General features: G+C 41.1%; 2 protein-coding genes across 4 annotated transcripts; one reads left to right on the top strand and one right to left on the bottom strand.

Annotated features, from left to right (window-relative positions):
• The first annotated feature begins 10,553 nt into the window (after positions 1-10,553).
• On the top strand, positions 10,554-73,739 carry PLEKHG3 (pleckstrin homology and RhoGEF domain containing G3). Its single transcript, XM_083349379.1, has 19 exons — positions 10,554-10,661; positions 44,350-44,717; positions 46,118-46,218; positions 47,700-47,769; positions 49,317-49,363; positions 50,610-50,760; positions 52,062-52,193; positions 52,794-52,976; positions 53,825-53,917; positions 54,872-54,958; positions 55,635-55,668; positions 56,144-56,248; positions 60,624-60,716; positions 63,218-63,256; positions 64,037-64,047; positions 64,336-64,674; positions 65,911-66,003; positions 66,597-68,010; positions 71,723-73,739. The coding sequence occupies exons 2-19, from the start codon at positions 44,421-44,423 to the stop codon at positions 72,493-72,495; spliced, it is 4,062 nt and encodes a 1,353-aa protein (XP_083205505.1). The 5' UTR covers positions 10,554-10,661; positions 44,350-44,420; the 3' UTR covers positions 72,496-73,739.
• Positions 73,740-73,959: 220 nt separating this feature from the next.
• On the bottom strand, positions 73,960-197,017 carry SPTB (spectrin beta, erythrocytic). Of its 3 annotated transcripts, XM_083349373.1 has the most exons (36): positions 196,938-197,017; positions 155,587-155,767; positions 150,232-150,383; positions 148,230-148,403; positions 146,231-146,322; positions 144,232-144,312; positions 143,595-143,710; positions 138,123-138,235; positions 136,940-137,127; positions 133,458-133,575; positions 132,569-132,727; positions 130,908-131,210; positions 126,294-126,444; positions 123,430-124,300; positions 121,669-121,806; positions 119,085-119,841; positions 117,950-118,152; positions 117,721-117,811; positions 115,565-115,711; positions 112,125-112,388; positions 111,681-111,896; positions 111,405-111,494; positions 110,626-110,910; positions 108,982-109,112; positions 108,636-108,840; positions 106,975-107,346; positions 106,287-106,531; positions 105,961-106,099; positions 104,851-104,935; positions 104,457-104,653; positions 103,288-103,397; positions 102,053-102,128; positions 82,794-83,056; positions 80,186-80,359; positions 78,577-78,619; positions 73,960-77,386 (listed from the first exon to the last, which is right to left on the bottom strand). In XM_083349373.1, exons 2-36 carry the CDS (start codon positions 155,732-155,734, stop codon positions 77,219-77,221), a joined length of 7,065 nt encoding a protein of 2,354 aa, XP_083205499.1. In that variant the 5' UTR covers positions 155,735-155,767; positions 196,938-197,017; the 3' UTR covers positions 73,960-77,218. The 3 variants fall into 3 exon arrangements, with proteins under 3 accessions (XP_083205499.1, XP_083205497.1, XP_083205498.1); XM_083349371.1 differs by lacking the exons at positions 73,960-77,386; positions 78,577-78,619; positions 80,186-80,359; positions 82,794-83,056 and adding an exon at positions 99,255-99,713; XM_083349372.1 differs by lacking the exons at positions 73,960-77,386; positions 78,577-78,619; positions 80,186-80,359; ... (1 more) ...; positions 102,053-102,128; positions 103,288-103,397 and adding an exon at positions 103,728-104,024.
• Between the last annotated feature and the right edge of the window lie 12,204 nt (positions 197,018-209,221).

Raw genomic sequence — 209,221 nt, 5'->3', positions numbered from 1 at the left:
AATAGCTGCATTATTGTTCCAGTCAGGTGGCTGGCTGAGGCCTGCTTCTGGATATGTAGGCACAAACTAGAACAGGCCCTGTGCTGGCACAGAGATATCACAGTGGTTGATAGGAACAAACTTTGAGCAAATCTGCTTGCATATCATATATTTTTCTCTTGCTCTCTGATCCTGATCACTTTCTCCAACTATACATTTTTCAGAATAATTATTTTCCATTTTAAATTTAACAGATTGAACTATCAGAGTGACTTCTGGTTTGATCTGTTTGCAGCTATTCTGTCCTGATAGTCTGTATTCAAGAGGTATCTTCCAGCTCTTAACCATCTTTGAGAAACAGAGCATTGGTTCATTTGTGAGGTAGAGACTTTCTTGTATTCTGGTATCAAACTGATAGGGAGCTTTATTCTTAGTCTGTTTCATGTCATTCCTCCTGATTTCTGCATTCTTTTTATTTTACTATTAAAAAAACCCTAGACCATTCCCACTTTCTTTCTGCCTTCACTATGATGTCTTCACCTTACTTTGTTACTGGCAGTAATTCATATTGTGAGATCCACAGACTAAATTTCAGCACTTCTTAATTTTCACACGTGTTATCAATCAAATATCTAGTATGGTACTAGGTTACAGTGTAGTTTATTCAACTTTCATGCTTTTAATTAAAAATGAGGCTAAGATTCTTAAGCTTAAAAATAGTTATACCCCAGAAAGTATAAGGTAACTAAAACAGCAGTTTAACCACAAAGAGGTCAGATTAACCCAAGCAATTAGCATTGAAATAGTTTATATTTTTATTTCTGTTACAATGAAACATTGATTAGAAAAGCCCTAAACTTCAACACAGTGAAATACTACCAGTTTCATGCATCAAAATCATAATGTTTCTAAATCAGATAGTTTCACCTATCTCAGTAGATCTTCTACTTTAGTAAAATTGCTGAGGCCAGTTTTCCCCACACTGATATTTTCATGTATCCTCTTTTGGAAGAGATAGAAATAAAGAATGTTTACCTTTAAATCAGGCACCTTTGAAAAGAAATCCAAAGCATGGATGAAGGGTGTCTCTCATTCAATAAGAGATCTGACTATGCATCCTGTAGTAAAAGTGTACAAAACATTTATCATTGGCCATCCTGGATATAGAAAGAGCCATTCCAGGAGTTCCAACACAAAACAAGCCATTTTAAAGTCAGATTTTCTATGACAGAACTTTTGTGTCTCTATCCTGTACTGTTAAAAACCTCTGGAAACTGAAACAGCACAAATGTGATAATCTTTCATAGTTGATAGCATCAAAAACATACTTTTTGATACTATCAGCTATGAAACATTATCACACTTGTCTTGTTTCAGTTTCCAGAGGTTTTTTAACAGTACAGGATAGGGACACAAAAGTGTCAAAAACTACTTGTACTTGACAGCAGCGAGAATAGTATTTGCCCAATACCGGAAAAATGAAAACTTACCAACTGAAGAGATCTTAATCAAGAAAATTTTAGAGTGTGCAGAAATGGATAGATTAACCTTAGAGATTAAAGAGAAAGAGGATTCTGTTTATTTTAAAACATGGGATACATTTTACCAATGGTTAGGAAAACGAACTAGCGAGAAAAGAATGTGATATGTTATTGTGAATATATATTAGTAAGAAGAATGATATGTATTGACCCATTGATACCATTTTTGATTATCGTTTAGCATATTCACTACAGCTATTTATTATTATGTTAATTAGCGTTAACTGAACATATGTACCCGGACAATAGTCTGTTTGCTAAAGCTTGAAAATTTTACTGGGGGGCAACTCCAATGTTGTTCCCAATCCCGTCCCAATCCTGATCCTAACCCCACCCTGAACCTTAACCTTTGGACTCCGACTGGGCAGAGTCTGACGGTGAGAACATGGGTGGTCTTGTCGATGTCATCTGGAAGGAGTTTGATCTTGTGACTCCAGAAGAGGTGGACAGGATTATGGGGAGGCTGAGCTCCACCACGTGTTTATTGGACCCGTGCCCCTCCTAGCTGGTATATTTGGCTCGGGAGGGGACACGAGGCTGGCTCCAGGCAGTGATAACTGCTTCTTTGAGTGAGAGTAGTTTTCCCGCCGCCTTGAAGGAGGCGGTGGTGAGACCTTATGTCCGCGGGAGACCAGATAGTCGGGTGTGAGTCTCTCTTTATGAGATTTGGTCCTGGGGCGCAGTTGGGCTTGCTGCTGGTGTACATTTCGCCTAGTCGCACAGCGGCAGCCCTGCCCGAGCTGCTCGATATCCTCTCGGGTTTGGTGGTTGAGTTTCCCAAACTTATAGTTTTGGGAGACTTCAATCTACCATCCCTGGGAGGTTCATCTGAGCTAGCTCGGGAGTTCATGGCTTCCATGGCGGCCATGGACCTGACGCAAGTAATTTCAGAGCCAACTCATGAGGGAGGCCACACCCTTGACCTGATTTTTTTATCTAGACGGTGGTTGGATGATCTAGGTGGGGGCTCTCCATTTATTATGCCCCTGTCATGGACCGATCATCATCTCCTGCGGCTGGTCTTCCGTTTTGCCACCCCCCGCCATGGGGGTACGGAGCCAATTAGATGGTACCGCCCCAGACGCTTAATGGATCCTGATAGATTCCAAGCGGCACTGGGGTCCCCACCTGCCTCCACTGCTCACAGCTCGGCGGATGCCTTAGTGGAAGCCTGGGAAAGGGCAGCCACTGAGGCACTTGACCGGGTTGTACCCTTGCGGCCCCTGACCCGGCGCAGATCCCAGCGAGCTCCATGGTTTTCCGCGGAGCTCCGGGAGATGAAGCGTCGGAAACGGGGCCTAGAGAGCTGCTGGAGGTCTAGCCGATCCGAACCCGACCGGTTGCGGTTAAGAACCTATATTAGGTCTTATCTCGCAGCGATGAGGGTGGCGAGGTGCAATTACTTCTCCACCCTCATCGCGTCCGCAGATAATCACCCGGCCGCCTTGTTTAGGGTGACTCGCTCACTTCTTAATCAGGAGGTGAGGGAGGATCCCTTGCAGGGTCGTGCCGAGGAATTTAGTCAACTTCTGTCGGATAAAATCGCTCGGATTCGGACCGGTTTGGACTCCAGCTGGGCAGAGTCAGGCGATCAGGACACGGGCGGTCTTGTCAATGTTACCTGGGAAGAGTTTGATTCTGTGACCCCTGATGAAGTGGACAGGATTATGGGGAGGCTGAGCTCCTCCACATGTTTGTTGGACCCGTGCCCTTCCTGGCTGGTTTATGCAGCTAGGGAGAGGACACGAGGCTGGCTCCAGGCGGTTATATCTGCTTCTTTGAGTGAGGGTTATTTCCCCACCGTCTTGAAGGAGGCGGTGGTGAGACCTCTCCTCAAGAAGCCTGCCTTGGACCCAGCTGTTTTGAACAACTTTCGTCCAGTCTCCAACCTTCGCTTTCTTGCGAAGGTTGTCGAGAGTGTGGTGGCGCATCAGCTCCCTCTGGTCCTGGATGAAGCGGATTATCTGGACCCCTACCAATCGGGTTTCAGGCCCGGGTACAGCACGGAGACGGCATTGGTCGCTCTGGTGAATGATCTCTGGAGGGCTCGGGATAGGGGATATTCCTCTGTCCTAGTCCTATTAGACCTCTCGGCGACTTTCGATACCATCGACCATGGTATCTTGCTGCGGCGTCTCAGGGGATTGGGAGTGGGAGGCACAGTTCTTCAGTGGTTCTCCTCCTATCTCCTGGGACGCTCGCAGTCGGTGTTGGCAGGGGGGCAGAGATCGGCCCCTAGGTCTCTCGTTTGTGGAGTTCCTCAGGGGTCGGTTCTCTCGCCTCTCCTGTTCAACATCTACATGAAACCGCTGGGTGAGATCATTCGTGGTTTTGGAGTTGGGTATCATCAGTATGCCGATGATACCCAACTTTTCTTTTCGACCCCAAACCACCCCAGTGATGCCCTCGCTGTGATGTCCCGTTGCCTGGAGGCGGTTCGGGTCTGGATGGGGAGGAACAGACTTCAACTCAACCCTGACAAGACTGAGTGGCTGTACATTCCGGCATCCCGGGACATTCAAAATGTTCCATCTCTTTCTATGGGGGGTGAGCTCTTACCCCCCGTGGATAGGGCTCGCAACTTGGGAGTCCTCCTAGATTCACGGCTTACCCTGGAAGATCATATAGTGGCCGTGACTAGGGGGGCTTTCGCCCAGGTTCGCCTGGTGCGCCAGTTGCGGCCCTATCTGAACCGGGATGCCCTGTGTACGGTCACTCATGCGCTCGTGACCTCTCGCCTTGACTACTGTAATGCTCTCTACATGGGGCTTCCCTTGAAGACCACTCGGAGGCTCCAACTGGTACAGAATGCGGCCGCGAGAGTTGTCTTGGGAGTTTCCCAGTACTCCCATGTTACACCTTTGCTCCGCGAGCTGCATTGGTTACCAGTTGTCTTTCGGGTGAGGTTCAAGGTTTTGGTTACGATCTTTAAGTCCTTACATGGCATGGGTCCGGGATACCTCAGGGACCACCTGCTGCCGGCATCAACTCCCCTCCGCCCTGTGCGTTCCCACAGAGAGGGCCTCCTCAGGGTGCCGCCAGTCAGGGAATGCCGACTGGTGGCCCCCAGGGGAAGGGCCTTCTCTGTGGGCGCTCCGGCATTATGGAACCAACTGCCGGTGGAGCTCCGGATGGCATCAGACCTCCGAACTTTCCGTCGTGGCCTGAAGACCCACCTATTTGAAATAGCTGGTCTGGCCTGACGGGGGATTATGGGTTTTAATTGTTGTTTTAGATTTGTATTACTGTTTTTAACTGGGCATGGGTTTAATCTTTTTTAATTTTTGTATTGTCTTTTTTATATGCCCTGTGAACCGCCCTGAGTCCCTACCAAGGAGAAGGGCGGTATACAAATTAAATAAAACTAAAAAAAAACTAAAAACTAAGAAGCCTGCCCTGGACCCAGCTGTGTTAAACAACTTTCGTCCGGTCTCCAACCTTCGCTTTCTTGCGAAGGTTGTCGAGAGTGTGGTGGCGCAGCAGCTTCCTTTGTTCCTGGAGGAAGCTGATTATCTAGACCCTACCAATCGGGCTTCAGGCCCGGGTACAGCACGGAGACGGCATTGGTCGCACTGGTGAATGATCTCTGGTGGGCTCGGGACAGGGGTTGCTCCTCTGTCCTAGTCCTATTAGACCTCTCAGCGGCTTTTGATACCATCGACCATGGTATCTTACTGCGGCATCTTTGGGGATTGGGAGTGGGAGGCACCGTCTTACGGTGGTTCTCCTCCTACCTCCTGGGACGTTCACAGTCGGTGTTGGCAGGAGGGCAGAGGTCGGCCTCGAGGCCTCTCATTTGTGGAGTCCCTCAGGGGTCGGTCCTCTCGCCTCTCCTGTTCAACATCTATATGAAGCCGCTGGGTGAGATCATTCGTGGCTTTGGGGTTGGGTATCATCAATATGCAGATGATACCCAGCTTTTTATTTCTACCCCAAACCACCCCAGTGATGCCCTTGACGTGATGTCCCGATGCCTGGAGGCGGTTCGGGTCTGGATGGGGAGGAACAGGCTTCGGCTCAACCCTGACAAGACTGAGTGGCTGTGTGTGCCGGCGTCTCGGGAAACTCAGATTGTCCCACCGTTAACTATGGGGGGTGAGATATTACCCCCCGTAGATAGGGCTCGCAACTTGGGTGTCCTCCTAGACTCACAGCTCTCTTTGGAAGATCATATAGGAGCTGTGACTAGGGGGGCCTTTGCCCAGGTTCGCCTGGTGCGCCAGTTGCAGCCCTATCTGAACCGGGATGCCTTGCGCACAGTCACTCATGCACTCGTGGCCTCCCGTTTGGACTACTGCAATGCTCTCTACATGGGACTGCCCTTGAAGACTACTCGGAGGCTCCAACTGGTGCAGAATGCAGCCGCGCAAGTTGTGGTGGGGGTGTCCTGATACTCCCATGTAACACCTCTACTCCGCGAGCTGCATTGGCTTTTGGTTGTCCTCCGGGTAAGATTCAAGGTGCTGGTTACGACCTATAAAGCCCTAAATGGCATGGGTCCGGGTTACTTACGGGCATGGGTCCGAGTTACTTACCTGCGGCCGGCATCAACTTCCCTTTGTCCAGTGCGCTCCCACAGAGAGGGCCTCCTTAGGGTGCCGTCGGTCAAAGAGTGTCGACTGGCGGCCCCCAGGGGGAGGGCGTTCTCTGTGGGCGCGCCAGACCTGTGGAACCGTTTACCAGTGGAGCTCCGGATGGCTCCCGACCTGCGCTCCTTCCGACGTGACCTAAAAACATATTTATTTGAACAAGCCGGCCTGGTCTGATGGGTTTAGGGGTATTTTAATGTTATTGTTTTTATGTATTGAATCGGGCTGTAATATTTCTTTATTTTTTAATTTTTATATGTTATATTTTATTGTATTGCCCTGTTCACTGCCCTGAGTCCTTCGGGAGAAGGGCGGTATAGAAATTAAATTATTATTATTATTATTATTATTATTATTATTATTATTATTATTATTATTATTATTATTATTATTATTATTAATTATTATTATTATTATTATTATTATTATTATTATTATTATTATTATTATTATTATTATTATTATTATTATTATTCCCTATCCTGGTCCTACCCATTCCCCAACCTTATAAAATTCAATAAAAACCTTTATTAACAAAACTACTTATACTGACTGAAATTCTGAAGAGTTGAAGTCTCAAAATTTTTGGAGGAACCAGATTTGGAAAGCAAAGTCATCACTATTCATAGTTGATACACAAAATATGTAGAGTAAATAAACTAATAAGGCAAAACAATGGAAAATCTGAATCTCCTAATAATTTAAAATACAAACTTATATCTGGATTTCAGGGTTAGGGTTGAGGAGCCATTATCTTAGCATAAACTACCACAGAAACATTGAATGGGACAAATCTTACTGAGGGCAAGTATGGATGACATTGTTTTGTTCTGACATGACAACTAGCTTCAGGCAAGTTCATTGTTATGCAGAGCTGTCCTCAGGATTGACCCCATACATTTAGCTTCTCTCTTCCTGTTATAGAAATAGTGACTGATGTTGATTTTTTGGCAAGCCAAATTTAAACTCTTAACAGTTGTTGCAATGTCTAGGCAATTCAGTATAGAATCATAGTCACCTAATTCAAAATGTTCTCAACTGAATTATAACACATATTACAGACAGAATAATAATCTACAACGTATTTGGAAATATAGCTATATAAATATAAGACTTGATTTGGCAAGGAATTCTATTTTTGAAATTTATCATTACTTGATACACAGTTATACTGTAGACATAAGTGAAAGAAATGGCAATTGGCAACAAGAATAAAAAGTGATACTAAGTGATTTAGATTTTTATTTCCTACAGAAGAGCTTAATTCAGTATTTTAAATTATTGTGATATAAAGACTAATTTTTGCTTCTCTTGTGAACTTGGATAGTTCTGTTCATTGAAACCCTTTTTTAATAAATGTTAATTAATTTAAAGAGATTTTGTAGTTTTAAATCTTGCCCTTCCTCCCTGCCCACACCTACGCTTGTTCTTCCCCTCCTTTAAAGTAATAATATTTTGTTTATTTCAATTATTGGAGTAATTGTTTGATGCAATACCAAACAGAAATCCAAAATTAAAATCTCTCACACAGTTTGGCTATCACATTAATCAAGTGACTGTATCAAGAGATAGACAGACAGACAGACAGGCAGATAATGTGCCAAAATAGGAGGTATAAATATTAGGTATATTTGCTGCCTTGAGTTGTATATAAAAATAAGCAGGATAAAAATATAATAGTAATAATAACAAAAAAAGTCTGAATAGTGGGTATTATAGTACTTGGAGAGAATAGAAGACAAGATAAAGAACTGGGGGAAAAATCACAAAATATAAAGACCTGCAAATAGAAATAGAACGACAGTGGCAAAAGAAAGCAAAGACAGTAAATAGTGATAGGCTCCAAGACATCTGAAGCACCACATGAACACCATAAGCATTAATAAAATCACCATCAGTCAGTTGCAAAAGGCAGCTTTTCTTGGAGCTGCTTACAACTTGCAATGATACTTTTAATAACAACCAGATTTGCCTATACCAGATCGTTGGGAAAGACTCAATAGATCAATAAAAACGCCAAATTCAGTCTAAACATCTGGCTGACTGTGCAACCAACTTTATAATGTAACTGTCAACTCTTAGCAACCACAAAGATTTTGTGGCAGTGGGTGTCCATGCAATACACATTCTTTTATTATTTTATAATGCAGGATAATTTTTATAATTTGGGTTTGGTCAAAGTATGAAACACATAAAAAATAAGCCAAGCATAAGCCATTATGTTGGTTCTGCTATAATAAGAAGCCATGACTAAAACAAGCAACAATTTGTGGCAAACAAGGAATTATAAAAACTTATGTTTGTTGTCCCCCAATAAACCACTGTTTATAAAGATCCTTCCCCACAAAAAACAACTACATACGTATCATGGCATAATGTGGGGGAGGCAATCTTATAGCCACAAGCTGCATTTTAAAAATAATGTCCCCAATGACCACAGGAATGATATCTGGTAATGTAATAGTATTATCAGAACAGATGCAGCTGGAGTGTTTGGCTCCTGTGGTTTCTTTATAGTGGGTTTCGAAGCATGACACAGGTGCCTTAATTTTAACACACAACCCTTAGATGAAAACTTCACAGTGGGATACCACTTGGCACAATGACCCTTTCTGTTCAAGCAATTAGGTCAAAATTTTAGTCCACTGAATGGAGATTTCCCACTTCATTGAGCTCTTCACATTTGCAATAAATGGACAGAGATTCATCTCAATGTTGTGACTTTTTTTCTATGACAAGTTCAAGAACCTCTCATCGTTAACTTTTTGTAGTTGCATTTGGTGGAGAATATCATTGTACAAAATATGATATCCCATTATCATGAAATTGTTAGCTTTTACCTATAACAGACAATTTCCCTTGGGGCCAAGTGTATTCGTGAGAGGAATTAATACACAATTCTGGCACAGCATTGCTAAAATATATTTACAGAACCATTGTATCTATGATGGGCTCATCGATGTGCTTCATTACTTTGTACCATGTAGCAAATGGGAAGCGTTTTAACAACGTTTAGAATCCTGCACTGATCCAAGAGGATAATTATATGTGTATTTTACTTTAGAGAAAGGGTTGTAATCTAGGAAGCCTTTTTGCACTTGAGAAAGCAAGAAAAGCAACAGCTCAACAGGTACAGATCTCATCTCCCCTGAGATGGTACAGTCACTTGTCCAGTTTAAAACTTGGGACCAAAAGAGGATGATGAGAAGGATGGTGAGGATTTATTATTGAGTTCAACCTATAACTATGTCCTAACCTGGAATCTTGCAATGTATGGCAGTGAAAGCTGGACCATAAGAAAGGCTGAGCGCCAAAGAATTGAAGCCTTTGAACTATGGTGCTGGAGAAGACTTCTGCGAGTCCCTTGGACTGCAAGGCAATCAAACCGGTCAATCCTAGAGGAGATCAACCCTGACTGCTCTTTAGAAGGCCAGATCCTGAAGCTAAAACTCAAATACTTTGGCCACTTAATGAGAAGGAAGGACTCACTGGAGAAGAGCCTAATGCTGGGAAAGATTGAGGGCAATAGAAGAAGGGGACGTCAGAGAATGAGGTGGCTGGATGGAGTCACTGAAGCAGTAGGCGTGAGCTTAAATGGACTCCAGAGGATGGTAGAGGACAGGAAGGCCTGGAGGAACGTTGTCTGTAGGGTCGCGATGGGTCGGACGCGACTTCGCAATTAACAACCTGGAATCTGTAGCTTCTCCAACTGTATCAGATGAGTGAAGGCAAGACGGATTAAAAAAAACAAAACAACAACAACCCCACCATTACCGAAGAACGACTTTATAAGGAAACGCTGAAAAGCCACCCTGACTTCTACCTCCCAGGATTCTCCGCACGCCGGTTGCGAAAAAGGAAGGAATCTTAACACAAAACGTTCTGTCCCTGTTTACCCATTCGGTGTGTCACTGGGAACTCGCACCTCCAGCAGGTGGTGGAGCCGCCTGCCTTGGCTGTTCTCCCGAAGTCGCGGTGGGAAGGGGGGAGTTTCGGGGCGGCACGACGGTGTCGCCTCGAGCTACGGCACGGCAGCGAAGGATCGCCCGGCCCAAACTACCGTGTACTCCAGGGGTCTTCAAACTTGGCCCTTTTATGACTTGTGGACTTCAACTCCCAGAATTCCTCAGCCAGCTTTGCTGGCTGAGGAATTCTGGGAGTTGAAGTCCACAAGTCATAAAAGGGCCAAGTTTGAAGACCCCTGGTGTATACTCTGACGCGAAGGTGAGGAACTGCGCGCAGCGGCGTAGGTAGCTCCGAGTTAATCATTCTCCCGCCGGCAGGCAGTTGCTTCGCTAGCTTTTCGGGCAGCCCCTCCTTGCGGCCCGGAGTCTCCACCTCCCCGGAGCGTTGGTTGACACGCCTGCTTTTTTTTCCTTTTTTTTTTCCTTCCCCTCCCTCCCCCTTCCTCTTTTCCCTGCTAACGATCTTCGGTCGAGAGAGAGAGAGCTTCCTGCCTGGCGGATCGTCTCAACTTCAGCCTGGGCTTTCGGCGCGCGATCTGGCGGCGCGCTTTGACCTGGGGGTGGTCGGCCGCATTTGGGGAAATCGGGTGAGTTTTCCCCCAACTTCTCTTCCCCGAAAGGAATTCGGGAGAGCCGCCCCTCTTTCGCGGCTGATGTCCGGATCCGATCCGCCAAAAGTTCCCCGCTCCCTCTTTATAAGGGCCACCGCAGCCCGGATCAGGAGGGTCAGTGCAAGCTCTTTATTACGAGAGTAAGAGGATTTGCTTCCATCTTTCTTCCCGCCGCCCTTTTCCCCCTTGGCATCGCTGCATCCCCGACGGACGCAGGTGGCTTCCCTGCCTCCTCGCCGCCCTAGTAGTGGACACCTCCTTTTCCCAAGAATTATCCAGAGTCGCTGGTCGCTGCAGTACCTTCAAGCAACCCACGCGGAAATCGCTTTGTGCTAAATGTTACCTTTACGCGCGCTCGATGACCCGTTAGGGGAGGCGTGGACTTATTTATTTATTTATTTATTTTGGTCCTCTCTTGCATTTATTTGGTTCGTAGTCTCGAAATCAAAGTTCCTTTCCGCGCGTCCGGAATTCTTTAGACAGCTGTTGCTTCCACCATCCGCACTGAGCTGGGGAACCTTACGAAGAGGGCGTAAAAGTACAGTATTGAATTTCCTGATTTTTTTTTTTTTTTTGGTCGGGAAACTTTTTGTCTAGCCCAGGGGTAGGCAACCTTGGCTCTTTTTATGACTCGTGGACTTCAATTCCCAGAATTCCTGAGCCAGCTGTGCTGGCTCAGGAATTCTGGGAGTTGAAGTCCACGAATCATAAAAGAGCCAAGGTTGCCTACCCCTGGGCTAGCCATAGCTTTGATTTAAAGCGCTGCCGAAAAGGAACGTGGGCGCTTTAAAGAAAAGTTGATCGATCACTTAAGTATCTGATGAACAAAATTCTCTGAACAAGCCGTAGATCCGTGGAATTGGGAAGGGTTTTCCCCTTGAAAGTTGATATAGGATCACCAGCTAGTTTCTTGCAAATTCTCTCCTCCCCCCCCCCTCCGGTTCCAAATTGGTTTCGTCCAGCTTGAGTGGGAGCTACAGTTCCCAGAATTCCCAGGATTGCCATATATTTGAAAAAAAGCTTCAAAGTGGTCAGGAGCATAGGAATCAGGGCATTCGATTGTCGTGGATCAATTAATCTGTTTCCAGCAAGAAGAAGAAATAATTAGATGAGGCTTAAAAAAATTGGACTAGAGGGGAAATTTGATGATAGTTTGTTAATCTGAAGATAATATAAAGGAACTTTTGAGAGGGAGGAATGATTGTGTTTGGCTGGTGAGGGAAGGTGGGAGTGCTTAGAACTGAAAACTGCAATTCTCTGTCTCCTGCTGTTCAGGAATGTTGTTATGTCAGATCCCTGCAGACATGAGTTTGCAATCCCTTCTATTAAACACCCTGATCAGTAGCTCTGAAAATCATCTCTTGCCTGCCTGGAAACCAGTTCCCATTTTGAACCAACCAGTCTGGGTCGCTTCTGTTTAATGCAGGGACCAAGGACCTCTCAATCCAAGGATTTATTTTAAGGACGTGCAAGTAGGGAAGATATGGGTTGCACTTCAAGTTAAGATATAACACACTTTGGGGCTCAGCATGAATGATTGGGGTTTATAAATCCAAGTTGTGCTGTAGCCTAGACAACTGCCACTTTGTTTAGGTAATAGTGATTAAACCATAGTTTGACATGTAAAATAAAGCTCTTCTATTAGGGCATAGATGTATATTTACTATGTTACATAAAATTCTTCATTAAATGTAATCAGTCCTGTAAATGTTCTCATTTAGATGCTAATTTAAGGAAAAGAATTGTATGGAGCAAACTGAAAATGATGAATATAAATGCAGGGACATGGCAATAATTTCTGCAAGCAATCAAATGCTTGCAAACTGAACAATGCTGAATTAAATTATTTTAATAAGATAATCTCTGGGTTAAGTGGTATTTCACAAGCATGTCCACAGTTTTCTTGACAGCAGTATGGAAATGAGTTCCCTTGGGTTTTGGGGGAGAATGTTGTTTTGTGTGTATGGGGGGGCGTTGTTGTCTTTGCAAACCAGGGATTTCCTATCCTGTCTAAGTAGAGGCCTGATTTCACCCTATTTAAGTTTCTGAGATCAGCCAAGGTCAGGTAGGTACTGTCAAGCTTTTGTCCTCATGGCTGGCCTCACCCTACTTTTCTGAGAGAGTACAAAAGCTAGTCTCAGGGCTTTCACTTGTGTGTTCTTGAATAAGTATATCATCATTATTCTATTACATTATCATTATGAAATACATTTTACAATTACTTGTCAGTAGATAGACTTGCAAAGTGTGTAAATGGTGACTGGCAAATTTAGTGTAAAGGTGCTTTTCAAAAGGCAGCTGGTTTTTCCCCCCTTGAAAATGTTTTGCTTCTCATCCAAGAAGCTTCTTCAATTCAATATTTTACTTTAGAATAGTACAATGGCAAAAATCTTAGGCTTGGGTGAAAAAGAAAATATTAAATTCTTTGCATCAGTCTTGTGGGGTAAATTTAGTTATAAAAGAGTTGTTTGCCTAAGGCTGCCTAGAAACCACACGGCATTAGAATTAGGTGAGTTGTGTTTAAAGCTAACCTCTGTTGCAAAAATCCAACCCATTACTATAATAGGCAAGCTGTGTTTCCCTTCCAGCTGTTGACTCATAAGAAGATAAGGAGTCAGAGTTATTTCTCACATGTGGTTGTAAAGGTAGATCTATTACAGTAGATATACTGTATTCCACTGATTTTCTCAAGATGTTAACAGAGGTATCAAAAAAGAACTTTGCTTTGCCAAGAAAGGACAATATTCCCATTCTAGGATATGCATTTAGCTCTTTGTGCAATGCATTTGTCCAGCCTGTACAGCTTCCTCCCTTATATGGATTAAAGATTTAATCTTGGGCTTGATACAAGCATGTATTCACAGCACAAGCTCTCTCCACTGAACATCCAGGAATGGCCTGGATTTAACGAGGTTAACTCAGCAAAAATAAGAGCGCTAACGCAGATGGTTTGTAGAGTAGGTGTGCGTGGGGAGCTGACACTGGAATTCCAGATAGGCTGGGGTGCTTGCTGCTACAGCTGTGGGAATAAAACTTTGACCTCTGCTGCATTCTAATTTAAAATGTGCTGCTCCGTCACACTTTTCTATTCAGTTTTTCTTCTCCTTCTTGGGCACTAAGTAGCTTAAGTGGGAATGGGAAATTGAGCCTTGAATAGGAAAAGGCCTTGAATGCATTTTCAGTATTTTAACTGCAGAAATATGATTCTTGGGGATTTTGCCCTTTACCTACCATATTCAATAAAACATATGCCCATCATCAACACTAAGGCAGTGTTTTCAACCTAAGCAACTTCGAGGTGAGTGGACTTCAACTCCCAGAATTCTACAACCAGCATGCTGGCTTGGGAATGCTAGGAGTTGAAGTCCATTCATCTTAAAATAGTTGAGGTTAGGAAACACTGCCTTAGTTGATGATGGGCATGTGCTTTACTGAATATGTTCTTTACTAAGATATTCTATTTTTAATCTTTCTTGCTTTTTACTATTTCCTTCTTTGCAAAGTCAGGATGTAGTAAAAGGCAAGGAGAGATAAATGGATGTGTTGGGATGGAAATTCCAGGCAAAAGGAAATGAGCAACACAGGAGCCATTTATTTTTGTTAATACTGATAGAGGCCTATTATCAATATTCTTATTAATACAATCTGCAAATTGACAGATTAGAAACTTGCCTTTAAACACATGCACTCTCTCTCTGACACACCTACACGCACACAGACAAATCAGCAGCACGTATTGCAAAGGAAGGCCATGTTAATCTATGGTGACCAAAAATCGGGATCCTGGCAGCACCCTTTCACACTAAAATATTTTATTAAAAAGTGAATTATAGTTGTGCTTTGCACACGGCCATTTTGCTCAGCTCCCAGTGGCCATATTTGCAGGACATTTTCATAGTTCATTCACTCCCACATTGCTCCTTTTTGTTAATGTGACTGCTAAGCAAACAACAAGTTGTCTGAACCATAATTCGTTGCAGTCCAAGCCAGCATTACAAATTGCCGTTCTGGGTTTAAGAAATCCTGGTTGACTTTGAAGCAACAAATCCAGAGCCCGCATTTGGGCATATGCAACCTAAGCTGAATCTTATTAAGACAACATACAATATGCTGAACAGTTCCCTATGGTGTAGTGATCATATTTGTGGAGAAGGGGAAAGTTTATGAATCTTGGCTTGTTTTATATGCAGCACAAGTGTGCACTGTAAGGCAAAGCAAAGTAAATCATGTGATGGCTTAACCGAGCTAACATTAGCTATGGGGTGGTTGGGGCCCTTTTTTCTGTAGTGATCAGTATGTTAGCGGTTAACTCTGTCTTGCTTTCGTCATCTGCAGATGGGCCTTCAGTGTGAAACTGCTCTGGGAATCTGTTCTTCACAGAATTGTTGGGTGATTCCTGATGATCTCATTTTGCTTTGGAAAGCAGCTGCCTCACAAAAATACCAGCTGGGCCATTTAAATCGCCTGACAGACAAGCCTCATTGAAGCTGCAGTCACACCCTGTGTGCATTACCAGTCTGCAAGCGTGAGCATGCTTCTAGCGCAACACTAGCGCCATACAGAAGCACTTATGATGTACATCCCTTAGGGTTTCTGTTTCTGAGTTATAAAAATCCAGCCGACCTTAAAGCAACGAATAGAATTTTCCTTATCTCTTTCCTGCTTTCTAGTGGCCGTCCAGATTTTTGCAGACCATATATGGAATTACTGATATCTGTTCCCTTAGGAACTGATATCTGTTCCCTTAGGAACTCTCAGGAATTCTGGGAGTTGAAGTCCATGAGTCATAAAAGAGCCGAGGTTGCCTACCCCTGCCTTAGGTCGTATGATATAATGGAAACTTCAGAGCAACAGTGTGTCCAAAACAAGAACTGGCCAAACTGTAAATAATGAATGTGAGCTTTTCAACATCTATTTTTAATTATGGAGCTCTACAGTATCAGATTCTATAAACCACATGTTCGGTTATATAGAATGGTTATCATTGTGAATTATGACTTATTTTCCCTGGCAGCTGTACCAGGATAGTATATACACTATCCAGAACACAGACTAGTGTGTTCAGTCATTCATAGTCTAAGTTGGATTTGGTTTAAAATCTTTGTAGTCTGGGTATTAACATTCTCTTTTATTTCACCCAATGAAACATTTTGTTTATGTTGTGAATTGGGAACTCTGATCATCCATTAAAGGCTTCTTTGGGTGCCAGTCCTGAGGAAGCTCATCTGGAATCAGTTTGAAGTTGGGCTTTCCTATACCAATTTTATGGACTCTCCTATAACTCAGAGTCCAAAGTGTTTCCATCTTGGTTTAAGAAGTTAAATATTTGTTTTTGTATCCTAACCTCTTTCCCCTGAAGAATATGTTAATATTTTACAGTTGCAACTATTGATTTCTGTTGTCTGGGATCATTATAGAGGCTTTAATTATTATAATGCATGCCATATTTTTGGAGAGTATTTGTAATTTTATTATTGTTGTTTTACAGTTGATTTTATGAATCACTATAGGCTGGTTTGATTGGGAGTGACAAGGATACAACTGGGTTAAATTATTCAGATATTCTGACTTACATAAGCCGATCCGCCGTTCTGCAAGCCTCCGCCGCCGGCGGAGGCTGGATCCGCGCTCTGCAAGCCTCTGCCGCCAGCAGAGGCTCGATCCGCCATTTTGCAAGCCTGAATACACAGGAATACCCTGTGTGGCCGCAGCTCTCGGGGAAGCCCTGGCTGTCCGCTTCCTCGCTCCACGCTGCCATTCGGGGCCCGCACGTTCCCCAGGCAAATCGCGGCGCCCAGCAGGCGAGGAAACACGCCCGCTGCAGTCGCCCCCCCTTCCCTCAGGAGACGCGAAGCAAGTGACCGCCCGGAGCTTACCGAGGACTTGCGCACGGCCGAGGCTTCGGTGCTTCCAGGATCGCGCGCACCTCTCCCAAGCCGCCGCCGTCCGGAGACCTCCCCAAACGTCGGCAGGTCTCCGGACCTCCGCGCCCTGCCTGCCTGCTTCTTTCTGCTGCGGAAAGAAGCAGGCAGGCAGGGCACGGAGGTCCGGAGACCTGCCGACGTTTGGGGAGGTTTGGGGAGGTGCGCGCGCACCTCCCCAAACCTCCCCAAACTTCGGCAGGTCTCCGGACGGCGGTGGCTTGGGAGAGGTGCGCGCGATCCCGGAAGCACCAAAGCCTCGGCCGCGCACAAGTCCTCGGTAAGTTTTTTTGTTGACTGGAGTATAAGCCGAAGTGGAATTTTTCAGCCCAAAAAGTGGGCTGAAAAATTCGGCTTATACTCAAGTATATACGGTAAGTTATTTATGGGCATCTCAAGGGAGCCTTGCAAACCCAGCTCAGATACTCCTCATAAAGATTAGAATTGGCAGGCTTCTCTTGGACATGAAAGGTGGGGAAAAGCTCCGTTTAATCCTAGCGTCAGGCCAGTCTTCTCCAACCTAGCCTCTTGCTGTCTAGGAGTAATGGATGGTGGAGTTTACACCTGAAGGATTCTAGGTTGGGAAAAGCAGCTTTTAGTCTTTCTGCTACAGTGGATATTTATGTACTGTTGTGCAATTCTTCATGGAGAACATCTCTGAGATTGTTCATGGTAATTATCTTATGTTTTAAAATGTGTAATTGAAAGTTATGCACTGAATATTCCTGCACTGATTTCCAGTATGTGCACAATCCTCTTATGCAGCCAGTGCCAACATGCGATTCAGTGCAATAATTCTATTAGGAACTATATTGAAAAATGTTGTTTGCAGTCCAGAGTAGAGAGCAAAATTTATTGAAGTGCACTTTTTTAAAATGTTGGGAGAAATCCCTTTTAATAATCTGGCCTAAGTTGTCTGTTGATTATACCTTTGACTTACTTATCTTTCAGGTTAATTTTTGTAGAATAAATTACATTTTCACAATTAGAGATTTATGTGCTTTTGAAATTTGCAGTTGCAGTATTTTCTGCTCCTCAGGCTCTGCCAAAAAAAGAAGTTACATTATGTTCTCTTAGGATCTTATGGGATTATAGATAGACCGGTTTTCTCCACCCACGGGACTTTTAGAGATTTAGGATGATAACTCCAACCATTGTGATCCAATATTTTGGGAAGGAATTAAGGGGGGGGAGGGAACAAGTTAGGTGGAGTATGTTTGTTTACAATTTCCCATTTTGCTTTAAGGCAGGAATCATCATTTGTTCCTTGTAGATTAGTGATTGTAAATCTGTATATCTGTATACATATTGTACAAATGTTCAAGAGAAACAAGGTGTGTAAAATAAAATCATCTACATTAGTGAATCAAGATGCATGTTACAATGGCTGGTACTATCAGACTAAAAATGTTTCAACAGATTGTATATTTCTATTTGTTGTTGTTAGTTGCGAAGTCGTGTCCGACCCATCGCGACCCTATGGACAACGTTCCTCCAGGCTTTCCTGTCCTCTACCATCTTCTGGAGTCCATTTAAACTGACGCCTACTGCTTCAGTAACTCCATCCAGCCACCTCATTCTCTGTCGTCCCCTTCTTCTATTGCCCTCAATCTTTCCCAGCATTAGGCTCTTCTCCAGTGAGTCCTTCCTTCTCATTAGGTGGCCAAAGTATTTGAGTTTTAGCTTCAGGATCTGGCCTTCTAAAGAGCAGTCAGGGTTGATCTCCTCTAGGACTGACCGCTTTGATCGCCTTGCAGTCCAAGGGACTCGCAGGAGTCTTCTCCAGCACCAGAGTTCAAAGGCCTCAATTCTCTGGCGCTCAGCCTTTTTTATGGTCCAACTTTCACTGCCATACATTGCAACTGGGAAGACCATAGCCTTGACTATACGCACTTTTGTTGACAGGGTGATGTCTCTGCTTTTTAGTGTGCTGTCTAGATTTGCCATGGCTTTCCTCCCGAGGAGCAAGTGTCTTTTAATTTCTTGGCTACAGTCCCCATTTGCAGTGATTTTGGAGCCCAGGAAAATAAAATCTGTCACTACCTCCATTTCTTCCCCATCTATTTGCCAGGAATTGAGAGGGCCGGATGCCATGATCTTGGTTTTCTTAATGTTTAGTTTCAACCCAACTTTTGCACTCTCCTTCTTCACTCGCAACAAGAGACTCTTCAGTTCCTCTTCACTTTCTGCCATTAGAGTGGTATCATCTGCATATCTTAGGTTTCTGATATTTCTTCCAGCAATCTTAATTCCAACTTTTGATTCATCTAGCCCTGCCTTTCTCATGATGTGCTCTGCATATAAGTTAAATAGGCAAGGCGACAGTATACAGCCTTGCCAGACTCCTTTCCCAATTGTGAACCAATCAGTGGTTCCGTGTCCAGTTCTCACTGTTGCTTCTTGGCCCGCATATAGGTTTCTCAAGAGACAAATAAGATGGTCTGGTACACCCATCTCTTTAAGGACTTGCCACAGTTTGTTATGATCCACACAATCAAAGGCTTTAGCATAGTCAATGAAGCAGAAGTAGATGTTTTTCTGAAACTCTCTAGCTTTCTCCATGATCCAGCGTATGTTGGCAATTTGATCTCTAGTTCCTCTGCCTCTTCGAAATCCTGCCTGTACTTCTGGTAGTTCTCGATCCACATACTGCTGAAGTCTAGCTTGTAGGATTTTAAGCATAACTTTACTAGCATGAGAAATGAGTGCAATGGTGCGATAGTTTGAACATTCTTTGGCACTGCCTTTCTTTGGAATTGGAATGTAAACTGATCTTTTCCAATCCTGTGGCCACTGTTGAGTTTTCCAAATTTGCTGGCAAATTGAGTGTAGCACTTTTACTGCATCGTCTTTTAAGATTTTGAATAGCTCAGCTGGAATACTGTCACCTCCACTAGCTTTGCTGTTGCTCATCTTTTCTAAGGCCCACTTCACTTCACATTCTAGGATGTCTGGCTCGAGGTCAGTGACCACCTCATTGTGATTATCAGGGACGTTAAGCTCATTCTTGTATAGTTCTTCTGTGTAATTTTGCCATCTCTTCTTAATCTCTTCTGCCTCTGTTAGGTCCCTGCCATTTTGGTCCTTTATCATGCCCATTTTTGCATTGAACGTTCCCTTCATCTCTCCAATTTTCTTGAAAAGATCTCTGGTCCTCCCTATTCTATTATTTTGTTCTATTTCTTTGCACTGTTCATTTAAGAAGGCATTCTTATCTCTTCTAGCTATTATCTGGAATTCTGCATTCAATTGGGCGTATCTTTCTTTTTCTCCCTTGCCATCTCTTCTTAATCTCTTCTGCCTCTGTTAGGTCCCTGCCATTTTGGTCCTTTATCATGCCCATTTTTGCATTGAACGTTCCCTTCATCTCTCCAATTTTCTTGAAAAGATCTCTGGTCCTCCCTATTCTATTGTTTTGTTCTATTTCTTTGCACTGTTCATTTAAGAAGGCATTCTTATCTCTTCTAGCTATTATCTGGAATTCTGCATTCAATTGGGCGTATCTTTCTTTTTCTCCCTTGCCTTTCACTTCCCTCCTTTCTTCAGCTATTTGCAAAGCTTCCTCAGACAGCCATTTTGCTTTCTTGCATTTCTTTTTCTTTGGGATGGTTTTGATTGCTACCTCTTGTACAATGTTGCGAACCTCTGTCCATAGTTCTTCAGGCACCCTGTCTATCAGACCTAATTCCTTAAATCTATTTGTCACCTCTACTGTATATTCAACAGGGATATGATTTAATTCATACCTGAGTGGTCTAGTGCTTTTCCCTACTTTCTTCAGTTTAAGCCTAAATTTTGCAACGAGAAGCTCATGGTCGGAGCCACAGTCAGCTCCTGGTCTTGTTTTTACTGACTGTATAGAGCTTCTCCAACTTTGGCTGCAGAGCATATAGTCAATCTGATTTCTGTGTTGACCGTCTGGTGATGTCCATGTGTAGAGCCGTCTCTTGGATTGTTGGAAAAGAGTGTTTGCTATGACCATCGTATTCTCTTGACAAAATTCTATCAGCCTGTGCCCTGCTTCATTTTGTACTCCAAGGCCAAACTTGCCTATTATTCCGGTTATCTTTTGGCTTCCTACTTTAGCATTCCAATCCCCCATGACGATAAGGACGTCATTTTTGGTGTTAGTTCTATAAGGTGCTGTAGGGCTTCATAGAACCGGTCAATTTCATCTTCTTCAGCACCGGTGGTTGGGGCATAGACTTGGTCTACTGTGATATTGAATGGTTTGCCTTGGATTCGAACTGAGATCATTCTGTCATTTTGGGGATTGTATCCCAGTATTGCTTTGCCTACTCTTTTATTGACTATGAAGGCTACTCCATTTCTTCTGAGGGATTCTTGCCCACAGTAGTATACCTGATGGTCATCTGAATTAAATTCACCCATTCCTGTCCATTTTAGTTCGCTGATACCTAAGATGTCAATGTTCAGTCTTGTCATCTCTTGTTTGACCATGTCCAGCTTGCCTTGATTCATGGATCTTACATTCCAGGTTCCTATGGAGAAAAAATCTTTACAGCATCGGACTTTCCTTTCACCACCAGACATATCCACAGCTGAGCGTCCTTTCTGCTTTGGCCCAGTCGCTTCATTCTTTCTGGCGCTACTAGTACTAGCCCTCTGCTCTTCCCCACTAGCATATTGGACGCCTTCCAACCTGAGGGGCTCATCTTCGTTTTGCCTTTTGGTACTGTCCACAGGGTTTTCATGGCAAAGATACTGGAGTGGGTTGCCATTTCCTTCTCCAGTGGATCACGTTTTGTCAGAACTCTCTGCTATGACCTGTCCGTCTTGGGTGGCCCTGCACGGCATAGCTTATAGCTTCATTGAATTACGCAAGCCCCTTCGCCATGACAAGGCAGTAATTATATTTCTATAATTTCCTGTTAATGAAGAAACAAATACTTCAAATATTCTCTACTCAGCTGATATTCTTCAAAGATGGCCTTCCCTTTCATTCAAACCAACTTTTTAAAAAATGACTTTTTAAAATCAAATGACACAAAATGGATCCATTAACCTTTTTAATGAAAAGATTAATTTTTTAATATATACTTTGGATTTCAAATGTCTAATTCTCACTCTACCCCCACCCCCCAAATTTTTTAGCTTGTTTTGATTTTTCATTGAAAAGCAAAGAACAACATATGGTATTTTATCCATATGATATTTATTTTAAAGTTTTTCATGCTAATTAGAAATATCCAGGTGATTAGGAAAAAATATTAGCAAAGACAGCGTTGCCATCTGAGTGGTGAGCTATTCGACTATATTAGGATAGCATTGTACAACTAATATTAGATATGGTGACATTGATGTAGCTGGTGGAAGGAATGGTCAGTAAACCCTTCAGAATGGCTTGTTCTGTGTGTGTGTCAGAAGTCTGAGTTTCTACTGCAAAGGTTCTTTGTTCTACAGGTGGCTTTCAGCTTATGGCTCTGTGTTATGAAATGCATAGGATAATTGATTTATGGATGGATGGCTCAGGATTTCTGGGAGTTGAAGTCCACGAGTCATAAAAGAGCCAAGATTGCCTACCCCTGGTCTAGGTTCAGCTTTATTTTTTTAATAGTGTGTTTCTATAACCCCCTGCTGTCAGGTCAGTCTACTTCACATCACCTTTTTTTTAAATTCCATTTGTAATCTGCTCTCTGCTCTATTCCACTGTAATTCTTGGTGGCATACAATGGATGAAATTTAAAATAATACGGTCCATGCAATACAAAAAGAAACATCCAGGCAAAACAAAAACTACCAGCCATGTTCTCATACATCAAGCAATCTATAAGAGATTCATCAGCCCTCATTTTAGGCACCTTCCCCCATGTATTCAGCATTGAGCTCCCTAGGATAGTCAGGCTGTGCATGTGATAATCAAAGGCTGAGAATTGCTGTTAGGGTAAAATAAAATTTAATCTAACTACAGGTAGTCCTCAATGTACAACCATTCATGTAGTGAGCATTTGAACTTACAATGGTACTAAAAAAAGTTATGAACATTTTCTTACACTTACGATCATAGTCACATGATCAAAATTTGGACGCTGGGCTACTGGCATGTATTTATGACGGTTGCAATGTCCCAGGGGTCATGTGATCACTTTTTGCAACCTTCTGTCAATGGGAAAACCAGATTTACATAACAACTGTGTCACTAACCTAACCACTGCAGTGATTCACTTAACTATGGCAAGAAAGGTTGTAAAACGGGGAAAAATTCATTTAACAATTTGCCTTATTTAGCCTTATTTAGAAATTTTGGGCTCAATTGTGGTCGTAAGTCGAGGACTGCCTGAAGTTGTTTCCCAAACGAGAGAGGGACTGAAATCTGCAGATTTTGACTGCTTAAAAATAAAAGAGCAACTGAAATAAAAAAAAGTGAAGCATCCTTTCCTGATATATTTAGATGCAAACCCTAAGGAAAGAATGTGTGTATGGGATTATGCATAGCTGGGAAGGGAGCAGTTGAGTAACATTCTGGGACCCAGAGTGTCTGCTAATTGTGATAGTGGGTGAGTGGCTAATCTGCTCAGTGAATTTCCAAGGATCAGAAAGAGTTCAGGGGATGTCCTGCTAGAGGTGGTGCTTAAAACATTCTAAAATTCCCTTGGGCCATTTGTTCTCTGATGTAGTAGTACAGAGGTATTTTAAGGACTTAAGCCCCCTTGTACTGAACATTGCCCAGCAGTAAATCATTTGTTTGAAAGTCATTTGTTTGAAGCTGTTTGTAGTTGCAAAAGATTGCAGTTGCAATAAGTGAGGCCAAGTCTGTGATCTATATGCAGTCTTCCCAAGGCCCCAGCCTACAGAAGGATCAGTAAAAATATTTAGTTTGAATCCCAGGACAAATATAAACAATGCTTTGAAAAATCTGCCGCTGCTGTCCAAGGGTATGGAAATGTAAAGCTAGTTTAATCATCAAAGAATTAGGATTAAAAAATACTTAAGGTGAAACAGCATTGGAAACAAAGAAAACTATTAATATAAACAAAACATTGGAATAGTTTTTGTGAAGAGAAAGAGTGCTAAATGAGTTATCTAGATGTGAGTGAAATGATGAATGATTAAAAATGTGTGAAGTTGTATTTGTCTACCATGAGGTAAACCCTATTAAATTTAATGGGTTTTAGTCCCAGGCAAATGTATATCAAACTGCAGCTTTCCAATGCAATACTAAATATATTGGCCTGGATCGTGCAAAATATATAACTGAAACTATGCAAATCCTATAATGGTTTAGGTTGAATGTATTTTCCCAGCAATTATGGTCTACAAATGATTGTTTGTGTGACTCGGCAAGCTACATGAACCATTCAGTTGTGGTTTATTTTATAAACTATGGCTTACTATGTGTAATTTAAGCAATTGATTCAGAAGTACGTCCCATTGAATATAGTTGGAGATATTTCCTAATGATTGATTTTTATTGCAGCCTAAAATTATTTATAGTCCCTTATACCTTTGATATTTAATAAAGTTTTCAGTGAAGTTTACAGAATGAAAATGTACTAAAATGTACACTCAGTCATATGGGAAATTGGCCATTCATACCATCCCCTGAGTCATGGAAACTATTGTACAGTTTGCTAGTGTTACTCTTTCCTTCTCTTGGCCTCGGCGGATCAGAGGTAAAAGAAAAGATTCCTGCACCTTTAATAGTAGGGAGAAGTGGGAATTGGAACAGGTATAGTTTGGCATGCAAGTGGCACCTGCTGAAATTACATTACTACTAAAATTCCAGAGTCTTGGAACATTAACATCTAGCCACCCCATCCTGGCAAGACATATCCCGGTTGGTTTTTGGCTGAGTCTTTGGTGAGTTCAAATTAGACTTAGGACATAATTGTCATTCATAGTTAGTGCCTGCCAGAAGCAAGCACCAAGCTTTCTTCTTTGTAAGGGAACTGTGGTTAGATGCCAACATCAGTGATACTGTGATTGCCTATCACCAAACAGACTTGCCAGAAATCTGGGAGCTTCAAGAAGGCCAATAACCTCCTTTATAATGTGAAAGAGGATGGAGGTTAGGGAACCTTTGCTTCTGCTCACTGAAGAGTTTGGGCTGTGTTTGTTCAGAAAAGGGCAACACCAGGTGTGAGAGATTCCTTTGTTCCATAGAATCAGCTGCAGCAAAGCAAGCCAGCAGCTTCCTAGAAGCCGACTTCACTTCTCCTTTTTTAAAAAAATCAAGGTTGGATCCAGTTCCGGCAGGGATTTCATAAATGTTAGCCCAACCATTATGGCAAACATTAAAGGGAGTGAAAACTATGGGAAACAAAAGCCCTGTTTAATAAAACTGTGTAGAAGGTAAAAAAGAAAAATTGTCTTGTGCTGTTCTGTTTTGTTGTAAAAAAAAAAGGGGGGGAAGTTGTGATTTTGTATTACCTTGGGTATTTCCAGATAAATGACTTGTAGGGGTTGTACAATGAAGTTGTGCAGCTACTTTCTCTTTTCCTGTTAAAGAAAGGAGAATCCAGAGTAATTCTTCCTTTTATGTGGGGGAAAAAAGAAAAGTGGAAAAAAATAGGAAACACAAGTTTACACAAGGGAGTGTTGTCTGACTCCCTACAAAACTGTCTAATGAGGCAAAGGGGGGGATTTTATAATAAAAAGCAACTTCTGGAGCCTTTCTAGAAGAATGTAATATTGTGGGAGTTATTGGCTGGTTCATTGGTATTCAGTAGCATTAACATGTAGGCTGTCAATTGTGAATGTTTATAACATTTGCATAGGATGCCCTAAATAAGGTGGAGAATAAATTGCCTGTAACATTCAGCTGTGCAGTAAAGCATACAGTTGCAACTTTGTAGAGCAGGAGAGATGTAGCAATATGTACTGTATTTATCCCCATAGTGAGATATTGATTTTTAAGCAGCCATAGTACTGTAAGTGGTCATCTAACTTTAACCAGTGAGAATACTAAGAGATTTTTAATTTACCATTTAATCAACTAAAACTGTACAGTACAATATTTCAGGGCTTTTCAACCTTTTCACCCATTGTACCACTTTTAGGATATGGCAATATCCGAGTACCACCAGTCGCCTAGCAAGGTGTCAAAAATTTGATGAACAAAAAAAATAAATAAAAGGGAAAAAAGTGATAAAGTGCAGGTAGTCCTCGACTTACAACAGTTCGCTTAGTGACTGTTCGAAGTTACAATGGCAGTGAAAAAAGTGCCCCCCAAGCCACAGCCGAGCAAGACACCTGCCAGCCTGCCTGGTGGCGCTCTTCCTCCTGTCCGAGGTTTTCATTGTGAGCATTTCTGTTGAGGATTGGCAGTGGGGATGGGGTGGAGTGGTATTTGGTTTTTATTCCCCCCCGTCTGCTGGGTGGTTGCAGCATGTTTTGGTCACTTCACATGACACTGGGACACTATGACTGTTATAAATATGAATCAGTTGCCAAGCATCTGAATTTAAATCACAAGACCCAGGAGATGCTGCAACATTCCAGCTGATCGGCACTTCTTCTGGGCTCAGCAGAAGCGCCAGGATCAGTGCTGAGCTTCAGGTGGAGCCTGGTGCTGATCCTGGCGCTTCCACTGAGCCTTGACAGCCCTGCAACTCCTGCCATCTCTCGCTCAGGCTTGTGCGGTGCTGCCACCGGTTCAGCTCATTCCCCTCTCCCCACTACCACTTTTCTAGAATGGTCACGTACCACCTGCCAGGTGCCAATGTACCACAGGTGGTACCCGTACCACTGGTTGAAAAGCCCTGCAATACTTTATGCTACAGGCCCTTATTTGACCAAACCTCAGATTAGGCTACTTATCCCCTGGGGTTGTTAGGGAAGCCCATTTTGCCTAATATGCCTCCATCTCACCCTAATGTTGGCTTCAACTTTTGCCACAGATTCTGTGGCCCTTGGAAGCCATTTTAACAAAATGCGGCTTCAGAGATTTACCCACATTATCAGTCCCCATATAGCTCTCATTGTGGGGCACAGAGCAGCTTTTGAGGTCGAACATCATCCGAAGGACAATTGCAGTCCAATCGCACACACATGCCACCCAACGTTTGTGGCAGGATTTCTTTTAATTAAAAAAGCTCTAGTTAATATTACATGGCATTAAAAGTTCACACAATTGATTCAGTGCAGCTGGCAAAGGGAGCAGTGGTTGGCTGCACCTGTTTATTGAAGTCATTTCCTTTTTTTTGGTCCACATTTAATGCTGAAAGTCATCGGGTGATGAGTGGACAGTTGCTGGGTCCTTCTGGTCTCTGTTCAGTTTAAGCTCTTGTAGTGAGCTCTTGGAGGTTCTGTGTTTGATTTCTGGGCCCCGAAGTGTGCCTAGAAGTATCCCCAAGCTTGTTTTTCTGTCTTAGGGAAGAAATGGAAAGGAATTGGTTTCCATCTCAAGATGGAGCCCATCAGAATAGTTTCCTAAATAACTAAAAAGTCATTTGGTCCAAGATTTATAAATCCTGATTTTTGATCCTGATTCCATCAAGAATCTTAATGGAAAATTACTGTTCTGTCAGAATGGTTCCTAGGTGTGTTATGAGCCAACTTCCATATCCCCATTGTGTGTTTTCTAAGGCTGTGGTCACTTGCACGCTGCCTAAAATAATGACTCTCTTGCTGATTGATGTTTGGAAGGCAAGTTCCATGTCTAGAAGTAAAGTAAGGTGTGCCGGTGCAATTCACGGAAGAGAGAATTTAAGGTACATTCCATGGTGTTTCATTTTTGTCCATTCTTCCTGTGAGTCATTATTGAGTCCTGTGTATTTTGGCTCTGTACACATTTTCAATGGCTCTCTTGTAGGCAGGTCTTTCTACAATGCCTACTTTCTGTTTTCTTACCTAGACTACAAGAATAAGTGCCTGGAATTATACTTATGTTTAATCACAGTGGAGTTAAAATTACAGTAGTGAAATATAAAGCACAACTTTGCTATATATAAAAAGATTGTAGTAATTGTTGCTCTACTTACATTATGGATTAAAAAAATTGTGCCACACATATTCCTGCTTTGAATTTCAAAATTGATAAAATTAAATATATGCAGAGAGAATTAATATCAGGAAATTATCCAGACAGCTATTTTGTCTTAACTGAGATTCAGTTTAGCTTTTACATTTAATTTACATTTAGAAAACTGGAATAAAGTGTGCCAAGTTAACTTCATGCTATTATCTTTAAAAGCTCCCCCCCCACACACACACACTATTTAAAACAAAATTTTGATAAGGGAAAAAAAACATATTAGGGCGGGTTGATAGATTATACTATGGTTGTAGCTTTCGTTTTGGCTTTGTGTTGTACTCACAACCATGATTTAATCAAGAAAACATGCTTGAACAAACTAGACTTTAGCATGATGTAAAAACTGATGCGATAATTTTGGATTTTTTTTAATATTCATGTTTTACGTGACAGTATATGCATTTGCAATTATTGCACTAGTTTGGTCTAGTGGTTAAGGCACCAGGCTAGAAACCAGAAGATGGTGAATTATAATCCTGTTTTAGGTATAAAAACTGGCTGGGTGAATTTCTCTCTCTTTCAACCCAATCCAACCCATCCCACAGAGTGATTATTGCTGGAAAACTAGGAGAAGGAAGGAGTACTTGTGTGTGTTTGCTGCCTTGAATTATTTATAAAAAAGTGGGATATAAACAAAATTAAAATAAAAGTAACATCTCACCTTGCTAAATGAAGGCATTGAGCATTGCTAGCAAAGCTGACTTTGAGCATGGCCAGAATACTACACATTTGTAGTTTATATATCTGAATGTATTCTCCTTATAGTCAATCCCATGAAAGATAAGCTGGTTATTACTGTACTACATCCATTAATTCTTTATGAAAGAATACAATGCCAGTGAAGAATTATATACAGTCCTAAAAACTAACTTTAGGTTTACATCCTGCTGTATTAGCAGGAAAAACTAACTATATACGTACATTTTATCAGTGTATATATAATATCCTATGTACTACAGTCATATTTTAGTACTGAGGGATAAGGTTTGTTCCATGTGGTTCCAGAGAATTCCCTTCCCCCCCACCAAACACAGCTATTGATAGTTTGAAATAGATGAAGAATGGCAGCCATTCCTACTGGATTACAGAAATGCTGAGATGGACTACTGTGTTTCCCCAAAAATATGACCTAGCCATAAAATAAGACCTAGCTTATTTTTGGGGTTTGGGCTAATATAAGACCTATCCCAAAAAGTAAGCCCTACTTAAGACCTCTCCCACTCCGTCCCACCATAGGTTTTTTTGGCGGCCTCCCCCCGCCTTACCTGCTGATGGTGCTGCCGCTGCGAGTTCAATTTTGCGGCTTGTCTAAACTGTTGAGCTGTGGCGGGCTGCAGTTCCCATCAGCTTCAGGAAGCCTGGGCAATGGAAACCTTAGGCCAGGTTCCTCGCAGCTGAAGCAATTTGGCTCGCCCGGGGTCAGCTTGGCCATCACGGGAGGTGTGGCCCATCCCCGTCCTCCAGCTCTGCTGCACATGCAGGACGAGCCTCCCACGATGGCCAACCTGACCCTGCGTGAGCTGGATTGCTTACATGGAGAGGCTGCGCATTGCAGGAGGATGACTGCAAACGGCGTGCGGGGATCCCTGCAGCTCCTAGGGGCTCTGAGCACTGCTTTTTGCAATGCTGTTTTTGGCACCGCGTCTGTGCGCATTTGCCTCGCTGTTTTTGGCAGTGCTTTGGGGGGATGGTCTATGCCCATTCGCAGCATGGCCGCCGTCCAATCACTGTGCTGCCTCTCAGGAGGGCAGCATCAGCTGCCAGTGCAGTGGCAGGGAAGACGGAAGGCAATCCCGCCCACCAGATCAGCCTGGCTGGCATGGGGTGGGAAACCGTGTGGCACAAAAAGCAGCACTCAGAGCCTCCAGGAGCTGCAGGGATCCATGTGCACCCTTTGTAGTTGTCCTCCTGCAACGCACAACCTCTTCCTGTAAGTGATCCGGCTCGCCCAGGGTCAGCTTGGCCGTTGCGGGAGGCTTGTCCCGCATGTAGGCCATAAAAAAAATAAGACACCCCCCAAAATAAATATAAGGCCTGGCTTATTTTTGCGGAAATACGGTTTGTACTTTATATTGCATCTGAGAGTCATGATAAAAACCTGTCCTATTGAATTTCTTTGGACCTTGAAACTACTATGAGTAATACACACTATATAGAGTAATTGATACTGTACTTTACTCCTTTATCTGCTACTGATATGGAAAAAGATGTCCAATGCCTGCTCCCTGCTGCCCTGGATATATTGGCTGGGTTCTTCCAAAGTCAGTAATTAAGCCTGGTTCTGTTTTGTAGGGGGGTTTTGGGGAGGGGGATCTTAAGGGGCAAAATGGATGCCTTAAGAGTTGTTGTACGTAAGCACAATTTCACACTCTGAAAATCCCAAAACACTCTAAAAGGGGCTTTTCCCTGGTTTGGGGAGAATTTCAGAATGATGTGAAAAGTTGACCTTTAATCATCTCCCTTATTTTCAATTCTTCCCACTCTAGTGACTTCCCACCTCCGATGATTTTCTGAAAAGCCACAGACAAGACAAGGCCAAATCAAGTTCATTACCTCTAGCTTAATGCAACGGTGACCCAGAAATACATGCTTGTGGTAGTTCCAATGGTATTTCAGGCATCTTGCTAATATTTGAGTTTCAACCAGGCAGTTGTGTCACTAGTAACCACAAAAGCTTTGCAGTAAAGCCCTTTTCCGCACAATTCTTAACCAGCCAAGGCTTGTTGGAATTCACTTCAGGTCCTGCTGATGACATTCTGTCCACAGGGGGGTGCTGCAACTATGACTTGTCTAGCGACCTTCACAGGAAGTGGAACTTGATCAATTTTTTTGCAATGAATTATTTTCCAGATGTGTTGGGTTTCAGCGGTCCTTGCAGCCAAGGTATGATACATTCCTGGAGAGCATGTTGGGAGGTACTCCTTGATTAAGATACTTGCAGACATAAGACCATGGGAATTTTGCTAATCATTATTAACATATCTGTAGATAATGGACTTCTTTTTACATTAGTATTTTGGAATTGCTGTGATTAGGTTATAGCACCTCAGGGTTGGCTAAGTAGATGCAGTAGAAATCTGAACATTTAAATAATCTGTATTGATGTTACCCTTAATGTAAAATGTGATATCCCTGAATTTTTGTTTAAAAGTATCAGAAAGTGATAGGGTATAGCACTTCCATTGTTGAGATCGTGCTATGGTAAGGATTGCTAAAGAGTTGGCTGTGCAGTTATTTCCTAGGGTTCAGCAAATGCTATAGAAGCCATTCCATAGCCTCATCCAATATATCCAACCATTTGTCACTTCTTCCAAGGTATAGTTGCAAAGATGTGATAGATTTTCAACCAGATTTTTTCCCTTTGGACCAACTTTCTGTGTAAGAAGGGTATCCTTAAAAGAATATTATTTGGATGTTGGGGTTTGGTTTTCCTTTTAAGCGCTTATTGCAACACTCATAACTTATAAATAGTGTAAACATAAAATGATTACTACATTTCATAATTATAGAAGTAAAATAAAAACTGACAACATAAATGTAGATTTCTTTCCTTTAGCTAAGGAAAAAAAGAGAATGGTTTTGCATCTCAAAAGAAAGTCCAGTGACATAGAATTAGAAGGAATGTAGTAATTTGTTCCAAACAACTTCCTAAAAATTGCTTCGTTTTTATCTTTATTAGTATTTCCATAAAGCTTGCTTCAGTTTGTGGTCACTATTCTTCTGATGCTCTGTCTGCTGTGGGCATTGTGGCTTATCATTAGCTATTGGATGTATCATGTGGAAGTATCAACTAAAGCTCACCCTGTATTGATGGCTTGTTCAGCCAACTTTTTACAAATTTCTTAGACCTTAGTTTCTTGATTGCTTTTGCATCTGAACTCTACTACCAATAACTAATGTTTCCCATTCCAAATATTCTGTTTTTGGCACTGAAGACCAACTGATAAGTTGACTAGGTCAGAACACACTTGTTACTTATCAGAAGCTTTGCTAAAAACAAATATAATAAATAAAACAGTTCTTTAAAATAACAATATACCAAAAAAGAATTCTGTGATTATTGAAACAATTAAAGCTAATGCTAACTTTTGAAGTTACTAAAGTAGGAGCAAGTCATGTAAAACATCTTTCTATGAATTTCTTTCTCTGCATCAGTGTAGTTAGTTATATTACAGTAGAGTGAAACTATCTAAAAAAATCACAATCCACACAGGGACGAATGGCATCACTTGTGTCATGATGTAATTTTGTCAGTGACACCAATTATATAATTCACGTAATGACATCATGATGTCACCATGGCTTCTGCTGATGCCTCTATTGCTTATTTTAATTCTAGTTGTCTGCATTATCTTCTTCAGACTTGAACAGAGAATTTTTTCAGTGTATTAAACCTTTTTGTGAACCCAAGGAAAATGCTAACTTTTATTTTTGCAGTACTTTATCTTTCTGTTGAATGCATAAAGGAACTTTTGGTTCAGATAATATTTTATTCAAACAAATCCATTTGAAGCAATTTTGTTACAAACCATGGCTATAGGTAATTCTAGTCCAGAAACAGCCTAATTCAAATTTGATTCAAGTTTTGAGAGAATCTGTCTTCCAGTAGACCTGATCCTTTGCTCTCTGCATCTTTAAAGCAAGAGTTTCTGCGTTTATTTGATTCATATCTCATTGTATTCTAGTTTTATCACAGTGTCACAGAATAATCAGAGAAGTTCTCATGGGTGCGGGAATAATCTTGTGATCATGATGGTTTTATAAGGGTCAATGAACTGTTGAATGTCTAGATAAGAGAGACAAAGAACATTTATTTTTATACTGGTATTCCTCCTGATGGGAGATCAAGCACACGTTATGCTTCTTAATTTCCTAACAACTGCAAAATTAAATATCTCAAATGCAACTTCCTTTTTGACAAAAATGTGCTTCAATATCTGCAGCACCATGCCAGTTTCCCAAAATGCAGGATAAAATTAAAGCTGCCGGTTAGATAGCTTTCTCCATCCTTAGAAGCTCCGGCCATCCTTATTAGTATAAAACTACTAATAAATTCTGGTTATTAGGATGCCTATTTTGCCGCTGGTTTGACTTCTTTGATAGACATTCAACATACTGTTTTCAATTTGCTTGAACTATTGTAAAACTGAGCCTGTTTTACGTTCGTGAGGGGTTAATTTGCTTTTAAAAATGAAATTCAGAATGGTGGCAGTGGCTTGGATTTGGAAAAAATAAATTGATCAGTTTCTGTTTCAGATCTTTACACAAAGTTTCTTCCGCTAGAAGTGGTAGAGGGGAAGGATGCACAATTTGTAAGCTCTGCAAACTGGCCCTAACTAGATTTGAAAACTGAGTGAGGTGCTTTACCTTTTTCATTTTTTCCAATCTAGTGGTATGTTGGAAAGGAATTGTGTGAAGGGACTTAGGAACACATTGTCTCTCGACCAGGTAACTCCCTTAACTGAACAGAACTGGACCGCTTTTGATGTCTGAATGAGAACAAGAAGGTATTAAGCAGGGGTCTTCAAACTTGGCCCTTTTATGACTTGTGGACTTCAACTCCCAGAATTCCTCAATCAGGCATGCTGGCTGAGGAATTCTGGGAGTTGAAGTCCACAAGTCATAAAAGGACCAAGTTTGAAGACCCTTGGTATTAAGGAATATATATTATAAAATTGCAGGTTCTTTGGGAATAGGGGTAAGCAGATCACCACGCAAGGGTATTCTGGTCCTGAAAAAGTTGCTACCCTAAGCTTTAAATTACAATGGATGGAAAGTGTTATCAGCAAACCACGTTATAGCTTAGTGCTAAGTGCGAACCAAATGTTTTTATTATGTATTTCTGTTGTATTGAAGGGTTTGAGGACAGAGTTACAAGGTACAAATATTTTATCTTCCTCATGAGGATAATTGTGGAGAATGTTCATAACTGTTTAATTAGTAATAACTGCTGTTACTGACGTTGACTGATGTAAAGTTTTAAATTGGAAAGTGCATAATTGGAAAATCAGAAATAACAAGTAGCTGAGATATTACTTTAGCAAGCAATTTCAGTATTGGTTTTTGGTGATAATTAGATGGCTTGGGGGAGGGAAATTGTCATTGGGAATTACATATTGGCACTAAGCCTCATTTAATATGTTGTTTTAAAGTATTTGTATAGAAAATAATTATGATATACCATCCCAACACAGTTTTAATTTTAAAAGATAAGCTCATCTTTTAGAGACTTGTAGTATTTTTCCTGTCATTGACATTAGGTTTTATTCCCATTCATTTGTTCTTTTGCTGGCTGTTACCCAATCATACCACTTTTCTTTATTATATATGAAAATCTGGCCATTTCTGCCGCTATGATAATGTGCCAGAATCATTATATAGAGGTAATCCTTGATGTACAACCATAACCGAGATTGGAATTTCTTTGCTAAGCAATGTGTTTGTTAAGTGAGTCTCACCCAATTTTACAACCTTTTTGCCATGGTCATTAAGTGAATCACTGCAGTCATTAAGCAAATCTGGTTTCCCCCACTGACTTTGTTGGAAGCCCCCAGGAAGGTCACAAATGATGACCTTGTGTGCCTCAAGAACACAACAACCGTCATAAATGCATACCAGTTGCCAAGCACCCAAATCATGATCACATGACTGGGGGGGTGCTGTGATGGTCATAAGTGGGAAAGCTAGTTATAAGTCACTTTTTCCAGTGTGTTGTAATTTTGAACGGTCGTTAAACAAATGGTTGTAAGTCAAGGACTACCTATATATCTAATTTGATTTAACTCTGGAGTTCTTCATAGTCTAATGCAGTCATGTCAAACACAAGGCCCGGGGGCCGGATCTGGCCTGCAAAGTGGTTTCATGCGGCCCGCGAAGCCATCCTGGAAACAGTGAGGGAACGGCCCCCACTGCCTTGGCCCTGGCCCAGAGACCCTCCTTCTGTCAGAGACCCTCAGATCTGTCCCACTCCTGCCCAGGCCCCCATAGGCACCCTTGATGCGAACGATGTAGAGCTGGCCACGCCCACCCAGTAGGCCATTTGCACTCTAGCCACGCCCACGCAGTAGGCCACGCCCACCCAGGCCACGCCCACCCGGCCCCCTGAGGGCAACCACAGTGCTGATGCGGCCCTCAGTGAAATTGAGTTTGACACCCTAATGCATGAGCTCCAGGGAAAAAAAACATTATTACGCTGCAATAAGAGTATCTTGAATGTGTTAATTAGTCTCAAAAATAACGACTGGGCCCTGCCTGTCCAGCCCTATACACACACTGCCCTACAGGATGCTCCTCCTCACTGTATTGGGTGAGTCTTGCTGATGCCAGCAGAGTTGGACCAGGACACTGCACTGTAGTATTTAAAATTAGTTTGGTAGAAGTCTTGGCTCTGTGCTAGGCTTTTGCTGGTTGGCGTTTTGCCCAGAATGCTCTCCGACAAAGGCATGCGATTCCAGAAACTCTTTTTCCAAGCTAATGATTTGCTGGTGGTCTTTTGAGCCTCCACAAAGTTGGACAAATAACTATTCAAGCATTCTGAAGTGTCAGAGGACCCACTCTACATGGAAGTAAATGGTCTGAGTTCTATTCCGCCTTTTCCGCAGGAACTCTAAATGACATACACAGAACTTCTGAAATTTCTTACAAAAGGTTTGTGAAGTAAATTAGGCTAGGAAGTGAGCACGGCCAACATCACCCACTCAGCTTCCAGGCTGAGGTCTTTCCAATCTTAGTTCTATACATTAATTGCTGGAAGGCAGCTAAACACCACTTCATGTACAATGTACAGCCATGCAGATTTATTAGGAGGCAGAATGATATACTGGCAAACAGTTTTTGCTTATCGTTAGTCTTGGAACAAGTCAATTGAAAAACAGAACATTTGCTGATAATAGATGTTTATTAAAAAAAAAAGGGGTGGGGGGAGGATTGTAGTAGAAATGACAGAAATGACACGCTTTGGAATGGGAAGGGGCAAAACAGAACAAAAGTTTCCCTGGCATCCAGCTGTGACTCCTTAGATTAGGATTTCCATAACCAGAATTCCAAAATCATGCAAAGATTATCTTTGCTGTCACTTCAAAGTCAGACAGTCAAAATGAAACCAGAGAATGGATTTAGAATTTGCATCGTATTCTCTGGAAACCACAGCCTTATTCAAGCCCCAAATCTCCTGGCTCCCTTTAATTTGGAATAAATTTCTAAACCTAAAAATCATGGATCACTTTGGGAGGGAGGAGGGGGAGAGGCTTCTATGGGTGGGAGGCAACAGTCCCCCCTCCAATCTTAAGTAAGCAAAAGTGGCTGGTTCTTTAAAAGAGATAGCCAGGAATATCATCATAAAAGGGCTACTGGGGGTAGAGTACATCTAGTCATAGACCCTCATTTTATAGAAAGCAGTCTGGTGCAATGCTAACTTGGTTAATGAGCAATCATCGTAACCTCTTCTTGCTCACAATCAGCTCTGAAACATTGACTTTCTGACATAATATTTTAGTACACGAGATCCATTCATCCCAATCACACTTTTTCACTTTCTTACCTACCTACCGACATCCACTCCTACTTTTCTCCCCTTCTTCAGGTTTGCAGCCTCCCTGACATACTCTTGTTTCCTCCTTTTTCCAATTGAGTTAGGTAAAGGTAAAGGTTCCCCCACACATGCATGCTAGTCGTTTCCGACTCTAGGGGCCAGTGCTCATCTCCGTTTCAAAGCCGAAGAGCCAGCACTTGTCCAAGGACGTCTCTGTGGTCATGTGGCCGGCATGACTAGACGCCAAAGGTGCACGGAACGCTGTTACCTTCCCACCGTAGTGGTCCCTATTTTAGCGCAGCCTAAGCCATGCACTAATTTCAAACTGAAATTGTTCTGATTAGGGTCTTGAATAAATCGGAGAATAGGTTAAATCTGAATATATTACCTTGAAGTTTCAGCAGAATTGACAGCAAACACACCAAGATTTCAAGAAGTTTAATTACAATGTTTCTGCAAGGCAGTCTTCTCAACCTGCCACCTTAAACTGAACTATCACTCTCACTATCTACAAAACATCAGGTTAGATAAGACTGATCTAAGGTATACTATTAAGCAAAATTATAATTTTTTGAAATTGTAATAAGACTTTGAAAGGCTGCCCATTGTGCCTTTGTGAGAAACATAACAGCAGAGTACTGTAAAGTATTACAAACCCATTTTTTTAAAAATCCCATTTATATCCCGCCCTTCTCCGAAGACTCAGGGCGGCTTACAATTTAAAGCACAAATCAATGTGCTTAGCAATAGCCTTCATTCTATGTATATGCCTGCTTATTAGGGCTTTCGCCCCCCCCCCCCAAGCAGCATTATTACAAAGTCAGCTTATTGCCCCCAACAATTTGGGTCCTCATATATTTCAAATTTGAAATATAAATTTAAGGTAACATACAGAACTTGAAAAAAGTATAAATAATCTTTCAGGCCTCATTTCAAATATTTCTGAAACAGACTCCCAGAAATATGAAGTAGAAATTTGCCACAGTTGCATGTATTCAAATATTATTCTACTTTTAAGTTTGGAGTAAAATATGTAGTCCCATTAGGCACAAAGCTTCAGTTTCAACCAGTAATATACAGTAATAATAAGGTAAAGGTTCCCCCGCACATGCATGCTAGTCGTTTCCAACTCTAGAGGCTGGTGCTCATCTCCATTTCAAAGCCGAAGAGCCAGCACTTGTCCAAGGACGTCTCCGTGGTCATGTGGCTGGCATGACTAGACGCCAAAGGCGCACGGAACGCTGTTACCTTCCCACCGTAGTGGTCCCTATTTTTCTACTTGCATTTTTACATGCTTTTGAACTGCTAGGTTGGCAGAAGCTGGGACGAGTAACAGGCGCTCACTCTGTTACGCAGCACTCGGGATTCGACCCGCCAAACTGCCGACCTTCTGATCGACAAGCTCAGCATCCTAACCCACTGAGCCACCGCGTCCCTTCCAATTGAGTTACATCTTGCTAAATGTCCATTACTGCACAGCAATAAGTTTCCTTGCTTGGTCCACTGTCATACCCAAGCAGTTTCCTTATTGGGCAGATCTCTTTTGGGGTGGGGAATGAGGGGCAGCCAAGAGTATTTCAGAGTGAAGGACTGGCTTCTAGCCCCGACCACCTTTATTTTCTAAGGATATCTCCTTGGCTTTCTTCCACATGGCTGTGCTGCATGGAATTTGGGAAGGAAGCCAATTTTCGGTGGTTCAGCTTTTGCTCCAGAGGAAACACCACAAAAAATTAATCCTCTAGAACTGCTGTTTGTATGGGGATTTCCGAATAGTGGGAGCTTTTACCAACATTTCCTGACTTGTTCTTTTAGCCAAGAAGCCATGACTCCTTGCCACCATCACTCCACATTTCCCAGGGGTTTTTTTGTTTAGATTTCTCCCCACTTATTATTTTTAGAAATAACTCAAGGTGGTGAATACATCTAATATCCTTCCTGCTCCTATTTTCCCTTCAACAATAACATTGTCAGGTGGGTTAGAGACCAAAGTCCAAAGTCACCCAGCTGGCTTTCCTGCCTAAGGTGAGACTAGAATTCACCAGGAGGCTAGTTTCCTGATTTCTAGGCTGGTGCCTTAACCAATAGAACATACTGCTCTCAGTTGCTTTGAGGGTCTTTACTCCACCTCTTAATTAGTGTCTGGTTGAATTTTCCCCTTTTTTTCCTTCCTGCAAAAACCAGATGGAGCACATGTAAGAATAAAAATGGGATGTGATGGCGTTTCAGCATGTTCCTGTTGGCGACCCGGAGAAAATGTTACTATTCCCATAGAAAAACAGATTGGAGCATGGGCTATGGGATGCTCACGTGGTGGTGTGAAACTGCTGCTGAGAGCCAGAGGGGTGAGGCCAGTGGCTGTGGAGGCATGATCTCAGTGTAGTGGAATTAGGATGACTGACAGTGGTGGTGGCAGGGGGTCAGCTCCCTTTTTTGCAGTTCCTAATCAGTAATCAGCTGGTGATGACCTATAAAGCCCTAAATGGCGAGGGTCCGGGATATCTGAGGGAACACCTGCTGCCAGCATCAAGTTCCCTTCGTCCAGTGCGCTCCCACAGGGAGGGTCTCCTCAGGGTGCCGCCGGTTAAAGACTGCCGGCGGGTAACACCCAGGGGTAGGGCCTTCTCAGTGGGTGCGCCTGCCCTGTGGAACCAGCTGCCCGCGGAGCTTAGGACTGCCCCCGACCTCCGTTCATTCCGCCGGGACCTGAAGACCTGGCTCTTCGAGCTCTCTGGCCCAGGCTGAGAATATTTTTAATTTTAATTTTAACTGGGTTTTAATTTTCTCAGGGTTCTATTTAATCTCTTTTAATTTGTTTTAACGTTTGTATTGACTGTTTTTTAAATGCCCTGAGTCCTTCGGGAAAGGGCGGTATATAAATCTAAATAAATAAATAAATAAATAAATAAATAAATAAATAAATAAATAAATAAATAAATAAATAAATAAATAAAAGCAAACAGGATATTCGTGGTTGCAGGAGTGATTCCCAGAGGCAGGGATTGTTCTTGTGCTTCTCCAGAGAGCACCAAAATCGCTTGATAGCGAGAAAGGCCCACACAGATGAAGTGGTTACTTCCTGTCCTTTTTTTCTTTTATCACATTAGTAAAAGGGAAACCCAAAAGTGAAATGATTTTTTTTTTGCATAATAATGGTTTTTACCATTTAGTTCAATTCATCAACTTGTGGAATCAGATCTTAGTGGAAGTTCAGGGTGTAGCAGAAAGTGAAACCTTTTTGCTTTGTATTGTGAATTTTATTTTCTGGAAAACTGTGTGAAGTCAAAATAGGAATAAAAACCTTTTTTTTCTGAGGAGGGCTTCCATTTATTTGTAGGCATGCAGTGACAATTTCATTTATGGTAAGTTCTAAAGGTTCTCTTTGGGCGCGCCAGACCTATGGAACCGCTTGCCGGTTGAGCTCCGGACGGCCCCCGACCTTCGCTTCTTCCGACGCGATCTAAAAACTTATTTATTTGAACAATCCGGCCTGGTCTGATGGGGTTGGGGTTTGGATTTGGTTTTAACATTGTTTTAATCATTGTTTTATATTGGGCATAATTATTTAATTCTTTTTTAACTTTTGTATGTATATTTTGATATTTATTGCCCTGTACACCGCCCTGAGTCCTTCGGGAGAAGGGTGGTATAAAAATTTAATAAATATAAATAAATATAAATATAAAGTCTTAAATGAAGTTTCAGTAAGTACCCTGCATCCCACCTAGATTAGCGTTGAGTCCCACATAGCATATACCACCATTTGAAACCATTGCTTTAAGGCCAAGCTGGGGAACTACGGCCCCTTTATGACTAGTGGACTTCAGCTCCCAGAGTTGAGCATGGCTGGCTCAGGGATTCTGGGAGTTGAAGTCCACATGTTATAAAAGGGCCATAGTTCACCACCACTGCTTTTAAGATGTTATTTTTCAGTTGAACTACCCAAAGCTGTACATAATTTTATAATAATAGTTTTCTTTTCATGTTATATCTGAAATATTCTGACTGTGCCGGTTGTTATAAAAAGAATTACAGTTTGAAATTCATTCTGATTGCCTAATCCTGTGAAAGCTGCATCTTTATTGAATGCAAACTAGATTTAAAACAGAACATCTACTGGGATTTCTGGCCCATGTGATTGTAGAGGGAAAGAAAATTTGGCTGTTGTGTATTAAGCATTTGATAAAACTAAACACATTTGGCAGCTTTTTTTTTTAAAGATAATCCATACATAGAATTGATGAGTTGAACTTAGAACTCAAATGCCCCTGGAAGTTTGTTTATTTATCATATTTAGAGATTGGCCATCTTATTCACAGAGAGAGCAACTCTGAGCAATTAAATTGTGCTTCCTAAACTAGGATGTATTGCACCTGACTTTGCCCTGGCTCTGGCATTCACAATCTGAAGCCCCAGAGCTGAATTCAGCCCATCAAAGCCATGGGCTTGCTCCAGAATGCCTCTAAATATTACTGTTGAATTGTAATGTTTAACGGAATGGGAAAATTACTGATACACAGTGAATTATCATGTGAAATTAATTTCAACCTTAAAATTTAATTAAATTGTACTTAGTTTTTATCCTGGCCTTGCTAAACTTTGTGACTGGTAACCCATGTGCTATTGAAAGGATACGTGCAGACAATGTGCAACCTCTGCTTGCTTTGATCATGTTGAAGAAGAGTTTATAGAGGTTCAAGGTAATGCAACCTTTCAAAGGGTAGAGCTTGGCAGAAGCAAATCCGACATTGGGGAAAGGCGGTTCCTTCCTCCCTAAATATCTTTTCATGCCCTAATTATCTTAAGGCTCCTCTCACCCAATTCTTTCACTTTCATTAGCCATGATAGATTGGTAGAGTCTTGAATTCTATTTTTCTCACTTAGTAGCTACATGTTTCTGCTTAGTCTGCTGAACCTACTCCCTCTTTCAGTTAGCTCATTTCTAGCTTTGTGGCAAATCCCCCTCGCTCCTCAGCAAACAAAGAAGCCCTACCAAGCTTGTTCAGAAGCAATTCCTTTTCTTTGCTGCCACCAAGAGTCCGCACCATTTTATCTGTTTTTCCATGTCAGTTTGTGCTGTTCACAGTAGCAGCATGAAGTTTTAGGATTTCTGACTGTTGTGCTAGAATTTGTACAGCCCTGTTAGGATCAATCTTGTTATATTTATGCCTTGCATATGTGAATACTCATTTATTTATTTATATTTATTTATTTATTTATATTTATTTATACTCAGTAGCAGGATCGATCTGTTTGTCTGTCTGTCTGTCTATCTGTCTCTCCATCCATTCAGCTATATCCTATCTTTATTTTGTTTTAAAATAACTCAAGGCGGTGAGCATATCCAACACATCTTCCTCTTTCTATTTTCCCCACAACAACAAACCTGTGCAGAAGGTTGGGCTGAGAGTGAGTGATTGGCCCAAAATCACCATCTGATTTTCATGGCGAAGGTGGGACTTGAACTCAGGATCTCCCATTTTCTAGCTTGATGCCTTAACCATTAGACCAGTCCTTGCTTGCTGTTGTTTTGGGGAAGAAAGGACCCAATTACTCCTAACCAGATCTAATGAATACCAGCAAACCCCCAAATTTTAGTGTGAGTCAGATTTACCTATGAGGCGTTTTGGACACAGGGCATGCTGCATATTAGGCTAAGAAGTTGGGCTTAACGATTAAATCATGAAATACTGAATTTGGAAGTCAGTAAGTTCCATGAATTTCAAGTTCAGGTTCACTACAGTAGTGTCCCTGCCTGCAAACATGCTTGCCATTTTTTTCTTTTTACTTTCAGAAACAACTTTCCCTACACTGGTATCCTTCAGGTTTGTTGCAATTAGTCTAGGTAATTCTGGGTGTGGCAGTCCAAAGGATATATTAGGAAAGCCTGCTTTAGACATATGCACAAGAATCTTTGCTTCTAGTTATGTGTGAAATTCTTTCCTTGCTAGCAACCTGTGTGTGAATTTTTCCAGACACAGTGATTAGGACAAGAGATTTCTGCAATCTTTGTGTAGATTGGCACACTATGGAACGATGGGAAATCAAGCAAGCTTTGAGGATTTGAAGTCCCTTGTTAAACAAATCAAAAAATCAAACTAACATGGTCTTCTGTTTAGGGAGAGGCATCCTTTTCCGGTTGAGTCTAGTAAATGAATAGATGTTTTAGACATTCTTGTTATCTGTGGTGATGGGCAAAAGCTTTCGCTCTGTTTCATTTTGCTTTTATGATGTTTCATAAACAGACTGAAACAGATCACTTTGTTTATCTTGTGACATTTAGTAACAAATACTTGCAATACATGCAGTCTATTTTTGGCTAAATCAAAATGAGTAATTAAGATAAGTGTGGAGAATGTACAGTTCAATTTGAGGAGACTTTGAAAAACAACCATCTTCAAAGAGTTCCTGTGGCGTCACGTGGGATTTTGCTTGTGATGAATAGTTTCATTCACATATACCCCTGGCTCCTAGGCCATTTGAGCTATGAGGGAAATCCATAATTAGCATAGGTGCTACTTAAATGGCTTGGCAACACATGATAGTATTTCTGGGTATTTTCTGACCAGAACAGCTGAGCCTCTTTCTTTCCTCCCTATATTTGTAGTAGAGGAAGGAGAAGGAAGTGTGAGTCTTGGTCAAAGTCCTTAGTGGGGAATAGTATGCCAGTTTTGAGGTGTGGTGCTTATCTACAGGAGAGGTTTGGAGAAGTGACATCAAAAGGCTCCACACCTTCATTAGCTATTCAGGATTCACGGGTTGCTCCATGCTTCATTTACCATCTACAGTCTGGCTGAGGTGATGAATGATGCTGATCTGGGAAGAGACGAATACCCTGGAGAGGCTTCCACTGCTGAGTGAGAATGAGATGGGATTTTTTTGTAAGAAAGCAAGGTGATTTTCATACAAAGGCCTAGAAGAATTTTGACATGTTGGTTTTGAGGCGGAGAAAATATTCTTGTGGAAATGGGGAGGAAACTGGAGAGAGAGAGAGAGAGAGAGAGAGAGAGAGAGAGAGAGAGAGAGAGAGAGAGAGAGAGAGATATGAAAGTAATTGCAGCTGATTGTATATGATTCCTACACAGCACAGGCCTGTTGCCGCTTGTTTGCCAACCTGTTAAACCTCTTAAGGGTTTGGTGGAGACCATGCGGCATGGCAGGACATGCACCAGTACTGTGGAGAAAATGTGTTTGGGCTGTGAAATGCTGAGTTCCATTTAAGTTGGTGAACTTTCTCCAGACTAGCTGGAGATGAGGAAGTTGTAATCCAGCACAGGGCTGATAAAGGAGATGTTAACAGGGGACTGGGATGAGAAAAGGCTCCAAGTAGGTTTCATTAATGGCTCACGTTTAGGTTCTGAGACTGTGCTGACAATTCTGTCCCTCACAGCTGCTTCGTGTGAGATTTATGATCAAAGACCATCCCAATTCAACAATTTTCATTTTAACAAAAGCAGCATATGATTGTGATGGTAAACATGTTTTAATACATCTGGGTTTTATTCAGATAGATTTGTATATTTGTATTTTTTTTCCGCCCTGGGTCAGATGGAAATAAGGGAAAAATATTTAATAAATGGACTGAGGCCATCAGAAATTATGTATGTATCTTTCCACGTGCAGCCATCTGTTAACAGTAGGCAAGATCATTTCACGATAAAATATTTGTGCTGGTTCAGATTATAACTAGTATTTCTTATGCAATATGTTACATTAGCAGTTTCAGGCACTCTTAGGGTTTGGGCTCGTCTAGGAAGCCAGCAGAGCAGACAACCTCCTTTTTCCCCATTAGCCCGGTGTTTACTGATGATGATGATGATGATGATGATGATGATGATGATGATAATAATAATAATAATAATAATAATAATAATAATAATAATAATAATAATAATAATTATAATTTTATTTGTATACCGCCCTTCTCCCGAAGGACTCAGGGCGGTGAACAGGGCAAACATATAAAAATACAAGAATACAAACATTAAAAGAGATTAAACAGGGTGACCAGAAACTAACAACAATGAATTAAAATACATTAAAACAATGTTAAAATCGAAACCCATGATGCCACTGATATAGATGGAGAACCTTCATCTAGAGGTCATCAATGCCCATTGATTGCAAAAAATTAAAATGGCTCCTTAGTTATGTAACTACTGCATCTTGAGATTCGGAGGAACATTACACAGTTTTAAAATAAGCCTTTTCTTCCCTCAGAAAACTCCAGGTTCTTGGATGCTCCATATCCTGGCAGAGATGAGGGAGTCCCAATCTCTACTGCCCTGAGCATGAGTGTCTCAGATTATTCAATGAGGCAGTTGCCGGCAACTTTAATCAATGCTCCCCATATTTTGGATGACTGGAATAACATGGCGCAAACTCCTTCAGATGCTTCTTCACTCCTGAAGACTGGAGTGCTGAAAAATGCCAACAACAATGCCTCCTCAGGGCCCTGGAGAAGCCTGAGGAGCTCTTCCCTCTCTGCTGCTGCCTCTTATTCCAAACTAAACTATCTCGAGCGGGTTATCTTGGAGATTGTGGAATCAGAACGCATGTATGTGCAGGATTTACGAAACATCATAGAGGTTAGTGCGATTGACATGCCTGTTGGGCTGTTTACATCACTGCTACTCTGTAGGTGCCTTAAGGTCCTCCCTTCATCCAATTTTCCCATTGCAACCAAGAGGGACCCCAGTAGTCTAGACTGGAAGCTGGGAAGAGCTGTAGACCTTCAAGCAGCTTTCATTTCAAAGGAGCTCTCATTGTGTGTTTGGTTACTGCCTTTATGCCTTCCTCTCAAGCCAAGGATTTCACTGCCCCCTTTCCACACAGGAATATAATATTCTGGCCATTTCCCCAAACAATTTCATGGAAGATATTGTGCTTATCATGTGAAAATGATGCACTGTGGGTCAGAGAATCCTCATGATTTGCCTAAAGTTGCCCCAGTAATTTTTCTGCTAATCTGCTATCAGGAATACTATATAAAAAGGAAATAGCTTCTCAATAGATATTGTCTGGGTGGAGTGCAAGTAGCAAAAATTGTCCAATGGGAGCCATCATCAATAGAAGATAAGTTCTGCCCTGAGAGCATTGATTAGGGCAGGGCTTTTCAACCTTTTCACCCATTGTACCACTTTTAGGATATGGCAACATCCGAGTGCCACCAGTCACCTAGCATGGTGTCAAAAACTTGACACCCCCCCAAAAAGGAAAAAAGGGATGAAGTATAGATACTCCTTGACTTACAACAGTTCGCTTAGTGACTGTTCGAAGTTACAATGGCACTGAAAAAAGTGCCCCCCTAGCCACAGCTGAGCAAGACACCTGCCCGCCCAGCGATGCTCTTCCTCCTGTCCAAGGTTTTCATTTTTGTGAGCATTTCTGTTAAGCATTGACACCAGGGGTGGGGTGGGGGGTGTTTGATTTTTATTCCCCCTGTCTGCTGGGAGGTTGCAGCAGGTTTTGGTCATTTCACATGACCCTGGGACACTGTGACCGTCATAAATATGAATCAGTTGCCAAGCATCTGAATGTAAATCACAAGACCCTGGAGATGCTGCAAATTCCAGCTGATCGGCGCTACTTCTGGGCTCAGCAGAAGTGCCAGGAGTAGCACAGAGTTCCAGCTGGAGCCTGGCGGTGATCCTGGCACTTCCGCTGAGCCCTGACAGCCCTGAAGAAGTGCTGATCCTGGTGCTTCCACTGAGTTCTGACAGCCCTGCTGCTCCAGCCATCTCTCACTCAGGCTTGTGCTGCCACTGGTTCAGCTCATTCCCCTCCCCCACTACCATTTTTCTAGGATGGTCGCGTACCACCTGCCAGGTGCCAATGTACCACAGGTGGTACCCGTACCACTGGTTGAAAAGCCCTGGATTAGGGTACCACACCCGCAATATTGGATTAGAAATCGTGGTGGTGGTCTGCCCTGTTTTCTTGCTTGCTGACTTCATGGCGATGCTCATGGCATAATGTGACTTGGCAGAATTACTTGGGGAAGATCATAGACACTCAGGAGCTGTTGTTGCGGCCAGAACAAGTCAGCGCACTATTTGGGAACATTGAAGACATCTATGAGCTGAACAGGTGAGTAGTATAACACAATCCTTAGAGCTTCCCTATCATTTCAATTGTTGCTCACTTTACCCAGTTCCCCTATAAAGGTTCAGTCCTCTCTGAAAAATAAAGCATGGCAGGAAAAGGGCTTTTTGTAAGTTATTCCTGTAAATTTCTGTACCAACACTTCAGTGCACCCAACTAAGATTGCCTCTGGTGGTGCAACAGTTATTGTCTTCAGCTAGTCCTTGCTGCCACTGATTTATGTTCCTCAGTTCTACCAGATTTAAAAAATCAAGGACCTAGGAAGGAAAATGACTTCTCCTTTTGGCTGACTAAGAAACACAAAGGCACCCTAAACCCAGTGTTGGATAATAGCTATGGTGTGGTCTAGGCTTAGGCTTGTCAACATGCCCAAGTCCTTGTCCTACAGGAGATGTATTTATATTTGCTGCCCCTTCCCTAATTTTTCTTTGCTCACATACCTATGAATTTTAGTATCTTTTAAAATATGTTTTGTTCCCAGTATGAATTAAGGCCTTGTCTTGGAATCAGATTACCTGAAAGACAGCCTTCTCCCTTATATCCTTATTACAATCTTAAGATTTCTTGGGTGATTGGGCTGTTATATTAAACGGATTCTGTATAAAGTATTGGGGAGTAATCTGATAAATCCATGCAAAGAGAGATTATGCCTCCTTTTACTTTGGCTTATTGGGAGTGAAAGCCAAGCTAGATGTTCCACCCATACCCACACCCAGAAATATAAAGGTGAATCTGAAAACATGGCTTGGTATTATGTGCAAACTGGGGCTCTGATACGTACCAAACAGCCCTTCTATAGTGAAGAGAATGGTTTAGCAGCAAACAGCATCCTCCTACCCTGATTGGCTAAAACTCCTAGAGCAGAGAAGTAACAGTCCTCTTTCTTTGTATGTATGTAACGAAGGAGCAAGGGCAGTTCGAGTCCAATTTGTTACAGGTGTTCCATGCCAACTTTGCAAATCTGCTTCCTCTCCTGTGTTTTGTTTTCTCAAACTTGTAAGTTTACAAGTTTAAGACGGAACTTCCCTCATTATTTTTTTATCTGTGTGAAACTTAGTACATTGGAGAAAATACAGTATTCCCAGTTTAGGATCCCAAACTTATTAATGTTAACAGGTATGACTATATAGGTGGCTGCTGAGCGAGAATCAGCCGGTTGTTCAGCTAGTGTGTGTCCCCGCTTACTATAACATCTGCCTTGTGTTTTGGTTCCTTTGACAGTGGTGGACAGGCTTCCGCTGGACAGGTGGGTATTGGGCCCAAATCCTTTGCATGGCCTGCTGCTCTGCATTTAATTCTGAAACTGCAGTGTATTAAAGGTTGTTTTGAAGTTTGTCTCCAGCATGTTCCTGTTTGCTTTGTGGATGTGTGTGTAAGGGAGGATGTGTTTTCAGTTTGTATCACATGTTATGTTTTTATCTTGAGTTGACTGATAAACTATTCTTTCTGTTTCAATTTCTATGCAGCGAACTACTGCAAGATCTGGATAGTTGCCACAATGACCCTGTTGCCGTGGCACAGTGTTTTGTACACAGGGTAAGCAGATAAAACTGATGTTGCTTTACGCTCCTCTCTGATTGTTCATAATTGGGGGGTTCAACACGCTCTTCTCTGAATAAATGCTTTGTCACCCTTAAGTGGGTCGGTTCCATTGAAGCAGAAGTGGATAGTCCACAGGACCTGAAGCAGCCTGACGTTATAGCTTTTGGGAAGAGATGGCATCACAGCTCTATTTCAGGAACAAGCTTTTTGGCTAAGAAACAGGAAGGGAAGGATAAGTATGAGAGCACCAAATCTTTCCAAACCGAAACACCTTTTTTCTCTTTCTTAAAATCACTAAAAGCCAGGATTGGCCACTCTGCTCTGCTGGGTGATCAAAAGAATTAGTGGCAGCCTGGGGTCTGAAAATTTTGCCCAGCTGTGCATCAAAGAGAACAGAGGTTAAGGGTCCTTGGTGCTCTCTGAGCTTGCTTGTTTTCTTGCAGACGTTTCATTACCCAAACTAGGTAACATCATCAGTGCTAGTCCAGGGGTTAGCCCCAAAACATACCCAGTCAGGTTGGTGTTGGTACCGTATTTTCCGGCGTATAAGACGACTGGGCGTATAAGACGACCCCCCCAACTTTTGAGATGATTTTCAAGATTTTTCGTCTTATACGCCGGAAAATCAGTGAGCCCGGGAAGGGACGCCCTCCCCTCTCACTGTGGAGGAAGCAGGGCAGGCTGGCGTCTGGCGGGAGCTGGCAGGGCAGTCCTGCGCACGCACGTGCTCCCCGGCTCCTAAGGAGTCCTCGGGGAGCCATGGCAGGCGCCTCATGCTCTTCCCTCTTGAAGCAGCATCGGCGGAGGCGTCGGGCAGGAGCCGGCAGGGCAGTCCTGCGCATGCACGCGCTCCCCGGCTGTTAAGGAGCACTCCTTAGCAGCCGGGGAGTGCGCGCGTGTGCAGGACTGCCCTGCTGGCTCCCACCCGACGCCGGACGGCTCCACCAATGCTGCTTCAAGAGGGAAGAGCGTGAGGCGCCTGCCATGGCTCCCCGAGGACTCCTTAGGAGCCGGGGAGCGCACGCGTGCGCAGGACTGCCCTGCCGACTCCCGCCAGACGCCAGCCTGCCCTGCTTCCTCCACAGTGAGAAGTGAGGGCGTGCCTTCCCGGGCTCGCTGACTTGCAGCCAAGCCGGAGCCGAAAGGGGCTTTTCCTTCCACCCACCCTTTGGAATAGACGCAAGAGCTCCCAGGGTCTGGCGTTTGCAAGAGGGAGGGGAAGGGGCTGAGAGGCTCTTGGGGGTGGGAAGGGAGAGTCATGTTGGAGGGGGGACTGGACTAAGGAGGCTTGAAGTTGCTTTGCAAGAACGGGGGCGCTCGATTGATTTATGTACTATTTTCCGGCACATAAGACGACTGGGCGTATAAGACGACCCCCCCAACTTTTGAGATGATTTTCATGGGTTAAAAAGTCATCTTATACGCTGGAAAATACGGTATCTGTGCTGGACATCTGCCAGAGACATTTGCAGAATGGTTGATATTAGGGAAAGGGATAAATTGAACATGCCTTACGGATCTTTCCTCTCTTTTCCCAACAGAGCCAAGACTTCAACATCTATACTCAATACTGCAATAACTATCCAAAGTGAGTGTCCTTTGCAGTGCAAAAAGGGGATGTGATTTCATGAAAGCAGGGACAGCTCCTTCCTATTAACGTAATCTTTTTACAATATACTGTAAAATGCTTCTGGGTCATCGTATTGCTAAGAATAGTTCATATATAGGACAAAAGTATATTGTGCAAGTATATTTAATTCGTATTGTCCTTCGTTGGTAATTCATATTCGGTGACGTCTCAAATCTTAGAGCTTGTTTGGAGGGTCAGCAATGCAATGTCAATAGGCAACAGACGGCTCCTCTAGATAAATTAGAATTAAGTAAATTCAGCTATTTTACCTAGGTTCCTGAGATTATGGGCAATTGGGTTAAGGAATGCACCCACACCTTTGGGCCAGAATCAGGTGATGGTACCCGGAGCCTGACTAATTCAGGACTGCTAAGCAATCCTTCAGCTTCTGATTCATTTGGCGTTTCTGCATAGCCACTGTTTCCCACAAATGCTCAGAATCATGCTTGGATCGTTGCAGAAGTGTTTCTGTTATGTATGGGGTGCAAATTGTCCAACACATATTTTGACTGATCAGTGACGGTGTGCAAAACTTGACACTCTGCCAACAGCCTAGTCCTCACCCTTGACCTGCCATGTTTGTTTTGTGGTGCGGGGTTAAAACAGCCACTCAGTATGGAAACAGCAGCACCATTTTCAGTTGTACTGGAAAGAACAAGGAAGTAGCACTCAAGTGTTGTGACACAGAGCCAGTTGAGGTAGGAATTTCCCCCAGTGGGAAAATGCCAATCCTGCAGTTCCAGTGGGACTATTTCTTTGCAGCATTTTTTTCTTGAGCAGCAGCTGAGCTAGAAATTAATTCTGCTGTTACCAAAAATTGCCCCAAGACTAATAATTAGGTGGTACTGAACATGCACGGGGACTTGTTAATAATTGTTAGATCTGGCCAGAAGTGGTTCCAGATTCTTTCTGTAAAAACGTGGCAGGAACGGTTTGTAGCAATATGCAGTTTTTGATCCAAGAAGCTGTGCTTTTTGTGAGCTTGTGTGGCAGCTATAGGATCCCATACACATACAAAAGGAGGAGACATTAAGGAGACGAAAACAACACATAATTTGGCTGCCGCTGGTCGTCTTCTGGCTCTATTGTTTTAGCCCCTTATTGCTGTCCTTTACTTGCTACTTTGAGCAGATCTGTCCCTCAGAGAATACAGGCAGTTGTCTTCTTTGATGCCATTCATTTTGTGTTGGCTTTAACTTTCCAGCTCTGTGGCAGCTCTGACTGAATGTATGAGGAACAAACAACTGGCCAAATTCTTTCGGGAGAGGCAGGAGCAAATCCGGCACTCCTTGCCCCTGGGCTCCTACCTTCTCAAGCCTGTCCAGCGCATTCTCAAATATCATCTGCTTCTCCAGGTAACACAGACTTTCACAACAAGTTACTTACGTTGTCTGACTCTGCAGCTTTGGAATCTGTTTGAACTCTTTCTTTTAAAGATCGGGAAATGCAGTCTGCCTATTTTTCCTAAAATAGTACCAGCTACCTGTACAGTACCATGTTCCAGGAAAGGCCATTTCTCCTTTAAAAAAGTATTGGTTGATGTGGCACACATATGGGGATATATAGAATTAATTTCTATAATATAGAGAACTGTGATTCATACCCCCATTGCCTCTTGATTGGAATCCTGGAACATACGTTACATGAGACTTGAAAATTGAAAGATGCATTTGATCCAAACTGCACTTGACCAGCTACTACAGAGCAAAATGGGTTTAGTCATGTAATAGCAATCTTCTAAGGACATTTCTGCCTACCAGTAGCTTTGTGACCTTTGGTCAAGATGCTGGTGTTAACCTAAAAAGCTCTGCATAGGCCATCATTTACAGGATTGACTCTTGACCCTCTGGCCTTATGAATTCATCTTGAGAAGGACTGCCGAAGCTTCCTATCCCATGCGATTAAAAGCATGGTGCTCAGAGGTGCATCTTCTTGGTGGCAGCCTGTATTATGAAATATGCTGCCTCCACCCATTTGCCTTTTGCAAAGCAGTTAAGATCATCGGGTACCAAAGAGCGTTTGCTGCTAATGACGGACCTGAAATATTTTTTTAAGTTGATTTATAATTATCCTATCCTATCCTATCCTACATTATCATATTTATATTCTTGTAAATCACCTTGAAGAGAGCTAGTATGGTATATGGTTAAGGCACCAGGCTAGAAATGGGAAACCAGAAGTTCTAGTCCCACCATAGGCACAAAGCTATCTGGGTGACCTTGGGCCAGTCGTACTCTCAGCCCTAGGAAGCAGGCAGTGATGAACCCACTTCTGAAGTCTTCTGAAAACTGTAGTGACTTGTCGAGGTAGTCATCATGAGTCAGCCCTGACTCAGACACACACACACACACACACACACACACACACACACACACAGAGAGAGAGAGAGAGAGAGAGAGAATATAAGTAAAAAAAAGGATTGACTTCTCATTGGAATCAAACCTATGTGAACCTACTTAGAATGTTATGTAATTCAAATGTAAGAATTCCTTACCTGTTTTTCAGACGTGAAGGCAATCTGGTTGTAACATCAGTTACCCCACTGATCACTGAGGTTGCTTTGTTTTCCAGAAAATTAATAAATATTTATTGAAAGTTCTTCATAGAAAACCAATAATTCTTCAGGCTGACTTTTTTTAGTATGGTTTTCCCCTAGGAGATAGCAAAGCACTTTGACAGAGAAGGAGATGGCTACGAGGTGGTGGAAGAGGCAATTGCCACCATGACCTGTGTAGCTTGGTACATCAACGACATGAAGCGGAAGCATGAACATGCTGTGCGGCTGCAGGTAAGGAGAAAGGCGTATGCTGGGCCTGATCTGCTTTCAGTCTGAAACACGGGTGATAGGTAGTTGTAGTAGTATCAATGTAGTAGGGTCAAGTATGTTCAGCCCTCTGAAAACTCAGGTGATTCACCTTACACAGTTCTAAGGAAACTCAAATGTTCATGGTATGATGTAACCTTAGAATGAGGCAACCTTAGCGAGAGAAAATAAAGTACAAATGCATTTATAACTGCTGTCAAGAAGATCAGAAGCATTTCTTTAGAATCTTTCTTTACCTTTTTTTCCCCTCTATATTTTTGGCCTCTTTCTTATTACATTTCTTTGTTTTTCTTTAATTCAAAATATGTACTGTTTTTAATTCTATTGAAAAAATTCTTCAATAAATTGTCATGAGATTCAAGCAGCTTATAAAAAAACACTTAAATATTTCCTCTCAATTCCTTGAAATGGCCTTTGATAGAGTGGCAAGCTTTCCCAGCCTGCTATCCTCCAGTTGTTCTGGGCTTATTTCTTATGACTGCTCCTCCCAGCACATCTGGAAAGTCACCAGTGGTACAGGAAGGCTAGGATATAAAAACATTAATCTTTCCCTTGACTTTGCAGGAAATCCAGTCTTTACTTATCAGCTGGAACGGCCCAGACCTGACAACTTATGGTGAGCTAGTCCTAGAGGGCACATTCCGGGTACATCGTGTCAAGAACGAGAGAACATTCTTCCTTTTGGACAAAACCTTGCTGATAACGAAGAAACGGGGTGATCACTACATATGCAAGAGCCAGATTCCTGTAAGTGGGGCATCCTTTATTTATCTCTCTTGCATTAGAAAAAGGGGTTTGCTTACTATTTGTTCTATATTTTTAAATGAGATTGAGGATTTGATATCTTGGCCATAAAGGTGAGACAGTAGAAGCAAGACGAGATGAAAAGGCTGACATTCTTTCTTAACTAAAAGCTGAAGTTGAGGTGAATTTACAACCACCCCTAAAGGCCCACAAGACAAACAAGTCTGCCTGGATGTGTTTTTTTTTAATTTCCTCCCTCCAAGGCTGTCTTTTCTTCACATGCAACCCTTTCCCCACCTAAAAAGCCAGAGGCATTAAAAAAAGAGGCTTTTCAAACAACATAGCAGCTTGAAAGGAACTTTTTATAAATTTGTTGTCCTTGGAAAAATGATATTTATTTGTTAAGTTTATTTGCTGCCTATCTTGCCATAGACACGCTGGCTGAGGAATTCTGGGAGTTGAAGTCCACAAGTCATAAAAGGGCCAGGTTTGAAGACCCCTGGCTTATGTGTTAACTTCAGTACTAACTGCCAAAATGTAGTGCAGCTACTCTTCCTAGCCAAAGGACCTCCCTTTCTTTTTTTGCACTAACAATCCCATTCCATTCCAAAGGTACAGAACAGCCACAACAGCTTTTTTAAAAATGTGTACAAACCAAACCTGGCCATGCTCATTTTTGCCCCAATAAAATGAAGGTGGCCTTAAGTGTCACTTCAAAGAGTTATTCAGTGGAGGAGAGCTCCTCTTTCCTCAAGTGATGTATGGGGGTATTGGGGGGGGAAGGGTGTGTGTGTGTAACCTGACGGCATTAATTGCCGTGGCTGAAGTGACATCTCTTGTCTGGCCTGCAGTGTTCCTCTTTGATGCTGATCGAGAGCACGCGGGACTCTCTTTGCTTTACTATCACCCACTACAAGCACAGCAAACAGCAGTATAACATTCAGGTGAGATGAAGACCCATCGACATTATCAGTGGATGGATGGTGGTTGGTGATGGTGGTGGGTTTGAAGCTCAGGCTGGGCAACCTGCATGTAGCAATGCTGGCAGAACTGAGAGATTGGGGAACCCAGCAGAAGGACTGAAAAAAAAAATAAGTATTTGTAAGCTTCTGCGTGGCAAATCAGACTGTGCTTGAAGGAAGGAGGTGTAAGATAAGGAATAAGACCAGCTTGGGGTTGGGATGCAGCCTCACATGATAAGAGCCCATTGAGATAATCAATCCATAGGAATGAAACTTGAATGCTGGAGAAGGTAGGGTTGGAAATAATGAGCTGATGTAGAAAGAATGAACACTTTGAGCAATAAGAGATTTAAGGTGCTGGTACTTACCTTTAAAGCCCTACATGGCTTAGGCCCGGGATACTTGCAGGACCGTCTGCTGCCGGGAATGATCTCCCATTGCCCAGTGCGCTCACACAGAGAGGGCCTCCTCAGGGTGCCGTCGGCTAGACAATGTCGGCTGGCGACCCCCAGGGGGAGGGCCTTCTCTGTGGGAGCGCCAGCCCTGTGGAACCAGATCCCCCTTGAGCTCCGGATGGTCCCGGATCTCCGGTCCTTTCGCCGTGGCCTTAAAACATTCCTTTTTCATCAGGCTGACCTGGATTGACGACAGGGTTTTTTAAAATGTTTTTTAATTTTTAATTGTTTAGTTTAACTTATTTATTGGGGCTGTTTATTTAATTTCTTTTAACTTTTGTATTGTTGTTTTTATTGTTGTTAGCCGCCCTGAGTCCTTCGGGAGATAGGGCGGCATATAAGTCCCAAAAATAAATAAATAAATAAATAAATAAATAAATAAATAACAGCAAAACACAGGAAGATTCAGAAGGTTGAGTTACAGCAGGGTCACGTGTGTACAACTGTCTTCAAAACTCACAGCATGTATTTTTGTTACCAGGCCAAATCTGGGGAAGAGAAGCGGGTTTGGACTCACCACCTCAAGCGCCTGATCTTAGAAAATCACCACGCCATAATCCCTCAGAAAGTGAGTGGGTGTTGTTTTCCCTTCGCCCTAATGGTCTTGCGGAATGGATATCAAATTCCCTGCAGCACTTTGGCCATTCTCTGAAGCACGCTTCCCTAGCTGCTCTGCACTAGAGGTCCCATTGTCCCTAATCTCCCCGGCCCTTGTGATTTGTAGTCTGACAGCCTGGAAGACACCATCTCAGACTTTGTCAGAATTTGTGGGTTTGACAAACAAAACCCCCCCACAAAGTAACACTTAGTGAAATCATTGGCCATGCTGACTGGGGCTGTTAGGAGTTCAAAATCAGCCTTCCCAGCCCTTCTGGAGGCCTCTTGGTCATCCTGTGTAGTTTTTCACTGGTTTCTTTTAGCATACATTCATCCACTTTACAGACCTTTAAAAGCCCAATAATATTTTATAAATGTAAGAATTCTTCTAAAAGAGACGAGGAATATCTCTGTGGATGTTGGTGCTTATACTGAGGCTGGCTGTTTGTATCCAACGGCATTAGAGGTTAATGACTGGAGCAGGGGAATTTGTTCTTGATGTTTTCTGCACACGAAAATGAGGTGTGCACTTCCCTGTTTCTTCTTTGGAGATGACAAAAGGGTTGGCATATCCTTATTTCAGTATCATAGCTTCGCTTCTTTATTAGTGAACCTCAACCACTAAAGCAATTCTATGTTTTGTTCAGGCCAAAGAAGCCATCTTGGAAATGGACTCATTGTGTAAGTTTCCCCTTCTTCTTGTCTCAGATGTCTGTTTCCTGTTTCATTCTTCCTTTCCACTGCATCATTGGTACAAGCAGCCAATAAACATGTTATAGCATCCCATCTGGAGAGGTTAAGTTCAGTATTAAAGGTTAGATTATTTCATCAATTTGGGGGAATTTTACAGGATGGAAAAAGCAGTAATAAACAGAATGTGGATCCATTATCCGTTATAGCTATTCCAACTTCTGCTTTCTGTAATTTAATAGCTTTGTCATTGTCTTGGCTTCTTTTGTATGATGCAACATTAGGTGGATTAAGGGTAAAATGGTGATTGTTGTTGTAAATCAGGAGGGTAATATGGGCTTTTGGTATTTTTAAGATCCAGACAGAGACAGTATCAGATTGCCATTCCCTTATGTGTTATACATTCTGATCACACAAAACAGACACAGTCAGTGTCTTTTCACAAACATGCACCTACTCCTTTCAGATCCTCCTCACTTCAAATACAGTCCTGAGCACTTGAAGAAGTCCTTATCATACCAACAGACCGAAGACATTCCTCAACGGAATCGGCCTGGACGTCGACAATCAGGTAAATTGTACGGGAGTTGGGGTATAGGGATATTGTTGCTACTATGTCCAGGGAGTGAACGTTGCAGGCCCTGCTGCTGCTGCTGCAAATTCTGACCAGCAGCAATTGAAAGAGAAGACAATTGTGCAAAGATCTCTGGAAGGTTAAGATTACAGGTAGTCCTCAATTTATGATTGGTTGCTTAGTAGCCATTTGAAGTTACAACCAACCCGGAAAAGGTATTTATGACCAGGGTTCAAAGTTCTGGTGGTTAGGCTCCCTCTGTGGTCACACGATCAAACTTTGGTGCTTGGCCATGTTTATGACCCTTGGCAGCCTCCTGTGATCGTGACTGTGTTTATGATGGTTTTCCGAAAAACCATTACTTCCAGTTTCTGGCAAAACTCTGCCCATAGCAAACCATTGGTTTACTTAACGACTGATGCAAAAACGTTGTAAAATTGTGTCGGTCACGTGACCGACCTGTTTTGCGAGCATTACAACATTTAGCTGTAATGGGCAGGCTCCATTACAGTCGCATGTCAAGGACTACGTTTAGAGCTTTTTATTTCCGCAAGTGGACCCTCCAGCCTGCTTTGGTTTGGGATGTTATTAGGCATTTATATTTTGCTCTAGAGCTCAGTGCAGCTGACAGGGAAATTTCTTCTGCCAAGATCCATTGACCTCTGACACATCTCACATACAAAGCAGGTGAGGAGTATAGCTTTGTGTATTTTGGACACTTCTATGGGAATTTTCCCTTGACGATAGAGTGCTCTTATCACCTCCGTTTATGAAGCACAGTGATTTAGCAGCAGAGATGAGGTTACCCGAATGATTTGGGTGCAAAGTGAAACATCGGACCAAAGAAGAGGAAGAAGAGAGAAAAGACCTCTAGATACAGTATGCAGATGATCTTCAGGGGTGGCAACAGGCGTGAGCTTGAGAACAGCCCACAAAGTTTTATGGTCTGTCAGCTGTATGGTTTGCCGTGTCCAGCAATGCTGTGTCATACATCGCTGTACAGGCAATCCTCAACTCACAACCACAATTCAGCCCAAAATTTCGGTTGGTAAGTGTGACAAATGTTAACTGAGTTTTGCTCCATTTTAATTTAATTTAAATTTAATTTAATTTAATTTGTATACCGCCCTTCTCCCGAAGGACTCAGGGCGGTGAACAGGGCAATACATAATAAAAAACAGGATACAAAAATTAAAAAGTAATTAAACAGCAATGTCCGTAAATAAATTAGTACACATTAAAAAGTTAAAACCGATTTATAAAACCCAACCCCATCCCATCAGGCCAGGCCAGCTTGTTCAAAAAGGAAGGTTTTGAGATCGCGCCGGAAGGAGTGAAGGTCGGGGGCCGTCCGGAGCTCAACCGGCAAGCGGTTCCATAGGTCTGGCGCACCCACAGAGAATGCTCTCCCCCTGGGGGCCACCAATCGACATTCTTTGATCGGAGGCACCCTGAGGAGGCCCTCTCTGTGGGAGCGCACTGGACGGAGGGAAGTTGACGCCGGCCGCAGGTGTTGCCGTAGGTAATCCGGACCCATGCCATGTAGGGCTTTGTAAGTCATCACTAACACCTTGAACCTCACCTGGAGGGCAACCGGCAGCCAATGCAGCTCGCGGAGCAAAGGTGTAACATGGGAGTATCGGGAGACTCCCAGCACAACTCGCGCGGCTGCATTCTGCACCAGTTGGAGCCTCCGAGTGGTCTTCAAGGGCAGCCCCATGTAGAGAGCATTACAGTAGTCTAGACGAGAAGTCACGAGCGCATGAGTGACTGTACGCAAGGCATCCCGGTCTAGATAGGGTCGCAACTGGCGCACCAGGCGAACCTGGGCAAAGGCCCCCCTAGTCACAGCTCCAATATGCTCTTCTAAAGAGAGCTGTGAATCTAGAAGGACCCCCAAGTTGCGTGCCCTATCTATGGGGGGTAATAGCTCACCCCCCATGGCCAGAGCTTTTATGACCTTTCTGACAAGCAAGTTGACTTTGCTTGTCAGAGGCTTGCCAAGGGGGGACACCGCAACTGTCATAACCATGAATCAGTTGCCAAGCGTCCTGATTTTGATCACATGAGCAAGGGGGACGCTGTAATGATCATAACTCTGAAAAACAGTCCTTAAGTTACTTTTTCAGTGCCATTGTAACTTCGATCACTAAACATACTGTTGTAAGTCGAGGACTACCTGTAATAGATCCAAAAGATGATCCTGCAGTCAGTCGGGAATTGGAATGTTCACAAGTCCTTATTGTCACTACTGCTGCCTAGGAATTTCTTATTATGGTTTGAAATTAGAACGTTTAAATCAAGATGACACAATAATTGTCTGCACAATACCTGAGATGAAGGATTATCTGGTCCCTGAGCAATCTCTCTTCCACCTCTAAAAACAAGGACTGTTAATTAGAAGCTTGCATTTGCCAACATTGTGAAGAATTAGAATTGTGATAAATACCACATTCCTGTTTTGACTGGTTTGTTCTGCAAAACTAATTGATCCTAACTGAATACATGTTGAAAACAGGGGGATTTTGAATCAGGACTGATTAATTTCCCTGGGAAAATGGTGATTCAGAAAATGTTAGGAAGTGGTGAATTGACCTGGGAAGCTGCAGAGCTAGCCAGAAATGGAGGGAGCTAGTTAGTAAATTGCCTCAGAGGTAATTTTTTATTTTTTGGAAATGGAATGCTTGGGCTAGTGCCCTTTAATCTGATCCAACATATTATTATTATTATTATTATTATTATTATTATTATTATTATTATTATTATTATTATTATTATTATTATTTTGGAGGGGGGGGAGGAATATATAAAATTTCCTCTTTTATGAAATACTTTTCTTTCCTCCATAATATTTGGGCCAAGTTTCTGTCAAGACTCAGTAGACCAGAATAGCTAGATAGCATTTACTTCACAAGTGTGGATGTTATATTTTGACTTGTCATATTTTTGAGGCAACTTTGCAGGGCCCTTACAGGAAATGAGCATGTTTTAACTCCCACCCTTTGACCGAAGCAGCTGCTAAGTTAAGTTATTGGACCCGTTTCCTTTCTGACCTGTCCAGACAGCTTGGTGTATTGGAAAACCTGCAAGTTAGTACAGGACTGGCCAAGCCGGTTCTGTTTTACTGAGTGACGTTCGGATGTTGTAATTTCTGTTTCAATATGCATGGGTATCTAAATTCCATTTGGGCCTATTCAGCCTCTTCATCTTACCCAAAGATGTGTGTGAACCCAGCTGGTTCATTAATATTCTGATAGAGTGTAAAAGTCTTATATATAGATTTTAATCCTTGGTGGGTATGCTAGTGGGTGAAGGATGCCAGCCCTTGTGGTTCAGCAGCATGTGGTGGACGGAGCAGAATTTTCCCATCATGAGATGATTTAAGCCAGCAAATTGTAATTTCTAGAATATTAAAGGGGGCTTAACATGGATTATTTTAAGAGTTACAAGCCCTATTTGTCCATTATGTCTGCATAAAACCATATCCATAGGAGCCAGTTACTTTGCCTTGTCTCCATGTTTAGGCGAGCAGCGGTAATAGTTGTTGAGTTTTTATTGAAACACTTTCAGATGTTTCCTGTTGAATGGATGTAGATCCATTCTTTCTGTCACATAAGTCTAGTCCTATGAGAAACTCAGGTGTGGATAGAACTGTTAAAATTTTGATTATCTACCACACTGAGAGCTTCAATTGGTTTATGGCAAGGGTCTTCAAATTTGGCAACTTTAAGACTTGTGGACTTCAACTCCCAGAATGCCTCAGCCAGCCCTGGTTTAAGGGCTTCCAGGTCAGTATGGCAGACCGAGCAGGATTCTGGTTTTTTTGCAAAGCCAACAAACATAGCCAATATAGCCAGTGAAGGGACTGTGTCCTCGGACCTCCTTTTCATTACTATGCAAAAACAGTGATAAATAAAAATTAAAATTGACTTGCGAGGCCAGTGTGTTGTGCAATTAGTTCACATGGTGTAACAAGATGGTGGGTTTGTTGTCACTGTGAGTTGTGGTGGGGGTGGGGGCACGAAGGGAGGCTCAGCCAATCTCAGTGTATACATGGTTGTACTTTGACCATAAAAGTTCATTCATTCATTCATTCATTCAAAACTAAAGAAACTGGAAAAGAAATGTATGAACACTCTACTTTTCCATACTGTTCTCTGGTGAGCTTCCTATCCATGGGAGCTCTTTTTTTATATAACTTTTGCTTGCTTGATGGAAAAGAAGCATTGCACAAGAAGAAGGGGAGCGTAGCTGGGCTGTCTGTCGTTCCTTTCTTTTGAATACTTGACACGCTTTGAAACTCCTCCAATTTTGATGAACAGTTCAGCTAAAGCCACTGGTGCTAACAGGATATCTTATGTCCTATTCATAGAACCTTACTGTGGCAAAACCAGTGCTGAGAAGCTCTTAGATGGACTCCACAACTCCACGGCTGCGGCAGGTCCTAAAAGTCGCAGAAAATCGGGTGCGAGCTCCCTTTAGTTTGGCAAGTGGGTCTGCAGCCAGGTGTTGTGGAATGGAAAGCAGAGGGCGGGAAAGCTTCCGAATTGGGTCCAGCATTTCTCTAGAGTAGTTTGTGTGCTTATTTGTGGCTGAACATACCTCTCAGTCCCTACCAACAGGTTAAGGGTAGTTCTTACTCAGAGGTTTATACATCCAGTACTTCATCACAACTGAAGTGGTTAATACAGGACGTCCTTGACTTACAACTGTCCATTTAGTGATCAGATTTATAACAGCACTGGGGGGGGGGGAAAGGCTTGCGACTGGTCCTCACACTTATAACTGTGAAAGCACCCCCCAGGGCCATGTAATCAAAGTTTGGGTCTTTGCGATGGTTTCAGCATCCTGGGTCATGCGATGGCCATTTGCAAACTTCCCAGCTGGCTTCCAGCAAGCAAAGTCAGTGGGGGAAGCCAGATTCGCTTAAGGACTGCATGATTCATTTATTGCAGTGATTTGCTTAACAACCATGGCAAAAAAGGTCATAAAATCAGGCTCGACTCCCATCACAGTCTCCTCGCTTAGCCATGGAAATAATGGTCCCTACTGTGCTCGTAAGTCGAGGACTACCGTACAAAACCTCACACTCTGAGAACTCCGTCTTTCTCTTTTCTAGCAATTCCAGGTTCTTTTGATTTTTAAAGATATAAAGGGAATTTTTTTAAAAAAAGTATATCGGAGCCCCAAAAAGGCCAAGCGGGGCTTTGAGCAGCTAGGAATGTAAAGCTTCAGACTGGTGTGCACGAAGTTCCAGCCTTTTGTTCTTTCAGGCTTTCCCACCCCCCATCCACCCAAAAAAGAGAAGAAATCCTTTTAGAGTTGTGGTTCTTTTAACCAGCAGAATGAGTCCCTTAGTACAGACATGTCAAACACAAGGCCCGGGGGCCAGATCTGGCCCGCAAAGTGGTTTCATGCGGCCCATGAAGCCATCTTGGAAACAGTGAGGGAACAGCCCCCACTGCCTTGGCCCTGGCCCAGAGACCCTCCTTCTACCAGAGACCCTCAGATCTGTCCCACTCCTGCCCAGGCCCCCATAGGCACCCTTGATGCCAACGATGTAGAGCTGGCCACACCCACCCAGTAGGCCATACGCATTATAACCACGCCCACCCAGTAGGCCACGCCCACCCTGGCCATACCCACCCGGCCCCCTGAGGGCAACCACAATGCTGATGCGGCCCTCAATGAAATTGAGTTTGACACCCCTGCCTTAGTACAAGGACTGATTAGAGTCCTGCTCCTTTGCCCTGATCCTGGGGTGGCCTGTGTCCTGGTGCTTGAGCTTGTACAGTTTTCCACACTGGAACCAGCCTTCACCCAAGGGCCTGTTGCAGCTGGATCAAAGCAATCCGGCAGGAAACGGTATTTTCCACTGGAAAATGGAATGAGCTCTTCTATACGTAGATACTGACGTTGATGGCCCCATTGCCTCATTGCGCTGATACTCTTTCCCACCTGGCCGTGGGGTTCTGTAGCTCTAGGAACGTTGCACTTGGAGCTGCCAGAGAGAACAGAACCAAAGGCCTCTCCTCTCTTCTCCCCTTCCCTCCCTTATCTTGTGGAAGGTTCTTCACCAGTTTAGTTTTCCTACCAGTAACTTAGATGCTTGCTAGATCTAGAGGCAGCCGTGGGGCTGTCTAAATCTAGGGAGCGTGGCAGAGAAGACAAGAATCACCTCGTGAGGACAGGGAGAGATCCCAACTTGTAGCCATGGGGGAAAGGGGCTCCTTGTTGTCCCACAGCAGCTGCAGCAGCAGCAGCAAAAAAAACTCCTAACCCAGGGGTAGGCAACCTCGGCTCTTTTATGACTCATGGACTTCAACTCCCAGAATTCCTGAGTCAGCTATGCTGACTCAGGAATTCTGGGAGTTGAAGTCCATGAGTCATAAAAGAGCCGAGGTTGCCTACCCCTGTCCTAACCCCTGCCTTCATAAGAGGGCAGCAACTTTGGCAGCCTCATTTTTGGGATGTGGAAAAGAGGCCATTGTTAGGACAGTTGTTTTGCACGTCCGTACAGGCAGGACCCAGGCTTGTGGGGAAGAGACCATTGTTTGCCCTTAGCCATTCTGACTGCAGAATAGGAGTGAATGGCTTGAGGCTATTTACTTTCCAGGGTGTGCACCTGCTCACATGATACATAAGCCTCACATTGCACGAAGAGTTCTATAATCCAAGAACATTTTGACCACCTGCCCCTTTGGTTTCCCGAGTGCCGGTGGCTTGTGCACAAATAGCACAAATAAAAGAGAAGGCAATGGACGGTGCTGTCTGAGAGGCATGTTCCCTGCCAGGAAGCTGGTGTGTTTCTCCACTTGGGTGCTTGAAGTTGTTGTCTTCTGGGCAGGCTGAGGTTGTGGGCTAAAGCCGGGTGCTGGTGCTTTCTTCCTCTGAAATGTCTTGGGTGCTTCTGTACTTGACACAGCTTCATTCAGGCACTGATCTTGGAAATGTTTTTTATCACAGAGCCAGCCAAAAAGATCCTCAAGCAACTGAGTGACAAAGGTGAGGAAGTCTTGTTTCTTCCCTCAGAACTGACTCACTTGTACATATAAGCCATTTCTCTATCATTAGGCAAACTGATTAAGCTGGTGGTTTCTTTAGATTTCCCTCCCCCCCCAAGAATTGCTGTTTTACACATAGCTCTGGCAGTCAGGGCTCAAAGTTTTGATTTTGAAGGATTCCTTGGCCTCGGAGTGTTAGTAGAGGGCATGGCCAGAAACATGATGATCTGGGGAGGGATGAGTGGGGCCTGGATTTTCAGGATGATATTTTTTTTGCCGGGGGGGGGGGGAAAGGATTTTGGGGAGGATTGAAGAGACAAAGTGAGTTGTGTCCCTATTTACAGAAAGGAGAGGAGGAAATTGCAGCTGGCAATGAGTGTTTTTGCTGCCATATTTTGGCAACACTGTCTGCAGGCATTAGCTGTAAACAGATGGTGGAGTCAGGCACAGCTTGTGGGCTGCCTGCACTCACTCATTTGCCATTTTCTCTCTCTCTCTAATTATAAGTCTCTAATGATTTAGGTGACTACAGAGCTATGCCTTTCAAGCTGCATAAAAGATACATATATTCTTAAGACTTGCATATTGTTCATGTCTTCTGATTCTATGTGGGTCTCCCCACCACACACACACACACACACACACACACACACACACAAATGGAGAAGGGACACAGGCATCAAACAGTAAGCCAGATGCATAACTGAGCAAGGAAATGAAACTTTGCCTTTTGTCCTCTAACTGCTCCTTTCTTCTCTTTTCATGTGCTTCAAATCTTCAGTAGGATTAAAGGTAAGATTCAGAATTTTTAAAAAGGTGGGAAAACAGCCCCCCTTTTAAAGGAGTTAAAAATAATGGGTGCCTTTTGGTGAGCCCTCAGTCCCTTAAAATGCTTCTTAAAGCTTAATCCGACCTGCCAGTGGGAGGGCCCTCACCTTTGCCCTGAGGCCTAAGCCATGTTCTGTAGCTCTTGAAGACGTGGAACCATTGAGGAGAAGGGAACAGAAGTCCTGTTGTCAGAGCATCCCCTTGCCAAGACCTTTCTAAAGGACACTCTTGCTTACCCTTCACTTCACATAGCATGCAGATAGTGATGGAGCCCTTCTGGAGTTTGGGGAACCCCCACACATCCCCCACAGCTTATCCCAAGAGGAGGATCAGCAGACCCTTCCTCAGGAATCTTCTGAAGAGCTGGCTGAAAGTGATGGCAGTGAGAAGGAGGCAGGGCTCGAGGAAGAGAATGGAGCTGAGGAGGAGGAAGAGGAGGAAGAAGAAGAAGAGGAGGAGGAGGAGGAGGAGGAGGAGGAGGACAGGCTGGTAGGAATGGAGCAGGTGTCAGACTTTGCAAGCTCCTTGATGGCAGTCCTCCATTGCTGGCACTATCGGGCCAATACTTTGCTTTTCTCCTGGGGCAGCACGGTGAGGTGCCTGTTCAATCTCTGCTGCGTCTCCCCTCTGCATGCTGGCTTAGTGCATGGCTTAGGCTGCGCTCCCTAAAATCTTCTAATCAGTCGGAACTGGACCAGAGTTGGCATAGTCCAACTAGAGTCTAAAGGATATCTCTAAAAGGAAAGCATTGCATGTAGGACTCTTAACTATTAAACGGCGCTACCAACTTGGCATTTTACGCTCTCCCATACGACCTAACTGGATTTGCGCTTGATAACAAAAGAGAATTGTTGGATGATATTTGCTTTGTCTCTGTTCAAAGTCCATTTTTTTAACATTTTTTTTTCATGTGCCAGGAAAGTTCTGCTACTTTAAACATTCAATAATGAGACAGTGTTCATCTGTAAGTTGTCCTCTTGCCAAATCCCATTCCATGTACGTTTGCACCCTTCCTTACTGAAGGGATACATTACAAAGCACTGATCAGCAATGCAGATTAAAAAAAAGATTGAACTGTACAATTGCTAAATGTTGTAGGATATAAAACTGGCTACAAGACAGAATAAAGGTTGGTCTTAATAGCTGGCTACAAACTATTTGAGGGACGCGGTGGCTCAGTGGGTTAGGACGCTGAGCTTGTCGATCAGAAGGTCGGCAGTTTGGCGGGTCGAATCCCGAGTGCCACGTAACAGAGTGAGCGCCTGTTACTCATCCCAGCTTCTGCCAACCTAGCGGTTCGAAAGCACGTAAAAATGCAAGTAGAAAAATAGGGACCACTACGGTGGGAAGGTAACAGCGTTCTGTGCGCCTTTGGCGTCTAGTCATGCCGGCCACATGACCACGGAGACGTCCTCGGACAAGCGCTGGCTCTTCGGCTTTGAAACGGAGATGAGCACCGGCCCCTAGAGTTGGAAATGACTAGCACGCATTTGTAGGGGAACCTTTACCTTTACTACAAACTATTTTGTGCCTGGGCAGCAGGGCAGCTGACATCCCACTGACACATGTTCTCCTACCATTTGCTTGGCTTATTGCTGTGTCCAATGGCTGGAATATTAGTCTTGGGCCTGGATAGAAACTTTTGATCATTCTTGAATGTATTTCAGTAGCTGAAGTACACTATCATTTTTTTCCAGTTGTATACATGGGGACACAAATAAGACTAAGTTCCATCAGAATGTCTGATAATCCAGCATAAACACAGTGATTCTGTTCTCAGCACCAACGATTTAGCCCTCTAACAAGATCATTGCTGTTTTGGTTCAGGGCAAGGGTCATAAGGCACAGGAAGGACCCAAACAAGACCACACTTCCAGCATTAGAGAGAGGATTGTGGAGATTGTGTCTTCTGTGCCAAAGGTAAGTAAATGCTTGCAGATAATGCAGCTCTGATCAAAGCTCAGCCTAATGGCTATTTCTAATATTTGCATGGTGACAACACCATCTGGTCTGCAATTTGTGTTGGCCACAAGGTATGCAGCATATCAAATGATTTACATTTATATACTGTATTCAGATGAACTAAGTTGTAGTTGTAGTCATGGGCTTGAAAATTCTTTATCAAAACAACAAGTCTGAACCTTTGAAACAGGTTTCTAATAGCTAAATACAATTCACTATACAGTCGCATAACAGATAACCATCCAAATGTCATTACAATAATTTAATTCGGGTGAGAATCGGTGAAAGATAGTTTGATATAGTGATTAAGGCAGCAGACTAGAAACCAGAAGACTATTATGAGTTCCAGTCTTGCCTAAGGCACAAAGCCAGCTATCCATCTTGGGCCAATAACACTCACTCAGTCCTAGGAAAAAGCCAATGGCAAACCACTTAGGAAAATCTTGCCAAGAAACTTTAGGGACTAATAGAGTCGACACTGATTTGAAGGCACAAATCATCATCATTGAGATTCCCTCTGTCTTCATCTCTTCTCTTTGATGTGTTCCCAGGTTCTGTCACCTATTGAGCTTGACAAAGGGTTAGACATTCCTTCACATAGGGAAGAGTGTCTAGAAGAGAGTCCTCAGCATCCAGATCACCATGAGCTCCTGGATCAAGGTTCAGATATCCTGGAGTCTGCTGAAAATGTAGAAGAGCTGAAGCCATTGAGCAGTGAGGAGGAAGAGGAGGAAGAGGATGGTCATGCACCACAGTCCAGCAGCATCCTCCCCTTTTCTGTGCTAGATCAGGCCAGCGTCATTGCAGAGCGCTTTGCCAGCAGCCTCTCCCGTCGCAATAGCTTGGTCCACGAGGAAGGGCAGGGCTACCTCACACCAAAGTTGGCCAGCCGGAGCGGCAGCGTTCTGAGCTTAGAAGGGGGCGAAAAAGCTGTGGGCTGCAACAATGGCTGCGCTACTGTGGATTCCCAGAGTTCCAGCATCCCGCAAGAGCCCTCTGCTGAGCCTTGCAACGGTGCTTGCAATGGTGCAGTGCGGCCTGGTCTGGTTGAGTCTGACCATTCTTCTCCTCCTCGACGGAAGGAATCAATGCTGTCCCAGCAGGATCGGCTGTTGCTGGACAAGATCAAGAGCTACTATGATTACGCCGAGCACCAGGATGCTAACTTCAGTGTCAGGCGGAGGGAGAGCCTGTCCTTCATTCCCAAAGGGCTCGTGAGAAATTCCGTTTTTCGGATAAACAGTCTTCCCCAGCCAGAGCCTGGGCAGGAGGTGCTGAAGAGGAAGAGACCACCCCCCTTGGACAATAGTGTAGCAGGCAAGGCAGGGTCCTTGATGCTTTCAAATAGGCCTGGTGTTGCACTCCCGTCTCCCCATTTGGAGACAGCCAGTGAGGAAAATCTGATGCCTATCACTGAAGCAGAGTTCAGGTCACCTAGTGAGATGATTAAACTCTGGGAGGAGATGGAGCAGCCAAAGAGCAACGGGGGGACGGAAGAGCGTAGGGAGCGCAAAGCAAACGGGGGCCTGGGCCAGACTTATTTGAAAGACAGGCTTGGAAATCAGGAGAATGGCTTTGACTTTCACGAACCGCTTCTTATCCTGGAGGATGAAGATCTTGGGGACATAGCAGAGGAGGAGCCACTGGTGCCCCCTCCTGAGAACAAGGCTCCTGTGGAGCACACTGTGCCATCCAGATTGCCCTGGAAAGCAGCAGAAGAGTTAGGGAGCTGTGATCAGGATCAGAGTTTCCCTCAGATGCCCCCTCACATCATGCGGCTGGCTCATCTCACCGAGGCTGAGCTGACAGAGAAGGTGAAGAACAAAGTCTACCAGCTGGCCCGCCAATACAGCCTTCGAATTAAGAACCAGAAACCCCCCATGCGTAGGCGACTCGCGGAAGTAGAGGAGGAGATGCAGAGAAACACCTCGACTGGGCAACAGGGAGTGGTTAAGAGAGAGAAAGGTATGTATGACCAAGAAGACGTTGGCCGCTATTATCTTAGTTACAGCCATACCTGGAAGCAAGGTTGCTAGGCAAAGAAAGGCAGGTTTATTACTATTCATCTGTTCCACAGGCTTGCCTCTCCTTACGTTATTAATAAAAGAAATAAAAGACATTTTACTGAAAGAAATGCTTTGCCTCTAAAACTTGCAGGCTGATCGCTTAGCTTGTTATATTATAAATTTACTTTTATCATCTCTTTTTTTTATAGTAGAATTGCAAGATGGAAATTCCAAGAATTTCCAAGTATTGAAATCGTACAATATATAAAATTTAACATGGGGAACATTAGCACATTATAATAAGCAATCTCAGTTAGCAAAAAAAAAAAATTCCCCCTTGGCAATAGTGTAGAGCTTTGTCATTGCTTTCCATTGGAATTTCTGTTTGCCCTTCCAGTCTAGCTGAGAGCCCCAGGATTTCATTACGGTAATTAATCCTGATTAAATGCTAACCAAACCTAACCCAATTTAGCTTTTTGAGATCAGCCAAGCTCAGCTAGGAGTGACAGGTAGGCCTCAACGTACGACCACGACTGGAGCCAGAATTTCCATTGCTAAATGGGGGCTTGTGAAGTGAGTTTGTGCCCAGCTCTAGTACTTTTTTTTTGCCATGGTTGTTAAATAAATCACTGCAGTTGTTAGGCGAATTATGCAGTCATTAAATGAATTCATTTTCCTCCATTGACTTTTTGGAAGCTACCTGGGAGGGTCATAAATGGTGATTGCATGAACCCAGGAAGCTGCAACCAGCATAAATACATGCCACTTTCCCGAGTATTTAAATTTTGATTATGTGACCTTGGGGATGCCGCAAAGGTTGCAAGTGTGAGGACTGGTCATAAGTCATTTTTTCAGTGTGGTTGTGACTTTGAATGGTGGCTAAATGAAGGGTTGTAGGTCAAGGACTACATAGCCTATTTAAAAGCCAGGTCATCAGGGAAACACCTGCCCTACCTCTTTGAGAAGGGAATTAATGAGCTAAAATGCCACACTTCCACTCCTGAAAGCTCAAAAGTCTATCGCAGGGGTCTCCAACCTTTTTGGGTTGGCAGACCAGTGGGAGAGGCAGGCGCTTTACACATGCATGCGCAAACGTGAATGTGGCCACATGTGCGTGCCCACGTACAAACGGGCTGCAAGCCTGCGCACCATGCAAACGTGCTGCTGCCCCCACGTGAGGCTCTTGCTGCAGCCCACTTGCCACTTGCGGTCTTGCCGCCGCTTGCACAAGGTTCATGGCAATGGCGCCACCTGTGTACGGTGTGGCACTGCCCACCTGCCACTTGCAGCGCTGCCGCCCCCGTGCAAGGTTTGTGGCAACACCATCGCCCATGCAATATTAGCGACACTGCCACTGTCTGCACAACACTCACGTCAGCGGTGACACAAGGAAGGTTGAGCACGGACACGTGCACTGCCCAGCTATTCACGCAGCCCAGCAGCCAAGAGGCCACGGCCCGGTAGTGGGCCACAGCCCATAGGTTGGGCACCTCTGGTCTATGGAGACTGTCATTTTGTTGGCAGCAGCATGAGGAGCGAGGTCTCTGATGACGGAGTAGGGAATAGATACATGCGGGAGAACCAGACCTTTCAAGCCATTTAGGACAAGAGTTTGCTCCCAGCTTGCTTAAAATACTGGAAGCTTTAATTAATTAACTTAGTGGACAGGGATTTGGAATGGCTCATTTAAAGTTTTGTGCACAATATATACCATCTTGAACTGAACCCAGGAAGGAATTCTAGCCAGTGGTTAAACAAAACTGCAATAAAGTGATCTGAAAAGCAGAACTCTAGAAACATCTTTGATTCCCGTTTTGTGTGCCAACTGAAGCTTCTAAATATTGCTTAAGACCCCCCCCAAGCATCTATTCCAGGTCCTCCTTGACTTATGACCGTGAATTTCCATTGCTAAGCAAGGCAGTTGTTAAGTAAGTCGTGCCCAGTTTTACGACCTTTTTTTGCCACAGTTGATGTGAATCACTGCAGTTGTTAAATGAATCTGGCTTCCCCCGTTGATTTTGCCTATCAGAAGCTGGCTTGGAAGATCATAAATGATGATCACATGATTCTGGGATGCTGCAACTATTGCAAATGCATGCTAGTTGCCAAGCACCTGAACTTTGATCATGTGACCCTAGGAATGCTGCGATGGTCATAAACACAAGAATTGACCATAAGTCACTTTTTAAGTGCTGTTGTAACTTGAATGGTTGCTAAATGAAGGGTTTTAGGTTAACTTAAGTTTTAAGCTAAAGACCACCTGTATAATAGCATCCAATTGGAAAGAGTTTAATTCAGGATTAGACAATCTGGTACCTTCTAGATGTTTTGAATCAACTTCCATAGATCCTGCAAGTCTGATTCATGGAAAGAGATATTAATTAAAGCCTGGGAGTTGCTTTGGATATTGAGATGGGTGGCATGAACATTTAGTAAATAAAAATAAGTATATAAATATTGGACGTTCTCCAAATATTTATAGGCACAAGATCCTTTGCTCATGGAATAAAATATATTTGACATTGGCTAGATCTTTCTAAGGGACGTGGTGGCTCAGTGGGTTAGGACGCTGAGCTTGTCGATCAGAAGGTCGGCAGTTTGGCGGGTCAAATCCCGAGTGCCGCGTAACAGAGTGAGCGCCTGTTACTCGTCCCAGCTTCTGCCAACCTAGCAGTTCGAAAGCACGTAAAAATGCAAGTAGAAAAATAGGGACCACTACGGTGGGAAGGTAACAGCGTTCCGTGCGCCTTTGGCGTCTAGTCATGCCGGCCACATGACCACGGAGACGTCCTTGGACAAGTGCTGGCTCTTCGGCTTTGAAACGGAGATGAGCACCGGCCCCTAGAGTCGGAAACGACTAGCACACATGTGTGGGGGAACCTTTACCTTTACCTTTTAGATCTTTCTAGGAAAGAAGGAAGAGCCACTTGAAATTCATGTTACACTATTAGTCTGTTTTCAATAGCATCTAATAGATCCCTTTTAGGAGAACTAGAGATTGTGGAGTCCTTGCTGCTCTCTGAACTTGGTTGTTTTCTTGCAGATGTTTTATTATCCAACTTCCAACTCCGACAGGGCAAGCTACTGTATATAAAGAAGAGCAAACCTACTTACCTAGGTTTGTTACCCAGTTGGCTAATGAAACGTCTGCAAGAAAACAACCAAGCTCAGATACCATCAAGAACCCCAGAATTCAAACCTGAGTTGCAAATATTCTCTTCCACTAAATTAGACATTTTGATTGAATCACTCTTCATCCAAAGTATCAGTTCTTCTTTTGTCTCCTGTTCCCTTAATTGTCATAACTGGAGTAGTATTAAGTGATCCTACTTTGGATAGTAAGATTAGGTTTCTGAGTTCCATTTAGGTTTTGAAACAGAATCAAGAGAGGTTCAAGAGTGGTAAGAAGAGAGATACTTTCTGTCTTGAATGTCTGGGATATTATAACCAGCACATTGCCATTCTTGATATCCAAGGTTATCGAGCTGCAGGTTCTCATTTTTGACTCCTCCTGTTAACTGCGTGATTTGTAAGTACAGAGTTGCTACTAACTAGGCAAAAGCGTTAGGTTGTAAGAGAAAGAATGACTTTCCCAATTCCATGAGTGGGTTGGTTCAACAAATTCCCCTCTATTGCCTTATTCTGACTTTTTCTTTCCTTTTTTTGCTTAGGCCAAAAGAAGTCTACCTTGTGTCTCCCCAACTATGAACAAATTGTGCTTCAAGAGGCTAGCTCACTGGGCCTTCTTTCCTCTTCCTCAACATGTCAGAAGTCACCTAAGCGCTTCTCTTCCAGCAACAGCTCTGTCAGCCTATCTTCCCCCACCAGTTCTTGCACCCTCTCTCACAGTCCCCTCAGCCCCATCATGACCGAGAAATTTGACTGGCCCGATGTGCGGGAGCTGAGGTCCAAGTATTGCTGTCAGGTGGCGACTGAGAAATGCAGACCGCTAGTCAACAGAAGTTGCTCAGCACCCGAGAAAATGGTCGATGATGCTAAGAGGCAGGCAGGATTCCAGTGCTCAAAGGGGATTGCAAAAACAGACGTAAAAAGCCAGCAATGGGACAAACACAGCTGCAGGAGAAAGGGCTCTCTTGATTCCATCCCCAAGGAACTTGTGTGTGATACTCCAAAGGAATTGTGTGTCACAGCAGAGGCATCATTGGAGAACAACCAGCATGTGATTGTCATAGAGAAGTTGCCCAAGGGGACTAATAAAGCTAAAGCCGATGAAGGAGAGCCACAAATTCGCTCCTCTTCGGCCCAAGAGAAGCTTTCTCTCAAAGAGTTGATGGAGCGGTATAAGTCGTATCAAGACTCAGAAGAACATCACAGACATGAAGGTGATGTTCAAGAAGCATGGTGGGAGAAAACAGCTGGCAGCCAGAACAACCTGGTAAAAAACTTAAGAGAGAAATTTCAGACCCGTAATTCTACTAGCTGAACACCCACATCTCTTGCTCCCATGCCATTAAGTTCTCAAATCTCCATCTCTCATTGCATTACTACTCAGAATCTTCTTTGCCTGTTCTACATCATGCTTGAAATTTCTGGGAAGTTGCAACTGCCTCCAACTGAGGATTTTTTTTAAAATGCTCTCTACAATTTAAAGATCATGGATCTGACTTGCCACTGACACTGTACCAGGCAGCATTATTGGGCAGAACTCTTAATATATCTAGAAAAATCAGGGAGTTTCAAGTCAGAGCAGGGACAATACAGATCAATCATCCTTTGAACATGTACTTCCCTTCAGGAACTGGCCTATTTGGGAAGTTTTACATTATGAAGCCAGAGCAAGATGTACGTTGCTCAGTCTCCTAGGAAAATAAGTTATTATTCTAAATTTTCTTTTTTTTTTAAGAATGTAATTTTACTATGGCTTAGGTTGATTCCAGGCCTCCAAGCTTAGGAACATCCAACCTAATACAGTTTGTGTACATATGTGAATCTATATGCATTGTGCAATAACCACTTTTGACCAGCGAATACAGTTTTGACCTCTTCACTGTTGGGGGAGGGATATAATTGGGGAAGATTGCAATAACTGATTTTTGTACCACATTTCCTATGCACAAAAAATGCTACAAAGCTGATTGGCCACTCTTGAAGTCAGTGATCTCTCCGAGATCAGCAGTACCAAGGAATGACACTGGTATATTAATCCATTGGGGTTCTAAGCCATTTCAAGTCACCTCACTTCATTTTAGCCCATCTTAGTATAATTTGTCTTGCATTAAAATAACTTTTGAGCAAAGAAATCCTGTGGGGTAAAGTTTTCATATTCCAACATGGAGATATTTTCTTCCTATTTCCATGGCAGGTTGGCAGTTTTCATCCTACAGATCCGTATTTTTTTTCCCTGTCATCGGAGCATTGTTGTTTGAGAAAGTAGTGGTTGTGAATCTCTTGCAACCTGACGATAGAAACAAGATTGGGTCTCTCTCTTGAAGCACTGAATTCTCTGCCCTTGCAAATCTAATCAGTCTTGTAGCCCTTGGAATGCTCTTCTCAGTATGACAAGAATCTAAAGTGCAGTTAGACTACTTTGGCCAAGAGTAAATGCTGTTTGAGAAGTACTTGCATGTGCAATTGATGTCAACTGTAAAGCTCTGTAGCCTGAGTTGATGAAACCACCAAAGCTTCTGAAGGAGATAACATGGTCCTGAGTGTTTATTCACCTGTAGAAAAAACCCAGTGAACCTTTGCACTGGAGGCACTTCTTCATCACAGAAAGCACTAAGATTAATGTGTACCATAAAACATCACAACTTAATAAGGTATGTTAGTATCCTTTCCTTTGTATTTAAATTGAGATAGTGGATTATTTAAGCATACTGTTCCCATTATGGTTTAGGAAGACAAATTACACACACACACCCCTTCCCAAAAAATCACAGTGCCAGGAAAAGCTTATTGGTTCATTTATTAGAAAAAAAATGTTAAATTGCTTCTGAAGCACATTCTGAAGCATTAGCTCTTTTCTCTGGACAGTGGAAGCACATTGGAAGCAGGCAGACCGTGATGCCTAGCTGTGAAAAGAGGATTAATTCCAGCCCCCAGATCCTGTAGGAGAGGCCTTGGGCTACTTCAGTAATTGGTACTCTGAAGTATATGTATTCTGGACCTGGTCACAGGACATTGCCTTCTAACGTGCCGACTTGCATAAGTGGGATTGTGAAAAGCAGTTGAATCAAGAGGGAAGAGCCCAGACAAGATAAGGCTGCCAATCACCAGGCAGGAAATGGATCCTATGGATAACGCCAATGCTTTTGGTCTGTAATAGGTAAGAGCATATTGCTGCGAGACACAGTCAGCTCTACCCAATGCCTGCAAGCTGAGAGATTTGTAATGGGTTCAAAAGCCCAGTTCATGACAGATTAAACAAACAAGATGGAAGAAAATGCACCTAAGGAATACAGCCACTTTCTATAAGCAGGTAGTGCAGGGCAGGGCAGTGGTCCTCATAAAGTAGGAACAGCCTCAAAGAGTATCTTAGTCATGTTTTTATTTCAATTATCTGAAAATGGGCAGTGCACTACAAGTTTAAACTCAGGAGTGACAGGTGAAAATGTCCTCCAAGAAAACAATGATGAGACTTCTCTCTTGCTGTACATGTCCCCACTGAGTGCTAAAATGTACAAGTGAAATGCATTTAAGCAAAATGTTTAATAAAAACTCTTTTGATGACTTTTGCAAAAGAATCAGTTGAGCATATGCCAATCTTAAAGCATACTTTGGAATATAAAAACAAATTTGCTGAATCCATATTACTCCTTTCCTGTTGCCTGAGAATAGCTTTATACAAGATAAAAAAAACTATAGTGAAATTACATCCCCATGCTTCCTTTCTTTGGCTTAACTTGATATGTGCTCTAATAAAAGTGTGCTGATTAGTATACCTTTTTCCCCCCTATAAGCATAGATTGGAAGAGCAGAGAAGAACACCTTCCTGTCCCCTGATATGGATTAAGATCAAAAAGGCCCTTAATCCAGAAGTGACTGGGAATAAGCAGACTTGAAGCTTACTTGGCTGAAGGGGGCTAAACCACACACAACACTACTCAATTGAATGAGCCCATCTGCTCACAATGGCATGTTTATTTGACCTACAAACCAAACTCAGTTTGGTGTTTTATGAGGCCTTATACAATGTTAGGTAGCCTTCATACTGTGTTATGTTAGTAGATTTCTCTGCCTCCTAAACATACACTGGGAGAAAGTTGGCAGTGATGCTTCAGAATAGTTTTGGAAGGGAAAATTCACAATGCAGACCATTATATTACTACTTTTTAAAAATAAGTTACACTAGCATATCAAATGTAGTAGTTTGGATCTGCCCATTGAGTTAGTATTAGTTTATTGCCTACCCATTATAATCAAGGCAATTTGGAAAAGCATAGCATTTTGAGATACAACAAAAAAGAACTGAAGAATCCAAAACCTTGGTTCTTAGGACTTATATCCACACGCACTGCAATTTATATTAAGCAAAGAGATGGTTCCCCCTCATGCACTCTTTTTAGCTGTAAAATTCGACTTGCAGCGTCCTTTCAAGTAAGAAAAACCCAGACCTTTCTGTGCATGGTGCTTATTGAATTTGCTCACTCCGGAAGCAATAATTATGAAATGTCCCTAGGTTAAGGCACTTTTAGAATGGTATAATATCATCCCAAACCAAAAATATTAAGTTTAATGAGCCCTAGGGATTGGATGTTGAGGAGAGAATTAAAAGTTTGGCCGGCTTTGTAAGAAATGAAAATCCCCATCAAGGATGGCTCACTTGCCAAAAGGCCATTGTAGGAACATCAGTCCCGCAGGCCTCTTAAACTCATATGCAATTGGATTTCAAAGAATGTTTTTCAGTAAGCAATTCAGCTGATATGGTCTTTGCCTTTGCGCTGAATTCGTGCTTTAGGTTGGGGGCTTGTGACACTTCATAAAGGAGGGCGAGGAATATCTATTTTAAGGAGCCATTCACAAAAACACCACAACAGACATTGCTGCAGAAGAGAGAAGCTGAGGCAAGCGCATGCTCAGCACAACATGTTCCACAAAGGAACAACAGAAGAGCCATTTGCTTCTGGCAAGCTGAGCCAATACAGGACAGATATTTTAGAAAGCTTGTTGGCAGGCATAGCACCTGCACTCTAGTTGCGTGGCAAAGTGTTATATACTTTGCCATAAAGAATGGGATTAATAAGAATCTCACTAAATAACGTGGAGCACAAGTTGGGCCCACTGAGCTCTCAGTTTAAATAGTGGGAGAAATACATAAGTCGTATTAGCTGGATTGTGCTCATAGTGTTGTGTAGAAAGTGAATATGATTTATTTCCTGGGTGTGTAGTTCTACGAACATCTCAATTCCAAACAATTTAATGCATAATATAGATAATTTGGTTTTTTGGCTATACTCTGAACTTACTATGACTATCGGGGATTTTGCCTGCAGTTTATTGGATGTAGATTGAACTCTTGAGTTGAAAAGATACTGTGCTTTATGAAATGTACGTGTGTGATTAGACTGCAGCTCTCCACAGAGAGAGGCATTTGGCCTCCAGAAACTCCATCCTGACAATCTAGCATGAATGCTGCAACAAGCCAGGGCTGGATGAAGGCATGCTGCCTTTGATCTTCTGAGGGAGAGAGATAATTATTCAACTATCATTTCTAAATTCCATGTGATGATTCTATGACAACTGGAGATGGGGAAATCGGCTTACAGAATCCTGAGCTTTGGTAGTGATCTGGCGATACAAAGAAAAGGAAAGTGCTTCAAGACTGCACACTTGTTTTCATCCTCTTTGGCCTGCTAGGACACTGTTCCGCTCCTTTTCTCTGTAACATTCCTGAAAAGCCACACAGCATTGTTATCTTAAACAGTGTTTTTCCGGAGTGATGTCCATTTGGTCAGCCATCCAAGAATACGCCTCTCCCAGCTCTGTTTTGGAGAACATGGCTTGTCTTGAAGCAAGGATGCTGCTTCCTTTCCTGAAACATTGGCTTTGTGCCATCTGGGGAGATGTGGTGAAAAATGAAAAGGAGGAAGTGAGATCTGTGTGGGGAACAGTGCTGGGTGGTACCAGGGCTGTCCAAGGAGACCCGTGCATGCAGTTTTTCCACTGTGGACCTTAGCAGCACATAGGCATCTGACTGGAGCAAGTGGCTACTTCTTTTTGGGAAAGAAGCTGAATCTCTTCTCTTTATCTTTCTTGGTCAGGTTCACATCTGTGGCGGTGATGGGAGGCAGAGGGAGGCTCTGAGCCTTGGATTTAATGCTTTGGGAGTCAATTATTGCTGTGCTGAATCCCAGGAGCCAGGTGTGCATCTCATCCTGTGGAGCGGGACAAAGCGAAAACAAAAAAACAACCCAAATAAGCAAAAAAAGCACGGTTACGTTTCTCAGTTGCAAGATGCTATCATCAGCAAAAATGAATTTAAAAAATGTAATTCAGAGTAAGAAATGAGTTTGTATTTAAAACATGAGCTCAGTGTTTCCTCACAAATAGCCCAAATGTACTGTAAAGTTGTAAATATCCCTCTAAGGGGCTGCAATATGAATGAAAATTGAAGGAAATGAAGGAAAGCAATACACTAAAATTGAACAATAGCCAAGAAATTAGCTGCAATGTGAATGATTGAACTACATAATGGACAGAGTAATCCTAGGCACACTTACCTAGCAGTGAGTCCCACTGAAATCTATTTCATAAGACCTACTTTTCATTGAGTGTCTTATATGAGAAATCATCTGCTTTATTCAACCTGCTTTTGAATCTGAAAAGAAGAGAACCTGAAGAGAGAGATTCTTCCTGCTTCCTTTTTATTGGAAGTCAAGCTCCAAAATGGAAATATAAAGATCTATTTTATGTTCCTTCTTCTGCTGGGGCAGGTCCATAGAATTTGCAGGTTGAAGAAGCCACCTGACGTTTTTCAAGCAGAAAAATAGGCTAAACATATTTGAAATAGATGAATATACTCACTTTCTATTACCAACGCTTCAGAGAATAGAGCACTGCAGAGCTGCCCATGTTTGGTATCATCTGTTTATTTACCAAAATACAGAAGCAGTGCAGGGGAAGAAAGCAGGCACGTAATCAATAACAAAAAGAGCAACGCCACTCATTTGAGTGCCCTCTTTTTCCAGAGCTGTTCTTTGACAATAAGCTCCAACCAGTGAGGAGTTTCCTTTTTTTTTTTCCTTTTCAGAAGAAAGTTTAAATCTATTCTGCCTCCTTCCTATTCAAATACGTATGTCCGATTGGCTTTGACACTCTCAGTGTTAATTGTTTAGGCACACCAAAGCATTTGAACAGCAAAATGATATTAACAGGGCTTTTTTTCTCATAGTACGCTCAGAACGGAGTTCCGGCACCTTTTTTGGGATGGAACCTTGTAGGGTAGGCAAGGCGAGTTGCATGACATGTGTGAGTTCCGGCACCTTTTTCTTTTAAAAAAAAGCACTGGATATTAATGACCCTTAATCATGATATACAGTCCATATTTCAATATTCAAACACTTACCTCATCTTTGCCATGGAAGAGCCATTCACTCCCATTGCTGAGTCTGCAAAAAAATAATAATTTGAAAATACTGCAAGATACTTCTTTTTTGGGGAGAGCTCACATGATGTTTGCACTTCGATTGTACAAAGCTCAGCTGGAGAATATGAATATAGAATGTTACACCGTTTAACAATCAAACATTTAAGGTCTTGGAAGATAACCAAAATATCTGGTTCAGCCTCGTCAGTTTTAAAGTCAGCAGCCATCCTTTGTCTTTCCTCAAGAGACTTGCTTCTTCTGGCAAAGCTGTATAGAATCTAATGTGAGGAGTGTTTCATTGACAGAATGCTGCAGGACAATCTTTCCAAAATGGCTGGGCAGGAACTAAAATAGCAAGTGTGGTTCAGCACAAAGGGATAAAAATAAGAGGATCCAAAATGGGTAAAAATGTCCTTGTTTGTTATGAAGGATGATGAGGGTAGAAGAAAAAAGGATCTTTGGAAGATACTGACCCCAGGGCTAAAAGGGAGATACTGGGACCTTTGGGAAAGGGATTAAAAAACAAAATTTCTATCATTAACTCCTTTTTAGGCATCTATGGAGTAAACCTTTTTGAAATACTGTATGTAATTTTATATGATTCTGATCATAGCACCCCCCCCCCCAAACCAAATACTGATGAGTTGAAAAAAGTGCAGGAAGACAATAAATATTATCAGGCTACAAGAATGCAAGGAAAGATTATAATATTTGGGTTGGTTTTTTAATTAATAAAAATGGAAGCATGCATTGTTAAAGGATGAACAAGGAGATTTTTTTTGTTCCCATAGCAACAAAATTTATCTGGTGATGCCTAGGGAGGAAGATATAGGATAGCCAAGAGGAAGTTCTTGACATGTCATATAAACTACTGCTACCATATAAAGAAAGATAAGTAATTTAAATGGTCTTAAAATGAGGTTTGACATATGAGTGCAGCTTAAGGTTAAGACTATGTATAGGCATTATGTTTAGATGCTGCTTCCAGGATCGAAGGAAATGTCAGCAGAAAAATCAGCAGGAAAAATGTCATTATCCTTGTATCCATCTTCTAACTCTCCATGTGGGGAAGAAAGTCTTGGATTAGAGAGAACGTTTTCCTGAAATTTCTTTTAGCACATTTGTTTTATTGCTTATGAGTACACATTCTCCAGGAATCGGGACTGTCAGAATATCTTTTGTTCAAAAGTATGTAGTGTAAATGGTATCTTCTTTCTGAGAAACGTTTTTTAAAATTTACAAGGCTCAAAATGAACATATGTTAAAAAGCTAGCATTATGCAGGATTACCTAGGGCACCATCCCCCATCTTTGAGTGCCATCTCCAAAAATTGTCTGACAAAATATAACCGTTAATGTGACACAAAAATAAAATACAAGGGAAATTATATTAATTTAATTTCCCTCAATTTGATCTAAATCAGCTATTTAGGGCTGCCTTATCTACTCTTAGTCCAAGTCTTGCTGAGTTGTGGAAAGCAATCCCTTTTAAATTAAGTGTGAAAAAGGTAATATACCTCTGAGTTTAGCTTTCTGTCAGTGCATGCTCTTACAAAACAGTGGGCATTCTGAGAGACAGCCTGCCTTACCTCAGCTTGAAGACATGTTTCTTCTTCTTGTAATCTGCAGCTACTTCACAGAGGGCATTCTTCAGTCGGAAAGGCTCCTCTCCATGGTAAGGCACACCTAAAGCCAAGCTCTTGGCATCCTTATAGAAGGTCAGCTCATTGTTCCTGAGCACACAGTATAATGTGTTCCAGGACCTAGCCCAAAGAAAGAAATAGGCCTTATTGTGGGAAAACCAGAATAAAGTTTCAGTTTTACAACAGTAGAAAATAAGCTTCGTTACCTCCGATTGGACAGACTTCTGATGAAACATGGGGCAGGTTTGCACTACATGATTCCCATTTGTCCATATTCAAGAGTCAAATAAATTAACATTTGTTTTATTCTTTCACAGCTGATTTCCTGAATAAGGCAGTAAGGCTGCTCTTACTGTGGATAGTTCTCAGAAAAATGTTATAGGAACTTTCCAGATTTCCTTCCCCCCCCCTTTTTTTTAAAAATGCTATTAATGAAATAAAACAGATTATTATTAGGCCAACGTTCAAGATAATTTACGAAGACTGGTCAATGAGTTTAACAAAACAGTGTGTTTGGCCTTTTGTAGATGATGGCTGAATCTGTTAGGATAGAACCCTGGATGTTTCAAACCTTTCCCAACAGCCTTCCGGGCATTCCCACCTTAACTCCACCTCCTGCTTTTGAGTAGTGGTTCCTGCTGCCATCAATTATTTTCTAAAGGCATTAACTGCCTAACCTCTTGTACTGACTTTTGGGCAATTAAAAGTTCAATATATATAAAAAATGAAATACTTTCTATAACGTCAACTCCTGGCCATATACAGCACAGGGGAGTAATGACGAACATTCAGCCATTCTTCTCACTGCTAGGAGACAGACCAATATCAAAGGAGATGAAATTTATTTATAAAATTTCATCTGCAGGCCAACTCATATCCAACAACTCTGAATGATAAAATCAAATTTTATTTTATTTTTTTTTAAAAAAGAACATGTAAATTATTTTTTTTGTCATTTTGAATATTAAAATGCAAGCATTCAGTGTTGCAGAAGATAAATAACAATTACATCGCCGAAAATTTAATGAAAAATAGAAAAAAAAAACTAAAAGGATATCTTAGTCAAATCAAAGATGGTAATGATTTGTTCCCCCATCTCTGGGGACATGGCAGAAAAAAACACTTTTTATGCCATAGTTGCGGGAGGGAGGGGAGACAGGTCCATAAGGTTTCTGGGTAGAGTTAAGTGAAATTGGAAGACAGCTTGGAGAGACAGATGAAGAGTTGCAGATAATGTTCTCTACAAATCTGATACAAATCAATGGATTTTCTGCCAGATATAGAAATATACTTTTGGTCATAATTTATATGTTTGTAAACAAAACATCCAAGAAATGCATGATAGGTTATCAGCATTTCTCATCCAGAGCAAAAAAAAACCCTAGGTATCACCGACCCTATTATTTCTCACAGTTTGTTAATTTTTTAAATTTAGATAATTTATTTTTAAAAAAATAAGGGCATGATAAAAAGTCTCTATTGGGAGGAATGGCAAGATATATTTCTCAACAGAAAAAATTGAATGATTAGTTATGAATTATTAGCTATGAGCAATAATTGTGAGAGTAAAAATATTTTTTAAATACTGTATTTATGGAAGGAAAATACATTTGTATTTAAGTTTGAGTAAAGGAGGATAAATATATGTAATTAAACATTCTATATCTCAGCTGAAAAATAAACAAGCCTTGGCAAAAGATATTTTAAAACATACTGTAGCAGAAGAAAAACAAAGACCATGACAGAACAATAAAAAAATTCCGTGGTATAAATTGCCCCATTTTTAGATGTTTAGGAAGATCAATAGTGCAATATCAATAAATTTTGTGAGACAGTTAATGAGGTTGGTGAAGTTGAATCTAGGCAGTCATATAGTTAAGTACTTTGGCTTTCAGAATATTTTGATTAGGGTAATATGCTTAGCAGGTTTTAATTTTTTTAAAAAAATTACAGCCCGATGTTTACTTTCTAATGACATAGCAAAAATGCAATGGCATTTTCTGATCCTTCACTGTCATCTCTCAACTACGATACAGCAATATTTTCACTTGGTAAGTCTAGATGTTTACATGGGTTTAAGAGAATGGGAACTACTTCAGTTTTTGAAATTGCTTCTTGAAGCAAAACTGCCAATATCTTGCCTTTCTGGCTGGCAACTGTGACTAGAGAATCATCGCATCACTAAGCTTCTTCAGTATAACTGCCTTTATCCACAAACTCATACTGAGAAAAATCTCATCCATATCATACTCTTCACTACATTTTTTAAATGCAATCAGGAAACATAAATGTTTCTCTTCTTACACAGCTATTGGTTTCTCCTACTGACACAGATGAAGCTTCTGAGATATACTCCCATCTGCAGGCTTAATGATGCTGGTGCTATGACTTATAGATATTTATCCTTTGTCCTAAAATGCTGTGAATTCATAGGAGTTAGCACTTTCTGCAGAAAGCAGCAGATCACAGAGAGAGAGCGAGTGAGAGTAATATGGAAATTCTTCCAACATGAGATTTGAAAACAGATCAGAAGCCAGACAACAGTTATGTGTACCTGTTGGAAGCCCTCTTGTTAGGTGCCTCTAGGTCATGCTTCCGTCCCAGGTAACCCTCAAGTTGCACACTATGAGATCTATCCATCTGTGCTGGGAGGGTTGCTGTCTCATCAATCTCACTCACAGGGGTCTGGACCACTTTAAAAAGAGATTCCTTGGTGGACGTTTCTTCAGTGTCCATGTTAAGCTCTATCTCAGGTAGTTTGTCTTCAGACAGCTCTTCTGGTGCTATGTCATGACCTGTGTCATCATCTTGCACTTGCTGTAAACATGAATATGAGAGAAAGCTTAAGTAAAACCAAGAACAATGCTGGGATTAGGGGTTAAGGATAGCCCATGCCATTCCCCAGAAGAACCTAATTCTTCACATTATCCCAAATAGATTGTTATGATTGTACACGTATCTCAGACAACAAACAATAGGTATATTTCAGAAAATTTCCTCCTTTTCCTGAACTCAATTCATATGGAATATTAGTTCAAAAATGAAAATTGTTTAGGATTGCTCTCTCCTTAAGATACTGGACTGTAATATGCTGGATTTTCAAATCAGGGTAGAAGCATTTAAAAACATACTCCATTCCCAAAGCATTTTTTTTTAGATATTATGAAATTATCTTGGTTCTTTCTGGCAACCGTTGAGTAGCATGAGATGTCTTACTATATGTGAGGAGACAAGCTTGTAATTCCTCCATATAGCAACATTGTTGCTCTAAGACTGAGTCCCCATTTGCATCTTAAATATCACAGCAGAAGAAACAGGTTGCTAAGGTATTCCTATGTCCCCAGGACACTGTCTCCATATCATTCTTGTCCCTGAATGAGAGAAGCCATCAGCAACTTCCAATAGCTGGGAGATTTATAAAATCCGATCAATCATGTAACCCCTAGGATGGGAACGGCTGGTACTTATTGGTGACTTCAGGTTGGTGCAGCATATCTTCTCTCCTTGTGTCCAAGATACAATGCTCTACTATTGTGATTTTTTGTCTTTTCCCTCTATGGAAAGAGGAAAGCATTCACAGCAGCTCCCTTCAGTCAACTTTTGGTGGGCTTCTTCATGCTTAATTCATCTGAAACAAACTCATGCATGCTAAAACAGGGGAGCCATCTCCTGTAGATAGTGGTGGGATTCAAATATGTGAACAACCAGTTCTCTGTGTGGATGGCTTCTTCTGGAAGTCCATTCTTGGCCTGGGTGACAAAAAATTAGCTACCGGTTCTGCTGAAGTGGTGCAAACCGGCTGAATCCCACCACTGCCTGTAGACCTTTGATGCTCATGCACCCCTGCTTTGAGAGAACTGCTTCCTTTTCTATGTTCCATCCCCCCCCCCACCAGTTATTTGGTGGGTTTTCTGGAGTGTAGTTTTATGCAATGTTATAAAAAATATTATTCTCTCCCCCCCCTCAATCAGTTAGCTATGAATTTGAGGAGGTTACAGCATCTTTACATGGATGTAGAGATCAGTTGCTTTAAAGCAGACATGTCAAACAGAAGGCCCGGGGGCCGGATCCGGCCCGCGAAGTGGTTTCATGTGGCCCGCGAAGCCATCCTGGAAACAGTGAGGGAACGGCCCCCACTGCCTTGGCCCTGGCCCAGAGACCCTCCTTCTGCCAGAGACCCTCAGATCTGTCCCACTCTTGCCCAGGCCCCCATAGGCACCCTTGATGTGAACGATGTAGAGTTGGCCATGCCCACCCAGTAGGCCATACGCACTCTAGCCACACCCACCCAGTAGGCCACGCCCACCATGGCCATACCCACCCGGCCCCCTGAGGGCAACCGCAATGCTGATGTGGCCCTCAATGAAATTGAGTTTGACACCCCTGCTTTAAAGCATGGTAGTCTTGCAGATTAGCTTTATTAGCTAATTATTAGGAGGTGCCTAACGAGGTGATCTGCTCACGTCCCCATCAGCTTTCTGTGGGGGTTATGTTTGCTTCTGCTGGAAGGGTGGAGGCATATTTTTGTACATTTGAGTGTCTGTGTGTGAAAACAAAAAGCAACTCGTTCTGTACCAGCCTACTACTGGCCCTGCAGAAAAGGCAGGGACAACCCCTTTACAAGAAGGCAAGAGGCTGGAACTAAGCCTGCCAAATTTATGGACACAAAAGCAAACAGAGCAAAACAAAACATGAACCATGAAACAGGAGCTATACAAATGGTTGCCTTCAGCAAACCAGCCCTCCCACACATTCCCCTTTTAAACAGTTCAAGGCGTGGCTTCTCTCTGCCTCCTTCCAAGGTGCCCCATTGCCTTCCTCTGTTTACTCCTGCTTGACTGCCTCCTGCGTTGGGCGTCCTTGAACAGGGCCAGCTGTGGGTCATCTTCATCCACGCTGTCAGGCTCACACAGCTGGGTCTGCGTCGTAACCAGATGGGAGGGGCCTGGCTGAGGGCTCTGCAGAGCCTCAAGGCTATCCTCAGCAAGCTCTCCAACACCCCCCTCCTCCTCCTCTGAATCGTCCGACCCAACTGCCGAACCCACAGGCTGACCCTGAATCACAACACTCGTTTATAAGAAAGAGTGCCCTATGTGTATCGCTAGCTGATCAGTGAATGTTACAAATGTGATCCTTTATTTTCTAGGAAATTAATCTAATACATTTGATACTTTTTATAAATCTTGGACTGGCATTTTTTCCCCAGAGCGTACAAACATACATAGCTTATATCTATGTATATGTATGTAATATGCACACCTTCAGGAAAGGGGGATTTCCAGAAGTGGTTTAATCTACAGTTGGCAACCTTAGGTTGACAAAGTGAGAAAACTAGGCATTGCAAAAATCTCTTTCTGTGCTTATATTTTTCTTTTGTTTGCCTTCCCTTTTCAGAAGAAATCATCTTAAATTCATGGTCATTTTCCTCTCAGATAAATACAGCTAATATTCTGAGATAAAGTTCTATAAAATAACACTAGACTGCTATCTCTTGCATGAAGGAAAAGAAGATCCTGCACATGAAAACTGAACAAAATTTAGTTGAGAACCCTTCTAATGCTAATTCTCTACACTGGTTACTTTGAAGACGCAATCATGTGATTGCACTACCTATATTGTAATCTGTACCACACTTTTTTTTCTGACTATAGGTTAATGATAGCTATCAGAAATACAGTTCTTTTGATCCTAAATTGCACTTGTTCTAAGATCTTCTACAAGTTTATAATACCAATGGGAACGGAACTGAACCATTTTAGGCTACTTGAAACATTTGGCTTCCTAAGTGGTAATGCTGGGACAAAATAGGTACAATATCTAGCAAATAGAGAGATAATTCTTGTTTAGAAACAAAATGGCCCAGAGTCTGCTCTAGTTGCTATTGGTTAAAATGTTTTAGTGAAGACAGTGATAGGAAACATCCATACGCCAAGCTAAAATATGGTGAGCTAGTAGTAGATAGTTCAAGGAGTTGCATGTACTTGGCAAGTATAGGTAAATTATAATAAATTATGGTTCGCAATGTGCCCAGGCAACTGAATTAATGCACTAAACCATGAGCTAGTGGGTGGGAACTGTGTGCACCTAGAAAGTACAGGTAGTCCTTGACTTATGACTACAATTAGAGACAGCATTTCCACTGATTGTTAAGTAAGTTGTGCCCAATTTTATCCATTTTGCTCTGTTTTTTAAGCAAATCACTGCAGTGATTAAGTGAAGTGATTTAAGTGAATCATGAGGTTGCTAAGTGAATCTGGCTTCCCCCATTGACTTTGCTTGTTGGAAGCCAGCTGGAAAGGTTGCAAATGGCATTCACATGACCCCCAGATGCTGCAACCATCATAACCATAATACATTGGTTGCTAATTGCCCAAATTTTGATCACCTGACTGTGGGGAAGCTGTGATGGTCGTAAGTGCAAGGACTGATCTTAAGTCACTTTTTTTGGTGTGTTGTAACTGAAGAGTAGCTAAATGAATGATTGTAAGTTGAGAGCTACCTGTATAGGCAAGTGATGGTTTCCTGTGGTTCAATTAATTGTTTCTAACTTGTAAATCTAGAACCATGTGCTTCATTATCTTATCTTCCGTTGGTAAAGAAATGTAAGAAATTATGTCATGTTTTGTATTTCTCTCCAAATAACAGTGCATGAATTAAAAATAAGCGCAAAGGAAATCTTTATATCCTATTTTCTGCTTTTTTCTATCAAACGTTAACAGGAAATGTGTTAAGCAGCACTGAATCAATGTCAGCCAACATGTGATTAGACCAGGGGTAGGCAACCTTGGCTCTTTTATGACTCATGGACATCAACTCCCAGAATTCCTGAGCCAGCCTGGCTCAGGAATTCTGGGAGTTGACGTCCACGAGTCATAAAAGAGCCAAGGTTGCCTACCCCTGGATTAGACCTTTAGTTTTGATTGGATAGTCTCCCCTTCCCTCGAAATGTTACTAGGGGAGCAGTGATGCAAGATCGCTATGAAAAAGCCTCTATGCCAGTTTTACCCAACAATCCTCTGGATCTTTTGCAGACAGTATGATAATTACATTGGTTCAAAATACAAATTCTGGTGCTGATATATAGTGTAAATTGGTGCTGTTTGGGTTACAGTTTGCTTTAAAGTTTACTTTAAACTTCTTATTATCTTGGAAACTGCTATAAGAGCACTATGCTGGATTAAAAAAGAAACAAACCTCTTACATAGATACAGGCAAGTTTAAAAAAAGCATTCTCTATTGAAGCTTACAACACTTAACTCTACTTATATCAAATATATTGCTTTTGTGTCAGATTGTTTATAGTTTACCATTAGAATAAAGAATGGAGCTCTAGGGCAGGTCATTTCAACCTTTTCACCCATTGTACCACTTTTAGTATATGGCAACATCCAAGTACCACCAGTTGCCTAGCAAGGTAATAATAATAATAATAATAATAATAATAATAATAATAATAATAATAATAATAATAATAATAATAATAATAATATAAAGTTGGAAGGGACCTTGGAGGTCATCTAGTCCAACCCCCTGCTCAGGCAGGAAACCCTATACCATTTCAGGCAAATGGCTGTCCAGTCTCTTCTTAAAAACCTCCATTGTTGGAGCATTCACCACCTCTGGAGGCAGGTTGTTCCACTGGTTAATTGTTCTAACTGTCAGGAAGTTTCTCCTTAGTTCTAGGTTGCTTCTCTCCTTGACTAGTTTCCATCCATTGCTTCTTGTCCTGCTTTCAGGTGCTTTGGAGAATAGCTTGACTCCCTCTTCTTTGTGGCAGCCCCTGAGATATTAGAACACTGCTATCATGTCACCCCTCACCCTTCTCTTCGTTAAACTACACATACCCAATTCCAGCAACCGTTCCCTATATGTTTTAGCCTCCAGCCCCCTAATCATCTTTGTTGCTCTTCTCTGTACCCTTTCTAGAGTCTCGACATCTTTTTTACATCGTGGTGACCAAAACTGGATGCAGTATTCCAGGTGTGGCCTTACCAAAGCATTGTAAAGTGGTATTAGTACTTCACTTGATCTTGATTCTATCCCTCTGTTAATGCAGCCTAGCACTGTGTTGGCTTTTTTGGCAGCTGCAGCACACTGCTGGCTCATATTGAAGTGATTGTCTACTAAGACTCCGAGATCCCTCTCACAGTTACTACTATTGAGCAAGGTACCACCTAAACTATACCTATGCATTTGATTTTTCCTGCCTAAATGTAGAACCTTACTTTTTTCACCATTGAATTTCATTTTGTTAGATAGTGCCCAGTGTTCGAGTCTGTCCAGATCCTTCTGTATCTTAAGCCTATCTTCTGGAGTATTGGCTATTCCTGCCAGCTTGGTGTCGTCTGCAAATTTGACACCAAGCTGGCAGGTGTCAAAAACTTGATGACCAAAAAAAAAAAAAGGAAAAAAGTGATGAAGTACAGGTAGTCCTCGACTTACAACAGTTCGCTTAATGACTGTTCGAAGTTACAATAGCACTGAAAAAAGGGGGCCCCAAGCCACGACCGAGCAAGACACCTGCCTGCCCGGCGGCACTCTTCCTCCTGTCTGAGGTTTTCATTGTTGTGACCATTTCTCTTGAGGATTGGCAGTGGGAGTGGGGCGAGGGATGTTTGGTTCCCGCCTCCCCCCCCCCCGTCTGCTGGGTGGTTGCATCAGGTTTTGGTCACTTCACATGACCCTGGGACACTGTGACCGTCATAAATATGAATCAGTTGCCAAGCATCTGAATGTAAATCACAAGACCCTGGGGATGCTGCAACATTCCAGCTGATCAGCGTTTTTCTGGGCTCAGCAGAAGCGCCAGGATCAGCACCGAGCTCCAGGTGGAGCCTGATGCTGATCCTGGTGCTTCCGCTGAGCCCTGACAGCCCTGCAGCTCCAGCCGTCTCTCGCTCAGGCTTGTGCGGTACTGCCACCAGTTAAGTTCATTCTCCTCCCCCACTACCACTTTTCTAGGATGGCTGCGTACTACCTGCCAGGTGCCAATGTACCACAGGTGGTACCCGTACCACTGGCTGAAAAGCCCTGCTCTAGGGCCAATGTTCCTTCTACTTTCCACCCAGATACAATGTCCAATCTTTTCCTGCCCTATTCAGAAATATATTAAATTATATTCCCCAAATTTAGAATTCCTCAATTTGTAAAGAACTCTAGTTATTTGTTTATTTATTCAAATTTATATGACAGGCTGCTGTGAAAAGGATGAATTATACTGTATATTCTTATACTGTAAAAGAACATGCTAAAGGTAAAGGTAAAGGTTTCTGACTCTAGGGGTCGGTGCTCATCTCCGTTTCAAAGCCAAAGAGCCAGCGCTTGTCCAAGGACGTGTCCGTGGTCATGTGGCCGGCATGACTAGACGCCAAAGGCGCACGGAACGCTGTTACCTTCCCACTGTAGTGGTCCCTATTTTTTACTTGCATTTTTACATGCTTTCGAACTGCTAGGTTGGCAGAAGCTGGGACGAGTAACAGGCGCTCACTCTGTTATGCGGCACTTGGGATTCGACCCGCCAAACTGCCAACCTTCTGATCGACAAGCTCAGCGTCCTAACCCACTGAGCCACCGCGTCCCTTACAAAAAAACATGCTAGACTGAGGCTAAAAGCTGGCCTAATGAAATGTTTCAACTCCATCTTTGAATTATTTCTATCTCGAAAGAGAGGAAAGGCCAGACAATATAATTTCAATATAATTTCAAGCTTCAGTTCATTGTTAAGAACTGAATTATTTAGGATGATACTGAAAAAAATAATATAATTGAATACTCTGGCATTTTTGTTATTATTCTTCCTTCTTAGTTTTAACTTTTTTGGAGCCATTTTCATTTATTTTAAATTAGGCTTTTATAAAGCATATAATTAATTATGCAGTAGGTTTACATTTTTTTGCAAAGTTTTCCATACATAATTAGTATCCACAACTATTGTTAACCATTATGGGTTTTTTCAAAAAAAATGTAATTGTAATATTTTAAACACTTTTCAAAAAATGATTAAAACTGGGACATCGGAGATTGAAGAGGAAGGACTGATAATGCAGAGGGGCTGTTAGTATATATAAATCTTACACGGCTGTAATGCCCAAAGAGTCTAAGCTTAACATACATGGATAGGATCATATCAGATGCATAATCTGAAATCCTTTAATGAAAGCAGATGCATCTTCATGATATCAGTTTGCTGAACCCACAATGCATGCATTATGAACAAAGCCATAGTGAGACTATGGATCAAGGCATGCATTTCTCTTAATAAGAAAAAGTGCTCAGCAAGATTCAGAGCCAATCTTGATCCTGTTTTCTACTGTTGATTTGCAAGCATACTATTCATATAAAATACATCTCATTACATTCAATAGGGGTTGTGTTCAGGTAAGCATATACTGTATAGAATTATAGTTGAAGACAATGGAAGTTGCCTATCAATACTGCACATACAATATGCAGCAGATCTGTGCTCAACGGTCCTTTCCAATTGCTGTCTGTCTCCCCAACATAGTCTAACTATGGAATATCCTCCCAGAAACATCTCATAATGTTGACTTCATGATTCTTCTAGCAGTAGCCAAAGATAGGTAGTGCCTGATGTTTTTAATCTTCTTTATATTTCTGCTGCTATATTATGGTTATTATATTTGTGATATTTATAATTCATTGTGTTATTGTGACAGCCTCTGCTGCTTTTGAGTGACTGTTTAATTTGTTCTGACTGGATTTCATTTGTCTTTTAATGTTATGGCATGGAAGAGTTATATGGGCCTAATAATATTTAAGAATAACATCAAACAAAGTAGTGTATTAAGAGAGATGAAGGACAAGGATAATGTGCTCAACAGACTTTCTCTTCTGGATCCAACAAGTAGATTCAACAAGTCAAAATGGGCTTTTGTGTTATGTCAAAGAAAATCGTTGGTTTTATTTATTTATTGCATTTGTACTCTGCCACAATAAATATGACTCTCAGAGAATTCCTCTAAAGGAAATCACATCCTGCTTTGGGCTCAACGAGATAGATGTGTCTTTTTATTGTGCAGCGAGAAATTCATTACCTACAAACTGTTTTTATAAGTAGGCTTCAGGTAAATTACCATTCAGATGATAAATCATTATATAGATTCTGAAAATGAAGCTGTTTACGCAAAGCTATTGTATGGATCGAAATTGATGACTTTGACTTTGGAGCTACTTTTGGTTCAAACTCTAAAATTGAAGCCCCAGCACTTCATTTTAGAAGGAAGAAAAAAATAGGTTGTTTATTAAAGTTTCTTTGTACAGCATAAAGATCTGGGTACTTGATTCTAATGTCTCAAGGACACAGGAATTTACAAGGTAATCATTAAGTTTCCTGTAAACCTGAAAACATCAACTGTCTGTTGACGCAGCAAATTCTATCTCTATATATGTGTATATGAATGCATATGGCATATCTTGAAACGTTGGCACAATTAAGAAGAAACACCATAGTACACAAACTCCAGTTTAAATATTTTCAGAGGCACGCAGGCGTTGTATATTTCTCAGTAAGCCTCTCACAGAAGTCTCAGATCCTGTTTTCAAATAACATGAATCCTTTCAGCAGGTGATTTCTTCCTTCCTCCCTATTTCATATGATTCCCAGCAAAATATGCATTCTACTGATGTGCAGCACGCAAAAACACCTACACAATCATACCGTGAAAGACATTGATCTTAAACGATGGATAAAGCCATTTGTCCAAAGGTATTCACTGGCAAAATGCTTTCAGAGCTTCTCTCTCCCTCTTTAAGATATAATTCTTTGGCAATGCCATGCATTGGTTGTCCAGGAGTTCTCAATGCATTATTTTCTACTACTGTGGTACTGATGAAGCTAAATTCTTAGATTATAAAATCACCGCTGTTCATTCGCAACAGGATGAGCTTCTGTTCCTGCCCCAGCTCCTGTCCACCTAGCAAGCAGTTCGAAAGCATGTAAATGTGAAATTAATAGGTACCACTTTAATAATAATAATAATAATAATAATAATAATAATAATAATAATAATAATAATAATGTAGTTGGAAGGGACCTTGGAGGTCATCTAGTCCAACCCCCTGCTCAGGCAGGAAACCCTATACCATTTCAGGCAAATGGCTGTCCAGTCTCTTCTTAAAAACCTCCAGTGTTGGAGCATTCACCACCTCTGGAGGCAGGTTGTTCCACTGGTTAATTGTTCTAACTGTCAGGAAGTTTCTCCTTAGTTCTAGGTTGCTTCTCTCCTTGACTAGCTTCCATCCGTTGCTTCTTGTCCTGCTTTCAGGTGCTTTGGAGAATAGCTTGACTCCCTCTTCTTTGTGGCAGCCCCTGAGATATTGGAACACTGCTATCATGTCACCCCTCACCCTTCTCTTCATTAAACTACACATACCCAATTCCAGCAACCGTTCCCTATATGTTTTAGCCTCCAGCCCCCTAATCATCTTTGTTGCTCTTCTCTGTACCCTTTCTAGAGTCTCGACATCTTTTTTACATCGTGGTGACCAAAACTGGATGCAGTATTCCAGGTGTGGCTTTGGTGAGAAGGTAACAGTGTTTCTGTCTGCCTTTGGCAAATAGCTATGCTGGCCACACGACCACAGAAAATGTTTTCGTACAACACTGACTCCCTCAGTTAAGAAATGGAGATGAGCACCGTGCTCTAGATTCAGACACGACCGGACAGGGAAACCTTTACCTTTACTGTTCATTCTAGCTATCTCATTTGCATCTCTGGTTCTCTTATTATGTTACAACTAGTTATCTTGGGAGTACACTGCTGAATTAGGAAAAGTATGGCTTGACCGAACTTCATAAAAAATATTTTTGTGATTAACTTCACAATATGTAGAATGTGACTTACGCTTGCTGCTCTTTTTTTGCAATTTGCCACAATTCTAACGTATTGCATAGTGAATCTTATGAAACCAAATTCCTACAAATGCCAAGTTAACAACCATAACACTGTCTGGTTGGAAGATGGACGTAAAAACCACAGAACATATTTGATGGGCCTGGTGATTCCACAAATATGTGTAATGTAAGATGTCTCAGAACGAGAAGTATAGAACTGTGATTCAAATAGACAACACAGAAGAAATCAGTGATAAGCTTTTTAGAGAAAAAAGTTCAAGACAGGCCAAAAAACTAGCGAGATGGAACTAGGAGAAGGCTCAAGATTTTTGAAACTTAGGGGCATTTTGCAGAAAGGAGAAGACAGACAAGAAGAAATCTTACATGGATAAAGAGAAGTAGAGCCTTCTAGATGTCTGTTAAAGACATCTGGTGAATTAAGTAAGAAAAGAAAAATGTACAAATAAAGGGCTGAACGGAATAAGATATAGCTGGAGACTTTTTAAAAAATGAACAGGAAAGTCCCAGGATTTCATAAGCAGGTTATGTAAAAGAGCAGTAAAATGAGTAAGGAGGAAGAAATAAGTAGTGAAAGAAACAGTGAGCACACTTAGCAGTGAGAACATAGAAGCTTGCAGAGGATCAAGCAAATTCGGTTTCCAGAAGCTACATCAGCACCTGCTGAACAAAGAGCTACAAAGACAAAAGCTGTCCCAGCCCTTTACAGCAGAGGTCCCCAACCTTTTGGGCACCAGAGACCAGTTCCACGGAGAAAGGTTTTTCAAAGGGCTGGAGAGTGCGTGGTTTGGTGTGCTGCCTGCATCTCATGGATGGGACTTTGCTTGTTTGCGTGGACCGGTTGTTGGCATGCTGTGGCCCGGTACTGGTCCACGGACCGGGGGTTTGGGGACCCCTGCTTTATAGGATCAGACTGATATGGACAAGATAGACAGTATTTAATATTTATTTGTTATGTATATGTAGGGGTGCGGGTCTGTACATGTTGCATATAGTATGTTAGGTGTGTGTCATGTATGTGTTTCACTTTGAGAGCGGGCAACTAAATTTCATTTTTGATGTGTGCCGTTGTGCCCACAGTAACAAAATGATAATAAAGGTTATCTCATCTTAAAGGTGGGGTGCCTCTGCTTCCCAAGTGTAAAAGGGATATTGCCCTAGAGCAGGGGTCGGCAACCTCGGCTCTTTGATGACTCGTGGACTTCAACTCCCAGAATTCCTGAGCCAGCATAGCTGGCTCAGGAATTCTGGGAGTTGAAGTCCAGGAGTCATCAAAGAGCCGAGGTTGCCGACCCCTGCCCTAGAGTGATGAGCTGACCCACCCTGTTGTTTTCTTATCCAACATGCTGCACATTCAACAGAGGCAAAATGTAGCATTTAGGCAGCTGAGTTCAGGATATAGGACCATCCATATAATGCCTGTTTTGAAAGATCAGCAGCAGCTGCCAATTGCCTATTAGACATAATTTAAGTCCTGGTTTGACCTTTAAAGCTGTAAATGGTGTAGGCCTGACTTTCAGAGGAACCGTTTCCTCTGCTATAAACCTACCCACTTACTTAGATCAGCAAGACAGGGCATTTTGCAGATGTCCCATATCTAGTATATGGCAGCATATCTTCTCCTGTGTGACCCCAAGCTAAGGAAGTACACTTAGTTTCCACTGTCCTGGTGTTTAGAAAAATAGTAAAAAGTTGTCTCTTTTTCACCAAGCCTTTAACCTATTTTACTTTTGTCTTATTCTAATTCCATTTTTATTAAGTTCTATAATTTGCCTCTTAAATTGGTGATAGGACATAAATGGGAGTAATGGGAAATGCACGCAAACCATAAATTATGAATTATCCACCCCTTGCTTTAACAGAAGGCATAAAACCCTTGCTAAAGTTTGTGAAATTTTGTTGGAAGGTGCAAAGGTAGCAAAAGATAGCAAAGTCCAGAAAAAGGCAACAAATCTTTTTTGTAAGTGAGTTGTTGGTGTAACTTATGATTGTGTATCTTGCACAGATAATGAAGAATATACAGCATATCAATGATCACACTGCTGTGAGAAAGTCCTTGAAACTTTTATTATGATTTTTTTTTCATCCTTTGTCTGATTCACAGAATTTTACAGCAGTCCAGTCACCTTCTTCTATTTGGAAACTTCCAGGATTTGTCCATTGCTGTTGCTGCTTTTTTAAACATGGGGATAGAGCAGGGGCGTCAAACTGGTGGCCTACAGGCCAGATGCGTGACACGCAGGCCAGGCCCACCCTGGCTTCACAAAGGCAAAAAACGTCATAATATGGAGGAAATTTGTTAAAAAGGGGAAAAAAAGGAATTGCTGGATGGTACCTTTTGATTGATAGCACTTGGAACCTTCAGCCTGGAGGTACCTAAATAAAATGTTGTTCCTCACAAAGAGATGACCTGTGCTTCTCAGTGGAAATATGACTGCAAAAAGTTTTAAAATAATCAGATGCACTATTTTCTTAGAGTAAATATAGAATGTAAGATGAAGTGTGTGCCTTCATAAATACAAGATGAAGATTTTCTTGGGTAAATAATATCTTCAGAAGCGTCAACACTATGACTTTGAAAAACAACGTAAAATGTATTATGTGCATTTTGCTGGTGCATGTGGAAACTTTGCCTGCATAATTCTCAACTTATTTGATATATCTGAGCGGTGGTGCTCCCTATCAGGCTAAAAAAGCTAATTTATCTGCTGTAGAACTCCTCCATTGGCTATATCTATGAGAAGTATACAAAGTACATTGTCAGGATTGCTAACAGGAGCACTCCCAAAATAAAGGTGAAGTTTTAGATTTGAGACAGAAGAATCCCAGAGACTTAAGGTGTCTCCAATAGAAGGCCAATGAGTATGCCAATCAAGACAAAGGTACAATTTGCTAGGTTTTCACATGAATGAGCCTCCTGGACCCCATGGCATTTGCAGCTAAGCAGTGGAAGAAGTATCTGGAATTATGGATCACGTCAGGAAAGCAATATTTAAAGTGATGGTGAAGACAATGGAAAATAACTGAGATTATTTTCATGATTGCATGCTGTAATCTGTTTTTTGCTCCCCTTCTGAATCATTTGCTCTATACTAAACACCGAGGCTTGGAGCTGAGTGGTGGCTGGGTGTGTACAGGTGTTGTGGTAGAGTGGCTGGCTGCTGTGACCCTCTTCCCTGAGGAGGTCCTTTACTTCCATGCTGGTAGCCTTGAGGAAGAATGAAGATTCAGCTCCAATCTGATGGCTGAGTACCAAGGGCTGGACTGTGAGTTTCCCATTACGAATGGAGGACCGCTTTCTTCCTCTGGTGAGAACCCAAACTAGGAACTGGGGTGGGAGTGAATAAGAAGGAGACCCTCTTACAGTTCGTGGGAAAGGTTGTGTGGATGCTAAGGTGCATGACTGCACTCTCCATCTGGGGCCTTGGCCAACACTAGGAATAAGGGAGCAAATGAGGCTTTGGATCGAATCACACCCACTAACCTCTCCCTTCTCATGGGACCCATTATTCCCCATGGCTTATGGATGAGTTGAGGGAGATGAAATGAGAGGAGACATTTAGAGTGTGGCTGGTGCTCAGCAAGGGATGAACTCTACCAAACTGGGTTAGAGCTGCTATAAAGGCCTACCACATGGCAGTAAGGCCAACAAGCGCCAACAAAGCGCCAGTACAGGTTGTCCTCGACTTACAACAGTTCATCTAGTGACAGTTTGACGTTAGAATGGCACTGAAAAAAAAATGACTTATGACCATTTTTCTCAGTTATGATCTCTGCAGCATCCCCATGATCACGCGATCAAAATTCAGATGCTTGGCAACTGGTTCATATTTATGGCGGCTGCATTCTCCCACGGCTATGTGAGCCCCTTTTGCGACCTTCTAACAAACAAACTCAGTGGGGAAGCTTAACAAACAGGGTACTAACTTACCAGCTGCAGGGATTCACTTAACAACTGTGGCAAGAAACGTTGTAAAATGGGGCAAAACTCATTTAACAAATGTCTCAATGCACAACATAAATTTTTGGGCCAATTGTGGTCATAGGTTGAGGATTATCTCTTCTACTCTGCCCTTACTACATCCACAGATAGCAATCCTATGTCCCTGTTTAGAGTAGCATGAGCCCTCTTGGGCGGGTGAATGGGGGGGGCTTGGAGAACTTCTTACAGAGGCACGAGGAAGAATCTATTTAGCATCTGTCAAAGTTGCCTGGATTCACTCAGAGTTGGACATGGCCTTGTTACAGGTCTGAAGGAAATGTCTGGTGGAGGGGTGGGGAGGCTTGCCTGGTTATCTGGAGACTGTTTGAACTTGTTGGATCCGAGGAGGTGGACCAGGTCCTTAGAGTTGTGCATTTTTTCCAAGAGAAACCAGCATTATACTAAGTTCACTCAGTAAATGTCTAGCAAAGAGCTTGGGGTTAAGCTATTTCTTTGCTGGACATTTATAGTATCTTAAAATGTCACCCAATCATCTTTGTGTCAACGGAAATGAAGACAGATTTTAATATAGCCACAGTGATAATTGGCTAATGCACATCCTTAGTGAGGAAACAGCATTAGCTATGAATTCTACCCTCTGACTTTCTTTTCCTCTTCCATCTATAGAATAAATTCTCTGTATTTCTGAAGATGTGAGGATGCTATTCTTATCAACAAATTATTCTACTGTGTTTTCAAGAGACACAGTAGCTCTACAAGGCAATTGTATGAAGTTTGTATAGATACATTTGTATGCATATATTTACATCTATAAATAATTTTGGAAGTTAGGTTTCGTAGAAGACAATCCAAATAGTGTATCATGCAAACAGATTACTGAACTAGTTTGCACACCATCCCTGGAACATCCCTAGCCAGTTATCATAGTTCCTTTTCAATTATTTTGGCTCAAATAATTTCCCTCTTGATGGTTCTGATTTAAAAGAAAAGTTCCTTTCAATTAGTAATTATTTTTCAAACATACTTGCTATGCTTTCATTTTAAACACTCAAAATAGGATTTGTACAATTCATTGAGATATATGGGAACTCTGACTGCAAGTTGAAACGATCAATCATGCTCTTAATTTTCACAATTTAACCTGTTGCTGATTTTCGTCTACTTACTGCCATGTTGCACAAACTGTTACAGGAAAGGATAATCACAGAATTTGTTAACTTCTTTCCCACAAGAGCAGCTACGTCTTTTTCCATGCTACAACACAACAGGGATAAGGGGTATTGGCATGATCTAATATTTCCCTATCCTGGAGCACATCCTTCAGGTTTTGCTGTGTTGGACTCTGGAGGCCTCCCACTTATCATCAGCTGTGATGGTTCAGTATAAAATAGGAAAGGAGATATCAGATATATAATTAATTGATCGGGTATTCAAATGAAATTACCCCCGTTCCCAGGCCATGTCACTGTGCTCTGTAAGTTTTTTTTCTCCATTCAGCCTTTTCTGTGGGTGCACCTACCCTCTGGAACCAGCTGCCCATGGAGCTCAGGACTGTCCCTGACCTACGCTCATTCCGCCGGGACCTGAAGACTTGGCTCTTTGAGCTCTCTGACCCAGGCTGAGAATTTTAACTGGGGTTTTATTTTCAGGGATAATTTAATCTTTTAATTCTCTTTTAACTTTGTATTTTATATTGATGTGATTTTAAAATGCCCTGTAAACCGCCTTGAGTCCTTCGGGAAAGGGCGGTATATAAATCTAATAAATCTAATCTAAATCTAATCTAATCTGGTCCTATATGTGATGCTGGGGAAACAAATCTTCCATTTGACAAAAAACATATGAAGTCTGAAGATGTTATTTTTACACTCTTTCTGATGATCTCAGTTAAACTTCATTCTCCACTTTATAGTCAGTCATCTGGTTTGGCCTTGAGCAGACCTGGGCTATCTCGGACAGGCCTGAATAGAATGGTGGGCAAGAAAGCAGTAGCGCAGAACCTTGAAACATAGCCCCTCTCTCTCTCTCGAGTAATAAGGGTATTCAGATTTAATTTCAAGCATGAGGATACATACTTTCTCTTTGTATGTATTTACTACCCATATTCCCATTGCTTGCCTTCTAGGGAAAAATGTTTTTAAAAAGAATACTAGAGTTTGAGAATTGGCTTTAGAGTAAGTCACTATCTCCAAAACAATGGCTGTTGTTATAAACGCCCGAGTGTCTTTTATTTTAAGATTTCCATGTTGAAAGCTCACAAGCCTATCCTGATTGCTCAAGAAAATTTAGAAAGGAGAGAAAGCAAGTAAAAAAAATAATTAAGCAAGAAAGAAAATAATTATTAAATATTTTGATGGGCTATTTGATTTGATTCAAAGTCCTTACACATGACAGATCTTTTACAAATGGTATTCCAAATGTATATAAAAAAAATAAAGCCCCTTTCTTCTGGCCGCAAGGGATTTTCCAGTTAGAGTTTCAATTCGTGATCCATGAACCCTTCAGCACTGTGGGAAGGAAACAGGAAAACTTCACAGAATCAGCAGGAAGACTGGGTGATGAATATCTCTGCATTCATTCGTTTGATACAGCTGCTGGGCTAAATAAAATCACTTGGAAGCCAAGGCTTCTTGGGCTGCATATACAGCTCAGGATCAGGCCTGCAAAGAGGAAAGTCTCTCGAGAATTACTCTAAAGAAAGTGATTACCAATTAAATTAAGAATGGACATATTCTGCTTTTGACGGTTTACACTGTTGAATTCGAGTAAGTTCCTAATAACTATCAAATATTACATCTGTGACAGGTATCCTTTGAAAGTGTTGATAGCTGACAATACAACAGAGCTCTCCAGAATACCCCTGCAAGGGAGTCTGAAAGATAAGTCAAGAACTCTAATTCTATACGTTTCGTAATTTGTGGTTTTATTTAGACGTTAAATGTTCTGACTTGGCCAGTTGAAAATGTCATTTTTCCCCTTCTCAGCAAAACAGTATCAATTAAATGCAGTTGTGCCTTTCCAACTGAACCTATGGATGCCAGTAGAAAAGGGGAGGCTATATTTGTCTTTTCTTCCCTCTTCCCAACCGCTCCCTGGGACCCCCAGAAGGCATGTCCTGGGAATAATGCAGAGGTTTACTATGAGTGGATACAGGAGAATCACATCCCTCTCTTCCTTTAACAGAGTCTTCCACTGGCTCAAAAATTCTTCAAATAATGCGATTTCCCCCCCCCCTCAACTTATGAAAAGGACCAGCGGATATAAACTTAGAATTATTATAAAAAAATACAATGTCTTATTAAAGATTCTAATTACAAAAGAAGTAATGATATAAAAACTCTACCAACACAAGGGCCAGAAAGGATGGCAGCAAACGCAGACATTAAAGAAGTTCAAACAAATGACATTTCAGATGATAAAAGATAACAATACAGGATTTAAAACAATAACACAAATTGCCATTGGACTAAGGAAAAAAAATCCAGTGGTCCCTAGCCTGTTATCTGGCACAATGGGCCTTTCCCCACCTCCATTAACCATTGCATAAACAGGGTCTAGCAACCTCTTTTTTCCGCCATGTTCCTTGGCACTGTCTTAATCTTTTTCCCAATCCATGAGTCGGACACTCTTAAGTCATAAAATGTTAGTCCCCCCCCCTTACTTTGTCATTGTCCAAAGGCAGCTAACCTCAAGATGTATAAAATCTGTTAGGCGTTTGTATCCTGGAGGGATTTGGAAACAGAAACCACAGAATCAGGGACAGAGAGTGGCAATGGGAGCTGTCTATGGTGCCGGTAGACTTTTCTGTCGGTTGAGATGAGTAAAAGGTTCTGTCATTCAATAGTTAGGAAAGGCAGCTATCAGCACTATAGGGCTATAACTAGGAAAGGTCTCAAAATGCAGTGCAGCATATTTGCTCGCAGAGAGGAATCTCCCATCTTGGAATCCGTTTCTGCACAATGCTGCAGAGGAAGCGTGTAAGTACTGTAAAGTCTTTTGGGGTGTAACTAAGGCAAAGTTCTCAAAGTCCCCACCCCCACCCCCCAATGAGACAGCTCAGGTGTCAGAACCCTCCAAGGCTTTGCCAACTGAAGGTAGGTAGGGGAAAAAAAGAAAATGGCCACACAACGGCTTCTGCTCTCCTGCTTCATAAAGAGTGCTGCCAGCAGCAGGCGCTAGGGAACATGCCGCGGTCTTGGAAGGCATCACCTGGTCTGGTCTCTGCTCTCACAATTGAAAGAAGGAAAAAAAGGCTGCTGGCAGCTCCAGCTTGGTGCCGACGGAAGCAGCTGCCATCCTGGGAGTTGCAGAGCACAGCAGCAGTTCCTTCCTTCCACCAACCTTCTGTCTTTGGGCTTCCCCTGTGCTACAGCTATTGCTGCTGCTGCTGCTGCTGCGTGGACCCTGCGCGTGTTGACGATGCAGGACAAGGAGTGGTAGGACCTCGGTGCCTTTCAGCTCCCAGGTGGCCTCCTCCCTGGCTTTGACAACTCATTCACATCTGGTCCAGAAGGCAAAAGTAAAGGCTACACTCAGTGATTCAAGGTCACAGCTCTCCCATTCTCCTAACTTATACTCATCAGGAAGAGGAGGAAAACTGCACTAGGAGGCACTCTTTAAAAAAACCACCCCAAAACTTTATTTTAAAAGCTGAACAACCACCTCCCACTCCCCAGATGGAAGAAAAGAGATCCTCCCATACCTTATGCCTTATCAGCCTAAGCCCAGCCTAACAAAACTGGGAAATGATTATTCTGCTGTCACAGGCGCTCCCTTTTTTCTCGCCTTTGGAGTTCTCTGCTAAAATGTCTTTTGCCCTCAAACAAATTAAACATCACTGTGAAGTACATTTAAAGTATCAATTCTTGCTCAAACAGGAGACACATTTGCATTTCACCGTTTCAATAGTGCAGACGGTAAAACAACACAACATAAATATGAAAAGCTGAATTAAGCTGCTGAATTTTCTAGGAAGGGTAAACTAAAACTGGTAACTGACCAGCGATGAATCTTCTGCAGCATGGGAAAGGGCATCTTTTAGACTTAGTTCCTTCTTCCCATCCTTTTCAGTAGACCTATAGCAAACAAAAGTGTATTCTAAGTAAATGGTAAAACTGAAATGATATAATTGATTTAATTTCTCTTTTAAATAAAGACATTTGATGTTGAAACCGTCAATGCCTGCTGTTAATAAAATGTAAGTAAAAAATCCATATACCATAAGTCTAGAATACAGGTAGTCCTCTACTTACAACCATTCACTTAGTGACTGTTAGAAGTTACAACAGCCCTGAAAAAAAGTGTAAGTTTTCACACTTACATCCATTGCAGCATCCCCATGGTCACATGATCAAAATCTGGGCACTTGGCAACTGGTCTGTATTTATGACAGTTGCACTGTCCTGGCGTTATGTGATCATCATGTGTATCCTTCCCACCTGGCTTCCGACAAACAAAGTCAATGGGGGAAAAGTTGGATTCACTTAACAACAGCATGATTCACTTAACAACTGCAGTGATTCATTTAACAACTGTGGCAAAAAAGGTTATAAAGAGTGCTGCAACTCACTTAACAACTGTCTTGCTTAGCAAAGGAAATTTTGGACTCAGTTGTGGTAATAAATCAAGGATTACCTATAGTAAAGTAGATTTATGGAGTATGAGCATTTAATTATATAAGAAACATTTATAGTTGCATGTAAGATCTAAAACTTAGTCAAAACCACGAGTAAAATTACAGAAAGAAAAAAGGAGTAATATAAATATTTCTTTATGTAATGAACAGTGGAAAATAAGAAAATACATAATTAAAGAAACAATCTTTCCTTCCATTTAAAACCAGTCACTATCATAGAGAAGATCAGACTGAATAGATCTATCTATCTATCTATCTATCTATCTATCTATCTATCTATCTATCTATCTATCTATCTATCTATCCAAAACATACTTTTGGGAGAAGGGAATGAATATCAGGCTATGGATTGAAAAGAATCAATGATTTTGCTGCATTTTGCTGAATTTTCAAAATCTATATATTGTATGCATGTTTTAAATTTGGGAAACAATAATGGCTCCAACTGTAGAGATTTGAGTGGTTAGGTTTACTAGGGATAGACAACAAATCTATTGCATGAATTGTAAGAAATGTACTGTGTACTATAATTTTAAAATCTTATTACTAATTATGAAAATGCAGCTGATTATTCTGCAGCTGATCTCTAGGAAACTTACCTGATCTCACATTCTGGCTCTAACTCAAAGTCAAATTCCAGGTCCATAGTCTTAGCTACTTTGTGATGTGAAGACTCCTCTGAAATTTTTCTCTTCCTCAGTAATTCAAGCTGGGTGCAAAACAGACTATCTTCAGTGGGTTAAACAAACACAGACTCCTTATAGCAGCTTTTAAGAAAGTTAGCATTTCCCATGTAGTGTTCACCCTTGTTGCCCATTTTCCCCCTCTTAATTTCTATATATTTGACCTTCAACCCCACCCTATCAACTTCCTTGCTTCATATTGTAGAGTCTTATATATTTTCTCTGATGATTATAAATTTTATTAAATCAGGACAAATTATTTTTTAAACAATATTATTAAGTCCACTATTTCAATTGTGTTATCTATAAATGTCTGTATTTTGTAACATAACATCATTATGAGATTAATAATAAAGGCAGTATAATTTATAACAGTTAAAGTACAAAAATAAACGCAATAAAAATCTCTATACATTTATACCAATCACCCAGACATACTAACAAAGGAACAACTAAGCTTTTGCAGGTTTCCAAAAGGTAAGGAGGGAGGCAACTGATTCCATTTTAAGGGGCAAGGTGTTCCATTTGAGGGGAACCCAACAGACATTGTGTTAGCCCTTTGAGGCAAACCCAGTCAGGAAACAGATTCAACAAGAATGTTATTTTGTTCATACAGGATCTTGAAGTCTGTGTTTTCTTTCCCTCTCTTCCCCCTAGGAATTAAGGTAGGGTCAGTTTGAATTTCTTGCTAATATTTTGTTTCCTGGATTTAAAACACATTTCATAACCTCCATAGTTTCTCCAAGGTTATCTCTTGACTTATTCACATCTAAGCCCACCACCTCCCCAGCACTGAGGGGGTGAAGTGAATGACATTTGCCCAAGGACCAACCAACCAACCATTATTAAAAAAGTCTTTAAAACACTAGCTAGGATGGCTGGCAGACCTCTTACACCAGTGCCATCAAGCATGTTAAGTTTCATATTAATCCCCAACAATTCTACCCCAGAGCTTCCTGTCCTGCCACTTCCAGCAAGCTGGAATAATGAAAGCAGCTGCATGAACTCTTTTGATCCACCCTACAGTCCCAAAGGCAGAGGACTTCCAAAAATAGAGAGGAAACTTCCTCTCATGGATGACTTACTGTTGTGAGACGTTCTAGTGCAGCAAAACGCTCCTCCCACGTTGCTGTGGATTTCTCAAATGCTTCGTGCCTTTTCAACAGTTTCTCTACACCTTCCACAGTTTGCCCATAATCACCACTAAACAGGTAGGGTTCCTGGGCAATGAGCCAAGCCTCAGCCACTGAAGCATCTCTGGAAAACTGACACACCTCTAGCACTGTTGTAGGGAAAACAAACAAGCAAAAGGGAATATTACATATATTGAGGACCTTCAGATAAAGGCAAAGATAAATCCTCCTTACTTAGCATTATTAGAGGACCTGGATTTTCACTTCTATAGAGAGAGAGAATTCCATTTGCATAGAATAGTTCATAGCCAGTGCAAAGAGGTGAGACACTTTGTGCGGTACTCACACAAGCGAAGCCAGTCCCAGCGTCTGTCCCACTTTTCCATCATCTCCCTTCTCTTCTCTGTCAGTTGCAGCAACTTCTCCTTTATCTAAAAAGAAAAGGAGGAAAAGTATGCATTTTTTCTGGATTAACAGACTTGATTTTTTTTACATTTCGTCTTATTTGCTCACTTTTCGTTTTGCTTTTCCTTTTGATAAAGAAGCATGCAGTCTTTTTGCGCTGGGATAACCCAGGAATAAACACAGTAAACAGTGGTCTATACTGAACGGTGATTTATCTTACACCATCTACAATATCCTACACCAAGAACAATATACACACACGTTAATACAATAGGATCCAACAAACAGCAGTTACAGCAGGAAAATGGAAGGGAGAGAACACATCCGCAGAGCCTTCCTTTTTATACAAAGGCTCTTAAAGGGACATAGATCCTGCTGAGTCATTCCCATCTTACATTACATCAGCTGGTTAGCTTTTAAATCGTTAGCTTCACAAGCCACATTTGGTTAATTCATGACAATATTATAAAAACACGTTAAGCCCACTGTAGGTTACTTTGCATTGTGCCCAGACAGTGTGTAATATATCAGAGACAAATTCAGTTGTCATATAATGCAGCCATTGTGTAGAATCTTTGTGTCCAAAAATGCTTCAATTATATTTTAAATTGCTGAGAGAATAACGTAACAAGGGAAGCCCTGCCTCTGTGTCCTTTAAATGACAGATTTCAAAGTGGGCAATCTGATGTGTAAAAGTAGATTTTGTTCTTTTGTTCATTAGTCTGAGTGTTAGGCAAAAGCACAAGAGAGCCACCTCTGGTAACTGAAGGGGGTCCCTTCCTCGTTTTTTTCCATCTTTAAGGTGAATTTGGAGCTTAACTAGTTTTCGTACTGATTATCACGAACACATCAAAATATACGTCTCTCTTTTCATTCACAACTAACTCCATTCAAGATTCTGAGAATCAAGAATGGAGAAAGAATTATCTTATTTCCAGCAACCAATGGCATTACTTACATTTTTAAAATCTAGATGAGACAGCATTTTAGACTGCTCTAAACAAAACAGATGCTTAAATCTGTTGTAAAGCCCGCTGTGGAGCACACTCACCTCAGCTGCATCATGGTGCTTGCGCTGCAGTAAAGCTTTCCCAAGATCGATGCAGGCAGTGAAACTTTTATCCCTAGTGGCTATCTCAGACTTTATGTCCTGGTGGTATTTCATCAACAATTCCACAGATGACACATCCCTTAAATTAAGAACAAACAATTCTTAATGAGAAAACAAACATCGGGATGATTTTAGAGGTAATATTTTACATCTCTGAGTATAAACTGAGAAGCATTGCTGAGAGTCCCAGTGACCTATTGTGTTTTTACAGGGACTGGGCAAAAAAAAAAAAAAGAAAAGAAAAAGGAACAAAAGAAGGGCTTCACCTGGGCTTCTCCTGGGTGTCAATCTGCCGGATCACGTTCTCCATCCAGGACATGAGATCTCGCACCATGCTGAAGAAGCGGTACTTCTCGGCTGTATTAACTAATTGAGCCCGCCGCCCCTCGCAAGCTTCCAGCAAGGCCTTCCAAGCTTTTACCACCTCCTGTTCTTGCTTCTGGATGGCCACGGCCATTTCTCCAGCATAGGCTGCCAGCAGGCGTGCCGCCACTTCCTGAAAATGCTGAACCTGCCAGAGCAGAGAACACTTCTTGTGGAGAGGAGGAATCACGGGGATATGTACTCCCTGGCAAGCTAAGGCTGGGAACATAGCTCTTTCTCAAAACCCACTTTCTAACATTAGACATGGGGGATGCCCCTGTCCTTTTTCACCGAATAATGAAAAAGTTGAAATAAATCTGACGTGGATACTGTAACTCTGCTAATTAAGGAGAATAATTTCTTCTGGTATTGGTTTTGAGAGACTCTGGCAACTTCATACACTCAACAAACTTTCCAAGGGCAAGTAGTCTCAACTAGCTTAAGTAAATTCATACAGACTGTTCCTTCTTTTGATTGGCTTCTGGTTAGATCTCACAAGCTCCCAGTAAATTAGCCACCTCAGCCCAGCCATAAAACGAGAGAGGATGCCACCAGATGGCCCCACGTGTTTTTAAGAAGCTAAGAGGTTACCTGCACTCCCAACAGATGAATATCCCTCTCAAAGGCTTTGTGCATCCTGTGGAAGGACTCGGCTGTGTTGACATCGCGGCCTAACTCCTCGGGCAGCTCCTTGTGCTTCTCTTCAATAAGAACCTGGATCTCACTACCGTCATAAAAGAACTTATGCAGATCATAGGAGGCTGTCAACAACTGCATTCTGGTGTCAATCAACTCAAGCAGGTCAGCCCAGCTCTCATTCAAACCATCCCTCCACTCTGCAATCGTGGCAGCTTCTGGGTGGATATCGATCAGCTGATCAGTTCTGTGGGTGACATTGTTCACCCACTCCTGTCCCAGGTTTCCTGTTTCACGGGCGAACTCACGGAACTTTTCCCGCAGGAGCTAGTCAAGAACCAAAACCAGAATGAACAAAATATTTTTCAGTACCCTTCATCTTTGAGCCAAAAGATTATAATATTCAGAATTTAAAAGAAACCCAAACTTTGGCTTTTTCAGGTATCAGACCTGCTTTTATCCCAACATAGGAGTAACTTAAAAATGCTGCTTCGCACTTCTTTCCCACTTTCTCTTGTTAAAGATTGGCTATTTTCTTTTTACATAACTTTATTAGGCAACATTGAAATAGTGTACATATAATCCTGCCCACCACAAGAGGGTTATTCATATATGAGGCAGTGTGTTGCTCAAGGTTTTACAGAGTGTATCACCCTTTTGGCAGAATCAATTTTTTTCATCAGTTTAGTATAAATATTTTAATTTTAATATTCATTTTAATGTTTTAACTTTTAATGTCTGATGTTATAATGCTTTAATCCTGTAATTGGTTTATTTTATTATTTATGGTATTGTAAGCTGCCCAGAGTTGTTTGGAAAGATCTGGGAAGGCTCAGACAATTAATACCTGCTGAATTAATTAGGAATAACCTAGACTAGTGGACACCTATTTTGGCTTTGTTGTTTACATCTATAGACACATATTGTTGTACCTCTAGGGATTGGAGGCCTACAATTATAGATTGCATTTTGAAAACAAGGGAAGAGAGAGAACTCAACAAATGCCTTTTAAAATCTACTATATTAACAAAGAAAGGGAAGTAGTTGGGAGAATAATTCTAGCCCTATAATGGAACTGCATTCTTCTTGACTCATACACCTATCTATGGTCTCTTTTATTTATTTTTTTGAAGAGAAAAAGCCTGATGAATATAAAGAAATAGTGGTGGTGTTACAGGTGGAATTATTTTATAGGTTTCAGAGTTTCAGCAGAATCTAGTACTATAATTTATCTCTGTCTAGTATTTATAACAGACACTTTTTCTAGAACACTATAAATAGTGTTCTATAGTATCTTAAATATCTGTAAAATTGTTATGGCAAAAAGGCTTTGTTGTCTAGAGTTACCGTCATCGGATGTCTTTCTTGCTTTTGTTTCAAGAAACATGAGGCCTTCTAGAAACAGCTTGTGATCCTTACTTTCTCCAAGAGTAATATGTACATTTCCAGCTACCAAAATATAGGTAATTGTAATGCACCTCTCAGCAATTTTCTGTCAAGCTATTGCAGGACATTGTGTAGAGCCAAGCTGCACCACTTATAACCTATGGTCTACACCTCAAAATAAAATGGTCACAATGGACTGGCCAACAGACATTCTCACGGTGCTTGCTCACAGTGGCATGGTCGAGGTCTTGACCCATCTCTGGGGATGATGCGATTACATCTCTCTCTGCAATCCACTGCTCCAGATCATCCACTTCTCGCTTCAGTTTGAACAGGTGATATGCAAGTTCTACTTTACGCCTGCGTTCCTCAGCCAGGTCTTTCAACCCTGCATACTGCTTATCAACCTGCCCTTGCAATCGGATGATATCTTCTCTGAAAAACCACAAAGACAAAGTTTGGAGACAAGTCACCTAAAAGGAAAGGCAGCTGAACTCAATCATATGCAATAGATTGTGATTCTTCTGGCTATTATATTCCAAAGATTTCAGAGTTACTGTTATCAAATGTACTCACCCTTCTGGGTGGCCAGCAGCTAGCAGTTTCTGAGCCCGACCGGCCAGCTGCTTGATGTTTTTTCCGTATTCTTCTATGGATCGCTGCTGACGAAGATGTCTTTTCAGCATCACAATGCCACTCTCTTCATCCTGAGATGGCAAGTAATTGAATTGATTCATCTTCGCAGTGAAGGAAATCCTAGGTCCATTCCTCAACTTATCAAGAAGGCCAGGGAAAACCAGCCCCCTTTCCACATGGCCCTCATCAACAGGCTTTGATTAAATAGGCTTGGAACAGTTTTGTAGCTTAATCTTCCTTTTCTCATTGAAAAGAACTCCTGGCTCACAAGATTTCTCCCTACTTCTTGTAACCCAGGCCCTCTAAAGTTTTTACATCCTCTCATTGGTCAGCTGGGAAGGAGGCTGCTCAGATCCATGGGACACAGCTGTTCAGGAATCAACAGGACAATGCAGAATTGCTGCCGAAAATGTACTAGATGAAGTCGGGAGGTATGTCAAAAGTAGCCAAAGAGTATCTAAGTTATAAATTGCAATGTCGCGTGGTCACACAGAGAGACGGACACTGGAGCTGGGTAGTAACGTCTTTATTGGATCAGGAATGAAGCTGAGCAAAAGGGGTTACTTGGCGTCTCTTTATACCTGCCCAGGTGAATCGTGACCAATAGATTCAAACCTGGGCTTCCCGCCAGTGCAGGTGGCCAATGGATTTAAACCCTGGCTTCCCACCAGAGCTGACCATGCCCTGGGGCTGTCAACAACTTGCTCTGTTCAGGCTTTCCAGCCAAAAGCGGTTGTAGCCTGGAGCTGTCCAGCCCCCTGCTGTGCTGACATTCCGTGTATGCTTTAAGAGCATACACTAAATAAGTCTAACTGGGAGTAGGCTCCAGTGAACTTGCTTCTGAATCAGGTTTAATAGTATAAGGTAATTTGTGAAAATTTTACCCCTTCTTCTCCCAAATTGCACGTATTCCTAATGTCACTTAGGTAAGCAGTTCTTATTCTAAACAAAAGATAGCTTACGCACAGCAAAATGGAATCAGTGCTATTGAATCACCTCCATCTTGAAGGAAGTAAGACTTTTCCTGTCACAACTAGGGTTATGGCGCTCTATCTTCTTTTGCACGGGAAAGTATACTACACAGATCCTGGAACTCTGGATACCAGTGCACTGGTATTCAAATATATGTTTAAATGCTTTGTGTAGGAGAGAGGAGAGAAGAGAGAAACACATTTTCTTTCTCTTCCACACATTGCTTTTTTAAAAAAAACTGCTACCCAGAATGTTAAGCAATTTCTTACAAATTATCATACAATACAGAACTGTGCAAGTATGCACACAGAAGGACATACGATATCATACCGGATCCCAGTCATGTTTCTTTTGACATTAGTGAGATAAAAGAAGAGAGGAAGGATAATCAATGAAACTGTATCTTTATCTTTGTTCTCCTAGAGCTTTTTGAAGATTAAAAAAATAGTCTCAGTAGAATAAGATATGCAGGTCTTAACTGTCCCCAGGGAGGAACAGGTCTACTTCCCAATCAATACTGCTAGGATGTCCATTTTCCTAGAAAGCAACACACTTTGGGAATGGTCTTCTACCTGGTAAACACTACTACATTGGCATGGGAGATGGTCTTACCTTTGGCTTCTCATCTGTTCCTATATAAAGCTCCTGTTCGCTTATCCAGGCCTCTGCTTCTCCAGCATCTAAATAATATCGCTGAGCCTCATTGGCTTCTTCTAGGCGCCTCAGCCTCTTCAAAGTTTCCTCCTGTAAGGTGCTCCAGGAAACCTTTAACTGCTTGAGACATTCTTCTGTGTCTCTAAAGTCCCCATCCCCTTTAGCTTTAGCCAACATGCTCTCCCCTCTAGCAATAACTTCCTCAATTCGTGGGGCGTGGCCAGTAATTTCTTTCTGCAGGGTCTAGGCAAAGAGAAAAGCAGGTTTAGAGAGATGAATGAATAAAATCGGAAACAAATTGAATAGAGTTGTCCCTTTTATTAAACTGTATTCTTTATTCCCGATGGAGAATGAAAAAAGAAGGCAAGGTTCCAGGCCTTAAAGGTATGATACGCTTTGAGCTGCTGTTGGATGCGGTCAGATTAAGAGAAGAACACTTGTTTAACTCCAGTACATAGAAGAACAATTTAAGAATGCCTCATGCATGCACTGAAAAGGAGATGAAGATAAATATGGGACACAGTGAAGTAAAGATGCTAGGAGATGTTTAGTTCACAATTAGTTGTGTATGGAGAAAAAGGCCTTTACACAAAAGCTTTGCTTCCTTTTGTTAACAATTACTATAAAGACAAAATTATGTTTGTGAATGTTCATAACTGTAGTAAAAGTTCAATTGCTTTGTTAAAAAGTAGAATTAAGCAAGGGGAAAAAACATGCAAAATGATGGGGAGACTCACTTGGTTTTTCTTTGTAAGCAGCTGGACTGACAAAAGGTTTGTGCCATGGTCAGTGGACTGAGCAAGAGGGAGTCGTTCTTGCACCCAAAGCTACATTAGAGAAGAAAGACTAAAGTAAAATGCCAAAATGTCAAACGTGTATACAAGAAAGGATGAAAGACAGATTCTTACACAATTTTCCTAATATCTGAAACAACCCATGCATGTGGTCCATCTTCTGATATCTTCTCTCTAAATTGCACGAATAAAACCAGTAACTATCTTGCCATCACTCACCAATTCATCTGCCAAATCCCGGTCCAGCTGATATCCAGCCTTAGCCATCTCCAGTTCTTTCCTCTTCCTACCCAAAGGCTCTAGAAGGTCCTGAAATCGCCTTTCGATGACCTTTTGCTTGCTGTCCACTTCATCCACGTCTCTCTTAACTGGAGGGCCCTGTGAAAGTAAGCCTTCCATCTCTTTCTTCCGCAGGCTGACTTGCTCATCCAGGTGCTGAAATGAGAAATCTTCACATTTTGGGGTCTTGTTGAGATCTATATGCTTAACTCCATCACTCAGACATTACACAGGTATCATGCCTATTCTCATCTAGACAATACTTGAACAACAGACTGCAAGTGTTGCTTTCAGTTCATTTTTTTTTCTGTTTTACGCAAATAGTCCATAAGGGGCTTCCAGCAATAAACACAGACAATTAAATTTAGGAGGATTGTTACTTACTTTCAAGTTCTTTAGAAGAATGTTAACACTTGTGAGATCTTTCCCTTGGACATCAGATTTTAACTGCTCCTCTATCTCACTGATCCATGCACTAAGGTCAGCATAGCTCTGTGCATAAAGGTCAGAGCGGTTAGCATCAAACAGGAGCTGTGCCTTTTCCTCTGTGGTTGCTTGCAGTATATCCCAACGTTGATGAAGTGCCTCTAGCTTCTGGAACACAATATCTGCATACTGGGGCTTTTGCTTTGCCAACTGTTGTCCTTCCTGGGAGAAAAGTGTACAGAAGATGAGAAACACAGTTTATTTGCTCTTTCATTTTCATAGGAAAGAGCATAAAGCTAGTAGTCACAACAATGCTCCCTAGCAAATTAACAATGTTGGGTTTACGGTGATGTGATAACACAATTATTACTGACAGTGAAATTGAAGGCTGGGTGAAGGTCTTCGCAGTGGTACCAGATTCCAGCAGCTTTCACTACATTCATACAGAATATTTTCCCAATAAAGCAAAATGTTTGTTGGTTAGGGTTGAAATGAGGAGTCCTTGGTGCTCTCTGAGCTTGGTTGTTTTCTTGCAGACGTTTCATTACCCAAACTAGGTAACATCATAAGTGCTAGAATATTTTCCATAAGAGTAAAGAAGAGACAAAGGGATTGGCTCTCCTAGATCAGCTCTAGGAGTCCACCTGTGGCAACTTAAATTGATTGGATATGATTTGGAAAGGCACACACCTCTCTATAGAAAGCCTCACAGTTGACAATGCATTCTTTAGCTGAGCAAAAGCCATGAGGTCACAGGAACTGCCTGCAGAGCTCAGAGACAGGATTATTGCAAGGCACAGATCTGGGGAAGCCTATAATAAAATTTCTGCTACACTGAATGTTCCTAAGAGCACAGTGGCCTCCATAATTTTCAAATGGCTCAACCAAGACTCTCCCAAGAGCTGGTTGCCTGGTCAAACTGAGCAATCCTCAATGAAAACCTATTCCACAATGCTCAGGACCTCAGTCTGGGCCAAAGGTTCACTTTCCAACATGACAATTATCCTAGGTACACACCCAAGATGACACAGGATTGGCTTAGGGACAACTCTGTGAATGTCCTAGAGTGGCCCAGCCAGAGCATAGCTGGCTGGGGAATTCTGGGAGTTGAAGTCCACGCATCTTCAAGTTCCTAAGGTTGGGAAACGTTGGTTTACAGTGTCATATTGGAGCTCTTTCTATGAATTTTGAGAAATTGCAGTAGATGGGCATCGTTGCAAAGAATTTAAGAGGGACAAATATTGCTTTTATTTTCAGAGAAGAGTGGGTCTGGATAATTACAGGTTAACCTACTTTGATATTTGGATATTGGGCAAAATTCTGTCATGAATTATTAAGTAGTCACTTTGTGATTATTTAAAAAAGAATACATGGTTGGCAGGATCTCATTTTTGGTAGATTGACCCATTTAGTTGACTAGCAGTGGACATAATGTATCTTGACTTGAGTAAAGCATTTAAAATGGTAAGTATCCCATAAGAGTCTACTAGAGAAGAAGTAAACTGTACACTGGACAATGCTAAAGCTGGCTGGACACTTAGACCCAATGAGTGAAACTCAATGGTTTAGCATCAAGCTGAAGAAAAATGTAATCACAGCTATGATGCCGCTGAAAAAGGTAAAGTAGTCTGTTCCATAAATAGAGCAATGGTTTCTTAAAAGTGGTATACAGAAGGAAAGCCCATTGCTGAGAGCGTGGGGAAAGACCCATGGAGATATCTCCAATCATGACTAATCTCTATACTCGGATAAAATCTCTTGAAACTATAAGTATGTCCCCTCACTGAGGAGGAGAGGAGCAGAAAATTAATGTAGTATGTTATGTTTCTAAACCTGTTGTAAAGGTAAAGGTTCCCCCGCACATGCGTGCTAGTCATTTCCGACTCTAGGGGCCGGTGCTCATCTCCGTTTCAAAGCCGAAGAGCCAGCGCTTGTCCGAGGACGTCTCCGTGGTCATGTGGCCGGCATGACTAGACGCCAAAGGCGCATGGAACGCTGTTACCTTCCCACCGTAGTGGTCCCTATTTTTCTACTTGCATTTTTATGTGCTTTTGAACTGCTAGGTTGGCAGAAGCTGGGATGAGTAACAGGCACTCATTCTGTTACGCGGCACTTGGGATTCGACCCGCCAAACTGCCGACCTTCTGATCAACAAGCTCAGCGTCCTAATGTATCAAAATATTTCACTTGCTTAATGACAAATTGTCAAGTTTTAGGGTTGTTGAAAGAAACAGGTGGCTTAGTTGATTTTTCACAAAAGGTTTCTATGTGAGCTGCCTTCCTACTCGAGGGAGGTGGGGAAAATCCTTTTATTAAGCAGCTTCTATATAGCTGAACAATGTAAGGAAGTCTCTACTTCCCCACTGTTCCTGTTTCAAACAATAATCCCACATTTTTATTTAAAAGGAAACAGAAAACTGGATGAATGTAACATAGTACCCTCATATCTTGTCCTGGCTGAAATCATATATGCACAAAATTCCTATAAACTATTCTTTTGCATGTGCAAAAAAATGTAAAGTATGAATGCTACGTTTTCAAACATAAAAGAGACACAGTATAAATTTTGTTAGACAGTTGACTTCACCACTACTCTACAAAAGTGCACACACGAAGCAGCACTTTAATTTGCCAATTATATATTCAAGATGGACAGTGTTTAATATTCATGTTATGTATATGTAGGGGTGTAGGTCTATACATATGTTGTATATAGTATGTTTAGGTGTGTGTCATGTATGTGTTCACTTTGAGAACAGGCAACTAAATTTCATTTTTGATGTGTGTCATGCCCACAGTAAAAAATGACAATAAAGGTTATCTTGTCTTATCTTATCTTATCTTGTCTTGTCTCACCTTATCTTATCTAATTTGCTATGTCTGGATTCCAGCTTAGAACAAATCTGAGCGATCAGGTGCTCTGAACTTAGTAGTATGTATTAGCAGTTTTAGTATTACACTACACAATTGAATTTTTAAGAATAGCATGTCATGAAAAAAATTCACAAACATTAATATTCCACTTGGTTGAAAAATCAGCTTGGCGATTTTGCTGACAAAACTTCCAAGGATTTTAAAACCGTTTAGCATTCATTGATAATTTCCCCCTGCATTTTTAACTAGAGATAATTGTTTAATGACAGCTATTTTCGTAGAGTTAGTATTCATTCCTTGTTTTTCTTTGACTCTGTTATATATGCATCAGTATTTGCCCTTTGGAGCAGTTTTCAGAAACAGTGAAATACGTACACGGTTACAATAAAAATTAATAAACAAAAAGGATAGTGATCTCCAGTCCTTTCTCAAAAAACTCTACAAACGTGAGGTGCCACAAAAATTTTAAGAAGTGGGAGTATGGAGAAAGACCATGCAAATCTGGGGGAATAAAAGCAACATACCTCATCCAGCTTTTCTAGCCATCCTTGATTGGAAGCAAGTTCTGCCATAAAAGCCTGATGCTTCAGCCATTTGCTGTGCAAATTCCGTGCTTCATCATATGATGTATCTTGAGCAGTAAGCATCTTTTCTTCAATCCACGTGGTAAGCTATCAATAAAATAGTATTATGTGTATAAAGCATGAAAAGTGGATATGCTTCAGACTCCTGTAGCATTTTGCTGAAAATAGAAACGTATGGTCTTTCACAAATATTCCTAGATTCTCCCTTACCGTAGGGTCCTTTCCAACTGTTGCTATTCCTGCTTTTTAAAAAAAACATGTATTTTTTCCCCAACGTCAGGTTTTGCTAGAAAGGGAAATCTAAGACCCAGCTAATCTATTTATTGACTTCCCTTTCTCCAGATAATTTCTGGGTTTTATATGCGCCCAAAATTATACCATGGTCGATGGTGTCAAAAGCTGCTGAGAGGTCAAGAAGGGCAAGAATGGCTGCACTGCCCCTATCCTGCTCCCGCCAGAGATGATCTACAAGTGTGACCAATGCCGTTTCTGTCCATAACTGAGCCTGAAACCCAGCTGAAAGCGGTCCAGATAGTCCGTTTTATCTAGGACCTTCTGAAGCTGCAGCACAACAACCTTTCCCACCACCTTCTCTTAAAAGGGAAGGTGAAAAATTGGATGGGAATTGTCCAGGCAGGTGGGATCCAGTGAAGGTTTCTTGAGGAAGGGGCCGACCAAGGCTAACTTGAATGGTCCCGGAAATTTCCTTCCTGCAGCGATATATTAATTGCTGCCTAGACCAGGGGTGTCAAACTGCCGGCCCGCAGGCCGGATGCATCATATCGAAACCGCGCCCACCACGTTGTGACACGTCACGTGATGTTGCAAGTTTGACACACCTGGCCTAGACCCACCTGCAAGTCCTGGAGGCTTTCACTAACCAGGAAGGGCAAGGATCTAATAAACAAATTGTTGCACTAACAGCCCCAAAGATCCTGTCCACTTCCTTAGGTCCAAACTACGCCCACGTAACTGGGTGAATCCACTCCCTGGCATCTCCAATGAACCTGGCTCCATGTCTGGATTCCAGCTTAGAACAAATCTGAGCGATCAGGGGCTTGACAAATTCCTCCACATGGCCCTGTAAATGGCAGCACTCTGTGGATGCAGGAAGGGTGGAGAAATACAATAGTGACATTTCGCTGCTCTTACCTCCATGAGGTAGGCCTTAATAGCAGCTCTAACTTATGATCGGTCAGATTCATTCCTTGTTTTCCTCCAGAGGCACTCTAGCAGTCTCTTGGCTCTTTTCCATACCCTCAACTCCTCTGTGAACCACGGGGAGTGTCAGTGATGGCAGCAGCAACACTCCCAACGGATTCCGTCAGCCCAACGTCAGGAAAAGCATCACATCGGGAAATTTAGGGAGCATAACCCCTGAATTCCTGAATGGCAACTGCTACATCCCCTCATCTGCTGTGAGACTTTGGCTGGTGCCAAATCCTAAATCCACATCTCCGAGAAGAGAAAACCCTCCTCTGGTGTCATCCAGGTCTTAGTAATGCATGCCAAGTCAGCTTGTTATTCGCCAAGAAGGTCACAAATGAGTGTGGCCTTGTTGTTGACCAACCTGGCATTCATCTGCAGCAGCAGAAAATCTGGGCTTCTCAGGGTCTGTTACCCAGGGTCTGGGCATGAGCTAGGAGGGCCAGAACACACCGCTGGTATTAATTATTGTGGGTGTCTTTCCCTCTGATCGTCTGCCCTCTTGTTCCCATTTCTACCCCTACCTATCACCACTTGAATTGATTGTCCCACCTGACCCCCCCATGAGGTGGGCTTCTACCCCCAGCCCTGAACTCCCTCCCCCTGCACCGCTGTGTCTGCCATTTTACCAGTCATACCAACTCACACCAACCTTCAATGGGTAATTGGCAGAGGATTTACCTCCATGGCATTTTAGCCGAGGCTTTCAGCACCATCTAAAGCCCTCGCTCTCCCCAACCCCCACAATCACTCCCTATACTTCTATCCCCAAGCAATAAAATCTTCTATCATTGGCATCATCCAAGACCGTGGCCTCTCTTGGGGGAAAAAAACAGGATAAGCACAGACTCATCCTAGATTAGCAGTAGTAGATAGTTCAAAATTCTTACCTCTTGGCAATTTTGTAGGAAATTTTGCAGGTCATTATTGTCCTTCAGTAACACAAATGCCTCTTGTGATTTTGTGACATTAGTCCTGTGTCTAGAAATTACAAAAAGGTTATTGTTAAAGAAAAACGCTTTCCTACTTCCTCCACAATAGTGACTTGCCATTTCAGATTCAGTTTTTGCACTTGCAAATCAGAGGCCTGAATTCGCTGAACTCTCCTACTGACATTACCTTTCTTGAATCAGCTGAACTTTTTCCATAATTTTGTCGGAGTAAATGTTCCCGTCAGCAGCAAGCTTGCTCCCGGTTTCTATCAAGCCAGTAACCTTTTCTTCATTAGCTGCCATATTAGCGAGGAAATCTTCAAATTTCCGTATAACAGCTTCCGATGCTTCTAAAGTGTCTGGTGGCTCAGTGTGAGCTAGTGTATATTCCTAAACCAAAGGTTACAAAATATGTATGCCTTATACCACATTTTAAAATGATTTCAGTCCATCCCTATTAAAGTTAATCTGATGAGGCAATCATATACAGTATATGGTAGCTATAGGGAAAGACATCATATAGGCCACGGATGTCACTCGATCGCATCACATGATGTATCATGATGTATCGCAACGTTTTTTTGCCTTTGTGGAGCCAGGGCGGGCGTAGCCTGCACATGACGCATCTGGCCCACAGGCCGCCAGTTTGACACCCCTGATATAGGCAGTGTACCACCTGCTAAACATATTTTTGGGCCTTTTTTGTTTTGGAAGATATGCAAAAAAATAATAATTATGTAGGTGGCAGTGAATAAGCAAGCAAACCTTCCTTGGGCCATTCGATATGCTTAGAGGACATAAACGTCCATGCTATAGGCTATATATGTACAGATAGTCCTCGACTCACAACATTTCATTTAGTGACCATTCAACGTTGCAATGGCACTGAAAAAAGTGGCTTATGACCGTTTTTCACACTTATGACCATTGCAGCATCCCCAGGGTCATGTGATCAAAATTCAGATGCTTGGCAACTGACTCATATTTATGATGCTTGCAGTGTCCCAGGGTCACGTGATCACTTTTTGCAACCTTCTGACAAGCAAAGTTAATGGAGAAGCCAGATTTACTTAACCGTGTTACTAACCTAACAACCGCAGTGATTCACTTAACAACTGTGGCAAGGTCGTAAAATGGGGAAAAACTCACTTAACAAATGCCTCACTTAGCCAGCAGAAATTTTGGGTTCAATTGTGGTCATAAGTGCAGGACTACCTGTACGTGTATATTAGTCAGTCTCTGCAAAGGTGATCTTTTATTACTGAACAACATGCCACTCACAATACTCAAGGAGCAGGATACAACCTTGCGACACACATTACCTGTTTGGTAAGAATGATTTCTGCTTGTTTTGCATCTTTAAGAAACTCTTGGAAGCCAAGACACTGGTTGAGGAATTTCTCCCTACTATCCCACATTTTACATAAAGCATTCCAGCCGGTCTCCATGCCCTGCAGTCGCTGCTCCAGCTGCTGATACTCTGTATCTGTCTGGCCCTCAGTCACCCTGTCTCCCGTCTTCTTAACGTTGCTGTAAACATCCTTGTGTCGATCGGTCTCTTCCTTAATTGCAGCATGATCCTGCAAGAGATGCTCAGCTTCTACCAAGGAGTTGGGCACCTCTTCTGAAGCAACAGCTTTTTGTGCCTTGAACAGCCACGCTTGGAAGTCGTCTAAGTCTTGCAAAAACTTGTGCAACTTGCTAGCCTCTCCAAGGGAAGCCTCCTGGGACTGTAAAGTATTTTGGAGGTCCAGCCAGACTCCAGAGACAGCTGTTAGTCGACTATAGATATCATCAGCTAGATCAGGCTGCTCTTCAGCAAGCCGATGGGCCTCCTTCTGCAGGACGGCAAGCCTGGCTTGAATAGCTGCTAGGTCACGTTCAATTCCGTACGATTTCCTCTGCATGGCAATCATGCCTGCCAGGTTTTTGCCAAGGTCTTGCGTAGATTCAATGACTTTGGTTTTTTCCAGGATCCATTTCCTGGTCTCATCGCAATCAACACAATAATTGTGGAGGCTAAGAGCAAAATCAACAGCTTTTCGCCTTTGAGCCACCATGTCCTGGAAGACCTTCCACCTAGGACACAAAGTAAAATAAGCATTTTTTTGTAATGAAATAAATACCCTTCTTTAATTTCTTCTTCGTCTGACAGATTAGGTAGATAGATAGACAGACAGACAAACAGATGTCATTCAGACTAGAGAAGTGCAGCCGGATGGTATCAAGAGAGAGAGAAAGTAGTTAAGACTTATGAGGTCACATGGCGGACCTACAGAGCAGTTACAAGTACCTTGGTATCCCACAGTCACATGATAACCATGAGGAGGAGATAAGTAGGACAGCAAATCTAAGCACCACCAAAGAACTAGGCAGGGCTTGAAGAGCCAGCTCAATAGACAGATCAAGATCCATGCCATCAACATGTATAACTCTCTAATCTTCAGATATCTTATCTGTATAGTGAGCTGGCCAAAGAAGGACCTGAAAGCTGCTACAGTAATACCTGGAAGCTCCTTACAACGGAGGGAGGTTTCCTCCCCAAGTCCAATATTCAGAGACTTGTCGACAGTCGAAAAGAGGAAGGTTAGGGTCTGAGGAATGTCAAAGTCACTATCATGGATGAAACCCAGAGCATCCAGGAGTACATCAGTAAGATGGTACCCAAAGATGGAAGGAAGATGAAACAGAGGAAGTACCATGTCAAGACATGACTTCGCAGATGTGCCCCTGACAGATCGCTGAGGCAGAAGACATCAGGAAATCCTACCAGTGGATGGAAAAGGCTGGATGAAAGGAGAGTACTGAGACACTAATCATAGCAGCAGAAGAACAAGCATTAAGTACCAAATCCACAGAAATAGGATTTTACCATATCCTAGACAGGACCTAAGTTGCACACTATGCAGAGAGGCCTCAGAGACAATCCAACACATAGTGGAAAGGTGCAAGATGCTGGCAGAAACTGTGTACACTGTATGTCACAGTCAGGTAACTGTCATTGTGTACGGGAAAATCTCTACAGAATATGGGCTAGACCAGGGGTAGGCAACCTCGGCTCTTTTATGACTCGTGGACTTCAACTCCCAGAATTCCTGAGTCAGCTATGCTGACTCAGGAATTCTGGGAGTTGAAGTCCACGAGTCATAAAAGAGCCGAGGTTGCCTACCCCTGGGCTAGACCCTCCTGAGACTATATGGGAAATCCCACTAAAAGTTGTGGAAAATAAGAAAACTATAATCATATGCAACTTCCAGATCCAGACAAACAGGCAAGTACTGGCCAATCAACCAGATATCCTGGTAGTAGACAAGGACTAGAAGACAGTGGTAAAAATAGACGTAGTGGTGCCGAGTAACAGCAACATCAAGAAGAGTAACTAAAACTGGAGAAGCACCAGGGCCTCCAGGAGGAACTGGAGAGGATGTGGAAAATAAAGGCCCCAGTGGTGGCAGGAGCATTCGGGGTTGTGACTCCTAAGCTGGGAGTGTGTCTCCAAACGCTAAGCAGGAGAAGAATCAGAAAGAGAGGAAATGATCTCAGGGTAGTAGCAATGATGTTTTGAACTACAGTTATTTATCCCAAAATAAGCATAGAGAAAAATCTTGTTTCACCATACAGATACGTATTTTACCTGCACCCTTTCCTTCTCTTTTCCAGAAATCCATTTATGGAAGCGATGCATTATATGATGGAAAAGAAATGGGGAGAGGGAATGGCCATCACTGGATGGTGAATGAACAAATGGCATTCCCTCATCTATCTTGTTTGCCTAGCAGTATGAAGACAAATTATATAGCCATAGCTAGACTGACTTTTTATCTTTGCATATTTATAGCAATATTTGGAAACCATGGGGTAAACAACAATGAAGAACAGTTGGACAAAAATAAGAGAATCTATTACCTGGCATTCAGATGCTCTTGGCACTGCCTCACTTTCCCACTTCGTGGATGGCCACTTTCTATTAGGGCACTAGCAGCTTTATTGACTCCTTCAATCTGAGAAGCCAGGCTGTTTATTTCCTGTTCCAAAATATCAAACCTGCAAGAAAACACTTTGAATGAATGAATGAAACCAAACCCATTATATAAAAAGCTTGTGTGAAATGCCATCTAGGGTCCCAGTTAGGTATAATATACAGGTGGTCCCTAACTTAACAACTATTTGTTCAATGACCATTCAAACTTACAATGGTGCTGGTCACAATGATACTGATGAAACAGTCTTTATACTTACGTTTATTGCAGCATCCCCATGGTCACCTGATCACAATCCGAGTGATTAGTGACCGGCTTGCAGTTATGATGTTGCAGAGTCCTGTGATCACGTGATCGTAATTTGCAACTTTGTTTGCCAGTTTTCTACAAGCAAAGTCAACTGGGAAGCCAGCAGGAGATTGCAAATGATGTCTAAGCGCTTATTTAACAACCCATGGTGATTCACCTAATGACAGCAACTGGAAGGGACGCCATTTCCATCGCTAAGCAGGGAAGTCACGGGATGTTGCACTTACAATCATGACACTTAGTGATGGAAATTCAGCTCCCAATTATGATTAAATGAGGAGTTCCTATATGTAAAATGACAATGACAACTACGATGATGTCTTATGCATAGTAGCTAGATTGTGTTTAGGAGCATAAAAGCAGCACCTGAAAAAAAAATTCATGTCTTAGACTGCAAAGATATCTTCTGATATATGTACATATAACAAGTTTAATTCCTGGATATGTAAAAATAACCAGTTGTTTTGGACTGTTCAGACTTCTGAATGTTTATCAGTTCTTCACTGTTATCCCTTTAATTTCATTGTACATTTCCTATCAAGAAATCAGCATTGGGAAACAATGCAAATAAAAATTCGATGTGATTTTTGCTACATAAAGACATTAGTCATTCTGGTTACCACTGCAAAACGCATACTACTTTCATCTCAGATAATATAACAGTTCATAATTTATTCAATATGGATTTAAGAGTACATAAAGTAGAAATAACATCTAAGTAATCTGTAACTGCCCTGAATTAACTAATTTAACCATTCTTTCACAAATAAACAAGTTATCTCTCTCAATTTCATCTGCAAATTGTATTTATCTATACATATCAAGAACTGGAAAACCGTAAGTTAAACTGTTCCTAAAAAGGATTCTTTGATATATTCAATAGCATATAATTGTGTTGGACCACGATATCAGGATTCCACAGCTAAGACTGTTATCTTCAAAAAAGACTACTGTAGTTCTTGGGGATGCTGAATCAACATACAGAGCTTGTGTTTCACTGCTGCTCACCTATTCAGAACACCCAAATAGTTAGGGAAGATCTCTTACCACTACTTAATTATTTTTGAATTTAGGACTCTATTTATAATTTTGTGAAAGAAGGTCTGTGTTTATGCTTAAGGAATCAAGTCAGGTATTTATACTTTGAATGCTTATGGTACTAATCCCCTATCTCCTTTCAGGTCTGTTTTTGGCAGGTAAACATTGTTGTAGCCTCACACTGTGAAATATTTGTGTCTCACATACGCTGCTTAAAAGTTTGTGAACTGTTTTAAATTTTCAATATTTCTGCATAAATATGACCTAAAACTTGATCCGTTTTCCATATGTCCTAAAAGTAGAGAAAAGAGAACCCAATTAAAAAAAAAATATTGTTTACCTATGTTGTACAACATCCAGATCTTCCAAGGTATCAGGAATCTCCATATGTTCCAGCCATTTCTCTTTTTCGCTCATCCAGAGTTCACACGCATCTGTCTCACTTAATATAGTGTAGAGATCCAAAGCGTCCTGTAGCTTCTGCCTGCGCAGATCTGCTAGAGACACCACCTCATTATACATTGCCTGGATAGCCTTGAGTCTGTTCTCAAATCCTGGAACATCCCGGAATTCAGCAGGGAAGCTCTGTGCTTGCCTATTCAGGTTATCCATAATTTTCTTATTGTTTGCTACCTCATCCAGGAGATCTCTGTGCTTTTTAACCAGGGCTTGAGTGGAATATTCATCATGCCCCACATCATCACTGGATACTAGCCGATTAGCATCTTGGAGCCAGGCCATCAAGTCATCTGCGTCTACCTGGAATTGGAAAAAGCTTTCTGCATCGTGTAAGTTCTTCTTGCGGAAAGCTGCCAATTCCTGCAACTGAGCCCAGAGAGCTTTCACTTCCTCAATCCTGCTGCAGATTTTTGATGCTCCAAAATGCTTCTCAGCAATCATGCCTTCTCCCTCCTTGATGGTCTGCTTCAGGTGAGCCCCTAAGCCGCGTAGCTCATCTTCAAAAGCTTTATGTTTCCTCTGTAAAATGAGGATACTGGTGAGGTCTTTTCCATAGTCCAGGGAAGAATAGATCTGCTCTTTCTCCCTGATCCAACTTTCAGCTTCATCCAATTCCCAAAAGAACTTCCACTGGCGCTTGGATTGGTCAAGACGAGCTTTCCTCTTTGCAGCTAAAGCAATCAGCTCTCGGTAGTATAGTTCCAGGAGGTTTACACGATCACGAATAATTTTGGGATCGCATGGCTGATAACCTGCACACGGTATGTAGGCAAAAATTACTAGTTCTAATACAGAATATACTTTCCTTTACGTTAATAAAGTTATGATTTAAATTTTGGGGTACAATTCATATAATAAATGTGAAAAATAACTGTCATTTTTGCTGGTTTCAAAATCTGGAAATTTGTGATTTGCAAGAGCCTTGGTGGAGCAGTGGGCTAATGCCTCCTTAAGTAACACCAGCTGCCTGCAATCAGTGCAGGTTCGCGTCCCACCAGGCTCAAGGTTGACTCAGCCTTCCATCCTTCCGAGGTAGGTAAAATGAGGAACCAGATTGTTGGGGGCAATTAAGCTGACTTTGTAATAATGCCGCTTGGGGTGGGGGGCGAAAGCCCTAATAAGCAGGCATATACATAGAATGAAGGCTACTGCTAAGCTTGTAAGCCGCCCTGAGTCTTCGGAGAAGGGCGGGATACAAATGGAATTAAAATAAAAAATAAAAAAAAATTTGGAAGAGAAACAACGCAAACCAACCAAAGAATAAAAGGGGAAATATTTCAGGAATGGTGGTGTGCTTCTTTAAAAAGATTGGCAACTTTTATGGTAATTGTACTGAATATAAATATTTAAAGGTACACAAAAAGTCTTAGTATAGAGGTATACATAAATACAATTATATAATAATTATATCAGAAGATATAATTATATAATAACGAAACAAAACAAGTTCAAGGCTTTTTTTCCTTTCTTTTTCCTTTCTTTCTAACTAGCAGCAGAAGCTTCTTATCAGTGATGCCACAAGTACTCTAAAAGTCAGGAACACTAGTAAAGTCAGCATTCAAACCACAATAACCCACTAGATGAACACTATATTATTCATAAATGCCATACTGAGTATATGTCATGTTCTCCATATAGGAAGACATTCCAGGAGGAAAAATTGAGACCGTGGAAGAAACGAGCAAAAACTGGCAATTGCAACACTAAGCAACATTATGGAGAGCTTTCCAGTATCATTCAAGTTACATCATTCAGTCCTTGTGTTCACAGTTCAAGCAACCAGGAATCCATAAACACCCAGCTATAGTTCTAAAGCAAACTACGATTCTGTAGTTTAGAATCAAGAGAGATTCTAGTTGAATGTAATGAAGTATACAGCTAGCAATTCATTCAATCAATAAAAATACTGACAAGTGTATACAAGCATTCACTTCAAACAACCAATAAGAAAGGAAACTTTCCAGAGACTAGATATAGGCTGTTCCTCCTCATCCCTTCTTCTTTTATATAGACGTGAACACCAATGATATGCTCATTCTTAGCAATCTGGCAAACACTTATACATCATTCAGTCCTTGTGTTCACAGTTCAAGCATCCAGGAATCCATAAACACCCAGCTATAGTTCTAAAAGGGACGCGGTGGCTCAGTGGGTTAGGACGCTGAGCTTGTCGATCGGAAGGTCGGCAGTTTGGCGGGTCGAATCCCGAGTGCCGCGTAGCAGAGTGAGCGCCTGTTACTCGTCCCAGCTTCTGCCAACCTAGCAGTTCGACAGCACGTAACAATGCAAGTAGAAAAATAGGGACCACTGCGGTGGGAAGGTAACAGCGTTCCGTGAGCCTTTGGCGTCTAGTCATGCCGGCCACATGACCACGGAGACGTCCTCGGACAAGCGCTGGCTCTTCGGCTTTGAAACAGAGATGAGCACCGGCCCCTAGAGTCGGAAACGACTAGCATGCATGTGCGGGGGAACCTTTACCTTTACCTATAGTTCTAAAGCAAACTACGATTCTGTAGTTTAGAATCAAGAGAGATTCTAGTTGAATGTAATGAAGTATACAGCTAGCAATTCATTCAATCAATAAAAATACTGACAAGTGTATACAAGCATTCACTTCAAACAACCAATAAGAAAGGAAACTTTCCAGAGACTAGATATAGGCTGTTCCTCCTCATCCCTTCTTCTTTTATATAGACGTAAACACCAATGATATGCTCATTCTTAGCAATCTGGCCAAACACTTACCATCTCCATTGGCAAATTTAAGGGCAGCTGCATTGACAGCATGAATCTTCTCTGCCCGAATAGCCATGTCAGCCTCCATCAACTTATGCTTCTGAAGCAAGTCTTCTGCTTCCAACAGATGCTTCCCAGTTTCAGGGGAAGAAAGTTTTACCTGAAAAAATATAAAAAGAAACTGCATCTCCCTTTCTTTTAAACAACTAAGTAAGGAGTGGAGCCTTGAAGCCTTCCCCTTCCCCCCCCCCTTTTTTTTTAGGAATAGCAGTTTAGGATGATCTTGGCAAAAAAGCAGGAACAGTCCATGTTTAAGAAAAATCATTTAGGGAAAGATAAATTCATGTTATGGGCACACAGTTGTCTCTTCCTATGGGTCTTATAACATGGCATTCTGAATCCTATTGGAGAAGACACTTGGGAAGACCAATTTGGATGGAGAAACAGAGGCTCTTGAAACAATGGAAATTGTACTCCCAAACTGTACTCCCATAGGATTACACCCCAAGGTTCTAAAGCAATTGGCAGACATGATCTCATAGCCACTGAAGCATACCTTTCAAACATCCTGGAGCCCAAGGAACTACCAGATGACTGGAAAAGGGTGGATGTAGTTCCCATCTTTTTAAAAAAAAGGGGGGGAAGGATCCTGGAAACTACAAACTTATCACCTTGACATCATAACCAGTCATAACCAGAAGCCAACATGGGTTTGTCAAAAACAGTTCATATCAGACACGTGACAAAATTAGTAGACCACCAAAATGCTGTAGATATAAGGTACTTGGATTTCAGAAAGGCATTTGATACAGAAGACCACAACCTACTACTTGATAAGATAGAAAAATGTGGGATAGATAGCATCATCACCAGATGGATTTGTAACTGTCTGACCAACCGCACTCAACATGTGCAGTTAATGCAATTATCGATACAGAAGGATCTTGACAGACTTGAACACTGGGCACTATCTAACAAATTGAAATTCAATGTAGAGAAAAGTAAGGTTCTACATTTAGGCAAGAAAAACCAAATGCACAGGTATAGAATAGGTGATACCTGGCTCAAAAGCTGTAACTGCAAGAGGAATCCTGGAATCCTAATGGACAGTCATCTAAATATGAGCCAGCAGTGTGCTGCAGCTGCCAAAAAAGCCAACACAGTCCTAGGCTGCATTAACAGAGGATAGAATCAAGATCACATAAAGTGTTAATACCACTTTATAAGGTCTTGGTAAGACCACAGTTGGAATACTGTATCCAGTTTTGGTCACCACAAAATAAGAGATGTTCAGACTGTAGAAATAGTGCAGGGAAGAGCAACAAATATGATTATGGGATTGGAGGCTAAAACATATGAAGAACAGTTACAGGAATTGGGTATGTGTCAGAACCCATATTCTAGGGGAACCCTTTTCTACCTTTAATTCTCTCTTTCTACACCTCTGAGTTCTGCCATGCTCCTAGGTTATTGCTCTGTTTTCCTCTATCACTACACTGTAACACTTTGCTATTTCTGCATACTTCCTCTCTAAACTATCTTTCCCCTTGATATTAGCTAGAAGGGGGTGGAGAAGAAGAAAGGAATGTGCCTCCAGCAATGGGTTTATTTCTGCTTTCAGAAGGGAAGGTGTGAAGAGCCAACAAAACATCGTTGCAACCCTGAGACAGCCTGGCATTATCTGCTCTTTCTCACAACAGACTTAACACCTGGGGATTGGCCCATTCGAACTGATTGGATGAACTTTGGGTTGGGGTTTGCTTGGGACATTTTTAACCTATTGATCTGAGTGGGAAACACTCAGATCCTGTCTATTATGCCTGCTATCAGCTTCTCCTAATAAAGTTCCTTTTGGAAGAAACTGCTTCCATGAGTTCTGCTTTCTTAGGATGTGGTTTTGAAGTGGGCCCTGACATTATGTCTAGCTTAATAAAAAGAAGGACTAGGGGTGACATGGTAGTAGTGTTCCAATATCTAAGGGTCTGCTACAAAGAAGAGGGGTGCTTCTCCAAAGTACCTGAAGGCAGGACAAGAAGCAATGGATGGAAACTAATCAAGGAGAGAAGCAACCTAGAACTAAGGAGAAATTTCCTGACAGTGAGAACAATTCATCAGTGGAACAACCTGCCTCCAGATGTTGTAGGTGTTCCAACACTGGAGGTTTTTAAGAAGAGACTGGACAGCCATTTGTCTGAAATGGGTTTCCTGCTTGAGCAGGGGATTTGACTAAAAGACCTCCAAGGTCCTTCCCAACTCTGTTATTCTGTTATATCCTGTCAAATTATTAAAATATGCTCTACCTGATAGTACTTATGAACAACCTTTAGAAAGTACAGCAAGTTCAGAAGTAACCATGCAGCTGGTGAGTACTTTTTTGGTAAGGTGCCTTAATCAAGAAGCATTTCAAAGTAGCTTTCTAAACACCTTATAAAATGTATTTTTAGGAAATGGCTAGCACAATCAATACTGATGAAGTTGGTATCAGTCTGAGGTGTTGTTATTTATGTTTTTTTAATCAGACTTTAAGTAGCCCGGTAAGATTCCTTACATGTATCAATAACTTAAATCACTGTTATAATCTGGCACCTTTTTTTGCACACACAAACAAAAAAAAGCTGAAAGAAACTGTTCCGGAGAGCCAAATTCTCCTCAGGCAGCCAGGTTGCAGAGCAGCAGAATACATCGCAGTGACGGACCTTCAGATGGCTCAATCGAAGGAAATGCGATCCGTACAGGCTAATTTAAAAGTGGGAGGGTAAGAAGGGCCGAGTGTGAACAAGTTGCTTAGCAACCTGCTTAAACAGTCTCTGTAACTTTCAGCTCCCGGTGCCTTGCCTTTTTTAAGCTGGGAATTTGAAAAAAGGCTAAAAAGAAGGCAATAGAGTGCTATCAAGGAAAATTTACAGATATAGCCAGCAGACGTTTAGGGAACCTTTATTTTTCATACACTGTTTGAATTTTGTTTTAATGCCATGGTGATACACAACCAAATGTAGTCAGTCTTTTTTTTAATCCCAAAGCATCTGTTCATTAAATACAGTATAACAAAGTTTTGGATGATGGAATTATTTTTTATCTAAGGATAACTAATGATAACAGCTCTTAAATCTGTTGTTTTGTTTTATTTTTGCACAAAAAATTGTATAATTTGCATTTGCATTCATTTACAAATAGAATATGTTGTTAAAATGTATTGGTGTTGAAATAATTAGTGCACACATATACCTAAAACCAGTTTATTGCATTTGGCAATTGTACTAAAAAAAATCTCATTGTCAACCAATATAATTCATTTAATTTGAAATCAAGTGAAAAATCGATTTAAATTATTTTATTAAAACAAATTAATGGCAATTCTTTATAAGAAGATGCCTCAAACAAAATGAGTTTGACATGCCTGCTCTAGTTAGTTGAATGCTCCAAAATAAATTCTAGACCAGGCCTGTACATGCAGCCTACCAAGAACCCTTGGACAGAGCAGACTTTTTTTTTAAAAAAAGTAATAAAATCACCACCACTGCCCTGAAAGTCATATTGCCTAGTGCCTCCATGGCCTACCATGACTCCAACACTGTAGATGCTCCTCTAGTCACCAAATCATTGATTAGCCCACCAGCATTCCTTTGCAGACCACAAAGATTTTTAATTTATCAGTGTGGGCCTTTCCCTTCTACAAGTTGCACAGACTTCTTCTAGATTTCCTTCTTGCCTTTCTGAGTTAACTCCTTGGTCTGTCACTGAAATGACTTTGTAGGGAAGCATATTATCATTTGATGTATATTTAACATATGTTCTACCTTTATTTACCGATTATATAATATTTGTATGCAATCCACATGGTGAGGTTTGGGGCAACTTACAATATTTTTAAAATCATAAGATTAAAACATAAAAGCAGGACTTTTCTTCTCATAGAACACTCAGAATGGCGTTCCGGCACCCTTTATTGCACACACACACAAAAAGCTTTTGCACAAGCTATGCTACTCCCTCTATTGGCTTTCAAAAGCCTATTGGCTTTCAAAAGCCAATAGGAATTGCTGCTGAGCGTGCCAAAAGACCTGGCCGGCAAACGTTGCACTGGCAAGTTGTCTGTAGCGAAGGCGAGTTGGCAGGAACTTTGCATCCCTCCCTGCTGCCCAACTACACCATCTCAACTAGGTAAGTAAGAGAGGACAAGGAGTGGGAGGTGGGTTCTGCGGAGTCCATGTGCACTCCTTCCTTGTGCTCACCCATGTCAGCCAGGCTGGTGGCCTACCTGGTGCTGGACCTGTGCCACCGTCGCCTCGCCCTGCGTGCCTAAGTGGCCGCCCTGCATCACCTGGCCTGCACTGCCTCCACCACCCGCCCTGTGCAGCCCCGCCATATAGAGCGGGCCCTGCTACTCCCACAGCACCAGCCGTGCCGGCTCCGGTCCTGGGGGACAGCCCGCCACCAACACCCCTCGCACCCGTGACCACAGCAGCGCCGCCCCCCACTTCCTGCACCCGCCAAGATAAGAGTTCCGGCACCTTTTTTTTTTTAGAAAAAAAGCACTGGTTATAATGCAGCACTTGAGCCTCTATCCCCATTTTCCAATTTATCTCCAGCAATCCACCAAGTCCTATCCAGGCCCCTCCTTACTTTCATCTCCTCTATCCAGTCAATGCTATGCAGCATGTCCTGAAACAGCTGTTGCAGTGTCAGATTCATCTCCAGCCTCTGGCGCCGTGCTTGCAGCAGTTCCAAGAGGTACTCCCATAGTCGCAGGATACTGTCCTTGCGAGCATTGATGCGCTTGATGTCATGGTAATTCTCTACCTCCAGTTCTTTGGCCACCTCCTCTATGGCCTGCACCCGTTCTTTATAGGCAGCCGTGTCAGTTTCAATGGCTTCATGCTTCTTCTTTGCTGCCTCCACAGCTGGCAAATCATTTCCAAAGTTATCCTGTCCCAAGTAAAGACAGTTTTGTCAGCAATATCTTTCCTGCTGATTGTCACTCACGCGGAACATCACAGAATGGAATGCAAACGTAAAACAACACAGCACAGCTTTTGGTGCAAACACGGGGTCTTTAATGGCCTGCTAACTGCTTGTTTGTAACTATCCATTATGGGAAGCTTAAAGGGTGGGCAAATGGATGCCGCTTTGCAGAGCCACCTTGACTCCAAATGTAGGGTTGAGGAGGTGCTGCAATGCAAAAAAGAAAGCAGGGCACCACTTCACTTTGTAAAGCTCCATTGAAGCAAACAACTCCATAACCTGACCTTTAATCTCCTTGGATGACAAGCGATGCTCCTGCTCCTGTCCGGAGAAGTAGTGAACCACAAAACTGCATCATATGTATGCAGGTCAATACTTTTTATCCAATAAAAATCTGTTTATTAGAATTATAATTTATGAAACATTTGGTAATTCATTCTATTTTCAGAATAACACGTGATGCAAAAAATGGCAATACTGTACACAAATAGTACATTCAAAGTAGAAATGTACTATTTGTATACAATAGTACGAAATAGGAAAGCGGGGCATTTTCAAAGAACAAAGGATTCATGATATTTTGAAGAATCCATCGTACATACAACTCACATGAAACTCACATAGCCATGAATACACTGCTGGTGTAATTTGATCAAATCAAGTTACATTTTAATATTTGCTTGATTTTTAAGATAGAAAACAAACCAAATGATCCTTCCTCCTATTTTTCCCACAACAATCTTGTAAAGTGGACTGGGCTGAGCGTGTATGACTGAACCAATGTCACCCAGCTGGTTTTTAATGTCTAAGATGGGACTAGAAAACGTATCATGCACAACTCTCTAAAATTTTAGGTTTTGCACCTATTTCTGGATTTATCCTCCATCTAACTTCCACCAAAGTCTCTCCTGCTAACCCTCATTCAGAAAACGTCTTGCAAACACTCAGCACTTGTGAAAAATCATTTTACTTTATAGATTAGATATTGATTACTTGGAATATCCTGGTGAATGTATATACTTGATTCATGTACATATTATTCAATGGCAGATATTTGCTCACATGTACACAAAATTCCCGCATGATTCAGGCCACACAGTGTTCTGAATGTAAGAAACAGTATTCCCCAAGATGACCAGCTGCATTCACATTTTGTCTTTCCATTAAAAAAAAGACAGTTTCAAAATAATTATTTATTACCGAGATACCAAAGATCAAAACACATGTACTTTCCGGCTTTGGATTAAATGTTTTATGTACAGAAGGTTTTTCCAGAAAGTATAATTACACACACTGTAAAGTCCCAGACAGTTCTTTACTACCTGTGCCACAAGGCGCTGATTTTCACTAAGCCAGGTCTCTCTCATTGCGGCCTTGCGATCAAAGCGTCGGGCAAGCTGCTCCAGCTTCTCTTGCCTTATTAGCTCATTTCTCAGTGCTAGTTCCCGCTCATGCTCTGCCTTTTCCAACTGCTTCCAGGCCTGTGCAAATAAGAATACTTTCTAAATAAACTACAGAAACGTCTGTAACTATTAGATAAATGTAAATCTGTTTAACACTGCGCAATATCTTTCCCAATCTGCCATTTTAGTTTTCCTACAATGACACGTGGTAATACAGAATGCAATCAGAACACTATTAAGGTAAAGGTTCCCCCGCACATGCGTGCTAGTCGTTTCCAACTCTAGGGGCCGGTGCTCATCTCCGTTTCAAAGCCGAAGAGCCAGTGCTTGTCCGAGGATGTCTCCGTGGTCATGTGGCCGGCATGACTAGACGCCAAAGGCGCACGGAACGCTGTTACCTTCCCACCGTAGTGGTCTCTATTTTTCTACTTGCATTTTTACGTGCTTTCGAACTGCTAGGTTGGCAGAAGCTGGGACGAGTAACAGGCGCTCACTCTGTTACGCGGCACTCGGGATTCGACCCGTCACACTGCCGATCTTCTGATCGACAAGCTCAGCGTCCTAACCCACTGAGCCACCGCATCCCTTTAGAACACTATTAAGAGTTGGCATTTGTACTCTTTTACAATTCAGAACTTTTCTTGGCCTGCTACATAAAATTCAAGAACTGAAGCTGTATTCTTCTACATGTAAACAAATGGCTTTTCCACTCTTCCAACCATCAAGATGAGAATTAAGAAAGAGAAGGAGAAAAAACTTCACTGATTTAAGACTGTAACTGTATTATAAAAGGCTGTATCTTAGATACCCGGTTGATGTCAGACACGAGTTTTCCTTCATGAGGAGTATACACTTTCTGATTGTTTGATCTCATTCTGGACTGGATGGTAAAAAGCAGAACTTCTAAGTTCCCCTTCTCTTGAAATCTAGAACAGACAAATACAAGAAAACATCTTTAGACAATCTTAAACTATATTATGAAGCTGCTGCATTAGTAGGAATAAGTGATTGGATTAATTTGACACAAGAGAGATTATTAAATCTTGAGGGCCACGATTTGTTGTTTGGCTGGCATGCATATTTGTTGTATGACAAGAAGGTAGACAATGTGTTTAGAGTGCATATTTTAAGACAGGCATTGCTGAGAGTTTGGAAGAAGTACAGACATAAGTTAGATTGCAAGATACCACTGTGGGCAATTCCAAAACACGCAATAGAAAATATACATGCTGGTTTCAAACATGATGTGACTACGTACAAGGAGATCCTAAGTTTGGAAAGAAATGTCTGGTGTTTGAAATCATATAGCCTCTTGCGAGAAGAGAAGGTTGTTCAAAACTGGTTTCAATATACTCAGTTACGGGCCAGGTGGAAAGAAGATCAGAAAAATGGTTTTACAATGACTGATGAAAATTTGATAAAGCAAATTAGAAACCAGGGACCAGCACATATTAAACGGATATATCTTGCGTTGATAGAGATTGATTCAGAAACAGAACTTGTTAAGGATTGTATGATAAAATGGGCCCAAAACATCCAGGAAGTTATCACAATGGACACGTGGGAAAAGATTTGGGTGAGGAACGTAAAATTTACACAAGCTCAAAATCTAAGAGAGAATTTTTACAAAATGTTTTATAGATGGCATTTAGATCCTAAAAAGCTCGCAAGTATGTATCCGAATTATCAGCCTAAATGTTGGAGGTGCGGTGATGAAGATGCAACATATTTTCACATATGGTGGACATGTAAAAAGGTTAAGGCTTTTTGGATAAAAGTTTGGTGGAACATGCAGAAGATTTTTAAACAGAGGATAAAGTTTTGTCCACAACTTTTTTTGTTGGGAATAATTACAGATGCTACAGTTGTGGACACTAAGTTGATGTTGAATTTAATTACGGCAGCAAGACTCTTGATAGGTCAGTACTGGAAGAAAGAGGAATTGCCGTCTATAGAAGAGTGGACTTTAAAGGTTTCCGACCTGGCAGAGATGGCGAAGATTTCGGCCTATTTGAAAGATCACTCGCAAGAACGCTATATTATGGAATGGAGAAAATGGATTGAGTTTATCCAGAATAAGTATAGGGTTAAGAAGTTTTATGTAGCATTTGAATAAGTCTTCTTTCTTTTTTCTTCTTTTTTTTCTTTTAGTTTTTTTATATATATATTTAATATTACTAAGGTTTGTTTTATCCTATATAAGCTAGAGAGTGATGGATTTTAGAGTTTATAGTTGTTAGTATATGATTGTTTATGATTGGTTTTTTTTATATATACCTTGTATTTAGCTCTGGGAAGTCGGGGGGGGAGGGGGGAGAGGTGGGGGGGAGGGTGAAGGGAGGGGGAGGGGGGGGTTTAAAGAAAAATTGTATGTTAAAACTTTTCAATAAAAAAAAAGAAAACATCTTTAGAGTTTGAAAGATCTCAGAGAAGAGTGATGTAATGCATGCAACCCTGTCACTGAGATACATTTTTCTGAATCAGGATTTCAACAAAATAATTACAAAGTAATACTGTATTTGAAGTATCTTTTCAGTGGACTAATTAAGTGTTTATTAAGGTGGCTTTTGCAATTTATACAATAGTAAGGAAGGAGAGAAAAAAGCTGGCTTTAAAATATTGGAATTCAATCCCTTTAGAGGCATTGGCTGAAATCCAAACCTACAGAAAACTCAAGACAGAATTTCTGATCAGTTCTTTAGTAGGAAAGGGACTAAGCCGTAATTAGATCATGCTTCTTGTTCCATACTGAAATTGTTAATTTGCGGCAGAGAAAGCCTCTAACTGTATTTTTCATAATTTGCAGAAGGAGGGATCTCAGAAAACAGCATTATTAAGCATTCAGAGAAATCTGCATTTGTCACAATTTCTTCTTTTCACAGCAATTTCTTCTTTTCGCAAAAGTACATTTGCCTTCCTTTGCTTTTATTAAGCCAAATGGATTTTGGGGAACCCATTTTTCAGTCAGCTATGTTTAAAATATAGGTAGTCCTCAATTTACAACCATTTGTTTAACAACCAGAGTTAAAATGGCACCGGGGAAAAAAACTTACAACAGGTCCTCTCACTCAAGACCGTTGCAGCAACCTCACAGTCACACAATCAAAATTCAGGCAACTGGCAATCAGCATGATGATTGCAACATTCCAGGGCCATGGGAATCACCCTCTGTGATCTTTCTAGCCGGCTTCCAAAAAACGGTCAATGGGGAAAGCTGGTTTTGTTTAACGACCACATGATTCACTTAACAACTGCAGTGATTCACTTAATAACCATGGGAAAAAAGGTTGTAAAATCAGGCACAATTTACTTAACAACCACCTAACTTAGCAACAGAAATTCTGGTCCCAGCTGTGGTCATAAGTCAGGGACTACTTATAGTATCCAGATTCCTCCCTCGTGGGATGCAGTTATGTGGAGAATTATTAGATGGTAGAGCGCCTCTTCTTCTTAAAGAAGTGCAGAGATTAGAGTACTGCTACTGTTTTCGTCAAAAGCAGTGTTAACAGAATCTGTCTGTGAGACTTGATCCACCATCACAGCAACAATTGATTTGAGACACTAAATGGGAGGTTTCAGCAGTAACAGGCACTTATGGATTACTGTGCCTAAGATCTTGCACATTTGGGAATTTCTCACTGCTGCTAATCCAGGTGGGTAGTACAAATTCAGGGGTATTTGGGGCAATTCCACTAATATTTACTAAGAATTAGCTCTTAAGTTATTCAGTGGCATTGACTGTTATGTTAGTGTGTATCAGACTGCATTCTATGTAATGTATCTACCTCCTAAGGGTTCTATTTCTAAAGCTATACCTTTCTACACATTTTACTTTCTGGAAGAAACTAATATTAGGTGTCATTTGGTTCACAAATTGTTACTTAACATCTTTGGAGGGAATGGAAGAGACTTTTTCCATTCATTATCTTGAAATATTAAATCAGATGATTTATTTCACCTGATTTCATACCAACATTCCTCAAATTCATTCAGTTTGGAAACAAGAAAAAAGACTGCAGCCTGCAAGATATCTTTTTTCTCCTTCAAGCCATCTCCTCACTCTTATTCATTACATCATCAATAACATGATGTGCTAATGGTTAACACTTCTGAAAGCCTCAAATCATAGCCAAAAGAGTCACAATGAAGATAGGCATAATTTTTGCATCTTTCCTTTTCTCTCTCTCTCTCTTTCTCTCTCTCTCTCTCTCTCTCTCTCTCTCTCTCTCTCTCTCTCTCTCTCTCTCTCTCTCTCTGAAAAACTACTTTCTTCCAGGTGAAAGTGCTTACTTGGGTGGTTTTTCTACTGTGCGATATGTACTGAAGTACTGGAGTTGCTGCTGCACGCCTGCCAGAGAATTAGCAAACTTGCGGCTGTTGAGATTGGTAATGGTCTGTTCTATCCACATCAGCAGGTCTGAAGCCAATCCACTGTATTTATCAATCATCTTCTCAGTCTCCATTGCATGGTCCATTACCTGAGGGTGGGGGGGGGGAGGAAAACCCAAACAACTCATACTGCGGCTCATTTGGCACCTGCTGCTGATATTGAAAATATGTTAAGTAAGACCTTTATGAACTTCCAGATCCTGCAGATGGAAATTTTCCACAAGTCTGACTTCATCACATTAGAAATTCTGCAGGGCACGCAAGGGTGTCAAGCCAGATTAAGAACCACCAGCTTTAAGGCTCTAAAAGGAAATCTTTGACAGCTTTCATACTGGCAGCATTGTACCAAATGTTGATTTGTTGAACAAGAATGATCATGCCCATATTCCATTCTCCAGTTCATACATTTGTACATTAATTTAGATACAAAAATATCCACACATTCTATAAGGCAGACTTTCCTTATGTGGTATCCCTGTAGTTCAATTGAGATATTTCCTATAATTTCCCAAATTATGGGTCATCCACCTTCTAATCCTGCAGATTTAATTGCTTCAGCCTTCTGCTACATATTGAACAGGAACCAATGAAATATTGAGTTAGTTGTAAAAATAATAGAGTATGTATGTATATTATGTATACATATATACGTACATAAAGTCCATAGCACTACGATGTAACCTGGTTTCTAAAGATTGAAGCAATGAAGTCCTGTAAAAATAATAAAGGATACAAAAAAACAAAAAAACTAATAAGTCCATAGTACTATAATGTAACCTGGTGAAGACTGAAAACAGCGTAAGGCGGCAGCTAATTTTCCAAATAAGGGCTGTATTGATAATAGCCACAGCAATACTATTGACCAGGCTTCTAAAAAACAGTATATAGGGGTTTTTTTTGTTTTAAATGCAATTGTGGACATGCATCATGAAAATAGACATGGGCTACAAAAAAGCCATGAATTTCCAGCCTACTACTGCTTCCTTATCATCTACCTTTGCTCAGATGACAGAAGGAATGGTATGAAAAAATTCTAAAATATTAAAAATTATGTTGCTCAAGAGTTACATGGCTGTGTTCTTACCTTTCCAACTCTTTTCCCTTCCACAGCAAGCACCTTCATTTTCGAAAAGTAGTGATAGAAAGCAACCACATAAGTGATAATGGATTTCTCATCTGGATTCTCTGTAAAAACATCTGAGCAGCAAGAGAAAATTATTTGTTTGAAAGCAGAACCTGACAGCAGATAAGAGTTTGGTCTGAACTATGTTGGAGAGATTAGATTTTGGAGAGAGCTATACAATCAACAGTGTTCACCATGGGATCACCTTTTTGATTTCAAAGTACAAAAACAACAGAAGGCATGGGAGTATAACTAGGCTAATAAAAACTTGTTTTCTAGCATGAACATTATTTATTTATTGGAGAATAATATAGAGAACAGCCCCTGGTAAAAAGTGCAAATGATTACATTATTAATTATAATGAAAAGTAATGTATGCTGCTACTTTTAAGTCTTTTAAAAATATCTTTTCATTATAATTAATAATGTAATCATTTGCATACCAGGACATGAATTTATTAAACAGACATGATAGGTGAAATTTGCATAATGTAAGCATTACATACTGTAAATTAACTAGAGTATGCAATATTACACGTACTCCTTGACTTACAACAGTTCATTTAGCAACTATTCAGTTACAACTGCACTGAAAAATGTGACTTAATCATTTTTCAGACTTACGACCATTGCAGCATTCCCATGGCCACATGATCAAAATTCAAATGCTTTACAACTGATTCATATTTATGACAGTTGCAGTGTCCCAGGATCATGTGATCACCTTTTGTGATCACCTTTTGTCAGTGGGGAATCCAGATTCACTTAACAACTGTGTTACCAACTTAATAACTGCAGTGATTCATTAACAACTGTGGCAAGAAAGGTCGTAAAATGGGGAACAATTCACTTAACAACTGTCTTACTTAGCAACAGAAATTTTGGGCTCAATTGTGGTCATAGGTTGAGGACTATGTGTAGTTGCTGGAGGCCCGTATTTTTCCTCGGTAATGAAGCAGAAGCAATTTGCACATACTCAAAGTAAAAGTTGTTAATGTTGGGGGCAGGATTATCATCAAAACTGGATCAGAGATTAGCTATCAATGAATACGGGATTAAAGAAATGTATGACTGATCATAAATTAGCTATTTAACTATTAGTTGTAAATTCTATCTTGCTAATCTGATAATTACTTATATGTGTAGATAAATTCAATATGAGAGTTTTTCTACCTTAAGAATTTTCTTTTTTATTATACCTACAAATCAGTAAAGCTTGGATTTGTTCCCTTTATTGAACTGAATTGGGAAGTTCAGCCATGCTATGTTGAAGGATCATGAATCTTTTTGAGCATGTGAATAAAAAGTACGTGGGTACAATCACAAAATGGCTGAGTCACATTATTGTGGGAAGACATGATGTGCTTGACCATAGTGCTCTGAATAAACTACGATAAGCAAAGTCCACACAACACACTAAACCATAAGTCATGGCTTATGAACCAAGATAAGTTAACGAGTAGAAAGCTCATTTCAGAGATAAGGACTGGACAACTTTCATAAATTATGCCTAAATTAAAATTAAATATGTTATTTGAAAATCAGTATTAATGAAGTTATTTTCCCATGTAGGAAGATCTCCAAAATAGTTTACTTCAAATATATGAAGCTTTCCCGATGTCCCACAATATCAAAAGAACAAAACAAAACCCCTATCCTTCATTGTCAACACACAGACGCGTGCCTTTTTCATTTTTCAAACCCAACCTCTCCTTCCAATGCTTTCACTCAGACATACTGTACAATTGCAACCTTAATTATTAAACAAAGGAGCCTTGGTGGAGCAGTGGGCTAATGCCTCCTTAAGTAACACCAGCTGCCTGCAATTAGTGCAGGTTCGCATCCCACCAGGCTCAAGGTTGACTCAGCCTTCCATCCTTCCGAGGTAGGTAAAATGAGGACCCAGATTGTTGGGGGCAATTAAGCTGACTTTGTAATAATGCCGCTTGGGGGTGTGTGTGAAAGCCCTAAGAAGCAGGCATATACATAGAATGAAGGCTACTGCTAAGCTTGTAAGCCGCCCTGAGTCTTCGGAGAAGGGCGGGATACAAATGGAATTAAAAAAAAAAAACCAAGTCCTGCCACTTGCACACTTGACCTCTTCTTGAAGGTTGCTTTTCATTTGTTTCTCTCCCTGCGCTAGCTTTGCTAGCTTCAGCTTCCCTTTCTGTTCTCGCATTATTCCACTCCTCTTCTGAGTGGATTTTTCAGTTGCTTCCATCACTTTTTTTTCTTCCCTCCCCCCAAACAAACTGATTCTCTTGCTATTATTACCTCACCTGCCAGTAACTTTTCTTGCTTTTATTTTAGTTTCAGAGAAATGGAAGGCTGAGCAGAAACGAAAAGATCAAGATTTGAGTTGTTCCATGCTCTTTTTGTTTAGAAACTTGCCCTAGGCCCCAGTGGAGATTAAATATATGTAGGGAGTGAAGAAGCGCAAGATTTGAAGTCTGAGCTCTGCTGATTTCCAGCTTTCGAAGATAAAGAAGCCAGGTGGGGTGGAAGGGGCCTGCTGAGTGCCAAAGGAAATGTGGGAGTGTCCGTGGCGGATACAGCTGTGCCTGCAGGCATCATGTTGCTCACCCAGCAGTAAGGAATCAGAGCCAAGCCTCTGACAGCCTTCTCATAATACTGTAGGTCAGATTTCCTTTTAAACATTTTCAAAAATAAAATAACTATGACGGTATTTTTTTTAAAAAAAATAATGTATTTTCCACGTTAAGCAAAGAGAATGAAGGGGAAAAGATGTCGACATGGAATGTTTTACAGAAATGCATTTATGGAAGGCAACTGAAAGAATGAATCTCTCAACAAAAAATCCGTATCATATACAACATCGTTAATTTGTGACTATGCACAGTAGAGATATTTATTTAGATACTGAATCTCACCTTTCTATGATAAAAATTCAAGGCAGCTTATAAATAAAAAAAATAGATCAAGCAAAATTAAAAGCAATTCTAACAAAAATAATTGACAAAACATCATAATTAAAAGTATTAATGATACTACACCTAAAAATGCAGAAGCAGGGTTGCTCTGACTAATCCTTTGACAATGAGGTGGTTGTATTGTGATCTGCGGTTTTTAGTTTTTTTTAAAATCAAGATATGTTGTTGTTAGTTGCGAAGTTGTGTCCGACCCATTGCGACCCTATGGACAACGTTCCTCCAGGCCTTCCTGTCCTCTACCATCTTCCGGAGTCCATTTAAGCTCACGCCTACTGCTTCAGTGACTCCATCCAGCCACCTCATTCTCTGTCGTCCCCTTCTTCTCTTGCCCTCAACCTTTCCCAGCATTAGGCTCTTCTCCAGTGAGTCCTTCCTTCTCATTAGGTGGCCAAAGTATTTGAGTTTTAGCTTCAGGATCTGGCCTTCTAAAGAGCAGCCAGGGTTGATCTCCTCTAGGACTGACTGGTTTGATCGCCTTGCAGTCCAAGGGACTCGCAGGAGTCTTCTCCAGCACCACAGTTCAAAGGCCTCAATTCTTTGGCGCTCAGCCTTTTTTATGGTCCAACTTTCACTGCCATACATTGCAACTGGGAAGACCATAGCCTTGACTGTACGCACTTTTGTTGACAGGGTGATGTCTCTGCTTTTTAGTGTGTTGTCTAGATTTGCCATGGCTTTCCTCCCGAGGAGGAAGCGTCAATTTCTTGGCTACAGTTCCCATCTGCAGTGATCTTGGAGCCCAGGAAAATAAAATCTGTCACTACCTCCATTTCTTCCCCATCTATTTGCCAGAAATTGAGAGGGCCGGATGCCATGATCTTGGTTTTCTTAATGTTTAGTTTCAACCCAAGTTTTGCACTCTCCTTCTTCACTCACAACAAGAGGCTCTTTAGTTTTTCTTCACTTTCTGCCATTAGAGTGGTAACATCTGCATATCTTAGGTTGTTGATATTTCTTCCAGCAATCTTAATTCCAACATTTGATTCATCCAGCCCTGCCTTTCTCATGATGTGCTCTGCATATAAGTTAAATAGGCAGGGCGACAGTATACAGCCTTGCCGGACTCCTTTCCCAATTTTGAACCAATCAGTGGTTCCATGTCCAGTTCTCACTGTTGCTTCTTGGCCCGCATATAGGTTTCTCAAGAGACAAATAAGATGGTCTGGTATACCCATCTCTTTAAGGACTTGCCACAGTTTGTTATGATCCACACAATCAAAGGCTTTAGCATAGTCAATGAAGCAGAAGTAGATGTTTTTCTGGAACTCTCTAGCTTTCTCCATGATCCAGCGTATGTTGGCAATTTGATCTCTAGTTCCTCTGCCTCTTCGAAATCCTGCCTGTACTTCTGGTAGTTCTCAATCCACATACTGCTGGAGTCTAGCTTGTAGAATTTTAAGCATAAATTTACTAGCATGCGAAATGAGTGCAATGGTGCAATAGTTTGAACATTCTTTGGCACTGCCTTTCTTTGGAATTGGAATGTAAACTGATCTTTTCCAATCCTGTGGCCACTGTTAAGTTTTCCAAATTTGCTGGCAAATTGAGTGTAGCACTTTTACTGCATCATCTTTTAAGATTTTGAATCGCTCAGCTGGAATACTGTCACCTCCACTAGCTTTGTTGTTGCTCAGATTTTTCTAAGGCCCACTTCACTTCACATTCTAGGATGTCTGGCTCGAGGTCAGTGGCCACCTCATTGTGATTATCAGGGACATTAAGCTCATTCTTGTATAGTTCTTCTGTGTAATTTTGCCACCTCTTCTTAATCTCTTCTGCCTCTGTTAGGTCCCTGCCATTTTGGTCCTTTATCATGCCCAGTGCTTTTTTTGTAAAAGAAAAAGGTGCCGGAACTCACACGTGTCATACAAGCCGCCTTGCCTACCCTACAAGGTTCCATCCAAAAAAGGTGCCGGAACTCGGTTCTGAGCGTTCTATGAGAAAAAAAGCCCTGATCATGCCCATTTTTGCATGAAACGTTCCCTTCACCTCTCCAATTTTCTTGAAAAGATCTCTGGTCCTCCCTATTCTATTGTTTTCTTCTATTTCTTCTATTTGTATATCAAGATATACAAAATGTTATATTTATGTTGTCTATTTATCTTGTCTGATTTTAACCAAGTTACAGACTTGGGAAATTGTACATTGCTCAGAGTTGATTTGATTGTAACGCTTTTAAGCCTTGTAAATAAAATAAATGCCTGTTTGAAAAAGAGCCTTGAAGTGGGCAAAGAGACATGACTCATTCTCATTCATTTCAGACGGCTTATACAGAGTGTTTCCTGACAGCTTAAGAATACACTATTGCAGAAACAAATAAGTATCCATGTTTATAGACTGAATTGCTTCATGAACATTTAACAGGCAAATATTATGCACCAATTGCTTAGCTTCTGCTATCATTATTCTATATAATTCTTAACTCTGCCCTGTCAGCAAAATTCTAATTTAAAAAGGCAGGCATTGTGCCAAGTGCACTCACCTTCTGGATCAAGAAGTTGTGTGATACCAAGTTGCCGCTCTGCTACACTGAAAGCATGTTCCAAATTGTGCCTGGCATTTGAGTGTTTCAATTTTTCAAAGTCAATTAGGTCAGGCCTAGAAATGAAGGGAGTAAAACCCATGTATTTTAAACAACACAATATGATACCAGCTCTGCTATGGTAAATTAATTTGAAATGATCAAATATGATGTGCCCTTGATCAATGTTCCAGCCGTGTCTGCATACCACTTCATCCAAAATCTTCTGCATCCTTCTCTTGCATCAGTAAACCTGTTACCATACAGTATACGGACTACTGGGTCCTCCTTCCCCATGCCCTGTTTTGTATAATAGTCCTCAAACCTTGGGGTCCCTCAATATTTTTTGGGTGAAGATGGTGCAGTTTTGGCTACATAAGCCATGCTACTTATTTCTGAGCATCAGAAATAGAGAAGGTGATACTAGTCAGTTTTGCACCTGACCTTGGAAGTAAGGAGGCAAAATTCATATGGAGCAGATGGTGGCTAACAGGTCTCTGTAGCAAGTGTGCAGATATGCACTCTAGTGATTAGTCAAACCTAGACATTAGCAAAAAATAATAATTAAAAAGCTTAGATCTTTGTAGATTATCTTTACCTGTGCTTGTGAATAAGAGCGTTAAAAGCCAAACCATCCTTCCAGCTGGAGGTGAAGTTGGTGACATTAACATGGGGATAGCTATATTACAAAGATAAAGAAAGGAGATACAAACAAGATAATATCAGTCATAAAACAACAGTTAAAAAATCATAATCTAATGAGGTATAATTTGACATGAGGATGCACTTTTCTCTAGACAGAAGAGCCACTTTCAGTTAAACAAGCCATTTCTAATTGGTATTTGGAAGTACAGATTTCTGCCATTGGAAAAATGATATTTAGCTTGGGTGGATAAATAATAATACAGGATGGGCAACATTAGGTTTTCTAAAAGCACACAGGACATTTCTGTCCATTCTGTCTATTTTACAACAGAATAAATGAAAAAAGCCTCTCATCTGAAGATACTTTTTTCCACTGAGAGAAAAGAAACATGGTTCCATAAAGTAACACTCTGCCCACAATATTGAAAACAATTAAGCAGTTGAACAGATTTTGACTGTTGCACAAGAAAAGGAAGAAGCTTGGGACTTGAAAGAAACATATTACATATAAATGTTCAGCAGATGTTTGAAATAAAATAAGCCTCCCAGAAGCCTTACTTTCAATATACAGTAAATCACATACTTAGTTTTGTTTTAAGGGGAAATGTCTATGAATACTGTCTCTATGCCTCATTTCCCATTACTAACATGGGAATGTACTACTTTTAAAAGGGTTAATTTATTTAATAGTATTAGTGCTGAAAATCTTTTCTGAGGCTTACTACATCATAACTCATTAGATTTTCAAGCCATTCTTTGTCTATTGAAATAGCTTTTCCTTAGCTTTGTCTTCACCAATTACAAAGTCACAAACATTTTCCAGAGCCCACGGAGTGAATGTGAAAAGTTAAGAAGGGAGTTATCAGGAATGCTTGTTACTGTTGTAGGTACAACAGAATCTAGAAAGCCTGACCAAATTTCTCTCTACTACTTCTTATGCCAAACAAAATCAGATGAGGGTTTTTTTTGGTTTTCTCTTGCTTCCTTTATTCCTAGGACTGAGAAATATTTCCCAAACCTTCTTCTCCCTTAACAATTTGTTCATCCCTTCCCAGTTTCCAGGCTTAGGTTTACATTCCATCACAATTGAAATTTACTAAATGTAACCCTTCTGTCAATTTCAGTTCATTCCTTTAACATCTCTGTGATTTCACACACACACCCCAAATTTGCAGATGATAAACAGTAACTTTCTCTAGCCTTATGCTAACTGGGAACTCTGAGTCATAGGTTTGTCTGATCTATCTGGAACATCAGGTTGGAGAAGACTGAACAAAGAATAATATTTTAGGGGGGGGGAAGTATGTTACCCCTTCCCCAGAGGATGATTAAAAGGATTGCTCTAACATACAAGCCTCATTTTCAGGATTTTTTTAGCTGCACTGTTCTTTGTATTCTCTTGCAGCATTTTTTTAAAACAATGCTGAATTCTACTGCAAGTTCTGCAAATATTATCACATTCCACATAGTTGATTCCATCCGCACAACCTGAAACAGAATGTCAGCATGCATAGAAGATGAACAGGAGAATTTCACATACTAGCTATCTTAATTCTTTGCTCTCTTCCTCTCCACCACTAACACTTTTATCAATACTGTAATATTGGCAGAGTATTTGTTTCAGCCAATCTCAAACAAAAAGTCAAAAACCAATTTCCTTAAATACATTACTGTACAAATCCAACAAGGCTCCAAGCAAAGTACTTGGATTTTCAAGAGGAAACATTTAAGCACAGCATTCTGTCTGTGCGCTAGACAGCTCTGCCCTTGTGTTTTAATTTGATCGTTTAATGGTTTTATACTATCACTGACATGAACTGGATGGAAACCTGGTCAGTTTTCATAGATTCTGCGTAGATTTGCTTAATATTTAGTGTTTACCTAGCTGATACCATAGGTTTAATCAGCAAGTCACAATGTGTTTAGAGAGAGAAACAATAGCAATATCATACCCTGTAGTTTTCATCTGACACCAAAGTAATAATGCGTCCTTTGCTGAACGGGTTTCCCGGCCTTCTTGAGTCTGAACAATGATATCCTGGATCTAAATTAAAAGGAAAAAAATCCACAGTAATTTTAATTTCAGATGCTTATTTTGTGCATATTTTTATTTCTATAGCTCTGATCTTTACAAATGTAACCTGATAGAGATCTTACCACAAATGATTTGTAGAAAGTTGGGTTGAAGAAAGGTAAAAAGTAGTTGCTTAATTTCCCTTCACATTATTATAACATTTCCAAAAATCCTGTCCAAATTGCTGAATGTGCCTTGTAAATGTTTATGATTGTTTTTTATTTAACTATTTTTGAGATGTAGTTTCTCAAAATAGATTAATTTACAAGTCACATATGGCTGTAATCCTCAAATATTACAATCTGGAAAAAAACAAAAGTAGCTACTCCCAGAAATAGCTTAATAGGCATAATGATGCAGCAATAGGAAAAACAGCCCCTCTTGCCATAATAAAAACAGTAAACAGCACAGCAAAATCCTTTTTAGTAGGCAGAAACAGCAGCAAACCTGTAATACATTTGCTGATGGCAGAAATTAGATCTTTTTCCTTATTTAAATTGATCTCCTGTGCAACATTCAAGAGAGAGCTAGTCCTATTTTTTAAAGATAAGTTTAGTTCTCTTTTAAAGACAGTTAAAACCTGTGAATACAAGAAGCCCATGTAGACTTAGGAAGTGCTTAGGAAAATGCTGGCCAAACTTTACTTGGGCAAATGCCTCTGCAGAAGCCAAGAGTGACCATGGAGGACAGCACTCCACAACTGCAGGGATGGAGATACGTTTGCAGCAGCAAGTGGCCAACAGAAGTCAGTACCAGCCTGTTAGCTGTATCATCAATTACACTGTAAATTAAATGTGCTAGATCCACATAAATTGTATTGAGAGAAGAGTGAAAATGCTGCTTTGAAAATAGCTAAATAATAATAACAATAATAATAATAATAATAATAATAATAATAATAATAATAATAATAATAATAATAATAATTTTATTTGTATAAAGACAACTTTAGCTTCCTCCTCTCTGAGCTGGGAGATGAGGGAAGTCAATGTTACAAGGAGATGGATGTCTTCTGAAACCAGTTAACCAGTTACTGGGGCATGTTTATGCTATGGCTAATGGGCTGTGAGGATGAAATCTTAAATGGGCTATAATGAGCAAAGCTGTTCCAAGAGACCCCATGCTGCTCTCTGGGGGAAAATATATATTTTTTTTCTTTTTGATACCATAGACTATCTTGGCTCTCCTCTTATGCTTGTCTTACTTTGAAAGCCATTATCCTTTCATATCACAGTCAGATTAGTAAAAGGGATTTTCTTTCTTAAAGAAGTAGCACATATTTTTTATTTCCACTAATGTCAGAACAGATTTGAGTAACTGACTGGTTTTTAATCTGTGGCCCAAAGGCCAATATGACAGGAACTTTTATCAAACAACAGTTTGTGTGCATATGTATATTTGTGTATAGGTTCACACCTGAAATAATTGCTGATGACAGTTCCACTAAAACCTTCTGTAGGACTTGAAAAATCCATAGAGTTTTCAACAGCAATGGAACTGCTGTTTTTATTTGGACAAAAAACCCCAAATACCTTTATGCATTGAGACCTTAGATTTCAGGAGTATGCTCTTTGTGCTTCCCTTCCCCGCTGCTTACAGCAGAATTTTCCATCCAGGAGACATAAGAGCTGCTATTTCTTTTTTTCTTTTCTTTTGGAGTGGGGGGGCAGAGACTATCTTCTTCAGTTCCATAAAAAAAACATAGGGCTAATATATATACTTCAACAGATAATGAAGTTCCAGCTACATCTGTCTTTAAACTATGGTGAGACGGGGAAGAAGAATAAACTCTCAATAGTGGATAAGCAAATGCATATCTGAAAATTCCCTGCTGTAGACTTGTAAAGTTTCCTACTAATGATTCTGGCAAGACTCACCTGGAAGCGCAGGATAATTGTCCAGATGAGGCCCAGCACCAAGCGATGGTTGCCATCAACGATATCATGAGACCCCATGTTTTCCAAATGCACACGCTGCTCCTTGAGGAATTGCAGGGCTTTATCCACATTTTCCAAACAGTGGATTCGCATACGACCTTTAGTAGGCTTGGGCTGGGGAATTAAGTTAACTAGCTTTATATTAGTACACTAAACATATCAAGCACACAAGTACAAAATACGGTCTTTTGAAGAAGAGGTTTTAATTCTTGCAATAACGCAAGGAATTATTCTATCTATAGTATAGATTCTTTGCTGGCCAAAGAAAATATAAGGCTTCCAATTCCATATAAATCCAAAACCCTGTAGGACAGCACAGAGCTTTCATTTATACTTTGTAAGGTTGTCTATTAACTCCTTAGCTACTAAAGATTTCCTATAACTAAAGGTCCAGATGTAGTTCAGTTTCATTAGACTATATTCTTAGAACCAAAATACAATACACTGTGCTCTTAGTTAAAACAGAAAATGTTATGTGCTAGAAGAAGAATAAAAAGAAAATGAACAGTGCAAATAAAGGTACCAAAAAAATAACTTCCACTACACCACAAATTAGAACAGGGGTGTCAAATTCAATTTCATTGAGGGCCGCATCAGCATTGTGGTTGCCCTCAAAGGGCCGGGTGGGTATGGCCAGGGTGGGCATGGCCTACTGGGTGGGCATGGCTAGAGTGCATATGGCCTACTGGGTGGGCATGGCCAGCTCTACAACGTTCACATGAAGGGTGCCTATGGGGGCCTGGGCAGAAGTGGGACAGATCTGAGGGTCTTTGGCAGAAGGAGGGTCTCTGGGCCAGGGCCAAGGCAGTGGGGGCCGTTCCCTCACTGTTTCCAGGATGGCTTCGGGGGCCACACGAAACCACTTTGCGGGCCGGATCTGGCCCCCGGGCCTTGTGTTTGACATGTCTGATTTAGAACATATAGCTGACTGAAAGAAACTCTTCTTAGGACCCTTTAGTGCTAAACATAACCTGCTTAAGTTTACTTACCTGAGTCTATTGGCCAAGATACAATATTTAGATAATACAGTCCCCTCAAAACCAGTACGTATACTGTAGTTATGGGACTTTAGAATGACTTTGGAGATATTAAAAATGGCTTCCCATGCTTCCACATGCTACGAAGACGTACATATTCTGTGCACTGAAACAATAATTTTGTTATCTATTGGTATATATTCTTCTGCTGAGAAATTGATGTGATATTGTTTTACATCTGTTGGCCTCAAAACAGCTTGAAGCATGTTCTTTGAGTTAACCAATAGAAGAGTGCAAAAATATGTAGGTGCTATGCCCTAAACAATTACCATCCTGGAGCCATAAAACTCCCCTAGCCCCAACCCATATAAAAGGGAAAATATATTTTTTTGTTTTTCTCTCTCCTATCCATAGTTTTTTGTTTGTGACATGAGGTGGTTGCTAAGGGAAAGCTGCAAAGTTACCAAGTTGTTGCATTTTAAATATTGCCTTGGCATGTATCTGAAGTTTTAGGGTAGCGAAGATTTTGTGCAAAAGCTGTAAGACAATGAGGGACAAGATTTCTAATCAATAGAAATATTTCAAATATTTCAAATTCACAAAGCAGCAGCACCACAAAGAAACACACCAGCATTACTCTGACTGAAGTGGAGACAGAAAACATCAACTGCAATTTGAAACCATAGATCAGGAGTTGGTTTTGGAAAAAAGCCTTCTGTGGAAGTACCTTATGATATGCACATAGAAATTATGATGAGCAGTTATACAAATGTAAGATAGATAGATAGATAGATAGATAGATAGATAGATAGATAGATAGATAGATAGATAGATAGATCCAAATATTTGACAGTGATAATATTTCAAATCTGTTATTTTCTTTTAGAATTAGGATGACAATTGACTTGCCTTACACACTCTAGAGAAGTGAGTAAATAAGAAATGGGGAAATAAAATAACATTACCAATAACTCTCCCGAAAGCACCTCCAGCAATTTAATTAGCATTCGTCCATCTCTGAGGTCCATATAAAGATCTGAAATGCGACAGGTTACACGTGCCAGGTGAGAGTTCACCCATTTTGTAAAAGTTTTCTTTTGCACAGCTTCCCGCTCATCTGAAATTAGGAAAAAAAGAATCTCTTAAACTACACTACCGTAATTCATACGAAAACTACAGAATTGTGTGAATTCAGCAAAATTCCAGTTTCAGTGTACTACCTATTGCAAAAACTAGGAAAACAGTGGGAAACCTAGTGGGAAATAAAAATATTAACATTTTAAAAAAGAAATCCTAATCAATTTTTAGGACTTCAGAGAAAGGTTAGCTATCTGGGCAGTATCAAAAAAAAGTATCAAAAGCCATAGAAGAGTTTTGTTAAACTTTGTCTTTACTATTTCTACATAACTCTTTCTTCTTAGCCGCTGGTGTTATGGAGGAAACACAGCGAGCTTATGGAACATGAACAGATGTGATGTTGTCTGCCCTGTCACTGACCCCTATATGTACTTGTGGGTGTCTAATGAGCAATGAGACATGGCCAGAACAGGTGTTAATATTCCTCATGTTTGCAGAAGTTGGGATATAAAATAACTGAATTCTTTAATATAAATTTTATTACAGGTTTTAAAGAATAAAACTAACAAAAACCATAGAAATTATACAAACAATACAGAATAAACAAAAGAAATAGAAAAGAAAAATAGACAAAACTGCAGAGTGAAAAGATAAAAAAATAGAAAGAAGTTTCTGACTTCCTTTGCAGCAAATATATCTTATTCTATTACAAAAAGCTTACTTTTTATTATCTATTTTTTCTGATAATCAAAAGCAGAATTGCATTTTTTTCTGTTTGATGTAAAAAACTCTACTAGAGGTTTTCATACTGCCTTTTCTCTAATCAAGAAAATCAATTTAGCTACCTCTGCAAGTTCAAACATTTTCACCAACCATTCCACTATTGTGGGTATAATCAAACTTTTGAGCATGCAGTAATCTTGCTGCAATTGTCATATATAAAAATAGAGTTCCATGGTTTTTTTCCTAGCTAGAACCAACATCAAATACTCAGCTCAAATTGAAGACAGGAATGCCATCACTTCAGTTAGGGTTTGGAAGATGAAGATAATTACTGGCTCAAAATGCAGTTCTTCCCAGTTTAGTTCTGTTAGATAACTTTTCCTTGCTCTGGAAGCCAGCCATACAGCATAAGCTGGCTTCATATGGGCTCTCTCCACTATTCTTAATATCACTGGGTTACGATCAAGCTATGCAATTAATTATTCAAAGTATAAGAGATATGGAGTTTCACACTGAAGTTATCAGGTTGCCCCAACATGATAGAATTTGGATAAAATACAGGTGTATGGGAACCAGCAAGTTATGTGTTAATTTCACTTTCCCTAAGCTGAAAATCACATTCTTTAAAACTAGATTCAACAGTCAACATTCTTCCATTCGCACAATTCTGGTAACTGAGCATATCTGCCCATGTCATAATGAGAACAACATGGCTTGTTTTCATTACGTTGTTCCAAATATTCCAAAATATCCAGCATAGTTCTAACATCGCCCTCTAACTATCTTTTAGATGAAAAACCCACATTGATCTTCATGAATAAATTCTTGCAAAGTTATTTTCAGACTTTTGGCTAAAATTGTTTAAATAGCATAATCATTATTCAATAGTGATATTAGTCTATGGTTGCTTGCTAAAGTGAAATCTTGTCTTCCTTAGATGTTAATGTAACATTAGTGTCTTTTCAAGTCTCCGGCATCTTTCCTTCCTGTACAATGGAGTTTATCAAGCTTTGTAGAGGATATAAGAGCTCATACTCAAGACACTTATAATACAGACTTCATAACCCATCTGGCCCAGCAGGCAACTTTCCCAATTTATCTTTTTAATAGCTTCTGAAACTTCCGTTACTGTTATAGGTCCATTCATAATTTATCTTTGTTGTACTGTAATCCTCAGTAGATTTCATTTTCTGATATACAGTATTCCTCTATTTTTTTCCATTGTAATATTATGCCCTCTATACAAACTTCCTGGTGTCTTCTTGGCTATGAACTAAGAGATACAGGAAATTCCAATCTTTTACACAATAACTATCCATGGGGTTTGTCCTATGGTCATGGAAGATCATATAGGCTCTGAAATAGCAACCTGAGCCAACAGATTATGAATACAGCCATACCAAACAGTATTTAACAAACCAGGTTTTGTTAGGATCATTTTATACAATATGCCATGGCAAATAGGTTCCTTGTATTGTGACCTGTTAACAGAGAGAAGCAACCAATTTTGCCTCCCTGATAAATGTATCTATAAATGTGTTGCATGTTTGCAGTTAACTTTATTCTTTCTCTAGAATGTTTTAATGTTCTCAGAACTCTTTTCATTTTGCCTAATCTCTCTCCCAAGGCATTCTAGAAAAAGACTGCTACTAGTTTATTTATTCTGCAGGGAAAAAGTACAGAGGGCTGTTGTTTTCAATTGTCCTTTATTCTGATAACCTCCAGACTTCACAAAGCTTAAAGAGTTATTTAGTCAAACTGCTGAGTTGTAATACAAAGGGGAACTAAGAACGAGTAATATTTTCATAGCATAGCCTCAGTGTTTTTCAGTTGCTATTTCAGATTTTGTTAAAATTCCTGACTTGAACTATATGGCAGAATCAAGCCTTCAGTAGAGTGAAAGAAATTTTCACTAGAATTTTCTTTATTACTGAAGTTAAAGCAGACTACTCAGTAATTAGAGAAAGATACAGTGGCTTATCCATTCATTGGAATTTTAAATTGCATTTTACAAGTATATACATTTATGATGCTCATTGCTTCCACAAGAAACAATCACCCTTTTTAGCTCATTATTTCTAATAGGAAAGAGGTGTCCAACTGGTCAAGATAAAGTAAAAGTTTAATTAAGCTCATTTGATTACACTGTTTTTCAATGTTTCAGCATCAAATGTTGGTACTAGGAAATTACTACTCATATTTCTGACATTTATGATTTGGAGATCCCCAGCTTCTTACTTCATTTACTTACATGTTATCTCGTTACATTATGTTTTATATAAATAATGCCACTGGATTAAATTATGTTGAGATTTGGATTGAGATATCACTAATATGCTACTGAATTATATTTCCTGTATTCAGTTTTGGGATAAGCGTTCATTTATCTTGTCTTTACAATGTCAAGAAGCTCCTACGGTTTAGAGCATCTTTTGTCAGATTAGGATTATTGCGAGGTTGCTATGTGTCAGGCTTCCTTTAAAACTAATCTAGAAGGCTCATCTAAGCTGTAAGTTAGTAACCAAGTTTCTAACCAATTTCTATGTTCATTCAATGCGCTAAATAATTAACTAATTGAATGTATTGGATTTCCAGAACAAACTAAACAATATATAAAAACTAGTGTAGATTAACAGCAGTTTTAATATTTTTATAAATGTATCTGCTAGATATGTATTTGACTGGCTTAAGAATATTGCATAAATATAGCTTTAACTTAGAATAGAGTTGCTAGATTTTAAACTGAAACTGGGCAAGTTAAATCTACATATTAGTGTTTTATTATCTGCATTGGCTTCTAGTTTAAATCCATTTTAAATCTTGCTTTTGATCTTTAACAGGCTAAGACCTGTTATCAGGATCACTTTAATAGACTAAGACCTGAGATCAAGGATCACTTCCTTCCATATGTATCTAATTAGGAATTTAGATCATTCTCAATTACTCTTCTCCATCTGTCTTCACTAAGTGAGGTAAGGCGGAGCAGATTTTAAAGTTTTAATTTTTAATTAATTGCTATTCTATTGTTTTATGATTAATTATACTATTTTAATTATACTGTTACCAAACCAAGATAGAACATTAAGCTATTGAGAATAATTTATTAAAGCTTCTCAGTCACCTCACAGAAGTAGAGCACTCAAGAATCCTAAATTTGAAATCACAACTTCCATATTTCCCCTTTAAAGAGACATGAAGATGCCTTGCTACCTGTCCTTTAAGGTCAATTCCTCATGATACTTTGCCTCATCCTCTGCTATTCACTGAATTTACATAACTTTGCATTTAGCTGATGTGATATTAAAGTGGAGTTTCCCATCTGCTCTACATACAAGCCTTACTATATACATGATTTCTGGTGCTTCATGACTGAAGTAATGATATCATCAGGAGCTGTGTTGCATTCGGCCATATTTAGTTGTGGCATATACCCATTCTCTCATCCAGCCATCGGTTGCTTCTCTCCTTTGCCACCTTGATCTGTGCTAATGGACTGACATGATAGTTGTCTTCCACCAGCATTGCCCCCATAATGTCTGGCTGGTATTTTATGTACGTACTTTTAAAGTTTCTTTCAAGCTGAAGACAAAAAAAGTCATTGCTGCAACAGGCAGGGTTAATAGGGAAGGGGAGACCAATAAATGTCTAGTGCTAAGGATAAATGGACTTAGTACTTAATTGTAAAATACAGGTAGTCCTCGACTTACAACAGTTCATTTAGTGACCATTCAAAGTTACAATGGGACTTATTTATGGCCATTTTTTTACAGCACCCCCATGAACATGTGATCAAACTTCAGATGCTTGGCAACTGATTCATATTTATGACCGTTGCTTTGTCAACTTTTGCAACCCTTCTGACAAGCAACGTTAATGGGGGAAGCCAGATTCACTTAACAACAGGGTTACTAGCTTATCAACTGCAGGGATTCACTTAATAACTGTGGCAAGAAAGGTGGTAAAATGGAGCAAAACTCACTTAGCGAATGTCTCACTTGACAACAGAAATTTTAGGCTCATTTATGGTCATAAGTCGAGGACTATCTATACTCTGAAGTTCTATCACTATACTGCAATAAGGATTCAGTCACACACACACACACACACACACACACACACACACACACACACACACGACACTGAAGCTTCAAAATAGGTCCATGCAATATTACCCAATAAGCTTTACTAAGAATAGATAGATATCAAGGGTTTTTTTAAAAAAAAAACTCTAATTTTTCCTGGCTATCTGGAAGTATGAAAAAAGGGAAGGGTATTCCAGTAGCTATAAACTGCAACAGAAGGCAGGTGGGTTTTGCTAGGCTTAGAAGCCACACATTGTATGACCTGATTCTATGACAATGGATTTCTCAGACTGCTGTTAGAGGGGGAAAAAGAGAGGGAGGAAAAGGAAGGGAAGAAGAGAAGGAAAAGTTCACAGCTGCAGTATTCTTGCCTCAGAAAGTAAGTTTGGGATCAATTTATTAATAAATGCCCCAGTTTGCAAAATGCAGTAGATTTACCTGCTAGAGCTTTGATCCGGGATCTCTCAAAAAGCCTGGCAGAACTGTTGTCATTGTCCAACTCATCATCGGAGGCTTCCCATCGAGCATTGATTCGACTATATTGCGGCTGAATCTCCAAGTGATCAAATTCAGTTGCTGATGTCATGTTCTGGGAGTTTTGCTGTTTCTCTAATTTTAGCTGTCATCAAAAGGGATACAAACCAATGTTACTGCTCCAATATAAAAATGCCCTAGGTTTTTCACAGTCGCTCCATGACACAACCCATGCAAATATTTTAAGTTACCTTCAAACTATGATTCTCTCTTATACACTAATGTATGCTAACTCTTGCCTGAAGAATTGCAATAGCCTCCATCAGAATATTTGAATGCATGTAACAGGTCTGGTTACAGAAAGATTATACTTATCATAGTATTACTTATACTGTTATATGAAACACTAGCTAACACTAGCTGGCTGGGCAGGGGCAGGGGCTGTCAATGTAAATCTAGAAAGCCTCTGATTATTTTTTTATCTAAATTTTTTATAGGGCTAGGGAGCGGGGTGGGAGATAGCGGTTGTTTGGCTATGGGGGGTGGCCGATCTACCATGGTTCAGACCAGACTTGGGTCTGATAGCACGGGGGGAGAACGGGGTGGCGTTGTCGCCGGGGCTCATGAGCGGGTCGTGGGATTATCAATTCCCACGACGGGGAATGGCAGCAGGCGGATAGACAGGGGGCCGTATCGCTACCGGGAGGGCCGTCCCCGCTATTTGCAAGCGGTGAGGCGCTCCGACCCTCTGCTTCTTCCCCGAGATCCCGGGAGCGAGGATGTGCAGCCTCCTAAGCTCCGGCTGGTGTACCTGAATGCCAGGTCCGTGGTTAATAAAGCTCCCCTCGTTAGGGATTTAGTTGAGGGTGAGCATGCGGACCTGGCTTGCATCACGGAGACTTGGTTGGGCCCAGAGGGTGGGGTCCCTTTGGTTGACCTCTGCCCACCAGGCTTCCGGGTGCTACACCGGCCACGAGCTCATGGTAGGGGTGGGGGATTGGCGGTTACCATTAGGGAGACCTTATGCCCGCGGGAGACCACCGTTTCTCAGATAGTCGGGTGTGAGTCTCTCTTTATGAGATTTGGTCCTGGGGCGCAGTTGGGCTTGCTGCTGGTGTACATTTCGCCTAGTCGCACAGCGGCAGCCCTGCCCGAGCTGCTCGATATCCTCTCGGGTTTGGTGGTTGAGTTTCCCAAACTTATAGTTTTGGGAGACTTCAATCTACCATCCCTGGGAGGTTCATCTGAGCTAGCTCGGGAGTTCATGGCTTCCATGGCGGCCATGGACCTGACGCAAGTAATTTCAGAACCTACTCATGAGGGAGGCCACACCCTTGACCTGATTTTTTTATCTAGACGGTGGTTGGATGATCTAGGTGGGGGCACTCCATTTATTATGCCCCTGTCATGGACCGATCATCATCTCCTGCGGCTGGTCTTCCGTTTTGCCACCCCCCGCCGTGGGGGCACGGAGCCAATTAGATGGTACCGCCCCAGACGCTTAATGGATCCTGATAGATTCCAAGCGGCGCTGGGGTCCCCACCTGCCTCCACTGCTCACAGCTCGGCGGATGCCTTAGTGGAAGCCTGGGAAAGGGCAGCCACTGAGGCACTTGACCGGGTTGTACCCTTGCGGCCCCTGACCCGGCGCAGATCCCAGCGAACTCCATGGTTTTCCGCGGAGCTCCGGGAGATGAAGCGTCGGAAACGGGGCCTAGAGAGCCGCTGGAGGTCTAGCCGATCCGAACCCGACCGGTTGCGGTTAAGAACCTATATTAGGTCTTATCTCGCAGCGATGAGGGTGGCGAGGTGTAATTACTTCTCCACCCTCATCGCGTCCGCAGATAATCGCCCGGCCGCCTTGTTTAGGGTGACTCGCTCACTTCTTAATCAGGAGGTGAGGGAGGATCCCTTGCAGGGTCGTGCCGAGGAATTTAGTCAACATCTGTCGGATAAAATCGCTCGGATTCGGACCGGTTTGGACTCCAGCTGGGCAGAGTCAGGTGGCCAGGACACGGGCGGTCTTGTCAATATTACCTGGGAAGAGTTTGATTCTGTGACCCCTGATGAAGTGGACAGGATTATGGGGAGGCTGAGCTCCTCCACATGTTTGTTGGACCCATGCCCTTCCTGGCTGGTTTATGCAGCTAGGGAGAGGACACGAGGCTGGCTCCAGGCGGTTATATCTGCTTCTTTGAGTGAGGGTTATTTCCCCACCGTCTTGAAGGAGGCGGTGGTGAGACCTCTCCTCAAGAAGCCTGCCTTGGACCCAGCTGTATTGAACAACTTTCGTCCAGTCTCCAACCTTCGCTTTCTTGCGAAGGTTGTCGAGAGTGTGGTGGCGCATCAGCTCCCTCTGGTCCTGGATGAAGCGGATTATCTGGACCCCTACCAATCGGGTTTCAGGCCCGGGTACAGCACGGAGACGGCATTGGTCGCGCTGGTGAATGATCTCTGGAGGGCTCGGGATAGGGGATATTCCTCTGTCCTAGTCCTATTAGACCTCTCGGCGGCTTTCGATACCATCGACCATGGTATCTTGCTGCGGCGTCTCAGGGGATTGGGAGTGGGAGGCACAGTTCTTCAGTGGTTCTCCTCCTATCTCCTGGGACGCTCGCAGTCGGTGTTGGCAGGGGGGCAGAGATCGGCCCCTAGGTCTCTCGTTTGTGGAGTTCCTCAGGGGTCGGTTCTCTCGCCTCTCCTGTTCAACATCTACATGAAACCGCTGGGTGAGATCATTCGTGGTTTTGGAGTTGGGTATCATCAATATGCCGATGATACCCAACTTTTCTTTTCGACCCCAAACCACCCCAGTGATGCCCTCGCTGTGATGTCCCATTGCCTGGAGGCGGTTCAGGTCTGGATGGGGAGGAACAGACTTCAACTCAACCCTGACAAGACTGAGTGGCTGTGCATTCTGGCATCCCGGGACATTCAAAATGTTCCATCTCTTTCTATAGGGGGTGAGCTCTTACCCCCCGTGGATAGGGCTCGCAACTTGGGAGTCCTCCTAGATTCACGGCTTACCCTGGAAGATCATATAGTGGCCGTGACTAGGGGGGCTTTCGCCCAGGTTCGCCTGGTGCGCCAGTTGCGGCCCTATCTGAACTGGGATGCCCTGTGTACGGTCACTCATGCGCTCGTGACCTCTCGCCTTGACTACTGTAATGCTCTCTACATGGGGCTTCCCTTGAAGACCACTCGGAGGCTCCAACTGGTACAGAATGCGGCCGCGAGAGTTGTCTTGGGAGTTTCCCGGTACTCCCATGTTACACCTTTGCTCCGCGAGCTGCATTGGTTACCAGTTGTCTTTCGGGTGAGGTTCAAGGTTTTGGTTATGATCTTTAAGTCCTTACATGGCATGGGTCCGGGTTACCTCAGGGACCACCTGCTGCCGGCATCAACTCCCCTCCGCCCTGTGCGTTCCCACAGAGAGGGCCTCCTCAGGGTGCCGCCAGTCAGGGAATGCCGACTGGTGGCCCCCAGGGGGAGGGCCTTCTCTGTGGGCGCTCCGGCATTATGGAACCAACTGCCGGTGGAGCTCCGGACGGCATCAGACCTCCGAACTTTCCGTCGTGGCCTGAAGACCCATCTATTTGAAATAGCTGGTCTGGCCTGACGGGGGATTATGGGTTTTAATTTGTTGTTTTAGATCTGTATTACTGTTTTTAACTGGGCATGGGTTTAATCTTTTTTAATTTTTGTATAGTCTTTTATATATATGCCCTGTGAACCGCCCTGAGTCCCTACCAAGGAGAAGGGCGGTATATAAATTAAATAAAACTTAAACTTAAACTTAAAAAAATGTAAATTGTGTACAAAATATACTGTATCCCAAAAGGAAATAAATCACAGGGGTAAAATGAGTCAACCTCCACCCCCACCCCCCCAAAAATATTTTCCAACATGTTACTAAAGTGACTGCAGATGTAAAGAAATAAAGATGCAAATAATATCTTTAAATATAGTAACCAAAAAGTTATATTTTTAAAAGGTTCAAATCATTTCTTTTTAATGTAAAAACTTCAACTGTAAAAACCTTGGAAGTTAAAATAAAGAAGCAAGCAAAAAAAGCTGCAGGATTAAAGTAAGTGCCGATTTTTCTGTTAGAGGGAAGATGGCACTTAGGAACAATAAAGTCAATTGTCTGGTTCATTTTGGAGTTCCACAGATTGGCCAGGGCTTCAAGAGAAGTAGTAACAGAAATTCCTCAAATCTATTTGAGAAATCGCATTGGTTGATCAGGTGTCTAGGTAAAATCGGTTAACCCTCTCAACTACTGCATAAGTTTGTAACAAACAAACAACAGAAATATCTAAAACTGATCAGACAGCAATCAGTCTAGGGCAGCATGAGAGAGATCCTATATCCTCAAAACACCAGCCCTAGCGATACAAAATACCAATTCCAGCATGTGCTCTGCTGTATGCAGAGGACCAAAAACAAACTGGGGCAGATTCATGAGTACCATGCCATCTATGGAAGACTTGACCCACACCTATCTGGACAACCTCTACACGGGTGCTGACATCTCCCAGAATAAGAATCTTTAAGGAACTGGAGTGCCATACTAAAAATCACCCTATATAAATCCACAAGGGAGACCATTGTAGAGCAGACTGGATTGTACACCAATATTAACCCTACACTATTCCAGCAGTCTAACACCGCCTTCCTACCCCCAATATAAGCAAACACTTGAAATGGACATATTTCCAGATGGAACTGAGATGGAATTCCTATAGACATGGTCATGCTACCTCTCCAGCTTCCCATGCTAGTCTGTTATATTCTTTTCTCAGCCAGGTTTTCATGATACATGCCAGGTCAGCACTTTCATCCAGGATTAAATTTTGCATCATGACCTTTCCTTACAAGGGATAACAATTAAAAGAAGGACTTTCAGGTTAGAGCAATCATCTTCTCTGTCACTTTTGAGTTATTTGTTTGAAAGGAGGGAGGGAAGAATGAAAAACTAGCCAGATACCTGTTCTTCTTTTCCTGCAAGGAAAGTGGGAAAACAATTGAAGCTCCCCACTGTTCTCCCTCTAACAATTAGTATTTTAATATTTACTCCCTCCATTTCTTATTTTTCCCCATCTCCCTGGTACCTCTAATAAGACTATGCAGCCATAACAGCCGCAGATTAGAGCCCCAGTTTCTTTCCTTTATAGGATAATAGCATGGCTCTTTAGGGTTACTTTAAAACTTCACAAAGGGGCATGTGCGATGATTGACACTTCAGGGTAACATTTCTCCAGTTAGCTGATGAAGCCTCCTGCAGACCCAGATGGAGCAATGGATGAAAGATAGACAAACAGCTAGATGATAAAGTGTCTCCCTGTTTTTCTCATATCACGTACCTGACAGGGCAGTTATTGCCTCTCTCACAGTGAATACAATTATTAAACGGAACACATAAAGCATTTCATCTCCACAATTTACAAAGTTGCACATGAGCTGGTTTTTTCCCTATTATATTCTATACAATACTTTCAGTCAGAGAATATCAAATATTCACGCTCAAAATGTACCTAATTTTCTCTTCCCAACACTTTCATAAATTCTGTCATGTGTTCAAGCTTTCTCTACAATAAAGGTTTTTAAAATAGAAGAGTAAAACTACACAGCTATTTGATAATGGTTTGATTCCCCCCCCTTTCGGTATGTTTCTGCTGGGTTAAGTATAAATTACAGGGAGTCTTCAGTTAATAATGGTCATTGGGAACAGAATTTCTGTTGCTAAATTATGAGGCCATAAAGTGACCGCATCACTTAGTGATGGCAATCCTGACACTCCCCATTGCCATCACTATGCAAGGATCCTGGACCATTAAGAAAGTCCCAGGCAGCTTGCAAGCAGGCTGACAGGTAAGTAACTGGCTGCTGCCGTAGGTGATCAGCAAGGCACAAGTGCAACAGGACGCAGCTGTTGCTAAGCAGGGGAGGGTGTGTGGGTGGCCTATAAGATCACTATCACATGACCCTAGGTGTGCTGGGATAGCCAGAAGATCAAGCACTAGTCATTAACTACCATTTATTCAGCGCCTTCGTAACTTTGAATGGTCACTGAATAAGTGTTTGTTGAACAAGTATTATTTGCATACTAAGATAAAGGAGATCACAGAAATTATATCATTTTCATCATTTTTGTCAAGATGACCCAATGTCAGAATATCCAATTCAGTTTATCTAATTTATGCAGAAATCAATACAATCTAAGCATAAGGAACAAAATAATGTTTTATTTCATTTATTTCATGATGTTTTTGCATCATGTTCTGTGGAATGCTTTCTTTTTCTTCTAAGATCCTTCTAGCTGATGCCTTTATAGCAATACACATTTAATTGATTAAATCTTATAATGGGTGTCCACAAAGGACAAATATCATGTATGTAATGATTACACAGTTGCCATGACTCACACGTAATGCAGGTACATAATTGGAGTGTTTACATAATATCATCATGAGTCATTGTTCTGATATCATCTTAGTTTGTTACAAATGCATTTAGAAGTTGTCCCACTTGAAATTAAAGCTGAAAATGCTAGTTTAAGAGTGCTTATAAAGGATTAATATCTTTTCCAATTCAGCAAGCACCAATCTGTTCAATAATCATTAATGACAGGACCAAGAAATTATAGAATCCTTCTTGAGTACCCAGAGAAGGTGTTTCTTATAATGGGGGTAGGATAAATAGATTTTGTTTTTAATTAACTTTTGAAGTTTAATTTCCTTAAGAAAATTTTCCTTCCAAACTGCAAAAATCCACACATCCGCTAGTTGGTAGGAAACATATGCAGTATATTCAAATGCTGCTACCCAGTCTAGATCTAGTACCCTAATTTTCTTCACTTTATCTATATATTAATGCATAAAAATAATGGGAATAGGTAAAGATGACAACCCCTTCTGTAATTTATTTATTTAAAAATACTGAGTAACTTTCTTCTTCTTGCTTATTATTCCAATCACAGCCATCTTGTTCTCTTTGCTCTTTTCTCCTGTCCTGTACTACAACTATTTTCTCATGCTACAGTTTATTCATCTGGCTTATAGGCAGTTCTGAGTATGCGTGCTCATATATGTGCATGTGCACACATACACATACACAATTTTATATTAAAAAATGAGATTGCCACCTGCCAATATTCACTTAGCACCCAGTGGGTTCTTTTGAACAATATTCTTAACCTGCAAGTTTATGGTGGGAATTATTATTACGACATGGAACACATACAAGAATAGGTAAAGCTAAGGGTAAAGGTTTCTGTATTATATCTGTAAACAGTTAAAGTTTATATGTAATTACTCGTTAAACCGTATACGTGAGGAAAACCAAATCTGACAGGAGAACACACGGGAACTTTGACAGCTGTCAAAGTTCCCCGCACAGCGCAGGCGCAACCACTGACAGCTCGCGGCTGTCAAAACACCGAGCCATGCGGAAGCCTGAACTGTCAAGAACAGACGACGCGGATTGGTCCGGATAGACGCGGCGCCAAAATGGACGTTCCTGATTGGCCCTCACTGACAGCTGCCGGCTATAAAAGCCGGGCGAGTTATTCTGTTTTGTCTTGCTCTAAATAAACCTTTAAGTTAACTAGCCTGTCGTCCCGAGTGGTCCTTCGGCTACTTCACTGGCGACGAGGGTGGGATCGCTCCAGAGCTGAAGTCACAGCCGCGGAAGAGAGTTCCCGGCCAGAGCTGTCACGGGAAGTTTTAACTTCCAACGGAGCGAGACCCAGGACCGGACGACATGGCAAACTTCAGCCGCGTGAGGGAATTCGACACCCGACATCCCGAAAGGTGGCAATCACACCTGGGTCAGGTCGAGGGATTCCTCCTTGTCAGCAAAATCACCGATGACCGAGCCAAGGCCGCGGCGCTGCTCTACATCAGCGGACCCCCCGTCTACGACGCTGCCGTGGGGCTGTTCAGCCCGGTACCCATCACCGAGGTATCCTACGCGGACCTGGTAGACCAGCTGACGAAGCATTACATGCCAGCCCGATCCGAACTGTACTGGCGGGTTCAATTCGCCCAGAAGAAGCAACGTCCAGACGAACCCGCAAACGATTTCATCGCGGGGGTCCGACACGCCGCGCGGAACTGCCACTTCCCCGACCTAGAAAACCGCATCAGAGACCAGGTGGTGATCGGCCTGAGGGACGAACGCTTACAGAAGAAGCTGACATCCAAGACCGACATGAGCCTGGCAGAGTTGACCAGAGAAATCATGGCCTACGAGTACAACCACAAGAAGAAGCCGACTACCACGACCCCAGAGAGCCCAGCGACCGTCTTCCAAGAGAGTGCAACCCTCAGCGACAGCGAAGAGTCGGTGGATTTCACCGACGGAGAAGCCCTGCAGCGCCGAATGGAACGCAGACAACCGAGGAGAAGCGACACTTCGGATCGCCGAAGGTCTAGGAACCCCCCTCCGCCACCGCCGCGTTATGAGCAACGGGCCGCCTGCGCCAGCTGCGGGGGCAACCATGCCCGAGCAAGCTGCCGGTTTAGAAATGCTAAGTGCCATAATTGTGGGAAGACCGGCCACATCAAACCGGTGTGCCGCAGCAAGGGCCGTGACAACATCAATGAGTTGGAGACAAACTCCCCAGGTAGGCCAGCTACCCAGGCCAACAGAGGAAAAACGCCAGGGGCCCTGGTAGAAACAATTGACAGGGTAAACAGCCTAAGCTCTAAGGTTAGGATCAGGGTAAAAATTCAGGGGGTGCCCTGCCTCATGGAAGTGGATTCAGGGTCAGCAGTCTCCTTAATTTCATTTAAAACATATCAGGAGATCTGCCATCAAGGCAAGGAAAAAATTCCTCTGATTCAAACCCAGGTCCACCTAGCAGACTTCCAGAAAACCCCTATTCCTCTGGAAGGGAGGGCTAAGGTGGAAGTAAAGTACAAGTCTTTCAAGGGTCCCCTAGAAGTGCTGGTAACGCCGGGAAATCGCACCAACCTGATAGGGCTGAACTGGTTCGGGCCGTTAGGAATCGCCATAACGGGGGTAAATACTGTACAATCACCCAGCCTCGAAGCCGTTTGCAATAAGTATGCAGACGTCTTCGATGGCACTTTAGGAAAATACACTGGTCCCCCCATCTCTTTACAATTAAACCCAGCAATCCAACCCATAAAGATAAGAGCTAGGAGAGTGCCCTTTGCCCTTAAAGAAAAAATTGAAAGGGAACTAGAGCGCCTCGTAGGGCTCGGGGTGCTTGAACCTATGGAGGGGGGAAGCTGGGAGACCCCAATAGTCACCCCGGTTAAACCTAACGGGGAGATAAGATTATGCGCGGACTATAAGGCGACCCTCAACCTAGCTCTCAGCCCCCATGCTTACCCGGTGCCAGCGGTAAGGGACGATTTTGCTTCCATCCGCTCCGGCGCCATTTTTGCTAAGCTTGATCTCACGCAGGCGTATTTGCAACTGCCTGTCACAAATGACACCGCGGAAGCCCAGACAATTGTCACCCACCGCGGTGCCTTTAAAGTAAAAAGGCTACAATTCGGCATATCAGCAGCTCCGGGTATCTTCCAGGGTATCATGGAGAAAACCCTGAAAGGAATACCCGGGGTCTGCCCCTACTTCGACGATGTTCTCATCGCCGGAGAAAATGAAGAAAATTTAGCTGACAGACTGTCAGCTGTGCTGAGCCGGCTCAGAGAAGCCGGCCTCAAGCTTAAGCGGGAAAAGTGCTCCATTGGAGTCACATCCACAGAGTTCCTAGGGTACAAAATAGACGGCCAAGGTATCCACCCAACCACAGACAAACTAAGGGCTATTCAAACAGCACCAAGCCCAAGGAATAAACAAGAACTACAAGCCTTTTTAGGTTTATTAAATTTTTATCATGCCTTCATTCCCCACAAAGCCACTATCGCAGAGCCTCTGCATAGACTCCTGGATAAGGAAACTGCCTGGTCCTGGACCAAAATTCAGGAAAATAGCTTCCAATCACTAAAAAAGATTATTTGCAATAGTTCAACGATCACCCTTTTCCGAGAAGATACACCAATATGCATCGCTTGCGATGCATCTCCCTATGGAATTGGGGCAGTATTAAGTCATTTATACAAGGATGGCACCCAAAGATCCATAGCCTTTTATTCACGCACTCTGTCAAAAGCAGAAAGGAATTACGCACAAATAGACAGAGAAGCCCTAGCAATAGTCGCAGGGGTTAAAAAATTTCATGACTACCTTTATGGGAGACCCTTCACTATATACACAGATCACAAACCCCTATTAGGGATATTCACTTGGAATAAAATAACACCTCAGATTCTCTCACTGAGAATACTACGGTGGTCCACATTCTTATCTGCCTATTCTTATCAGTTAATCCATAAACCAGGGAAGGAATTAGGACACGCAGACTGCCTCAGCAGACTGCCAATTCCAAGCAAGGACCCAGACCCAGCCCCAGCTGGAATGATCCTAGCAATTTCGCAACTTCCAGACTGTCCCCTCTCTGCCAAGATTATAGCAAACAACTCAGCTAGGGACAAAATACTTAGCAGAATTCTCAGGTGGGCCACAACAGGGTGGCCAGCAAAAAACCCACACCCCCAATTCCAGCCATACTTCAACAGGAAAAATGAAATATCTTCACATAGGGGATGCCTGCTATGGGGAAATCGAGTCATAATACCAAATAAAGACACAAATCAAACGTTAGACATCTTACACGAAGGACACCCTGGCATTGTCAAGATGAAAGCTATGGCCAGAAGTTATGTTTGGTGGCCTGGCATAGATAAGGAAATAGAAAAATATGTGGGAGGGTGCTATACCTGTCAAGCAACCCGGAACGAACCCCCCCAGGCACCAATCCACAAATGGGAAACGACAAAAAACCCATGGTCACGCATACATTTAGACTTTACAGGACCTATCCAGGGACAGAGTTTCCTAATTGTAGTGGACAGTTATTCTAAATGGTTAGAAGTCACTCCCCTTAGGAAAACGACGTCAGGAGCCACTATACAAGCCCTAAGGAAAATATTCGCCACACACGGCCTCCCAGACACCATAGTTTCAGACAATGGCCCTCAATTCACCTCTCGTGAATTTCAGATATTCGCTATGAAGAATTGTATTAGGCTGGTCACGTCTGCGCCCTTCCACCCATCGACAAACGGGATGGCCGAAATTATGGTACGCTCCACAAAAGAAGCTTTGAAAAAATTCGTCAAAGGGAACTGGCAACGACGACTCAGCCAATTCCTAATGTCACAACACGCAACTCCATGCACAACAACGGGCAAATCACCAGCAGAACTAAGATGGGGGAGGAGGCTAATAACGCGGCTTGACAGACTGCATCCTGACACATACCCGGAAGAAAACGAACAAACCCCCCCCAACCGCACACTCAAACCAGGGCAAATGATATGGGCACGATCATACTCAGATAAAAACAAATGGGTCCAAGGAACAGTGCTAAAACAGACAGGACCCATTTCTTATCTAATATCCACACAAACTCACGGCAACCTACGCCGCCATATCGACCAACTCAGACCCAGACAACCACCACACACCCCAGAACCCCATCCGACGGAACTCAACCTGCAACCCCCTCCAGAAATACTACCGCTGCCAAACCAAGAGGAAGAGGAGCAAAGAGACGCACCACCGGCAGAACCAGACATCGTCCCACTTCCACGTCGTTCCTACAGGAACCGAAGGGCCCCCGCCTACCTAAAGGACTACCAGTGGGCAGGTTCCAACGACCGAGAGGGAGGGAACGCTCCAGGGGAGGGGTAAGGGGTGTATTATATCTGTAAACAGTTAAAGTTTATATGTAATTACTCGTTAAACCGTATACGTGAGGAAAACCAAATCTGACAGGAGAACACGCGGGAACTTTGACAGCTGTCAAAGTTCCCCGCACAGCGCAGGCGCAACCACTGACAGCTCGCGGCTGTCAAAACACCGAGCCATGCGGAAGCCTGAACTGTCAAGAACAGACGACGCGGATTGGTCCGGATAGATGCGGCGCCAAAATGGACGTTCCTGATTGGCCCTCACTGACAGCTGCCGGCTATAAAAGCCGGGCGAGTTATTCTGTTTTGTCTTGCTCTAAATAAACCTTTAAGTTAACTAGCCTGTCGTCCCGAGTGGTCCTTCGGCTACTTCAGTTTCCCCTGTCTAGTTGTGTCCAACTCTAGGGGACGATGCTCATCTCTGTTTCTTAGCTGAGAGAGCCAGTGCTATTCAAAGACACTTCCATAGTCATGTGGCCAGCATGACTATACACCAAGGGACATGGAACCTTCCCACCAAAGTGGTACCTATTTATCTACTCGCATTTGCATGCTTTCAAACTGCTAGGCTGGCAGGAGCTGAGACAGGGAGCTCACCCTGTCACAGGGCGCTCGGCTCTGGAACCCGGGCTGTCAACTTTTCAGCTGACAAGGTCAGTGTCTTTAAGCGTGGAGCCATCATGCCCCTACATTTAATAATACAAATGGTCACTTTTGAGATGTGTTATAGTAAAGATCAAGAAAAATTCTATGCCAAATATAATCATGTAACCTCACAAATTGTATTGGAGCTGGTTGTTGCCTGATTTATAGAAGAACATTTGTGAGGTAAAAGGTTTTACAGTGCTGTTGTGGTATCTGTCCACTAGGACATTTTGGACTATTTAAAACTACCAATTCCTTCTCCCATGATTTTTTATAGTTGTTTGTTAGGATGGATATCAATGGTTGTGTTTCTTCCTGTCATTTAGTCACCAGGCCAAATGTCTAACACCACGTCAGCTAGACAACTGATTTCCCTACTCCTTAAGGTGACTTTTAGGCACAGTATTTATGGATTTTGTTACTGTTATTCTATAGACTAAGGCCTGAGATGCCTTTCTGGTGGTAGCCGACCTTTTTTAAGGTAGTTCATTTCATTCCCTTTTGTGGCCTCCTGAGAAAACTCATCTATTTATTTGACAAGTTTTCCTGAATCACAGCTTATCAAAACATTTAATTTCTGATACAGAAACAAAGCCCATGGCATATTTTTGGAAGGCTGTATTTCAACTATTGGATGCTAAGCTCCACCTGTCTTCTGGTCATCATCCACAGGATGTGGAAATGGAGAAGATAAATGCCACCTGAGGGTAATATCCTTGTTGCTATGTAAACTACCAATAGACAACTGGCTGAGTTTGCTTATAATATCACTGTTCATGCCTCTACTCAGATGTCATCATTTCAGGCCATTTACAGCTACCAACAGTGCCTCTTGCCAAATGTTTCCTAGCTTTTCCCCATTCCACATACTCTCCATTTCTCCAGTAACTGCAAGAACTGGCTCATACGAAGGCATTCTACAAGATCTCCATCTTATATTGATGTTGGAAACCACATCCAGCTTTCCATCAGATTTCTCCCCTCCATTTGACATCTAAGAAGTATGATGTCAAATTCACTGCATTATTTCCAGTATTTGCACAGTTCAATACTGACACCTTTCATTTGCAGCTTCCAGCCACTCTCAAAATGTACAGCTTTCCACAATTGCTTCCTGGTTGTGAACTGTCCCCTGCAAAGGGAAGGACATTTCCACACTTCCAATTGTCTAGTGCAGTGGTTCCCAACCTTTTCTATACCCCGCTCCCCTAGAATGCTTCTGATATATTCTCACACCCCTTACAAAAGTTTGAAATAACAGCAACGAATTATGCACATACACTATAATTTTGAAAACCCAAGTTTTTGCACCCGCTGGAATATCGTCTAGCACCCCTGGTTGGGAACCCCTGGTCTAGTGTTATGAAAAGATGGGGAGAAAATCTGGAAAGAAATTTCTCTGATTTCAACCAAAAAAAAAAGAAACAAAAATTCTCCCCTTGAAATCAGGACTGAGAGAGCTCTGTCAGTTCCTGCTTACAAAATGTAGAAATGGAAAGGACACAGGTTCATCCTTCCAATGTCTAGTGGGTGGAATTAAGAAGATACTCCTGGTACAACTAGGTCCAAGAAAGGAGAGGAAGAAGAAAATGAAGAGCTGATGTGAGAGTTGAAGCTGGTAAAGCAAGAAGCAAATAAGTTCAAAGCAGGCAAAACCATTATGTAAACATAGTGAAGGATCCTTCCACATTCCCATATGTGAAAAGAGCAGTGAAAGTCTATCATCACAAAAAGATGTATATTCTTGTATTCTATACTAAACATGGCTTCTCCTAATATGTGTTCATTTAATCATGATAAATTTTGCTGTCATTTAATCATGGAATGTGGGAGACCAAGTAAGTATCTGAAGAGACACGAGTCAAACCATACCTATATAATCTGAGAAGTCAAGGTTGCCTCCATTCCTATGTCTAGGTGTAAGACCAGATAGGAATATAGCTGGATAATTGGTTTATTAACCAACCTGTCTATTTTTTTTTCAGGTAAGGGGAAGAGGACTGAAAGCCTTTGGTTCTATATAAATATTATTGCTGCTTGAAGTGTAATTATTATGATTTTTATTCAGAATCCTTTCAAACAATCTGATGTGACACTGCTTGATTGTTAAAAACTGTATGAAAAAAGCTAAACACCTCCAACTAAGCTCATAGCACTGGAATTGTAAACATGCAAATAGATGTAGAAGAAACAAGGGAGATGGCTACTAATGTCACAAGGTTATTTTAACCCAGAGATACAATATTGTTTCAAGTCTTATAGCTTTGGAATACAGCTGGTATGAAGGCTGGCCTTGGAAAGCAGCCTTGGACCAGAAGACCATTTTGTAAACACAGATCAGGTGCAACTAATCATCCATCATGAGACTGGGAATAAAAAAAATCCCTCAGGATTTAAACCTGGAGGAGTACATTTATACTGAACCCATTCTTAACCTTTGCCATAACTAAGGTTGTTTGTGTCTGCAATAAAGCATCTTACCTACTTAACTGAAGTCCCTGACTTCCTATGCCAATTACAAGTATTAGAGAAATAATTATTTTAGTGGCCTGGGATACCTTATAATGGGAATGGAAAGGAAGTATTTCTTTTATTTCCCTAGATGATAAATTAAACAGTCGTTTACCTTCTCTATTACCTCCCATGTTAGAAAACAGCCCAGAAATAACAAGTGATACACTTGTCTATGAATATAAAAATTGTCTAGAAAGGCATGACATTTTTGCAAAATTATCTCTATCGACCAGCAATTAGACAGGCTATTTTTCTGTAATGTTCTGTTCTGCCTTGCACTTCTCTCAGTTATCTATATGTCTTAAACAATACAAATTTATCTCACCAAATGGACTTTATGCACAATTCTACTAGAAATATATTGCTGACCGTATTATATTGTATCATGTCATAATATTTTATTCACAGTACGTATCTTCATCATCCAACTGCACGTACCTTTTCCTAATTATATTATTTTCCTTCCCCCTCAATTCCTCCCCCTCATATTTATTCCCTATATCTTTCCCCTCTTAAATACCTCTGTGTGTTTGGCCTGTTCATGAAGCTTTCTAGAAAGCATAGTCTGCTCTGAATACCATGCCAAGCACTGTTCTAATAATACTACCCTAGCTGTCGCATTCCTGTCATCCATGGATATTTTTGTGTACTGGAATTGCTTTCTTGGTCACAGAGTTACCACTGCTCTGAGCAGGAAGTGAGGTAGGATGGAACGCAGATAAAACAGATACCTGTACTATCTCATCCAATTTCCTCAGCAATGTCTTAGGATCCGGTAGAAATTATGGTCAGAACATCAGTTACACTGTTGCCAAAATAAAAACATTAGATAAGGTAGGGGCTATATAAGCTTTTGACAGGTACCACAACCTGGAATGTTAAGCTAAATAACATTCTTTGCAGCCCTGCAGTATAAGATGGCGTTAGCTAGGATTACAGTAAAGGAACTTGCATAAAGGTCAGTGAAGGAAGAGAGAACAATTCATGCTCCATCATTCTTACACACTTAAACCTGAACAAATGATTATTCTTAGTTCTCTATCTGAATATAGAAATGTAATGACCTATCTTAAAGGGTTTCTGAATATAGGCCTGCAATATACAATTTTTTTTCTGCTACACCACAAGATAAGAAGCACAAACATAATAACAGGATTAAACTGACCTTCCTCAAAGTTTAAGACAGGAGAGTTTTTTCCATATTTTTTTCTGTTCCTACTTTACTTTAACTTTTCATGGGGGTAACTCCATTTCATTTTTATATTGTAAAAATTACAAGCAAGTTTGGAACTGGCTTTTTAACTGACACAAGAGTGGGACAGTTCAATTTCATGCATATCTAGCATTTGCTAAGAACACAAAAAATCTCTTGAGCATTATATGGGGGCAAGAACATATATCTGTACATGAGTAGGTTATATAATGTATCTGAAAATACTCTAGAGAAAGAAAAAAAAAGGATTAGCCTAACTCCAGACTTTCCCAATCTGGCCACCTTTAAATGAGTTGACCTTGAAGTCCCATAATTCACAGGCCTAGACATCTTGCTAACTAAGAAGCTGAAGTTTAATTCATCCAGGAGCACAAGATTAGAATAGTCTGGTGTACCCACAATATCCATATACTGTAAGTTAATATTTGCTTATAAACATATATAAATACATATTTATGATCATACACATTGATCCATACTGACTAAAATGTCACTGTTTCATCCAAAGAGATTTCATGCTTGGTTTCAAGCATATTGTAATACTCTTTTTGTACGTGGAAACATTTATGGAAATGTAGGCTCCTTTAGGAATCATAAAATATAAAATACGGGAACAAAAACTTTTAGGCTGAGGACGGTTTTTAAAGAAAGCTCTATAACTTAAGAGATAATCTCTATATCCATTTTAACCCAGCAAAATTTTTGAAATAAAGATGAAAGGATGCAAATTCAATGTGATAATTGATTCCTGTTTTCAAGTACCTTCAATTCTGGGGGGGAGGGGGAGTAGAGAAAGGGAGATTTTCTTATCCTTTGATGAATATGCCCTTGCTAAACTGAACCACACCCAAGAAAGGCGTAGTCCCTTGCAGTTTAGCAGTTGAATTATCTGGGGGGTGGGGGGTTGTGTCTGGTTTGGCTTTCCCTCTAACCCCACCCACCTACCCACTTCCATGTGCAGGCATTGATAGTGCTTCTTGACTAGCTGATTCATTGTAATGCGCACAGTGCTGAAGTAGAACACAACCCACATGGATTTGTGCAGTTTGGGATTAGTTAAACCACATTTTCTCAAAACTGTTTCCCTAAGAATGATGTACTTCTGCATTCAGGAAACTTAAGCCTTTACCTAGAAACACGTTTGGCAGTGGAGGGATTAGTTTTCCTTTATGGCTAATTATCAAAAAAGAAATGGCATACTCTAAGGTGGTCGTCCCAAAGGAGCTTTATCAAGAGACAACTAGATGGGTATCTTTTTCTTTGAAAACATTTCACTTCTCATCCAAAAGGCTTCTTCAAAGAAAAACAAGAAAGTCCAGTTGCCTATTGAAAAAGCATCTTTGGGACAACCATGACCTGGATGACTGAGAATCTCCATAGACATGTACAGGTGATCCTCAATTTAAAACCACAATTGAGTCCAAAATTTCTGTTGCTAAACGAGACAGTTAAGTGAGTTTTGCCCCATTTTACAAACTTTCTCACCACCGTTGTTGAGTGAATCACTACAGTGGTTCAGTTAATAACATGGTTGTTAAGTGAATCTGGCTTCCCCATTGACTTTGCTTATCAGAAGGTTGCAAAAGGTGATAACATGATCCTGGACACTGCATAAATATGAGACAGCTGCCAAGCATCTGAATTTTGATCATATGACCATGGGCATGATGCAATGATCATAAGTATGAAAAATAGTTTGTAACCTTGAATGGTCATTAAATGAACTGTTGTAAGTTGAGGACTACCTGTACTAACTTGGCTGCTAGGAGTGTTGGTTCTTCATCTGGAGAGCTTCAGGTTTCCCACCTTTTAATAATTAGCACATGCGTGCACTTGTATATATTCTTCTCTCTCCCATTACCCTTATATATTATTTCTTGTACTATACCCTTCATTGGTAGGGTAAAGTTGATCATAAATAGCTACCTATTAAATTCTCACATTCCACTGCAGAAAATAAAAGCAGATGGTCTTTTTGTGGCGGGAGAAGCTTCTCCCTGGAAAGGAAAATATATTTCCTTTGGATATCTATTAATTTTTTGAGAGTGCAGATGCCATGTGCTTTTATGACTATAAGCCATGTTTCTAGTGGAATGTGTGCTACAGCACCATGAAATGCATTTGTTGTTCCCACTGTGAACTGGACACACTACAATACAAAGAGATATAAACAGGCAATCCTATGATAGATTCCAGCCATACTTCATTCAGTTTTACTAGTTTTCAGTTTGCAGACTTTTCTGACTACGTTAGAAAGCGAGAGAAAAATTAAACAGCAAGTCTTATCACTTGTTTTAAAAAAGTCTTGTGACCAGATATGTGTGTGAGACACAGAAATGCAATCCCAACAGTTTAATTGAACTCTTTCTTTCAGTAGGATAGGACTTTATATATAGATACCATGCTGAAAGTAAAAATGCTGCCTCAAGCAAAGTATTTCAAAACTAGATGCAAGTCGGATGCTAATACTTTCACTGAATAGGAATGGTGTTTTAGTATTCAAAACTGCTACTGTATTGTTGGCCAACTATATTTCTAAGCACGCATGCATGCATGCATGCACACACACATAAACATACACGCATTATTCATAAAAGGTGCCTACCACAAAGTTCCTTGGCCCCAGGTAGGTAAGATTATGTGATAGTCTTCATGCAGGTAATTCCATAATTATATCCTCGCATTAAAGCAGTAGCAATGAATGGTAACTGCCTCTTTCTCTCTGATCCCTCCCTCTCTCCTTCCACAGGCTGGCATGATAGAGAGGGTGGGGAAAAACGTGCATGCCAATGCAATTCATTTCAAAGATATAGATAGCAAGTGTGTGCTAAAACTATCTACAAACAGCTGTCATTTCAAAACAGCTCTAAGAGGATCAGGTTTTCTCTTGAACCCCCGGCATATATCTGTAGAATATGGGCAGCAACTGGGAGTCACTATCAGTTTCCATAACACCTTTTAGCATGCGGAATCTTGAATAACTGTAATGCCTTTCATAGTACCCTGATAACAATTCAGCACGGTAGTTCAAACTGCAGAGTGTAACTTGCCTCAATCGCTTAACAAACCACACGACTTAGTGGTAACTTTCTATCATCCACTACGTTAAGATTACAAACATATAGCCAGTTATAGTGAGATGAAAGGAGTTTTGCAAAAACATCATGATTGCTACCCCCTCCTTTTAATTGAAAATTGAGGATAAATGTCAAAGGATTCCAAAAAGCAAAGCGTAGTGTAGTTTTGTTGAAAGATAGTGTGAGCTTCAATAAAATAGGAAGCAAGAGTGGCCACTAACCTAGTCCAAAGTCTGTGGAGATTCTCAAACATCCAGCTCATTGTGGTCCCAAAGGTGCAGTTTCCAGGTGCTTTGAGGAAAGCACCTTTGGGGCAGCTTAGTCCAATGTTTGAATTTGTTCCATTGAAGATCATTTATTTTACAATACAGAATAAGAAAATCAGCAATGCCTCTTTTGCTTTTTATTTGTAGATTCCACCAAGCTTTATTCCACCAAGCATTATTCCACCAAGCATTATTTCTGTTAAAGGAAAGTTCAACACCATCTTATCACTAACTTTACTGAACAAAAGAGTTATTTACTATCAATCTTTGCTATCAGAAAAAAAGTCATTATGGTGCCTTGTTATGTCCTCTGTGGCATAATTTCAGTGGACACATTTTATTTTTTACAAACTGGCAATATGCAACTGTGCCAAAGTAACGGAAAGAACCAATCAGGCAGGCAGATCATCAAAATAAGTGGAAAGGAATGCTTACATTCACAGACTTCTGTGATACTCTTTGCCCTCTTAGCTAACAGGCCCCACTGTACACACATCTCTGGACTCACATCTATCAGTTTCTACTAATAGAATGGAGGAAATATGTCTGTTTCTTAAATATCTTGGAAGAAAACAGATTTTATGAAAACAATTGAACAATTGAAAACAATTTTATCTTTGATATGAAATGTATTCAGTCCAGAATTCAATGACCTCTGGCACAGAGAATAAGAAACTGAGAAAAAAAAAACTTCAGTGAAATAACTTTAATCTATCTCCTGATGAATGAGAAAACAAGAAGTAACACGTTGCAAAATAATGTTTAAAAAATCCATATACCGTATATACAACCTAATTCTAGCCTACAATATATTTTTATTTTTTTATTTATTTTAATCCCATTTATATCCCGCCCTTCTCCGAAGACTCAGGGAGGCTTACAATCTAAGCACAAATGCAGTAACATGTTAATGTACCAATAACTTTTTATATGCTAAAGAAATGCTAATATAATATTTAAATTACAGCTCTGCCAGCACTCTCAGACGGACCTCTGCTTGACTGAATCAGGCCCAAAATTTAAAGTTATTTTGTCTAATGATTTGGGACTGCACATGTAAGGTAGGGAGACAAACTGCCTCCCACCCAGAAGAACAGGCACAGAATATAAAAAGTTTGCTTTTTTTTCTTGGTCACAATTCTGGACACATTTACTAATCATTCAATGCTAGTGATTTCACTTAATGGATACCAAATACAATGTTGTTACCTTGCCAGTAACATCAGGAAAACACAAGTTATAAATACATACTTTTGAACACTGTTTTTGTTTTTACAGGTGTTCAGCAAAATTTGCATTAGCTCAACATCCTTGAAGCACTGAACTCTGCAGACATTATTTTAAACAGTTGGCATACATTCTTAGAAGTTAAACTCCTCTAATCTGTAATAACTATCAACACAATCATGTTAGTATGTGGTCATCTGATATCTCTTTTATCAATGCATTTTAAAGGCAAACAAAAAGTATTAAATGTTCTCAGTGTGAGCTTGCTCATTTAAAATCAGTTTTCACATTTATTGTCCTTCATTTAATAATCAAAACACGTAATTCTAAGATATCCAATATAAAACTCACAGCTGTTTATAATCTCTTAATGAAGACAGACAAACAAGCTGAACAGGAAAAAGATTAGTGCCTAAAGTATTTTAAAATACTTGCAAAGAGAATGCTATATTAGGCCATGTACAAATTTTAAAAAATTGCTTTGGAAACCTGTTTCAGTACTTCAGTTCAGTTTGAAAGCTGGGACTTCAACTGAGAACCAAGTTTAGCCAGGAGTCTTTATTATCCAAAGTCTTGAATGCTTGTGGTTGGCCATAAGCATTTAACATTCTGTGAGGACAAATCAATTTAGATTCACCTCAACTTTGATTCCCTTATTTAGATAGGTAACTCAGCAACTCTTTATCCTGATATTTTAATTTTTCAGCTTAACAATCTTAAGAATGGGCAGGAAACTTTATGACATACAGGTAATCTTTGAGATACGACCACAATTTCCATTGTTAAACAAGGCGGTTGTTGAGTGAGTTGTGTCTGATTTTATGACCTTTTTTGCCATGGTTGTTAAGCAAATCACCACAGTTGTTACCGTAAGTGAATCACTCGGCCATTAAGTGAATCTGGCTTTCTCCAAACTGCTTGTCGGAAGCCAGCTGAGAAGGTCACCAGTGGAGATCACATGACCCCAGGACACTGCAACTGTTATAAATACATGTTGGTTAATACGTGGCCAAATTCTGATCATGTTACTATGGGGGTGCTGCAATGGTTGTGTGAGGATTGGTTGTAGGTCACTTTTCTCAATGCTGTTGTTAAATTTGAATGGTTGTTAAACAAATGGCTATAAGTCCAGAACTATCTGTACCTGTTTACTGCAGCTACTTCTGCTGACTGCTGGCTGCCAGGATGAAGCGGCAAATAAATCTAAGCTCTATGGCTATTGCTAATTACTTGACATATAATAATATGTCAAAGTGAAGAACGGAGATACCTGCTAAATGTAGGACTGCCAACTAATCAGCTTTTAATTTTTGCAGCCCAGGTATGATATCCCTACCGATCTGAATCCGACCGATTGCGACTAAGAACCCATATTAGGTCTTATCTCGCTGCGATGAGGGTAGCGGGATCTAATTACTTCGCTGCCCTCATCGCGTCCGCAGATAATCACCCGGCCGCCCTGTTTAGGGTGACCCGCTCCCTCCTTAACCAGGAGGTTAGTGGGGATCCCTTGCAGGGGCGTGCCGAGGAATTTAGTCAACATCTGTCGGACAAAATCGCTCGGATTCGGACCGGTTTGGACTCCGACTGGGCAGTATCGGACGATCAGGACACGAGCGATCTTGTCAATGTCACCTGGGAGGAGTTCAATCCTGTGACTCCGGAGGAAGTGGACAGGATCATGGGGAGGCTGAGCTCCACCACATGTTTATTGGACCCGTGCCCTTCCTGGCTGGTTTATGCAGCCCGGGAGGGGACACGAGGCTGGTTCCAGGCGGTTATATCTGCTTCTTTGAGTGAGGGTAGTTTTCCCGCCACCTTGAAAGAGGCGGTGGTGAGACCTCTCCTCAAGAAGCCTGCCTTGGATCCGGCTGTTTTGAATAACTTTCGTCCTGTCTCCAACCTTCGCTTCCTTGCGAAGGTTGTTGAGAGTGTGGTGGCACACCAGCTCCCTCTGGTCCTGGATGAAGCGGATTATCTAGACCCGTACCAATCGGGCTTCAGGCCCGGGTACAGCACGGAGACGGCATTGGTCGCGCTGGTGAATGATCTCTGGAGGGCTCGGGACAGAGGATACTCCTCTGTTCTAGTCCTATTAGACCTCTCAGCGGCTTTCGATACCATCGACCATGGTATCTTGCTGCGGCATCTCAGGGGATTGGGAGTGGGAGGCACGGTTCTTCAGTGGTTCTCCTCCTATCTCCTGGGACGCTCGCAGTCGGTGTTGGCAGGGGGGCAGAGGTCGACCGCGAGGCCTCTCGCTTGTGGAGTCCCTCAGGGGTCGGTCCTCTCGCCCCTTCTGTTCAACATCTACATGAAACCGCTGGGTGAGATCATTCGTGGTTTTGGAGTTGGGTATCATCAGTATGCTGATGATACCCAACTTTTCATTTCGACCCCAAACCACCCCAGTGATGCCCTCGACGTGATGTCCCGGTGCCTGGAGGCGGTCCGGGTCTGGATGGGGAGGAACAGGCTTCGTCTCAACCCTGACAAGATGGAGTGGCTGTGCGTACCGGCATCTCGGGATATTCAGGATATCCCACCCCTCATTATGGGGGGTGAGTCATTACCTCCTGTAGATAGGGCTCGCAACTTGGGAGTCCTCCTAGATTCACAGCTCTCCTTAGAAGACCATATTGTAGCTGTAACTAGGGGGGCGTTCGCCCAGGTTCGCCTGGTGCGCCAGTTGCGGCCCTATCTAGACCGGGATGCCTTGTGCACGGTCACTCATGCGCTCGTGACCTCTCGTCTTGATTACTGCAACGCTCTCTACATGGGGCTACCCTTGAAGACCACTTGGAGGCTCCAACTGGTACAGAATGCAGCCGCGAGAGTTGTATCGGGGGTTTCCCGATACTCCCGTGTCACACCTTTGCTCCGCGAGCTGCATTGGTTACCAGTTGTCTTCCGGGTGAGGTTCAAGGTGTTGGTAATGACCTACAAAGCCCTCCATGGCATGGGTCCAGAATACCTTGGGGAGCACCTGCAGCCGGCGTCAACTTCCCTCCGCCCAGTACGCTCCCACAGAGAGGGCCTCCTCAGGGTGCCGCCGGTCAAAGAATGCCGACTATTGGCCCCCAGGGGGAGAGCGTTCTCTGTGGGTGCACCGGATTTATGGAACCATCTTCCGGTAGAGCTCCGGATGGCGCCCGATCTCCACTCCTTCCGGCGCAACCTTAAAACCCATCTCTTTAAAGAAGCGGGCCTGGCCTGATGGGATGGGGTGGGATTTTTATTATGACTTCAATTTTAAATTTGTATTATTATGGGCATTGTTTAATCATGTTTTAATAATTTTAATTTTTGTATCTGATTTTTATGTATTGCCCTGTTAACCGCCCTGAGTCTCTTGAGAGAAGGGCGGTATATAAATTAAATTAATAAATAAATAAATAAATAATAAATGTTAATCCCCCTCAAAAAAATAATAATGAAAAGGAAGTAATAAATGCTAAGAAAAGATTAATAAATGGCAAGAGTAAAGATCTACAAAGTATAATTTGGGAAATGTTAAAATATGGATGCCATTTGTTTATGGAGTGACTGTGTAACTTTGTGTGTGCGCGTCTGTTAAATATGTGTCTGATGTCTGCAAGAATGCCATGATAATTTCTATATACAAACAGAAAGATAATAAGATGGACTATAAAAACTGCAGAGGAATTCATTTAAATCTGCATGGAAAGGCAGTTGAAAGAGGTGGAAGTGTACAAAAGATGGCAAGAGGTCACCTTTTATTGTAACAGTCTTTTGTGGGAATTGTTCTACTGATTCTTTATTCCAATGAAGAATCAGTAGAACAATTCCCACAAAAGACTGTTACAATAAGATTGAGAAACTTCATAAATTATTTTCCTATTCCTGAAAAGCTATATAAAACTATAAAAATTAATGAATCTAATGAAATACGGTATCTATTATCTGGACAGCAGTTTAGATAACTTATTTTCATTAAAAAACAGAAATTATCGGTAATATAGACATTTAGATAAAGAAATAGATAAGCCTTATTGATATCTTCAAGTACTGGTTTGATATCTTTTTAAAAAAGATTTAATGTGGAAAAATATACCATCACTAAAATATTCTGTGAGCTGATATGAACGAAACAATTAAGTATCCTCTAATTCTGAAAAAAAGTTCATTCGGTTAAATACAATTTATTTCCAGGAAAATGGATAGTATCTAAAGTCAGTTAGATGTACTTAAATTCCTTTGAAATCATTACAAAAATTACATAAGATTAACTGCCCAATTCATTTAAAGGAGCTCTAAATTCAACTAATTTAGTTTGGACCTTATCTAATATATATGGAATGTCAACCTAAATCTTTGTTACTAACCTGTACTTTGTAACTCTGAAATATGAATTGCTACTTTTAGGACAAATTCACATAGCCAAATAGCCCTTTTGTCATTTTTGTACTGGTTCTGGCAGGAACCCAATCTACCCTAAATTTTGCTGTCCTATTTTGTGCCCTGAGTTGTGTGTTTAGAATATTATTAAATTCTGTGCAACTGACTGTACATTGATATCATGCATCAGAGCAAGGTACAAGATTGGTATTTGATCAGCTCCAGCTGGTGTCAGCCATCTCACATATGGCTATAGAATGCTAAGTGCTTTACAGCTTTTTCTATTTTTTTTTCAAACCTGCCAACAACTCATACAACTATAGAGTTGATTTGGCAATGCTTCAACTGAGGCATCTACCCATGCATTTTTAACAGTGCCTGGCCAATGCATATGGACTGATTCAGCTGGTGGAAGAATAGTTGTACTGTATATGGAATTCTGCATCCAGGCCTATACAGTGACAGGATAGGTAAACATGGGTTCATGTAACCTGGCAGAGCAGAATATCTGATGATTAGTACAAATGATTGGTAAAAAAAACTGGGAGTACTAACTCATCATGAAGTTAAGCAATCAATTGCTCATCCAATTTTTTAAAAAGCCCAAGATTAATCACAGATAAAACAAAAATGAGCAGTGACCCAGAGGTCAATAACCAGAGGACTGATGGAATCTCCTTGGGTAATGGTGAGGACATTGTGTGGGTATCTTCTTAATTTTAACAACTGAATGTTTTTCCAGTTAGTTCCCCCCCTAAAAGTATTGATGAATGAAAAGGTTCTAATTTTTAAACAATCAATTGAGAAGTTAGAGGAGATCTCACTTCACAGAAGTGAGACAGAACACTTCTGCAATACACCGGCCTTGATACTAACCTTGTGCTGCAATTTTGCACCACTGCAAAAGTATCCATATTCCTGGAGTTTGAGTGATAAGGAAAAGAGAAGACTGAAAGGCCATTACATTGTTCAATGGTGAGAAGAAAAATTAATGTTCTGTGCAGTTTTACTCCCATCTCATTTGTAATCAACTAACCACTGACTGCACTACTCAATGCTCCTGCAGAATGAATGGAAAGCGGGTTCTACACCACCTTGCCATCAGGAGGTGACAGTACCCATACACAGGATACTCCAGAGAAAGTACTCCAAAGTTATCTTTATAGGGTTTCCTTTAGAGAAGGAATCAATTCAGCTTCATAACATTCATGCAAGTTCCTCACTATTCTAAACTAGGTCACTACAGCTCCTTTTATTACACTGGCATGAAAAGGTCAGGATCTGTATCATATTACAAAGAATCTTTTATCTGTTGGTCAATATGATTTCTCATCCACAAATACAGGTAGACTTATGACCATTTGCTTAACAACCATTTGAAGTTACAGTAATGCTTAAAAAGTGACTTAATACCAGTCCTCACAACTGTTGCAGAGCCCTGTGGTCACATGATCAAAATTTTGGTGCTTGGCAACTAGTGTGTAATCATGATGGTTCCTGGGATCATGCAATCATTATTTACAATCTTCCCAGGTTTTTTTTTTTTACAACAAGCAAAGTCAATGGGGAAAGCCAGATTCGCTTATGATCATGTCAAAAAAATCAGGCATGACTCATTTAATGACTGCATCACATCCAGCACCAATGGTTAAGGACTCACTAAATAATTTCAGAATTACCCATATCTCAAGTATAGTATATATACAGCATATGAAGCAGTTGTATCATGATTAAGCAATGTATAATGCAAATAATAAATCTGTGCTTATGAAGAATTCTAATGGAAATCTATGTGCAGATACAGAGAAAATTAAAAAGCTCATGAATGTATGCATTCTCTAAAAGGCATGGGTATTATACAATCATATTTGGCCTTTTTCTGCAAGAAAATAAAGGCTTTGTATTATACTGTATTACCCAACTTATTTGTCCAAAACTTTAACCTCATGCAATTACAATTTATTTTGTTCCCTCCCTCCCAGCTACAATCTTGTTTTGCAAGTTGAAGGCAACATGGACACATGATTAGGGCATTTACTGTAGCAATAAATGTTACCAACCAAAACTCACTAGGAAAAGGTGAGATAGTAGAAAATAAAAATGAAAGTACCATGTATATGAAAGACTAATATAGGCTTGTAGACAGAAACAAAATCTGAGTAATAAAGGCATCAGAACTACAATCTAAACAAATTTCATAACAAGAAAGGATCAATATACATAAGATTAGCTGCAAAAAGCTGCTTTAAAATTAATTAAACATTTAATGTTCATAAGAAAGCACACATTTCTATTTTTCAGGTATTTTAATTTTAGTTAAATTTGTTTCATCTGTCTCTAATTTCTTTTTCATCAATGCACAAACACATAATACAAGGATAATCTTAATATTAGCTAATTATTTCAGTTCAAAACTACTATCACATAGCTACTACTTTGATATGAAATGTAATGATTGTTTTATGTTGTACTTAATTTTGGATAAAACGCTAAATAATTTTATGCCTGTAATATTGACATCCTAAAATGCTATTAATACTGATAGAAATTTTACTTTTTTCTTATTTTTGATACTTTAAACTTTTTAAATAATAGAATCTTCAAATTTTTTAATCATCTTACATAAACATTATTGGATTGTAAAAAAAAAGGAAGAAAGCACATTATCTGATAATGGATAAATTTGGCTTATTTTACATTTGATTCAGTATAATTAGGATTTGATTCTGTTGCTTCAGATGAAGCTCCGCAAACCTAAACTTAAAATGGAGAAATTTTAAAGCAAGTACTTTTGCTATTTATATAGCACTGATTCCAATTTTACTGTTATATCCAATCCACAGAAGAGTGAAGCTATGAAAACTGCAAGTGCATGTTCCTCAGAGATCAAAGACAAAGAGCAAATACCTCCATATAGGATAATAATTACTGAGAAGCAGAACACAAGTTTAAGAAAGATTATGATTGCATACAAGTGTTATTTATAATTACTTACAGACAACAGTTTAAGTGCTTATTATATTACTTGTTAGCTTGTGATGACAGAACTTATCAAATGTAAAATATGTAAGAATTATTTTTTTAAGAGTATATTTATGAGAGTAGTGCAAGACCGGAAGATGTGGAGAGATCTGGCCAACAGAATCGCCAAGAGTTGGACATGACTGAATGGATGACGTCATCATATTTATAAGAAGCATAATTTTCTTTTGAACATTTTTTCAAAATATATTTATTGGAATTTTTGTAAGGTTTTAAGCTTCTTTAACAATACTGATATTTTGTCCAGAAGTCTTCTCTGAGGACCCCTCATAATATTCTGTTATGTGGGTTTGGGGAGAAAAAAATAGGTCCACACATTTTGTTTAAGTTATCAGACAATATACATATGCACATAGCTTTTTAAACAAATGCTTGGGATTAAAAAAATATATACAATCAGTTCTCTACCTCTTCAAAAGGATTCCTTAGGTTTTTGGGTTTTTTTTTCAAAAATTCTTGAAAATCTAATGAGTATGATTCTCACTTTAGATATAAAAAGACATGGAATCAAATCTCAGACAACTCAAACAGCTCCTATACATAAAAGAGATTGGAACCTTTGGGACAGGGAAACACTTCAGTGGTAAAACATGCTCCTTTGCATGCAGGCAGCAATGGCCCATTTTGTTCATTCCTTCAATGAACAAAAGTTGGGGATGATCTCTGCCTAATACATTGGAAAACTATCAAATAGAATGACAGTCCTCACTTAACAACCACAATTGGGACCATCAAATCAGTTGCTAAATGATAATCATGTGACTAGGATTGGGCTTACACGCTTACTTTCCTTTTGGTCACTCAGAACACGATTGCTAAGTGAAAAAATCATGGCACCACAATTAACGATGTTACATCTGCTTTCCATATTAATTCTGCTTGCTGTGAGTGAAAATATGGGACAGTTGCAAAGTATAGTACACAAGTGATGATCACATGAATGACTACAGAATGCTGTAATGGTTGTAGCAAACTTCTTTTTTTGCCAACATCGTAACTTGGAATGGTCATTGCACGAGGCAGTTGTTAAATGAGAACTATCTGTACTGATTTAGAATCACATTCTGTCTGTACAAGAAACTATTTTGGCAATTGGGTAACAAAACTATTTTAAGAAATGGCTCTGAATAGGGATTTCCTGTTCAAAGAAAAGGAATGAAGCACAAAAAAGAAAAAGTGGCAATGTTATTAGCAGTTATCTGATAAAAATGTTATAAATTCCATTCTGTCAGACAAGTATAACCATTTAAGCAAATGTGGGGGTCCTTTGGGAAAAGAATTCTTCCAGTTACCTTAATACTATCAGGAAAGTAATTATAACCTATTTCAATAGACATTTGAAAAGAAAATGATATGAGAGGGTTTCCCCTTGTTTAAAGAATATATTTTTATATAGTTATGATCCCTTAGCATAGGAATATTTTATTATTTGTACTGCTTATTATTAGTTATTTTTGTTATTTTATCTCTTTATAAATGGTAGGAATGGTAGCCACTCAGAATCAATTCATGGTTCATATAAGCTAAGTAAGTAACTAAGAAAATAAATAAATGCTTTATACAGGATATTGCTTTTTTTGTATCAGAGACAGCTTTATTAGTCTGGATACACATAAGAATAATATGCCACCATCTTCCTCCATTATAAATTTACTAGAAAGATGATAGCCATTATCCTTGGAATGAGACAGGATATGAAAGCATTAAACTATAAATATTATAAATACACTATAAATACCAGGCAGGTTATGTCTGAGAACAGAACTTTTCAACTGGAAGATTATAAAAAGTCTGGGCACATTTATAATTAGTTTATTAAGACTGTTAAGATTCTTCAGGACAATATTGAAACTCATTCTTTTCCCTGGCCATCTTTGCCTAAAGATTCCTTATCCTAGAGCAGACATGTCAAACACAAGGCCCGGGGGCCGAATCCGGCTCGCGAAGTGGTTTCAAGTGGCCCTTGAAGCCATCCTGGAAACAGTGAGGGAACGGCCCCCACTGCCTTGGCCCTGGCCCAGAGACCCTCCTTCTGCCAGAGACCCTCAGATCTGTCCCACTCGTGCCCAGGCCCCCATAGGCACCCTTGATGAGAACGATGTAGAGCTGGCCACGCCCACCCAGTAGGCCATATGCACTCTAGCCACGCCCACCCAGTAGGCCATACGCACTCTAGCCACGCCCACCCAGTAGGCCACGCACACCCTGGCCATACCCACCCGGCCCCTTGAGGGTAACCGCAATGCTGATGCGGCCCTCAATGAAATTGAGTTTGACACCCCTGTCCTAGAGATTCAGGCCGTGTGATCTAAGACAGTGTTTTTCAACCACTGTTCCGCGGCACACTAGATGTTGCCTGGTGTGCCGTGGGAAAAATTGAAAAGTAATTATAAAATACTTTCTTTGTGTTTATTTGATTCCTATTCAAGAGAATTACTTTATATATAGTCAATATAGGCACAGAGTTAAATTTTTTAACATTTTCTAATGGTGGAGTGCCTCGTGATTTTTTTCATGAAACAAGTGTGCCTTTGCCCAAAAAAGGTTGAAAAACACTGATCTAAGAATCCAGTTCTTTTTTGACAGCCACTTTCAGTTCTTTACTTCTAGAATCTTGCTTTCCCTTCTTGTCACTTGATCACAAATGAAAAAGTTGAAACCCTTACTTAAGCTTCCAGCTCCTTTTCCTTACATAAAATATTATAATCACTTATTATTCTTTTTAGTCTTTTACCTTTTCTATCGTTTCCAGACAGAGTAAGCAGAAATGGATAGCAACTGATTAGTTTAATAAGCCTCATTTTCTACTTCATGCATGATGAAAATAGCATGCTTCTTATCTTGCTTGGTCCACAGACGCCTACTTCTATCTCTCACAATAATAAGTCTCAGATCTCATCACCCTTCTAGAGAGAGATTCAGCACTTATTATTTTGTTGACACTTCTAGAATTGACAGTCATTTCATTATTCTGTAGAAAATGGGTTTACAGAACTTCTTTTAAATGGTTCTTAAATGCATTTTTACAAAAAAAGGTAAAGATTGTAATGAGCAAAAGAAACAGTTAATGGCAGATTTTCTTTTCTACTGAAGTAGGCATAGATACATCACTGTATTTGTGAGTGATTGATTAATTATGTGCCATCAAGTCATTTTCAACTTTTAGCAACTACCGTATACAGATAGACTTTCTTGAAGATAATCTGTCCCTAACCTGTTCTTTCACCTCTCCCAACAGTGTTCTCATTGCCTCTGTAACTTAGTCTTTCTACCTTACACCAGTAAAACCAGGGTCTTTGAGGATAAATGTTAACATATGCTCCATTTAAAAAAAACCCAATGGGCTACAACGTAGGTGCTCAAGAGAGGTAGTTAAAGAATTAAATGTTTATGAGTCTCATCCATCTTCTGATCAATTTAGATCTTTGCTAAATTTTAACTTAACAAGTTTTATGCTTCCAGAACAGAATTCTTATTATTGCATTAGGTAAGTACAGTATATACTATATAACAGAATACAAATGGTATGTGGTTTATTTATAGATTATTTATTTAACCAATTTTAAGGCTAAGATTTTAAACTTATTTAAAATCACATTTCACCTTGTTCTTCCAGTTTTGTTCAGTCAGCTCAGACTGATTTATAAGGACTATCACATTTCTGACAAGATTACATTTTTAATTATGTTTTTGGACTAAGTCAAAATAGGTAGCACCTGGTAGTTATAATTTATCTGAATACTGAGAAATGTTTTGATGTGATTTGTTGAAATTTTCTGATATGGATTTTGTTTTACTTTCCCAAAGTTTTATATTTTTGATTGATATGATTTATTTAGCTCCTAAATCATGAATACTGAATAAGAGAAGGTTCAATAAGGCTTCGTTGCAATAAACTTTGTTTTGAAGATTGCCACATTTTGAATAATTCTATTAATATGGCAATCTCCAAAACAAAAGTTGATGTAACTTGAATCAAGCACCATATGTTAAATATGCACACATATTTTTCCTGGCATTATTCCTAGTATTTGTAATCTATCAAGATATTGAGATTCGTGGATTTCTTAGACATGGGGACTAGCCAAAAGAATTACTGTATAACAGAACAGTGGAAGAAGAGTTTTGCATCTGTTATGCACTAATGGTCCACTTATAAGTGTTGTTTGTCAGCATTTGAATTACTTTTTTAGCAAAAGAGATAAAAGACTTTTAAAGCAATATGGTAAATTTTGAAATTCTTCTATTTATAACATTATTTCTTGGGCCTCTTTTCCTTTCTTTTTCATTATGATCATAAAGGTTGAGATGAATTTACATTTTAAATCCTGTTGTGTCTATACTTTTACTTCTGTTAATTAATATGCTATAAATTTATAAAAGGAAATGTTACATTATACTGTAATGTTCTTTCTTTCATGCATTATAATGATGTCTCTATCAATGCCATCAAAGGGCTCTGCAAATGTAAAAATTGCTTTCAGCCAAAAAAGCTTGAATTATAATAGTGTATACTGTATACTGGAAGTATGAACAATATATGTGCTTAATTAATATCAAATATGTAAGGGTTTATTATGTTCTATGTTACATATTAGAAAGTACCACTATCGTGTGTGTACATTTCAGTGGATAATGTTACCACAAGATGCTTTTTCACAAGGCAACTGGACTTTCTTGTTTTTCTTTGACGACGCTTCACTTCTCATCTAAGAAGCTTCTTCAGCTCTGACAGGATGGTGGGGAATGGAAGGATTTATACTCCTTCCATTCCCCACCATCTAGTCAGAGCTGAAGAAGCTTCCTGGATGAGAAGCAAAACGTTTTCAAAGAAAAGCAAGAAAGTTCAGTTGTCTCATGAAAAAGCATCTTTGGGACAACTATGACCTGGATGACTGAGAATCTCCATGGACAGTTAGAAACTTTCAAAGTCCACTCTTCTATAGTCGGCAATTACTCCTTCTTCCAATATTGCGCTACTAAAAGTCTTGCTGCCGTAATTAGATTCAACATCAATTTAGTATCTATAACAGTAAAGTCTGTAATAATACCCAACAAAAACTGCGGAGAAAACCTTATCTTTTTCTTAAATATCTTTTGCATATTTCACCAAATTTTCATCCAAAAAGCTTTGACTTTTTTACAAGTCCACCATATATGAAAATACGTTGCATCCTCACAACCACACCTCCAACATTTAGGCTGGCAGTTCGGATACATACTTGCTAGTTTTTAAGGATCTAAATACCACCTATAAAACATTTTATAAAAGTTCTCTCTTAAATTTTGGGCCTGTGTTAATTTTACATTTCTAACCCAAATCTTTTCTCAAGTATCCATTGTTATAACCTATCTAGACTGGGATGCCCTGTGTACAGTCACTCATGCGCTCGTGACCTCTCGTTTGGACTACTGCAACGCTCTCTACATGGGGCTGCCCTTGAGGGACCACTCGGAGGCTCCAACTGGTACAGAATGCAGCCGCGAGAGTTGTGTTGGGAGTTTCCCAATACTCCCATGTTATACCTCTACTCCGTGAGCTGCATTGGCTCCCAGTTGTCTTCCGAGTGAGATTCAAGGTACTTGTAATGGTGTTTAAGGCCCTACATGGCATGGGTCCAGAGTACCTTAGGGAGCACCTGCTGCCAGCATCAACTTCCCTCCGCCCTGTGCGTTCCCACAGAGAGGGCCTCCTCAGGGTGCCACCGATCAGAGAATGTCGATTGGTGGCCCCCAGGGGGAGGTCCTTCTCTGTGGGCGCCCCGGAGCTATGGAATCGGTTGCCGGTTGAGCTCTGGATGGCGCCCAACCTCCGCTCCTTCCGACGCGATCTGAAAACGCATTTGTTTGAACAAGCCGGCTTGGCCTGATAGGGGGTGGGTTGGGTTTTTTTATTGCTCTTAATATTTGTATTTATTGTTTTTTATTTGGGCATTATGTTTAATTCCTTTTAACTTTTGTATTTTTTGTATTTTATACATCTGCCCTGTTCACCGCCCTGAGTCCTTCGGGAGAAGGGCGGTATATAAATTAAATAAATAAATAAATAAACACAAGAGTTAAAATGATTACACTGTCATCCTAGTCAAACACCACTATTTAGAAAACAGCATGCATACAAAATCCAAGTATAGATATTTCTAGAAAAAAAACAGAGAAAACACAGGAAGTGAGTGTGTTAAATTTTTTGTTTGTTTTTTAAGCAGTTCTAATCTGGAGAAATGAAATTCAAATATACTGCAGATGTTCAAATCCCTATGCTGTGTTCACAAATTTAATTTTGTAACTCTTAAAGACAGGTTATCAGGTATACAATGTGCCAGCCTAATCATGTCCTTCAGCTCCACATGAAACAGAGTGAAGGCAAGGACACTCACATACTATTTTAGAAATTCTTGTACATTTTTCTCAGAGACCAAATATAAAAGGATGTAGTTTAAAAATAAATGGACGATAAATTATGTACCTTTTTGAAACAGCCAGATTGCTTATCTCTACCTCCAATTCTTTAGAGAAATCATTTGTGTATTTTTCTCCAAACTTACAGATTCTAAGGATGCACAGAACTTTGTCCACTAATTTCTACAGCTATGCCAGAGTTTTGGCAGGTTTCTCACTTCTAACCCTTCTGCATATACTCAAGAACATTGTTTTTCATTATCTGCTCAGTTACTAATAGATTGCCTGGAACAACAATATATAAGGCATGTATAAACAGGCTGGCATTTTCCAAAGGACAGAATGGTGATTCTTATATAATTGAGGCCTCTGTACCTGCTAATTACAAATTAAAAATCACTAATGCAATTTGGGATGCTCAGTGGAATCTTATCTACCTGATTGGTCTTCTAAATATTTTTCAAAATAATACAATTCAGTTAAGAAATGTCTTTGAAGATGTTCTGGCATTATTATGTTTTAAATAATATTTAACACCATATGGAAATTAGTTTGTATATCAGACAGAACATTCTAAAAAATTATTACACCAATAAATGTAGTATGTTCTTAAGTTTAAAGGTAAAGGTTTTTCCTGTGCAGTTGTGACCGACTCTAGAGGCGTTGCTCATCTCCGTTCCTAGCTGAGAGAGCTAGAGTTGTCCAAAGACGCTTCTGTGGTCAGATGGACATCATAACTACATGCTAAGGCATGGAATGCTGGTATCTTCCCACCAAGGTTGTACCTACTTGTATTTGCATGTTTTCAAACTGCCAGGTTGGCAGCAGCTGAGACAGGAACAGGAGCTCACCCATCACATGGTACTTCGGTCCTGAACTGCCAAACATCTGGTCAACAAACCCAGTGCCTTAAACACTAGGCCACCGTGCCCCTTCCCATTTTTAAGTTTACCACATAGCAAGAGGAAAAATATTATGCAGCACAGACAAAATGTGAGCATCCAACAACAAAAGACTCAGGGATGTTTTATCAGTGCAGATCTTTCATTAGATTTTCTTGGTGAAAATGAATTAAAGTTTGAATTTTAAATACAAATCAGTTATGACAATATTGACAAATACTTGCAGGCTGGCTTATATGCGAAGTAACTTGTATCTTTTTCAAGGACAGAACTGCAGCTTGTCCCTGTCCATCTTATCCATTTTCTCTCCCTTTTTATGTTCCAAAATATATTATTAAATATAATTTTGTATAGAGACTCTAATAGCCAGCATTTTGCATAAGAAGTGAGTTGATTAATTCAGCAATATAAATTTACCGGTACCATATTTTTTGTTCCTCATTTGTAGATCTCTAAGAGACAACTACTGTATATACTGATTTCTCTTTCTTTCATATGCTGGATTGAAGTTTCAAATATTAACTAATGGAATGTTATTTGAAAGATGTTTATTCAGCTACATATAGTAAGAAAGAGTGCAGAGAAGAGCAACAAAGATGATTAGGGGACTGGAGGCTAAAACATATAAGGAACGGTTGCTGGAACTGGGTATGTCTAAGTTTAATGAAAAGAAGGACTAGGGGGGACATGATAGCAGTGTTCCAATATCTTTGGGTTGCTATAAAAAAGGGAGTCAAACTATTCTCCAAAGCACCTGAAGGCAGGACAAGAAGCAATGGATGAAAACTAATCAAGGAGAGAAGCAACTTAGAACTAAGGAGAAATTTCCTAACAGATAGAACAATTAATCAGTGGAACAAATTGCCTCCAGAAATTGTGAATGCTCCAAACACTGGAAGTTTTGAAGAAGAGATTGGACAACCATTTGTCTGAAATGGTAGGGTTTTCTGCCTGAGCAGGGGTTAAACTAAAGACCTCCAACGCCCCTTCCAACTCTGTTATTCTATTCTATTCTATTCTATTCTATTCTATTCTATTCTATTCTATTCTATTCTATTCTATTCTAATTCTAATTCTAATTCTAATTCTACTTTACTCATCTGTCTGGGATGTTTTAATTATAGATACTTGCAACTCTGACTCAATGTTCTTTACAATTCCATGATTTTGTTATTCTATAAATATTATCATTATTTTTGACAATTTCAAGAGAGGAAGATCTTCAGGAGAAAAATGACAGAAGACAAATCATAGAAGATGCTGGTTAACTTATGGTCATTGTACACTTGTGGATTTTGCTATGACTATTCATTAAGATTAGCATAATTATTATAGTACCGTAACTGGAACAACCCTCAAGTTAATGACAGCAACAGGAGAACAGCTTGTTATGTCTAAAATTCATAAATTCTTGGAAACCAAACTAAAAGTAATCTTTCAACAAAATGCTCTTATCTATTATGTTACTTGGCATTAAACCATTTGTAATCTAGGAATTCTTTTTCTTAAAAATGCACATATAACTTTCCTACTACAAGGCAGCTGTGTTTTTAAATAGGCAAGGATAAAGATAAATAATGGAGCATGTATGTTTCTCCAAAGAGAATGTATATTTTACACATTTCAAAAATAATAACAGCTTTATAAGAACTATTCAGAAAGAAACAAGCAATCTAGGTTCAAGTGAATATGCCAGGGTGAACATTCTTTAGATCAGGAGTCCTCAACCTGTGGGCCGTGGCCTACTGGCCACGGTATGCACGTTTGTGTGCACGCGCACCCCCACTCACATTAGCACTGCTGCCATGGCAAAAACAGGGCACTGCATGACAAAATCAGGGCACCGTGTGGTGAGAATGGGGCACCGCACAGCAAAAATGGGGTGGAGCTAGCACCCACACAGTAAAAAAGGGTGGTGCTAGCGTCACGTGGGCGCCAGTACTGCCCTGTTTGCATCGCACATGCTCGCAGCCCCTTGTGTGTGCGCATGTGCATAAAATGCTTCCCCCTCCCTTTCCCTCCAGTCTGCCAACCAAGAAAGGTTTGAGACCTCTGCTTTAGGTATTACAACCCAAGTAAGATGTACCAACTTGGGAACACAGTTAATGAAACAATCTGCAAATATAAATCTGTTCCATGAGAACAGATTGGTAACCAGAGTTCTCAATAGGGTCTGAGCTGACTTGATGATCTATCATATAGCCATAGACAAAAATGGGGAGATTAAATTTGTATGACTAATTGAAGACTGCAGCATAGTCCCTCCTCTTCTTTTCAGGTTAAAAACAAAGCTATAATTTCAGTATTTGTCATTTTATTAGAATTATCTCTCGAGTCAGAAAAGTTCTCACTAAATAAGTATAGTTTACATTTCTTCAATAACCAGTTGTAAATCCCCAGAGAGGTCCAGAAGAAAAGACAATTAAGTATAAAAAAGCTTGATCTTTCTTGTTTTTAACTATGCCAGATGGTTGATCGTGGGAGGCCTCAGATAATTCACCTTGGAAAATGTCTAAAGAAATACAGTAGTAATCATAAAATGTGTGAATCTCACTCAAGCCAATGCAATTATGAAGGCGATAAGTTTAAGTCATTAACATCTAGACTGCAAGTTAATGGTTTGTTTTTCAAAATGATCAAGTTGTTCAGAAATTATATTAATTAAAAAATATCCTTTGATATGATCATCTAAAAAGAACTTATCTTTTCCACATTTTAAAAATAAGAGAAGCTTTAAAAGAGCCATCCACATTAAACAATCCTAGATTCACAACAAGTATTAAACCACAGAAAGAAAATTTATCCTCTTCCTTGCCTATTACTGGGGAATGATATATTAAATCATTGTAGGGGGGGATCAGTCTTCCTAATAATTTCTGTATCAGGTACAATGACTGATAGTCCTAGATTCAATTGCTTTATTTATAGAGGTCACAACATTGACTCATTAAAATAGAAAATTTAAATAAACACAAGTATGTTTTGCACTGATCATAGCTAACCAAATTTATGATTATAATTGGTTATTATAATTGTAAACTAGTATAATTGGCAACCAGTATAATTCTTTCTCCAGATTCTCTCAATTTGGAATCAACCAAAGTCTTATAATTGTCCATTGATATTACAGTTTCTGCTTATAGATTTTTTTTGCACACATGAAAGGATTTATTTAGCGTATTTGTACAGCCATCTATAAGTTTTTTGTAAACAAAGAAGACTGAATTAAACACAAATACAAACCAGTCATACTATTCCTTCTGGGACAAGCATTGTTATGTAATTCTCAGAGTTTTTGCTAGTAGCAAAAGAAATTAAATGTGGAAGAAAAGGAAATCTAATAATTTAAATCTAGTTTACACCACCACCATTTGCTATTCTTCATATTTCCCTATTTTTGCAAAGCATCCTTGCTTCTACTATGTCCTAATAATTCATATCAATACTAATTCATATACTAACTTTGTTCGTTACCTTTTCTGCTTTTCCTGAGGATCTCAATCCCATCCAACCAAGCCTTCCTCAGTCTTTCTTTTCATTTCAACTCACATTTCCTTCATATGTTTGTTTCTTGATGCAGTCATGGCCAAACTTCAGTGTACTTGTTTCATGCTGATCAATCTTCTTTTCATATTCATTCTGCAATCATTCATTCTTTGCCCTATCTCTTACTTTATCACACATACTTAATTCTTCAGTAATCATCCCCACTGAATTCAGTTTCTTTTTATGCTTGACATACCCGATCCTTAATTCCACATGACAAAATTGGAAGGAATACTATATGCGGTCATTTTTACTTTGACGTATGTTTCTTGAATAGCCCTTTTGCCTATGTAATGGTTCTTGTAAGTTACACTGAGAGCTTCTGCACAAGAGAAATTCCCTGTGTGTCTAATCACACTTGGCCAAATAAAGTAGTTTTTGTTTCTATCTAAGTCATCTTCCTTATTTTGTACAATATTTTTACTGAAAAGTAGTTTTGATCTATACATCGCCCACTCACCATAAAGCCGAGCAGCATTTTCAAGATTTTGTTCATCTTACTTTCCATAGATTTTCAAGTAGAATTCTGCCAAATACCCTTCTAGCACAATTAATAATGCTCCTCTAGTTTTTGTACTCATTCTTAGCTATTGCTAAGCACATTGATTTGTGCTTCTTAGATTGTAAGCCGCCCTGAGTCTTTGGAGAAGGGCGGGATATAAATAAGATTAAAATAAATAAATAAATAAATTCTTATTAACTTTCCCTTTTTGTGCTCAGTTCTGTTAACTTTCTTTTTGGATAAAGATATACCGGCATTATTGCAACTACCAGGGACAAATGCAGTCTTCACAGACAAATAAGTTACACAGTTGGTCCATAAGCAAGCCACATTCATGAGATAAAAGGATATACTGTACATACATACACGTATAAGCCAAGATAGAAATTCTGTACAGTTTACTTGTAAGGAAGCCCAATGAAATAGAATTCTAGTAAAACCAAACAAAATTATTGAATTGGATTACGACTTAGTCATTAGATCTTCAAGTATTCGTTTTCTGTATTTTATCAACTGTGATTGAATTTCATTGCTGAAATCAAAGCTGAGTTTCAATATTTACACTTGAAGGACGTATTTGGCTCCCAGTTAGCTTTTTATTGGCCAAAAAAAATTATTAGGCTTCAAGATTTTATTATTCAGAAAAGTCTTTATTTTTTACCACTCCAATGCTAGCAATATTGTTTGGGGCAATAATCTACCTCTTCTAATTGTCTTAGTGTATTGTCTTGCATCACAATCACATTCTGCATATACACCATCAGTATGAATATACTATCCCTCTGGATTAAAGGCTGTGTTCCTTCCTTACTTTTACATGACAGACAAAGCAACCAAGTGGATAGAATATACAGTAGTTTTAATCTCTTTTCAATTTGTTGGATGGCCTTGGAAAAGCTGCTCTACAAATAAAACTAAGTGACAGACATGGACAAGGAACAGCATAGCCAAGATAATTAATCCATAAAGACAAAAGTTAAAGAAGAAAAAAAGTTTCTAAATTATTCTAAATAACTGTCTTCTGGGCTGTTAAAAATATAGTATTTTTTCTGACTATGACCATGTCCTTATCAATGATTTATATTATTTCCAACTTTACATTTCTCCAACATTGCTGAGTGACACTTTAAGGTAAATTTCCTCCAACCTGAGCATAAATCCTGGTAACAGCATGAACTAATTCAAGTAGTTTCCTTGACAGGAATGCAGAGAATTTGCTATTGCTTTCTTTTTATATATATATTCTGAATATTTCCTAGAGTTCTTCTGTCCATCTATGCTCAAATAAGGCTGGTTTTATGACCAACTAAGATTATGATAAAAATACTGCACTCTACGTATGTGGGGAAGTGTCAATATAAACTCATCATGTAAAGGAACAGCTTGATGGCAGAATAAAGCCAAGGTGAATACTAATTCAGACAATACCCATTGGGCTGTATTAGAACTGGGCAAAACTAACAATGGGATCTGGGAATTGCTAATTAAAAAAAATATCTCAGGAACGAACCAACTCCAAATTGGACACTGTAATTCTAAACTACATTCAGTAATCCCCAAAAGGCATACAGATTTGAGTGTCTTGTGTCAATGCTCCGCATACATCTTATACTAAAAATAGATTATAGTTACATAAAATAAATATCACACACATATTCATATACATCTTATACTAGAAACAAATTATAGTTACATAAAATAAATATTACATACACAGGGCTTGGAAATCTCCCTTTTCATATATAATCCACTCAAAAAATTCAGAACTGCCATTTTTATTTTATATTTCACATCCAAAACCTTTTTTCATGTATTACTTAAAATTATATGTTACCTCAGTCAGATGACTCTAAGCACCTGCTGTCAGTTACTGGGGAAAACATCACAAATCAGTGTATCTCTTCTTCAATATCCAAAATCTCTGTGGGGAAAAAGCATTAATTTGACATTTTTTCTGAAAATCTCCAAGGAAAGTGCCACCCTCACCTCAGTAGGCAAGCTGTTCCAACCAAACAGAGCCATAACAGAGGATGCTCACTTCCATGCTCCCATCCATGTCACCTAGAAGTGAATAGGGACTCATAACGCACATACCCTTTTATTGGGTGAGCAGTCTACATGGAAGAAAAGGTCTTGAAAGGTACTTAGTAATTTTATTTTATTTTATCTTTAAGATCCACCCCCTATCCGAGCTATGCTAAGTTGGCCTCTGGTGAACCAGCAAAGTATTTAAGGTTAATCTTGCATCATATGCAGTTTTGTAAACAGTTTTCCAGAGGCAAAAATCATAATCAGGATTAGAAAGACAAAATAAGTCCTGGATTGTACTTTCCTCTAATACAGACGGGTGCAAGGAAAAAAAATAAAGTTTTTCTGTGATGGGAAACAAGTAGCTTCTAGATTACAAATGTCTATATATGACCAAAGGATGTGGCTTCTTGGACAAAATGAGTTTTTCCCTAGACAGTAGACTTCACTGAATCTGTAATGTAAGATGGTATGTCTGACACAAAAAGATCCATACACAAAATCTACTCCATTATAATTTGTAGGAGCACTGCCAGGCATTTAAAATGTTCAGAGTACTGATCCATAAGTCACACGATTGCCTTAAAAATATTCCAGCAAAGATGGAAATGCTGAAATAGTACAATTTAATATTTCATAATATTAAATTTCCATTTTTAAATATAATTAAACTATTTAATTAAATTGTAGTCCATAATCATATATCCCAAAGGATAACCTAGCTTCAATTTTAGTTTCCTATTGCTTACTTCTTTTCATTTTAAACATTTTGAAGGATTTAAACTTCTATGCTTAAAAATATTCTGTAACTCAAAACTGTTTTCGAGGGTGAGTGGGTTCTTTCTTTTTGTTCTCTTCAGTCTACATATAAGAGGCTCTTTTTTGTAAATTATAGCAATAACAATAAAAATGAATTTTTAAAAACTTAAAAGTATTCATGGAAGTATTAACTATTAAAAGGTTTTATGTTGATAAAGACCTAACAGCCAAAGGAGAAAATCTAGATGCTACCAGAAAGATATTTTGCACAGCGCTGCTACAATGTATCAGTGTTTCTGTTACAAACACTTGGAAAAACTACTTGTAGAGTTAACAATCTTGACCTTGAGAAAATGTTTGTGAAAACAAAAAAAGGCTGGTGGATTTACAGATTTGTTATTACAGCAGACCCAAAAGAAGACTGAATAAAGTAAGTTGCACTACAGAATGGACACAAAATTAGCTGTTTAAACTGATTTTATGGTTCACAAATAACTGCATGTGATTTTCCAATGCAATGTTATAGCCAAGGAGATTAAAATAAAAATGAAATAGGACATTAAAAATTACCCATTTTCAGTATCAGATATCAATTAGAAAATTATATACTGTAGTGCTCTGTGTTTAACTGAATCTAGAAAATTAGAAAAAACATAATACATTTTTTTCTGTAATAAAAGCAATAAATGAAGATAAGAGATGAATAAGCTATTTAAAAAACACCTATATATACAGTATATTAACCAAAAAGTCATTTCAAGAGGAAATGGATGCAATGAATTTACCGGTATTTCAACTAAAGTAGACAGTGTTAGCAATTTCACCTAGCACACCTCAGAAAAGAGAATGGGTTTTATATACTCTGCAGCCTTTATCTTAAGTATAAAAAAGCTATTTTGTTCACTTCTTTTTTTAAAAGAAGAATTTGCACTTGTTAAACTTTTAATAGGGTTAAACAGGGAACTTCAGAGATTAAACTGTTTATTCAGTACATATTGCTTACACCAATATCTCTACACAATGTTTATCCTATGATAATCTGTTGATATAAATCACTGAATTTAAATCACAGACATACACACTCATGTATACACTTTTAAAGGGAAAGGAAACTATGGATTACATTAAAGGACAGAACTCAGTATTTTGTGATATGGCTCCTGACTTTTGATCCTGCAGAATTACGTTAAAGCTAAATGAGAAGCCCGATTGCTCATATGCAGGATATGAGTAAACTTGAACCCCAATGCCATAAAGGTTTTACTGCATTACATTTGATCCCACTGCATAAGTGATCTAAGGTCATTCATGGAAACACTGAATGTTGAATTTGAATATTTGGTCTCGGATCAGACCACAATACTTTTCTGTCATTAGGACCACATTTGTTCAATAAGAGTAGCCAGGAAATGACACTGTGGAAAGGAGGGTAGAATTTTTTCACCCTTCATTTTAGGGAGATGTTATTTGAGCATAAAATAGGTATATTAAGCTCATCAGAGGTTCAACAGATTTTTTTTTCAGTGTTTACTTTTGTTCCCCCAAATGACTGAATTTTGGCACGCTTCTGTGATGCAATCTTAAAAGACCTACAATCACAAAAAAAAAAACGCAAGTAGAAATGAGCCCAGTTGCTTTATTAGCTCAGTATTAATATTTCTGATATAGCAATGTGTAATGAGGATAAATATTCTGTAGTGGCATGCAAATGTTTACACACCTGGTGTAATATTGTAATGAATACTACCTAATCTCTACATGGTAGAGTTACACATGTTTTGGAAACTTAAATGCATATTGCTATTGTATACAGCTGTTATTTCTTCTCCTTCTTCTTCCTTCTCCTCCTCCTCCCCCCCCTTTTACCATTTCAAGGGTCCAGGGAGATACAATGTTCTGATTCTTGGACTTCTGGCTGTCTCAACCATTGTTATTTGATGCTTTTGTAGCATGTTTTTCATACTGTCTCTCCATCTTCTTCTGGGTTGCCTCCTGGGTTCTTTGGCCTTCTCCTATTTTTTTATATGCCTTGTATGGTATAGAATCCCAATCCATATTCTCTAGGTGAGCAAACCACTTAACTTGCTGTTTTTCTATGTAGTTTCTGTTGTGTTTGGATCGACGACACACACACAGCGAGGAATTACAGCAGTTGTGTTTATTGATACACGTGGAGTCAACTGGAGATCCCCGTCCGGGTGGCTCAATATATGTCCAGCAGCCGCTGGACGCTAGCCAACCCCCGGCCGGGAATCTCCCGCCACAGGAAACAACACCCAACCCAGGCTCGTGGATTTCCCGCTGGTGGGAAACCACTCCCCTGCTAATCTACCTATACAACACCCCTTCCCCCCCAGATAAGAGTTATTATTATCTAACGTAATCTTTTAAGTAAGTGGGTGGCTTATGAACCCTGGCAGGATATCTCCCCGATGGACTGTCAGCTCTGTTGTTGGTTTCCCCGTTAGGCCTTGCAGTCTGTTGGGGTGTCGCTGCAGGTGTCGGATCTACGGGTTGTTGTGTTATTATGAGGGCCAATGACTGCGAAGCCGTGTTCCCCTGAGGTGATGGTTCTGCCCGTCTTGGTTGTGTTTCTATTCCCCTGCCAGATGGTGCAAATACCCGCCAGTCAAGTCTATTGTCGTTGTCTTGTGTTATGGGGGCCCCGCTGGTCGCCCCCTGTGTGAACTCAGGAGACCTTTTCCTCAGCTGATCAATGTGCCTCCTGATCTGCCGTTCCCCTTCCTCCTCTATGATGTAGGATAGTGGCCCCGTTTTGTCTATGACTACCCCTTGTATCCACTTTTCCCCCAGTCCATAGTTCCTGGCCCACACTAAATCCCCAATGTTCAAAGACCTGGTTGCGCTGTCTTGTTCTGCTTCAACGGGCAGTCGGTCATGGTGGAGCCTGTCTAATTTAGTTGTCAACCTTCTGCCCCACCTCATTTCAGCTGGACTTTTCCCCGTTGCAGTGCATGGTGTTGTGTGTTGAGCCAACAAGAACTGGGCCAGTCTCTGGTGCCAATCACCTTGGATGATCCTTTTCAATGCTTCCTTGGTAGTCCTGACGTTCCTCTCGGCCAATCCGTTGGAGGAGGGATGGAAGGGGGCCGATGTCACGTGCCTAATCCAGTTGGCCTTGAGGAAATCCTGAAATTCATTAGATGTGAATTGCGGGCCATTGTCAGAGACCAGTACGTCAGGTAACCCGTGGGTGGCAAAGAGTCCCCGCAAGACCTGTATTGTTTTGGCGGATGTCATGGTCTTTACAGGCACGACCTCCAACCACCGGGAGTAACTGTCTACTACAACCAAGAAGGTCTGGCCCTGGAATGGCCCCGCAAAATCTATGTGTATGCGGGACCACGGGTTGCGAGCCACCTCCCACCTGTGTATTGGGTTATGTGTCTGTTCTGGCCTAGACTTCTGGCACTGGTAACACCCTGCTACTCTGTCCTCAATTGCCTTGTCCAGTCCCGGCCACCATAAATGACTTCTGGCTAGTGCCTTCATGCGCACAACCCCTGGGTGCCCCTCATGCAGTTCCGTTATGACTGTGTTCCTTTGTACCTCTGGTATAACTACCCTGTTTCCCCACAGTAGGCACCCATGATGTGACGACATTTCGTCCTTCCTCCTGAAGTATGGTGTGAATTTGGGGTCTGGGTTCTCATTTGGCCACCTCCCCTTGGACCCATGCTGTTATCCTGCTGAGTATATGATCCTTGCTAGTGGCTTTGGCAATGTCCCGAGCTGACAGTGGGCATTCTGGCAGTTCTTGCAGTGATAGGATTTGCCCCGCTGGAGCTGGGTCCGGCTCTGTATCTAATAGGGGCAGTCTACTGAGAGCATCCGCGTGACCCATCTCCTTCCCCGGTCTGTGCTTGATGGTGAATGTGTACGCTGCTAGAAAGATGGACCATCTAAGCATCCTTGGAGACATGATTTGGGGTGTCTGTCTGTCTGTAGTGAACAGGCCTAAAAGGGGTTATGGTGAGTTAATATTGTGAAGCTCCTGCCATAAAGGTAATCGTGGAACTTTTTTACACCAGCCACTATGGCTAGTGCTTCCCGGTCAATTTGCGCATAATTCCTTTCTGCTTTGGTTAGGGTTCTGGAATAATATGCGATTGGCCTCTGAACCCCCTGGTCATCCATGTGGCTTATCACTGCTCCCACCCCGTAAGGTGATACATCACAGGCAAGGTAAATTGGCTTGCCCTCGATGAAATGTGTGACTGTAGATCTGCTGGACAATATGTCCTTCAGCGTTTGGAAACTTTGTTTATGTTTTTCCTGCCACTGCCACGGGGTCTTTTTATCCAAAAGCCTATGTAGGGGTTCGGCTAAAGCTGCTTTATGTAGCAAGAATGAGTGGTAGAAATTTATGAGACCTAAGAATGCTTGGAGTTCTGCCTTGTTTTTAGGTTCAGGTGCTAATTTAATTGCTTTTATTTTCCCCTCAGTGGAATGTATGCCCTGAGCATCTATCCTGTATCCTAAAAATTCAGTGGATTTAACTCCAATGCAACACTTTTCCCTTTTTAACTTAAGTCCTGCCTCCTTGAATTTTTCCAGTACCTTTTCAAGCCTGTCAGCTAGGATTTCTTCAGTTTTTCCAGCAACCAGGACATCATCGAAGTAAGGGCATACTCCAGGTATGCCCTTTAATGTCCTCTCCATCACTTCTTGGAAGATGCCTGGAGCTGCAACAATTCCAAATTGCAGTCTGTGGACTCGAAACGCCCCCTTGTGGGTAACTATCATTTGAGCCTCGGCGGCTTCCTTAGACACAGTGAGTTGCAAATACGCCTGCGTCAAGTCGAGCTTGGCAAAGATGGCGCCGTCCTGGATCGTCGCGAGGACCTGCTTCACTGTCGGGACCGGGTAAGCTAGATTAAGGGTGGTTTTGTAGTCGGCACAAATCCTCACATCCCCATTAGGTTTAAGGGGAGTGACGATTGGTGTCTCCCAGGGGCCTCCTTCTACTGGTTCCAGCACGCCCTGGCCTACTAACTTTTCTAGCTCGGCCTCGATTTTTTGCTTAAGCGCAAAGGGTACCCTCCGGGCCTTAAGCCGGATGGGTTTAACCGCTGGATCCAGATTAAAATTAATGGGGGGGGGCCTTTGTATTTCCCTAATGAGCCATCAAATACGTCTGCGAAATTATCGCAGACAGATTTGACGGTTCGGCGGTAGACTGTGTTAATTCCCCCCACCCAAATGCCTAGGGCCTTGAACCAATTGAGGCCCACTAGGCTGGTTCTCTGGCCCTCGGTGACCAGGAGATCTAAGGGGCCCTTAAATCCCTTGTAGCTGACGGGTACGGTGACCTTTCCCTTAATGTTTATGGGCGGTCTTTGGAAGTCGGCTAGTTGGATTCTAGTTTGTTTTAGGGGGATTTTCTGCCCGCTCTTGGCTTCGATATGTGCCGGGTACTGCCAGAAATAATCGATACTGAGGCCCCCGAGTCCACTTCCATCCTGCAAGGAATACCCTGCAGCAGGACTTCAATTTTTAATTTGGGGCTCAGTATGTGGTTGATCCTAGGGTTCCATATGTGGTTGACCCCCACCCCCTTCCCGCAGTTGGAGGATCGTGCCTTAGGCCTGGGGGTCTCTCTGCCACTATGTCGGGGGGTTACCTTACCTGAGGCCCACGCGTCGATATTGTGCAGTTGGTTGTTGCACGGTCTGCCTCGGCAGATCGATTGAATGTGTCCCGTTTTTCCGCAGTTCCTGCATTTAGCGTTGCGGAACCTGCAGGTTGATCGGGGGTGGCTGCCACCGCAGCTGCCGCACCTGGCGTCGGGGTCTCGTGGTCGGGTTGAGTTCTCCCTCTGGAATCTTTGTTGTGGTAGTTGTTGTTGCCTTTTGGCTTGGTCCGTGCCGTCTGGGCGGTTGGTCCTTGCCGGCATCTTCCCGAACCTCCGGGCGATCTCGTCGATGTCGGCTTCCCACGTGTAATCCTCCTCCCCACCGTCCACATGGCTTTCTAGATTGATTTCTGCTGCGGCGCCATTGCTGTTGTGGGGGGGGGGTCGCGTCTCCCGGTCGATTCATAAGTGAGAAGTTCGTCCAGAACCTCCTGCAAGTCTCCGGTGGGCTTTGCGATTATTCTATTTTGAAGTTGTTCATCTCGCAAGCCCAGAACCACCCTGTCGCGGATCCGGATCTCTAAATTATCATACTTGCAACGCAGGGCAGCTTCCCTCACGGCAGCCACCAACTGCGTTATCGATTCGCCTGGCTTCTGGTTCCTTTTTTCAAATATTCGCCTCCAGTATAGCTCCGATCTCTTGGGGGTGAAGTGAACCCTTAGCTTAGCCAGTAAATCGGCGTACGATACGCTTGCCACCGGTAACGGTTGACAAAGTCCTACGGTGACCCGGTAAACCGGTGTGCCGCTGATAGTGAGGAGTGCTGCCGCCTTTTTCCGGTCGTCCGTTATGCCGTTTACGAGCATGAATCCCTCGACCTGGCCGACGTACTCCTCCCAGTCTTCGGGGTAGTTTGGGTCGAATTCCTTCAGAGAGGTTCGACTTGTGCCATTTCACTTTTTGTTCACGGCGATCGGCTTCTTTTGGTTGACGGCGATTTGAAATTCCTGCTTCACGCGTTGCTAGCTTCCGCCTCTTCCTTCGCTGTTCCGCCGAGCGATCCCACCTTCGTCGCCACTGTTGTGTTTGGATCGATGACACACACAGAGCGAGGAATTACAGCAGTTGTGTTTATTGATACACGTGGAGTCAACTGGAGATCCCCGTCCGGGTGGCTCAATATATGTCCAGCAGCCGCTGGACGCTAGCCAACCCCCGGCTGGGAATCTCCGGCCACAGGAAACAACACCCAACCCAGGCTCGTGGATTTCCCGCCAGTGGGAAACCACTCCCCTGCTAATCTACCTATACAACAGTTTCTTTCAAATTCTTTCTCTTACGATCTCATTTCTGATTTTATCCCTTCTGGTCACTCCAGCAGCTTTTCTCAAACATCTCATTTTCGTGGTGACTAACTTTCGCTTATGTTTTTTTGGCTCTGATAACATAAAGTGGGGATAAATGTGCTTTCTATTAGATGTTTCTTTCTGCTGATCAGTACTTCCTGACATTGTAGAAGTGGGGCTAGCTGTCCCAATACGTATTTTGCCTTACTGCATTGTACATTAACCTCTTCATCCATTTTTCCATCTTCAGTGAGCGTTGTCCCTAGATATTTGAACTCTGATCCTTGTTTTATGCTTATCCCCTCTGTTATTAGGTTTAAGGTAGGCTTTTTCTACTAATTGCCATTACTTCTGTTTTCTCTTTGTTGATACTCATATTATTTATCTTTCATTCTTGGTTCATGGACAGAAGATGTTGCAAATTGTTAGCTGCACATGATATCACTGCCTGATCATCGGAAAAGAATAGTTTGTTGTTATTAGTTCCATTTCTGGGCTTAGTTGCTTTGCTTATGCTGCCAAGGTAGGTGATAAATAATAGTGGTGATAATAAACATCCCTGTTTTACTCCAGGTGTTACTGCAAAGGATTCTGATGTTCCTTGGTTTGTTCTAACTTCTGCAATTGTTATATAAGCTTCTTCATAATCCAATCTATTCCTGTCTATTCTGTCAAATGCTTTCTCTTGATCTATGAAAGTTACCAGGAGATTCTTATAGTACTCCATATTCTTTTCTATTAGTTATTTAAGCGTAAAAAATGGCATCTGTACAGCTTTTATTTCTTCTAAAACCCATCTGTCCTCTAGTTGTGATTTTATAATTGTTCTTAACCTTGTTTCTATTATCTTGTCATATATTTTCCCTGATTAGTTTGGAGAATAGTTCTCACAAAGATTTTTCTTGGTCTTCTAGATCTTGCCTTGACTTCAACAGTTTAATGAAAAGAAGGACTAGGAATGAGAAGGTAGCAGCCCCTCCTATCAAATATCAAAGGGGCTGCCACAAAGAACAGGAGGTCAACCAATTCTCCAAAGGACATGGTGGCAGGACAAGAAGCAATGGATGGAAACTAATTGAGGAGAAAAACAAGCTAGAAATAAGAAGAAACTTCCTGATAGTTAGAACAGTTCATCAGTGTAACAGCTTGTCTCCAAAAGTTGTCCATCACTGAAGGTTTTTAAGAAGAAATTGGACAGCCATTTGTCTGAAATGTTATAGGGTCTCCTGCATGAAGAGGGAGTTGGACTAGAAGACCTCTAACTCTGTTATTCTGTTAGTTCTGTCTAACTTCCATATTAATATTTCTCATGATTGAAATTACTAACTAGAAACATTTATAGCCTTCTCCGACTTTGAAGTAATGAATTATTTCAATTTTCAAATGCTCAGTCATTGGATACGATTGAAACAAAACTGAACAATCACAACTCAAGAAATTAGAAAAGTCAGTGTATCTGGTCACTGGAAAAACTGTGTACCTGTCAGGTACAAGTGATCAAATCCACATACCGGTGTGTAGAGTTCAAGCTAACAACTTTATCCTATTCTGCTTACAGTACAAGAAACTCCCAGGCTGCTTGTCTTCCGTTGGGAACAGACAGATAAAATACCATGGAGGTTTGGGGTGGGGGTGAGTGGGGGTATCAGTCCTGAATTTGTTGTGGCTGCACAATGGCTCAAAGCTAATTTCCCACCTGATCCATGCCTGGCTGGGCAATTCCCAAATGTCTCATGAATAATTCTAGTTAATTACCTTTTTGAGCCTCACTAACAACTTTATGGTTTTCAAAACAACACTCTAATGACTAGAACACTATCCAAACTTCTGCACCTCTAATATTCACTATTTATCTTACATAAGTAATAAATATGCATTCATACAATAAATGTGCATTCAAATTTGTACAAGAGCCATATTTAGGAATTCATTAAAATTTACAATTTGATCAGAGATGCCTAAACTTTGGCATGTGACTGTTCCCTACAGAAGAAAACTATTTTTTTGCATGCTAATTATTTAGTCAAATCTCATATAAAATCTGCAGGTGTACATGATTGATGATTATCAAGCTAAATACAAGACAGTATGTATTAATTACATTGTCCCAGAAACAAGTGCCATCTGTTTTTGTCTGAACCTAGAGAAAAATGGGGAGAGGAAAAAAGGGGAAATTGTTGTCACATGTTTGGCAAATCACATTTGAAGAGTAAGTTATATTTGATTAGCAGAAGATTGGAGAGCTAATTACATTGGACAACCATTTTTATGTACTCTAATTCTGCAAAGAGCCAAGAATTAAAATCAGTGCCCTGCTGGATTTTACCCAACACCAGTCAATAAGCCTACTATATCCCAACAGATGGCTTTCCTAGACAGTCATACTGCTATCAAGGTTAATAACCACTGAATCCCATGACTTCCATTAATTGGTCCAATTCTTTTTTGAAGTCAACAAAGCTGTACTCAAACCTATATCTTGGTAGCAAATTTCAAGGTTTCATTATGAGTTGTATTCTAAATTCTCTACCCTAGCTTGAAGAATGAGAATAATTAAACTGCACATTTCAGAAACATGGTGTTAATGTCACCATTAAAAACAGTGTGCTGCAAATTTGTCTTTCCCATCTTAAAAGGTTTTTATAGAAAAATAAACATTAAAGAAATAATATTGATTTTCTCATTTTACTTGTTTTAAAGAATCCAACCATTGCATCTGCAATAGGCATCATGATGTTTTAATTTTACTGTGAATACATACATATATATACATAGTCCTCAACTTTTGAGCCCCAAATTTATGTTGCTAAATAAAATATTTATTTTGCTCCATTTTACGACTTTTCTTGCCATATTTGTTAAGTGAATCACTGCAATTGTTAAATTAGTAACATGGTTAAGTGTATCTGGTTTCCTCATTGACTTTAATTTAATTTTAATTTAATTTATTAATATTTCTATACCGCCCTTCTCCCGGAGGACTCAGGGCGGTGTACAGGGCAAGAATAAAACACAGAAATTTACAAAAATTAAAAGATAATTAAATGCATGCCCGATTAAAATACAATTGATACATAGTAAAAACCCCAATAAAAATAATAAAAAACCCCACCAATCCCCCCTCAGGCCAGGCCGGCTTGTTCGAACAGGTATGTTTTCAGATCGCGGCGAAAGGAGCGCAGATCGGGCGCTTGTCAGAAGGTTGCAAAAGGTGATCACATGACCCTGGGACACTGCAACCATCATAAATGTGACACAATTGTCAAACAATGTAACCATGGGGATGCTGCAGTGGTCATAATTATGAAAAATGGTAATAAGTCACTTTTTTCAGTGCTGTTGTAACTTTGAATAGTCACTAAGCGAATGTGGTAAGTCGAGGTCTACCTGTATGTACAGTAGATATGGGTTATGAAAGCAATTGGCATTGAAATTTCCATCACTATGCAATGCAGTTATAAAGTACAACATCACATGACCATATTGGTTAGTGATGGCAATCCTAGCTGTCTTAATGGTAACACAAGCCTTGGACCATGTGTGTCCTTAAGTGGGAAGAGGTGAGAATCCCAGGCAAGGAGCATGGAGGAAGGGTGCTGCAGATGGATGAGCAGTACTGTGTGTGGTTGGGCATGACAGAGCAAGGGTAGATTAGCTGGAGGCTGCCCATGGGTGTTATGGAGTGTAAATGGGGTGGCAAACGGGAGGCAGTTGGGTGCTACTGCTACAGACATGCAGGGGCCCTCTGGGAAGAAAAGGCAGTGGAAGCAACTTGAAATTTTTTTCGTCAGCTTTCCCACTGACTTTGCTTGGAAAAAGCCAATAGGAAAGATTGCAAATAGTGACATGTGACCACGGGAACTGCAACTGTCATCAATGCAAGCTCGTTGTCAAATCCCTAAATGGCAATCATTTCACCATAGAGATGCTGCAACAGCCAGATCTTCAAAGCCGGTCCTAAGTATCATTCACTCAATACTATCATAACTTTGAATGTTTGATGAATGAGTTGTTGTAATCCAAGGACTTCCTGTACAGATAAAGGGAATGGCTTGTGACTAAAGTGATAACTTGGCTCCAAATAATTACTTAAGATGATGAAGAAATAAAGCATTTAGCCCTTACAATTCCTAACTCAATTCAACTCAATATTTAACTCATCTGTTAATCTGCTTATATTATTTATACTATGTAAGTAATGGCACTATGTACACAAAATAAAAACAAGAAACAGAAAAAAATGGGAAAACATTGAAGGGGTACAGTTAGAAAAATGTCATCAGACCCTTCTATAAAATAGTAAGAACACAGTACTGCAATTTTGCAGTACAGAGTAAGTCTCAATTAAAAATAGCCTTTGTATTTTGTTAAAAATACTCATTATGC

This window comes from Vipera ursinii (genome assembly GCF_947247035.1).
Source record: "Vipera ursinii genome assembly, chromosome: 1".
In the NCBI taxonomy this organism is placed as follows: Eukaryota; Metazoa; Chordata; class Lepidosauria; order Squamata; family Viperidae; genus Vipera; species Vipera ursinii.
Note: the sequence above shows the minus strand (reverse complement) of the source record. Positions and strands in the feature narration are given on the sequence as shown.

Excerpts from the sequence above, each read along its gene's own strand:
- PLEKHG3 (XM_083349379.1), top strand. The coding sequence starts at position 44,421 with ATGAGTGTCTCAGATTATTCAATGAGGCAGTTGCCGGCAACTTTAATC. Across the intron at positions 46,219-47,699 it reads GACATCTATGAGCTGAACAG|CGAACTACTGCAAGATCTGG; the intron begins GTGAGTAGTATA and ends ATTTCTATGCAG. Across the intron at positions 53,918-54,871 it reads AACAGCAGTATAACATTCAG|GCCAAATCTGGGGAAGAGAA; the intron begins GTGAGATGAAGA and ends TTTTGTTACCAG.
- SPTB (XM_083349373.1), bottom strand. The coding sequence starts at position 155,734 with ATGACATCAGCAACTGAATTTGATCACTTGGAGATTCAGCCGCAATAT. Across the intron at positions 143,711-144,231 it reads GCTCTTATTCACAAGCACAG|GCCTGACCTAATTGACTTTG; the intron begins GTAAAGATAATC and ends CTTCATTTCTAG. Across the intron at positions 107,347-108,635 it reads AAGACCTCGACCATGCCACT|CTCCTGCGGGAAAAGTTCCG; the intron begins GTGAGCAAGCAC and ends GTTCTTGACTAG.